This window comes from Lycorma delicatula, chromosome 12, assembly GCF_047948215.1.
Source record: "Lycorma delicatula isolate Av1 chromosome 12, ASM4794821v1, whole genome shotgun sequence".
NCBI lineage: Eukaryota > Metazoa > Arthropoda > Insecta > Hemiptera > Fulgoridae > Lycorma > Lycorma delicatula.
Window position 1 is genome coordinate 270986 of NC_134466.1, and position 235446 is coordinate 506431.

At 31.8% G+C, this 235446-nt stretch overlaps 2 protein-coding genes and 1 long non-coding RNA gene across 5 annotated transcripts; all 3 read right to left on the minus strand.

Annotated features, from left to right (window-relative positions):
• Positions 1-3811: 3811 nt before the first annotated feature.
• LOC142333282 (uncharacterized) lies at positions 3812-26669 on the minus strand. Its single transcript, XR_012758580.1, has 4 exons — positions 26440-26669; positions 15400-15598; positions 8465-8619; positions 3812-3950 (listed from the first exon to the last, which is right to left on the minus strand). It is a non-coding gene; the product is annotated as an uncharacterized LOC142333282 (long non-coding RNA).
• Positions 26670-34742: 8073 nt separating this feature from the next.
• fabp (fatty acid binding protein) lies at positions 34743-130314 on the minus strand. Of its 2 annotated transcripts, none has more exons than XM_075379450.1 (3): positions 130107-130314; positions 42631-42902; positions 34743-35335 (listed from the first exon to the last, which is right to left on the minus strand). In XM_075379450.1, exons 1-3 carry the CDS (start codon positions 130180-130182, stop codon positions 35285-35287), a joined length of 399 nt encoding a protein of 132 aa, XP_075235565.1. In that variant the 5' UTR covers positions 130183-130314; the 3' UTR covers positions 34743-35284. The 2 variants fall into 2 exon arrangements, with proteins under 2 accessions (XP_075235565.1, XP_075235564.1); XM_075379449.1 differs by lacking the exon at positions 130107-130314 and adding an exon at positions 97283-97618.
• Positions 130315-139349: 9035 nt separating this feature from the next.
• Positions 139350-233497, minus strand: LOC142332857 (uncharacterized). 2 transcript variants are annotated; one of them, XM_075379528.1, is made up of 14 exons: positions 233359-233497; positions 195310-195802; positions 192371-192789; positions 189248-189532; positions 184610-184900; positions 179529-179732; positions 175302-175400; positions 169072-169177; positions 163481-163786; positions 157713-157866; positions 152119-152243; positions 148120-148222; positions 146290-146561; positions 139350-139822 (listed from the first exon to the last, which is right to left on the minus strand). In XM_075379528.1, the coding sequence occupies exons 2-14, from the start codon at positions 195768-195770 to the stop codon at positions 139699-139701; spliced, it is 2949 nt and encodes a 982-aa protein (XP_075235643.1). In that variant the 5' UTR covers positions 195771-195802; positions 233359-233497; the 3' UTR covers positions 139350-139698. The 2 variants fall into 2 exon arrangements, with proteins under 2 accessions (XP_075235643.1, XP_075235644.1); XM_075379529.1 differs by having other exon boundaries at positions 233261-233467.
• Between the last annotated feature and the right edge of the window lie 1949 nt (positions 233498-235446).

Below are 235446 nucleotides of genomic sequence, written 5' to 3' on the forward strand. Positions count from 1 at the left end.
TGTTATAGGCCCTTATTTTTTTGAGGATGACAACGGTCTTGCGATTACAATGACGTCAACAACCTTTGTTGTGGAACAACAAAAGAGATTTCCACCGATTCTTAACACAGCCTGGTTTCAACAAGACGGAGCAACGTCACATACAACACGAATATCGACGGCAGCTGTACGCCGATTGTTTGGACAACGTGTCATTTCACGAAACGGTGACATTAGATGGCCTCCCAGATCGCCTGATCTCTCAGCTTGCGATTACTTTTTGCGGGGTCACCTTAAAACCAAAGTGTTCCACAGTAGACCTGCTACGACGGAAGAACTGAAGGCAAACATCCGAGAAGCGATTGCGGAAATTCCAGTTTAGATGTTACGTCAAACCACGAACAATTTACCGAAGAGACTTCGTGAGGTTACCTGCAAGATGTCATCTTTAAAAAATAAACTAAAATGTATGCATCCTAAAATGGCAACATTTGTACAATTACATGAAATAAAAATCATTTTCAAAAAAAATTTACATTAACGTTATTTAATTTTTTTAATTTTCCGTTTCTTTGAATCGCCCTGTATTTGTTGGGAAAAAAATAATTCATTACAAAATAATTAACAATTCAGAAGGAATAAATGAAAATATTTTGAGCGCCATTGTGCACGTTGAACAGGATGAAGAAAATCTAGATTTAAAAATGTTTAATTATTACTTATAGTATTGGTTTTTATAAAAGAAAATCATTTAATTTTAATCTATAACTATTATATCGAAAAAAATTACAATGTAATTGTAAACAGAACTATAAAGGTCTCGCAGATATCATTTCTTCCGCACAGAAAACAAAATTTTCTGTAATATAAAGAAAACTGTTTTTAACAAAACGATACTGATATCAAAAAATCCCTTTCGGTACGCTGTAAGGCGGAAGTAGATTTCACCGGTGCTAAGTAGGAAATAAAAATACACCGGGTTGGTCTAGTGGTGAACGAGTCATCCCAAATCAGCTGATTATCAAGTCGAGAGTGACACACTCCTTTCTTCTTCATTTACTTCAGCACTGGTGAACCCAAAATTTAAGTGTTCTTGAGAATATTTTCTTGATTTTATTATTGGAACCACGCTCATCTGTGCATTTGTTTTAACTTCACTATCGTCTAACGATCGCTTATGCCCACTTATCCATGATTCTGTATAAATTTACTGCCGTGAATATTTAATACCGTGAATTGCAAATTACAACACACACATTCAGGCTAGATTTGATAGTGATAGAAGGAACAACTCAACTGTGACTGGCTGGAATTGAATGAGGTGCACCATTTATACAAGTTTGCGCAGATATTCCAGAATGTTTGAGAAAAATCAGAACTTCTTGCAAAGCCCCAAAGAATATCCGATAAGGTGGACTTCTCTCTGTCATAAAGATAGAGAGAAATAGGGAGACATCAATTTTGGTTTTTATCAATGCTGCGGATTGGTGTTGGCAAAAATCAATAAATTCACTTATTCTTGCTAATTTTTAAGGTTTGTAATTAAGGTTGTAGTGTAACTTTAGTGTCAAAATATATTATTATTGTATGTGAGGGGGGATCAATTATGATTGAAATTTGGGTCCCAAATACTGAAAGGTTGAGAAATGCTGCATTAAGTAGATATTTTTTGAAATTTTACTGAGAATAAAAGAACGTGACAAATCTCAATGAAGATATATTCAGAATTCCAAAACAAATCATCAGAATTTAATTTATAATTAAATAATACTGAGTAGAGTTTAAATAAGATTTTTTAAGAATTAAATCTTATTGAAAGAACTTAATAGAGATTTGAATGTAAACATTTCTACTCATCCTATATACAGAGTGTCCCATATAAAACGCAACCCAACCTTATATTGGTAGGTATTGAAATAATAAAAAGGCATGTGTAAATGTAAATGTAATTTTTATTATTACCATCCATTACCTTACATTTAGAGTAAATGTTGGAAGTGGCCGCCATCTTCTTGAATACAAGCTTCAATTCTTTTTACAACGTTTCTTGCAACTATTTTCAAACTTTGTGGCCGGATATTTAATACAGCTTGTTCAATATCGACTTTCAATCGTTCAACTGTTCGTGGTTTGTCGCTGTAGGCTTTTTCTTTGAGGCAACCCCGTAGAAAAAAATCCACCGCAGTCAAATCTGGAGATCTTGGTGGCCACAAACCTCGACCGATAACACGATTACCAAAAAATTCCTCGACGAAATCAGAAGTTGAACCTGCGTAGTGCGATGTCGCACCGTCATGTTGTAGCCAGCACTGTCTTCCTCTTCCAAGAGTGCGATGAACCGAAATAAAATATCCTGATATCGTTCTGCATTAATGGTGTACTCGAAAAAAATAGGACCGATTATTTTCTTCCGCGATATCGCGCACCACACGGCCGACTTCTGCGGGTGTAATTGTTTTTCGTGATAAACGCGGGGATTTTCAGCGCTTCAAATTTTACTGTTTTCGCCGTTTACGTAGTCGTCCAAATGAAACCGTGCTTATCTGTGAAAAATAACGAACCCATAACGTTAATTCCCTCACGCAGAAATCGACGGAACCGTTGACAATATTGTAGCCGTTTTTCTTTGTCGGACTCAAGAAGTCGATGAACCGTTTGAACGCGATAAGGTCGTAATTGTAATCGTTTGGTCGCCCGATGAACAGTCGATTTAGAAAAATTAATTTCAGCAGACAAACGTCTGATCGATTTATTTGGCGAGGCGAGTAATCGGTCTTTGATTTCAGCGACCGTATCTGTATTCAACACTGACGCAGATCTTTTGTGTTCCTTGTTATTAACAGAACCGGTCTCTCTAAATTTTGCGACTAACCTTAATACTGATGTTTTGTTAGGAGCCGGTTTATCTGGGTACTTATGGCGAAACAAATCTTGCACTGCGACCGCTGATTTCGTACTGAAGTACGACTCGACAATGAAAAAAGGTTCATCTAGCAAAAACACCATCTTGTCTCTAACATTACACTGAACGTTATGATTGCATTGTTGTTACTATCGATAGTGTTCTACTGCGTCGCCGCGATGTTGGACGAGTCCATTTCAGTAACGAGTAGGGTAGTAAGCTTGACTTTTGAAATTTCATGGATGAGTAATTGATGGGTTGCGTTTTATATGGGACACCCTTTATTTATCATTCTAGTACATTTGATTACAATTCTATATTAACATTAGATAAAATGTTAAAGAAATTTTTAAGTATTAAAATTAAAAAAAAAAAAATAATTTTATTGACTGAACAAATATCTGTTCTAAAAATTTTAACTTATCAAAAATGTAAATGTGAAAAGAGAAAAAAATGTTTAAAACTCTTTACTGAAGATGGGCTTAGGCCTGAAGGCACTTTGATGGAAAGAGAAAAGTAAGGAGTGGTTGAATAAGCTTATATCTTGCAATTAGCTAAAATTTATCTGTTTAACTTTTTGCAAAGAATATATTATGTTCATAATTTTCTCAAATAAAGATTACCACGGCTATTTTAAAACGAAAAAAGATAATATTCATCAATAATAAAAAAGAACCACACTCATCAGTAAGGATGTATTTCCATACTTCCATTAATCTCTGTAATAACCAGTCAAATCTATCATAAAATCACCGCAAGAATTTTTCATAACCAAAATGAGAGTAAAAAAATAATATTTTCACACGATTCTTTTTATTTATAGTGGGCAAATTAAAATAAAAAAAAAAAAAACAAAACAACTAAATATAAAAAGTAATTTTATTTATTACATTAATGAATGAAATTATAATTTTTATACCTATACTATTACTGCCGACATCTTAGACAGAATAAGTATTTCCCACCCGGAAGGTTCTGGGTTTGAATCTTTGTCATGCTTCGCGTTCTTTTTAAATACTACAAAATTATTTTATCATTTAGAAACTACTGGATGTTAGCCCTGTTCTTTCTGGAACAAATAAATAGATAATCATTAAAATTAACTAATTTTATTTTAAGAAAAAACTGAGTAATAGTAATCCCTTAAATTATCTTCTATAATTTTATGTATACGAGGTGCGACAATAAAGTAATGAGACTGATGTGAAAAAAAATGTTGCTTACCGTTTTAGTCATCTTTAGTGTTGTATCCTCTGATTGCAGACACTTATTCCAGCGCTTCTGCCATTGACGGTAACATTTCTGGAACTCGTGTTCTGTAATATCCTCCAAGACCCACGTCACAGCTTTTTGAACATCTTGTGTTGTTTGAAAATGGTGTCCCTTGACCGCCATTTTGACTCTTGAAAATAGAAAAAAGTCGCACGGAGCGATATCTGGTGAATAAGGTGGCTGTGGTAGTACTGAAATTTGTTTTGAGGTTAAAAGTTGCTGTAAAAGAGCAGTATGGGATGGCGCATTATCGTGATGAAGAATCCAATTATCGGCGAAGTTGGCAAGGACACGAAGAACTCGTTTACGAAGTCTTTCTAAAATTTCTTTGTAGAAATATCGGTTAACTGTTTGTCCAGGAGGCACCCGCTCTTTATGAACAATTCCCTTGGAATCGAAGAAGCACACACGCGTGCATTTCACTTTTGATTCTGAAATGCAAGCTTTTTTTGGTTGGTCTGGGTGATCCCTTTGAGCACCATTGCAAACTTTGGCGTTTTGTCTCTGGATCGTATTGAAAAAAACCGACCTTCATCACCGGTGATAACACGGCTCAACAAATCTGGATCGATTTCCGTTTGCTCTAACAGATCGACTGCCACATTTTCCCGTGTTTCTCGCTGACGTTGTGCGAGATTTTTGGGGACCAATGCACAAATCTTTCTCGTACCAAGATCTTCAGTTAATATTGGACGAACCGTTTCTCGATCGATGTCGAGTTCTTCCGCGATCATTTTCACGGATAATCTTCGATCAGATCGTACGATTTCACGCACCCTGGTCAAGTTGACATCTGTCCGTGAGGTTGATGGTCGTCCACTGCGGTCTTCATCTTCAACATTCGTTCTGCTCTGCCTTCACTAAAAATTGTATGCCGCCGAAAAACTTGAGCTCGTGACATAACCTCCTCTCCGAAAGCCTTCTGAAGCTTAACGTAACTTGTCGTCGCGTTTTCACCCGATTTAACGCAAAAAGAAACGGCATACCGTCGCGCAATATTTTGCGGTTTCATTTCTGTGACGAAAGACACAAACACGTGTTCACTTATTACAGCACAACTCACGACCGAACAGTTGCATCAATGTGCCGCTTGGACTAGAAGTAGCTTATAGACCAAGGTCAAAGATGGTGTGCCTACGCAAGCTGCAGGGTTGCCACATCTTGCAAAGAAAAATCAGTCTCATCATTACTTTATTGTTGCACCTCAAATATATAATGTTAATAGTGTAACAACCCTTATAACTTTTCAGCAGTTAAACATAGAAAAATTAAATTTAACAAATATTTCTATCTCAAAATAATCTATTTTTCAGTATGAGAACATGACATCCAAGTACCTAAGAGGCTCTTACAGGGGACAACACAACATTTAAAATGAAAGGTTAGGATTGTAATGTAACATTTTAAATGACTTAAAATAAAGAATTTTTTACATAAAAACCTTTGGAATATGATAATCCTGATCAAAATGATAGTCATTTAATCTGTTTCATATTTACTTTTTAAAAGTGGCCTACAATAAATCTTAAATAATAGTGCAATAGTGAAACATTAAATACAAAATTGCAAAAAATTTTTTATTAAATTACAAACATTATATTAAGTGCTTATATCTTGAAACATTCTGTATCAGACTGTACTGTAGTCTCTTTTGAAACTTCCTATGAGAAACATTAAATGATCACCATTCATATTAAGTTGTCTTAGGTTGATATTTTTTGTCACAATTTTTGTTTTTCAATTTTTAAAATTACGTATCACTTCTGCTCTTTAATTTTAACATTTTTACTTTTCCATCTAGATAATATTTACCTCTAGAAGGGAAAGTATTGTAATCGATTTGGGCGTATGCGGTTTTCACTATATCTTGATGTTTTGACACCTAAGAAACCCAAAAAACCAGATAGAAATTTTCCAGCTGTTAATATTCATATGTACGTGTTTATTTTAAGTGTTGACCTATAAATCACCTTATATCTTCAGAACTACTGGACCAGATTACTTCTATGTACGGGGCATTTATGCCATTAAATTTTCAAAGGTCAAGGGATGAGACAGTAGAGCAAGGTCAACCTCAGTATCTCGAGATTTCACGTAAATTAAGGGTATATTTTTCTTAGATACATTTTTTAAGAATTAAAAAATAACAATATTTGCAAAAAACGTTTTTGCAAAATCACACCCCCACAAAAAATTGATTGTTTCAAGGTAGGAGTATTTACTAAATTAAATTTTTATTTTTCTTGTTTAACGGTTGAAAATTTATGTAAGAGTTTCTATACTTTATGAACAGTCTGTACAACACTATAAATAGACAAGTTCTTCAAATTACTAGTTTATATATATAATATATTATTCTTTCTTCATCGAATGTATATATTATATAAAATGGATTGTTTTTTCAAAAAGGGAAATATTAAGTTTTATATTTTACACCATCACCCACGATTTTTCTTTCTTATAACTACGACAAATGTAAAGTATCTGAGATACAAACGGCTATAAATAGAGTTGCTTTATCTAAGAGAAATGATGCCAGTAACACAACCAATCCTAGAGGTGAATAAAATGAAAGTATGTTATTTTATTTAGTGGAATTGGTATGTCGATATATAACGCTGTGTATAACCGAATGAATTAGATGGGCGATGGGAAACTACATTATTCCTCACTTTCCCTATTAAGCCTGGGATAGGATTTTTGATATTCCTAAAAATGGTTATGCTGCTTTTAGGAGTAACATTGTCATATATCAAGCCATGTAAAACTGTTACAGCTGTCATTTATAACACATACATATTATACCAAAGTAAAAATAGTAGAATTTTATGCAAGTAGTGTTTTTAATTTGTTATTTGTAATTTTATTTTTTTAGAGCAATATTCTCAGCTCTTCTATGGATCAGAGTGTTGGGTAAAATGAGCAAAAATTGTATAACACAGAGACGGGTTAGAGGAATAAACAGGTCAGACGAGATCAGAAATGAATATGCAAGATTAATTTAGAGAATACTGCCTGCGCTGGTATGGTCATGTTATGTACAGGTTCCCTGTACATAACAGACAACCTGATCCGAAGAAAAAGATATAGTGATAATGGAAATTAACTGTAATCTATAATATTGCGTAATCATATTTTGCATCTTATTCTTATTTTTCGATTTTTACCAAATCTTGAATATCAAGCTGAGCACTCATTTCATGGAGAAAAAGGTTGAATAAGGTAAGTAATACTAAAATTAAAAGTTAAGCGATGAATCTATTGGAAATTTTTAGTAAAATTGTACAAAACTGCATGTCTTTTCCAGATGTGTTTGATTGACTCGAAAGATTCCAGTGAAGGATATCGGAATATGGGATATAAAGAATGCTTGGATAACCTTCCACTTTCATAACTGTTAAAAATATAGGAAAAATTAACCAGACTGTTAAAAAAAACTGCTGAAGCCATGAACATTGAAAAAAAATTATGTAGAAAATTTTTTATGAGATTTCAACATGAAAAAATTTCTATCAAGATGGTACGTAGGGTTTTCATAATGGAGGAAAAAGAATGTCAGAAGGATATTTCCACTGATGTGCTGCATCAACTCGATATTAACCTCGACCTATTTAAAAAAAATAACTTGCATCTTCCAGTAGGATCTTGAGACAAAACGACATTCTGAGTGGAAAACAGTCATCAATAAGAAAGAATGAATTGAGACCAAATTGATAACCGTGCTCATTCTGTTTTTTTAATTCAAAAATGTAATTTTGGAAGAATGAATTTCAGAAGTCACAACAGTGAACTGAAATTACTCGTATTTTAAAGATGATTTGATGAAACTGAGAAAAAGGAAGAAAAAATTACCTAAACTGTGGAAAAATGTTTCATTCTTTATCAGGATAATACATCTCCTCACCCAGCACTATCTGTCAAATAGTTTTTTATTGACAATCACATTTCTACATTAGAAAACCCTTCATATTTATCAGATTTGGCATTGTGTTACTTTTTTCTTTTCGATAAAGTGAAATCTTAAAAGAATATATTTAGATTGATTAATGCAGTAAAAAAAAAAACGCAAATGTGTTGTTAAAACATCTGCTTGATTCCTTCAACCAATGGAAAACAAGACTGAATGTTGGGAAATTTGTTATTATATATGGAAAATCACATCCTTTAAATAATGCCTATTACTAGTCTTGTAAAGGCAAGTTCTGTTTATGGCATTTTGTACAACTATTTGTATTGCTGATTGTAATGCTCTAACTTTTTCATGAATATTTTCATTCAATTATCGGAAACCTGCGGTTTATTTATACATACCTTCTCTTTTAGATATCCCTGCAAGAAGTTGACAAATCAGGGGAGTGTGGCGATCAATTTTTTATAGATTTTGAAATTAACCACTCCTGAAAAATTCCTCTTAGATGTCAAATTGTGGCTTTAGCAGTTTGGCACGTAGCTCCATCTTGCTGAAACTACATTTCAGGTTTATTTTCAACAAAAGAGCATGTAACATTTTTTAGCATATCCCGACATCGTCGATTAGTGACAACCACCATAAGGCAATTACCATTTGCATCTTTATTTGTTTAATTCAAATAAATATGAGCATAAAACCAGTGGATACAAAATCATATAAAACATAATATAAGAAGGTAACAAAATGATCATTCACATGTTAAAATAGGTCTTGGTAAGTTCTTGATCTAGTATTACAAATGTCTAGATAGTATGCCCAGGAATACATGATCTATGAAAATCTATTGAAACACAAAAATATTAAAAATTATGCTTAAGCAATCTAATCGGTCATGAAAGTCAAAAAGAATATAAAATGAACAGTAACGTCTGCTTTGATGAAATTTTAAACTTAATCATTAAAAAAAATTATAAATTTCTGTTATTTCCTTATGTTTTTGTAATCCTAATGCAATTGGTAATATAAAATTGGATATTTACATATAATTTCTATGAAGTTTTTATAAGCAAAGATTATTTTACTTTCCTAGCATCATACCTCCTCCAGAGCTATGCTGGAAGAAGTTAATTATGGCAATCAATAAAAAAATGAGGTATGGGCATTTTCATTTCTTGATGTTTCATGACCCAAGGATCCCAAAAAATTTAAAGAAGGTGTGGGGGGGTAATGTTCATACGTACGTACATACATGAGTTAGCATGTTTGAAGCTTAATAACTTATGACTGGATAAAACAATTTTGATGAAACTTTTTTACAGTCTCATGTATAGAGAGAGCAGTTTGATTGTAAAATTTTGTGGTCATATCAACAGCGGTGGGAGGTTGTTTGGGAATCAATTTTCTCAAAATTTTACAAACATAACCCCACTTTATATTAAGCTCAACATATATGTGCATGCTTATCTTACAATTTTGAAAAAAATTTTCCCCAAAATTACCCCTTCTCCAAAAATTGAAAAAGCTATCTTTTTATTTATCGCATATTTTTTAACGATTTTTTTGTCTTCCTAGGCATAGTAGTAGTGTAAGCGACTCCAAAAAAATACTTCACGGGCAATATTGCAGGAGGAGGAACCAATCAAAGTTTAAAAATATAGATTTTTTGAATTATTCATTAAACTTTTTTGGGTTTATTTAAACTTTTAAAAGTATTTAGTGATAATATTACAATAAAATTTCATCATAATTCACTCCCACCCTCAAAATATAAATCTTAGTTAACTTTTATTGTTCTAATTTTTTTTTAGTTTCTTCTTTTAAGAGTAAATATCAAGTGATTTTCTTTAAAGGTTTTTTGTAAATTTTCTTTGGAAGGTCAACATTTTGGAGCTGGGGAGCAGGAAAAATAAAAGAATGCGGATTTTAAAAATTTTTTTAACTTTTTTTGATTTATTTAAACTTATAGTGATAAATTCTACAACAAAATTTCATCATAAATTATTCCCATTCCAAAAATGAAATCTTAGGTAACCTTTTTCATGTTTGATTATTTTTCCACTATATAAGAATAAATAACTAATGTCAAGAAAGCATTACTACTTTGTACCGAAAAAGGTATAAGTTTTTAAATAATTTTGTGAAAATTAAATAACATTCTTGTTTATTCTCTTCTGTCAAAATGGATTTTCATAAATTAAATGCTTCATCTATCGATTATTTAAAAAATCTCTGAGTTTTTTAGCCTTATGTATTTCAAATTAATTGTACGGTCAAAAATTACTATGCAGAACATAAGATTTTTCCATATATATTTGAAAAAGAACCTTACTCTCTAAGTTAGGGTTGTCCCACGAAGAAATGTTCAGGACATGTTCTACTGGTGAAAATAATGAAAAAAGGTCATATAAATAAAGTCAAGAAACACAAAGAATAATACGATTTTCTACCTATTTTTCATCTGTTGTGCTTCAATAAAAAGACTGATTTTTAAAAGTTTTTATTTACTTGTTATTGGCTGTATCTTATTCATTTTCTCTACAAGTTTTGTTAATAAATCTTCCGCATTTATTAGTCATTTAACAAATCTAAAAAAAAACTTATTTTTCGACACCAAATTTTGTATTTTACATCAAATACCTTAGAAATTACTGGAGACAGTTCTGGGCCTGTTTTAACCTATTTCCCAATTCAAATTCCATAGGATACCACCAACTTACTCCTTAATTTGGAGTCACAAAAATTACAGTAGGACTTCTTTTTATTAGAAGAGCTGTAATCCGGGCGAAATCTTTCGCTAGTCATAACTCAAAAACAAAGCGTTTCCAGAACAATGTTTATATGAACTTTTTTCATTATTTTCACCAGTAGAATATGTCCTGAAAGTTTCTCTGTTTCTTCATAGGACATTCTGTATATGAAGCTTAGTACTGCAAAATAGGAGTGCGTAGGCCAGGAAAGCACAATTCTCATGCATTAGGAAATGGATAGTTGAAAATAGAAAAAGTAATACAGGAAGCAGGATATCTACAATGTTTTTTAAAAATGTACATTCAGAATTGATTTTTAGATTTTTCATACTGAGTTTCAATTATTAGATTTGCAAGTTAGATAAAAAATTCAAGTGTTTATAGAAAAAATATTTGAATTAATAAAATAATATAAAAATTAAATAAAAAATTGCATGAGTTTAATTTAGATTTCAAAAGATAACATATATTGAAATTTCTAATATATTTATAAAATATCAAGAAGCTGTGTCTCAACATACTGCCCACCAATATATATATATATATATATATATATATATATATATATATATGATGGCAAAATGTTGTGAAATTCGAAACGACAAAAACTCCTGTACCAAGTTTAGTCATTTTTTTATATCAAACGGCTATCGGATTTGTCATTTGTGACTCCAAAAACCCCATACAGCCGTTTTGCAGATTTTGCAATTTTACCCTTTAATTTACCAATTCTCATCCTTAATTTACCCCCATACTGTCACTCAACCTTAGTAATAACTGTTCAAAATGTTCAAAAGAATCGGTTCAAAATTTCAAAAAAAAGGTTTGAAGTATGTTAAATTAAGGATGCAAAATTTGAGCATGAACATGAAAAGAAAAACATTTTGATTTAAAAAAGGGAAATAAAAATGTAAACTTAGTGATTTACAAAATGCTGATTGGGGTGTTGGTTTGGAAAAAAGTAAACATTCAAATCATGTACTTTTTGATAAATTTATGAATTGAATGGATGTAGAGTTTAGCATAAATGAAATTGACTTTAGGAGAAATGCTTTAGTTATAACCTAAAGTCAAATAAATAAAAAAAGGATTTAGAAATTTTACGTGTAGCGTGAACTTGTTTTGAAGTCTGAAATTAAGGTTAATAAGAATATTTTGTACCAAGAAATAAATTCTGAAAAGTACATTGTTTGGCTACAAAAATTAAAAATTTTGAGAATGGTATTTAATTACATTAGAAACTTACCTTTAATTAAGTCTGTAAAAAAACAAGGCATCAGAGAATGATGTAGTTGTGCAGATAAAGGAAAAATTATTATTGCTTTGTAATAAAATGGCAACTATATCTCAAAACACTTAAACTTTTAGATCCTAACAAATTTGATATCATTAAGGTGAATCCTACAGATAAATTTCAAAAAGAGTTTAAAAGACTTATCAATAAATGTTCTAGTTTTTGGAAGTTTTTTTTTTTTGAGGGCGAAAAACACTTTCGTGTTATCATCGCCCGGAATAAAAGCTTTCGTAAAGAATTAAAAATAAGCGTAATATGTAAAACAAAATAAAAATTCACAAAAATAAAACTTTACAAACTCCGAAAGGGGGTGTAAGGGCCCCCTCTAGGGTAACAGAAAGACTAAGAACTAAAATAAAATCTATAATAAAACTAAAAAACTATAACTACCATAAAAAAATATACATAATATAAAAACAAAAATATTAAATATGAAATAAAACTAATAAAACCTAATATCACTAACTACTTATAACTAATATCACAGTCAGAATTTTAAAATACGACAAAAATTATTTAAATGAAAAATAAAAACATATAACAGTATAAAATTTACATAAATATAGAATTTTACAATACCTGAGAGGGGTGTAAAGGGCCCCTTTTCGAATAATGGAATAAAAAAAAAACAAACCAAAAGCATAAAAATAAAACAGATATACTAAAAAACTTTACTAAAAACAAAAACTATACACCACAATATCAAATTTTAGTTAAGATCAGCACAATGCAAAAACAGAAACATCTGGTCTAAAACTTTGTTATCATTGCCCAAAAATTGACAGATATTTCTGAGCAATTTAAATTTACGACACAAAGCCGCATAACGTATGCAATCCACAAGAATGTATTGCACGGTCATGCAGAAATTGCATCGTGTGCATAGTGGTGCGTGTCCTGCTGACATAGGTACTCGTGTGTGACTCTCGTATGTTCTAATCGCAATCGACAGAGGGCCACTTGCTCATGACGAATGTTTCTGCATGAGGAGTCCCAAGGCAACACACATTCTTTAATGTGCTGGAGTTTGTTATCAACAGTGGCAGTCCAATCACCTTGCCACTGCTTGAAGAGACTGTTTTACATAAGTAATAAAGTCAGAAGTAGCAATACGAGTTGTGAAGAAAGAGTGATAGTTTTATGTTTACAATAATGAATCCAAAGATATAAAAACTATATTCTTATTCAATTACATAAAGAAAATCATCCTGTTAGACCAGTAATTTCATATTTTAATGCGCCTGCTATTAAATTGTCTAGTAGGATGATTGCTTTTGGTTGTTTTACGGGTAGCTTGAGACAGTTAGGAATATTCTTGAATTCTATTAACACGTTAACAAAAATATAAGTTTTACTTTGAAGGTTAACAAAATAATTCTATTGTCTTTTTAGATTCGAATATTACTAAAATCAATAACAATTTGGATTTTAGCATGCATCACAAATCCTCACACACTGAACCTTCTTTCTTTTTCCATTTAACCTCTAGAACCCTGTAAGATATTACTTCAGAGGATGATATGTATGAATGCAAATGAAATGTAGGCTTGTACAGTCTCAGGTCAACCATTCCTAAGACATGTAGTTAAATGAAACCCAACCATCAAAGAACACTGGTATCCACAATCAAGTATTCAAATCTATATTATAATCACACTGAACCTGTGACTCATAGTATGTCATTATATCCATTTGCACATAAATTAGCGACTTTTAATAGTAATATTCATAGACTGTTAAATGTTCCAATGTCAGATAATAATTTTGAGAAAGAACTTAATATTATAAGACAAATAATGATGAATAATGGTTACAAAACAAGTCTGATTGATCACATTCCTCAGAATAAATTATACAACATTGCAATCAGCAAAGATTTTTTCTTAAACAAGTAATTCATTACAACAAAATAAATTTTACACATTCACTTATACATTATAAGCACAAAGAAATAGAGATTTTGATATCGTTTTCAAATCTGATAATTTTCAAGATAAATTCATTAAGAATAACAAAAGTAAAATGGATAATCTTAAAAAAAAAAGTTTACAAACTTGAATGTGGTTTTTTTGATAAAGTTTATATTGGTCAGACTGGTAGATCTTTTGAAAAATCTATAAGGAACCACAAATCTTGTTTTTTCCATTATAAGAGCCTGTTATTTAATTGATAAAAGTCATGTTTTTAATGGTAATTTCCAAGTACTTCATGTTGAGAACAAAGGTTTGAAACTGAACCTTTTAGTGTCATTGGAAATAAATATATATTTGAAAATTCTATTTTACTTTTAAATGATCAATTAGACTTGAATAGTTCTCCATTGTCAAAGTTATGGATGTGAGATGGGTTTCTTATTTTTTTTTAAGTATCATCACTTTATCTGTACTGACCAGTAGTATTTACTGTTAAATTTATATATTACTGATAAATGTGTTCGCTCTCTATTGTTGCTCTTTATTTTTGTGTATTTTATATCTTTTGGTTTTTGTATTTACCTTTTTCATTGTGTGTACTTTTAGCTTTAGTATTCTGTTTGTAACAAAGTTACTGTATAGTGAAAAAAAACCACATCTAATACTGTTGTGGTTTTTTTGGGGGGAAAATTTTGTGAAAATCAAATCATATTTGTTTATTTTCTTTATTACAACTTTGTTGTCAGATCTTTTCTTTTTAAAATCAAATTATTACCTTAAGTATCTAAAATATCTTCATTTGGACAGCAAAATACACATACAACAATTTTAAATCATTGGAAATACAAATTCTCATTGTTAGTTTGCTATATTACACCATGTACTAGACCTTGGGAAATTTTAAACTGAATATTCTAAGCCAAACTGCGGTAGCCTTTACTCGAAATAAATTTATTTAGTTATTAAAACAAATGGGATAAACATCTGATACAAAATAAAGTTAAAAAACAAATGGTCAACATTACACTGTCACATACAATTATTTCATTCATATTTTAACAAATATCTAGATTTAAATTTAATTTGATATAAACTAAAATTATACAAATCAAACCAGTTAGTGTTATTATTACAATTTAATGACAATTGTAAAGCAATTGATCAAACATCTTTATTAATATCTACATAAAAGTATAGTTATTGTTTCTAAGTTTCTGACCAGGAACAAAAAAATAAAATTTTGAAAGCAAGTCTGGACCAATCAATATGATTATAATTACTATAATTATTATAATTCAAATTACTATAATTTGAGTTAAAATCCCACAAACAATTTTTATGATTTTGACTCAGTAAATTAAAATTCACACCATTATACTTACCACAATCATGTAATCGTGTCCGTGGACAGGTTTCAGAAAACATAATTCCTTATAATCCTTCTTTATAATCCTCTCTGTATATACACTTTTGATTAAATACAACAGTTTAAATTTCATTTTAAAAATCTACAGCAATTAGTGTAACTTTTTAAATCTCTTCATTATGTTAAAAGTTGTGAATATTTAAAAATTGCTGATACTGAAACAAAAAGTAAATAATACTATTACCAAAATAACTAATTTTCAAAATTTAAAACAAATTCACAAAGGAGAACAAACAAAAGATTATAAATTTATTAATCAGTTTAAAGATATATATATGTTTTCACAAAAAAAAAGAAAGTGGAAGAATAAAATAAAGAAGAGACAAAAATGAAAGAAAGGAAGGTAAAAAAAAATTCTTCTAATCTTATAATTTGTTAATGTATTCTGAGAAGGGACAAAAAAATAAGTATTATGCAGTTATACTTTATATATATACAGAATTATACACATGGAAAAAGCCAGGCGATACTGCAAGGTATCAGATAGATTATATCATGGTTAAGCAAAGATTTTGAAATCAACTTGTCGACTGTAAAACTTATCCTGGAGTAGATATTGATAGCGACCATAATTTAGTGACGATGAAATGTTGATTGGGGTTTAAAAATTTGAAGAAAAGGTGTCAGATGAATCGGTGGAATTTAGAGAAGCTTGATGAAGAGGAGAAGATTTTTGAGGAGCACATCGCAAGAGGTCTGAATAAATAAGATAATGTAGAAAATGTAGAAGAAGAATGGGAGAATGTTAAAAAGGAAATTCTTAAATCAGCAAAAGCAAACTTAGGCGGAATAAAGAGAACTGGTAGAAAACGTTGGATTTCAGACAACATATTGAAGCTGATGGATGAACGTAGAAAATAAAAGAATGTTAACAAAAAAACTATGAAAAATTTCAAGTTCCCTTTTGTTTTCCTTCTGTCCACAAAATTTTTCATTTATTAATAAAAAATGTATAAGATTAGATTAAATTATCATACTAAAATTCGGTAAACATATTTATATTAATGTTATCTAATAAGTAAAACATTACCATACAAACCTGTTCCCAAATTTCAAAATGACAGTCATTCAATTTTTCAATCCTTTATATCTCAATATATATATGTTTTACTGAACATATATATGTTTTACTGAAAAAATGTTAAGCATTTTACTTTTAGTTAATGTGTGGTATTTTTTTAATTTGCTGTATTTAGGTTTTTGTTTTATTGGTGTTTGCACTGTTTAGTTGTTGCTTGCTCGTTGGCATTACATATTGGGCTCGCTCTACTGTACGGTGGGTTTCGCGAATCGACTCAATTGATAAGGTCTTGTTTAAGACTTGTGTTAATAATAGGATCTGTACGGCATCTTACACCAATGGGAATGTTCTATGTTGCATTCACATCGGTGACATCTTGACTGAGGCAAGATGGAATATGTCTTGAGACCTTTGAAGATGACCTCCGGTAAAGCCCCTCAGGGTTAGGTATGACATTAGATCTGTCACATGGCATAATGTATTCGCCTTCGGGATCAGGATGTGAACAAAATAACTCCAAAATTTTGAAAATCAGTTGACTAATAAGCAACTTATGATTGAAAGTGCATGACAATTTTCTGTCAAATTTCATCTCCTCTTCAATCTGTAATCGGTTTCAAAGAAAGATTATTGAAGAACAGGTTCTTCTCTGTTAACATTCTATTCACAGATAAAGCTTGTTTCAATAGTAACAGTGTTGTAAAGCTTTACAAGCACCATAGTTGGAGTGAGGAGAAACCTCATACTTTCTACCAGGGCAGCCATCAACAATGATTTTCCCTAAATATATAGGTAGCCATTGTTAAAGACTACCTATTAGGTCCTTTAGTTCTAACAAATTGTATAAATGAATAAAATTACCTCAATCATCTGATAAAAAATCTTCTAGATTTGTTGGAAACCCTATTTCTGGAAATAAGAGTAACTATTTGGTATCACCATGATAGGCCTCCTGCAAATTTCAGTTGGTTGGTAAAAGATCACATGCATGAAATCTTTTGTGAAAAATGTGTTGGTCATGGCGGGTGAGTATCATGGCCTGTCACAGTTGGTTACTTAAACCCTCTTAATTTCTACCTTTGGGGGTCATTTACAAAATAATGTTTATTCTACTCCAGTCCTCAATACTTAGGACCTAAATCTTAAAATCTAAAATGGATTTAATCGAATAATGAATACTGTAGGAATTTTTGAGCAACTAAGACTGTTTTTCAGAAGAAAAGTACAGAGTTGTACAATTTCTAATGGGGTCACTTTGAACATTTCCTTTGACTGACTTTTAAAATAATCATAATAATTATTGCTACTTTAAAAATAAAAGTTAATTATCTTAAAATGATCTTGTTTTTCATTTTTTTGAAAATAAATAGTTGGATTATCTCAGATACCGTAATTATTTTTTTTACGTTTATCTTGAAGAAAATATTACATACTTTGAAACTAATTAAAGTAATAATGTTAACAACATTAATAATAGATTAAAATAATTAATAAAAATGAATTAAAAGCATAATAAATCTAGTACCTATAGTATGACTTTTTCTGTTCAGCTCTAGAACTACCAGATGCTGCTGGTCTCCATGGTGCGAGTAGTAGCATCTTGGCCTTTCATCCAGAGGACCCGGGTTCAAATCCCAGTCAGGCATGGCATTTTCACGTGCTAAAAAATTGCCATTTTCTCATCTTCTGAAGCAATTCCTAATGGTGGTCTTGGAGACTAAAAAAAAAGAACTACCACCTAAAACAGGGTCCTTTCCAGGTGGAATAGGCTCTCTCTCTCTCTCAATCTCTCTCTCTCCCTCTCTCTCTCTCTCTCTGTGTGTGTGTGTATATATATTTAAAGAAATAATTGTAATGGTTATTAATCATAAGTAAATATAACAGTATGCATTAAAACAGCACATGTTTATTTTTTATTTTTTGATCAAAGGGAATTGCAATTCACAAATAATCTTTCATTTTAAAGGCTGCTATTCACCGAAATAATCTAGGTGTTAAGCACCATAACTAAACATTATCAAACGAACCACAATCTGTCACATACCATAATATTTTTCGTACAATTTCTCAGTTGTTATCTAGTTTCATGAGTGTACATTTGTCATGCCTCCAAATTCAACTAAACTAACTGAATCATATTAATGACTATAAACTTCATTTCAATCTACACACAGTTTGGTCAATAAATGAATCGAATTGGAAAAAATTCACTCCAAAAATTTACTGCCAGAGTTAGGTGCAAGTATTTAAAAATATTTCTAATAATGGACAGTAAGGGTTTCAGCAAATTACTTATTATAGTGTAAGCATTTATTGACAAACAAAATTTAGAGTAATTTATATCTGTTCCCCAGTTGTAACTGATCCCTAATGTTTCTAGGCTCAAAAAGAAAGAATTACAAGGATTTAAAATTAGTTCAGCTATATCATCACAACTGACAACTCCGACACAACGGAAACATATAATACTATTCACAACTGTAAATTTTTTCTTAAAGATGTTTAGTCCGGCATTTTTATTAACATTTAATAAATCTTGATTATCTCTTATGTATCTATTGCTGTACTTACACAAATATATTTTCAAATTCATTTCAATGATTTCTGATCTCATTAATGATTCTAAAATTAACAATACCTAAACTAACAGATTAAAATAGAAACTTTAAAATTAAAAATTTTAAAAACAAATTTCATGAATGACATGATATTTCAAAACTGTGTGGTCAGCTGGTTGGTCCAACATTACCAACATCATGTACGTTGGAAGAATCCTAAAGTTGGATGATTTGTTGCTACTTACCACATTAACAAATTTATAACTAGTTTAACTGTACAACAGACCTGCACACAATACATTTTGGTTACGATGGTTAGATAATTAGACTGACCGTTTTGACCAAGTTGGAAAATATGTTGAGGCTTTAATAAAATTATCAGCTTTAAAGAAATGCAGTTTAATATATTACCCAGAAGTTTTATATTTTCTATGTTTTGATTTATTTTTTCAAATTTGTTGTGGTTTTTTATTATTTTTTTAAATTCTTAATTAAAATAAAAACTTTCTTAAATATCCAAACATATATTAAAAAAAAAAACGTTCCACACTTAAAGACTAGGGCAGCTTATCAAATACAACCCACCAGGTTGGTCTAGTGGTGAACTCGTCATTGCAAATCAGCTGATTTTGAAGCTGAGAGTTCTAAGGTTCAAATCCTAGTAAAGGCAGTTACTTTTATACAAATTTGAATACTGGATCGTGAATACCGGTGTTCTTTGGTGGTCAGGATTCAATTAACCACACATCTCAGGAACGGTCAACCTGAGACTGTACAAGACTAAACTTCATTTACAATCATAAATATCCTCATTCATCCTCTGAAGAAGTACCTTACAGTGGTTCTGGAGGCTAAACAGAAAAAAAAGAAGAGGTTACCTCTTAAAAAACAAAGGTTACAAACCTAACCTTAAGTGAGGTCTAAAATTTAAGAGGTAACAAACTAAAAATATTATCTATAATATGCATATAGGATGGACTTTATACATCCTCAGGCAATGGCTTTTTACTCCTCAGAACATGTGTAGGACAGTAAATGGATACTACTATGTCTGTTTATATATATATATATATATATATATATATATATATATAATACATAAATGTGCAGTCTTTGTTAAAAAGAATAGTCATTTTTTCTAAAAAAAACATGTATCAAATCAAATAACAGAACTATTCTCAAGTAAAACTAAACAACATATTACTTTGGTTTATGAGAAATGCCTTATTGTGCTTTAATAAATTACCAGACAATTTAAAATACAATTAAAAGATAGATTTCCTCTTACCAAAACAATACTAAATAATTTTGATGAATTTTTAAATAATAGTAATTAAAAAATAAAAATTGTGAATCTTTTGCAAACCATTCAATGCGGTACTAAATATGAACTCAAATAATTTTCATTAAAACTTTTTGAATTCAGACTTATTTTACATATTTAATATCATCATATACCTATTTTAATATTACTTCATGTGTTAATATTTTAAATAATTAATATGGACTTAAATTATATGTTTCTTTTATTATACAATTAATTGTGTATTGTCTGATCAATGTTTTACCATGGTTTCCCTTGAACCATCCAGGCAAATGATGGGGTAGTCCCTGTTTATTTTATCCACATATTCCTGAGACGATCTATACAATGTATTATTATGTACGGATCAGAATAAAAGATTTATTTTATGAAAAATGAATTTTTTAGGTTATGTTTTTACATTATTTTAATAAATTGCAAATAGTATCCTGATGGTTAAACCACAAATCTATAAATCGACCAGGCAGTATAATATATAATTTAATAACCATTTTATCTTCTTGTTATTTTACATAAAATAACTACAAATCTAGCAAAGAGAATTTCTATTCTCTTGGAAATTATAGAATGTATATTCCACTATATATAGAAGTTATATTTCACTTATCCCTGGGCAATGTAGGATATCAGTTGGATATCCGATTTACTCGAGATATTTTCCACCAAAAGATATCAAGCAACATTTCACGATATCTCAGTAATAAATATTGAACAGACGAAACAAATTTCAGATATCTCAAAGTTGTGACAAAACATGTAAAATCATAGAAAACATACAAAAATATAAACATGTTTATAATAAAAAAATCAAATAACACAATACAAAATCAACACATAAATCTTTTATTCTGATTAGTAAATAGCAATACATTACATAGATCATTTCATGAATGATTAGATGTACTACTCCACGAATATAAAAAAGAACTGCCTATCATTTGCCTAGATAGATCAAGAGAAACAGTAGTAAAAGACTTTGATCAGAAACAGCATCACAAAATATACAATTAATTATAAAATAAAAAATAGATGTAATTAAGTTTTTATTAATTCTTTAAAATATAAACATGGTCATCCTATGTCATTCTCCTCCCAGTCTATTGAGCATCATTACCTCATGATTTTTATTACATTTATTGCTGCATGTAAAAAAATGTATACCTCAAGTTCATGTTTGTTCCTGTCTGTTTAAGGTTAGGTTTAAATTAAGTTCAAGTTTAAGTCGTCCGTTATAGCAAGAAAATTTCAAGGCAGCTATTTATGTGAATTCTTATGATGGAAAAAAGTGAAAACAAATGATGGGAAATTGTTTCAAGCAGTTCTGGAATATACGAGTATATTGCTGCATTTTGGTCTACACAATAAATATATTTCAAATATTATTACCTCAGTTTCAGCTTTCATTAATTTGTATATTTTATCATTTCAATTTGCAATTTTTTTTTTATAATTAACAAAAAAAAATTTGGAGCATTTGTAGCACATTTGTTTATATATTTTTTATTATTTTTTTTTAATGTATAGTAACTATCTAAGAATTTTTAAAATATTTTTCCTGAAATGTTAGTAAAATTTGCTACCAGTAATATACACAAAATACATTGAAGGAAGGATAATGGAAGGCAACCATAAACACTACATGAAAATACTAAATATAAAAAGAAATCGATTAAAAAAAATTAGTGGAAATTATTTGGTACATATTTACGTACTAATTGAGTAGGATGCAGAAAATTCCACATTTTTTTTAAATTTATTGTCAAAGTAATATTTTTTATATAAAAGAAAATCTTTTAATTATATTTTTAATTTATTGGTAGAAATATTTTTACAATAGTTTGGTGATCTAAAGTTTAATAAGCCCCTTTCTCATAAACCAAAGTATTGTTTTGCTGTTACATAAAAACAGTTTTGTTGACTAGTTTGATAAAAGTGGATATTGTTATTTTTTAAAAAGAATAAATTATTATATTCTTTTCAATGAAAAATGCATATTCATAAATATAAATGCATGGATAAATTAACATTCTTAATCTTCTAAATGCTGGTTTACACGATTAGTATTTATGGACACCAAACAATGATTTAAATATCTATTTTTTTTTGTTGTAACTTGTAAATTTCTTTTGACTGTTTAAGGGAACTGAAATGATAAATGAATACAAGCTCAATTTAACCGAATAGATTATGAGAGGATTAAACAAATTGCTGAATTGTGTGATCAAATTATTTCAACTAATTTTTAATTTATCCTAATCCATACAACATTTATACATGTTTTCCACCTCAAGAAGGTGAAGAAGATTGAAAAGGGAAAGCGAGGACAATACACGGGATAATACATGGTTTACGGTCTGTAATTTATTTACAGCCGGTTTATGGAAAGGCAGGCTTAAGAAGAACAAAAGAATAAAAAAGTGGCCCGCCAACACGGACTGGAGTCCGGTTGACAGAGCCCAGCCAAGATGCAGCAGCAAAGACGGCCTGAGGGAAAGTCCCCCTAACTTCACCTCACCAAATACTCATCAACCTTTCCTAAAACCTACAAGGGAGTCGCATGTGCCAGCCAGCACATGTGACTCCCTTGGGAGAGGGAAGCGCATTACTTCCTCCAAAACTAGGGCCCCCGAAATGCGTATTCCTTTTAGTGGAAGGCGCTAGCACCGCAAGTGGAATCAAGTCAAGAGAATGAAGCTCATATCCACCTAGTTTCTCATGATAAGCCCTGGTCAATAATTTCTCACCGATCTAAAGCATAGGAAGACAAATAACAATTCCATCTATAAATAAAACAAAATATCTATAACTCCCACTAAATAAATAATTACCCTCCCGATAAATGAAAGACACAGCAGCAAGTGACATTTATCCAGGCACTGCGAGTAGTAGGGAGATACAAATTCTCCTGCTATCCTTACATTCTGTTCCATCCAACATGGACGTGGAGCAGATGTTATTTACTCCCACGCTCACATAGCAATATTTTTTATTCTCGTCAACTGTTCAACTTTAACCTTTATATTCACATGCGATACTTGCGAGACTAGCAAAAGTATCATGTGTTTATGGCAGGAGGACATTGTTGCAGTGGAGAGAATGAAGTGGTCTTTTGTCTTCTAAAGGTGATCACATCTTCTAATGTAATTACAATGAGAGCATTGACTGTGTGATGTGACAACTGCATCGGTCAAAATAAAACCCGAATGGTTCTGATGGTTTTAATCTACATCAAATGTAAAACATCTTTTTGATAATATAGATTTGAAATTTATAGTGTCTGGGCATTCATATAATATGTTGTGCAACACAAATTTCAGCACTACCAAAAAGAGAACAAAGTATCTAAGACATGATTCCCGAAGAAATAGTTCAAATGATTAGAGAAGCAAATTTTTTCTCCTTGTTTTGTTTGATAAATTTTTAAATATTACCAATAAATATTGGTAATTCTTGGATTAGTATTTTGAGGGATTATCTGCCTGTCATAAAAATAAGCACATCATTCATTGAATAGAATCATGGAGAGAGGCTACATTTTGAAAAAGGGCAAATAGTCAAGGTGTCTCTGAAATTCACTCTCTCCCACCACTTTGAAGATGAATCATTTGTGATCCTAAAAAAAGGCCTCTATATTGGTATTCATGGATTCAAAATACCATGAATTTTATTGTAATTTTGTATATAATACTTTTTCTTTATAAGTGTATGTAATTTTCTTTATACTCATTTTTGTAATTAATATATTTCATATTTTTTATAATTAATGATTTTTTAATGTAATTTTCTTTATGTGACAATAACATTTTTAAAATGTAACACAAGCTTTAAACATATTTTGTTTAATTATTGTGGATGCTCGGTGACAATTTTGCTAATCAAACTTTTTTTTTTTTTTTAGTAGCATCAAAACAGTCTTCAATCCCCTGTAAAATTGACTTTAGGACTTACTACCTTTCCCATGTCAATGCTTCAATTATTTGATTAAATATAAAAGTAGTAAAATTCCTGTAATGGACAAGTGATCATGATGGCAGTGTATTCATCATGTTACTATAAAATGAATAATTAATCTATGATGTTCATACAAAATACAAATCTATGTTATTATCGTAACATAGATTTGTATTTAGCAACAATACAAAAAATTCTGGTACAAAAACTGAAATATCTAAAAAAAAGTTCTTCATATTGAAACATGACTTTTATTTTTTATACAATAAGTATGTTTTATAGGATTATGAAATGAAATGTACAATTTTTGTTTTAAACTTATGTAGAATTGTTTATATGACCATTTACTTCAAATAAATAATTTTTTAAGCTTCTTTAAATTTTATTAACCTCAATGTTTAAATAAAAAAGTGCCTTTTTAAAAACTATGTTCTGCTAATTTTCTAATGTGAAATATTAGGTTGAAAAGAAGTATAGAGTTTCTGAATGGATTATTAGCCTACAAGTAGTGGTATGGTACTTAACAAATACCAGATTATATATTTCAAGTTTTAATTTTTTTCCCCCTAATAAAATAGAGTTTTTCTTTTTGTTTGTTAATAACTTTAATAGCTTTGATTCACTTTACCATTTTTATAAAATTAATGGTCCACATGCTAAATAAATTCAATTCAACAAATTTTGTTCATAATTTTTATAATTTCAGCAAATTAAAACTAGACTTTCTATCTAATTTTAACTACTACACCACAGTAGTAAACAAATGGTGAATTGTGTTTATTTAAACTCTATTTTATACTTTAAAATATTTAACTATACCTAATTATCAGCTTTGTACTCCAGCTGTTTCAGGTTATATAATTTTTTTAATAAGCCTTTAAGAGGCTAACACAAAAACAGTCACTTCTTTAGTTCTTTTGGGATGTTTCAATTTTATGTTTGACCCAGTATGCTATCATTTTCTGTGATTGTAGTTATTTACATTCTTCGGACCACTTTCTACCACCTTTTATATATTATAAAAATAATTAATTTTCTTCTTGTATTCAATAAATTAGAATAAAAAACTATAAATACTTACATAAATTTTGCACAACAGATAAACATAATCTCATGGCAAACTAATATTTTGTGCACTGTCGTGTTTATATATTCACTAATAAATGTAGTATTTTCTATTATCATTTCAAGCATCTAAAAATCTATTATGATTCCAGGCACCGTTAGATAAAAAATACATAGTTCATTATAAAAAACAAACCAATACAGAAATTAAGTATTTTAGGTTTTAATCTAATATGGCACAAATATTTCAATAAACACTAACAATTACGTAAAATGTTAATCTTCAATTAAACATTACAAAAAAAGTGGATTTTTTCTAATGAATACGATGCATAAAATCGCATGGCATTCAATCACACGCAGAAAATAAGAAATTATTAAACAAACATAATCAACTGATGAGCTGTTGGTTTTTAAAATGCTATGAACTGTCGAACGTATCGAAAGATTGCAGCACGTTTCTATATCTTTTTTATAACCTCCGGAACCACTGTAAGGTATTCACTTCAGAAGATGAGATGAATGATCTGTAGCATGTAAAAATGCCTTGCCTGCTCCAGGATTTGAACCCGGTACCTCCGGATGAAAGGCCTACATTTCTCTGTAGGTTATTACTAAATACACTTATAATGATTTATCATTTTAATTATCGTTATAATAATATTTATAAGATTACAATACCATTTGGACTCATCCCTAAGCAAAAGAAATGTTATAATTTATTAATTATTGAGATATCCTTGATTAAATTAAATAAGTAAAATTTGAAAAAACTTAAAAAATAGTTTTATAAATAAATTTAATTTAAAATGGACAAGATGTCCGTTTAATTTTTTAAAGAATCATCTTAAACTGATAAAAAAAATATATAAATTAAAGAAAACTTAGTTCATTATGTATGTAGAAGACTAGAGAATTTACTGCAACCCAGATTAACTAGGAATTTGTCAACTAGTCACAAGATTAATTAATTTAAAATTAATTTTTTCTTAACGTCTGAAATGAACAAATCAGATAGTTTTAAAAGTTATTTCATTAACAATAATAGAGGCTTAATTATTAAATTATGATACGTACCACTATCAGGATTTTAAAATTCTAAATTCAATTTTTTTGAAGGTTTTCTGTCATGAAATTATTATATTTAATAATAAAAAAACGTAAAAACAGTACACTTGTTTGTACATATAGTTATAGTCTTTTATAGCTAATAATATATTTTTTTTAAATTTGTATTTAAAATAAAAATTTGTAATAAGAAAAAATTATGACAAGTAACGGTCGCAGTACGATAACAGAAAGCAATATTTTTTGCCGTTTGCTTTAGTTGTGTTGTTTGTAATAGTCTACTTCTCAATGTAGCCACTAGGTTGCAGCTTGATAGACAACAGATTCTGTTAGTATCGTCATCTGTTGTGCTAATTTACAAGTTTCAGGAATTTATGGAAGGCTTCGGTTATATACAGTATATTTAATATATACATTGTCAGCGTGTCAAAAATCAATATTTTACAGAGGAAAGGAAAGCCTGTTTATATTCAGTCCAGCTGAATATATAACTCTATTTTCCTTCGTAAGATTTTATGATCATTACGTTTAAAATAAAATAATTTTTTTACATTTTCAAATCGTATACGAGCTGTAGAGTTTTTATATATATTATTCATTTCGAAGAATTTTAATTTTTATTTGGTAGATATTCAATTTGACAATATTATTAATCTTAACATAGTTAATTATGATTATGAAAATTTAGGTTTTAAAATATTTCAATTATAAACTTTTTAAAAACAGTGTATTGTTCTAATTTTGGGGTTCGCGAAATTAGCCTATAACTTTACACGTAAACAATAATGAAATCATTTTATGAGAAAAAAATCATTTATTATAAACATTCTATTTACATTTAGAAGTATACATGTAAAGAAAATAAATTAATGAGATGGTTGCGTTTGTTTTTCATTCAAAAGTTTCTTCGTACGTGAATTTATGTTAAAAACTGACAAAAGCAAATTATTTCAAGCGATAAAAAATGATTCCTATATTTAGTTTTTAGCGCAACCCATAGACGAAACACCCTTTTCACAGAGGTAAGACGTGGCGAAATGGATTAATATTTTCAATGCTTCTGTTAACTAAATTTCCTTATTCATTTCGCCAAACAAGCCAAAACGTATCTAAATCTTCAGATTTGAATTACAGTTGTAACGTTTTTTTTGGCGGACATTTCGATGAGCTGATCGTGAATTTCAACCAATAACAGCATATGTAACAACGTTTTTCACTAAATTCATTCAGTATCCATCTTTTCGAGAAATCATTTTTGTCTTCCGAGAAATACTCCAGCAACTGAAGTTATAGCTCATGCAAATGCATCTTCATCCTAAACAAACTGTGGTGAATAATGGTGTCTTCTTCACCCAAATCTTTCTCAATATATTAGGAAGCGAGTGGAAACATCAAAATGTTTGCTATGAAAACGAATAATCGAGATTTCAAGCTTCTTAATGAAAGCATGACTTTGTCTGTCATTAATAAAATGTTTACGTCCTTGTAAATTAAAATTTGTCGTTTAAATGAGAAGATAGATCACGTAAGTAACAGCAACACACATTCATTATTCTCTCAAAACAGTGAGAATGGTTTTTTGTCCTAGAAAAATATAATTAATTCATCCTGTAATTTCTATAACCGGGTTAACAATTTCCCCAGCGATAACCAAATAATTTGTATAGAAAAGAAAAATTTTTTTTCCTCCATTTCATCGCATAACTTAGCAAATAACCTATTCGTAATGATCGACTTTTAATGAAATTAACCATTTTTACAGCTTACAGAGAATTTGTTAAAGAATTATCGGGATATTTTTTTTGTGGCAAGAGCATGTCTGTGAAGGAAGCAGTGCGTCCACTCCGCCCTTGGTATACGATGATCTTTTAATTTTTTTCAGAAATCTACTGTTCTTTCCTGTTATCGGCCTTTGCATCATCCCTACATACTGCAATATATTTTGTACAATCTATATTATTTTAGCTTCATAAAAAACATCAAAAAGACATTGTCCTGTTACATGACCAGGTATTGATTTGCAAAACAACGTATTTTCATTTATTGATCTGTCCCTATCGCATTCACATCTCAACAAACATTTTTTTGTCTTCAGTTATTTGACTGGTTTGATGCAGCTCTCCAAAATTCCCAATCTAGTGCTAGTCGTTTCATTTCGATATACCCCCTACATCCTAAATCCCTAACAATTTTTTTTACATATTCCAAACGTTGCCTGCCTGCACAATTTTTTCCTTCTACCAGTCCCTCCAATATTAAAGCGACTATTCCAGGATGCCTTAGTATGTGACCTATAACTCTGTCTCTTCTTTTAACTATATTTTTCCAAACGCTTCTTTCGTCATCGATTTGCACCAACATCTCATTTGTCACATTATCCACCCATCTGATTTTTAACATTCTCCTATAGCACCGCATTTCAAAAGCTTCCAATTTTTTCTTCTCAGGTACTCCAGTCGTCCAAGTTTCACTTCCATATAAAGCTACGCTCCAAACGTATACTTTCAAAAATCTTTTCTTGACGTTTAAATTAATTTTTGATTTAAACAAATTCTATTTCTGACTGAAGGCTTGTTTCGCCTGTGCTATTCGACATTTTATATCGCTCTTGCTTCGCCCATCTTTAGTAATACTACTTCTCAAATAACAAAATTCTTTTACCTCCGTAATCTTTTCTCTTCTTATTTTTACATTCAGCGGTCCATCTTTGTTATTTCTACTACATTTCATTACTTTCGTTTTGTTCTTGTTTATTTTCACGCGGTAGTTCTTGCGTAGGAGTTCATTCATGCCGTTCATTGTTTCTTCTAAATCTTTTTTACTCTCAGCTAGAATTACTATGTCATCAGCAAATCGTATCATCTTTATATTTTCACCTTGTACTGTTACTCCGAATCTAAATTGTTCTTTAACATCATTAACTGCTAGTTCCATGTAAAGATTAAAAAGTAACGGAGATAGGGAACATCCTTGTCGGCCTCCCTTTATTATTATGGCTTCTTTCTTATGTTCTTCAATTGTTACTGTTGCTGTTTGGTTCCTGTACATGTTAGCAATTGTTCTTCTATCTCTGTAAATATTTTCATAAATATTACACACCAGTTTGTATAATCTATCAATCGCTTCCTCACCTGCACTGCGCAGTAATTCTACAGGTATTCCGTCTATTCCAGGAGCCTTTCTGCCATTTAAATCCTTTAATGCTCTCTTAAATTCAGATCTCAGTATTGTTTCTCCCATTTCATCCTCCTCAACTTCCTCTTCCTTCTCTATAATACCATATTCTAATTCATTTCCTCCGTATAACTCTTCAAAATATTCCACCCATCTATCGACTTTACCTTTCGTATTATATATTGGTGTACCATCTTTGTTTAACAACACATTATTAGATTTTAATTTATGTACCCCAAAATTTTCCTTAAGTTTCCTGTATGCTCCGTCTATTTTACCGATGTTCATTTCTCTTTCCACTTCTGAACACTTTTCTTTAATCCACTCTTCTTTTGCCAGTTTGCACTCTTCCTGTTTATAGCATTTCTTAATTGCTGATAGTTCCTTTTACTTTCTTCATCACTAGCATTCTTATATTTTCTACGTTCATCCATCAGCTACAATATATTGTCTGAAACCCAAGGTTTTCTACCGGTTCTCTTTATTCCGCCTAAGTTTGCTTCTGCTGATTTAAGAATTTCCTTTTTAACATTCTCCCATTCTTCTTCTACATTTACTACCTTATCTTTTTTAGTCAGACCTCTTGCGATGTCCTCCTCAAAAATATTCTTTACCTCCTCTTCCTCAAGCTTCTCTAAATTCCACCGATTCATCCGACACCTTTTCTTCAGGTTTTTAAACCCCAATCTACATTTCATTATCACCAAATTATGGTCGCTATCAATGTCTGCTCCAGGGTAAGTTTTGCAGTCAACGAGTTGATTTCTAAATCTTTGCTTAACCATGATATAATCTATCTGATACCTTGCAGTATCGCCTGGCTTTTTCCAAGTGTATATTCTTCTATTATGATTTTTAAATCGGGTGTTGGCAATTACTAAATTATACTTCGTGCAAAACTCTATAAGTCGGTCCCCTCTTTCATTCCTTTTGCCCAGCCCGTATTCACCCACTATATTTGCTTCCTTGCATTCCAATCTCCAACAATTATTAAATTTTCATCTCCTTTTACGTGTTTGATTGCTTCATCAATCTCTTCGTATACACACTCTACCTCATCATCATCATCATGGGTGCTTGTAGGCATATAGACGTTAACAATCGTTGTCGGTTTAGGTTTAGATTTCCATTAAAAGAAAAGAAAATTAAATTAGCTGCCATATTGGCAAAATAGCAGCGATTTCAAACTTACCAACAGCATTTTTTTTAAGTATTCAAGACAAGAAAATTTCACCATGTAAAGTTCTTCTCTTCATATCTTCTCTTTTTTATAAGATCCTACTGGTGGTGTACTTAAAATGAATACATAATGTAAGTCATAAACCGATTTTCTTGCACACTTTATGTGTTTATTTCATGTTGAAAAAAATTATTAAAAAAAATACAAAGAACAATATTAAGTTAATATTGGAAGGACAGGTAGAAGGGAAAAATTGTGTAGGCAGGCCACGTTTGGAATATGTAAAACGTATTGTTAGGGATGTAGGATGTAGAGGGTATACTGAAATGAAACGACTAGCACTAGATAGGGAATCTTGGAGAGCTGCATCAAACCAGTCAAATGACTGTAGACAAAAAAAAAAATATTAAGTTAAAATTTAAAAAAATTAACTGGCTGTACTTGAAGAAAGAGATTATACTCATTATCTGATAAATTATGAATAGTAGTAAAAAAATAATTATTAAGGTAAATATTTCAAATTAAGGAAACAGTTCAGAGTGCAATCTATATCTAGACCGTTATATAAAGAGAAAAACGGTTTTTGTTTGTTTGAGATAAACAAAAAACTACTCAATCAATCACAACAAAATTTTTACCTATGTTTCTTGGCATAACTGAAAAGGTTTTCAAATATATTTCATCTTGAAAAAGAAATATATGTAGTGGAAATTTGTTGGTCGAGGCACAAACTTTAATGAATTGTATTAATGAACTGTGAGTTTTTATCACTGTGTGTGAACTGAATGATTTGAATGAATAATATTAAAAAAAGTAATAGAACTAAATTTACATTAAATAAAATAAAATTAAATAGATTTAAAAAATCACTGTTTAATAATAATGGGCTTCCCTTGGGGGCTGCTTATAACGCTAGAGTGGTGAGGTATGCAAGCACGTTGTGGAATGCTAGACTAATCACCACTATCAATTGGTAAAATCAGCGTGCTCCTGAGGCTCTATTTTAATATTTTGGGAGGTGCAAGGGATGCTCTTATAATATCTCTGCAAACAAGTGTCTGATTTTCAACATTCAAACTGGGTATTTGTTACTACATTGAAGACTAACTTTTGGATGCATTAGGTACACTCTCAATCTGATAGATCAGTTATTTGGAAATCTGTATGTATACGAGGTGCTACCCAAAAGTTCAGGGAATTTTATCATAAAAATAAAATAGCTTACTATAACTTATAATTTCCACTGTCTCCTTCAAAGTAATCCCCTTGGACATTGATCCCAGTGTTTTTCCCATGATTCCATGCATCCCTGGAAGTCTGCAGGTGTAAGTGTTCGAAGCACGTTCTGCGTTTCTTTCTGAATCTTCTTAATTGTGTTAAAACGACAGCCTTTCAATTGAAACTTTATTTTCGGAAAGAGAAAAAAGTCGCACGGGGCAAGGTCAGGCAAATAGGGTGGGTGGGGAATCACTACCATCTTTTTGGAAGCCAAGAAATTTCACACATCGCTATGTGTGCGCGGGCGCGTTGTCATGGTGCAGAACCCAGCTGTTGTTACCCCATAGATCTGAATGTTTGCCCATAATGCTTTCACGTAACCGCTTCAAAACTTCACAATGGAACATCCCATTGATATTTTGACCAAGAGGAACAAATTCCTTATGGTAATCCCTTTGATGTCGAAAAAAAACAATCATCATGGGCTTCACATTGCTGTGAACTTGGGGACTTCCACTGTGACGACTGCTGCTTAGTTTCAGGATCATACCCCTACACCCGTGTCTCATCACCGGTTATGATGTTGGAGATGAAGTTCGGTCATCTCTTGCTGAATTTTTCAATTCACTACAGACAGCTACGCGATTTTGTTTCTGGTCGCTGTTCAACAGTCTCGGTATGAATTTTGCAGCGATGCGTCTCTTGTTCAAAGTGTCCGACAAGATGCATTGCACGGACCCGTATGACATTTGTACGATTGCACAAACATCATGGTTTGTTTGTCTACAATCTGCAACAATAGCCTTTCGCGATGTTTGTGTTGCGCTTGTTGATGGTCTTCCTGAACGCTCATCGTCATCGACTGTCGGTGGTTCATCTTTGAATCAATTGTATCACAAAAAAGTTTTACTTTTACTCATAGCATTGTCACCAAATGCTTCTACAAGCATGCGATGGGTTTCTGCACCAGTTTTTTTAAGCATGAAGCAAACTTTGATGCAGGTTCTTTGCTCTTTAAAATCTGCCATTTAGAACTTTGCCGAAGCACTAAAACACAACGTTACACAACCGCACGAAAGTCAACAATGTAGCCTCTCACCGTCACAGCTGTTGGAACACTGATTCACAAATAGTACTGTTAGCCACATCTAGCATCAGCAGGTTGTACCAGCAATGGTTCGCGCGTGAAACTCAAATTCGCCGAACTTTTGGGTAGCACCTCGTGTATATATATATATATATATATAAAGTTTGTTACCACATTGTGAGAACCAACTGACTGATTACTTTCAAATTTGCAGGATACATTCATGTAATCCCAGGGAAGGCTTTAAGCCATCAACCTAGGCTTTAGATCCTTTGAAAGTTAAGATATTAAATATATTCATTATTTCTTCGCTCCCATGGAGGGTGAAGTTGTGAATTAAAGATATTCATTAAGGAAAAATAGATTAATCTGATTACTTCATTATTATATTGTGCCTCCACTGCAAAGAAATAAATTATGAATTTTTCATCATCAACGATGTGTGTACTTTAGTTACCATAAATAACTATTTTCTATCTTATGTAATTTAGTTTTTTTTTCAGGTTTCTATAAAGCCTGAATACTATAATTATTATTTATCAGTATTATTCTCACAACAATGAGAGTAATGTACAGTGCGGGGGGTCCAGGGGGTGAAGTCCTCTGCAGCAAGTGCAAGGAGGATCGAGGTGAGTGAAGGGAGCTCTGCAGCCATAGGGTAGGCCCCTTGGTCTGAGGAGCCCCTGAGTTGGCTCTGGAATTTGCCTGGGCTGACCTGAGCCCCGAAGGTGCAGATTCTGGCTAGATGGGCCGGCTAGTTTAGTATGAGTGATTCAAGGATAAATTTACTATCTATTATTTTTTTAGTTAACTATTTAAATTACATATACTTTCGAGTACTTGGTTAAGCACACAAATGTACAGTATCACCTATGTAGAGCTGTATTTTTTTTAATTTACGACAATCAATTGACATTTTGCATGGACACTAAAACACGTTACAAATATCAATTATTTTATTGGATAAAAATAGAACGGCAATTTATTAAACTCCAGTCGTATGTAGTTTGGGAGATTTATTTTAAGTAAAACAATAGACGACTTACTTATGTAATAAGTTGAAGTTAATTATAAAAAAAAAAGTGTTATGAAGAAGAAAGTGTTAAGAACAAGGAAAGAATAAAAAGATTAAGAGAGGATGATGAATATAAAGACAGAGAAAAGCTGATCTTAATTTGTGTACACAAATCAGAAGAATAATTATCAAACCAAAGAGCAATTAAATGATTAGAAACAAAAATCAAATAGATGAAATGACGATCAACTCCAATTTAGGGAGCATATTGTTTGACAATATCAAAAAAATAATGAGCTAAAAGAAGAATTTTTTGCTATTTATTAAAGATTCAGGTACATATGCCTGTAATATTAAATAATCAGATATTTCACCAAATCTATTACACATATACATGTAATAAGGCATATTAAAGTATATATACACTTTTTAAAATATGGATGCTAATCAAAATAATTCTAGTTATAATTAAATGTTGGTAGCACTGTTTCACAAAGACATAAAAGGTTCTTGAAAAACTGTTCCGAGATTTTTCTTTGAAACAATCTTTAATTTTATACTTTTTTCCTATTTGTAGAAATGGGAATATAATTTGTAAATATATGAAATTTTGGATTAAAGAAAATTATAAAACAAAATTTATAATATTTTTATTTATTAAGCAAAATTATACAAAATGTCTCATTAAATCTTCTAATATTTATAATTATAAAAGAAAACTAATGATCTACCATAATTAAATTTGGAAGTATATTTGGAAGTACTAATCAATAATATTATTTTATAAATATAAAAAAAGGAACAATTAACTAATAATTTGAGTACATTTCTTTTTTTACTAAATAAAAAATTATATATTTAAATATTCATTAATATATACAATAATTATGTATTATGTACTTCATACATAAATAATGCAAAGTATATGGAAGAAAAAATTACTGTTCTCATCCATCAACAACTTCAGTAAATTATTTTTTGGTGGTAGGTATAATTTGCATCATTTGTGCGTAAACATCTTTGTAATATAATGAATGAATATTTAATTATAAAATTTATTAATATATAATATAAATATTATTATTAATGTATATATAGTATTCAAGTAATATTTTATTTTACATAAAAAAATTGTATGTAAAATATTAAAAAGATTTTTTTGTTTGTTTTATTTATTTATTTATTCAGCCTTATAGATCCTCTTGCAAACAATATCATCCACAGTCAGCGTCTAAAACAAAAAAAAAAAACAAAAATAAATATATAAATTAACATTTTATTACAAAATGTATTAATTAATAAAAAAACAAAAAAACTGACAATTGTAAATTCTGTATACCAAGGGTTTTTGGCCTTGAAAGATTTCTACTTAGTTGGAAAATTAAAATGAATATTTAAATGTAAAAAAAAAAGATCATTTATTTTTTGAGTACAATTTTAAAGTATAGGTGACCATATCTCCCTACCTCCTCGACCGAGTGTAACCAAAATTAAATGCAACCAATGAACTATATTCAAAAGTCATCGTACTAGATTTCATAAAAGTAGATTAATCCAGTCTGAAGATATTGAGCAAAACTATAACCGATGAAAAAGAAAATAAAAAATTTTTTCTTATCATCCCTCGCTCCTGAATAAAATTACCTCAATACATAACCAAAGTGGCATACTAATCTAATGGAATATCATCTAATTAATAAAAAATAATTCACATGACTTTCATGTACGCCTATTAAATTATATACACACATTTTACTTTATTTAAACTTATTTCATTTGATACGATCCTTCAATTCTTTAATAAAATGGAAAGTTACGCGATTGCTGAAATATTAGTTTTTATTAACATCAAATATTTATACGATTATTAATTCAATAATCTTACATGAAATATTAGGATAGCGTAAAAGACCCTTTATTATTTGTATTACTAGATCAGGATTATTCGTATCTTTGATGCTGATTAACAAAAGTTTTAGATTTCTGGTGCGTCGTATAAATAAAAGTTAATTAAACTTTTCTATTTAGTAAACTCCTATATACTGATTACAAATATTCATTTTGACCTTACGGTATAAAATATTCAGTTTTTATTACTGGATTATTTGGTGAATAATCAAAAATGAAAAAGAAACAATCATACAGGAAAAAGAAAGATAACATGAAGATATATATCTCAAAAAAACCACAAGAAGATGAATATGAAGAAGAAAGTGTTAAGAACAAGGAAAGAATAAAAAGATTAAGAGAGGATGATGAAGATAAAGACAAAAAATTTGAAAGCTAGAGAATGTGTACACAAATTAAGATCAGAAGAATAATTATCAAACCAAAGAGCAATTACATGATTAGAAACAAAAAACAAATAGATGAAATGACGATCAACTACAATTTAGGGAGCATATTGTCCAAGAAATGCTATAAACAGGAAGTGCAAACTGGCGAAAGAAGAGTGGATTAAAGAAAAGTGTTCAGAAGTGGAAAGAGAAATGAACATTGGTAAAATAGACTGAGCATACAGGAAAGTTAAGGAAAATTTTGGGGTGCATAAATTAAAATCTAATAACGTGTTGTTAAACAAAGATGGTACACCAATATATAATACGAAAGGTAAAATCGATAGATGGGTGGAATATATTGAAGAGTTATACGGAGGAAATGAATTAGAAAATCGTGTTATAGAGGAGGAAGAGGAAGTTGAGGAGGATGAAATGGGAGAAACAATACTGAGATCTGAATTTAAGAGAGCATTAAAGGATTTAAATGGCAGAAAGGCTCCTGGAATAGACGGAATACCTGTAGAATTACTGCGCAGTCTTCTATCACTACAGCATCACTTTTATTCCATAATTTTCCTTAAATATCTCTTCTTTCCATATCTCAGTCAATATAATCTCTTCATCTCATACATGATCTACCTACTTATCACTTTCATTCCATTCAAATCGATTCCACTTTGTCTTGCTCAATCTAGACACGTTCAACCCTCTCTTGTTAATACCTTTTATTGCCTCAACCGACCTCCCATTTAAAAACAAAAATTCTGATGTTTCCAAATGGAAATTTATGGTCAGTCCTACTTTTTTTATGTATTTTCTTGTCCAATCCAGTGTTTGAGTAAATCTTTATCTTCAGCCATAAGTTTACTTAGCCTGACATGACCTAAACTGAAATTATCAGACGTATCCTGAGTACAGACACAATAACACTCCATAAATATAGCGTTAGTTCTTTGTGTGAAATATTCTAGATGTTTTGAAACAATAACTGTTACATTCTCTATCAATAATTCAATGGCATTCTTATAATGTCTAAATTTTGCTTTTATTCACAGTAGCTTTTTTATATAGAAATCAAAGAGATGTCTTTGATTTTATAGTCTTCGTCACTGGATTTTTCACTATGGATACGGCAACAAAGAAATAGGATTTGTAAACATAGAGAAGGTAAAGTTCATATTGTACAGAAGCAGAATCAAGAGAGTGAGAAGGTGTTTGAAATGGTGGATAAGTTTAAATACCTTGATTCAATTTTGTCCAAGGAAAACAAGATCATGATGGATATATATATATATATATATATGAAAAGATTACAGGTGGAAATAAATGTTATTAAGCACTTCAAAACTTAGAGGTCAAGGAGAAAAAAGGAGAAAATTGGCCACTCACAAGCGGCAAGAGTCACACTGTTGGACCGTGTGGGAGTTCCTAGATGCAGATGCTTTGTTCAACCGGCATCCGTAGTTTGCTTAAGGGAAAGACCACATTGCCATGGGAAGCTAACCCTGAGTACGGCTGACCACCAGCCAATTATTATAGCTCCAAGCGCTATAAAATGGTGGACAGGCACTTGCTGGCATTCAGCAACCTAGGCATGGCAGCAAATTGCTGACTAGATGAAATAAATTTTATTATGGATGTCATATATATTTTTAATAGTTGACTGGATGCGCCTACCCATTTTAGCAAATATAAGACAAGTGAGCGGTTGGGACACGTAAGCCGATGGTGTATGGCACCACGATTAGTCCGCTCACGCTGTTTGATAAGCTCTAGGAGCTATTTAGGATACTGGTCGCTAAACTGTTTCGAGGATTGTAGCCGTTTGTGGCACAGACATTCGGTCTTATGCTTAGGACGACTGAATGGGGTAATGGTGGGAGAAATGGCAAGCAAACCGATTAAAAATACCAGTAATATTCGCATAACAAAATTGAATATTCAGGCACTGTGATACATAAGGCACCTCCAACCCTCCGGCACACTTCTGTTCTATTTCACCGTGTTTTATAATACTATTTTAGATTATAAAAAAATATAAAACAGATGTATCGGGTCGATCTAATGGTAAAATCGTCATTGATTATCAGCTGTTTAACAACTGATTTCAGACATTCTGAGGTTCATAAACTCAGGTCTCAGGTCGACTATTTCTGAGATGTGTGGTTAATTGAAACCTAACCACCAGTATCCATGATCTAGTATTCAAATTCTAACTGCCTTTACTACAATTTACTTTTGTATGGATTTGAATACTAGATCGTGGATACTGGTGTTCTCTGGTGGTTGGGTTTCAATTAACCATACATCTCAGAAATGGTCAACCTGAGACTACAAAAAAACGGTTCATAAACTAGTAAAGCTAAGTTACTTTTATATGGATTTGAATATTAGACAGTGGATACCAGTTTACATTGGTTTAATTAATCAAACATCTTAGGATTGGTTGATCTTAACAGCCTACACCACATTTACATTTCACACATATCAACCTCATCTCATTAGACTTTGGGGTTGCTTTTTATTCATAAATTGAACAGACTGATTGCAATGCACACAATACGAATAGAAAATAAAAACGTAAAACAAGAATTGTTTTGATAATTTGAATAAAACAGAGAATCAATATTAGTGTTATACAATTATCCTGAATAGGTTATAGACTAAAAATTTGTTTATACTAATATTGTAAATGGAATAAATGCAAAAACAAATAAAATGAATAAATTATTGACCACAATACATTAATAAAATTACATTTTAGACATCAAAAATTTCTAATTTTGTACTTTTTCTATGGAATAAAAATTGTATTATCTAGCCTCATGAAAAAAAAAATAAAAATAATTTTCATAATAGGTTTTACAAGTGAAAATAAAGAAAAACATTTACATAAATACAGATAGAGGAGCTTATAGAGTTCCAATCTTTGATTTGATTTCTGTTCAAAGGGTAAAATGAAGTGATTGTTATTTAAATTAACGAGTAAATGTAAAGGTTCATATGGTTTTTGACCTAAAACATTAAACATAACAGGTTCAACAAATATATCTCAAGTAATTTTTAAGAAAATTATTGTAAAATACAAAATATTAATGCTGTAACACACAATTATTTATTTGATATACAACATACTTAATTTCCAGTACACAAGTAAAATTTAATTGATATTAAAAACAAAATACACAGAAACTACACTGGCAAAACTTATATTACAATTTTAAACCGAAACAAGAATCATTTCAATATTCTTATCAAGAAAATAAAATAAAAAATTAAATAAAACAATAGTTCAACAGGATTATTTAAATTCTATTGTGATGTTAATGACTGGTGTGGTATTACTTGACCATTTATTTTTGAAGATCGCTTTACAGGAAATGTACATTTATATTTCAAAGAAAATAATTTGCAACCTCTTTTAGAAGATATTCTAATCACTACTAATAAGAAAACAGATTATTTTTCAACACGAGAGGGTTTCTTATTTTTATTACAATATTTATTTGCAATTATTTAAATTTAAGACTAACGAACGACTAGATCAGGCTGCATATCAATTAATTGGCCTCCTAGATCTAATGTCAATGGACTACATCTGTGAAGTCATATAAAACTGCTAATGTATGAACATAAAGTAAACTAGAAATGAAAAATTAACAGCAAGAATTATGAACGCAGTTACATAAAACAATCCTGATATACGAGCATTATTAAAAAGAACTAAGGAATTTTAAATTGAGTGACCATAGGAGGGCAGTTTAAGCAATTATTGTAATATAAGTTGGTAATAAATTTTTATTTATCTATTTTTAATAAAAGCCTGCCATTAAACTCATCGTTGCAGAATCAGCTGATTTTCGAAGTCGACAGTTCTAAGGTTCAAGTCCTTGTAAAGGCAGTTAGTTGCTTTTATGTGGATTTGAATACTAGACTGTGGACATCGTGTTTTTTGGTGTAGGGTTTCAATTGATCATACATCTCAGGAGTGGTCAACCTGAGTCTGTTCAAGACATGTTTACTGGTACATTTACGCTTAACATTTGCAGCTGCAGGCCTGGCAAGCCAATAGCAGTAATTGCACATCTGTATACACACACCCAGATCTGGCAGCAACTGGAAAAAACTAGTTGAACAATAATATTCTTTAATAAAATTGATTTTGTTTCTAGACATTTTCCAGTATTGAAAAGATTCTTGTTTCAGTTTAAAATTATAATACAGTATTTATTTGCTATGTTTAGGTCTGTTTGTCATTTTAATAAATGTCGAATTTCTTAAACTTTCAGTTGATGGTATACAGATCTGATTTTATCAGAAATAGATTCTCAAACAAACTTTATTTGTTTACTGGTAATTTAAGAGATATTTTATCGCCAACCTTAAAAAATTGAGTTTTTTCAATACCAAGTTTATATTTTACTATAATTTTCTAAAAAAAAAAGTTTTACTAGATAGTCCTGGGACTTAATTTATTCAATTTTTCAGTTCAAAACCATCAAATTTATTCTTTAATTTAATGGCTTTATTTTATCCTTTCAGCAGAAATCAGGATGACTTTCTTCATAAGATATAATTGGAAAATTAAGTGTTTCTGGGCCCATATTTACATTTTTTATTTTTGAAACGTTTGCTGAAATTCTTTCCAATCCTTTATGAAACGCAATGTTATGAAATTATTTTAATCTCAAATAGATACAACCACCATATAAAATACTGCACACTGAGCCATAAAGTCATTTTTCAAAGAAATAAACAAAAAATTGTTTGTCATTAGTTTATTTAATATTTTTATACGTAAAATTTACTTTAAATTACATTTATGTGTGCTCCTCCATTCTCTGAACGCAGTTTTATCAGTTTGTAAGTACATTTAGACATTCTCTTTCATGTTGAAAGATCAGTCATAAAAATGTCTCCGACAGCAGTTTTCACCTCATTTCCATTCCTCAATAACAAATGGAGAGATTTTACTTTATGAACTTAAAAGGGGCAGATAGTTAATCTAGACTTCTAGGCGATCACTAAATTTTGGAGGTCCTACCGATCCACTGCCTTTCAAAATGTTTATTTAAAAAGTTCGTTACTGATTTGGCATAATAAACTGGAGTTACATTTTGCTACAAAATGGTGGTTCACATCCATAGATCAAATCAGAGGAATACAATACTTAAGGTTAAGATATGAAGTTCCATTAACACTTCATCACAAAAAAAATATGGTTCTATTGTATGTTTCAGATATTGCTGCCAACATTACATTCCTCATTCAACTGTGACTTTTCAACTTTTCCTCTTCAACTGTGACTTCCTCACAAAAAAGTGGGGATTTTATTTATACCAAAAACACATGTTTCGAGATCATCTCGGTTACGAAAACTAGTTTCTGTGATGAAACATCGGAAAAACACTTTAAAGTTGTTTTGCAACAAGTTTCCTTTAAAGCTGTGTCCCATTAAGAAAGCTCATTAACACAAACCGAAGATTTTTTTTATATTTACTGAAATATGAACAGGGAATATTTACCTCTGATGACTTACTTTCTAGTTGCCTTAAAAATGCTTCAAGATTTCTCAACAATATTAGAGCTACTTAATGGATTGTTAGGACGTCCAGTTAGTTTCAAATCTGTGGAAAAGACTTTTTTCAATATTTCTACTGTTGAAGCTTTCTTATCAAAACACGGAACAAGTCTTTCTTTTATATTTTGAAAGTTTTAACTTGTGCTCCATACGCTCATGCATCCAACATGTCATGCAACATTAGAAGTAAGTTTTTCTTTACTGAATACATGCTTGAATTTGCACAAATTTTGCACATATTTTAACATCACAATACACAAATCAAAATTTTCATTGAACAAGTGAAAATAAAATCAACTTTTAACACACACAGTACTTTGTTGGGTAAATGAAATCAGCTAATTAAGCTTTAAAATCATGTGATAACGTACAGTGTTACCAACCTCCATGTTGTATATCATGGAATCGGACTCTGTGACCATTCTGTAGAGCAAAGTATTAATCTTTTATACGGATTTCAATACTAGATTGTGAATACCAGTGTTCTTTGGCGGTTGGCTTCAATTAGCCACACATCTCAGTAACGGCTGACCTGAGACTGTACAAGACTACACTTCATTTACATTCATACATATCATCCTCTGAACTTAACACCTCACGGTGGTTCCAGAGGCAAAACAGAAAAAGAAAGAAGGTATTAATTAAAAATTATTTAAATAAACATACCATGTTACAAAATTCAGGTGTAAACTCTCTTATTATTTTTGTTTCTTTTTCGCCCTTTTGAATGTGAATCAATGTATTACCGTCTTGGGTAATAACTGATTTTACATTACGACCATCCGGTGTTTCCTCATCAAATTCTTCACCCAGTTTAAATGTTATTGCTGTATTTTTGAATGTTGAATTTGATGTCAATGTAAACGTGCCATCTTTTTCAGTCAGTTCAACCACAGGACTTACAGCATTCCCCATTTTACGGGTTATAAAGTTAACACCTAAAAAAGAAAAAAAGGAAATCTGTATAATATTTTAATAAATTCTTACTATAGACGTAATCAACAGAAAATATTAAAAATATTTGAATCATCCAATGCAATTTTCAATAACAACACAATTTTTACGATTAAAAAAAATTACAAATTAGTATAATTACAATTAAATCTTTTTTATAATGCCGATCTCTGTGACAGAGTGGTAGCGTCTCAGACTTTCATATGGAAGTTCTGGGTTCTAATATCAATCATTAATGGCATATTTCTTAAGCGGTAAAATTGTCATTTCATATTCTCACAGCAGAAGGTTCAATCTTGTTTCCCAACTATGCTGGTAAAGTTATACAATTACTTGCACAGTTTTTATTACATAATATAATTAAACATAATTATTTTTATATGAAATAATTATTATTAATATGTTAATACAGTAATATAATTATTGTATAAAATATTAAACCTATATATAAGAATTGTGTAATATTTATGAAAAAGGGGAAGTTCCGTCAGACTTTAAAAAAAATGTTATAGTCATGATACCGAAGAAAGCAGGAGCAGAAAAATGTGAAAAATACAGAACAATTAGTTTAACTAGTCACCCATCAAAAATCTTAACTAGAATTCTATACTATTAATTAAAAATTCATCGTTAAGAGTAATATTGTTTCTGTAAAAGAGAATCTTTTAATTTTAGTACAGCCAATTTCTCATCAAAATAGGCTTCCTTTTTTCCTGTTTAGCCTCCGGTAACTACCGTTTAGATAATACTTCAGAGGATGATATGTATGAGTGTAAATGAAGTGTAGTCTTGTACATTCTCAGTTCGACCATTCCTGAGATGTGTGGTTAATTGAAACCCAACCACCACAGAACACCGGTATCCACGATCTAGTATTCAAATCCGTGTAAAAATATCTGGCTTTACCAGGACTTGAACGCTGTAACTCTCTCCAAATCAGCTGACTTCCAAATCAGCTGATTTGGGAAGACGCGTTAACCACTAGACCAACCCGGTGGGTTCATCAAAATAGGCTGTATTTGAAAATTCTTACCTACCGATTGATCTTTTGTCCATGCGTTAGGGGTGAAGAGGGAAGCTTAATTCCAGATTTTTAACACCCCCCTCCCATAGATTTTTGAAAAACTCGAAATAGTCAAGAAGATTTTGAATGCGTTTTTCTCTGAATCTATGCATTTTAGAGAAACATTTTTCAAACAAAAAATGTAGAGGACATTCTCCTCTACAATTAATGTATTTGAAGTTACGCAGTATAATTTGAAATTGAAATACTAGGTGGCGCTGAAGTTGTAAAAAAAACGTTGTAAACGAGTAGACCGGTTTCGAACACGTGTCCAATTCACAACATTTTCATCATTTTACAAGCTACAGCTCCAAAACGGTAAGTCGTACAAGAAAATTGTTTAAATAAAAGTCGTCTGTTTTTTTGAGATTAACAACTTTTCCAAATGCAATTCAGACGAAATACAATTTTTTTCCGGTGAAAAAAACGAAAAAACACGTTTTTTGTTTGAAAAAACATTTCTCTAAAATGCATAAATTCAGAGAAATAACGCATTTCAAAAACTTGCTGAGTTTTCAAAAATCTATGAGAGGGGGATGTTAAAAATCTGGAGTTAAGCTTCCGTCATTACCCGTAACATATGGAAAAAAATCAATCGGTAGGTAAGGATTTTCAAATAAAAATACAAATTGTGACTGTACTATTTATTTTAAGTAAATCGGCGATAAAAATGTTTAAATGGTTCGGAAATTTATTAAAGCGTAATTAATAAGATCCTTTCTCTTATGCTGACAAGAAAACATTGTTCTGCTGTGTGATTTGATAGAAATGAAGTGATATATATATATATTTAAACGATTATTCCTTTTAGGAAAAATTGTACGTTCATAAATATAAACACAAGGATAATGTATTATTAATAACGAACTATATGATATGACGTTAATGTTCAAGAAACAAAAGAAGAAAAAAAACAATAGTTTATAAACTGGATTTGGTCTTTTAACAACGGTTTATGGTTGTGGTGCGATTTTTTATTGTATTGTAATTTAGATAGAAATGTGGAAGTACCCGACACTGACATGGTCTGAATAAACGCTACCATGAAAACACGTGAGTATTAAAAGACTGTAAACCACACACACACACACACACACACACACACACACACACACACACACACACACACACACACACACAGAGTATTGACATCTGCGCCCACGACTACTTTAAACGAAAATAAAATTAAGTCATACTAAAATATCATTTATAATTTCTCTCATAATAATAATAACCTACTATGACTCATACATAACTCAAGTGCTATATATATATATATATATATATATATAAAATACTTTTTAATTTTGTAATACTATTTCTTTAATACGTATTAATGACAATATTTAATATTTTTAGTATCTTCATACACGTCTTTCTTAGAATTTATTTTTTTTTTATTTTCTGAAGTGACATATCTCATTCCTTACTTAAACAAGTTAATTATGAATAATTATCTTTTAACACATAACTAACAATTATAACAAATTAAAGCAACTATTATAAATTAACTTAACTATTCTAAAAATAATTACAGAACAAATTTCCTTATCTGTTCGTGTTCAATTTACGTTATTTACATAGATTTTAACAATTAAATTTTTCAACAAATTTTATTTATTAATAAATTTAACGAAGCTATTTTACATAGAAAAAAAAACGCTGTTGCAATAAGTGCGTCACAAGGGCGGAATTCCGGTTTTAATTAAAAAAGAAAGGATGTTCCACTGTTTTAATTATTTTTTAGAAAATACTATTGCTTTCATTGTTTTTATTTATTTCATTTTATGTTAGTATCATGTGTTCTTTTGTAATACTGGGAGGTACTGTTTTTTTTTTTTTTAGTCTTCAGTCATTTGACTGGTTTGATGCAGCTCTCCAAGATTCCCTATCTAGTGCTAGTCGTTTTATTTCGGTATACCCCCTATATCCTACATCTCTAACAATTTGTTTTACATATTCCAAACGGGGCCTGCCTACACAATTCCCACGGGAATTCAAAAAAATTGTAACAAAATTCCCACGGGAACAGCCAGGTTAATGGCGTGTAATTTCGATTACTGCCGAGTCTCGGAAAGTGTAGCCCAAAGAAGAACGAAAGAGGTCATCTGAAGAAGAAAAAGAAGACCCTCCATCACGGACTGGATTACGGAAAAAGAGCCCAGCAGAGAAACAACGTGAAGGGCAGCCACCGAAGAAGTGGATGAAGATCTTCTTCTTTATCCGTACCTTAAAAAATTTCAATACTTACAATTAAATAAATTACATGGGTAATTGCGACTCCCTCCAAACAATTAGGGCCCCGTTGTGGCGTATTCCTGCTATCCTATGAAGCGTTAGCACCGAAAGGACTTCAGCGGACGGTCTGAAGGGGAATTACTTCGGGAGCACAGGTTTTAAAAGCCTAGTCTTCCGCGGTCGGACCCAGAAATGGGTTTGAGAACGATGGTCCAAACGGATATGGAATGCTAATCATAAATCCGTCCATAAAATATAACAAAACTTGAAACTTAGACCCGACATTAAAATAGACCCTTGAAAAACGCCCGATTAACAGAATTATACAGCAGCAAGGGACACTGTCCAGGCTCTGCGATTCGAAGGGAGAATTTGTTAAACTCCCGCCAGTTTTGCGTTCCGCGTTCAAAATGCCTTTTCCTAACACTATTAAATGAAACAACTGTTTATGTATTACTGGTTTTTTTTAAACAGGTAATTAAGAATACTATAATTACAATTTTCATAAATTTTTCTTTTTTATAGTTTATAAATTTACGGTTGTATTTGCTGTAAGTTCGGTGTGAAACGATAACCCCTAAATCTGACCTATCATATGCCCAGAAAAGCAGTCCCAAAATTCGAAATATCCGGTCTATAGGCGCCCGGCTACTCTAAACGGCAATTTAATTATCACTTGCTCTGGGCTCCACCCGAATCGCAAAAACCTGTGACCACCTTTATTTCAGTTGTTCAATTTTTTAACTGTTCATTCATTTTCATGAAATTTTTATTTCTTACAAGAATTAAATAATTATAAATAAATTATTAGAACGATTAATATCGATGGTAAGCTTTTAGTTCTATTGATATTATTCAAATAATTTTACTCAGAATTAAATTTTATGCAAGTCTTATTATATATATTTTTATGTTTATTTCCTATTTAACAAAATTATTCTAAATGAAATATAAAATAGTATACTTTTAACCTCTCTCTTTTTCCTGTTTAGCCTCCAGTAACTACCGTTTAGATAATACTTCAGAGGATGATATGTATGAGTATAAATGAAGTGTAGTCTTGTACATTCTCAGTTCGACCATTCCTGAGATGTGTGGTTAATTGAAACCCAACCACCACCAAAGAACACCGGTATCCACGATCTAGTATTCAAATCCGTCTAAAAATAACTGGCTTTACTAGGACTTGAACGCTGGAACTCTCGGCTTCCAAATCGGCTGATTGGGAAGACGCGTTCACCACTAGACCAACCCGGTGGGTTATGTTTTTAACCTCAATCTTTCTGTCTTTTACTACCCCATATTTCTCTAAAACTATTACAAATACAATTCTAGGATCTATATATTTTTTTTTCTATTTTTTAAATCAGATTTCATATAAAACCACTAAATTTACAGTCTTAATTTGGTTCTCAAGAATTACAGTCTATAGCTTAATTTTATCGAAGACGCAGAAATTGAAGCGAAAATAAACAAAAAATAAAGCGTTTCCGAATTAATATGAACTTTTTTCACCTGAAACTTTATAACTTTACATTACTAATTTAAACAAAAAATTACCTATTAAGGGATTTAACAAATTTTTAAATATTTTGTAATGTTGATTATTTCTTTGATGATGTCAAGAAATGATCAAAGTTATTATTTTTACCGTTATTTTTTTATTAGATAAATAATTAACAAAACGCTGAATATTGTGTAAATCAACTCTGATCATCGTTAGTCAACTTTTACGTATTTATTATAACATTAAGAGAAATAATTAATAATTATTAATAATTAATAATAGAAGAGAAATAATTAAAAATTATTTAAGGGAAAAAGTGTATATGTGCGTGCGTATGTTAGAGAGAGCGAGAGAGAGAACAATGAACATCAATTTCTCATTAAATGAACAATTATTATGACCATTTATATATATATTTTTTTCTACTTGATTCATTGCAATTTGATGACGTAAATAACGAAATTACACATTCTTTTAAAAATAAAATAAAAAAAATAAAAAAACACAAAACAAAAATATAAAAAATATACTTTTTTGATTAAAAAAACAATGTTTAGCAATTATACTGAAAAAATTCAGTATATTCATTAAAATTAAAGTAGTTTTGATACTTTTATATTATATTCGGGATTCGTTATGAGAGTGTATGTTTGGAGTGTCGCTTTATATGGAAGTGAAACTTGGACGATCGGAGTATCTGAGAAGAAAAGATTAGAAGCTTTTGAAATGCGGTGCTATAAGAGAATGTTAAAAATCAGACGGGTGGATAAAGTGACAAATGAAGAGGTATTGCGGCAAATAGATGAAGAAAGAAGCATTTGGAAAAATATAGTTAAAAGAAGAGACAGACTTATAGGCCAAATACTAAGGCATCCTGGAATAGTCGCTTTAATATTGGAAGGACAGGTAGAAGGGAAAAATTGTGTAGGAAGGGCAAGTTTGGAATACGTAAAACAAATTGTTAGGGATGTGGGATGTAGGGGGTATACTGAAATGAAATGACTAGCACTAGATAGGGAATCTTGGAGAGCTGCATCAAACCAGTCAAATGACTGATGACAAAAAAAAAGTTATGAGAAGCGATTTTTTTTCTTTATTTTTATAAAATTTTAACATTCTTTTAATTTTTCCACAATTTTTTATTCATAATTCACTTAAGGTTAGTTTTTTCGTTAGGGATCACTTTTATTAATAATTTTTTCCTAAAGTTTCCCCGAAGTATGGTAACCTCTTAATATCAAGAATTATTTATTCAACTTTTGTAATTTTGACGCTTAAATCTGATTCTGATCGAGCCGGTAAAGTCGTGCAATACTTTGCTAGTTTTTTTAAAAATCTTCAATTATTATTTATTTAAAAATTCCACATTTATCTAATTTTGCGTTTATTTTAAAAATATACGGGTAAATCGGATGATATTCCATAATTACAATGGTTGTAACAACAACAGGCTGTCTACATAAAAATGAATTTTTATTGTCTATTTGCCAGCTTTTGTCACCTCGATATGTTTTTACATAAACGTTTCATTCGTATCACGTATAAAAAAAACAAAAACATATGTCACTTTCACAAAACGTTTTAAATAAAGTCATAACGGCCCTGATGTAGAACGTAATTTAAAATATAATAAGAAAAAAAGAATTGCTTTAAATTGAAAGATTTACTGTATGAATATGAATTATTTCAACATGCTACTTCACAATTCAAAGGATAAACAAAAGCATAAGTTTCTTCTCATTATAATTATTTCGCTTTTTTTTTAAATATATTAAAAAAAATATTTTAAATGGTTGATCGGCAATAACCTGTTCCTAATCCAAAATATCCATCCATTAATTTATATAAATTGTAAAACAAATATCGATAAAAATAAATGGCATAAATTAAAAAAAAATTTCAAACTATTGCATGATGTTCCTGGCTATTAATAATACAAATTAGAAGAGTTAGAACCAAAAACATAAATATATTTTTTAGACGTAGGTAATAAATTTTGAGAAAGATATTTCTAAAAATATTCATACAAAATTAAGGAAATAAATTTGCATAAGTAAAATTTTCTCTAAATCTAACACCACATTCAAAGACTTTTTTTTTTTTTGTCTTCAGTCATTTGACTGGTTTGATGCAGCTCTCCAAGATTCCCTATCTAGTGCTAGTCGTTTCATTTCAGTATACCCTCTACATCCTACATCCCCAACAATTTGTTTTACATACTCCAAACGTGGCCTGCCTACACAATTTTTCCCTTCTACCTGTCCTTCCAATATTAAAGCGACTATTCCAGGATGCCTTAATATATGGCCTATAAGTCTGTCTCTTCTTTTAACTATATTTTTCCAAATGCTTCTTTCTTCATCTATTTGCCGCAATACCTCTTCATTTGTCACTTTATCCATCCATCTGATTTTTAACATTCTCCTATAGCACCGCATTTCAAAAGCTTCTAACCTTTTCTTCTCAGATACTCCGATTGTCCAAGTTTCACTTCCATATAAAGCGACACTCCAAACATACACTTTCAAAAATCTTTTCCTGACATTTAAATTAATTTTTGATGTAAACAAATTAATTTCTTACTGAAGGCTCGTTTAGCTTGTGCTATTCGGCATTTTATATCGCTCCTGCTTCGTCCATCTTTAGTAATTTTACTTCCCAAATAACAAAATTCTTCTACCTCCATAATCTTTTCTCCTCCTATTTTCACATTCAGCGGTCCATCTTTGTTATTTCTACTACATTTCATTACTTTTGTTTAGTTCTTGTTTATTTTCATGCGATAGTTCTTGCGTAGGACTTCATCTATGCCGTTCATTGTTTCTTCTAAATCCTTTTTACTCTCGGCTAGAATTACTATATCATCAGCAAATCGTAGCATCTTTATCTTTTCACCTTGTACTGTTACTCCGAATCTAAATTGTTCTTTAACATCATTAACTGCTAATTCCATGTAAAGATTAAAAAGTAACGGAGATAGGGAACATCCTTGTCGGACTCCCTTTCTCATGTTCTTCAATTGTTATTGTTGCTGTTTGGTTCCTGTACATGTTAGCAATTGTTCTTCTATCTCTGTATTTGAACCCTAATTTTTTTAAAATGCTGAACATTTTATTCCAGTCTACGTTATCGAAAGCCTTTTCTAGGTCTATAAACGCCAAGTATGTTGGTTTGTTTTTCTTTAATCTTCCTTCTACTATTAATCTGAGGCCTAAAATTGCTTCCCTTGTCCCTATACTTTTCCTGAAACCAAATCGGTCTTCTCCTAACACTTCTTCCACTCTCCTCTCAATTCTTCTGTATAAAATTCTAGTTAAGATTTTTGATGCATGACTAGTTAAACTAATTGTTCTGTATTCTTCACATTTATCTGCCCCTGCTTTCTTTGGTATCATTACTATAACACTTTTTTTGAAGTCTGATGGAAATTCCCCATTTTCATAAATATTACACACCAGTTTGTATAATCTATCAATCGCTTCCTTACCTGCACTGCGCAGTAATTCTACAGGTATTCCGTCTATTCCAGGAGCCTTTCTGCCATTTAAATCTTTTAATGCTCTCTTAAATTCAGATCTCAGTATTGTTTCTCCCATTTCATCCTCCTCAACTTCCTGTTCTTCCTCTATAACACCATTTTCTAATTCATTTCCTCCGTATAACTCTTCAATATATTCCACCCATCTATCGACTTTACCTTTCGAATTATATATTGGTGTACCATCTTATTCAAAGACTATAAAAGGAAAAAGAGAATATTCAAAAAACTTTTTTTTTCATTTTAGAACCGCGGGCCTGTAATTAAAAAAAAATATAATGTGAGCACCACATGAAAGTTGGAACTTTTGACTTCGAAATCAACTGATTTTCGAAGTCGCATTCACCAGTGAAACCTTAAAATCCACGTACAACACGCAAGCTATTTTTTTGCTACGTCTTCAGATAAAAATGGTGCACTTGGTACAGTCAATTTGTATTTTTATTTGAAAATCCTTACATACCGATTGATGTTTTTTCCATATGTTAGGGGTGATGAGGGAATCTTAACTCCAGATTTTTAACATTCCCCTCCCATAGATTTTTGAAAAACTCAAAGTTTTTGAAATGGGTTTTTCTCTGAATCTATGCATTTTAGAGAAACGTTTTTCAAACAAAAAATGATGTAGAGGACATTCTCCTCTACAATTAATGTCTTTGAAGTTATGCCGTATAATTTGAAATTGAAATACTAGGTGGCGCTGAAGTTGTAAAAAAACGTGTTTTTTCACCGGAAAAATTGTTTTTCGTCTGTATTGCATTTGGAAAAGTTATTAATCTTTATTGAAACAATTTTCTTATACGATTTAACATTCCAGAGTTATAGCGGTAAAATGGCAACGCAGCGATCCTATTGTTACTGTAGCCGGGCAGATCGGCATTGTTCAGCAACTAGACCGGTTTCGAACGCGTACCCGATTCACAACATTTTCACACTTTCACAAGATACAGCTCCAAAACGGTAAGTCGTACAAGAAAATTGTTTAAATAAAAGTTGTCTGTTTTTTTTAGGTTAACAACTTTTTCAAATGCAATACAGACGAAAAACAATTTTTTCCGCTGAAAAAACCGAAAAAACGCGTTTTTTACAACTTCAGCGCCACCTAGTATCTCAATTTCAAATTATACGACATAACTTGAAAGACATTAATTGTAGAGGTGAATGTCCTCTACATTTTTTGTTTGAAAAACTTTTCTCTAAAATGTATAGATTCAGAGAAAAACGCATTCAAAATCTTTGGAGTATTTAGAGTTTTTCAAAAATCTATGGGAGGGGGATGTTAAAAATGTGGAGTTAAGCTTCCCTCTTCACTCCTAACGCATGGACAAAAGATCAATCGGTAGGTAAGGATTTTCAACTACAGCCTATTTTGATGACAAATTGCCTGTACCATGGTACATTGGTGTGCATATTCTTGTACGGTAATACAAAATAAACCCACCGGGTTGGTCTAGTGGTTAACGCGTCTTCCAAAATCAGCTGATTTGGAAGTCCAGAGTTACAGCGTTCAAGTCCTAGTAAAGCCAGTTATTTTTACACGGATTTGAATGCTAGATCGTGGATACCGGTGTTCTTTGGCGGTTGGGTTTCATTCAATTAACCACACATCTCAGGAACGGTCGAACTGAGAATGTACAAGACTACACTTCATTTACACTCATACATATCATCCTCATTCATCCTCTGAAGAATTATCTAAACGGTAGTTACCGGAGGCTAAACAGGAAAAAAGAAAAAGAAAGGTAATAAAAAATAAATAGTTAAGATATAAATAAAGGTATTTCTTATGTAAACGGAAACATGCCGTGATGTTCCTGACTAATATACAAAACAAATTTCAATGTTACAAGGAATAAATGATTCACCGATAATAAAGTGAAATTTGATTCAATGACGCAATTACAGTAATATAGTACAAATCTATTGTAATTAGTCAAATTATGCTGATTAAAGTCACGTACGCATATATTACTCATAAATACTATAGATACAGGACGAATTAAAGTCACATTCAAATTTACTATACAATGCACCACGCAACATGATCGATATTTTATCATATCACGTCAACAAAAATTGTAGAAAAAATTAAAAATCAGTAATATTTTTTCTTTATGAATTGAATAAAATAATATTTGCGTTTAACTCATCGGGTTCGGTCCAGTGGTAAACTCGTCGTAAATCAGCTGATTAAAAAGTTGACAGTTCTCATGTTCATCAAATTCTAATAAAATTATTTGCATTTATTCGGATTTGAATACCAGATAGTGAATACCTGTGTTCTTTGGAGTTTGGGTTTCAATTAACCATACATCTCACAAATGGTCGATCCGAGTTTGTTACAAGACTACACGTTTAATGGTAGAGTTATAGTACACTGATAAGTCACAAATGACTTTAATTGTTGATGCGACTAAAAAAAATTTGCGTTAAATTTTTTTTCCTGTTTAGCCTCCGGGAATTACCGTTCAGGTATTACTTCAGAGAATGGCTGATTATAAATGAAGTGTAGTCTTATACAGTCTCAGTTCGACCGTTCCTGAGACGTGTGGTTAATTGAAATCCGACCACCAAAGAACACCGGTATCCACGATCTAGTATTCAAATCCGTGTAAAAATATCTGGCTTTACTAGGATTTGAACGCTGGAACTCTCGACTTCCAAATCAGCTGATTTGGGAAGACGCGTTCACCACTAGACTAAACTGTATTCAAATAATGTCACATCAATTAACGCCATCTCTTGCATTTTAATAGAACTAACCAAGACCAGCACTATGTATATTGTACATTCTAAAAAGAATGCAATAAATTATACTTTATATATATATATATATACAGGCATAGTACACGCAAAGCGGTAGATAAAGCATATATTTTATACGCCATTCAAGATATTCAAAAGAATAAAACTTATGTTTTATATTTACAATTCCGAATAATTTACTTTTACTTAATTCACTAAATTTTATTATTAATTATATATTTATTAATATAATTATAAATTAAAAACATCCACTAAATTTATTAATAATATATATCAAACAGAAAAAGGCATAGAGCGAGAATATATATACGCATATATGAGTGTATAGTACTACACGTACTAGTACGTAGATAATACTTCAGAGGATGATATGTATGAGTGTAAATGAAGTGTAGTCTTGTACAGTCTAAGTTCGACCATTCCTGAGATGTGTGGTTAATTGAAATCCGACCACCAAAGAACACCGGTATCCACGATCTAGTATTCAAATGCGTATAAAAATAACTGGCTTTACTAGGACTTGAACGCTGGAACTCTCGACTTCCAAATCAGCTGATTTGGAAAGACGTGTTCACCACTAGACCAACCCGGTGGGTTAGGACCTTTCTTAACTGCAGTAATACGCCATCATTGGCAGCTTTTCAATGATATATCATAGTGGTACTTATTTTCATCGGTTCCAGAGTTATAGCTAAATAAAATTTTAATTAATGAAATATATGGTTCTTACAATGGAAGGCACATCATTTCGAATCAGACTTAATCTCCTTTTTGTTTTTAATTTAAATATACTGATTTATTAATAATTATTAATACGCGATTGTAAAAAATAATTCAACAATAACAATAAAAAAATATCAGAAATTTATTATAGAAATAAAATTTTATGTACTTTTAAACATGTGTATATACAATTTAATAGGCGTTATTATATAAGTGATAGAGTTAGTGAAACATGTGATTATTTTATATTAATTGAAAATTATAATTTACAAACATATTTTTTTTTTATTTTCTAATTTAATTTCTTTTAATTTAAATTAATTATTCTGGAATTTTTGTTTAATTTTATCTACATTAAAGTTAACTATAGTGTAACAAAAACAGACCCTCACAAGATCATATATATGAGTACACTGAGGCATACAGGCTCGATCTTTAATAAATTAAAAAAATTCTTATCTTTAGTTTATTACTTTTCTCATATTGTCGTACAATATTCTCCTTAAGTCGGAGTTCATCATCATTTCATTTATTTGTTTTTTTCTTGCCGATCATTTCATCTCTCTTCTGTTTGTTATAATTCTTCTGATCTTAATTTGTCTATACGTTCTCTAGTTTTCAGATTTTCTCTCTCTTTATACTCATCATCCTCTCTTAATATTTTTATTCTTTCCTTGGTCTTAAAGTTTTCTTCCTCTTTATAATTATCATCTTTCTTTGATTTTTAACATTTTTTTCATCTTCATATTCATCTTCTTGTCGTTTTTTTGAGATATATATCTTCATGTTATCTTTCTTTTTCCTGTATGATTGTTTCTTTTTCATTTTTGATTATTCACCAAATAATACAATAATAAAAACTGAATATTTTACAGCGAAAGATCGAAATAAACATTTGTAACTAGTATACACTAGGCAGAATAATTGTAATTATTAACTTTTATTTATACGACGCACCAGAAATCTAAAACTTTTGTTAATCAGCAACTCACGAAGATACGAATAATAAAGGGACTTTTACTATGTATCCTAATATTTCATGAATTAATAATTATATAAATATTTGATGTAAATAAAAACTAATATTTTAGCAATCGTGTAACTGTCCACTTTATTAAAGAATTGGAGGATCGTATCTAACTTTCAAATGAAATAAGTTTTAATGAAGTGTACCAAAAAATGTGTGTAAGTAATTTAATAGGCGTACAAGGAAGTCATGTGGTGTTCAAATTAGATTTAAAAAAAAATTAAAATACATATTATTTAAAATTACATATTACTAAAGATGGACAAAGTAGGAGCGATATAAAATGCCGAATAGCACAAGCTAAACGAGCCTTCAGTAAGAAATATAATTTGTTTACGTCAAAAATTAATTTAAAAATCAGGAAAAGATTTTTGAAAGTGTATGTTTGGAGTGTCGCTTTATATGGAAGTGAAACTTGGACGATCGGAGTATCTGAGAAGAAAAGATTAGAAGCTTTTGAAATGCGGTGCTACAGGAGAATGTTAAAAATCAGACGGGTGGATAAAGTGACAAATGAAGAGGTATTGTGGCAAATAGATGAAGAAAGAAGCATTTGGAAAAATATTGTTAAAAGAAGAGACAGAATTATAGGCCACATACTAAGGCATCCTGGAATAGTCGCTTTAATATTGGAACGACAGGTAGAAGGGAAAAATTGTGTAGGCAGGCCACGTTTGGAATATGTAAAACAAATTGTTAGGGATGTAGGATGTAGAGGGTATACTGAAATGAAACGACTAGCACTAGATAGGGAATCTTGGAGAGCTGCATCAAACCAGTCAAATGACTGAAGAAAAAAAAAATTATTCTTCAAATTCCTGACGTTTTCATTCAATCCATAACATTGTAATATAATAAACAGGTTAGATTTAAAGTGTTAAATTCAAGAAGAAGGAATGCGAAGGAGATTTATAATTTTTGTGTAAAGTTAATGACAATTTTTATAAAAAAAAGAAAGAAGAAAATTGGTGGACCTATGAAAAAATTATGATTCCGAACAACGCCGAATATATAAGCTACTTATTTGAATGAATTTTTTTTGTTGTAATTTAATCGAATGACACGTCTAGACATAGGATCAATTTAAGATAGACACAATCTACACAAAGTATCTATCTATTCATCGAGTTACAACATGATATTATATATCATGACTTAATGGGTATAGGAAGCAAAGGAAGCAGAGAGAAAGAAAGAGAAAAGGGAGGGGGGAAAGAACTATATTAAAAGTAAAGTTAAGCGTTCTTTTTCATAATCTGTACCTCTTTGTAATACAATCATCCTCAATCAAAGAATAAATTAATACGAAGATAATGGACCACCATATTCCTTCCATACACCCACGACATTTTAAGCCGTGGCTTCTTATTTATAAATCCAATTAACATTCAACATTTGACCTCTATTGATATGACTTACAAATTTTCTCCCCCCCCCCCGCCATTCGGAAAGTTACCCCGTTTTATCTTGAATGAACTTTAACCTTTATAATATTTGATTTCCTAAAAATTACATTCCCTATTATATTATATGGGAAAGGAATAAGATTTCCAGTCAAATTAATAAATTACCAAAATGGTACATTTATAATATAGAAGAACAAAACAGTAATTTATGGATATCATTTTTTTAAATTTATTATCTATAAAAGGAATTTTAAATCAAATAAAATTTGATTTATTCCTTTCCTGACTGGTTCTATACATATAAAAATAAAATGAAATCGGCCCGTACATTCAGTGAAACACAAACTGGTATGTCAAACAAAACACGTAAATGGAGAGTCATATAATTACAATAGACTGTTTTATTTACAATGATGAAATAAGGAAAAAAACTATTTCATTTATTTGAATGAACACAATACACAGAAATAAAGTCAAACCTCCCTAAATCAAATATTTACTCTGTCCCCTTAAAAACCTCTTTAAATCGAATTAAATTACCTCCTTTAATCGAACATTTCGAGCACTTAATATACGAGGTGCGACAATAAAGTAATGAGACTGATTTTTCTTTGCAAGATGTAGCAACCCTGCAGTTTGCGTAGGCACACCATCTTTGACCTTGGTCTATAAGCTACTTCTAGTCCAAGCGGCATATTGATGCAACTGCTCGGTCGTGAGTTGTGCTGTAATAAGTGAACACGTGTTTGTGTCTCTCGTCACAAAAATGAAACCGCAAAATATTGCGCGACGGTATGCCGTTTGTTTTTGCGTTAAATCGGGTGAAAACGCGACGACAACTTACGGTAAGCTTCAGAAGGCTTTCGGAGAGGAGGTTATGTCAATAGCTCAAGTTTTTCGGCGGCATAAAATTTTTAGTGAAGGCAGAGCAGAACGAATGTTGAAGATGAAGACCGCAGTGGACGACCATCAACCTCACGAACAGATGTCAACTTGACCAGGGTGCGTGAAATCGTACGATCTGATCGGAGATTATCCGTGAAAATGATCGCAGAAGAACTCGACATCGATCGAGAAACGGTTCGTCTAATATTAACTGATGATCTAGGTATGAGCAAGATTTGTGCAAAAATGGTCCCCAAAAATCTCACACAACAACAGCGAGAAACACGGAAAAATTTGGCAGCCGATCTGTTAGAGCAAACGGAAATCAATCCAGATTTGTTGAGCCGTGTTATCACCGGTGATGAAAGTTGGTTTTTTCAATACGATCCAGAGACAAAACGCCAAAGTTCGCAACGGTGCTGAAAGGGATCACCCAGACCAACCAAAAAAAGCTCGCATGTCAAAGTCAAAAGTGAAATGCACGCGCGTGTGCTTCTTCGATTCCAAGGGAATTGTTCATAAAGAGCGGGTGCCTCCTGGACAAACAGTTAACCGATATTTCTACAAAGAAATTTTAGAAAGACTTCGTAAACGAGTTCTTCGTGTCCGTGCCGACAATGCTGATAATTGGATTCTGCATCACGATAATGCGCCATCCCATACTGCTCTGTCAGTACAGCAATTTTTAACCTCAAAACAAATTTCAGTACTACCACAGCCGCCTTATTCACCAGATATCGCTCCGTGCGACTTTGTTCTATTTCCAAGAGTCAAAATGGCGGTCAAGGGACACCATTTTCAAACAACACAAGATGTCCAAAAAGCTGTGACGAGGGTCTTGGAGGATATTACAGAACACGAGTTCCAGAAATGTTACCGTCAATGGCAGAAGCGCTGGAATAAGTGTCTGCAATCAGAGGGGAACTACTTTGAAGGAGCAACACTAAACATGACTAAACCGGTAAGCAACATTTTTTCACATCAGTCTCATTACTTTATTGTCGCACATCGTATATATTATTTCTTTGATGAAAACGTTTTCAATAAAGAATTTATATACTGTACACGATTTCTAAAGAAGCATATATAGCAGTAAATAATGTATAATCAGTTTAATAATGTATAAAATCAAGATGAATTTGTAGATTCTTTCTCAATTTCAGAAAAAGAATGGAGTGTAATTTGTAAAACAACATTAGTATGGACGAAATTTCATTTGACTCGTTCGCATATTTTAATGATACTGCAGTTAGTGCCACTCCAACCGATGATGATATAATCGCGTCTGTGTCATATTCAACAGTTTATTGGAATTCCGATGAAGATAAAACGGAACAAGTAGAAATTAAAATTACAGCAAATGACGCGAAATCGGCAATAAATAACCTTAGAACATACTCCGAAAGTTCAATCGAAGTAGATGGTGTATTTAGTTTAGTGCATTAGTGAAAATGTCCATGATTTTCAAATCTGCTCGAACAAAACTAAAAAAAAAAATTCAGACTTTTTTCAAGAAATAATTAAAAGGTGTACTGCATTTAATTTTTTTTTTTTTTTTTAAATTTGTACATAATACTATACAGATTTTGTGTCCGACGTAATTTAGTACTATAGTACATTATTATACAGAGTGTCCTATATAAAACGCAACCCAACTTTATATTGGCAGGTATTGAAATAATAAAAAGGCATGTGTAAATGTAAATGTAATTTTTATTATTACCATCCATTACCTTACATTTAGAGTAAATGTTGGAAGTGGCCGCCATCTTCTTGAATACAAGCTTCAATTCTTTTTACAGCGTTTCTTGCAACTTTTTTCAAACTTTGTGGCTGGATATTTAATTCAGCTTGTTCAATATCGACTTTCAATCGTTCAAGTGTTCGTGGTTTGTCGCTGTAGGCTTTTTCTTTGAGGTAACCCCGTAGAAAAAATCCGCCGCAGTCAAATCTGGAGATCTTGGTGGCCACAAGCCTCGACCGATAACAAGATTACCAAAGAATTCCTCGACGAAATCAGAAGTTGAACCTGCGTAGTGCGATGTCACACCGTCATGTTGTAGCAATCAGTGTCTGTCTTCCTCTTGCAAGAGTGCGATGAACTGAAATAAAATATCCTGATATCGTTCTGCATTAATGGTGTACTCGAAAAGAATAGGACCGATTATTTTCTTCCGCGATATCGCGCACCACAAGCCCGACTTCTGCAGTTGTAATTGTTTTTCGTGATAAACGTGGGGATTTTTCAGCGCACCAAATTCTACTGTTTTGGCTGATTACGTAGCCATCCAAATGAAACCGTGCTTCATCTGTGAAAAAATAACGAATCCGTAACGTTAATTCCCTCGCGCAGATATCGACAGAACCGTTGACAATATTGTAGCCGTTTTTCTTTGTCGGGCTCAAGAAGTCGATGAACCGTTTGAACGCGATAAGGTCGTAATTGCAATCGTTTGGTCGCCCGATGAACAGTCGATTTAGACAAATTAATTTCAGCAGACAAACGTCTGATCGATTTATTTGGCGAGGCGAGTAATCGGTCTTTAATTTCGGCGACCGTATCTGTATTCAACACCGACGCAGATCTTTTGTGTTCCTTGTTTTTAACAGAACCGGTCTCTCTAAATTTTGCGACTGACCTTAATACTGATGTTTTTGTTAGGAGCCGGTTTATCTGGGTACTTATGGCGAAACAAATCTTGCACTGCAACCGCTGATTACGACTCGACAATGAAAACACGTTCATCTAGCGAAAACACCATCTTTCTCTAGCAATACACTGAACGTTATGATCGCATTGTTGTTACTATCGGTAGTGTTCTACTGCGTCGCCGCGATGTTCAGATGTTGGACGAGTCCATTTCAGTAACGAGTAGGGCAGTAAGCTTGACTTTTGAAATTTCATGGATGAGTAATTGATGGGTAGCGTTTTATGTTTTATATGGGACACCCTGTATATGTATAAAATGTGTAAAATAAATTCTATATATATATATATATATATATAGAATTTATTTCCGCAAAAGCAGTCTACTTTTACACATAAAGGCGTTCATTAGCCGGATGAATGAAATATTTGCGTCCGGAGAAATAGATAAACAGTCCGAGAGAGACCCATGAAACTACTCCCAAGAATCCTGGACCTAATCCTTTGTGATTTTTTTTCTTGTACGGATAAATTAAAGTTATGTTTACTCATAAAAATTACCCGATTTTAATTACTTAAAAGGAATAAAATCTTCAACGTTGTTTCATCATATTAACAGCTGTAACAGTTAACGATGAATCATTTGTACATCAGCTATAACCTCATTTTCCTTTAGCGTTAAAATAATAAAAAAAGTTGTTTTGCTGCGACTGTGCGTATCGTAGACCTACTTCTTATTATTTGTGGTGTGTTTTGTACTGTTGTACTTACGATTTCATTCGCTTAACCGAACGTGTTTCAAAACGAATACATCGTTTTACATTTTCTTCAGGAACGAGGTATTTTACATCATCCGAAAAGGTGTAATCGCGGTTATATGATTTTTAAGTACAGGGGAACGGGTTCAGTGGACTTGTTCAAAAAAAGACAATATAAATAACAATAAAGAAGCGATACGTTTTTAACAGGTTCTAAAATATCTTTCATTAAAATTGCGTTATTTATCTACTGCTAGGTTATCGACTGAACAATTATGCGCGGAAGAGTTAAAAGATATATCACAATACTACAGGGTCGATCAAGCGAATTACTCACGCGAAGTTGATACCCAAAGAGTTGCAAATAATCAGAATTTAATTTTTGAGGCCAAGGGTTAACAGTTGAAATAGATGAAAGTTTATTCTCCAAATCGGGCGTGTTCTACGAAAACAATGGGTGTTTGGAGGGTATTACTGAGAGATTAAGGAGTGTTTTATGGTTACAATAGAAAACAGGAGGGCCGAAAGTATAATTCTAGTAAAAACGGGAAAAGCTATGACCAGGATAAACGTAATTTAAGGGACATTCAATATTTACAAGAAAATTTTAATCGTAAAGCTGTAAACTAAACGTGTAATTTCGTAGACTCACAAACAGAGGCACATACCGAGACGACTGAAAGTACATTGAGAATTGGTAAGCAATAAGGCAAAATGTGGGACAAGCAGTGGCAGCTATTTGCCGGAGTTTATGTGGCGATAGCGGTTCGAGATCTTTTCAAGCAAAAAACATTAGATATAGCCGTCTATTGACCTTTATGTTATTTTATATATATGAATGCTTGTTTGTTTGTCCCGTGGGCGTTCCTATGTCATTAATCCGATTGCGATAAAGCTTCGGTGTGTTGTGCACACGCTCGGGAAGGTTTCTGAATTAGTTTAGACCCGCTAGATGGCGCGGCGGGGGTAGATATAAAAAAAAAAAAAAAATGTAGAACTCGCAGACCCGGCAATCCTTCGCTATATATATATATATATATAGAGAGAGAGAGAGAGAGAAAGAGAGAGAGTTTAAATGAACACAATTGAAAATTTGATAAAAAAATTAAAAAACTGAACTTCACAAATTTTACCTTTCACTTATTCTCCTTCCCCTTTTCCCTTTCCAACTTCTCCCTCATCCCTCTCCCAGTTTCCTTTTTACCCTTTCCCGTTTTCCCCTTTTCTCTTTCCACCCTTTCCCATTTTGCCCGCGCGTAAATAGGTCCATTGGTCTTTAGCGGACACACATACGAACATGCCTTATATATATAATAAAAAAGTTTGTTTGTATATTTGTTTCGTAAATATTTCGACATCGGCGGGTATAGTTTTAGCAAAAATATTTCTTTTCACGCAATTAATATTCATATACTGAATACGAACCAAATCGGTCCATAAATATAATTTTTCTAAATATCTCAACCCTAGCGCCATCTAGCGGGTTTATTTTTTTCCAGAGATAATTCTTTCCCTGTAAGTAACATGTATTCTGAATATGAGGAAATTCGGACCGTAAATAAAATTTTTCGAAATATCTCGACGCCAGCGCCACCTAGCGGGTCTAAACTAATTCAGAAACCTTCCCTGTCATGAGTCCAACCGTTCCCCAAAGTTTCATCGCAATCGGATGAACGGTTTAGGAAGGCATAAGAGACATACAGACAAACATTCATTTTTATATATATATATATATAGATATGCGTTACAAGAAAGATATACCTCTGTAAAAAATGGTTTCGCTAGATGGCGTTGGGGTTGAGATATTTACGAAACAAACAAATATACAGAGTTTTCTTCTTCTTCTACATACACATAAATAAAAAAGGATATGTTTGTATGAGTGTTCGCTATAGAATAAAAACTACTGAACCGATTTACGCGCAGGGGAAAGGGAAAAAAATGAAAATTAAATTCTGTGATGTTTCGTAATGTTCAGTTTTTTAATGTTTTATCAAACTTTCAATTGTGCTCATTTAATCTATATATATATATATATATACTCAAATCTAGCAATAGCGAAGCATTACCGTGTCTACTAGTTATATATATATATATATAGAGAGAGATATGCGTTACAAGAAAGATATACCTCTGTAAAAAATGGTCCCGCTAGATGGCGTTGGGGTTGAGATATTTACGAAACAAACAAATATACAGAGTTTTTTCTTCTTCTACATACACATAAATAAAAAAGGATATGTTTGTATGAGTGTTCGCTATAGAATAAAAACTACTGAACCGATTTACGCGCAGGGGAAAGGGAAAAAATGAAAATTAAATTCTGTGATGTTTCGTAATGTTCAGTTTTTTAATGTTTTATCAAACTTTCAATTGTGCTCATTTAATCTATATATATATATATATATATACTCAAATCTAGCAATAGCGAAGCATTACCGTGTCTACTAGTTATATATATATATATATATATATATATATATATATATATATATATATATATATATATAGATATGCGTTACAAGAAAGATATACCTCTGTAAAAAATGGACCCGCTAGATGGCGTTGGGGTTGAGATATTTACGAAACAAACAAATATACAGAGTTTTTTTCTTCTTCTACATACACATAAATAAAAAAGGATATGTTTGTATGAGTGTTCGCTATAGAATAAAAACTACTGAACCGATTTACGCGCAGGGGAAAGGGAAAAAATGAAAATTAAATTCTATGATGTTTCGTAATGTTCAGTTTTTTAATGTTTTATCAAAAATTCAATTGTGCTCATTTAATCTATAAATATACTCAAATCTAGCAATAGCGAAGCATTACCGTGTCTACTAGTTATAAATAAATTACAATTACTTACAAATGACATTCATTGTCGATTAATCCCTCACCAAAATGGTAATACATATCGGTGAAGATCCAAAGAGTGAATTAGGAAGTGAAAACAACCATATCAAAAAATATGTTAACATAGTATACGGGGAAAATTTCACTAACAAAATACAATCGTTATTAAGTATTTTATTTTCTTTAATTCAGGCCTGAAACCCTCCACCATTATTTTATGATATCCTGTATAAAAAAAAATTGAATATTATATGCATAATTTTATATGCAGGTTGTGGGTCGAAGTCCAACCCCCCGTCCAAAAAAAAAGGTTAGGCATAACATTATTTATAAGGAACAATATATATATATTTTTTAGTTATTAATAACCGTTATTATTGGATATTACCCTTTTATTTCCATATAAATAAATAATTAATATTGCGTTGCCGACCTAAGTGTCTGAATAGGTAGCGTTTCGGGTTCGATTCCCGGTGAAGCACTTCTTTTTATACGCTATAATTTCCATTGGGATAATGACTATAGATGTTGTTGCCCGCGCTTTTATAATATGTATGTATATAAGTGTGTGTATATATATATATATATATTTTCATATAGTGATATATTACGCTAACCATTTTCATCGAGCTCAAAATCACAATCGATTAATAATCGACCAGATGGTATTGAAAAAATTACGAAACCTTATGGAAGAACGTTTCCTTTTTTTGCTGGTATAATTGAGGAAAAACGGGGTTACAAAACGCAGCAGAGAATATTCATCGTCTCCCCCAATACATTAAATCTGCCTTTCTTTCTTTTTCCTGTTTAGCCTCCGGTAACTACCGTTTAGATAATTCTTCAGAGGATGAATGAGGATGATATGTATGAGTGTAAATGAAGTGTAGTCTTGTACATTCTCAGTTCGACCATTCCTGAGATGTGTGGTTAATTGAAACCCAACCACCAAAGAACACCGGTATCCACGAAATCTGCCTGTTATGCCCGGGTCCCACGTACCACAACGCCTTCACAAAAAAAGTACGGTATGGGTGTACTAAATAAGTCCTCTATCAAGCGGCTATATGACAAGTTCCAAAAGATAGAGAATATGGAAGATGCAGACAAAACCGGTTATAGTGCAACACCAGAAAAATTGATCGACGTGAAAGCTGCATATTCTGTTAGTCCCAAGAAGTCATTTTTTTCTTGTTTAGCATACGTAACCACCGTTTAGATAATTCTTCAGAGGATGATATGTATGAATGTAAATGAAGAGAAGTCTTGTACGGTCTCAGGTCGACCGTACTTGAGATACGTGGTTAATTGAAACACAACCGCCAAAGAACACCAGTATTTACGATCTAGTATTCAAATCCGTATAAAAGTAATCGTCTTTACTAGGACTTGAACGCTGGAACTCTCGACTTCCAAATCAGCTGATTTGGGAAGACGCGTTCAATAGACCAACCCGTTGGTTGAATCCCAAAGAAGTCTGTGCGACGCGTATCTAGCCAGTTCAGTCTCTTAGTCCGTAGTGTCCGCACGGCATCGCACAAGCGTTTAAAAATGCATCCGTACCGAATTCGTGTCGTTCACGAGTTTTTACCTGCAGATAATGGAAAACGTAAAGTTTTCAGTCAGCGGTTCATGTCATCTGTAACATCAGACAGGGAAGAACTCGAAAAAATGGTTTCGGTTTGACAAAGCACGATGGATACGTAAATGCACATAATTCACGCATTTGGTGTATAGAAAATCCACATCAGCTGCACGGAGAAAAAGTTTGATGTGCAATGTCATGTAGACGAGTCTTATGACATTCTTTTACAGTACAGTGAACTATATATACTAATTTTGCAACAATTTGTAAAAATTACACCCTGCTAGAATACACGCGGTTTCAGCAGGACAGTGTTACAGCTCATATAGCCGATAAGAGTATGACTTTTTTGGATCAGGGTTTTTGTCAGAATAAATGATTTCGAAAGAGATGTGGCCCCTCGGAATCCTGATTTTTTCTTGTGGGGATATCTTAAGGATGCCGCTTGCAAAACTTATTTTCACACCGTCCCCGAATAGTAGAGGGAAATTGAACGATGTGTTGCTGCAATTCCTCAACAAACGTAACATGTGTTTAAGACTATGTAACGTCGTTTTCGAATTATGTGAATCGTATAAAGGAGGCCACTTTCATTGTAACTTACTCATTTTCCCGTAAGGTACTTTCTGAACATTCTGTATTTGTTTCAAAGTTAAGTGATTTGAGCCTCATTATTAAAGTATTTGAAATAATCATATTAATTTAATAGCATTAAAATTGTTTAATTTTATTCATTTTTTTTAATCGAATTTTTTTTTTTTGTCTTCAGTCAATTGACTGGTTTGATGCAGCTCTCCAAGATTCCCTATCTAGTGCTAGTCGTTTCATTTCAGTATACCCTCTACATCCTACATCCCCAACAATTTGTTTTACATACTCCAAACGTGGCCTGCCTACACAATTTTTCCCTTCTACCTGTCCTTCCAATATTAAAGCGACTATTCCAGGATGCCTTAGTATGTGGCCTATAAGTCTGTCTCTTCTTTTAACTATATTTTTCCAAATGCTTCTTTCTTCATCTATTTGCCGCAATACCTCTTCATTTGTCACTTTATCATTCTCCTATATTTTTAACATTCTCTTATAGCACCGCATTTCAAAAGCTTCTAATCTTTTCTTCTCAGACACCCCGATCGTCCATGTTTCACTTCCATATAAAGCGACGCTCCAAACATATACTTTCAAAAATCTTTTCCTGACGTTTAAATTAATTTTTGATGTAAACAAATTATATTTCTTACTGAAGGCTCGTTTAGCTTGTGCTATTCGGCATTTTATATCGCTCCTGCTTCGTCCATCTTTATTAATTTTACTTCCCAAATAACAAAATTCTTCTACCTCCATAATCTTTTCTCCGCCTATTTTCACATTCAGCGGTCCATCTTTGTTATTTCTACTACATTTCATTACTTTTGTTTTGTTCTTGTTTATTTTCACGCGATAGTTCTTGCGTAGGACTTCATCTATGCCGTTCATTGTTTCTTCTAAATCCTTTTTACTCTCGGCTAGAATTACTATATCATCGGCAAATCGTAGCATCTTTATCTTTTCACCTTGTACTGTTACTCCGAATCTAAATTGTTCTTTAACATCATTAACTGCTAGTTCCATGTAAAGATTAAAAAGTAACGGAGATAGGGAACATCCTTGTCGGACTCCCTTTCTTATTAGGGCTTCTTTCTTATGTTCTTCAATTGTTATTGTTGCTGTTTGGTTCCTGTACATGTTAGCAATTGTTCTTCTATCTCTGTATTTGTACCCTAATTTTTTTAAAATGGTGAACATTTTATTCCAATCTACGTTATCGAAAGCCTTTTCTAGGTCTATAAACGCCAAGTATGTCGGTTTGTTTTTCTTTAATCTTCCTTCTACTATTAATCTGAGGCCTAAAATTGCTTCCCTTGTCCCTATACTTTTCCTGAAACCAAATCGGTCTTCTCCTAACACTTCTTCCACTCTCTTCTCAATTCTTCTGTATAAAATTCTAGTTAAGATTTTTGATGCGTGACTAGTTAAACTAATTGTTCTGTATTCTTCACATTTATCTGCCCCTGATTTCTTTGGTATCATTACTATAACACTTTTTTTGAAGTCTGACGGAAATTCCCCTTTTTCATAAATATTACACGCCAGTTTGTATAATCTATCAATCGCCTCCTCCCCTGCACTGCGCAGTAATTCTACAGGTATTCCGTCTATTCCAGGAGCCTTTCTGCCATTTAAATCTTTTAATGCTCTCTTAAATTCAGATCTCAGTATTGTTTCTCTCATTTCATCCTCATTAACTTCCTCTTCTTCCTTTATAACACCATTTTCTAATTCATTTCCTCCGTATAACTCTTCAATATATTCCACCCATCTATCGACTTTACCTTTCGTATTATATATTGGTGTACCATCTTTGTTTAACACATTATTAGATTTTAATTTATGTACCCCAAAATTTTCCTTAACTTTCCTGCATGCTCCGTCTATTTTACCAATGTTCATTTCTCTTTAATCGAATAAAAAATTATATCTGTTTATTTTCAAAGAGAATTATAAACAACAATTTACATTATTATTAGTACGATCGATTATCTAAACTATACCTTTAACAATGAAGAAAACAACTGCATTATACAAATTGACATAATAATCAACAAAATTTACATAAATATAATTTGTATTGAAATGTGTGACAAGTATAAAATAAATATACGACAGGAGGATACGTAAACCAATACTTATTACTATAGTCAACACCTCTAGAGATGAAACTTCTGTTTTGAATTAGCAAAACCATTTACAAAAAAAAATTAAAAAAAAAAAAAAAAAAGAATAATTTTGTAATAATGATTACGGATTTAAAAAAGCCAATATATAAATCGATAAACAGAAAAATCTTTAAACAGATATCCTAAAAAAAAAATTCGGAATCGATCCAAAAACGAAATAATTCAACTAAAACTGGTAGACCGATACAGATTAAAAAATAAATTAAAGTTCAGGACGAAATATTCCAAACTGGAAACGAATTATCGATGATTCAACACGGTTTAAAAAACAAAAATTAAGACTTTATAGTTTAATTAAAAATAATTAGAAATCCATCCCGTAATTCCAGGGGCGAAAACAAAATCTAATATGTTTATTTTTCGCCAATAAATTGATAATTCTAACCAGAAACATCGAATATAAAGAAATTTACTTTCATTCGGAGGTCCCGGGTTCGAATACCGGTCAGACATGGCATTTTTCATATGGTATGAATTTCCATTTTCATACCCTACAGACAAATTTCAAGTTTATTACGCGATATCATCAAGAAAAAAAAAATAGAATACAAATCTCTATAGAAAAAATTAATATCCATAACAAATATAATAGTGTAATAAGTGATAACTGTAATATTTATGAAAAAGGGGAATTTCCGTCAGACTTCAAAAAAAGTGTTATAGTTATGATACCAAAGAAAACAGGGGGAGATAAATATGAAGAATATAGAACAATTAGTTTAACTAGTCATGCATCAAAAATCGTAACTAGAATTCTATACAGAAGAATTGAGAGGAGAGTGGAAGAAGTGTTAAGAGAAGACCGATTTGGTTTCAGGAAAAGTATAGGGACAAGGGAAGCAATTTTAGGCCTCAGATTAATAGTAGAAGGAAGATTAAAGAAAAACAAACCGACATACTTGGCGTTTATAGACCTAGAAAAGGCTTTCGATAACGTAGATTGGAATAAAATGTTCAGCATTTTAAAAAAATTAGGGTACAAATACAGAGATAGAAGAACAATTGCTAACATGCACAGGAACCAAACAGCAACAGTAACAATTGAAGAACATAAGAAAGAAGCCATAATAAGAAAGGGAGTCCGACAAGGATGTTCCCTATCTCCGTTACTTTTTAATCTTTACATGGAACTAGCAGTTAATGATGTTAAAGAACAATTTAGATTCGGAGTAACAGTACAAGGTGAAAAGATAAAGATGATACGATTTGCTGATGATACAGTAATTCTAGCCGAGAGTAAAAAGGATGTAGAAGAAACAATGAACGGCATAGATGAAGTCCTACGCAAGAAGTATCGCGTGAAAATAAACAAGAACAAAACAAAAGTAATGAAATGTAGTAGAAATAACAAAGATGGACCGCTGAATATGAAAATTGGAGGAGAAAAGATTATGGAGGTAGAAGAATTTTGTTATTTGGGAGGTAGAATTACTAAAGATGGACGAAGCAGGCGCGATATAAAATGCCGAATAGCACAAGCTAAACGAGCCTTCAGTAAGAAATATAATTTGTTTACGTCAAAAATTAATTTAAATGTCAGGAAAAGATTTTTGAAAGTGTATGTTTGGAGTGTCGCTTTATATGGAAGTGAAACTGGGACGATCGGAGTATCTGAGAAGAAAAGATTAGAAGCTTTTGAAATGCGGTGCTATAGGAGAATGTTAAAAATCAGATGGGTGGATAAAGTGACAAATGAAGAGGTGTTGCGGCAAATAGATGAAGAAAGAATAATTTGGAAAAATATAATTAAAAGAAGGGACAGACTTATAGGCTACATATTATCCTGGAATAGTCACTTTAATATGGAAGGACGGGTAGAAGGGAAAAATTGTGTAGGCAGGCCACGTTTGGAATATGTAAAACAAATTGTTAGGGATATAGGATGTAGAGGGTATACTGAAATGAAACGACTAGCACTGTATAGGGAATCTTGGAGAGCTGCATCAAACCAGTCAAATGACTGAAGACAAAAAAAAAAAAATGTTTATCAAGGGCGAACCGAAAAAGTTACGCAACCTTTTGCCCCGGTTTTATATTTTTTTATTCATTAGTGTATTTTGGTAAAAAAAAAAAAAAAAATTGATTGGGAGTTTCCGGGAAGTAGTTAAGAAATAGTACGTTGGAGGGTAACCGTGGGATAATTTAACTATTTAAAATAAATAAATAATATTTTATACGTATACATCTGCAATATTTAAATAAAAAAATCTGAAAATAAAACCACTTGTTTTAATGTACACTGACTGTACAGAATATAATTTGATAGAAACATTATGAGTGGTGAGTGGGGCTCGGTCGGTCATCGTCTACATATTTTTACATTACGTCATCACTATCGTTCGAGACAAGTCAACATTCAATCCCTATGAGAAAGAGGGAATAGAGAGACAGGAAGAACTGTATTATTATATTTAATGGATAGACAGGAAATGTATAACAAACACTTTTTTAAAAGATAACAAAGGTTTTATCGGACGATTATTATTATTATTAGGGCTATATACAAGTTAACAAATAAAATATTTTATCTATTACATTAATCATAGAGGGCGATGAAATATATATATTTCATATATATATAGTAAAGATTAATAACGAAATAAAAATGATGTAATGAATCTGACATATCCACGATAAAAAATAAATAAATATATAATTGCGTTATGAACAGTCCATTAAAAAAGAAAAGTTGAATGACTTATGAGTTCAATAAGTTATAAAAAGTATCTGAAAAACCCAGCAACAATAGTACCAGACAATTTGTATTTTTATTTGAAAATCCTTACCTACCGATTGATCTTTTGTCCGTGCGTTAGGGGTGATGAGGGAAGCTTAACTCCAGATTTTTAACATCCCCCTCCCATAGATTTATGTTTTTTATTCAAGTAATAAAAAACATAAAAATAATAAAAAAAAGAAAAAAAAAGAAACGTAGTACGGTCCCCGTAGTTTTTTACTAGTAAAAAACCAGGTTGTTTAGTGATTAACCTTGTCATCGCAAATCAGTAGATTTCCAAGTCGAGCGTTCTAAAGTTAAAATCCTGGTAAAAGCAGTGACTTTTATTCGGATTTGAATACTAGATCGTAGATACCATTGTTCGCTTGGGTTTCAATTAACCACACATGTCTCAGGAATGGTCGATCCGAGACTGTACAAGACTACAATTCATTTAAATTTATCCTCTTTAGTAATACCTTACGGTGGTTCCAGAGGCTAAACAGAAACAGAAGAGGAATGTTGTGTAGGTCAAAAGACAACGTTCAGAAAAAATTAAATCTTAATTTGGGAGCTGGTGAGGAAATATTATAACGCTATTATATAATTATAATGATTTTAAACAAATTTTACTAGTAAACATATTAAATACTCAATGAACAGAGTGATTTTTTAGTCCTGTTACCCAATTTTTAATATCTGGTAATTTTTTCTAAGAAAGGGAAATTTTGTTTTGTGACACGAAGTTGGTAGCGCTACTCAACCGGTATAGATACGCCAGTGTGAGTTGATTCTCCTTGAGCTGTGTAAACTTTTGTGCCGTTTCCGGTCGTGTTACGAACAGAACGTCTTTTGCCATAGAAAGAGTTTTCATTCTTGAACAATATTTTGCTACGAAATCATACGCGAGTGTAAAATAATCGTTTCAAATTAAATTTGTCGGTGTTCCTCCTCTAGAAAATTGTCAATTTCTAGGCTAGCAAACCGATTTCGAGAGACAGGTAGTATTTGCTACAGAAAACGTAGCGGTCGACCGACTCGCTGGACAGATGACGTTTTACAGAATATGAAAACAAGACCGCTCGATTCTCCACGGAAAAGTTTACGAAAACTTTCCACGCAAGTCAGTTTGTCATATTCCAGTGTTCAGAAAGCCGCTAAAAAATTGAAATTTTATCCGTATCCCGTACGATTAGTCCAAGAGCTCCAGATTTAAACAAGAGATTGCAATTTCGCCGTCGGTTTAGGTCTCTCGTAAAAGAATTTTTAAACACGGTGTTCTTTAGCGATGAAGCTTGGATCCATCTCGACGGTTATGTGAACAGTCAAATCTGTCGAATTTGGGCGGCTGAAAATCCTAACGCTTTACAAGACAAATCTTTGCATACTGAAAAAATTGGTGCGTGGTGTGCGATATGTCGTCATCGTATAGTCGGACCCGTATTCTTCGAACAGACAGTAAACGGTGAAGTATACAGGAATATTGTGCGCCAATTTGTGTACCTCCTCGAACCTTAAGAACGGTATTGCTGGTTTCGGCAAAACGGCGCTACATGCCACACATCTCGAGAAACCGTGGATTTTCTGGAAGAGTTCTTTGACGATCGATTAATAAGCAAGGGGGCTTATGGCCTCCAAGGTCCCCAGACGTCACATCTCGTGACTGCTTTTTGTGGGGCTATATTAAGTCTGGAATAAAATGTTCAGCATTTAAAAAAAATTAGTGTTCAAATACAGAGATAGAGGAACAATTGCTAACATGTACAGGAACCAAACGGCAACAATAACAATTGAAGAACATAAGAAAGAAGCCGTAATAAGAAAGGGAGTCCGACAAGGATGTTCCCTATCTCCGTTACTTTTTAATCTTTACATGGAACTAGCAGTTAATGATGTTAAAGAACAATTTAGATTCGGAATAACAGTACAAGGTGAAAAGATAAAGATGCTACGATTTGCCGATGATATAGTAATCCTAGCCGAGAGTAAAAAGGATTCAGAAGAAACAACGAACGGCATAGATGAAGTCCTACGCAAAAACTATCGCATGAAAATAAACAAGAACAAAACAAAAGTAATGAAATGTAGTAGAAATAACAAAGATGGACCGCTGAATGCGAAAATAGGAGGAGAAAAGATTATGGAGGTAGAAGAATTTTGTTATTTGGGAAGTAAAATTACTAAAGATGGACGAAGCAGGAGCGATATAAAATGCCGAATAGCACAAGCTAAACGAGCCTTCAGTAAGAAATATAATTTGTTTACATCAAAAATTAATTTAAATGTCAGGAAAAGATTTTTGAAAGTGTATGTTTGGACTGTCGCTTTATATGGAAGTGAAACTTGGACAATCGGAGTATCTGAGAAGAAAAGATTAGAAGCTTTTGAAATGCGGTGCTATAGGAGAATGTTAAAAATCAGATGGGTGATAAAGTGACAAATGAAGAGGTATTGCGGTAAATAGATGAAGAAAGAAGCATTTGGAAAAATATAGTTAAAAGAAGAGAGAGAGTTATAGGCTACATATTAAGGCATCCTGGAATAGTCGCTTTAATATTGGAAGGACAGGTAGAAGGGAAAAATTGTGTAGGCAGGCCACGTTTGGAGTATGTAAAACAAATTGTTGGGGATGTAGGATGTAGAGGGTATACTGAAATGAAACGACTAGCACTAGATAGGGAATCTTGGAGAGCTGCATCAAACCAGTCAAATGACTGAAGACAAAAAAAAAATATTAAGTCCGAGGCCTTAAAAAACAATCCTCACACTATCGATGAACTTAAAGTCAATAATACAGACTTAATGACGGATATTTCCAATGCGACTCTTAAAAAGGTTTCTGCTAATATGCTGAAAAGAGTCCGTGCGTGTATAACCGCAAGGGATGGGCATTTTGAGCATATTCTTTAACAATTACGTATGTAATAGCTTTTTATTAAATCCTCTTTTGTAAAAATAAATTTTTTATTCCACCTAAATTTCCCTTTCTTAAATTACATTTAAAATTGGGTAACAGGACTAAAAAATCACTGTGTAGTTATATTAAATACAAGTAAATTTTATTATTATAATAAATTCAATACGAAGAAAGATTTTCTTTACATTTATATTACGTTATTTATATTACTGTTATGACGTATTTATTATAATCTCTGTTGTAATATAATACGTTCTGTCTCGGAAAACATAAATGAAACAGGATTCTCTGATTAGGATAATCTTTCAACTTGACATTATATAACGCGTGGGAAGAGTGATGTAACATACAATAGCATTAGTTTACATACGTGAGCGCGCACAAAGACAGAAAAAAAATAATAGTAACGCTTGAAACCAATTCGAATAATAATATAACGATATCAGTCACATTAATCATGAAATTCCGTAACTCATAATAAATAGTTAAGTTATTTTTTAACGTACAAATTGTCTAATAACAATACAATGAATTAAGAAAAACAATCAACATTCACTTTCTATAAATAAATTTAACAAACAGGATGCACAGTAATAAAAATTAATAGTTAAAATAAAAAATAAGATGGTATTTACCGTAGAAGACTATTTTTTATTTTTTTTTTATCCTCTCAATTGAAGAGTTATACGGAGGAAATGAATTAGAAAATGGTGTTATAGAGGAAGAAGAGGAAGTTGAGGAGGATGAAATGGGAGAAACAATACTGAGATCTGAATTTAAGAGAGCATTAAAAGATTTAAATTGCAGAAAGGCTCCTGGAATAGACGGAATACCTGTAGAATTACTGCGCAGTGCAGGGGAGGAGGCGATTGATAGATTATACAAACTGGTGTGTAATATTTATGAAAATGGGGAATTCCCATCAGACTTCAAAAAAAGTGTTATAGTTATGATACCAAAGAAAGCAGGGGCAGATAAATGTGAAGAATACAGAATAATTAGTTTAACTAGTCACGCATCAAAAATCTTAACTAGAATTCTATACAGAAGAATTGAGAGGAGAGTGGAGGAAGTGTTAGGAGAAGACCGATTTGGTTTCAGGAAAAGTATAGGGACAAGGGAAGCAATTTTAGGCCTCAGATTAATAGTAGAAGGAAGATTAAAGAAAAACAAACCGACATACTTGGCGTTTATAGACCTAGAAAAGGCTTTCGATAACGTAGACTGGAATAAAATGTTCAGCATTTTAAAAAAATTAGGGTTCAAATACAGAGATAGAAGAACAATTGCTAACATGTACAGGAACCAAACGGCAACAATAACAATTGAAGAACGTAAGAAAGAAGCCCTAATAAGAAAGGGAGTCCGACAAGGATGTTCCCTATCTCCTTTACTTTTTAATCTTTACATGGAACTAGCAGTTAATGATGTTAAAGAACAATTTACATTCGGAGTAACAGTACAAGGTGAAAAGATAAAGATGCTACGATTTGCTGATGATATAGTAATTCTAGCCGAGAGTAAAAAGGATTTAGAAGAAACAATGAACGGCATAGATGAAGTCCTACGCAAGAACTATCGCATGAAAATAAACAAGAACAAAACAAAAGTAATGAAATGTAGTAGAAATAATAAACATGGACCACTGAATGTGAAAATAGGAGGAGAAAAGATTATGGAGGTAGAAGAATTTAGTTATTTGGGAAGTAAAATTACTAAAGATGGACGAAGCAGGAGCGATATAAAATGCCGAATAGCACAAGCTAAACGAGCCTTCAGTAAGAAATATAATTTGTTTACATCAAAAATTAATTTAAATGTCAGGAAAAGATTTTTGAAAGTGTATGTTTGGAGCGTCGCTTTATATGGAAGTGAAACTTGGACAATCGGAGTATCTGAGAAGAAAAGATTAGAAGCTTTTGAAATGCGGTGCTACAGGAGAATGTTACAAATCAGATGGGTGGATAAAGTGACAAATGAAGAGGTATTGCGGCAAATAGATGAAGAAAGAAGCATTTGGAAAAATATAGTTAAAAGAAGAGACAGACTTATAGGCCACATATTAAGGCATCCTGGAATAGTCAGGTAGAGAGTCAGATAGAAGGGAAAAATTGTGTAGGCAGGCCACGTTTGGAATATGTAAAACAAATTGTTGGGGATGTAGGATGTAGAGGGTATACTGAAATGAAACGACTAGCACTAGATAGGGAATCTTGGAGAGCTGCATCAAACCAGTCAAATGACTGAAGACAAAAAAAAAAAAGTTTATTCTGAAAACTTTATAAATTTTTTATTAATCTTAAACTACATACCTTATACTACTTCTCTATAATTAAGACATTTATCGTAGCGATACACCAGTTTCAATATCCCCTGGTCGTGTTCTGCCGCCAGTCCATTTAGCCACTGATTAACAGCATTTTCAAGTAAATCGTCACCCGCCAAGTACACTACTTAACGCTCAAAACTTCTTTCGATTTCCTAAACAAATAGTAATCAGGAGCTAAGTCCGGACTACATTGTGGGTGATGGTAAATTTCTCATCCACATGTTCTCAGTAAATCACGTATCGGACCTGCAATATGTGGACGTGTGTTGTGCAGCAGGACGTTACCGATTTTGAATGGCGCGCCGTAAATTACGTAGAGTTTCGCAGTAGGTTTCTGCATTTATAGTCGTTCCACGCGGCATGAAATCGATCAGCAGTAGACTAAACCTTACCCACCGGGTTGGACGTTGGTCTAGTGGTGAACGAGTCTTCCCAAATCAGCTGATTTGGAAGTCGAGAGTTCCAGCGTTCAAGTCCTAGTAAAGCCAGTTATTTTTACACGGATTTGAATACTAGATCGTGGATACCGGTGTTCTTTGGTGGTTGGGTTTCAATTAACCACACATCTCAGGAATGGTCGAACTGAGAATGTACAAGACTACACTTCATTTACATTCATACATATCATCCTCTGAAGAATTATCTAAACGGTAGTAACCGGAGGCTAAACAGGAAAAAGAAAAAAGTAGGCTAAACCGATCCCAAAAGATTGTGGTCATCAGTTTGCGTCCAAATGGCTGTGGCTTGACGTTTGTAGGTCTAGTTAATGATCGAGAATGACGTCATTCACTTGACTGCCTGATTCGCTGATATACAGATCGACCAATTTATCTGTAGAGTTGGCCAAATGAAGAACTACAATTTTCCATCGGTGACTTTCAGTTTTATTAAAAAAAAATACGATGGTGGCTCTCCCATTGGTCAATCTGTAGCTCGGAGAACATCATCCAAGGTCTGTAACGTTTCACGTTAAACCAACGGCCGTGCGCCCCCGAAACAGCCCCACCCGATTTGTTTCTTATTTTAGCCTCTGTTGAAGGAGGTGTTAAATTTAGAGATAACTAAAATTTAAGCAAATTTGTTTTTAAAATTTATTCCTCGCTTCTAAAATATATGGATTTTTTTAAAAGATGAAAGTAATATGTAATAAATTACTAGTATGTTATTTAAAAACAAATTTTTTCCACTATCTAAAAATAATTATTTATATTAAAAATTATGTTGCAAAATAAATAAAGAAAAAAGAAAAAACTAATAAAGTGAAAAATTATTGCCGTAAGGCTAAAAAAAAATACTAATAATAAATTTTGTTACTAACGGAATAATTAAAATGTTAAGCACCACACAAATCAACCGTATAGTTCAGCGACATCGATCGATGCCTCCTTATTTTTTAATAGGAAATACAGAGCATCAATAATATAGCAACTGATAACCCCCACAATGTAATAAGAAAAAGATTTTTAAAAAATATAGATAATTTAATGTAACATAACGCTTGTCTTTTGATAACCTGATGATGTAATTTAGGCTATAAAGATTTACATTAATCAAGTATAACTAATTTTAATAAAATTTCATAATTATTCCTCTCTAGATTACATATCTCCCTTTATTCTTCATCTGAAATATATACATACATATATATATATTTTATATTACTTATTCCCAAGCGAATTCTTACAATGAACTATTAATAATATATATGAAATATTTTTAAACTGATCGTGAACTTTAAAATATTTAGAAATGATTAAAGGTTAAATAAAAAGAATTCATTTAATACATTTTTAACTAATGATGATACAGTAAGATCAATGTACCATTTAAACGTTGCAATAAATATTTCACTTTTGAACTTTCTAAAATAAAATAAAAAAAGATTAATAATATCAAAACTTTATTCTACAAAATTAATTAATTTTATATTAAAAAAAATTGGAAAATACTTATATATAAAATAATCATTTTAATTTTAATTATTCTATCAAGAATAATTTACAACAGAATCAAACACCGACTGGAACAAGAACTAGGGGAATACCAAGGGGGATTTAAACCATGGCGAGGCTGCCCAGAACAAATTATAAATTTAAAATCAATTATAGAGTATCAAAAACTAAGGAATAAACACCTGCTATTAATTACTTTTATTGATTTCAAGAAAGCATATGATCCCTGCTAAAAATCCTGAGAAATTTAGGGCTTCACCCAAAACTAGTCAAAAATCATCGGACTAATACTAACGGATACCAAATCCAAGATTAAATTCAGGGAAGAACAGACATCAAAACAGGACTGAGACAAGGAGATGGACTGTCACCGCTTTTATTCAACTGTGACCTTGAATTTATAATACGGGATTGGAAAAAATTAAACAAAGACAACGTTAAAATAGGAAAAGATATCTCAGTAAATCGCCTAGGCTTTGGGGACGATTTAGCCCTACTAGCCCAAAATATAAAAGAGGCCAGATATCAACTGTCAACACTGGAAGGAGATTGCAGGAAAAATTGGTCTAAAAATTTCATACGAAAAAACCAAAATTATGGTGAGAGACTCACTACGCATAAGCGAAGTAAAAATAAACAATAATGACATAGAACTAGTAGAAAACTTTAAATATTTGGGGGAAAATATCGCGCACAACCTCCAAGAAAATCCAAATTGGAATGAAAGAATAAATAAACTCATCAAAGTCGCAATAAAAACACAAAACATCTATAACAAAAAATGCACGTCCATAAAAACAAAAATAAGACATTATAACTCAGTTATCCGACCAGAAATACTTTACGGATGCGAATTTATACCGTACCAGACAAGGTTTACCGACAAACTGGAAAAGATTGAAAGACAGATTCTACGACGATGCGGCGGGAAAAACATTAAAAAAAGACGGGATTTGGAGAATTATTCGAAACGAAGAGATTTACAAAACGGTCAGTCAACCCGATAACTAATAAATTTAGAAAGAAGAGAATTTCCTTTCTAGGACATAATTTCAGAATAGAAGAGAACAGAGTTATCAGACGGATAATCGAACTTTTCTGGAACAAGAAAAGCAGACCGAACCGGTTATGTGAAGTACAGAAAGACGTGGAGGAATTAGACATAACCCGTGAAAACCTAAAAACGAAAACCGGAAACTATGAGAAATTAAAAAATAAAGAAACAATATTCCTATCAAAACCCAAGAAAACAATAAGCCGGGTGTACTTTGAACAAGAAAGGACAAGAAGATCTGAAACCCTTAGAAATTACTGGCAAAAAAGAAAAGCTGAAAAACAACATATCAACAATAAAAGAAAGAACTTGCCAAAAAAAAAAAAATGAACTAAAGTGATCCATTTTGGTCTTAAAAGTAATAAAAAAAATAATAAATAAATAATTATATTTAAAGCCAATATTATCCTTTAGTCCAGGTATCTGTTTTAAAATCGACATATTTGGATTTTTTTATATGATGACTGCTTATTGCTTTAATGTCTCCGAAATATGATCAGAAATGATCATTTCGTGAAGCGCCAGTTGAAAAAGTTACGCTTAAGTGTTTATTAAACAAAATGTAAAAAAATTGCAAAATATACTTTTTTTTCTCCTACTTCCCTAAATAACTTGATAACTGGTGATTTAAGAGAAAAGATCGAGAAAGAAAAAAGTTTTGTTATTAAATTTTACACGCCACATTATAGGTTAAAAATCGAAAAATACGTTATTGATTCAAAAATAGGAATAACTGTCAAAATAAATGAAATAAAAAAAAACAATATTTTTCGGAATTTTTTTCGAGTACTTCTATTATACATACGACCTTCAGATTTCGCCTTAAAGAACATTTTGATTTGATAAAGCAACACGCCAATTTTAAACAAAATCGATCTGACATTTTTTGCGCAATAATTTTGCAATCAAGATTTTAAACAAAATATTCTTTCGGCACACCGGAAGGCGGAAATAGATTTCACCGGTTCTAAATAGGGGATAAAAAAGATTTCTACCTTAAAGTTTAGAAAAAATTCAAATTTACTCGATGCAACAACGGTCGCATATGAAAAAAAGTTTCACATGTTTAGCATACGAAAAGCCCCATCATCTTACAATTCCAACAACATTTTGGTCATCCCATGCCGTAAGGGTTGGTTATATCGAAAATTGTTTCAGACAAAATATTTTGGTAATGTTTAGAGGACTAAGGAACACTTTAAACCGATTCGATACTGTGCCTATTAAGGGAGGTACGACCTTTTTTTTTATCTACGAAACCCCCATTTTTTCCACCCCCTTGGCCAATAGTTGACGATATCAAAAAAAACTTTACTTAGGTAAGTTTTAGGCTCTTATTCAAGAATAGTAGGAACTTTAAACGAATTCGATATTTTACTTAACAAGAAATTTATAACGATATTTTGCTTTTTCGAAAAAGCCCCTCCGTTTCCACTCCTATGGTCCGATTTTGTCCATTAAAGAACTCGACCGAGATTTTAGGTCGTTATATTTTATGTATCAATTTGAAAGTGATTGGCGCAAAATTATCGTTTTCACAAGAAAGTTAAATATGTATTTATAAACTTTTCAACTGATGATGGTTTTGAGGACTGGGGGATGAGAAACGCGAAGATATTTCGAAATTTTCCGGAAGTCGAATCATGATACTCATTACAATAGGTAGTTTTCTTATGAAATCTACCTAAAATGCGATCTCAAAAAGAAATAAAAATTTATCAATAACATTTTTAGATAAAGGATGTGTTCCCGAAATCAAATTATTGACGAAATCAGAAGATTATTTAAGTTGTTGAAAAATTACTTTGTCCCCCCCCCCCAAAAAAAAAACAAAACAGAAAATTGATATGTCATAATTATTAAATCTATTATTGTGAGAAAATTATTATTTAATTTGATACTAATTTACAATACAAGAACTAATAATTAATATTTAATCGAATTGAATGTAAAGAGGAGGACATGAAAACAGACACATAATTATTCTGCCATAACTCGGCTATTTAGTAAACGATTTTAAAAACTAAAATGTCATTTTCTTCAAAATAAAAGGCTTAATATTTTAGCAAATAACATAAATTTTGGTAAAACTAATTTTTTTTTGTCTTCAGTCATTTGACTGGTTTGATGCAGCTCTCCAAGATTCCCTATCTAGTGCTAGTCGTTTCATTTCAGTATACCCTCTACATCCTACATCCCCAACAATTTGTTTTACATACTCCAAACGTGGCCTGGCTACACAATTTTTCCCTTCTACCTGTCCTTCCAATATTAAAGCGACTATTCCAGGATGCCTTAGTATGTAGCCTATAAGTCTGTCTCTTCTTTTAACTATATTGGTAAAACTAATATTTATGGAGATATAATGAATTGAAAAATAAACATGACCGCCATTTTATAATTTGCGAAGGTATTTAAGTCCTGATTTTTTGCTAATTCTAAAACTTTATTACAAAAACGCTTACCAAATATTAAGGTGATTCCTCTATCCAAACCCGAGACATAAATTTTTATATAAAAATAACAAAATGGCGGACAAGGGGAGAACTAAGGAGAAATTGTCATTTTTCGTAAGGATATATTTGTTTTAGTAGAATCCGAAAAAGTATAGCCAGCCCATCATTTTAGAAGCACTCTGTGTGTATGTGTGTGTGTATAAACCGGATTTTTAATGTACGATCATTCTATATAATTACAAATGAACAAGTAGGCTAAACAAAATGAATGTCAAAGAAGCTGTTGAATTATTACGAGGTAAAAGAAATAGAAACCTTGAGAATACAGACGACCTTTTTTTTCAAATATATCCAAGTCAATGTCGACAACATATTTATATGCTAAATATTACAAACATTAATACTATCTTAACTTATATAACCGGAAACGGATAAAGATTATATTTATTATTATAAAATAATACAAAAAAGGAAATTTTAAAAGCATTTTTTTTTTATTACGCAACAAAGAATATAATTTATTTACGTTATATCTTTTTTTATCTCTATGTATCTTCAGAAAAGCCTAAAGTTTTTCTTTTTAAAGATATGCAGTATTCTTAAAATAATTATATGGGAAAATGCTCCATCTCGTTTAATACTTCCTCAATCCGTTTTTTTTTTCCCAATAAAAATGTTGTATATCTTAAGAATGGATTTAGATATTTAAACGAAATTATGTATACGTGTACCGACAATAACTGCTACAAAATAAATATAAAATTCTGAAAATTTTACTTATCGTTAAAATATTTTAATCGTTCATAACTCCATAAATATTAGTTTTATCAAATAATATACTAATAGATAATATGTTAAGCTTTTTATTACGGACAAAACGACATTTCATTTGTTCAAATCGATTGATAAACGATAGAGATATGGCTGAAATAGATCGGCAAAAATTATGAATTCTGACAATTTTATGCCTGTTCTATTAGTATTCTAATAATGATTATTTTTTATTTCAATTACTCGTGTAAGGAAGTAAAAACAGTTATATCCAAAATTTTCATCTTAAAAAAAGCCCCCATCACTTAGTTTAGTCTATAAATTATAATTTATTGGTAAACTTATTATAATATAATAATTTCCAGGTTTTGAAAATTATATCCATTCATTTCTATGCGCTTGCCAACACGTTTGATCATGTTCCTGACTACTTTTCTTAACTGTATCCTGTCAATTTTCTGAATGGCGTCGGTAATGCCTTCCAAACCAGCTGATTTGGAAGACGAAAGTTACAGCGTTTAATTCCTAGTAAAATCAGTTATTTTTATACGGATTTGAATACTAGATCGTGGATACCGGTGTTCTTTATTAGTTGGGTTTCAATTAACCACACATCTCAGGAACGGTCGACCTGGATTTCAACCTCAGAATTCTCGACTTCGAAATTAACTGATTTGCGAAGACGGGTTCACCGTTGCACTAACCCGGTGGGTTACATAGCGGGTATTTCGTAAGCAACTTAATAATAAAGTTTTAAAATTAACAAAAAATCAGGACTTTAAGTACCTTCGAAAATTAGAAACTGGCGGCCATGTTTATTTTTGAATCCGTTATATATCTCCGTAAATATTACTTTTATCAAAATTTATGTTATTTACTAAAATATTAAGCCTTTTATTTTGAACAAAATGGCATTTTATTTTTTTAAATCGGTTAACAAATAGCCGAGTTAAAGGAAAAAATGGTGTTGTAATTTTGTATCGTAATGTTTAGGGCTATGACTGTGGGAAAATAATTAATAATTTAATAGTAATACTTAATTTGATACTAATACTAAAAATAAGTACTTAATAAGTACTAGATATTTAGTAAAGCAGTTTTTAGTATTAATACTTAATTTACTGTAATACTAAATACTTAACTTGATACAAATTAAAATAATAGAATTAAAAATAAATAAAAACAATTAATATTTAATCGAATTGAACGTAAAGTGGAAGATATGAAAACAGACACAATGGCGTATAAAACAAACGCAATTATCATTAGGAATTTGCAAAAAGGTATTTAAGTCCGGATGTTTTGCTAATTTTAAAATGTTATTACTAAGACGTTTACCAAATATTAATATGATTCCTCTATCCCCACCTGAGATATCAATTTTTATATAAAAATAACAAAATGGAGGACAGGGGGAGAACGAAGGAGAAATTGCCATTTTTCCTAAAGATATTTTTTGTTTAGTTTTACAAGTAAAATCCAAAAACGTATAGCCAGCCCACTATTTTAGGAACACTGTGTGTATATGCGTGTGTGTGTGTGTGTGTGTGTGTATGTATATATATATATATTTTTTTTTGTCTTCAGTCATTTGACTGGTTTCATGCAGTTCTCCAAGATTCCCTATCTAGTGCTAGTAGTTTCAGTTCGGTATACCCCCTACATCCTAGAACACTAACAATTTGTTTTACATATTCCAAACGTTGCCTGCATGCGCAATTTTTTCCTTCTACCTGTCCTTCCAATATTAAAGCGACTATTCCAGGATGCCTTAATATGTGGCCTACAAGTCTGTCTGTTATTTTAACTATATTTTTCCAAACGCTTCTTTCTTCATCTATTTGTCACTTTATCCACCCGTCTGATTTTTAACATTCTCCTATAGCACCGCATTTCAAAAGCTTCTAATCTTTTCTTCTCAGATACTCCGATCGTCCAAGTTTCACTTCCATATAAAGCGATGCTCCAAACATACACTTTCAAAAATCTTTTCCTGACGTTTAAATTAATTTTTGATGTGAACAAATTATATTTCTGATTGAAGGCTCGTTTCGCCTGTGCTATTCGGCGTTTTATATCGCTCCTGCTTCGTCCATCTTTAGTAATTCTACTTCCCAGATAACAAAATTCTTCTACCTCCATAATCTTTTCTTCACCTATTTTCACATTCAGTGGTCCATCTTTGTTATTCCTACTAGATTTCATTACTTTCGTTTTGTTCTTGTTTATTTTCACGCGGTAGTTTTTGCGTAGGACTTCATCCGTGCCGTTCATTGTTTCTTCTAAATCCTTTATATATATATATATATATAATCCTTTTTAGGCTGCAGGAATCATAGTCAGGAATTACTTCAGATGATATGTATGAGTGTAAATGAAGTGTAGTCTTGTACATTCTCAGTTCGACCATTCCTGAGATGTGTGGTTAATTGAAATCCAACCACCAAGGAATACCGGTATTCACGATCTATTATTCAAATCCGTATAAAAGTAAAACTGACTTTACTAGGACTTGATCGCTGGAACTTACTACTTCCAAATCAGCTGATTTGGGAAGACGCGTTACCACCACTAGACTAAACTGGCGGGTTATATATATATAAAACATACGTTACATAATAGTACTCAATAAAAACATTTTGCTAAGTTACCTAGGTAAAAAAAAAAAAAAAAAAAAAAAAAACAATATACGACGCTTCATTAAATTATTAATTTAAAACTTGAAACATGACAAATAAAAATATATCGCTGTAATTTAATTAATTTTTCATTTTACTTAAAGTTCATTATTTAGTATTAATAAATATTATTTCGTAATTTAATTAGAACAATAAGATTTAAAAGGAAATATAATTATTAATAATTAAGACGCACAAATAAGCTATAGTTGTGATAATGAAATTTTAATGTAATAAACAGAATATTAACTAGTTAAGATAACAAAGAATTTTCAACATGTTTATAAAACTTGTATTATATTGCGAAAATGAATATTAATTTAACTTTATGAAAATCGCACAAGTTTGCAATAAAAAATAAATAATTATACTTACTTTCCTGGGGAATATAGCTGGGACAACTATATTAAAGGGGAATGAAATTATGATAATAATTTAAAAAATGAGCTAACCGGTTTTTTCAAATCTTTAAATTTTAGGATCGAACCAGTTCATTTAGACTAAAAATCATATTTGTGCGTTATTTCGCACTGTTTTTTTTATTCATATGTAAGGATTGTTACAACCGATTATCTTCCAATTTAGCTAAAATAGTTCCGGGACGTATTCGCCAAACTTCAAGTACTGATTCAGGACACCAAAATGAGCAAAAACGTTCATATAAGTCCTATTTTGTTTTTCCTTCTGGATATAAAAAAAAAAAAAAATTATTTCTCAGAACGTAAACCTATATTAATTAAATTTGGAAAATCTAATACTAGTGTTTTTTTTCTACAAAATATTACAAAATTTTAAAAAAACTTGCTTTATACTTTTTGTCATAATTCAAAATCATATTATTGTCATATATTGCAAGAGTTAAATTTGAATTTCAAAAGATATTAACATATATATAATATATCAAACAAATTTTCCATCTAACATTTACTGTACAAAGTAACGAAATAACGAAGTTTTATTTTTAAAACAAACCGACATACTTGGCGTTTATAGACCTAGAAAAGGCTTTCGATAACGTAGACTGGAATAAAATGTTCAGCATTTTAAAAAAAATTAGGGTTCAAATACAGAGATAGAGGAACAATTGCTAACATGTACAGGAACCAAACAGCAACAATAACAATTGAAGAACATAAGAAAGAAGCCCTAATAAGAAAGGGAGTCCGACAAGGATGTTCCCTATCTCCGTTACTTTTTAATCTTTACATGGAACTAGCAGTTAATGATGTTAAAGAACAATTTAGATTCGGAGTAACAGTACAAGGTGAAAAGATAAAGATGCTACGATTTGCAGATGATATAGTAATTCTAGCCGAGAGTAAAAAGGATTTAGAAGAAACAATGAACGGCATAGATGAAGTCCTACGCAAAAACTATCGCGTGAAAATAAACAAGAACAAAACAAAAGTAATGAACTGTAGTAGAAATAACAAAGATGGACCGCTGAATGTGAAAATAGGAGGAGAAAAGATTACGGAGGTAGAAGAATTTTGTTATTTGGGAAGTAAAATTACTAAAGATGGACGAAGCAGGAGCGATATAAAATGCCGAATAGCACAAGCTAAACGAGCCTTCAGTAAGAAATATAATTTGTTTACATCAAAAATGAATTTAAATGTCAGGTAAAGATTTTTGAAAGTGTATGTTTGGAGCGTCGCTTTATATGGAAGTGAAACTTGGACGATCGGAGTATCTGAGAAGAAAAGATTAGAAGCTTTTGAAATGCGGTGCTATAGGAGAATGTTAAAAATCAGATGGGTGGATAAAGTGACAAATGAAGAGGTATTGCGGCAAATAGGTGAAGAAAGAAGCATTTGGAAAAATATAGTTAAAAGAAGAGACAGACTTATAGGCCACATACTAAGGCATCCTGGAATAGTCGCTTTAATATTGGAAGGACAGGTAGAAGGAAAAAATTGTGTAGGCAGGCCGCGTTTGGAATATGTAAAACAAATTGTTAGGGATGTAGGATGTAGAGGGTATACTGAAATGAAACGAGTAGCACTAGATAGGGAATCTTGGGGAGCTGCATCAAACCAGTGAAATGACTGAAGACAAAAAAAAAAAAAAAAAAATAGTGCAGGTGTCGTGAGTGGTAGCGTCTCGGCCTTTTATCCGGAGGTCCCGGGTTCGAATCCCGGTCAGGCATATCATTTTCACACACGGTACAAATCATTCATATCTCATCCTCTGAAGCAATACCTAACGATGTCCCCGGAAGTTTAAAAAAAAAAAATTATCTTGTATTACGGTGCTCCAGCGTACTACCGGGTTAACTATTTGCAATAACTTGATTGTTTGTCAACGGATTTTTACAAATGAGGTGTCATTTTGTTCAAAATAAAATGCTTAATAAATTTTATGAAAGTAAAAATTTGATCATACAAATTATTACAAAGATATTGAAGATCAAAAAATTATGATGGACGCCATGTTTGAATTTTTGAAGGTGACGACGTTTTCAAAATTTTATATTTTTTAAAACAAGACATTAATCTCATATATAAAAAAAATTAATAAAAGTAGCTTTATCCGTTCCTGAGAAATAATTTTTTTATTGAAAATCACAAAACGGCGTCTATAAGGAAAACAAATCAAAATAAAAGTTATTTCGATATGAAATTTTTTGCTCATTTTAGTGTTCTGAATCAGTGTACTTGAAGTTCAGTGAATACGTCCTGGAACACCCCGTAAAAGGGGCGTTGACCGTATTAATATTTTTTGTACAATTTTCTTGTACGACTTAGCATTCCTGAGGGGTACAATGGCAACGCAGCGGTCCTATTATTACTGTAGCCGGGGAGATCGGCATTGTTCAGCGACTAGACCGGTTTCGAACGCGTTCCAAATTCACAACATTTTCACACTTTCACAAGATACAGCTCCAAAACGGTAAATCGTACAAGAAAATTGTTTAAATAAAAGTTGTCTGTTTTTTTTTTGAGATTAACAACTTTTCCAAACGCAATACAAACGAAAAACAATTTTTTCCTCCGGTGAAAAAAAACCTGAAAAACGTGTTTTTTTACAACTTCAGCGCCACCTAGTATTTCAATTTCAAATTATACGACATAACTTGAAAGACATTAATTGTAGAGGAGAATGTCCTCTATATTTTTTGTTTGAAAAACTTTTCTCTAAAATGTATAGATTCAGAGAAAAACGCATTTCAAAAACTTTTTGAATTTTTCAAAACTCTATTGGAGGGGGATGTTAAAAATCTACAAATCTGGAGTTAAGCTTCCCTCATCACCCCTAACATATGGAAAAACATCGATCGGTAGGTAAGGATTTTCAAATAAAAATACAAATTGACTGTACTATACTTTCCCTCCTACACCGGTCAAGTCATGAATATAAAAAAAATATTTAAACATCAAAATTACCAAATTTCAAATAAAGAAAGTTTATGAACTTCCATACTTTGTGGGGAAAATTTAGGAAAATCTATGAAGCGATCCCTAAGAAAATAAAATAAAAATAAAGAGAATTGTTTAAAAATAATAAAAGTATAAATTCTATGAAAGTAATGAAAATGATTTCTCTAATTTTTGGATCCGTAATATAATACATGTGCCGGAGTTAATTTAATTTTAATAACCCTTTAAGTGATGAAGAAAAATACAAAAAATAAAACAAAAAAACTTAAATTACAGCCAAAAAAGAAGACTATATATTCTTTAGCGGTAGGGAATAATTTAAAAAAAAAAAATTTTTAAACTTTTATAATTTATAAGGTTACGCAATTTTTAAAAAAAATCTAATGATCGAATTCTATTAATGCTAAAATACGAAAAAGAAAAAAATATTATCTGCACTTCCGGTCCAAAACCCGCCGGGTTAATCCATTTGTTATACTCGTCAACGCAAAATCAGTTGATCATCAAAGTCAAGAGTTCTAGGATTCGAGTCCTTGTAAAGGCAGTTGCTTTTATATGGATTTAAATACTAGACTATGGATACCGGTGGTTCTTTGGGGGTTAACAGTAGGGACTCGCGTTTAGGCACTGTGGAACTGCAGCACCCCTATTTCCACTTGATAGTATCGATAATATTTCCCGAATCCTTTTTTAATTATTTCTTTCTTTATACTTGTACAATATATAATTCTTAAGCTCAATGTCAATAGCCATTCCCCCGTTTATGAAAGATACAAAAATCTTTGTATGAAACTGTGCGATTCACAGTTCCAGCGGCGTATTGTGCGTATCCACACATAGGAAGCTGCGAGGGAGAGAGAACACTGTCGCTCCCGCAGTGCCGACCCTGGCGTGGTGGTGGGAGGTAAATTTCTTTTACTCCGCGTGTGTACGTTCCTAATTCGTTCCCTTTTCTAGTTTAGTTGGTGGAAGGGAAAGCGGTTAAGTTGTTTTTTCAGTAGCGATCAAAAGATGGTAGAAAGCAAGGGCTCCTATTTGATCGCCAAATCTGTCCGAAAACACGCTGGAAGGGCTAAAGAAAAGGTAATTAGTAAAAAATTAATTATGAATTTATATCTGTGTTAAATTATATCAGTTAATGATGTTAAAGAACAATTTAGATTCGGAATAACAGTACAAGGTGAAAAGATAAAAAGATGCTACGATTTGCTGATGATATAGTAATTCTAGCCGAGAGTAAAAAGGATTTAAAAGAAACAATGAACGGCATAGATGAAGTCCTACGCAAGAACTATCGCATGAAAATAAAGAACAAAACAAAAGTAATGAAATGTAGTAGAAATAACAAAGATGGACCGCTGAATGTGAAAATAGGAGTAGAAAAGATTATGGAGGTAGAAGAATTTTGTTATTTGGGAAGTAGAATTACTAAAGATGGACGAAGCAGGAGCGATATAAAATGCCGAATAGCACAAGCTAAACGAGCCTTCAGTAAGAAATATAATTTTTTACATCAAAAATTAATTTAAACGTCAGGAAAAGATTTTTAAAAGTGTATGTTTGGAGCGTCGCTTTATATGGAAGTGAAACTTGGAAGATCGGAGTATCTGAGAAGAAAAGATTAGAAGCTTTTGAAATGGGGTGCTATAGGAGAATGTTAAAAATCAAATGGGTGGATAAAGTGACAAATGAAGAGGTATTGCGGTAAATAGAAGAAGAAAGAAGCATTTGGAAAATATAGTTAAAAGACAGACTTATATGCCACATACTATGGCATCCTGGAATAGTCGCTTTCAATATTGGAAGGACAGGTAGAAGGGAAAAATTGTGTAGGCAGGCCACGTTTGGAATATGTAAAACAAATTGTTAGGGATGTAGGATGTAGGAAGTATACCGAAATGAAACGACTAGCAATAGATAGGGAATTTTGGAGGGCTGCATCAAACCAGTTAAATGACTGGTTTTTGAAAGACAAAAAAAAATATATATATATACTAGGCCCCCGGGGCCCAGGTCGGCCAATGCGAATCCTGGAGCCGACCCAGGTGCTCTCCGGAATCTACCCCACGGCCGAATAACTCGCCATATCTGTCTACTCAGAGGGCTCCACCTCATGGTCCACCGCAGTGTTCGTTACTCTAATAGTTGCGTTAATAATACTGATAAATAACAATTAAAATATTCAAACTGTATAAAAACCTGAAAAAGAAACTAAATTACAAAAAGACAGAGTAACTCAAGTATACAGACCTTTGACGACAAAAAAATTCATTATTTATTATAAAAATATAATCTAAATCTATACTACTATATAAGACAAAAAAGGGGTTTGTTTGTACGGAATAAACAAAAAAAAAATAAATTACTCGATTAGTTGTAACCAAATTTTTACCCATGTTTCTCGGGGTAACTATGAAGTTTTTTAGATACATTTTATCTCAAAATATATATATATATATATCAAAATGTATATATATATATTTAAGTAGTAGAGGAAATTTTCCGGTTGAAGCACAAAACTTTAATGAATTGAATTAATGAACTGTGTGAGTCTCTATCCCTGTGTGAGCTGAACTGAATAATTGGAATCAATCGAACGAATAATATTACAAAAATAATAGAATTAAATTTACGTTAAATAAAATAATATTTTATTATTATAGTTTATTATAGTTATTTGGGAAGTAAAATTACTAAAGATGGACGAAGCAGGAGCGAAATAAAATGCCGAATAGCACAAGCGAAACGAGCCTTCAGTAAGAAATATAATTTGTTTACATCAAAAATTAATTTAAATGTCAGGAAAAGATTTTTAAAAGTGTATGTTTGGAGCGTCGCTTTATATGGAAGTGAAACTTGGACGATCGGAGTACCTGAGAAGAAAAGATTAGAAGATTTTGAAATGCTATAGGAGAATGTTAAAAATCAGACGGGTGGATAAAGCGACAAATGAAGAGGTATTGCGGCAAATAGATGAAGAAAGAAGCATTTGGAAAATATAGTTAAAAGACAGACTTATATGCCACATACTAAGGCATCCTGGAATAGTCGCTTTCAATATTGGAAGGACAGGTAGAAGGAAAAAATTGTTTAGGCAGGCCACGTTTGGAATATGTAAAACAAATCGTTAGGGATGTAGGATGTAGACGGTATACTGAAATGAAACGACTAGCACTAGATAGGGAATCTTGGAGAGCTGCATCAAACCAGTCAAATGACTGAAGACAAAAAAATAATAATATTAAAAAAAAAAAAATTATAAAATAATATTAAATAAATTTAAAGCCGTCCTTCGTGGCGTTAGCGTTAGCGTTTCGTCCTTTCATCCGAAGGTCCCGGATTTGAATCCTGGTCAAACATGGCATTTTCATACACGCTAGAAATCATTCATCTCATTCTCTGAAGCAATACCTAACGGTGGACTCGGAAGTAAAAAAATAAAAAAAATAGTTTAACATTAATGGAATTCCCGTGGGTACTGCGTGTGAGGCTAGAGTGGTGAGATATGTTCCTAGGAGGCTAGATCGATCGTCACCATCAATCGGTAACAAACGGGGTACCCCTGGGGCGCTGTTATGGGAGGTGCAATGGGGTGCTCTTTGCAAACAATCGTCCGATTTTCAAAAATCTAAAAGGATATTTGTTAATAGGTTGAAGGCTAACTTTTTTAACGGATCTAGTACACTTTCGATCTAACAGATCCCCGTTTTTCGGAAATGTTATCTGAAGATATAAAATTATTTATTAAATCGTGTAAATAATAAATAACCCGTTATGGTGCTGAACTTTTCATTCGGGATTCTAAATTCTCACGTTCTTTTCTTACAGCGACCTGTTCCAAAGATATTTTTCGGTAGATACATTTTCAATAAAGGTCTTATTGAAATTGAAGACGACTTATCCTTAGCGATCCTTCATCAACGCCAAGGAAAAACTACTGAAGATAAATTTGTTTATATGTTCTTCTTACGGTGTAACTGTACACTAAGAAAGGATTTTTTTGTAATTCCGAGTTTAAAGGGATAGAATGAAGTAATAATGACATTTTTTTATTAATTTCTCGGTAAAAAATGAAGATATCAGTTAGATTTTTTCTGCGTGTGTAATCTTCATGTCAACATTTAAAAAATATTTTCTATATTTTTGAAATTCCAAGTTTCAAGGATTAAAATTGATTTATGAATTTTTTTTTTTAAATTTAGCAGTTACATTTTTAATTCCTCGTTAAAAAATGAAGAAATCAACCTGAATTTTTTTTTTTAGTATAATCTTCATGTGAGTAAACCAATTTATAAATTTTTGAAATTCGACACCGAAACGGAATGAAATAAAAAAAAAAAAGAAAGTTGAAGAATGTTTCTTAAATTTGCCCTATCTCGACTTTACTAAACGAGATATTTAGTAGATTTGGGTTCGTTTATGCAGATAAATATTTTTCGGGTTTATGAATTTCGATTTTTTTTAAGGAACGTCAAGGTATACGGCGCTGTGGTTCAACCACCACCTAGAATGAAGTAATAATGGTATTTTTTTATTAATTTCTCGGTAAAAAAATGAAGATATCAGCTAGATTTTTTTCTGCGTGTAATCTTCATGTCAACATTTAAAAAATATTTTCTATATTTTTGAAATTCCAAGTTTCAAGGATTAAAATTGATTTATGAATTTTTTTTTTTTGAAATCTAGCAGTTACATTTTTAATTCCTCGTTAAAAAATGAAGAAATTATCCTGAATTTTTTTTTTTAGTATAATCTTCAAGTGAGTAAACCAATTTGTAAATTTTTGAAATTCGACACCGAAACGGAATGAAATAAAAAAAAAAGAAGAAAGTTGAAGAATGTTTCTTAAATTTGCCCTATCTCGACTTTACTAAACGAGATATTTAGTAGATTTGGGTTCGTTTATGCAGATAAATATTTTTCGGGTTTATGAATTTCGATTTTTTTTAAGGAACGTCAAGGTATACGGCGCTGTGGTTCAACCACCACCTAGAATGAAGTAATAATGGTATTTTTTTATTAATTTCTCGGTAAAAAAATGAAGATATCAGCTAGATTTTTTTCTGCGTGTAATCTTCATGTCAACATTTAAAAAATATTTTCTATATTTTTGAAATTCCAAGTTTCAAGGATTAAAATTGATTTATGAATTTTTTTTTTTTGAAATCTAGCAGTTACATTTTTAATTCCTCGTTAAAAAATGAAGAAATTATCCTGAATTTTTTTTTTTAGTATAATCTTCAAGTGAGTAAACCAATTTGTAAATTTTTGAAATTCGACACCGAAACGGAATGAAATAAAAAAAAAAGAAGAAAGTTGAAGAATGTTTCTTAAATTTGCCCTATCTCGACTTTACTAAACGAGATATTTAGTAGATTTGGGTTCGTTTATGCAGATAAATATTTTTCGGGTTTATGAATTTCGATTTTTTTTAAGGAACGTCAAGGTATACGGCGCTGTGGTTCAACCACCACCTAGAATGAAGTAATAATGGTATTTTTTTATTAATTTCTCGGTAAAAAAATGAAGATATCAGCTAGATTTTTTTCTGCGTGTAATCTTCATGTCAACATTTAAAAAATATTTTCTATATTTTTGAAATTCCAAGTTTCAAGGATTAAAATTGATTTATGAATTTTTTTTTTTTGAAATCTAGCAGTTACATTTTTAATTCCTCGTTAAAAAATGAAGAAATTATCCTGAATTTTTTTTTTTAGTATAATCTTCAAGTGAGTAAACCAATTTGTAAATTTTTGAAATTCGACACCGAAACGGAATGAAATAAAAAAAAAAGAAGAAAGTTGAAGAATGTTTCTTAAATTTGCCCTATCTCGACTTTACTAAACGAGATATTTAGTAGATTTGGGTTCGTTTATGCAGATAAATATTTTTCGGGTTTATGAATTTCGATTTTTTTTAAGGAACGTCAAGGTATACGGCGCTGTGGTTCAACCACCACCTAGAATGAAGTAATAATGGTATTTTTTTATTAATTTCTCGGTAAAAAAATGAAGATATCAGCTAGATTTTTTTCTGCGTGTAATCTTCATGTCAACATTTAAAAAATATTTTCTATATTTTTGAAATTCCAAGTTTCAAGGATTAAAATTGATTTATGAATTTTTTTTTTTGAAATCTAGCAGTTACATTTTTAATTCCTCGTTAAAAAATGAAGAAATTATCCTGAATTTTTTTTTTTTAGTATAATCTTCAAGTGAGTAAACCAATTTGTAAATTTTTGAAATTCGACACCGAAACGGAATGAAATAAAAAAAAAAGAAGAAAGTTGAAGAATGTTTCTTAAATTTGCCCTATCTCGACTTTACTAAACGAGATATTTAGTAGATTTGGGTTCGTTTATGCAGATAAATATTTTTCAGGTTTATGAATTTCGATTTTTTTTAAGGAACGTCAAGGTATACGGCGCTGTGGTTCAACCACCACCTAGAATGAAGTAATAATGGTATTTTTTTATTAATTTCTCGGTAAAAAAATGAAGATATCAGCTAGATTTTTTTCTGCGTGTAATCTTCATGTCAACATTTAAAAAATATTTTCTATATTTTTGAAATTCCAAGTTTCAAGGATTAAAATTGATTTATGAATTTTTTTTTTTTGAAATCTAGCAGTTACATTTTTAATTCCTCGTTAAAAAATGAAGAAATTATCCTGAATTTTTTTTTTTAGTATAATCTTCAAGTGAGTAAACCAATTTGTAAATTTTTGAAATTCGACACCGAAACGGAATGAAATAAAAAAAAAGAAGAAAGTTGAAGAATGTTTCTTAAATTTGCCCTATCTCGACTTTACTAAACGAGATATTTAGTAGATTTGGGTTCGTTTATGCAGATAAATATTTTTCGGGTTTATGAATTTCGATTTTTTTTAAGGAACGTCAAGGTATACGGCGCTGTGGTTCAACCACCACCTAGAATGAAGTAATAATGGTATTTTTTTATTAATTTCTCGGTAAAAAAATGAAGATATCAGCTAGATTTTTTTCTGCGTGTAATCTTCATGTCAACATTTAAAAAATATTTTCTATATTTTTGAAATTCCAAGTTTCAAGGATTAAAATTGATTTATGAATTTTTTTTTTTGAAATCTAGCAGTTACATTTTTAATTCCTCGTTAAAAAATGAAGAAATTATCCTGAATTTTTTTTTTTTAGTATAATCTTCAAGTGAGTAAACCAATTTGTAAATTTTTGAAATTCGACACCGAAACGGAATGAAATAAAAAAAAAAGAAGAAAGTTGAAGAATGTTTCTTAAATTTGCCCTATCTCGACTTTACTAAACGAGATATTTAGTAGATTTGGGTTCGTTTATGCAGATAAATATTTTTCAGGTTTATGAATTTCGATTTTTTTTAAGGAACGTCAAGGTATACGGCGCTGTGGTTCAACCACCACCTGTCTGATTACTTGACTAATAAAACATAAAATAAAAAGATTGATTTCTTCGGGAAACATAAGTAACTATACGGCGCGGGCGAAGCTGCGACGAAGAATGAAATAAAAGGATTATTCCTTTTTTTTCCTTAACGAATATTTTTTCTTTATAATTTGACCTCCAAGGAGGCTATAGGGCCGCGATCTATGGAAAAAAAAATCCTGTGATAATACGAATGTATCCTGAATATTTTAAAGTTAAAGTTCGTTAATCTAGCGTGATTCAAGAACAGACAGGCAGACTTTCTATATATATATATATATAAAACAAAAAATTGATCCATTCTAGAAGGATTTATGTCGAGCCGATCCAGAAATATTAATCACGATACCTACATGAACATACATGCAACTTCGTGAAATTTCTATGATTTTTCTTTTCCTTTTTTTTATTAAGGGGAGTGTGGAAACATCAAAATTTACGTCAAATTTGTTTAATTTTGATCGGTTTCTACACTTTCACTCTATATCTATCTTAAAAAACCAATAATAAAATTATAGACGATCAAGAAATTAAAAAAATATCAAATTTTTTCCCTATAAATTATTGAAAAAAAACACACCCCAAAAAATTAATTAAATCTAAATTTTTAATTAACTTTGTATTTATTAATTATTTTTGTTAATATTCAATTGAGACTTAATTACGTGGAACTATCCAGTAATATAATAAATTAAGTTAGATATAATTATTTTAAAATGAATTTTGTAAAGTATACCCGCACTCACGCACGCGCACAACACACACACCACAGACATCAATATAATAAATTCTTTTTTTTAAATATATATATATTTAAAAAAAGATTAAATAATTAATTAAAACACCTGAACAATAATCTTTAAAAATAAATTTAAACGATTAAAAAAATAATAAACTTACCAAGTTTCTTCATATATTCGTCAAACAGTTCGCTGTTTGATAATTTATATTTTTTTCCATAATATTCAGCAAGCATTTTTATTTAATTATTTTTTAAAGATAACAAAAAATAAACACACAAAATGAAACAGAAATACAAAGAATAATTATATATTTTAAAATATAAATTTTGTTTTTTTTTTTTTCTTAAAAAGGCTCGGCGATGTTAATAGTAAACTAGTTGCAAATGGACTGATGAATAGAAGTAATTAAATTCAATACAATTCACTATACAGAGTTAGAGAGGTGGATGAAGAAGGCCGACAACAAACATTCTGATATCCTATGAACTGTGTATGCACAAACAGGCCACATGATTAAATAGTAAAGATAAACAAATGAACTTTATTCTTTGTGATAATATATATATATATAAAGATTACTTACAAAAAAAAAAAAAATTAAAAAATAATATTATTTGCCTCTCTTTGTAATTTGTTTTCTCTTTCACTCCGCCCTTTATACATACAAACATCTCTATTTCTTTAGTTATAAAAAATATTTATTTTTTATTTTTCCCGCGTACGATATCACTAATTCAACAGCTAAACCTATAAAGAAAATTACAGAGACAGTGAAAATTTCATTTTTTTTTTACAAACCACGTTACATGATACCTCTAACCGGAAAGAAAAACCATGAAAAATTCCGAAAATTTGTATCTATGTTAGCTTGTATTTTAATAAATATCTCCAGTAAATATACAGATTCAGGAGGAAAAGGACATAATTTGGGAACTTATTCTTTTTTTTTTTTTTTTTTTTTTTTTTTGTCTTCAGTCATTTCACTGGTTTGATGCAGCTCTCCAAGATTCCCTATCTAGTGCTAGTCGTTTCATTTCAGTATACCCTCTACATCCTACATCCCTAACAATTTGTTCTACATACTCCAAACGTGGCCTGCCTACACAATTTTTCCCTTCTACCTGTCCTTCCAATATTAAAGTGACTATTCCGGGATGCCTTAGTATGTGGCCTATAAGTCTGTCTCTTCTTTTAACTATATTCTTCCAAATGCTTCTTTCTTCATCTATTTGCCGCAACACCTCTTCATTTGTCACTTTATCCATCCGTCTGATTTTTAACATTCTCCTATAGCACCACATTTCAAAAGCTTCTAATCTTTTCTTCTCAGATACTCCGATTGTCCAAGTTTCACTTCCATATAAAGCGACGCTCCAAACATACACTTTCAAAAATCTTTTCCTGACATTTAAATTAATTTTTGATGTAAACAAACTATATTTCTTACTAAAGGCTCGTTTAGCTTGTGCTATTCGGCATTTTATATCGCTCCTGCTTCGTCCATCTTTAGTAATTCTACTTCCAAAATAACAAAATTCTTCTACCTCCATAATCTTTTCTCCTCCTATTTTCACATTCAGTGGTCCATTTTTGTTATTTCTACTACATTTCATTACTTTTGTTTTGTTCTTGTTTATTTTCATGCGATAGTTCTTGCGTAGGACTTCATCTATGCCGTTCATTGTTTCTTCTAAATCCTTTTTACTCTCGGCTAGAATTACTATATCATCAGCAAATCGTAGCATCTTTATCTTTTCACCTTGTACTGTTACTCCGAATCTAAATTGTTCTTTAACATCATTAACTGCTAGTTCCATGTAAAGATTAAAAAGTAACGGAGATAGGGAACATCCTTGTCGGACTTATTCTAGAAATTAAAATAAAGAAAAAAAAATAATACAATCATATGTCCGAAAACGCTTTGTTATAAATAAAATTGGCTAAGAATTTCTTCCAGATTTCAATTCTCCACGTAAAATGATATCATCCTGAAATTTTGAAGGCGTTATATAAAGAGTAAATTTGAATTTTTTCATGTTTTTTGACCTAAAAACGAATAAAACAAATCTCAGAATTGTATGTTTCGTTTTTTTACTTCCTTGTACGAAGTATTGTGATCGCGAAAAATTTTGATTTTCAGATTTCAACGTAAATATCCATATTGATCAGTCCTGTATCCATTTTCACTAATTTCGGCGTGACGTGCATATATATGTATTTTGTATAATTAAAAAAAAAAACGATGTTGAAGTTTTAGATTTAGGACTGTTATAACAACCCACCGGGTTGGTCTAGTGGTTAACGCGTCTTCCCAAATCAGCTGATTTGGAAGTCGAGAGTTACAGCGTTCAAGTCCTAGTAAAGTCAGTTATTTTCACACGGATTTGAATACTAGATCGTGGATACCGGTGTTCTTTGGTGGTTGGGTTTCAATTAACCACACATCTCAGGAATGGTCGAACTGAGAATGTACAAGACTAACACTTCATTTACAGTCATACATATCATCCTCCGAAGAATTATCTAAACGGTAGTTACCGGAGGCTAAACAGGAAAAAGAAGAAGGTCTAGTGGTGAACGCGTCTTCCCAAATCAGCTGATTTGGAAGTCGAGAGTTACAGCGTTCAAGTCCTAGTAAAGTCAGTTATTTTCACACGGATTTGAATACCAGATCGTGGATACCCGTGTTCTTTGGTGGTTGGGTTTCAATTAACCACACATCTCAGGAACGGTCGAACTGAGAATGTACAAGACTACATTTCATTTAAACTCATCCTCATTCATCCTCCGAAGAATTATCTAAACGGTAGTTACCGGAGGCTAAACAGGAAGAAGAAGAAGGTCTAGTGGTGAACGCGTCTTCCCAAATCAGCTGATTTGGAAGTCGAGAGTTCCAGCGTTCAAGTCCTAGTAAAGTCAGTTATTTTCACACGGATTTGAATACTAGATCGTGTATACCGGTGTTCTTTGGCGGTTGGGTTTCAATTAACCACAGATCTCAGGAACGGTCGAACTTAGAATGTACAAGACTACATTTCATTTAAACTCATACATATCGTCCTCTGAAGAATTATCTAAACGGTAGTTACCGGAGGCTAAACAGGAAAGAAAGAAGAATATGCAAATCCGTATAAAAGTAATTTCCTTTACCAGGATTTAGACCTTAGAACTCTCGACTTCGTAATCAGCCGATTTGCGATGTCGAGTTTACCACTAGACCACTAGACTAGAAATTGGTATCTAGATTACCGGATTTTACTCCCTTAGATTACCGTTTATGGGGCTGGATGAAATGCAAGGTAGAAAAGCAAACCGTAGACACGCGTGATAAACTGATCGCTCGCATCAAGTAACGCCAATAAATCATTAATTAGACTGGCGAAGAAAAATATAAGGAAACGTGTTGAAAAGTGCATCGATATCAACAGCGGTATTTTCGAACATTTATTGTAAATTAATACACAATTAACCATCGAATATTTTTTTAAAAAGTAAATTAAATGTTTTTTTAAAAACCACAGTATATTTGTTTAAAGTAAATTAATGTATTTTAATTTTTAAACAAAGCATACTATTTTTTTAAAGAAAATTAAATGTATTATAATTTTTAGAAGGTTTAAATCTGTAATACAAAAAAAAAACAAAAAACAGCTGTAAATAACAAATAATTTATTACTTGGTATAAATTAACGAACCCTTTGATTTTGGTGAAATTTGGAATATACTTTATTTTGACCTAAGTTATTCGTTACAATTGAAATTGTTGAAGAAAACGCCTTTCATCGGAGTTGTCCACAGTAAGTTACACAGTATTCTCACCGAAATTCTTGTAATTCAGCGCTGCACAAATTTAATAAACACTATTTTCGGACTAAATAATTGTATACAATAATGGACTCAGCCTATATAACTAAACGAGCTGAAAGTTTGTCCCCGTCTTTGACAACCAAACTGTCGGATGGCTTACGCGGGACGGGTGAGCGGCCTTTGTTGCACTATCTAACCGGATGACACCGTCCGATTATTACACATAAATTAGACGAAACGTTCGTATATAAAATACAAGCACAATAGACTAGTACAATACTATAAATAGTACACTAAACGCAGCAGTTGGCGAGGGCAGATTTTCAGCTCACATAATGTAACTATCGGCCAATTTAAGATTAATTTGATGAGGTTAGCGAGCGAAGCGGGCGTTAGGTTTACGAAGTTCAGTTCACGGAATCGTGAACTGATCGTGGATACCGGTGTTCTTTGGCGGTCGGGTTTCAATTAACCACACATCTCAGGAACGGTCGAACTGAGAATATACAAGACTACACTTCATTTACACTCATACATATCATCCTCATTCATCCTCTGAAGAATTATCTAAACGGTAGTTACCGGAGGCTAAACAGGAAAAAGAAAGAAGAAAAGTTCACGGAATCGTGAACTGAACTTCGTAAACTGAAGGTTTTCAACGGACTTACACCTGAAAACCTATTAAATTGGACGGTCTATAGTGACGATAACTGGGATTGGTTCCGTAGGTTTGCCGGGGAAATCTTACGCACCAAGGAAGAAGAGGACAGAAGAAGGGGTTTGTGAAATTAGGGTAAGGAGGACAGTCCCTCCGTGGAGGGCACGCCGTGGTGTGCAGGTTCCTGAGAAGGGGGGAACTCCTGGGGAGTGTGGGACAAATAAAAGACCTAGTCCCGGTTGGCGGTGCCGCTCCTGCGGGTGCCTCGGCGCTTAGTGGGGTCGGTGCCGCTGATTAGAGGCAAAGGCATAATGACCGAGACCCGGTTCCCTGCTGAGGGGATGGGAGGTGGCGTAGCCATACCCCGTCTCAGAGGCAGGCGAATAAAATAAAATTAAAGATCCGACCGGGGGAGCTAACCTGCCGTGCCGGGTGTACATCGGTGGGCGGGCGACGTTCCCTTAGAGTAAAAGGACACTCTCCCCGACTGAGTATACTTAAATGGATATCCGGTCGGGGAGAGTAGGGGGGAAAAAAAAAAAAGTTCACGGAATCGTCAACCACCGGGTTGGTCTAGTGGTTAAACTATTCATGGCGAATCGGGTGATTTCGAAGTGGAGAGTTCTGAGGTTCAAATCCTAGTAAAGGCAGTTATTTTTATACGGATTTGAATACTAGATCGTAGATACCGGTGTTCTTTGATTTCAATTAACCATACATCTCGGGAACGGTCGAACTGAGATTGTACAAAAGTCTACACATACTCCCCGACTGAGTATACTTAAATGGATATCCGGTCGGGGAGAGTAGGGGGGGAAAAAAAAAAAGTTCACGGAATCGTCAACCACCGGGTTGGTCTAGTGGTTAAACTAGTCATGGCGAATCGGGTGATTTCGAAGTGGAGAGTTCTGAGGTTCAAATCCTAGTAAAGGCAGTTATTTTTATACGGATTTGAATACTAGATCGTAGATACCGGTGTTCTTTGATTTCAATTAACCATACATCTCGGGAACGGTCGAACTGAGATTGTACAAAAGTCTACACATACTCCCCGACTGAGTATACTTAAATGGATATCCGGTCGGGGAGAGTAGGGAAAAAAAAAAGTTCACGGAATCGTCAACCACCGGGTTGGTCTAGTGGTTAAACTATTCATGGCGAATCGGGTGATTTCGAAGTGGAGAGTTCTGAGGTTCAAATCCTAGTAAAGGCAGTTATTTTTATACGGATTTGAATACTAGATCGTAGATACCGGTGTTCTTTGATTTCAATTAACCATACATCTCGGGAACGGTCGAACTGAGATTGTACAAAAGTCTACACATACTCCCCGACTGAGTATACTTAAATGGATATCCGGTCGGGGAGAGTAGGGGGGGGAAAAAAAAAAGTTCACGGAATCGTCAACCACCGGGTTGGTCTAGTGGTTAAACTAGTCATGGCGAATCGGGTGATTTCGAAGTGGAGAGTTCTGAGGTTCAAATCCTAGTAAAGGCAGTTATTTTTATACGGATTTGAATACTAGATCGTAGATACCGGTGTTCTTTGATTTCAATTAACCATACATCTCGGGAACGGTCGAACTGAGATTGTATAAAAGTCTACACATACATATCATCCTCTGAAGTAATACCTGAAATGTAATTCCCGAAGGCTAAATAGGAAAAAGAAAAAAGTAAGTTCACGGAATCGTTAACCCACTGGGTTGGTCTAGTAGTTAAACTCGTCATCGCGAATCAGCTGATTTCGAAATCGAAAGTTCTAAGATTCAAATCCTAGTAAAAGCAGTTACTTTTATACGGATTTGAATACTAGCTCGAGGACATCGGTGTTCTTTGGTGGTTGGGATTCAATTAACCACACATCTCAGGAATAGTCGAACTTTCTTTTCCTGTTTAGCCTCCGGTAACAACCGTTCAGATAATACTTCAGAGGATGAATGAGTGCAAATGAAGTGTAAAGAAATAGTCGAACTGAGATTGTATAAGACTACACTTCATTTACACTTATACATATCATCCTCTGAAGAATTATCTAAACGATATTCCCCGGAGGCTAAACAAGAAACAAAATCAACGACCCACCGGGGTTGGTCTAGTGGTTAAAATCGTCATCGCGAATCAGCTGATTTCAAAATCGAGAGTTTTAAGGTTCAAATCCTAGTAAAAGCAGTTACTTTTATACGGCTTTCAATACTAAATCGTGGATATCGGTGTTCTTTGGTGGTTGGGGTTCAATTAACTACACATCTTAGTAATGGATTATAGTAGTATTAGCATCTTTTTAAACACATCATTTTAATCGACTGTTAAAACTACGGTAGGCACCAAAATATACAGTGCTGGAGCTGTTATTCCGTGTTATTTTTATTTATGTAGTATAAATGTTCGATATATGCGCCACCGTGCTTTCATAACGGTCACCCAGATCTTCAAACATATTCTGAAACAAAAGTTGGCGATGAACGGATGCGCGAAATCAAGTGCTGTATATTTTCGCGCGTACCAGTTAGTAGCAAGAAGCATTAGTTATTAATTTTTTATTCGCTTTATTAACTGTAATGTAAAAGTACAGAAGAGTCATAAAACTGTCAAAACTCGAGATAATAAGTTGATTTATGGTAATTGCTGCCGTAAACAGCCTGTAGCAAATTCGCTGAGAAAATAATTAAAATGAAACTGTTTTTTTAAACATCAAAAACTAGCAGTAGCAAATCTAATTGAAAAATGAGTCATGAATATTAACAAATTAATAAATCAACCTGTTTTTTCCCCCGACAGTTTATACAATCAGTTGTTTTTTTATTTTCAATGAACACATTTTGCAATAACAAAGAAACACCAACCTTTAATGTTCGGTAGCAAAATGAGGCACTTCCTTATTTTGTTTTTCAAGTTAGAAACTACCAAATTTTACCTAAATGAATAGAACCCTGAGGAACAACAGAATCACATTTAATTTCTTGGTTTTTTTTGGGGGGCGAGGGGGAGGAATCGTCAAAAATATGATATCTGTAGATATTCGAATAGATCATATCGAATTAGAAACATTTTTTAAATTCCTTTACAAATTAGTCGTGAAAAAAGTAATAAATTGCTACTATATTTTGGTTAGGGCTGTATTTAGACCGATGTTTTTAATGTAAGGTACCCTAGATCGTCAACTAACATAGAAGGTTCACGCACGGAAAAAGAGGAAGCGATTAAATAACAGCTTAAAGGAAATGTACTGGTTGCCGGGCAGGAAGTCCGGCAATCAGCTTATCATTATCTGATAAGTCATAATTGTACCAGCAATTCTGAAACCGATTTGGATTTACGGTGTGAAAAATAGCGAGACCTATAGACTATTTGGAATTACGGTGTATCCTGGAGGAAATAAAAAGTTTTAGCTTTAGATATGAACTTCGCCTCAACAACCACTTCGCTGTGAACATCTAATATAATGAGGGTACACTAAAGGCTTTAAGTTTCTTTTAAAAAAATTTAAAAAAAGTATCGATCGGTTAATTAACTCCGTTTATAGGCCTAGAAAAGGCATTCGATAACGTAGACTGGAATAAAATGTTCAGCATTTTAAAATAGGGTTCAAATACAGAGATAGAAGAACAATTGCTAACATGTACAGGAACCAAACAGCAACAGTAATAATTGAAGACCATAAGAAAGAAGCCGTAATAAGAAAGGGAGTCCGACAAGGATGTTCCCTATCTCCGTTACTTTTTAATCTTTACATGGAACTAGCGGTTAATGATGTTAAAGAACAATTTAGATTCGGAGTAACAGTACAAGGTGAAAAGATAAAGATGCTACGATTTGCCGATGATATAGTAATTCTAGCCAAGAGTAAAAAGGATTTAGAAGAAACAATGAACGGCATAGATGAAGTCCTACGCAAGAACTATCGCGTGAAAATAAACAAGAACAAAACATAAGTAATGAAATGTAGTAGAAATAACAAAAGATGGACCGCTGAATGTGAAAATAGGAGGAGAAAAGATTATGGAGGTAGAAGAATTTTGTTATTTGGGAAGTAGAATTACTAAAGATGGACGAAGCAGGAGCGATATAAAATGCCGAATAGCAGAAGCGAAACGAGCCTTCAGTCAGAAATATAAATTGTTTAATCAAAAATTAATTTAAATCTCAGAAAAGATTTTTGAAAGTGTATGTTTGGAGCGTCGCTTTATATGGAAGTGAAACTTGGAAGATCGGAGTATCTGAGAAGAAAAGATTAGAAGCTTTTGAAATGCGGTGCTACAGGAGAATGTTAAAAATCACATGAATGGATAAAGTGACAAATGAAGAGGTGTTGCGACAAATTAATGACGAAAGAAGCATTTGGAAAAATATAGTTAAAAGAAGAGACAGACTTGTGGGCCACATACTAAGGCATCCTGGAATAGTCGCTTTTATATTGGAAGGACAGGTAGAAGGGAAAAATTGTGTAGGCAGGCCACGTTTGGAATACGTTAAACAAATTGTTAGGGATGTAGGATGTAGAGGGTATACTGAAATGAAACGACTCGCACTAGATAGGGAATCTTGGAGAGCTGCATCAAACCAGTCAAATGACTGAAGACAAAAAAAAAAAAATTAAGTTCGGACAATAAACGATCAAAGTTGACCCCATTGTGTAACTTCTGGAATAAGTTATCGATAAACTAATAGACCGATATTTAAGAATAAATCGCGGTTGCCAGTATGATATTTGAACATTATAGCTTACAAGAAATCGATTTAAAAAATAAAAAAAACAATATTTTTTCTTAAAATTGCTAGTAGGTTTGAAAAATTCCCTAGGCTCTTCTAATTAACCGATTGAAATTTTTCAAAAATATTTCAAAGTTTGAGTACCCCTTTAGTTGTGATTAAATTTTCAAATATCTATACACTTTATTTCAGTCTCTACAAAATTTGGATAAATCGCATCTTTTAAAATGTGGATTGCAAAATAATTGTGTAAAAACTGTCAAATCGATTTTTTTTTTTTAATTTGGCGTGTTGTTTTATCATATCAAAAAGTTATTTCAGGAAAAATCTGAAGGTCCTATGTATAAAATAAGTACTCGAAAAAATTCCCCCAAAAATGTATTTTTTTTGACATTTGATATTTTTGCATCAATAATAACGTATTTTTGATTTGCAACTGATTATATTGTGGGTAAAGTTTAATACAAAGCTTTTTTCATTATCGATCTTTTCTCTAAAATGAACAATTATCGAGTTACCTAGGAAAATGGAAGAAAAAGAATAGATATTTTTGCATTTTGTTTAATAAAAATACACCTTTTTCAACTGGCGCATAACAAAATAATTATATCTAATGATATTCCGGAAGCATTAATAGAAAAAATCCAGACAAGCCCATTTTAAAACAGATACCGGCTGGACTAATATGAAAACGTTTAGCTAGGTATTAAACAAAATCCACCAGGTTGGTCTAGTGGTGAACGCGTCTTCTCTAATCAGCGATTTGGAAGTCGAGAATTCCAACGTTCAAATCCTGGTAAAGTCAGTTATTTTCACACGGATTTGAATACTACATCGTGGATACCGGTGTTCTTTGGTGTTTGGGTTTCAATTAACCACACATCTCAGGAATGGTCGAACTCTCTTTTTTCCTGTTTAGCCTCCGGTAACTACCGTTTAGATAATACTTCAGAGGATGAATGAGGATGATATGTATGAGTGTAAATGAAGTGTAGTCTTGTACATTCTCAGTTCGACTACTCCTGAAATGTGTGGTTAATTGAAACCCAACCACCAAAGAACACCGGTATCCATGATCTACTATTCAAATCCGTGTAAAAGGAATGGTCGAACTGAGAATGTACAAGACTACACTTCATATATCATCCTCCGAAGTATTATCTGAAAGGTAATTACCGGAGGCTAAACAGGAAAAAATAAGGTATTAAACAAAGAAAAATTTTTAATATTACACAAAAAAAAGAATTACATATTTTAGAAAAATAAATACAAAAAATTGAAATTAACTGTTGAAATTTTTTCGTCCACAAGATTTACGTAATAAATATATATACGTAGGTAGATCCATAAATTTATGGAGCTGTGTAAGGGGGGTAGTAAATTACCTGAAAACTTTACCCATCTTTTCAGAAAAATTTTAATATTCGGGATTATCCATAAGGTTCGTTTTTTTTTTAGCTCCTTGACCGATTAGAAACAAAACTAAATGGCATAAATGTATTATATATATATATATATTTTTTTTTTGTCTTCAGTCATTTGACTGATTTGATGCAGCTCTCCAAGATTCCCTATCTAGTGCTAGTCGTTTCATTTCAGTATACCCTCTACATCCTACATCCCCAACAATTTGTTTTACATACTCCAAATGTGGCCTGCCTACACAATTTTTTCCTTCTACCTGTCCTTCCAATATTAAAGTGACTATTCCAGGATGCCTTAGTATGTGGCCTATAAGTCTGTCTCTTCTTTTAACAATATTTTTCCAAATGCTTCTTTCTTCATCTATTTGCCGCAATACCTCTTCATTTGTCACTTTATCCACCCATCTGATTTTTAACATTCTCCTATAGCACCGCATTTCAAAAGCTTCTAATCTTTTCTTCTCAGATACTCCGATCGTCCAAGTTTCACTTCCATATAAAGCGACGCTCCAAACATACACTTTCAAAAATCTTTTCCTGACCTTTAAATTAATTTTTGATGTAAACAAATTATATTTCTTACTGAAGGCTCGTTTAGCTTGTGCTATTCGGCATTTTATATCGCTCCTGCTTCGTCCATCTTTAGTAATTTTACTTCCCAAATAACAAAATTCTTCTACCTCCATAATCTTTTCTCCTCCTATTTTCACATTCAGCGGTCCATCTTTGTTATTTCTACTACATTTCATTACTTTTGTTTTGTTCTTGTTTATTTTCACGCGATAGTTCTTGCGTAGGACTTCATCTATGCCGTTCATTGTTTCTTCTAAATCCTTTTTACTCTCGGCTAGAATTACTATATCATCAGCAAATCGTAGCATCTTTATCTTTTCACCTTGTACTGTTACTCCGAATCTAAATTGTTCTTTAACATCATTAACTGCTAGTTCCATGTAAAGATTAAAAAGTAACGGAGATAGGGAACATCCTTGTCGGACTCCCTTTCTTATTAGGGCTTCTTTCTTATGTTCTTCAATTGTTATTGTTGCTGTTTGGTTCCTGTACATGTTAGCAATTGTTCTTCTATCTCTAATTTTTTATCTTACCCTAATTTTTTTAAAATGCTGAACATTTTATTCCAGTCTACGTTATCAAAAGCCTTTTCTAGGTCTATAAACGCCAAGTATGTCGGTTTGTTTTTCTTTAATCTTCCTTCTACTATTAATCTGAGGCCTAAAATTGCTTCCCTTGTCCCTATACTTTTCCTGAAACCAAATTGGTCTTCTCCTAACACTTCTTCCACTCTCCTCTCAATTCTTCTGTATAAAATTCTAGTTAAGATTTTTGATGCATGACTAATTAAACTAATTGTTCTGTATTCTTCACATTTATTTGCCCCTGCTTTCTTTGGTATCATAACTATAACACTTTTTTTGAAGTCTGATGGAAATTCCCCATTTTCATAAATATTACACACCAGTTTGTATAATCTATCAATCGCTTCCTCACCTGCACTGCGCAGTAATTCTACAGGTATTCCGTCTATTCGAGGAGCCTTTCTGCCATTTAAATCTTTTAATGCTCTCTTAAATTCAGATCTCAGTATATATATATATATATATATATATATGTGATTATTAACCAAGATATTCTGACTGTTTTATAATCTTTCCAGAAAAACTGATGAAAATTTGAATACACGATCTTCTTACAGCGTAAGTGCATATTAAGAAAATATTTTTTCAAGTTCCGAGTTTAAAAGATCAAAATGGATTTTTGAATTTTTATAAAACGGACATTTTTTTAATTTCTCAGTAACAAATGAAAATATAAGTTGATTTTTGGTGTGTGAAATCTTCATGTGAATAACTGAAAACCAATTTTCAGATTTTTGAAAATTGAATATTGAAACGGGAATGAAGAAAGGTAAAAAAATTTTAAACCACGGTTACAAAAATTTTCCCCATTTACGACTATACTAAATCAGATATTCAGTAGATCTGAGGTAAGAAATATTTTTCAAATAAATATCCAATAACCGTTTTGAGGTATTCGATTTTGTAAGGGGTGCAAAGGTATACGGCGCGACGGCTCAACAATACAACTACTGCTACTGTCACTGTATTGCGAAGCAACCGATTCCACCGGCCTCCGATTGCTAACTAAAAAACATAAAATGAAATAAAATTAACCGCGATGGGAAATGCATCGCGGGAGAAGTCGCGACGGGGATGCATGTATATACATATTTGTTTTTTTCCAACCAGTATTCCAGCTATTCCAGAGGCCTGGGTGTGTTTGAATAGGAATGTACCGGTAAACATGTAGTCTGGAACAGGCTCAGGTCGACCACTCCTGATATGTGTGGTTAATTAAAACCAAATTACCAAAAAAACCAACCGGGTTGGTCTAGTGGTGAACGCGTCTTCGCAAATCGGCTGATTACGAAGTCGTGAGTTCCAACGTTCAAACCCTAATAAAGTTTCTGCGATATCTGGTGAATAATTTGGCTGTGGTAGTACTGAAATTTGTTTTGAGGTTAAAATTTGCTGTACTACGAGAGCAATATGGGATGGCGCATTATCGTGATGCAAAATCCAATTATCAGAGATGTCGGCACGGACACGAAGAACTCGTTTACGAAGTCTTTCTAAAATTTCTTTGTAAAAGTATCGGTTAACTGTTTTTCCAGGAGGCACCCGCTCTTTATGAACAATTCCCTTTGAATCGAAGAAGCACACAAGCGTGCATTTCACTTTTGACTTTGACATGCGAGCTTTTTTTGGTCTGGGTGATCCCTTTGAGCACCATCGCGAACTTTGGCGTTTTGTCTCCGGATCGTATTGAAAAAACCGACCTTCATCACCAGCGATAACACGGCTCAACAAATCTGGATGATTTCCGTTTGCTCTAACAGATCGGCTGCCACATTTTTCCGTGTTTCCCGCTGTTTTGTGAGATTTTTGGGGACCATTTTTGCACAAATCTTTCTCGTATCAAGATCTTCAGTTAATATTAGACGAACCGTTTCCGATCGATGTTGAGTTCTTCTGCGATCATTTTTACGGATAATCTTCGATCAGATCGTACGATTTCACGCACCCCTGGTCAAGTTGACATCTGTCCGTGAGGTTGATGGTCGTCCACTGCGGTCTTCATTTTCAACATTCGTTCTGTCTTCAGTAAAATTTTATGCCGCCGAAAAACTTGAGCTCTTGACATAACCTTCTCTCCAAAAGCCTTCTGAAGCTTACCGTAAGTTGTCGTCGCGTTTTTACCCGATTTAACGCAAAAAGAAACGGCATACCGTCGCGCAATATTTTGCGGTTTCATTTCTGTGACACAAACACGTGTTCACTTATTACAGCACAACTCTAAAAGACGGTGTGCCTACGCAAGCTGCAGGGTTGCCACATCTTACAAAGAAAAATCAGTCTCATTACTTTATTGTCGCACCTCATATATATAATGTTAATTTTCATTCCTCGTTTGCTTTCTTTAATATACTTACCGTTTTCCAATTCTTTGGACTATGAAGCATTATTTCGATTACGTTTTGTGGTGATAGTCTTCCGATTGTGTCTGTTATTTCTCTTCTTCCGATCCGATCGCAGTAAAATACTGTATATTCTGCTGTATCGCACTGCCCTCTGTAAATACAGTTCTAGGATCTCTTCGGCTTTCTTTCATATAGAAACCGGTTAAAAAAACCACGGCCAGTCAGGAATTGCGGTTGCTCGTAACACAATTCACCGTGCCTTCTGATCACCAAGATTGCCTCCCGTGAAATATTACGGTAATCTTGTTACCGTTAATAAAAAATATATACGTATTTAAATAACATTAACGATCAATATTTATAATTATCATTGTTATTTTTTTTATTATTTTGAAAAGTTATATAAGAAAAAAAATACAGGCGCCATTTTAAATTAATTACTTTATAAAAGTATTACGTGTGTGTTTGTACGTATATATGTCAACGCGTACGTAGTGGGAAGACAAAGCAAAAATGTTTCATTGTTTAGCAAACATATATTATATGATAAATAAAAAAATTATTCAGGTGTTCCATTTAATCAATAATAATAGTACTGTATATTATTATTATATACAGATTTACTTTTCATTATGTTAAGCCTAAATAATAATAAAAAAAACTACACGCACGCGCGCACTCACATTCACGACCGCACACATGAACTTTAATCATAGTAACAAAAGGGCTTATTGTGCCAGGTTATTTATAAAAATAGCTACTGACCTTGGTAATGAAATTATAACTTCCCGACATTTATCTAGATGATCTCGGATTTGAATTCGTGTCAGGCTCAGCAGTTTTAATATATATAATTTATTGTGTTATTTATAAATTTATAAACATTAATAAGATTAATTCTCTCTTTATTTTTATTTTCTCAGGTTAGTTTGTAAGGGAAAATATGCTAATCGGGTAGTTTTTTTTGTTTTTTTTTATTATTTAAGGATCTTGACGTGTTACGTATATCCAAAAGGATGTACGCTATATTTTAGGCTGTCTTTTGCAGACTGGAAGGACAGATTAGGATAAAATTTGGCCTAATGATTTCTATGTAACGCTAGACTAACCCGCTAAACTGATGTTTGAAAAATTCCCTAGGCTCTCCTAATTGGAATGGAATGCAAAGTTGGCGGGAGTTTATAGATTCTCCCTACGGATCGCAGAACCTGGACAGTGTCCCTTGCTGCTGGATGATTCTATCGGGCGTGTTTTTTAAGGTTTATTTCATATGACGGGTCTAATTTTCCGATTTTTGTCTTATTTAATATTTTGTATTTTTAAGGACGGATTTAATTGCATTCCAATCCGTTGTTAAACCGGGCCGACCGCGGAAGGCTAGGCTTTTAAAATTTGTCCTCCCGACGTAATTCCCCTTCAGACGGTCCACTGAAGTCCTTTCGGTGCTAACGCTTCAGAGGCTATCAGGAATACGCCACAACGGGGCACTAACTATCAGGAGGGAGCAATGCGACCCCTACTCCGGAGGGGGTCGAAGTTGCTGATTTGATTTAATTTAGTTGTAAGTTATGTAGGAAAAGGTTAAGTAGAAGCTCTTCATCCACTTCTGTGATGGCTGCCCTTCAAAACGCTTCTCTGCTGGTCTTCTAATTAACCGATTTAAATTTTTCAGTATGTATTTGAAAGTACGAGTCCTCCTTTATGCGATTAAATTTTCAAATATCTAAGGAGTTTATTTCAGGTTCTATAGAATTACGAAAAATCGCATTTTTAATTTTTAAATGTGGATTGCAGAATTATTGTGAAAAAACTGTCAAGACCGATTTTGTTGAAATTTGGCGTGTTGATTTATCATATCAAAAAGTCCTTTGAGGCAAAATCTTAAGGTCCTATGTATAAAATAAATACCCGTAAAATATTCCCAAAAAGAATTTCCATCAGACTTCAAAAAAAGTGTTATAGTTATGATACCAAAGAAAGCAGGAGCAGATAAATGTGAAGAATACAGAACAATTAGTTTAACTAGTCATGCATCAAAAATCTTAACTAGAATTTTATACAGAAGAATTGAGAGGAGAGTGGAAGAAGTGTTAGGAGAAGACCAATTTGGTTTCAGGAAAAGTATAGGGACAAGGGAAGCAATTTTAGGCCTCAGATTAATAGTAGAAGGAAGATTAAAGAAAAACAAACCGACATACTTGGCGTTTATAGACCTAGAAAAGGCTTTCGATAACGTAGACTGGAATAAAATGTTCAGCATTTTAAAAAAATTAGGGTTCAAATACAGAGATAGAAGAACAATTGCTAACATGTACAGGAACCAAACAGCAACAATAACAATTAAAGAACATAAGAAAGAAGCCCTAATAAGAAAGGGAGTCCGACAAGGATGTTCCCTATCTCCGTTACTTTTTAATCTTTACATGGAACTAGCAGTTAATGATGTTAAAGAACAATTTAGATTCGGAGTAACAGTACAACGTGAAAAGATAAAGATGCTACGATTTGCTGATGATATAGTAATTCTAGCCGAGAGTAAAAAGGATTTAGAAGAAACAATGAACGGCATAGATGAAGTCCTACGCAAAAACTATCGCGTGAAAATAAACAAGAACAAAACAAAAGTAATGAAATGTAGTAGAAATAACAAAGATGGACCGCTGAATGTGAAAATAGGAGGAGAAAAGATTATGGAGGTAGAAGAATTTTGTTATTTGGGAAGTAAAATTACTAAAGATGGACGAAGCAGGAGCGATATAAAATGCCGAATAGCACAAGCTAAACGAGCCTTCAGTAAGAAATATAATTTATTTACATCAAAAATTAATTTAAATATCAGGAAAAGATTTTTGAAAGTGTATGTTTGGAGTGTCGCTTTATATGGAAGTGAAACTTGGACGATCGGAGTATCTGAGAAGAAAAGATTAGAAGCTTTTGAAATGCGGTGCTATAGGAGAATGTTAAAAATCAGATGGGCGGATGAAGTGACAAATGAAGAGGTATTGCGGCAAATAGATGAAGAAAGTAGCATTTGGAAAAATATAGTTAAAAGAAGAGACAGACTTATAGGCCACATACTAAGGCATCCTGGAATAGTCGCTTTCAATATTGGAAGGACAGGTAGAAGGGAAAAATTGTGTAGGCAGACCACGTTTGGAGTATGTAAAACAAATTGTTGGGGATGTAGGATGTAGAGGGTATACTGAAATGAAACGACTAGCACTAGATAGGGAATCTTGGAGAGCTGCATCAAACCAGTCAAATGACTGAAGACAAAAAAAAAAAAAATTCCCAAAAAAATCTTGTTTTTTTTTTCTTTGACATTTATTGCTAGTTCTGCAACGTAGTAACGTATTTTTCGATTTGCAACCGATGGCTGATATTCTTTTAAAATATTTCCTGAGTAGCATCCGGGAATCACCGTTTAGGTATTACTTCAGAGGATGATATGTATGAGTGTAAGTGAAGTATAATCTTGTACGGTATGAGGTCGATCGTTTCTGAGATGTTTAGTTAATTGAAACCCAACCGCCAAAAAAAACCGGTATCCAAGGGATCTAGTATTCAAATCCGTATCGATGGTTGATATTGGGTGTAAAATTTAATACAGAATTTTATTCTCACTCGATCATGTTCACTAAAATGAACAGTTATCGAAGTATATAGAGAAATAGGAAAAAATGGATATTTTTGCGATTTTTTTACATCGTTAATAAAAATATAAGCCCACCTATCATTTCTGATAATATTTAGGAGGCAGTAAAGGAAAAATTAGTGATTATATAAGTCCAACCCAAAACAGATTCCGCCTGGAGTATATATTTTGTTTTTTTAATAAAATTCGAAATTCTTACGTTTGTATTTAGTTTCTATTAGACTTTTTTTCTCAAAGTTAGATTCTCTAAAGGTTTTGTCAAAATTTTTACGTATTTATTAATCGTTTAACAAAGTTATTTTACGCCAAATATAAACTAATATATTTTTTTATTCAAATCTTTTGTCTTTTACCAACGATGTTTCGAAGACTACCAAAAACATAGGTTCTGGGATCTTAACTTTTTTTTTAATTTTTCAGTCGGACTTATAAAACCGTTAAATTTATCTCCAATTTAAGTCCCAAGAATTACTACTGTCTTCTTTTTTTCTGTTTTAGCTTCCGGAACCACCGTAAGGTATTACTTCAAAGGATATGTACGAACGTAAATGAAGCGTAGTCTTGTACAGTCTCAGGTCGACCATTCCTGAGACGTGTGGGTGATTAAAACCCAACCGCCAAAGAACAACCCATCGGGTTGATCTAGTCGTAAACGCGTCTTCCCAAATCAGCTGATTTGGAATTCGAGAGTTCCAGCGTTCAAGTCCTAGTAAAGACAGTTACATTTTTACGGATTTGAATACTAGATCGTGGATACCGGTGTTCTTTAGCGGTCGGGTTTCAATTAACCACACATCTCAGGAATGGTCGAACTAAGACTGTAAAAGACTACACTTCATTTACACTCATTCATTCTCTGAAGTAATACCTGAACGGTTATTCCCGGAGGCTAAACAAGAAAAAGGGAGAAGCATGAAACCGATACATTTAATCGCGTCAGAAAATCAGTAACGTCATGTTGCTAAGAAGTAAGGTGAACTGACTTCAAGAAAAAATTCGCGAAATAGAACGGCATGGCAATGCTTTATGGCAGGCTTGATAGGCGTTATACGCAAAATCACTTTCCAGACGTCGTTGGTTTGCGGGGGCTCCTTGGGTTTACCCTAACAAGTATGTGACGAAATTTCTTTCTGGTCATTGCGTCTTCTGAGACAGACTCCAGCGATTTTTCCTGGTGGATTCAGGTGTGTGTCCAGATTGTGGACAACTAGATGACGCATACCACGTAATTTACGAATGCGAAAAATACGAACATTTGCACACGGAGAGTATTTCTCGGCTCCATATTATTGGGTCGACATTAGATCTCCATGTGATAATTGAATAAACGGTTAATGGTTGGAAATTTCATCGGGTAACTGGCAAGAGAACGGAATTTTGAGGGAATTTAGGGTTCAGCCTGGTATTTCCTGTCTTGGTTTTGTTGTTTTTGTGTTATAACGTTTGATATTTTACTAGTGTTTTTTTAGTTTAATTTTTATTTCTTGTCTTGTGTTATGTGATGATTGCATGTTGAACACAGCTTTTAAACTATGGGGTACGTAGTTGCGTTTTTAGTTTCAACTGCTTTATTTCATTCAGTCTTGTTAAAGATTCGACGTAGATGTGTTTTATTTTAAAAAGTTCATTTGTTAGTAATACACCGATGGGAATATCACATGTGGTATTCGCATCGGTGGCATCCTGACTGAGGCAAGAAAAAGGATGAGAGATGTCTCTTGCCGGGGTTCTGAAGATGACCTCCTGTAAAGCCAATAAGAGCTAGGTAAGGAGAAGGTGGCGTAGCGATCGAAACTGCCACATGGAGGGTGTCTTCCCCCTACGGGGTCAGAATACAAATATATTTCTGAAAGTAAACTCCTTTCTGGATCTGCGGGTTAACTGGAAAACCTGCAAAAACTCGATACTGAATTGCTTCCTACGATTCATCTCACTGCGCAGATCAGCTGAGAGGGTCTAGTTATAGTACTCCGGGCGGCTAGGATAACGCCTGGTCGCTTGATTGGCCGGAGGTAGGCGTACCGGCATCGAGCCTCAGTTAGTCGATTGTATGCAGTAATACCGTGATCGATGGCGTGCTGTCCAGAGTACCGAGAAGTGTGGTAGTCCACAACGCCGAGAGGTGTGGATACTGCCCGACCGGGAGCGAACAAATTCAAATAAATGTCACGCGGGGCTCTGCGATGGACCGGGTGGGAGAAAGAGATCTGTCCTCGAATCCCTTGTGGACCAGACCAGAGGCCAAAACATAAATTAATTTAGTCAAGTTTGATTAGTTGTTGCAACTAAATTAAGGGAATTGGATCAAAATTTACCGTTGTTGCGAACAAAATATTTTTAAGCGGTATGCATTTTGTGCCAAATATATCTCGTAACTGAAGTTAAAGTTGAAACATTTACAGTTGTTGCTTGTAAGGGTATGTAGTGGACTAGGCGCGGAGTTCACGCTTCCGCCGACTCGATTAGCTAGTTCAGAGGGCAAAGAAGTAGGACAGATATCCGAAAAAGGCTGCAGCGAAGGCTAAAGCTGAGCTAAAAATCACTGATGTAAGTGTCTACCGAGGCACTTACATCACGACATCCACACTGAGGCTGGTTGATAATGGCCGATGCGGGAATGGTTGCTGCGATCCTGCAGAAGAAGTCAGAGTACAGTGTGTGAGGTGAAGGCTGACTTTTGTGTAGTCTTGTGGGGAGGGGATCTAATAAAATAATGAAGCCCGGGACGAAGCGTTCTAGGGCTAGAGAGATGTCCCCTCCCATAGGGGACATCTCTCTAGCCCTGGGTAGGGTCCTACCCTAGGGTAGGGTCATCTCTCTAGCCCTAGGGTATTCTGGTCCACCACGTGCAAGAGAAGGGGGCGGAGCTATCCGATGATGGTATGGGAGACCTTCAAGGTGTGAGAGGACGGTCGCGTGGGGGTAAACAGCAGATGTGCGAAACGCAAACCTGGTCCTTCGTAGGTTACGGACGGGAAGGGCAGTACTTCAGCTGAAACCCACCGGGTTGGTCTAGTGGTTAACGCGTCTTCCCAAATCAGCTGATTTGGAAGTCGAGAGTTACAGCGTTCAAGTCCTAGTAAAGCCAGATATTTTTACATGGATTTGAATACTAGATCGTCCGGTATCCACGATCTAGTATTCAATTCCCGACTATGAACAGAAACTATCCTGATAATCTTTTGGGATACTAAGACCCAGTTTTTTTGTGTGTTTTTTTTTTGTCGAAATTAGTGAACAATAAACAACGTGTATTTTGTTTGGGGGGATGATGGCGTATCAGCTACGAGAACTCTTCTTAGTCGTCTCGATCAATCCACCGGGTTGGTCTAGTGGTGAACGCGTCTTCCCAAATCAGCTGATTTGGAAGTCGAGAGTTCCAGCGTTCAAGTCCTAGTAAAGCCAGATATTTTTACACGGATTTGAATACTAGATCGTGGATACCGGTGTTCTTTGGTGGTTGGGTTTCAATTAACCACACATCTCAGAAACGGTCGAACTGAGAATGTACAAGACTACACTTCATTTACACTCATACATATCATCCTCATTTATCCTCTGAAGTATTATCTAAACGGTAGTTACCGGAGGCTAAACAGAAAAAAGTACTTCAGCTGAGGCTGGCTATCTAGAGAAATTTCTAGATTTTTGTCGTTGTATTTTTTGGACCATGCAGCCTTGAAACGTTGAAATTTGCAAAAACCACGACATCCAAAAGTTTTGGTCGATCGGTATACTTTTTCTTTTACAGCTATGGTGTTGTAGCAACGATGGGAACTATTAGTAGGAAAGTAAAAGCTGCAAATGATATTACATTTCCTTAGTATATTTAATGTCACACTAATATTACAACGCATTTTAGTACACTCATGATAATTAAATAGTATTTATTACAGGTACATTAAAAAATGCGTTTTTATTTGCATTCCAACAAGTATGACAAAGTAGGTGCAATATGATATATTATCATTGTGTTTTTCTATATTATTTTTTATGTTCATAGTACAGATAACACTGCCGTTTATTTTAAACTGATTTTTCTTTATAAATGTATGTACACGTAGTACGATATTTATGAGTAGTACGAGTTAATTTTTTTTTAATTTTAACTTTCGTTATATCAATTTCCATTATTAAAAAAAAAAAAAAATCATTTTTGTACAAGACATTGGATACTTAATAATCCCATTCCGAGATGCCGCCCTCGGACGGCGTGCCTACGCCTCTCCAGCTAGTAAATGAAGAATATTTTGTTAAAAAGTATTTGAACTGGCCGCTAGTACCGCCACACTAGCGCGAATGAAATACGATTACGTGCGTGCATTTTAGTTTTGAATTAAATAAATAAAAAGATAAATATTTTAAATTGAGTTCTGTAGAAAAAAACCGCGTGACGGGAAAAACCTAAAACTATGTGGTCAACTTTTTCTAAATTAAAAAAAAATATCGTTAATTATTTTAAAACGTTACAAAAGATTAAGAAAGATATTTATATATAAAAACCGGAAAAGAATTCTCTTATCGATTATTTAGTATATTAATTGTAAGCAATTAATTATGATAACTTAATCTGACACACCCGTTTATCATAATAATTATAACAAAAGATGTTTTAATATGCCATCAAGTATACAAACGCGCGCGAACACGTATTATAATAATAAGAAAAAAGATAACGATTCTTATCAACGTATATTAATTAAATAAAAGAGATAAATATATCGTAAATTATATTTTTAAAAATGAACAAATAAAGTAACATAAATTTACCTTTTAAGAGATTACAATTTTTATTTATATTTTTTTTTATTATTTTATATCAACAAACAACTACAGGGTGTCCAATATAAAACGCAACCCAACCTTATATTGGTAGGTATTGAAATAATAAAAAGGCATGTGAAAATGTAATGTTATTATTACCAATCATTACCTTACATTTAGAGTAAATGTTGGAAGTGGCCGCCATCTTCTTGAATACAAGTTTCAATTCTTTTTACAGCGTTTCTTGCAACTTTTTCAAACTTTGTGGCCGGATATTTAATACAGTTTGTTCAATATCGACTTTCAGTTGTTCAAGTGTTCGTGATTTGTCGCTGTAGGCTTTTTCTTTGAGGCAACCCAGTAGAAAAAAAATCCGCCGCAGTCAAATCTGGAGATCTTGGTGGCCACAAACCTCGACCGATAACACGATTACCAAAGAATTCCTCGTCGAAATCAGAAGTTGAACCTGCGTAGCGCGATGTCGCACCGTCATGTTGTAGCCGGCAGTGTCTGTCTTCCTCTTCTAACAGTGCGATGAACCGAAATAAAATATCCTGATATCGTTCTGCATTAATGGTGTACTCGAAAAAAAATAGGACCGATTATTTTCTTCCGCGATATCGCGCATCACTCGCCCGACTTCTGCGGGTGTAATTGTTTTTCATGATAAACGCGGGGATTTTCAGCGCACCAAATTCTACTGTTTTGGCTGTTTACGTAGCCATCCGAATGAAACCGTGCTTCATCTGTGAAAAATAATGAATCCGTAACGTTAATTCCCTCGCGCAGAAATCGACATCCTGGAATAGTCGCTTTAATATTGGAGGGACAGGTAGAAGGGAAAAATCGTGTAGGCAGCCCACATTTGGAATACGTAAAACAAATCGTTAGGGATGTAGGATGTACAGGGTATACTGAAATGAAACGACTAGCACTAGATAGGGAATCTTGGAGAGCTGCATCAAACCAGTCAATGACTAAAGACAAAAAAAAAATATATATATATACATACACATAAATGTATATATACATTTTTAAATTGATGGTGGTTTTTGGGTCTGGAGGATGTGAAACGCGAAGATATATCGAAATTTTCTGGAAGTCGAATCATGGTAACCATTACAAAATGTAGCTTTCTTATGAGATCTACTTAAAAACCTAATTAATATAAATATCGTTAGGACACGTAACCAATTTTGATTAAAAAAAGGAAAATTGGCAAAGTATCGCCTGATTTTCCCGGCTAATAAAAAAATTAAGTTAGAGCTAAAAAAAAAAAACAATATTTTTTAGGGGTGGGGGACAGATTTTAAGAAACGTTTTTCTAAAAATATTCATATATAAATTAAAAGTTGCTTAAGTAAATCTTTCTCTAAATCTTCAATAAAGTCTAAAATAAAAAAAAGCTGACAACACAGTTGTAGGACTTTCCCATCATGCAGTTTTTTCTAATGCACGACTAACACATACAACTTAATTAAAAATATTTATCGTTTAATTTAAATATAATATTTTTTCGTTTAATTCAATGATTCTAACTAAAGCGCGTGCGCATGTATTCAATGCGCACGGGTGTGGCGTTACTAGCGGCCACAGTCGGCACTAATTAAACTTATGTAATTTCACAACTTGCATAGAACAAATTTCCCTTGTACGGTCGGCAGACTGGTGTAGCCGCGAGGCTTAACGGATCAGGTACCGGATGAACCGGATAATAGAGTTCGAAACCCACTTTAAATATTACTCATTTATTTAATTCTACCGCTAACTTGTGACGTCACGACATAACAGACGACTACAACAGCTGTACGTCAGTGTTACCAATCTTTGAAATATTAACTAAATTAAATTTTTTTAAATTAATTTGGTCGGCAACCCTGTGGGATTTAAAATTTCCCGGTCCAAAAGGACGAGGGGAAAAAATAATATTCTACAGTGGAAAAAGGGAAATTCCAAGATGGCGGACTGCACAGTAGCTCTCCTTGTGGTGACAGGAGGTATCATTGACGCAGTATGACTATTTAGCAGTGCATTTTTGGGGGGTGGGGGGTGCGATTTTGCAAAAATGTTTTTGAAAGTACTGTCATTTTTTTAATCGTTAACAAATTTGCCTAAAAAATATGATCTTAATTAGGCGAAATTTCGAGATACTGAAGGTAACCTTGCTCTACAGTCTCCCCCCCTTGACCTTTTAAATTGAACATTTAATGCCCCGTACATAGAAGTCATCTAAGTTTGGTAAAAATCGGTCCAGTTTTCCGGAAATATAAAATGATTTAGAAGCCAACACTGAACATACGTACATACACAAACATTAACATCTGGAAAATTTTCATCCGGGTTTTTGCTGTTTCTTAGGTGTCAAACCTCAAGAGCCGGTGAAAACCGCATATGCCCAAATTGGAACGATTACAATACCTTCTAGAGCTATGGCTCTGCTATAACCCTATCTAGACGGGAAAGTAAAAAGGATATTTTCAAAAAAAACCTCTTTGCAATTTAGGTCTGACGTCTATGGTTTTAAAAAAATTATAGACATCTCGTGATATACGATGGTGAAGTAAAACGGTTCAAAAAAACTTCTGAAAAATATTTTAACCGAAGGGAGAAAGAGCAAAAACACACAAAAAAATTCATTTCATTTCAATGAAGTTGTATTTTTGTCGTTACGAAAATGGAGCGTGGGAATTTAGAGCGACGTTGTGCCATCTAGTTTTGTGTTAAACTCGGGGAATCCGCGAGTGTGACCTTTGAAAAGTTGAAACAGACCTACGGGGAACATTGCTTATCAAGAGCGCAAGTTTTCCGCCGACACAAATAATTTTTGGAAGGCCGAGAACACGTTGAAGATCAATCTCGCTCAGGGAAACCTTCGACTTCAAAATCTGACGAAAATTTTGAGCGTGTGAGGGTTCTTGTGAGATCAGACCGTCGTTTAACAATAAGGATGATGAGTGAACAATTTAATTTAAACGCTTTCACCGTACATCAAATTTTGACAGACGATTTGGACATGCGTAAGGTTTATCTGACGTTGTTGCCGAAAAACCTCACAACGAAACAGAAGACAATCGAAGAAACGAGTGCGTTGATCTTTTTGAGAGGATTGACAATGACCAAGAATTCTTCAACCGTATGATCACAGGTGATGAATCCTGGATATTTGAGTACGATCCTAAAACAAAGCGAAGAGCGGCGCACTCCGTCATCTCCTCGACCGAAAAAATGTCGAATGAGCAAATCAAAGATCAAAACCTCGCTGATTTGCTTTTTTGACAGTAGAGGTATCGTGTATAAAGAATTTGTTCCTCCAGGACAAACTGTTGACCAAGCGTTTTACAAAGGCGTCCTTGAAAGGCTCAGAAAAAGTGATTCGCGTGAGACCAGAGATTGCAGACAAGTGGATGCTTCATCATGACAATGCCCCGTGTCACACGGCCATTTCAATCAGGGAAATTTTGACCTTAAAATGCATTCCTACGGTTCCTCAAACCCCCTATTCACCTGATTTGAGTCCTTGTGACTATTACCTTTTTCCGAAATTGAAAAATGTCTTAAAAGGACGTCATTTTGGAACTCTGGAGAACATTCAAAAGACTGTGACCGACCGGTTAAAAGCCCTACTACCGGAAGTGGGAACAACGACTCTGCCGGTGTATAGCTGCCCAAGGGAACTACTTTGAAGGGGATTAAAAAAAATAAAAACTTTGGTAAGTAAAAAGTCAGTCTCATTAGTTTTCTCACACAGCTCGTAGGTAAAAAAAAAATTATACATTTAATACCTGAAGTAATTGAAATGGTTATTAAAGAGAGGAGAATATATTAAATATTAAATAAATACTATAATAAACACTTCTTTTTTTTGTCTTCAGTCATTTGACTGGTTTGATGCAGCTCTCCAAGATTTCCTATCTAGTGCTAGTCGTTTCATTTCAGTATACCCTCTACATCCTACATCCTTAACAATTTGTTTTACATATTCCAAACGCGGCCTGCCTACACAATTTTTTCCTTCTACCTGTCGCTCCAATGTTAAAGCGACTATTCCAGGATGCCTTAGTATGTGGCCTATAAGTCTGTCTCTTCTTTTAACTATATTTTTCCAAACGCTTCTTTCTTCATCTATTTGCCGCAATACCTCTTCATTTGTCACTTTATCCACCCGTCTGATTTTTAACATTCTCCTATAGCACCACATTTCAAAAGCTTCTAATCTTTTCTTAAAAAGTGTTTCTTAATAGACACTGTACATTCTATATATGTAAAAATAAATTTGATTGTTTTTGAAAAAATATTCTTGTTCACATTAATTTGTGTAAGAATGTAAAAAACGATCAAAAATAAAATGCTTAAGAAATTCTGAATAATTTAGTAATTCTAGCTGATTGCGCACACACATTGTTAAAAGCCCTGGGAGGAAGGAATGAAAGAGTATGAACTAAGTTGTAATACTTGTCATCGATTATTTATTCTTATATAGTGGAAAAATAACGATACTCGCCCAAAAAAAAACGTAGGTTTTTTTTTGGGCGGGGATCTATGATGAACTTCACTCCCAAAAAAATAAATATTACGTAAAATTTTATTGGTTGTACTTTTTTTTCAGTGGAGTGTTTCGTTTCTTCCATTCACCATAGTCAACATAGACAAATCAAAAATTATCTTGGGAGGTGATCTTCGGGGTAGGGGAGAGAATATTTAAAAAAAAAATTTTTTAATTTTTAAAATCATTTTCATGTATCTATATTTTCCACTATATAAGAATAAATAATCGATGACGAGAAAGTATAACTTTGTTGTCAGCTTTTTTAATTACCTCATAAAAAAAAATTCTTTTTTAGTTTTCCAAAACGGATACGAATCTAATTTAAATAATATAAAAAAAACCTGGAAAAGATTTAAATTTACAGAATTGTAACTATAATAACTTATTTGTTAGAGCTATAGATATATGTTTAACATCACGCAAAAAAAGGATTATTAAATTTTTAACGGTTATACACTGTAATGAAGAAAAAAAAGTCTTTTAATAACTTTTAAATAAAACAAGGTCAGTACTGGACAATTGGTTATTGACCTTTAACCTCTAGAAATATCACGCAATAATCTAATTTCACCGAAGAAATTTTTTTATACTTTTTTTCTTGTTTTATAATTATATGAACTCCAGAAAAATCGATGTAATTTATAGTTATACAGAGTATTCCGAAAGATGTAGCCAAATTTATCTAAAAAAAAAAGTTTTCATGTTCACCTCATGTTAATGATGTTAAAGAACAATTTAGATTCGGACCTACAGTACAAGGTGAAAACATAAAGATGCTACGATTTGCTGATGATATAGTAATTCTAGCCAACTGTAAAAAGGATTTAGAAGAAACAATGAACGGCACAGGTGAAGTCCTACGCAAGAACTACCGCATCAAAATAAACAAGAACAAAACGAAAGTAATGAAATGTAGTAGAAATAACAAAGATGGACCGCTGAATGTGAAAATAGGAGGAGAAAAGATTATGGAGGTAGAAGAATTTTGTTATTTGGGAAGTAGAATTACTACAGATGGACGAAGCAGGAGCGATATAAAATGCCGAATAGCACAAGCGAAACGAGCCTTCAGTAAGAAATATAATTTGTTTACATCAAAAATTAATTTCAACGTCAGGAAAAGATTTTTGAAAGTGTATGTTTGGAGCGTCGCTTTATATGGAAGTGAAACTTGGACGATCGGAGTATCTGAGAAGATTAGAAGCTTTTGAAATGCGGTGTATAGGAGAATGTTAAAAATCAGATGGGTGGATAAAGTGACAAACGAAGAGGTATTGCGGCAAATAGATGAAGAAAGAAGCGTTTGGAAAAATATAGTTAAAAGAAGAGACAGACTTATAGGCCACATACTAAGGCATCCTGGAATAGTCGCTTTAATATTGGAAGGACAGGTAGAAGGGAAAAATTGTGTAGGCAGGCCACGTTTGGAATATGTAAAACAAATTGTTAGGGATGTAGGATGTAGAGGGTATACTGAAATGAAACGACTAGCACTGGATAGGGAATTTTGGAGAGCTGCATCAAACCAGTCAAATGACTGAAGACAAAAAAAAAAAGTTCACCTCTTATCTCGCTCAATTTTCCTTCTGACTATCATTTTGTGTTTTGTCAATAAAAATGAGTACATTAAGAACGGATTGAGATATTTTAATGAAATATGGTATTATACGAGTATAATAATCTATCCAAAAATATCTTCTAGTTTTTCTTAACTTTAAGGTGGAAATATTTTTTATCCCTTACTTAGCAACTAGTACAGTCAATTTGTATTTTTATTTGAAAATCCTTACCTACCGAGTGATGTTTTTTCCATATGTTAGTGGTGATGAGGGAAGTTTAACTCCAGATTTTTAACATCCCCCTACATTTTTGAAAACTCAAAAAGTTTTTGAAATGCGTTTTTCTCTGAATCTATACATTTTAGAGAAAAGTTTTTCAAACAAAAAATATAGAGGACATTCTCCTCTACAATTAATGTCTTTGAAGTTGTGCCGTATAATTTGAAATTATAATACTAGGTGGCGCTGAAGTTGTAAAAAAACGCGTTTTTTCAGGTTTTTCAACGGAAAAAATTGTTTTTCGTCTGTATTGCATTTGGAAAAGTTGTTAATCTCAAAAAAACAGACAACTTTTATTTAAACAATTTTCTTGTACGACTTACCGTTTTGGAGCTGTAGCTTTTGAAAGTGTGAAAAATGTTGTGAATTTGGCACGTGTTCGAAACCGGTCTTCTCGTTTACAACGTTTTTTACAACTTCAGCGCTACCTAATATTTAAATTTCAAATTATACGGCATAATTTCAAATACATTAATTGTAGAGGAGAATGTCCTCTATATTTTTTGTTTGAAAAATTTTTCTGTAAAATGCATAGATTCAGAGAAAAACGCATTTAAAAACGTTTTAACCTTTTTAAAAATCTATGGGAGGGGGGATGTTAAAAATCTGGAATTAAGCTTCCCTCATCACCCCTAATACATGGACAAAAGATCAATCGGTAAATAAGGATTTTCAAATACAGCCTATTTTGATGACAAAATTGCCTTACTAAACGGTGAAATCAACCTCCGCCTTCCGGCGTGCCGAAAGGGACTTTTTTTTTAAATTGTAGTCATCGGACTTAAAATGCAGAAAACATTTCAAGCTATTAAATATTTTTTCACAATTCAGTCTGTTTTGTTTTTTTAATAATGTTATATTTCAATACTTTATATTCAATTTCTTTTTAAAATATTTATATATTCATTTCATAATCAAATTTCCTACATTTTTAATTGAAAAAAATGTACAAATTAATTAACTACTTAAAAAAACTTTTCTTACGTTAAACCCAAAAACGAATTATTTTTTACTCCCAATTTTTGTGTTTTACATCAGATATCTTTAAAATTAATGGAGGTACAGTTCTGAGGACCAGTTTTAAAAAAAAAATCTTTTCAGATCAAAAACCATAAGAAACAACAAATTTGCCCCTAAATTTACCTTCCCAGAATTTCAGAAAGTCTTCATTTCACGGAGGAGCCGAAATCCGAGTGAAATCTACCTGGAACTCGCTTACGAAGTGTTTTCGGGGCTATGTTTATATGAACGTTTTTTCCTATTTTTAGCTGTAAAATCAGCTCCCGACAGATTGACGTATAGTTTTAAATCAACTATGAATATATATGTATATATATACATTCCCAAATCCGTAGTGGGAAGACACTCGGCTTGTGACGTTACCGGTCGCCACCAACCCCCCCCCCCCTTCTAAGCCCTGAGGGGCTTCACTGGAGGTCGTCTTTAGACACTCTAACCGATTACATTTCACAGTCATCAGACAAGCCCCGGTCGGGATGCCACCGATGAAAATACCTCGGACGACATTTGCATCGGTAAAATACAAATCAAATTTCGCCTTCACGTAAACCTCAAACGGACATCTTCATATCCAACCTAACGTGATTCCCTCAAACTAACTGACCGAAACCGCAAACCCCGCGCCTAGTCCACATTTTACAGCGCCGTTCGTGACTGTGAATGCCTCAAAAAAATGAACGAGTTTAAAGTTAAATCAGTGCTACACTTTTACCGATCAAAATTATGTTTTACGCAACGTAGAAATTCAGACCTACACCCAAATAAGCCGACCAATTTAGGTCACCTAACAAGGGGAACGTAACCTCATTCAGGTCCGTGCAGGAGCCGGGGACAAACCCCGCACTACCACCGGGGTTACCATACCCCGGCGGCGCGGCCACCCAATAGCTGGAGCCCCAAAACGAACACCAATATAATCGTGGCACGATGGCAATTCGCCTACCTCCAACCAATACACAATGCCTAAGCCGGAACTCTAGTTCTACCCCTTTACTTTTTTTCTGTTTAGCGTCTGGAACTACCGTAAGGTATTACTTCAGATGATGATATGTATGAATGTAAATGAAGTGTAGTCTCTTGTACACTTGTAATGACTGAAGACAAAAAAAAAATTTGTGAACATAATCTAAAGAATGGACTAGTATCTAATATTTACAGCTTTTCACTCGTGAGAGAATATAGATTCTCTCACGCTATTGGGCGGCGCGGCCACCCAATAGCTGGAGCCCCAAAACGAACACCAATATAATCGTGGCACGATGGCAATTCGCCTACCTCCAACCAATACACAATGCCTAAGCCGGAACTCTAGTTCTACCCCTTTACTTTTTTTCTGTTTAGCGTCTGGAACTACCGTAAGGTATTACTTCAGATGATGATATGTATGAATGTAAATGAAGTGTAGTCTCTTGTACACTTGTAATGACTGAAGACAAAAAAAAAATTTGTGAACATAATCTAAAGAATGGACTAGTATCTAATATTTACAGCTTTTCACTCGTGAGAGAATATAGATTGTTCCCACAGGAGATTCTGGAGCAAAACACACACACACTTACCCGTGCGAGAAATATTGATTCTACAAGCCCTGGTGCCTTTATTTTTGTTATCGATAAAGCACTTTAAGTAGAAACTGGAATGGCTTGAAAGTTAAGGATAAGCTTAAAGGAATGTACGCCATCTTTAAAACTACTTTTATCGATAAATGAAAAAGACAACCCACACCTATTTTTGTAGAAAATTTAATCTAAAATACGGCAATGGTTTCTGAATTCGATTTGGCCGTAGTAAAGTTAAATATCGGCAAGGAACATAGTCCGGTTGTTACAGCAAGCAATTAAAACGGCCACCATCTAAAACTGTGAAAAAATTTCGGCAATAATCCAGGTGTAAAAATGATGTATGTATATAAATATATATTAGACTGAAATATAAATAGGCGTAATAAATATTTAATAATGAAGACAAATTTCGTGTTTTATGAAGAGGCTTTAAAACAAAACAGTACGCTTGATTGAAATCCATTTAATCATTCTGGGCAAAATGTTTCATCTGTCACATAAATTGAATGCTTACTATTTTAAAGAATTGTTTATGACTACAAGCTAGATTAGCTATAACGTTTTCTTTTTATTAAGAACAAAATATAAATATTTTTTTTAATGTTTATCTTTTTATAACATTTGAAATTATATATTAAACTTCATAAAAACATGAATTCCTGTTTTTAAGCAATTGTACTTTTTTAAATTTAAAAATAAAATTGTTTGGGAAAAAATCGGGCTCCAATTATTATTAAAATTAACGTATATTTGGTGAAATTCATCTAACGGACGATTTGTTAGTAGAATTTTCTATAGAAGGGAAAAATGTAAATAAACGCATAACCCTCCTACACGTGCTGCTATCTGTTAACAAGTTTTGAAACCAACTATCCGATTAAAGATTTTAATTTTATTACGTAAATAAAACAATAAATAAATCCACAACATATAAACAAATTAAATGAAGAACGTATCGATTCTAACAATTTTAAATCTTATAAATCTCATATTTGAAACATTTTTTCTTGTTAAATCAACGTAAATTTTACAAAAAATTAATCATAATTTAATATTTGTATTGGTTCTATTTATAACGCTACAAGGGTATCAAAAATAGCATCTGTTAATTAGTAAAGATTTATTATTTATCAAAACAAATTGGCATGTAATAATTTTTGTATACAAAAATAATACAGTTACGTACAAAAAAACGTTAATTTCATTGCATAATTTAAACATCAATAAGTAACGAGAAAAACACGATAAAATAAACATCCTATGTTGATGTTAAAAAAATACCGGCAAAATTCGTTACCAAAAAAGTAATAAAAATAAATGTAAGTTTTGTTTTTATATTCTGTTATTTTTTTATATTAAATAAATAAATATTAATACGAAATAAGTACGAATAATATAAATTAAATAAACGATAAAAGACAGATTGGTATTAAAATAACAAGAAAATTTAATTTAATTTTGAATGATCAATAAAGAAAAACAGAAATATGACTTACCCAAAGCTTTCATGAATTCTTCAAAATTTTCACTAGAATGAAGTTTGTACTTCTTGTTAAGAACTAATTCACCCATTTTTAGAAAAAAAGATTTCAAAAAGCTAATTCAAGAAGTGAACTTAAACAGGAATACGTCCAGCAATACAAGCGAACGAAAGCCGGGTGTGCGCTGTAGTAAAGAAGATTTTTTATGTACAGTAGGGGGTCGTATGAGCTAACGATCATAGCGTTCCCGGCGCACAGCTAAACAGAGGGAGTAGTTTAAAAGGAGTGGGGATAATCCTGGTACCGCACATTCACACACTATACTTATTACATTTGGTGAATAAAAAAAAATATATGCATAAGCGATACTTTTTCATAGACAAAACAAAAATAGTAAATGGAAATAAATATCATTCGGATATTATTTTATTACTTATTCATATTCAGAATTAATAACAAAGAAATATAAATGATTCTAACCAGATCCGTTAACAAAAGGATGATGTGTAACACTTAAATAATTGTCATCCCTGCTATTTCCACACCACTTAAACCAATTAATTCATTGTATGTGAATTAAAAATAACTACGTTCAAGCAACTGTCAATTTTTATTAATAACATTATTGAATTTTTTAACCTCTAAATGTTTTAAAATTTTCATTAAAAAAAAAAAAAAAATTGTTGTAATCAAATATTAATTTAAATATAATTAAATGCTGCCCGAATCAAGATTTCATCATGATCTATCCAGACAAATATTATGACAGTACTTTTTTCATGTAGCAGAATCTACCTATTCTTTATGTGATCTTTACAATGAATTTTGTACTTATCAGAATAGTATTTTTTTAAAAATTCATTTACTAATAGAAAATAGAATTTTTATACTGGTAAGTGTCACACTATACCGTCACAACATAACAAAAAGCTGGCAAAATATTGCATGACTTTTCTTTAATTTTCTTTAAACTTAACACCCTTCAATAAAAACTAAAATAAGAAAAACAATTTTTAAAAAGTTTTTCTACATTTTAGGTCTGGGGTCTATAATTTAAAAAAAAAAATTGTAGACGTTTCTTGATAGCTCTATATATGAAGAATAAACTTTCAAAAAAATATTTAAATCAAAAGGAGATGGAACAAAAAACATATTTCAATTTTAAGAGGTGGGGTTAACTTTTGAAAATTAAAAAAAAAATTATTTACGTATTATACATTAAAAATTCACTTTAATAAATTTTTATTTAAAATGCTTCTGAAGGTAATCAAAATCAGTTTTTCCACAATATCCTCCACCAACTTAACAAATTAAAAAAAAATTAATTCTATTAATGCCTTCTTATACAGAAAAATATTTGAACCAAATCAGTTTGGTCAATCCTGAGATATACAGACAAAAGCAGTGTGACATGTTTTTTTTTCTAGATAAAACTAATTGGACTCCAAAATGTAAAAATTTGCAAAATACCTGATGATCATATTTTCCCCAATAATGTAGCTATTCTAGTTGTATCTCTGGAAAAGTATAATAAATATGTTTTAAAAACAACTGAATTAAAAGTATTTTAAAGATCAATTCAACCAGTACACAAATTATCATTTTTTTTTTTTTTTAATAAATTACTAATAAATGCACTCATTAATAAAAATTATAAATTTTCAAATAATGGTGTTTAAAAATTAATATAGAACTTAAAGATACTTGATAAATTATTATTAATATTATTAGAAATAACAAACTAATTTATAAATGATTCAATTATAAATGAGTGTTACAATATAAAAAATTCTAATCCTGAACAGGATTTGAACCAAAAACTTTCTGGATGAAAGGTCAGAATACTACCACTCCACTGGGGGTGGCAAGACATATTTTAATTGTAAAATTTGATGAAAGAGCTCTAAAATAAAACAATTTTTGGTCAAATTAATGATAGTCATTATTTGATAGAAGGTGTCATCTCTCTTTTAATCTAGCGGTTTCAGATTCAAATCCTGGCCAGGCATGACATCTTTTTACGCATACCAAATTAATAATCATCTGTAATAGTAACTTGGTATCATCCTACTGTTGGTAATAGGTGTTCAAGGCTTTGTCCTACTTAAAGTACTTCTTACAAAAAAAATAAAGTGCAAATTAAAATATGTAATCGTGCAAGTAAAAATAATTATTCAATTCTTTGAGACAATTTAACAATACGGGACGCATGGTGTCCATATTTCTCCTTTACATTGACTGATTATAACCATAACCAAAATTAAATGGCATCAATGACCTGTATTCAGAAGTCATTGCAAAAAATTTAATAAAAATCAGTTAATCCAGTCTGAAGATATCAAAGAATTCATTAACTGACAAAAAAAAAAATATTAGGCTTAAAATCCCCCCCCCCCCCCCGAATAAATAACCAAAGTAACATATACTAGGCCCAGCCAATGTACAAACCCACCGGGTTAGTCAACTGGTGAACGCATCTTCCAAAATCAGCTGATTTGGAAGCCGAGAGTTCCAGTGAAGTCCTAGTAAAGGCAGTTACTTTTATACAGATTTGAAAAATAGATCATGGATACTGGTGTTCTTTAGTGGTTGGGTTTCAATTAACTACATATCTCAGGAATGGTTGAACTGAGACTGTACAAGACTACACTTCATTTACACTCACACATATCATGAATGGTAATTCCTAGAGGCTAAACAGGAAAGAGAAAGAAAGCCAATGTACGAACTTGCAACATCACGAGCAGACTGCGTATTACTACTCGGCCTGAAAACATCAACTCCGCGTATCAAATCAAAGTATTACTTATTATCATATTGTACACGGTAATAATGATCATATTTACATTTATTAATTATAAATAATAGATAATTAATTCTTTTATAACCTTTATTTGTACTAAATTATTAACTTTCAATAATAAACAAAATCTTACTTGAATTTTCTTCTTGCATCTAATTCAAACTTCTAGCAAGTTCTCCATCCTTGCTAAACGAATCACTATCACTGTCACTTTCACTTCAGAGTCTACATGTATAATAACGTTCTGTCATTTCATCTATCAGAGTTCCAGTTTTTCATAATAGGGTTTCCAGTTAGTCATCTACATTAATGGAATCAATTTTCTCTGTAGTTAATTTTTCAACATTTGTGAAAGAAAATGGTGTGTTATAAATAACTTGCCACGTCTTTTTACAGCTGACCATATCATCTTGATCAGAGGATTCAAGTCAGGATGGTACGGTGGGAGTCTATGAACATGATGCTCATGTTTCTTTCAAAAGTTCATTCAAGTGATATTTTTGTACTTTAGTTTTATGTAACTTTACTAATTCACATAACTGTGATTTCAGCATTTTTGAACTATGTGAAATATGGTTTTTCTCCAGCCAATTGGTCATATCTTTTCTTCTGGAGTTAGAATTTGGCGTTTTAGCAATATCTGTATTGTGATAAGGGGCGTTATCAACAACTACTACTGATATTGGTGGAAAATTTGGAATTGATTTTTCACGCATCGAAATCGTCTGTATTCATGTTCTCATGGTAGTCGTCACTTTTCAAACTGGGTTTCCAAGTTAGTAATGTGTTCAGTTTAAGACTGATTTCTCCTCCAGCAAGAATTACTATTAAATGGTCACCTTTATCAATCGGCACGTGAAGTCCCTCAATACCATCGGACCATGTGAACTTAAACCGTATGTTTCATTCTAATAAACAATTGTAGCATTGCTTTGTATGTATTTAGCCACTGACTGCAAATATTCAATTCTCTTCCACCTGACATCTGATTTCTCAATTAAAAGTTTTCTGATATTTCCAGTTTTACGCCGTTTGAAACCAAACTCTTTCAAAATAACAGCTAAAGTTGATTCACTGCCTTTAAAATCAATAGATGACTGAAGTTCTTACCTTATCTTTTTTAAAGTAGGTAACTAATTCTTCTTTGAATGAAATTCATTAACTGTTCTTTTAACTACACCTAAATCAAAACTGTCCAGTCCACTGACAGGTTTCGAACATCGTTTATGCTTTTTCAGTGTGCTGAAAGAACACGATTGGGATGTTGATTAAAGAATCAAGACTTTTTTCTCTTCTGACTTTTTGAACCTATTTTCTTGATATCCCAAAAGAAGCAGCAGTTCTTTCTTTGCATTTTTAAATGCCAATTATATGTTTGTCATCAGTTAATTTACTTTCTTTTTTCATAAAATCATAAAAATTATTGATAATTTCATATGCTTGACTCCTAAGTTTATTTTTCTTAACTATGGATTTAAATTCTGCCACAACAAACCACACTAATTACACACAAACAAAAAATTTTTGAAAAACGAGTATCTATAAAATAATCTGACCGCAAAAAATGCTATACAAATACCTTCAGTTAACATGATATAAACTGGACAATAGTTTATTTCTTTATATACACATTGTGTAAAACCAGGTGGGTGGATAAAGTGACAAATGAAGAGGTGTTGCAGCATATCAATGAAGAAAGAAGCATTCGGAAAAATATAGTTAAAAGAAGAGACAGACTTATAGGCCACATATTAAGGCATCCTGGAATAGTCGCTTTCATATTAGAGGGTCAGAAAGAAGGAAAAAATTGTGTAGGCAGGCGACGTTTGGAATATGTAAAAAAAATTGTTAGGGATGTAGGATGTAGGGGGTATACCAAAATGAAACGGCTAGCACTAGATAGGGAATCTTGGAGAGCTGCATCAAACTAGTCAAATGACTGAAGACAAAAAAAAAAATACCCATTGTGTAATACAAATGACGGATCTAAATATAATTATGATAAAAGACATCATTTCTAACTGCATGTATGTACTTTATATGCCTTTACATAATACTAATCAGAGCATTCATTAGTCATCGGTTAAGGAATTGTTACTGTTTACAAGATTGAGCCATTAAGCATTTCTATACATGTAATCAACTCAAATGGAAAGAACGGAACACAGAACAACATAAATGTATTGTTCAGGGACACCTTTATTGTTTGAAAGTCAAAAAATAAAATTAAAATAATAATTAAGGCAAAAATAATGTTTTGGAAAACAATAATATAATAAGATGTTAACATGTGACGTCACTAGCTTGTAGATTTGCTGGGGCAACTAAACTAATATAACTGAATCATTTAATTAGTATAAGAATATATGAACTTTGGATCCAAAAATGACAAAAAATATTATTTTACACCATCTCTTTTAAGACCAAACCATGAGAAAGTATCTTGATATTTAAGGGACATTAAATTATGTGAAAAAATTTACTTACCTTAGAAAATACTTTTACTTATCTTGACAAATTTTGAGATATGATCTGTAACTTCCTGCTCCCTTGATCAATTGCGACTAATATTAAATGGTTCATTAACATGTGTACAGAATGAACGAACAGACTAATAAACAAACATTCATTAAACTCTGGGAACAAAACCTACAACAAATGAAGAAAGAATTAAAGAACCTAAGGATTCAAGAACAGGAAATGAAAGATAGAAACACAAAAATTTGAGTTTGAAACAGTGAGGAAGGAAAAGAATCACACCCAAGTGAAATAGTTAGAAAAAATACCAAACACGCAGAAAGAATATTGGGAGAAAGAAATCAGAAGAAATGATAATTATGAGGAACATAATAGGGCCTAACTGTAAAAAAAAAAAAAGTTTATGAAAGACTGTTGCTGCAATCTACATGAAAAATAAATGAACTACTGAATTAAATTACATATTTTTCATATATAATTATCAGTTTGTTTATAAATTTACTAAAGATAATCTGTTTACTTTTTAAATAATATTTATTTTTTAGCTGGATGATTAATTCACGACATATTCTCAAAGTTTATGCTGAGTATGGAATGAAAACTTTGTAGCATTTAAAAATTTCCATGGCTGACTATGATTCCAAGTGAGGATTCTATCACTCCACTTTGATATATGCAGTATTTTTTTTTAAGTACATGACACACCCATGAAGAAAGCAGTGACAGACACAGTTGGCTTCCTTTCAGCAAAAGTTTTAATTTTATCAAAATTTTAATTTAATGAAGACATTTCTGTAAGTGTATGAAAAATAATAATCAGTTACATTAAAGTGAAAAGAAGATACTTTTAAATTTTATTTTTAATTACAAGGGATGTTCAGTAATTAACAAGACAAATTGAGAAAATTATGATAGTAGATTAGTAATTATATAGTATATAGTATATAGTAATTATATAGTAGAGAAAAAAATGGTTCATTAAATGAAAATGAATTTTTTGAGGGTCAATTTGGTAACCTCAGGAACACATTTAATCAGGTGTTCTTAATAATTAATCAAAACATAACCTCTCTTTTACTGATTTCAGAATGTCAGCTCTGCTTAAACGTGTCCGCTGGAAACGCAATGTTCAGTGATAAGATTTTTACTATCAGCTTTGAAATCGGAAATTTACTCAAGAATGTTGAAACAGTGTGGTAAAAAGTGTTTACACTGCAGTAATATGTATTAGTGGGTGGAACAGTTTAATTCGGGCAGAACAAGTGTGACTGACTTCCATCGCTCTGGAAGACAAGCTGAAGTTTCGACTACCGCAAAATTACATAAATAATCTTATTTGCGAAAATAGGTGAGTCAAAATTTTCCAAACTGCTAGTTTGTGTAATATTAGTGCTGGAACCGCACATTCAATCATTTATTGGCATTCTGAATTATTGCAAAATGTGTTCGAGATAGGTTCCAAACTCATACAGACACCTGGAGAAATGGTTGAAAAGTTGGGTTGGGAGGTATTGCCACATCCTCCTTACAGCCTAGACCTCACCCCATCTGATTTACATTTCTTTAGCCTGCTCAAATACTTTTTATGAGGTAAGAAGTTTGACGACAACAAAGGGATCAAAAAGTCTACATGAACGGTTCAAATAGCAAGCTAAAGACTTCTATAACGCAAGAATCAGAAAGCTCACAGAATAGTGGGACAAGTGTCTAAATGTTGCTGGAGACTATGTTGAAAAATAGTGTAAGTTTCATTGTCATTGAATAATTTGTTTTATCACTACATCAATTTGTCTCATTAATTCAATAATTAACCCGTTGTAGTTTTACAAGGGAAATAAATCAGTTTTTTCTCTAAATTATCAATATAACTAGATTTGATGGTGATGATTTTTATTAGCACTTTTATAAGTTATGTTGGTTGGATATATTATCTAACTGATTTTTCTTTATGAAATAATTTATTTGTAATTGTCTATTTTACTCCTCCTTGATCAAAAACTTTGCGTCTAATTAATTTTCTTTTGAATTAAAAGAAAATTAAGAAATTTTTTGTCCCTTGTAGTTTTACATAGTAATGTTTGATGTGTAATTTTAATTAACTGAGCTGTGCTTCTTCATTGTTTTTTCTTGATAGGAAATGTGTTGTATTATAGCTGTGTGGTATTACAATCTGATCTTGTACTGGTCCCTCATCCTACAGCCCCTAGGCGTTAAACTTAGTGGGCGTTATTATAAAACTGGCCCACGGTTAGACTTTCCATAAAAATGTAATTTAAACAATGATATTATGTGTTTCTAATAATCTACAAATTTCTTGTATTATAAAAACAAATTTGTATTTTCTTACTCAATTCAAATAATGAAATTTATTGAATTGTTTGTGTAAAAATAAAAATATAATTCTATTTTATTTTGCAAAACTACCCTTAAAACAATATAGTAACATTAAAAAAAAAAAAAAAAAATAAATAAACAATTTTAAATTATTCTTTAAAGCAAACCACTTCACATAAAAATCAATTTCACTATGTTTAAAAATATCCAGGGCCATTCCTGAGTGATATGGTGGAGCATCTATAATTTTCATTTTAAAAGTTCTGAATGTGAAGCTTATTCATTCAAGCTTCCCATTTTTCATATTCAATGACATTTATATCATATCTAAAAAAATAAATAAACAAAGTACAGAGTAATTTTTTAGTCCTGTTACCCAATTGTTAATGTCTGGTAATTTTTTTCTAAGAAAGGAAAATTTTGTTTTGTGACACGAAGTTGGAAATGCTACTCAGCCGGTATAGATACGGCAGTGCGAGTTGATTTTCCTTGAGCTATGTAAACTTTTGTGCCGTTTCCGGTCGTGTTACGAACAGAATGTCTTTTACCATAGAACAACGAGTTTTGATTCTTGAACAATATTTTGGTACGAAATCGTATGCGAGTGTAAAAGAATCATTTAAAATTAAATTTGTTGGTGTTCCTCCGCCAGAAAAAATTTCAATTTCTAGGCTAGCAAACCGATTTTTTAAGACAGGTAGTGTTTGCGACAGAAAACGTAGTGGTCGAACCGACTCGCTTGACAGATGACGCTCAATTCTCCACGGAAAAGTTTATGAAAACTTTCCATGCAAGTCGGTTTGTCATATTCGAGTATTCGAAAGCCGCTAAAAAATTGAAATTGTATCTGTATCGTGTACGATTAGTCCAAGAGCTTCAGCCTCCAGATTTAAACAAGCGATTGCAATATTGCCGTTGGTTTAGGTCTGTCATAAATGATAATGGAATCGAATTTTTATACACACTAGCGATGAAGCTTGGATTACACTCGCGTATGATTTCGTAGTAAAATATTGTTCAACAATGAAAACTCGTTGTTCTATGGTAAAATATATTCTGTTCGTAACACGACCGGAAACGGCACAAAAAATTACACAGCTCAAGGAGAATCAACTCACACTGCTGTATCTATACCGGTTGAGTAGCGCTACCAACTTCATGTCACAAAATAAAATTTCCCTTTCCTATAAAAAAATTACCAGCCTTAACAATTCGGTAACAGGACTAAAAAAGCATCCTGTACAACAGTAAACGGGCATTTTCCTTCATTAGTTATTTGGATATTTTTATAAATATGGAACTTGATATTTTTCATCAAAATGTGGCCGGTAAATAATAAGTATTAATGATGAAAATTATGATAGGAAAATTTTATCAAATCTTTTATTTCAAAAGAAAATTAATTAGACGCAAAGTTTTTGAATCAAGGAGGAGTAAAATAGAAAATTACAAATAAATAATTTGATAAAGAAAAATCAGTTAGATAATATATCCAACCCGCAAAACTTATAAGTGCTAATAAAAATCATCACCATCAAATCTAGTTATACTGATAATTTAGAGAAGGAAACTGATTTTTTTTCTATATGGAGGGGGAATTTGATTTTATATCGATATCAATATACCAAACAATAAAAGTCATATTAATAAATAAAAGAAAAAAGTTTATTAATATAAAATGTATTAGGTCAAGTCAAGTATATTAAGAACAGTTCAACTTTAAATCAAAACTGAAAATACAAGATCATTCTAATAAAGAAAATACTTACTTATAATTAGAAATAATAATTAAAATAATACATGGGACTTAATACTTAACGCAAAAATTATTTCACAATAAAAAAAAAAGATTCTAATTATATTAATTAATGTTATTATCATTTTTTATTATAATAATTAATATTATTATTAATATAATACACAAAGCGATGACTAAATCAATTCAATTAATTCAATTATTTCCGTAGCATATATCTTTGTTAGCGATACTTGTCACTTCTTTCGTTTAGTTTTTCTACGATGTCTTGACATATTATTTTCAGCAGAATTCTGATTCATATTACTTGCATTAGAGTGTGAATATAAATTATTTAAAAATTCTTCTAGATCAGGTTCGCTGTAAAAAAAAAAAATTATTTTAAATAATTGTACTGAGGTGAAGATGTAGTATATTGTAATCTACAGTACACATATCAGCTATATTTAGGGATTAAATAGATGCGTATTTATATTTTGTTATTTTCGTTTAATGCTAATATCATTAAAATTATAAATTTTTTTGATATGCTTATTGTGTAATAAATACATCCTACTGTAAATTTTTTCCTTATATTATATTTGCAGTCAATTCTTTTTCTCTTGGAAGCAAATGTGTTTTCTTCTTGTCTGTATGTTTTCTAATGGATAATGTCTGTTCAAAAAATAACCGAACCGTTTCTGAAAAAAAAATTATTGAATATTTACAGTAATATACAGGCAATATAAGCAACTAACTGGCTCAAACTGCAGTTATTTCAGTGTAAACTTTAATACTGCTGTTGCATCACTATTGATTGTACATGTTATTACTCTCATTTATTGCTAGTTGTAAGCTATTCACGCTTCAGTGCAGTGTTTAGTTTAATTGTTTGCATTGGCGCGTTTCAAAAATAGGTTATTCAAATGAAGAAATGGTTATTCACGCTTCAGTGCAGTGTTTAGTTTAATTGTTTGCATTTGTGTGTTTCTAAAATAGGTTATTCGAATGAAGAAATGGTTCCTATAACGGAAGCTTTTGTGACTTCTGAATCTTTTCAAAAAATGCGTCAAATATTTGTGTGCCAGTATCCCAGCAAAGAGTAGCATAGATGATTCAGATAAAAAATCTGATGTGGACACTACTGACTTCCTTGTATGCCTATTAAATTACATATACACATTTTTTTAAAATTAAAAGTACATATAATTTTATTTCGTTAATAACTCTATTTTTATCATAAAATTTTTTTTACAATCACAGGTTTATCTATCTTATATATATATATATGAATGTTTGTTTATTTGTCCCTTATGCATTCCTATACCATTCATCCAACTGTGATAAAACTTTGATGAGTTGTGCGCTCGCACACAAAGGTTTCTGAATTAGTTTGGACCTGCTAGGTGGCGCTGGGGGTCGAGATATTTTGAAAAATTATATTTATGATCTGATTCGTCTCATATTCAGATTATGCATTACTTACATGGAAAGAAATACCTCTGCAAAAAAAAATGCATCCGCTACATGGTGCTGGGGTTGAGATATTTGGAAAAATTTTATTTATGGTCAGATTTGGCTCCTATTCAGTTTATCTATTAGTTACATGAAAAGAAATGTTTTTACAAAAAATGGATCTGCAAGGTGGGGCTGGGGGTCAAGATATTTCAGAAGACTGTATTTATTTGATTTGGCTCATATTCAGAATATATATTAATTACATGAAAAGAAATATTTTTGTGAGAAAGGGAATGGGTGAAGATTGGAAAAAGGAAAGGTTAAATTTTGTGATGTTCCGTAATGTTCAGTTTTATGTTTTATCAAACTTTCATTTGTGTTCATTTAGTATATATATATATATATATATATACACAAGGGTAAGTCAATTATTATCCGCAATTTAGTTATATTTTTGTTTATGTTGGTAGTACTGTCGTGTTGCATAGATAACGCATGCGTGGTTTAAGTGTTGTTATGTATGTGCAGGTTTGATGCTGCTAGGTTAGTTCCATTATCACTGCCCTGCCGTTAACCGTGGCTGGTCTGCTTTCTGTTTGCACCAAAGAAGAGCGATGTTCAGCGATCCGTTTTTTGTGGTCGGAAAGTGTATCTGGGGCTGAAATTGATCAAAGACTTTTGGTACAGTATGGCAACAGAGTGTCTACGAATGGATTGAAAAATTTTAAAAATGGTCACCCAAGCACGACACACGACGAAGGAGCCAGACGACCGTCTACCGCCACAAATGAGGAAAACATTGAGCGTGCATGTGACATGGTTTACTTACACGGAAGAGTACTATTGATGATGTGGCACATCATCTGCAAATTACTAACGATCTGTCTACGAAATCATCCACAACAGACTTGGGTTTCAGAAAGTCTGTGCAAGATGGGTCCCAAAACAACTTGCACAGTTGCATAAACAAACGCGCTTGGACATCTGCCAAAAACATTTGGATTGTTATGGTAATGAACAGGACATCTTCTTAGACAGAATCATCACTGGTGATGAAACATGAATACATCATTATGAGCCGGAGAGTAAATGGCAGAGTATGGAATGGAAACATGCAAATTTGCCCTGCAAAAAAAAGTTCAAGACCCAACCGTCCGCAAAACTGATGCTTACGATTTTTTGGGACTCACAAGGCCCAGAAATGAAACATTATAAGGAAAGGGGCACGACAATTAACAGTGCGTGTTACAGTGAGATGCTTACTACCAAGCTGAAGCCTGCAATTCGAAGAAAACGCTGAGAACTGCTGTCGAAAGGTGTTGTGTTGTTACACGACAATGCCTGTCCACATACTGCTGCCCACACTGCTGAAACGCTTCAGAAACTGAACTTTGAAGTACTGGCTCATCCTCTGTATAGTCCTGATCTTGCCCCTTCTGACTAACTTGTTTGGTAGTCAAATGCCACTCAAAAAGGCATTACGGGGCTGTTGATTTACCTCGGACGAAACTGTGAAAGAAGCGGTTCATTCCTGGCTCACAGCTCAACCAAAAACCTTCTTTTATGAGAGCATTGGGAAGCTTGTGCAACGATGGATCAAGTGCATTGAAGTGCAAGGGGACTATGTTGAAAAATGATGTATATGTAAGTTTCCTATTTGTATTGCAATAAAATGTATAACTATATTGCGGATAATAATTGACTTACCCTTATATATATATATATATATATATATATATATATATATATATATACACACTCAATAGCAAAGCATTACCAGGTTAGCTAGTTATTAATAAATCAATAAATTTAAATTGAAAAAAAGTTAAAAAGAGAAAAGGAGACGAAGTGTGATTTAAACTGATGTGCCTTCCCCTTATATGATCCAAATATTTCATTAATTAAAATTTCATTTGGCTATAACTCTGGAACCAATGAAAATAAGTACCACCCGTTTAAAAGCTCTCAATGAGAGCTTATTACTGCAGTTAAGAAAAAGTACAAATCCTAATTTTTTGGATGTTTGGTCAAGTTGATTGCAATCAAAAGTGGAGATGCACAACTAGATGTTATAACAGTCCTAAATCCAAAATTTCAACATCCTACGACTAATCATTTTTGAGTTATGCGAGATACGTATATACGTATGTACTTGTAGATGTCATGACGAAACTAGTCAAAATGGCTATTTCCATTGAAATCTGAAAACCAACATTTTTCGTGAGCACAATACTTCCTTTAATTTGTATAAGGAAGTAAAAAATGGCATACGATGAGAGTCAGTTTATAAACTCAAAACAAAATCAGCAACCCTCCAATAGGATTCAAGAGGCCACAGCCAATATACAAAGAACTTCTGCTGGTCCAAAAAAATATTTGAAACCATATCGTGTAACAACTCAAGAGAATAGAACCTAACATCCTTATTATTGGGAAGGGCTCCTCAAAAAACATTGTCGATAGGTAGATAGATCTGATGCTTTATTTCACATTAGTTGAGATATGTTAATTTGCACGACACTAGTTATTGGATGACTAAAAATCATCACCAGATGTTTGAGCAACCATTTCATGATAAAAACATCAGTGCATGGTATGCTTTCTGATAATCGCATAGCTGCGAGAATATGTTTCGACTGAACCGTCAAAACAGAAGTGTACCATACAATTTTAGAAGAATTTTACACAACAGATCGTAAAAAAAAATAAGGCTTCTCTTAAAAAGATGGAGCAATTGTTACACAATAAACGATCTGCGATTTGAAAACTTTGTGTTCAAATTGCAAATTAGTGACTGTTACAGAAGAATGCAAACGATGACAGTCTTTGTGTCCCCATTTTGTTGGGTTATTTGAAGGACTGAATTCCTTCAAATAATATAAAATCATTTCCCCATGCTATTGGTAAACTGAAGATAAACATTCAACAAGATTACAACTTCAGTGCCAATAGCATTTTGGATCATTTGATTTTCAATTTGATCACTAGAGCATAGAAGTGCATTGCTGCGCTGAATGCTCACTTTGAACATATTTTTTTAAAGGTAAACTGTAACTTTTTTGTAAAGGTAAACCGTTTCATTTCTGATACGTAACAATTTTTCAAATGTTAAAAGTCTGTTAAAGACCATCAAATGTTAAAAAGTCTGTGTTAAATGTAAAAGTCTGGTTTGGTATTAACTGCTGATCAGTACAATCGTTCACCCTGTTCATTATATACAATTTTCACAACATTTACACTGTTAGAAGACACACTGGGATGCTCTTTTAAATAACTTTAGGGGGTTCTGCAAATTTTCTTTTATGTACTCTATTCTCAAAACTTTGTCTTTTTAATGTCAACTTTAATTCTGAAAATAAAAGAAAGCTATTAGGGGCTAGATTGGATGAGTACAGAAGGTGAAGGATGACACTGAATGAATTTTTTATACAAGACTTGCAAATTAACAGCAATGCATGGACTGCACATTGTTTCTGGTGAATGAAAACGATGTGTCATGCCAAAGTTTAGATCTCGTCTTCCTCACATTCTGGCAGAGATGTTTGAAGATTTCTAAGTAATAGAGACAGTTGATTATAAATCCTGGGTAGATACTCATAGCGAATAATAACTTTAATGCCAAAAATGACGGTCCACATCGTCTTTTGGTTCGACTGAGTTCTGCATTTCTTTTCTTGGTCCAAACAATACCTATTTCAAATGAATATTATAAAAATCTAATCATTGTAGACACATATGGGTGATGGGAGGATTCTTCAGTAGTTCCTTTGCTACACAATGATGTCAGTCACAAGTCTCAATATCTCTTATCCAGAGAAAAAAAGTTTGGATATTTTTAAATGAAGTTCGCACATGTTTTAATAAATAAAATAAACGATTTATAACATGTAAATTAAAAGTACACTTAAAACATTCACAGCAGTTTTTTTTATTTTAATTTTAAATAAATTAAGATGCTGTGCAGTTACTTATTAAATTGGCAGGATGACTGAAAATAACTAGATTTAAAATGTAGTTAAACAAAAAATCTCAGTTGGACAAGAATATGTGTCCAAGATGTACTCGATACAGAAAAACCGTAAAATGCACTGTAAGAACTTTGCTTATAAGTAATTTGTTTATAAGACCGTTGTTTGGCCTACTATATGTATAAATCTTGTCAATATATATATAATAGGAAAATTCACATAGAATAAGAAATGATTCATTCTACGTACATTTTTTATTTTAATTTTAAAAAAATACTGTCAATGTATACAAAAAATATGTCATTTTAAAAATACAGGATAAAAAAAATTGGTTACATCGGGAGAAATTTTGTCATTAATGCATATTTTCACCATCCCCCCCCCCTCAATTACAGTGATAACTTTGAGAACTAATGCAACCGATGCTGTTTCTTAAAATGCACTATAAGACATTAGTGGCATATGAGTGAATGGTCATCATCCACTTACTTATCATAATCAATGTTTCTTTACTTTAGTGTTAAATGGATAATAGCGGTATTAATATAGATTGTTTCAGGAAATGTGTCGTACTTACAGTAATATTTCTTTCATCAAAATTATGAAAAAAGCTTTAAATAAACATACATTTGGAAATACTTTGTTTTTGAGTAATGGCTAGTTAAATAAAGATTTCTTATCTAAACATCAAATAATGTTACACTAAAACTCTATGGACTCATATTAGTGGTCTTGGATGCCGCTTACATTAAAAACAGGTCTCAAAACTATCTATAGTAAATGCCTAGAAAATTGTTTAAAAATCCCCCAAAAAATGGAGTTTTTCTTTTAACTCATCATTTTTAAAAATTTTGTGCAGGATATTCAGAATTTTTTGTCTTTGGTTTACAATAAAAATATTTTAAAATTTTCTGAATTTTATTAATTTAAATTACTTAAGTTTTCTCATAATTAAATTCTCTAAAAATTTTTGTTTGGTTACTGGTAATTTAACAAATTAAATTTACGGCAAACCTAAAAATGTTTTTTGTTGTAAAAATCTAACCGAACACGATTTTTACTACAGAGATCAATTTTCTCAGAAATTGGAGGAGATATAATTCTTTGGTCCATTTTTTCAATATTTCAAGTGCACATAAAAACACTAATTTTGCTCAATACTTTTTCTATAGTTTTAATATGACCTTTAAAGTAGAAAAAATCTTTTGTTAATCATAACTCAAAAACAAACCGTAACCAGACCTATTTAACCTCTTTTCTCAATATTTCGATGAGAGGAATACGCCTATAGAATACGACAGAAACTTCCTGAAGTACTCAATAGATGTGGTCATCGACCAACAAAAGAACATACGTTACATTTAATTTAAAAAAAATCTTGAATGACTTAAAACAATTAGCAAATTAAAATTAATTATTGACCTCTGTCTTTGCTGATTTTGCTGCGACTGCTGTTGATGCTGTGGTTCATGCTGCTGATATTGCTGTTGCTGCTGCTGTTGTTGCTGCTGCTGCTGCTGTTGTTGCTTTCCTAATACTATCCTATATTGAACAGCATGACTGTTAGCTTTTAAATGTTGTAAATTTTCAGCTTGACAGGAAGCCCATTCAGTTATATTATAAATCTGACCTTCCATACATGCATAGTAATGCCATACAAATCCCATTATCCAACTCTCTGCCCATATGTCACCCTAAAAAATAAAAGAGAGAGACAGAGAGAGTTTGATGAATAATTCAAGAAAAGTTATATTAAAATAATTAACCCTCGAACTGGCAATTAGAATAACCTTAGGTTATATATTATAGTAAAATGTTCATTAAATATTTTTAACCCTTTAATAACAACTGACACTCTTGGAAGGACCTTCAGCTTCAGGAAATGGTAGTGATAATAGAGAAATGCATTATGGATGTATTACATAATCAAAAATTTATATTAAAGAATATAAATTTAAAATTAGATATAAAAAAATTAGATAATTCCCAATACCTACCATATATGTACCTGCTACGATGAGTAATAGTGCAAGTTTGAGTAACCAACTCCTAATGGAGTACTGGGTTAATGAACAGATTTTTTTCTTTAGGACTGATGGAAATTTAATATACCAGTTAGATGGGCAGATTGTAATGCTCTCAAAAAACTTCCACTGAGCGTTTCTTCCAGACATAGAGCAAGAGTACATACTACTGCATGCCCGAGAAGTCCCTGTATCCTTCCTTACAATTAACCGTGTCGCTACTGTTTTGAAATCGCACAGTTATTGATTCTAAGAAATAATGTCTTAACTGCTGTTGGTAATCCTGCCCTCAAACTTTACACAGCGCACTCGCTTGCACTCTTGTTCAGTTCCAAAGCCATGAATTTGATTTGAAGGATGCGTTAACAGTGTCGAGGAGCAGTTGGTTGCATGAATGACGATATACAGAACAAACAGTGCCACAAATAATGAATGCATTACTTTAACAAGGACCTCCTTGTAAAGTGATAATGTATATTTGGAGAAACACGCATTTACTTATGGCAGTGTTAAAGGCAAGCTGTTTAGTGAACAAAAGAAGATGCATATGCAACATGTGTCGCCATTGCTGATTTGATTAAGGAATTTCAAATTAAACCTATTCTACTGTGGTCAACGATGCATGATCACATTAAAAACGATTTCAATAAGTAACACTTTTTGTTGAGTTTTATGAATGAATTATTGGTTGGAGATTACGAAACATTTGTTATGTTTTATTACCACAATTTCCAAATGTAATATCTCACGTAGGAGTTATATTTTGATGAATGTGCAATTTATTGCAATTTTGAACCAGGAATGTGATTTTCTGGGCTAGAGTCCTCATTTTGTGCATGAATCCGAAAAAAATAAACAATTCACCACACGTCATGATATGGATTAGGATGACATCACAACACTTGTTTGGACCATATTTCTTTTTTTGAAAAATATATGAAGGACCGTATTTTTTTTTGAAGAGTACATGAAGAGTATTTTGAAATGTTGGAAAGATGCTTAATTTCTTGACGTCAAGAAAAGGGTATCATGAAATATGTCTGGATACAGCAATATAGGAAACCAGCTTATTTTGAACTTTGATGCAGGATTTTCTACATGAAAAATTTCTAGGCTGCTGAATCACCAATGGTTTCATTACGAACTGATACGGGGATAAACTAATTTAAATTCATCTAAAAACAACTAATATACAGCATTTAAAATAACAAATTTAGTTAAAACATACCTCCCTAGCAGAATGACGAATTTTACACTGAGCACAGAATCTAGCAGCATAACATGGCCTCTGTACTGGTACCCTACGATGTCTTTTACCACAATTAGTGCATCTGTAATAGAAATACATATATATATTCATTTTAAGTTAAAAACTTATAAAAAAGTTTAAAATAATACAATCGATTACAAAATAACCTTACGGATTTCTGTGCTCTTGATATTTTCAGATGTTAAATTAAACCGTACAAAAATCATGAAAATAAGTTCTTTGGCTATTGGCAATTTAAAAAAGTAAATTTACAAGTTTAACCTAAAAATTGTGCTTTTAACTTCAATTTTTTTGAAATTTCTGGAGATAGAGTTCTGGACCTGTATTTATAGAATACTGCAAACAAAAAAATCACTAACTTGACTCAATAATTTATGCTTGCAGAGGTTTAGTTCAGAATTATTTGATATTTAGAGCAGAGATCTGGGAGAATTACCAAACCTATAAAACATGTTTCAAAAGGAAGGGTTGACAGGTCATTAAAAAAAAATCAAAGATCAGTTCAACACTTGTTTTCAAGTTATTCTTGAACTATTGAGATCAAACCCACTTTTTTACTTTACTTTAGCTCTAGAGCTATGACATAAGAAGAAAGTATGGTTTCATGACCCAAAAAAAATAGTAATAATTGGGGTATAGTGTTTATACCTACATAAGTTGGACTGTTTGAAGCGTAATAACTTTTGACTTTTGAGATAAAATGATTCTGATGAAATTTTGTACGGAGACTCGTGTATATATGGGGTTATATGTGGTAAAATTTTGTGGTCAATATTTTTACAGGGTGGAGTAGCCAGTTTTTAGGGTCAATTTTCTCTTAATCCACCGGGTTGGTCTAATGATGAATGCATCTTTGCAAATCAGCTGATTTTGAAGTCCAGAGTTTCAACGTTAAAATCCTAATAAAGACTTGATTAAGGATTTGATTACTAGATCATGGATACCGGTGTTTTTTGGTGGTTGGGTTTCAATTAAACACACTTTTCGGAAATGGTTGACCTGAGACTGTACAAGACTATACTTCACTTACACTCACACATATCATCCTCTGAAATAATATCTGACAGTGATTCCCAGAGGCTAAACAGGAAAAAAAATTCAATTTTCTTAAAATTTTACAAACAATCCCACTTCATATTAAGCTCAGTACATGCAAGCATATCTTCATTTTTTTAAATTTTGCCCTAAAATTCTCCCATTTCCAAAAATAAAAAAGTAACAATTTTATTTTATTTATTGCATATTTTTTAAACAATTTTTTTTTTACCTAAAAACAATATTTTGTGGGAAATACTATTGGTGGGGGCGGCAATCAAAGTTCAAAACATAATTTTTATAATTTTTGTTTTATTTAAACTATTAATATTATTAAAAGTTTGAATGATAAATTTTTAATAATAAGATTACAATAAAATTTCATCATAATTAACCCCCATCACCAATAATGAAATCTTAATAACTTTTTATTGGTTGTACACATTTTTCAGTGGAATTTTTTTTTAGTTTCTTACATTTGACAAAGTAAACAGAAAAATCAAAAACATTTCTTTTAAGTTGATTTTGGAGGTGGAGTACAGAATAAAATATAGATTTTTAAATTCTTTTACACTTTTTTAAATTTATTTATTCATGCAATTATTATAATTTTACAATAAAATTTCATCAAATATTACCCCACAACCCCAAAAAAAATCTTAAGTAATTTTTTCACATATCAATATTTTTCCACTATATAAAAATAAATAAACAATTCGAGGAAAATACAGGGTGATTCAAAGAAAAGGGAAATTTTGAAAGTTGTGTTGGTAGCCGTGGGCGATTGGTACCACTCGATAAGTGGCGCCAGCCTCTCTAACCTAACCTGCCATTTAGTTGTCATGGATCCTAGAAGTGGTGCGGAGTGTGTATTTGCTATCAAAGCGTTTTATAAAAACAATGACAGTGTGGAGGGAGCGCGTAGAGAATTTCGCTGTCACTTTAAACAGGGATGGCACGACCGTGTTCCTTCAGCGCAAGCAATTAAAACATGGATATCTAATTTGAGGAAACCGGTTCGGCAATGAAAAAGAAACCTCCAGGCCATGAGCGAACCGTCCGTACACCACAGAATGTTCAAGCTTTACAAGATGCTGTCACACGAAGTCCACATCGGTCAATCTGTCGTCTCTCAGCATTTTTACAGTCGCATAGTTCAAGTGTTCGAAGAATGTTAGCGAAGGACTTGCAATTCCATCCGTACAAGTTGCAGATCGTCCAGGAACTGAAACCGAACAATGCAGTTGTGCGAGCACAATTTTGTAATGTAATGCTTCAGAAGATAAACGATAACGAAAAGTTTGCTCACGAACTTTGGACGTCAAACGAAGCGCATTTCCACCTGTGGAATTGTTAACGAGCAAAATTTCAGATACTGGGCACAAGAAAATCCTACGCAGCTACACCAGCATCCGTTGCACAGCCAGAAAGTGACCGTGTGGTGTGCTATGTCATCTTACGGTGTTATAGGCCCTTATTTTTTTGAGGATGACAACGGTCTTGCGATTTCAGTGATGTCGGTTCGTTACGTAGCCGTGCTTGAAACCTTTGTTGTGGAACAACAAAAGAGATTTCCACCGATTCTTAACACAGCCTGGTTTCAACAAGATGGAGCAACGTCACATACTGCACGAATATCGATGACAGCTGTACGCCGATTGTTTGGACAACGGGTCATTTCACGAAACGGTGACATTAGATGGCCTCCCAGATCACCTGATTTCTCAGCTTGCGATTACTTTTTGCGGGGTCACCTTAAAAGCAAAGTGTTCCACAGTAGGCCTGCTACGACGGAAGAACTGAAGGCAAAGATTCGAGAAGCAATTGCGGAAATTCCAGTAGAGATGTTACATCAAACCGTAAACAATTTAACAAAGAGACTTTGTGAGTGTTTTTACATATAAGAGGAGGTCACCTGCAAGATGCCATCTTTAAAAAATAAACTAAAATGTATGTATCCTAAAATGGCAACATTTGTACAATTACCTGAAATAAAATTCATTTTCTAAAAATAATTTTTCATTAACGTTATTTAATTTTTTTAATTTCTCGTTTCTTTGAATCACCTGTATTAAAACTTTGTTGTCAGCTTTTTTTTTGGGTAAAGGAATGTATGTTAATCACTATAAGCCATGTCTGGTTTATAAGGGCAACAATCAAAAACTCCCATCTATATTGATGAATTTTCTCAACAGTGTGTGGATGTGTGTTATTACAACAAAAAAATACTCAAGAAAGTATCCCCACATTACTGGATCTGAATACATGCCTCAAGTGTTTCACAGTACACCTCTACTATGATTGTTGTTCCCAGTTTCATGAAGTATCCAGCAGAACACTGTTTTTTAGTTCACAAAAAAAAAACAACTGCTGTGATCTTCTGAGTTAATTGAATTTGCTTGAATTTTTTTGCACCTTGAACTATTATGTTTCCAAATAGCATAACATGTCTTGCATGTTAAGAAATTTACACAAAAAGATGATGTTATTGCTAAAACATCTACCTATTTTGAAGACTTTATAAATCGTAGTTAATTTTAAAGGAAATAATATTGATAAAGAGATGAGATTTTTTCGAAAATATTTGTTTTCTTCATTTTTGCACGCTTAACAAATCTTGCATTGAGTATTGTTTGCAAAGTATCTAACATAATACTTAATGTTCAATTTTTTATTAAAAAAAATTGAAAACACTAACATTCATAATATAAACTAATTTAGATTTTCAAAATTAGTGTTTTTATTTTTCCACAACTCCTTCCTCCACTTTTTATTGGGTCTAGTGATCAGGACCGATTGAAATCGGTTATCTTGCATTAACCGATAAATAAAATAATTTACAAAAATAAAAGCTATTCATTTGTTTCGATTTTAACTTAAAATGAAATAATTATACAACTGATGGATGAATTGAATAATTACCTGATAGTATTGGCAGTATATTCCATTTTTTGATGTAACTGTGTTAAAAGATCGTTCAATTCAGTCCAAGCATGTTCCATCTGGTGAGTTTCAGCCACACAGTGATCATACCTACTTCTTCTTTCCTAATATAAGAGAAAATTTTATAATCAGTCGGTATATTTAAGATGGTATGAATGAATTCACAAGCAGTAAACATATTTTGAACGATTTCAAACATCTATCGGGCCAATTTTCATGAAATAAAGATAGTTTTGCTTAGTAAAATTTTATTAACTTTACCGTGAAATTATCTTTAATTATTCTCAAATTTGACAAAAGTTTGAGCCTGATTCATGTAAGACATATTAAAAATATTGAAATTTAAAAAAGTAAATCCATACCCTTTTAAAATGAACAGTGAATCACTTTTTTTTTGTCTTCAGTCATTTGACTGGTTTGATGCAGCTCTCCAAGATTCCCTATCTAGTGCTAGTCGTTTCATTTCAGTATACCCTCTACATCCTACATCCCTAACAATTTGTTTTACATATTCCAAACGTGGCCTGCCTACACAATTATCCCTACTTCCTGTCCTTCCAATATTAAAGCGACTATTCCAGAATGCCTTAGTATGTGGCCTATACTAAGGCCTCTTCTTTTAACTATATTTTTCCAAACGCTTCTTTCTTCATCTATTTGCTGCAATACCTCTTCATTTGTCACTTTATCCACCCATCTGATTTTTAACATTCTCCTATAGCACCGCATTTCAAAAGCTTCTAATCTTTTCTTCTCAGATACTCCGATCGTTCAAGTTTCACTTCCATATAAAGCGACGCTCCAAACATACACTTTCAAAAATCTTTTCCTGACATTTAAATTAATTTTTGACGTAAACAAATTATATTTCTTACTGAAGGCTCGTTTAGCTTGTGCTATTCGTCATTTTATATCGCTCCTGCTTCGTCCATCTTTAGTAATTCTACTTCCCAAATAACAAAATTCTTCTACCTCCATAATCTTTTCTCCTCCTATTTTCACATTCAGCGGTCCATCTTTATTATTTCTACTAGATTTCATTTCTTTTGTTTTGTACTTGTTTATTTTCACGCGATAGTTCTTGCGTAGGACTTCATCTATGCCGTTCATTGTTTCTTCTAAATCCTTTTTAGTTTCGGCTAGAACTACTATATCATCAGCAAATCGTAGCATCTTTATCTTTTCACCTTGTACTGTTACTCCGAATCTAAATTGTTCTTAACATCATCAACTGCTAGTTACATGTAAAGATTAAAAAGTAACTGAGATAGGGAACATCCTTGTCGGACTCCCTTTCTTATTACGGCTTCTTTCTTATGTTCTTCAATTGTTACTGTTGCTGTTTGGTTCCTGTACATGTTAGCAATTGTTCTTCTATCTCTGTATTTGAACCCTAATTTTTTTAAAATGCCGAACATTTTATTCCAGTCTACATTATCGAATGCCTTTTCTAGGTCTGTAAACGCCAAGTATGTCGGTTTGTTTTTCTTTAATCTTCCTTCTACTATTAATCTAAGGCCTAAAATTGCTTCCCTTGTCCCTATACTTTTCCTGAAACCAAATCGGTCTTCTCCTAACACTTCCTCCACTCTCCTCTCAATTCTTCTGTATAGAATTCTAGTTAAGATTTTTGATGCATGACTAGTTAAACTAATTGTTCTATATTCTTCACATTTATCTGCCCCTGCTTTCTTTGGTATCATTACTATAACAGTGAATCACTATAAACCTGTAATATGGGACCATAAAAAAAAAATTCCTTTAATTCATTCAGAAACAAATTTCTCAACCGGTTCTACTTACTTACTTACATAGAAGTACACATTGACATTTATTGATGTCGTTTGTATTAATACGTAAAGTTTGCACAGGTGTATCTTTAATGTATGAGATACAAGAGGAGAGAAGAACTCTAGATGACTTTGATTTTAGTAGAGGATAGTTATAATGGTACTTATAATAGTTATATGGTTATATGGTATAATAGTTATATGGTACTTTGGTATTTTGTTATTGCGCACAGAAATTCAAAAAATATTCTAAGTAAAGAACCTTCTTAACAATAAAAACAGTACAATTTTTCAACGATAAACAATATGATTTCATTATTTAAATATAATAAATTAGAACATATTTTAGAAAAATCTTCACTCCAGCTAACTGTCATTATAATAAATGTCTTGTTAAACTTAATTTGAACAAAAAAATCATTACAGACATCCATTTCAATGCTTAAGTGTATTTTGAAACCTATAAATTAGCATACTGTAATTATAATAAAATTATAACCGATTTTTCAAGATGAAATGTATCAAAAATCCTTGTCAGTTATGCCAACAAACATAGATAAAAATTTGGTTGTGATTGATCAAATAGTTTTTTGTTTATTCCGAACAAACAAAAATCCTCTTCCTCATTATATAATAGTATAGATATACTGAAACTTCCAATATGTAACGATCTAATTATTTTTAATTTCAATTTTTTTTACGTAAATATACAACCAAGAAAAGTTTTAACTATATTAGTTCCATGTACAAGAGTATTAATGAAGTATAGGAATACTCAAAAAAACTTTTTGACATTTCATTAGAGAAAAATGAAATTTAGCAGATGTTCTTATCTTAAAAAAATCTATTTACCGATATGAAACCACTAACTGGGACATACACCTCTTTCAAAACTAGCAGTGAAAAATATTAAATTGCAAATATTTTGGTTAGGATTGTCATAGCTTAAAGTTTTTACAACAAAATGTTTGTTTTTCAATATGCTTCAATGTATCACAGTCGTAACCCCGTTTAAGATTTCTGATTTGCTCCTCCCCATGAGGGCTAGCAGTTGTGGGTGGTCTCATACCAAAAAATTTATTAAATGTTTTATTACCGACTATTTATTTAATAGAAACTTTAGACCGGTTTTGAAACTAGTTGTCAGAGGGATATTTAAACGGGTTTTTTTCCTTTTTTTTATATGTTATCGCCACATAAGGTTGAAGTTTGTATGTGGGATATGGAAATGGAATTTTGCAGCGTATGAAAAATGCCTACCTTTATTTTACATACTTTTACGTCTATCTTAATTTCTTTTATCTTATTTTCCTTTTTTGTTCAGTTAAGTCTTTTCTTTTTTTTAATCATCCAGCATAGTCACTCATCATAGATCCATCCCATCTACCTTGATATAATGTTGTTCCATTTGCAATGTATCTTGGTGGAACCTTTCCCCTTCTTAGACGTTGATGCTTTTTTTCCTTTTAACCACCGGGTTAGTTTAATGTAGCACATGATGCATGCTACATGTGGAGCCCAGGATTTATGTTGGTCTTCCAAGAGGCAGTCAAAATAATGTTTCTAAGCAGTTTTCAGCGGATTTGATACTGGCTTTCATTGACTTTTCGTAGTGAATTCTCCACAAATGTAACAAAAAATATTTGGAGAATTTTTATAACCCCGATTTTTATTCATTGTAAAATTCAAAATGTTTTATCGAATAAAAGTAAACTGAAATAATACAGATATACTTACTTCATTATAAAAATAATTAGGTTTTAGTTTATAAATACTTAATTACTTAAAATACTTCATAAAAGTTTTTCACCATGGAGTGCAATAAAATACGAGCATGAAACACACAACTTAACAAATCTTAATGTTCAATAAAATAATACCAAAAGTTGTTCTGTCATAAAAATCTTTCACTAAATTTATGTCAGGCATCTCTTATAAAACAATCTTTATAATATGCGTATGATAAAAATACTACCGCAACTACAGAACACAGCAAATCATACTGAAAACTGAACTCGCTGAAGAAAATTTCATCGCGTTGAATTACTTATTACTTGACTCATTGATATGTCTACACATGTCTGACTTTTACATCAAATAACATCATTCAACTGCTACGTATCAAATACAGGTCTACAGCATGCATCACAATATAAATCAGACGTGAATAAGTAAACATACAGATGTACTCACTTATTTGTGTTGTTTGTTTCACAAATGATAAAACGAATAAATTTAAGGGGATGTAACTTAAGAACGTTATGTGATGGGTTGTTTTGAAATATGTATTTAGATAGAGCATAAAAATACTACATAGAACACCTACACCCTTTTCAGTTCCAAATTTTACATTGACCAGTGTTATTTTATTATTTTGTTACTTTTTGTATTTACCTTAATATTAAAAACTCTCACGTGTTTATAATATCTTTAATAATCAGTGTAGACTTTATTCACAGGTATTTTTATTTTATAATACTGCTCTGATCAAGGTTTTACCATGATTTCCTTTGATTCATCAGTTAAATGATGGAACAGTTGTGTATCTACCCATTCATGACGTGAACCATTTAACGTGTAACTACTAATCAAAATAAAAAGATTTATTTAAAAAAGTTTATATACTAAACTTTTGTTTAATATATACGTGTGGTAAAACAACATAGCTTTAAAATGTATAAACAATTAATAACTAAATAAAATCACAAGGATTCTGTATCTAGTATACATTACTATCTAGTGTACCTAAAATATCGAATAGTCATACTGTTGGGTGTTAAAAATTCATACAAATATAATTTATTTACTATAGAATCGCTTAATTTCTACAAAATAATTCAATTATAGATACTAAACTCAATTCCAATTTTACTATAAAACTTGGTTTATACAAGGATTAATTACTTTTAATGTTCAAAACATAAACTAGCTTACACTTTTATAAATTAATGTCACTTTGTCCCCTGTTCACAATGAATTCACCAAACAGCCTCTCACACTCAACTATACCATCCCAAAATGGAACACTCTTTGCTCGTTTGTTACTGTACACTCACTCCGAATGCTCCTGCACACTGTCCTCACGTTTATCATATACTATATTGAATTGAACTTCGCTTGTCCTCAGCAGTGTTCATCCTCTGGGCCTAGGACTTGACGTGTAGTAACAGCAGCAGAGCTACCCATTTGTTCATTCAAGCATACTTCAAACCTTGTGTGCTTTTATATAAAATTTTTTTATTGTTTCTTTTGGACTTTTTGTTCTTCATTTTCTCTCAATTTCTTCTTCAGGAAGGTTCTTTATCCATTAAATATAATTACAATCATCCTCTGGAACGTTAAAGTAGTTTCTGAACATTTTTCTATGAAGAGCTTGGTGCTGGCTGATGTTCCTTCTCCTCCCTGTATCGATTATTATAATGATAAACCAGCACAGATTTTAAATATTAATGATGAGTCTTTTGCATGCATTCCTACGGGATTAAGTAGTATTATACACACTAAAATCAGCAGAGAAATTTATATGGTTTTTTTTTTTTAACAGCCTACACTTTGGTAAATAATACTTAATTTGATTAATAAAATATTACCATTATCAATTAAGTTTATTACTATGCAAAATAAGGTTAATACTTCACTACAACTATAACATGTTACTTAGTCGTAAATAAGTTAACCGTTTTCTTAAATTCCAACAAAGAAGCAGACTCTTGGTACAACACATAGCTTTAAAAAACTGAAATTATTTAATTTTACTTGAAATAATTAATTACCGGAACTTACCGGTTCTCCTATTAATTCAAAAGCATGTACAAGAATTTTAAAAGCTTCTTCAGCACCCGGCTGAGAATTCTTATCAGGATGTACAAGAACTGCCTGTCTTTTATAATATTTCTTAATGTCATCATCTGAACAGTGTCGTGTTACACCAAGTATACTGAAAATATAACATAAAATATAAAATTTATTCAAACAAAAACCTTAAAAATTCTATTTAAACTGGCCAACAAAAAATATGGAATATAAGCAACAAAACAAAATGGTTATGGACTAACAAATTCAATAACTTTACAGACTGTAACCTTGGTGTTAATAAATATGGTATTGAAATTGCAAGAGTTTTACGTAATGTTAATTTGTATTCACATTTGCAATACAAATTCATTTAGAATGACTACAGATTGCAATTCAGAATAGATATTCTACTTTCATTTATAAGCGATATGTATGTATAGACTCTAAAAAAAAAAACTTCTGGCTTCGTGGGAAAGTTAGGTTACTTTGGCTACTGAGGATGTCAACAGAGTACTACTTAGCAGGAAAACTACATGAATCATTAAGTATGCGAGTAAAGAATTATGTAAAAAAGAAATTACTCTACTTTGTAGTAGAATTTTGAGATGCAGGAGTCAAGGTGACCCTATTTTGCTATCGTCTTGATCGATTGAAACCAAAGTTAAATTTCAAAAATGAATTGTACTCAGAAATCATCGTGTACTATTTAATAACAGGTAGATCCAGTCAAACAAAACAATAACTGATGAGAAATAAACAAAATGATTAGGTTCAATCATCCCCCCTGTGAATGAAATTGTCTGAATGTATAACTGAAGTGTCATACAAATGTAATGGAATCATTTTAATTATAAACAGAATGTAAGTTTGAGTCCAGAAATGGTAAAAAAGAAATCCTTTTTCTAGAGGTTTAATAAGACAAAACATGACCAGAAAGTATCTTAGCAACCTAAACGGTATTAAATTATATGAAAACATTTACCTATTCTTTGAATAAAATGTTGAGATACGGGAAACATATATTTTGTGTCTCCTGCCCCGCCTAGATCGTTTGTAACTGAAATTAGATGTCATTAATGACCCATTATACAGATAAATAAATCATCGTGACAAATTTCATCCAAATTGATCTATCCTGTGTGCAGATATCAAGCAAAAAAGGCCAACATACCAAAATTGTTTAATGCTAAAGATTCTGTTTTTTTTTTTGGTTATAAAAGGTGATGAAACATGAAGATCTCCAAAAAAAAACCTGACACAAAATTTGACCTGATTAGCATACTTTCCATTATATAGCTATACAATAATATTATGTAGCAAAGAAAGTAAAAAAAAAATGATTTGCTACGTTTTATTACTCAATAACAACATGGCTTTACCAAACGTTCATGTTAAGCTAATCATCCAGACTTCAAAGTTACAAGAAAAAGAAGGATTTGAATGTAAATATAACTAAAATTTACAGCTAAAATTCCAAAAAAGGTTATTTTTAATTTATTTCAAATTGCACATATATCTCATTTTGATTGTAGACTTGGGGATAAAAACTTATTGCCTTATATTTAGTTACATACTGTGTTCAATAACTTTAATTGAATGGTATAACGAGGAAATAACCCTAACTATTAGCTTTACCGATGGAATGGTATAAACAAAAAACCACTGTGTGACAAATATTTTTGTCTGGCAAATGTATACAGTGAAACTTCCCTTAATGGACATTTCCCAATAATGGACTCCTCTTAATACTGGACACTTTTAGATTCTCTGGCAATTTTATAGTGGTATTAATGGATAAAATACTTCTCAATAATGTATCTGGACGATGAATTTACCTATAAGAACTGTTCAATCAGTTCTGAAAAAGAAACAGTAGAAATAAAAATTGTAATTTTCCTTGCTTTATTTCATACTCAGTGCGCCTAATTTGTTTATACATTGTGAACTGCAACACTTCCTCCCTAGGTGATGTTACGATTAAATATGACAATCAATAATTCCAGTGTGATTCGTCATCAGTTGCTGTGGAAGTGTTTACTGTATACTGAACACGTGTAATATTTTTGTTACAGCATCGTAGCGTATTTTTTCTTTTAGTACATTTTCTATACATATGTTTATAGGACGTTATAAAAATATGTATATATTATAAAAATTGTTATCACAACTTAAAATATCTCAAAACTGTAAATGCTTAACATTAAAAGAAAAATTAGCAGTTATAAATTATCTACGAAAAAGAAAAACTCAAGTGTGTTTGATTTGGCAAAATGTTTTGACGTCCAAAAAACTCAGATAAGCAATATCTTAAAAATCAAACTTGATATCCTAAAGTCGTAGACTGAGAATTACAATCAGTTAAACAAATGTGCATTTCCTAAAACGTCAGGCACATCGGTTAACAATTTGATTTATGAGTGGTTTTGTAGGGTTCGTACTAATAACATTCTGATCTCTGGAACTTTGATAAGTTAGAAAGTACTAGAAATTGCTAAAGAACTAAGTTATAAAAGTTTAAACCATCAGGGGGTTGGTTTGATAAATTCCAAATTAGACATAACGCTTTAAATAAAAATGTTTATGGTGATGCTGGTGCTGTAAATGAAAATTTGGTGTCTGAGTAGGAGGAAATTCTCTACTAGTAATTTATTTATTTAATAGCGGACACCTCTAAATAATGGACAGAGCTGTCCTGGAGGCTGTAACTGAAATTGAGAAGTTTTAGTGTATTTGGATATTCATTCAAAATAAAAACTGAAAGAAATGCTAAAGCTGCTACTCATGGAGAAGAGTTACAAGTAAAAGAATATAAATTTACAGGTATAAACATCCAAAACATTACAACTAAAAGAAAAAGAAACAAATGAAGGCGAATATAATACGCAACATTAAAAGCATTAAAGATTATATTCAACAAGTTGAAAATAATGATTTCATTTGAGATTTCAAATTACTGAAACAGCAAGCTAAAGACAACAAAAGTGGGGAATCACTTAGCAGAAAAAACAAAACTTACTAAAAAAATTTAGAACCAGAACCTGAATTACTCTTTCATTCTAATTTACTATGAAAAATTCATTGTTTGTGTGTATATATATATATATAGGGATAAGTGGGAAGTCCCTTTACAGTGTAATAAATTCAGTTTAATCTGGTTCTACTGTTGCACATTCTCACCGCTGATATCGCTCACTGTAGCTGGAAAAGGTGGAGAGGATGAGCTGTGATGGGGATCTTCCGGTGTGTTCATTTGTGGTAAGATGACCGTAGTTACAACTAAGGTCATCTTGAGTGTGGAACGATTGTAGATAAGAGTATATTTACTGTTGAAGAGCATTTGTTAGCTAGCATGTGGGTCTACGAACGTCCACACACTGGTAAAACATCGGAGAACATTATGAATGACTTTGTGCATTTTGGAAAATCATCACCGTCAAATTTGGCAAACATTACCGACACGAGAGAAGAAAGCTTTTGCAACAGGAAATGCTCTTGATGTGCCACACGGTGGGAGGTTGAGCACTTGAGCTGAGACGTGTGCTGCTGTACAGATATGATTCAACGATCACCAATGAAATTAATGTGCAATCGTTCTGCAGAGTTAGGCATTCCAAGATCGACAGTGTAACACCATATGCAGAAGGATTTGAAAGTTACATATTTTCATCAGCCACAGTTAATGAGTTGAGTGACAATTACCTTGATCGACATGTTTATATATTTCAGTTATTGCTTAAATGCTTTCCGAGAGCAAACAATGAAAAGAACATCATGTTCTCAAACGAGTATGCAATTTATCAAAGCTCTCGTAACTGAAATTTTTTTTCTGGATGAAAGACAATCCTCATTTTTTTTTGAGGAAACAGAACACCATCTGCCTCATTTTGTGATTTGGGCTGGGATGACACTGAACATTTCCATGGTTCTTATTTTTTCAATGGTGCAGTTAATCAACACGGTTATCTGTGAATGACCCATCAGTCATTCTTTCAGCAATTGTTTCCATAATTAACAGAAAAAGGGATTGCTGACATCATTACTTTTTTTGGCAAAATGGTGCTCCAGTGCATTTTGCTTTGAATATCTACAGACGCCTCAATGAAATTTTTCCAAACCGCTGGATCGAACGTGGGTCAGAAGAGTTACTGGCTCAACTGCCTTGGCCAGCAAGAATCCCTGACCTCACCACACCTGACAATGCACTCTGGGGTTCTATAAAAGAAAAAAATCTGAAAACTCAGATACGTCAACAATGAGCAATCTCCAAGATGCTGTTTGTTCAGCATTTGAAATGATCACTCCTGATATGCTGTTGCAGATGATCAACTGGACATGGAGATCGATACAGCTGTGCTTTGACATGGTGGAACCCACACAGACACTTTAGATTCATAGAAGGTAAGTTTCAACTATCCTAATAATTTCATAACTAGTGTACAGGAACTCAGGATATCCAAATGAGCACCAACTCTATATATAGAACCAGAACCTGAAGAAATAAACTCTTTCGATCTAATTTACTATGAAAAATTCATTATTTGCAAACATACATATATTATATAATACACCAGGTATGCAAAAAAATAAAATGACGCTTGTTTCAACAAATAATAATGGCTTGTAAACTTTTCGGAATATAGTACAGAAAACATTTAATTTTGGGGAGTCTCTTTTGCACTGTAAAAGTTCATGGGGGAATTTCTGATACCCAAATATGGACATTATGTGTGTTAATTTTTCCATTAAGATGAAATGTTGATTCAACACTAAACATAATACGATTAAAAAAGCTGCCATATTCATGCTGCAAAATTTCAAACGTGAAGCACAATGCAGTTAGTAGACTTCAAACCCTGTAACAGATGTAAACAGTATGGATGCATATACAAGCACTTTCTTAAACATTCCACACTGTCATATCAGAATCAGCATTGCTAGTTTGTGGCTAGCCTTCCTAACAGATTTTTTAGGACTATGCAGAAAAAACTCCCTGGTATGTTAACATTTTCTTCAGAAACCCTTGGTCGCCTCGTACTCTTCTTTTTACGCAGATATTTTTCCATTTCAATGCCATAGACAAGTATTATTGTCACTTAGAGGATCATACTTAAACTTGTTACAGAACTTAAGTTGAACTGTAACTACAGATTCACATTTATTAAACTGTAAAACATAAAAGGCTTTCTATTCAAGAGCAATCAAACGGACAGATAGGGAATCAATCTATAACAGTGCGTACACCTCATCCAAGAGATGTTATAACAAATTAAAAACCCTGAAATTATCTTTTGTACAACCAGTATTATGTTAATTTCTTATTTTGTACCAAATGCATAATTTATATATATATATATATATATTTTTTGTAGAAATTCCTCTGGGCAATATATATTTCTGGAAGAAAAATAATTAGGGGCAACTAAAGTATTGGCTTGTATACATCATAAAAGATCATACATCAATATGATGGATAACATGGCAGCCATGATTATTATTAATTTATTTACTCCAGTAAATAAAAATTCTTGCCTAACTGTCTTTCCATTTTTCTAGATATGAAACAATTATGAGAACACTTCCATCCTCATTTTTTTTTTTTCAATTTGAAATGGATGAATGCAATTTGATATAGTTTTTGAATAAGAAATAATTTTGATGTAAAATACAAGGGTGTACGCAACAGAAATTTTACTAAATATTGATAGTTATTGACAGAAGAAAATGTTTGTTTAGATATAAAAATAAGAGAAATTTACCTATAAGGATCTTTTCCTTTACAGGATAACAATCTCCTAATAGCTTCATCACCAGTTGTTGGTATAGCCATATTGTTAGTTAAACCACCCGTTGTATGAAGTCTTTCAGGACGTGTTGGCTTTTTATTCCGATCCCAAAATTTCCACCAACTCCGTTTACTTGAACCGGTACCATGATGATCACTATTTCCTTTAAATCGATTATTTGTGTTCGAACTATAATTATTTTTATTACCAAATATACTGTATATATATAATTTACTACAATGCATCATTGATAAAGTATACTCAAATGAAACTGCAGCCCTGAAAAAAAAATCAATTTAAGTTTAAGCTAAACATAAAAAATTATTGTTATTAAGGTAACCAAACACAATAAGAATTAAAGTTGAAAACATATTTAAAAAACCCACTTATAAGGAATGTTCAAATTTAAATTATAATCGGAATTTGGTACAGAGTAAAAGAAACAAAGACCAAAATTGGTATAACTGTCTGATGGGTGGAAACAAGCACTAACCTATTCCAGTCACTCATACCCAGCTATCAGTTTACAAGTATGAGTGAAAAAGAAATGTCTGTAAGCGTGGGACAGTGTATTATTATAAAATTTCTTACTAAAAAATTATAAAACCATCAGAAATCGGTGAAAAATTAAAAAGACAGTTTGGTGAGGAAACATTGATAAACAGAAGTATCTATAAATGGAATAAATCTTTGAAAGACGATCAAGAATGTTTAGAGAATGAACACACTCTTCACTTGAAAACGAAAACAGAAGAAGCAGCTGACACGATTAACACACTCATTCAAAATGAAGTCATTGAAGCTGTTTGAGAGTGGGCCTGTCAGGAGCTACAGGCATTTTTTCTAGAGGAATATGAAAGCCACTTGAAAAATTTTGCCTGTGGATTGAAAAGGATAGGATTTATTGAAAAATAACTATTGTAATTTACTTGTTTTATGTTACTTTTTAAATAAAAATTAAATATGAATGCTCCTGTTAATATATTCACTGAAAAGCTGTAAGTACAGGTTGGATCAAGGAGATAGGAAATTTAAAGAAGAAAAATGAAAACGTAAAAAAATTATTTAGAACAAATTTAAGAATAAAATATGTCGTTTTCAAACTATCTTTTAAGTACTACACCTTAATTATTATATCCTTTAAATGTCCACATCTTGTGAGCCACAGTCTTCAAGCCATTCATAACTTTCTGCATGATTTCGACTATGTTGGCAAATTTTTCTATTACTTTTAAGTTCATCAAAATAAAAAACTGTTGAAATCTTACTTTTCAAAAACCCTAACAAAAAGTAATTACATGCAGTTAAATCTATATCATGTAATGTCTCCACTGTGAGATGACAATTTTCCTAAACAAGCATTTCACTGTAGCAATAGAGGTACAGGCAATATGTGCTACTGCATTATCTTGTTGAAACTAAGTTGACCCACCAAATCATCTTGATTAGTTAGAAAGGTTTCAATCATACTGATGTATTAAGCTACAATAATAATTTTTGCACGATAATAAAGAAATATGGTCTGATAATTCCCTAGCATAAAACAGCATAAAAATCCACAACATTTTCTGCATGAGAGCTTGCTTATGAAGTCACTTTGGAATTTCTAATGCGTAGTATTGGAAATTCTGTTTAATTACAAAACCATTTTAATGGAAATTTGGTTCATTCAGCACGCAAAAATAACTAAGGAAATTTTAGTTATTTTCAATCTTACTTACATATAACTTGCAAAATGTTTCAGACACAAACTACAGTCTTACAAAGAAAATTTCCTATTTCTTTGGTCCATTTGTGAATCGTGGGAACCTGATTATTTAAAAAATGAATTAAAAAATCCAAAATATAATTTATCTACCATTTTTAAATTAAAGCAAATATAAAACCATTTACTGGTGTAACTTAATTTATTAAACAATATATCACACACAACTGATATTCACAATTTTCTGTACACTGTCGTATTCTGTCCTGTAGATTTCGCATTGCTCCTTGCACCATGTTGTCTGAGATGGCTTTGATTTTATTTGTATGGCTGGTTTAAGTTCATTAATGTTATTAGGTCTACACTCTCTTACATCAGGACTAAATTCTGCTGTATTAAGTCTATTACCTTAACAGGTCTGATGAAAATTCTAGACCTTAGATATTTTCAGAGAAAATAGTTGCATAATGACAGTCTGGAAAACGTGCCGACTACGTAATATTTCCTCCCTTTCAAAACAGCGCCATGGATAGTCTGAGAGTATGGGCTGTTCGTCCATCTGGCTAGAACCACACCGCATTCAACTTGAACCCACAACAATTGACGGTCACCATTTCTCCTTCTTCTTAAAGAAATAAGGGCCTACAATTCCAAAACTTGCCAGAGCATATCAGAGAGTTGGTTACACATGAACTGTAAAGAAGATGCATATGAGGTTGCTTAGGATTTGTTTCACATCAGTGATTCAAAATTTTTAATCACAGTGCCTGATAAATAAAATGCACTTTCACTCTTTAGGAGAACCTTTTATAAGTAAATAAGTTAATAAAATTTGTGCAAAATATCATCCGATTAGCTTTTTCACATTCACTTAGATTTTGAACCACCATCATTTTATATGGATGAAAGTGAAATCCTTGTGTAAAATTCTTTTGACACTGCTGTAAGATAAATGAAGGGATGCGTGAGTTTTCTGGTTGAACATGGAGGGGTGTTATCGTTGCTGCCTAACTGTTTCAAGTTCTCATGAAGTGCACAGGTTCTAGTGGTTTGTTTTTCATTGCAGAGGCAGTAATTCAGAAATTATCCATAACTTTATCTTATTACAGCTAGGAATGGTATCATGACGTGGAATCGCAATCAAATCACTATTTTAAAAATATATTTCCATTATGAACTCACAGTATTCAACAGCTCCATTTTTTTTTTTTTTGTCTTCAGTCATTTGACTGGTTTGATGCAGGTCTCCAAGATTCCCTATCTAGTGCTAGTCGTTTCATTTCAGTATACCCTCTACATCCTACATCCCTAACAATTTGTTTTACATATTCCAAACGTGGCCTGCCTACACAATTTTTCCCTTCTACCTGTCCTTCCAAAATTAAAGCGACTATTCCAGGATGCCTTAGTATGTGGCCTATAAGTCTGTCTCTTCTTTTAACTATATTTTTCCAAATGCTTCTTTCTTCATCTATTTGCCGCAATACCTCCTCATTTGTCACTTTATCCACCCATCTGATTTTTAACATTCTCCTATAGCACCACATTTCAAAAGCTTCTAACCTTTTCTTCTCAGATACTCCGATCGTCCAAGTTTCACTTCCATATAAAGCGACACTCCAAACATACACTTTCAAAAATCTTTTCCTGACATTTAAATTAATTTTTGATGTAAACAACTTATATTTCTTACTGAAGGCTCGTTTAGCTTGTGCTATTCGGCATTTTATATCGCTCCTGCTTCGTCCATCTTTAGTAATTCTACTTCCCAAATAACAAAATTCTTCTACCTCCATAATCTTTTCTCCTCCTATTTTCACATTCAGTGGTCCATTTTTATTATTTCTACTACATTTCATTACTTTTGTTTTGTTCTTGTTTATTTTCATGCGATAGTTCTTGCGTAGGACTTCATCTATGCCGTTCATTGTTTCTTCTAAATCCTTTTTACTCTCGGCTAGAATTACTATATCATCAGCAAATCGTAGCATCTTTATCTTTTCACCTTGTACTGTTACTCCGAATCTAAATTGTTCTTTAACATCATTAACTGCTAGTTCCATGTAAAGATTAAAAAGTAACGGAGATAGAGAACATCCTTGTCGGACTCCCTTTCTTATTATGGCTTCTTTCTTATTAACAGCTCCAATGTTATTAAAATAACATCTGGTATGCTGGAATGCAAGTCACAGCCATTTCGATTCCTGCTTACAGGTCAAGTTTGTCAACTTATTTTGTTTTAAAAATTGTTAAGTTCCACAGTTTTCGGACACATTCTGTATATGAATCACATGACCTGAATAATTTTTTTTTTTAATATTAAGCATATACATTAATTTTCTTTGTTAAATAATTTGTGCCTGCGCCTGATACATTGTGAATAAAATTTTATTTTGCAGTAACCATGACTAACAAATACGTACGTTCTTATTCCAGAGGTTAATTTTTTTTTAAAACTATAAATGTATGATACTATCTGTATTATTGTAATTATGAATAAAAATATTTCTGTTATGAGAATTTTTTCATCACCTTTATGTTTGACCAACTCATGTGGGCTCTTTTGATCGGTGCGATGCTTTCTCCATTCTTTCTCATAATTACATGTTGGTTTCAACACATAGCCGTAGATGTTTCCATATGCACCTCATCTCCAGTTATAATGTTTCTCAAAAAGTATTCATTGTCGTCAGCACGGTCAAGGGTCTTAACTGATGTTAATATAATTCTCTATCTGGCGATTGGTTAGTAAATATTTTTTGAAATGCAATGTACGTTAAATTTTTCCATTAAAATTGTATACTATGTTCCTATGCTTATGCCCAGTTCCTCAGCAATATTTCGGATATTTAAACTGTGATCTGCAAGAACTGGATTAATGTTATCATCATTTGTTGATACAAAAGATCCTCCAGATTTTGGATCTTTATTCTGCCACCTATAAAACCATTGAACTGTTTGCAGCACTACAATCTGCCATTAAAATTTTTATAAAATGCTTGCTAAAACATTTAAAATGTTTGAGCTTTATTAAGTCAGATAAATATTGTAAACTCCAATTGTTCTAGTTTGAAAACTAACAATGTAAAAAAAGTGGTATTTCCAAAAGTTGATACTAGCCACTGTTAGAAAACACCTCATATATGTTCTTGTATTACTTCTTTCTAAATCTTCTACTCTCATAATGGTCATCTGTTTCTCAAAGATAGTGTAGATAAATATTCTTTCCTTATAATTATGGGAGATTTTCCTTAAAATTTAAAAAATTTCATACCCCAATATATTCTATACACTGAAATTATACCATTAAATTAATATTATTTTATTTTAAAAAGTAACATATATTTTTATCACCTCAGAAGTGTTTTTGGATGTATTTTTAACAAGGTTGAAATGGATGAAATAATAGGCGAATTAGACCTTTGCCTGGAATCAAATCTGACAGTAGCTGATCTAGAAGCCAGCATGCTAATTATTGCACCTATAATTAGCCAGTTGCAAAGACTTCTAATGGTTTTTTTACATATAAAAATTATGTTCACTGATCTGTATTCTAAAAAAAAAAAAATAAATGTTGAAAATTTTGCCGATCTGATCTTCTTGGTGGAGTGCAGTATCTTGGCTTTTCATCTGGAGGTCCCAAGTTTGAATCCCAGTCCAGATGTGGCATTTTTCATAGCTACAAAATTCCATTTTCGTATTACCATGCTCAAGTTCTTTGTAACCTTCTGTGGTAAATTAATTCATCAGTAACAAAATGGTATTATATGTACAGAAAGACTGAACAAATTTTTTACTTTGTGTAATATAGATGCAAATAAAATTTTAGTAAAAGCTAAAAATTTAAAGACATACGTACATATGAATTAATAAACGTGAAGATAACGCCAGAACATCCCACAATAAATTAAAAAACCAAGTTGCAAATAATAAAGCGTAGTGCTGCCATTTATTCCAAAGCATACCTGAAACATAACACAGAAGGATACTTTTGATAATATTTACTAATTCATAAGAGAGTCATAACTTTCTTTTATGATGCAAGATGCTTCCTAGGAGCTGTGCCCAGAAATAAATCAATTTCAATGTGTTTAATGTAAGTCCTGTGCAAGTTAAGAGGTGTTCATAGTACATTTTTGGGTCATTCTTAGTTTCCAGCGTTTCACTATTACTATACACCTAGTTTCAGTCTGATAAATTTCTTCGCAGTCGTTTTAGCCAGTCAAATATTGTGAGTAGTGAAAAGTAGACAAAAAAGAATTTTGTGTGGTGAATAAACATTACTTTTTAATATTATAGTGAGTTGGCTCTATCAATTAGAACAGTTTACAAGCGGTTTGGGTATTTTTGGAATGACTGTATGAACATAAATGATGCTGAACATTTCAGTTAGCCTGCTGAGGTTACAAATGTAGAGAATATTGAAAAAATTCACGATATGGTGGCAGATAATAGGAAATTGAAAACATGCATGGGATTGCTAAGATTATGGACACGGGTGCATCATCATATTTTACATATATTAAAACACAATAAGAAGGACATCGGGTTCACTCACAGTCGATCAGAAGAGTAAATGAGAAAAATTTTTAAAACCATTTGGGGCTGTTTTCAACATAATCAAGAAAACTTTATGCCATTTAATAACAGTTATGAAACTTGGACGTAATACGACTAACATGAAATTAAGTAAACAGCCTAACAGTGGTTTGCGAATGGGGAACTAGCTCAGAAGAAGGGAAAATTGTTGTTCCACAGGTAGGAAAGGCAACGGCTGGTGTATTTTGGGATGATAATTTTCATCAACTTTCTGAAAAGGGTAAAACAATAACCAGGTACTATTATGCATCTTGACTGAACTATCTGAATGAGAAAATGACCAAATTTAATGAAAAAGAAGGTTTTTTTCACTAAACAATACTTCAGGCCACTCTACTGCGATTAATACAGCAAAATTTATTTAAATTGCACTGCAAAATTCTTCTACATTATCTCATTAAGACTTAAGCACCTTTGGATTTATTATTTACAGTAGGCTCTCCATAATCTGACCCATATAGGGCAGCCCTGATGTCGGATTAACAAAATTTATCAGATTACTGGAATTACCTAATTTCAACGGAATAATCAACAGAAAATGTTATGTACTTTCATATCCATTTATTCATTTGAATAACTTATTTAATCTGATTAAGAAACTAACAATAATACAACTAACTACTTACATAATAGAAAATTACTGGTCAATAGTCTTGTTTTTTTGCTTGATTGGACAGTTTAAAATTATTTTCTCACAAATTTTTTAATGTAAAAATATCGGCAGCTGCCCACTCACTTGATACACATGTTAAAAACACACTCAAAGCATTTTAGTGACCTATGGTACTAATCAATGGCAAAAGTGTCACGTTTTCACTGTCATCACCATCTTTGTCCTGATCCAGCAATCTTCAATTACTTTCTGGTCGATTATCAATTGATCATTATCATCTTCAATTCCGGTTAGCCATTCAGTTACATCACCTTGTGTCAGTCCTGACTGCACAGTTGGGCTAGCGACTTCTTAATGACGTTTATTTCAGTATCAGGACTGAAAGCACTACTTTTGGATGTCATCGTAATTTGTTCATTTTCCAATGGGTTTTTTTTGCATTTTTCGTATAAATGTAACAGAGGATGAAATTTTTCCAACAGCACACTACTGTTTTGGCAAGAATCTTTTCCCATGCTTGTGTTAGATCAAATGTGATGTCTTTAAGATTTACTTTTTTTAAACATTTTAAAATAGGCGTATTTTCAAATTTACTCACTACACTGTACAACAGATTCTTTTTATAATCTGTTTTAACCATCTGCTAAATGACAGCTGTAACATTTGGTGAAACAAATAAAACATGGATAAACCCATCCTTTCTTTCTAAGTCCTCCTCATCTGGGTGTCTGAACAGAAGTAAAACATTGTTGTACAATGTTTCAATAATTTTTCTGGTAACTGTCTTTGTTCAAGTAATATTTTACTAATCATACGAATTACTCATTAAACCATTCAAAAAATACTTCCCTTGTAATCAAGACTTGGCTTTGATTTTTGTATTTTACAAGAAGTTTTGTTTTTAAAAGCCCTAGGATTTTTGGACTTGCCTATAAAAAGAGATTCAAATTTACGAGTATCACTCGTATTTGACAAGGCATAAATGTAATTTTATTTTTTGATATTTTGCGACCTTAAGCAATCTTTTCAGAACCGTGGATGGTTTATTTTTGGTAGCAGACTCTAAAATAACCCACTCTCATTGGCATTATAAAACTGGTCAAGACCGAACTCTTGGACTCTTTTTTATAAATTTTTCTTTATGTGGCTCGACAGCAGTAAAATCATAAGAAAGTTTCCTACCTGCAGTGATTAGTAAATAGATTCCATAGTGCTTCTTGAATCTGACAAATCACTCGTCACTTGCAGGGAAATCTTCTTCCTTCATAGAAACGCTTAGCTTTTTCTTTGATTTTGCCGGAAGGAAGAGTATGTTTGGAACGTTCTGGGATAAACCAAGCATAAAGTGCAACTTTCATTAATGGGAACATGCTAGATTTTAATGTTTTCTGATCGATCACTTTTACCACTGACTATTCTTTTACAAATTTTTCTATTTTTACCCGATTTTTACAAGTCATAAATCGTTGTACATCCAATTCTGTACAGTGGAACTGTCACCAATTTTTTCGCATGGATACCGGTGTTCTTTGACGATTGGATTTCAATTAACCACACATCTCAGGAATGGTTGAACTGAAATGTACAAGACTACATTTCATTTACACTCATACATATCATGCTCATTCATCCTCTGAAGTAGTACCTGAATGGTAATTCCCAGACTAACAGGAAAAAGAAAGAAAGACACGTTAAAATGAATAAGACAACTAAACATGGCACATGTTCATGCAATACTTAGATGTATAGTAATATACTGTAAGAAGTTTAATGCCGTTTGTAGATCCCAGTACTGTACAAATCACCAGCCGGTAGCACCATGCACTCAACTGCTACTGACGTCTGTGACAATCACAAGCACTGTACTTTAAACAATAGAATATTCCATGTAACCATGGCCTACACACTTAAAACATCGTATTCACCACTTAGCCGTAGCATCTTTTGGTTTTATCAGTTGTGACAGCGCACATAAAAGTAGGAAGAAAAAAAACGAAGAAGTGACATTACATGAATTGCCTCAGCAGTAAGACAAAAAGTGTCGGATTACTGTAGGTGTCGAACTATAGCATGTCAGATTTTCAAGGGCCGATTGTACTTCCAGATATGAAATGCCTTATGCTGCAAAAAGATTAAGTTATTGCCAAAAAATCTGCCAATTTTTAAGTCTTGGATTAATCACATAATGAGGATGGGATCAAAAAATCTTGATGGTCCCTTGCTCATTATCAAATTACATGATTTATCCAAGACCAAAAAATTGGCAGATTTTTCATTGCATTAGTCCAACAACGAACTAAACATTGAAATTCAATTCAAATTTACATATGTAGATGTGGATTCAAAATTACAATCTTTATATCAGCCAAAGTACAATAACATGTAAGAAATAAAAAAAAAGGGGCGGTGGAGGAAAAAATTCTAAAAATTCAAAATTATTTTTTATTTTAGAAAGTATTTTTACTCATAGGTATACCTATGCACTAAACCAATCTAACTGCATTCATACAGTTTTATTAAAATCTGGAACTGATATTAAGTGACAAATCTGAGTATGACTTAGAGAATAGCAATTGATACAAATGTATATTCAGCAACAAAAACATTATTTCACAGAATATTTAGAATTTTTGTTAAAACCAAATTTAAATATTTCAATAACAAAATGGTCATACAATAAATAAATTTTCATGTAAAATATTTGACAAGAAAAACAAAGATGAAACATATTTCTTAATAATAAATATTCCTATTTTTAACACTCATTCCCAGTTTGTGAGGATCAAAAATTGGCTAGCAAACGAACAACAACATCGACGAAGCTAAGTCACAGATATTAGAACTTCAAAACACTGCAAATAAAATTGGCTTCAAAATATCTTTCAAAAAGACAGAAATTATGCCACAAAAACCAACATGATCAACATTTTTTTTAACCTGATTTAAATACCATGGAGAAATAGTTAAAAGAACTCAAACGAAAAAACCTGAATCCAAATAAGAAGAAACAAACTAGTTAAAACTCAAAAATTAACCTGGTACACTTACAATAAAAAATGCCTATCAATAAATGCAAAAATAAGACACTACAACACAGTTATAAAACCAGAAGCCACTTATGCGGCAGAAACACTTTTCCACCAGAACGAACAAAGATAGATAGACTCCAGAAAATCAAAAGAAAAATCAGAACATCGATAAAAAGTACTAGAAGGACGGGCAGTGGTGGGCTGTGCCAGACAAAGTCATGTACAAGGAGTTAGAACCCATCACTGATACAGTGCGTAAGAGGAGACTAGGATTATTTTGACGTATCGTGAGGATGCAAGATTTAAGACTTCTGAAACAGCTAGTACAGTACACTCTGAACTTGAAAAACAACAAAACACGATGCAGATGGATCAAGAGAAATAACAGAGGATCTGTAGGGAATCGGCCCTACACCAGTAGACAATGCACATAAGATAATATAAAACAAGAACAAAAACATTTGCTTCATGCTCACAAGAAAAACTCACAACATGAACATTTTCAACACTAGAAAAGGGTCAAAGATCGGAACAAAAGAAAAAGTACTGGGAGGACCGCATGGCCCAACAGTCCCATCGAAGAGACTTGGATAATGGATTGATTTAAGTGATCTTATGCGACCATAAAAGATAATATAATAAAAGCATAAAAATAAATATTAATGAATATAGGGAGGGATCATTTTAAACTTGAACCTACTCCACATGATTTGCTACAAATCTATTTCCATATATTTAGTACTTAAATATACAAGAAACATTAAAAAATGATATCACAGAAATATTAGTTTAGCAACTTAAAACTGATCTGAGTTTAATTTGAACTGCTGTTATTGGGGTTTCACCTTTAACTCTGCTATTAATACCATCACTGTTGGTTGAATATGCTACAGCTCTTGTCTTTATAGCATGTTTTTAATCTTTTTGTTTCTTACAAAAATTGTCTTTGCCTACATCTCAAAAAACAGGAGTAGTTATCAATAAACATATTCAACCATCATTTATTACAGCGATGAAAATATTGGAAGACACCATCTTGTTATTTAAAAATTAAAGCTGGATTCAAAGTACCGGATACAAATTAAAATATTTGAATAAAACAATATTTTTGGAATTGAATAAATACACATTTATTTTTACCATTAACTTGCACTTAATTTTATAATCTAAAACTGTTTCCAGAGTTATCTAACACTAAATAGAAGTGAAAGTCTCTCAATTTCATGAGGCATCACTTTTGAACACCGTATCTGTGTTAATTAAAATGAAAGAATTCTTTTGAACGTTATTCTGGTTCAAATATAACCTAAATTTAATTTCAAAGATATACTTTACTCTTTTCTACTTTACTCCAGATTCTTTATTATCTTCTCGCTTGAAAATAACTTTTTAAAAACATAATAATTTAATTTTTTAATATTTTGAACAAATTACAAGCGACAACTAATATTTTTTAATAGGTATCCTTAATGCAAATGTTGCAATCTGTTCGACTTGTGAAGGATAGTACGTATGACGTATAAATAAGTTGTAGAATTGTACAAACTCAGGCAGACGATTTCTGAGACGTGTGGTTAATTGAATCCCGACCACCAAAGTGCACCGGTATCCACTGTCGAATATTCAAATCCATATAAAAGTACTTTTACTATGATTTGAACCACAGAACCTTCAAAAATCAGCATGTGACATGTGACATTTTTACCTCTAGACCAAACAGGTTGGAAATGTACACTAATAGATTCCACAACTTTCAACCAACAATAGTTCAGATTAAAATATTCACAAAATAAACAACACATAACAGTAACTACAAATTTTTTAAATTCAAATAAAAAGATTACTTACCAATATAATTTTGACAGTTTCTACGTTTACCAGATCTCTGTGAACGTTTGGAACTGGACATAGAACCGAGTCCTATTTTGCTATCATCTTTATTTCCACCTGTTAATAATCATTTGTATGTAATAAAATCTGGTAATACAACCATTCATTTTTAAATAGTTCAAAACAATTTACAATAAAAAATTTAATTAAAATATCATTCATACGGTTAGATCACAATGATCATGTTACGGTAAAAAAAAAGGTCAAAGATGATTGCAAAACTTTCCTGTCTACATTGATCAAGTTACAAAATTCATTTTTGAAAAAACTTTCTGGCTACGTCAAAAATATCTCATCTAGTTTAACGGTTTTTCAATTCAATCATTTTAGCTCTATTTGTATGTCAATGATAAAATATATTTTATCATAAACATACATTATTTTTTCGATTTAAAAAAACAGTAATCAAAATTATGATTAAAAAAAAATATATATGTAAAAATATTTATTTCTAATTTTATGATATACAGTTAAATAAATTAAAAAACGTATTATTTCTATACTTGTGGAGGAAGGACTTTAGTTGTTTTTGAAAAATAAAAAAAATAATTTTTCGTTTGGGGACCCCCAAGGCATTCAAGGCGAAGCATTTGGGTTAAATTAATTTTTAAGAAAATAATCTCCAAGTAGTAATAAATAATTTTAAAAAACCTTTTAAAATTGTTTAAAAAATACAAAGACAGTCTTAATTCTAAATAAACACTTGTAATTTTCTACGAAAGGGTAAACCATTTTTGGATAATTTTTTTTCAAGAAATATTAAAGAGTATGGTTTTAAAACAATTAAAATTTTTGTATTTTATATGTGACGTATAATTTGTGAGATAATTTAAATTAAAATTTTCTTTTAAATGAAATTTTTTTTTTGTTACCATACATAATTGAAGAGGGATCACTTCAAACCACTTTAAAAATTGTTATAATGGTTTGAAAGCCTATTGATGTAGAAAATATAGTTGCAAAAATCTTCTGTTAACTCCTTTCTGAAGCAAGTTGTAGCTAAAAAAAAGAAAAATATATAATCATTTTTGGGGGAAGGGGTGAGTATTATATAAAAACTGTTCATAATTTGTGATCTTGGTAAAAAAAAAAAAACGTGGGGGGAAAAAAAAGTCAAAATTTGAAATTTTATTTCAGCCAAAATACCCCCACCCTGTTTTCCAATTTTTAACATAAATTTAATACATTATTTCCCCCAGAAGACAGTACCTATCTACCAAGTTTGAAGAAAACTGGTCAACAGGGTCCACAGTTAAAAGACCAAATACAGACCAACATACATACATACATTCATTCACACAGCGCGCGCATATCTGTGACAAAAAGAGAATTTTTGGATTTGGAATAAAAAGGTTTTTTTTTTGCAGATTATTTACAATTTATTTAAATCTATTTTTTAAAATGTCTTCTTAAGACACAAAATTAAAAAAAAAATACCAAATTTCAGATTTTTTTTTTTTTACCGATTATGTACTTTCCTGTTATATACCTATAGCTGTAAGTCGCTACAGCAAGGAAAGTAAAAAAGAAAATAATAATAACGTGGAAGGACATACTGTTTTCTTTTTTTGTTATAAAATGGCATAAGTTATTGTTATCATGAAAAAATTACAGAAAATAAAAATCTACATCAGATTGGAAAGAAATAGATTAATTTTTTTTAAACGGTTGTAATTTTAGTATGGTTTTGTAAGAGAAATAGAAAATAATTAACTTCCAACAACTTACCCTTAGTAATTTCAGTTGCAATGGAACAGTGGGACATGTGGTATGATGTTTAACAAATGGCAATATTTTGTTATGATAAAATTTAATTTCATCGCCATTTCAATACAAGTCTCCTGGTCCCCCCACTAGAAAGATAATATTACAATAAATAAATATTTTATTCTGATCGGTACATAATAATACAATATACTGATCACATCAGGAATGGGTAAATAAAATAAGGGAACTGCCCCACTGTATAAAAAACTGCTACAAAACAATTTGCAAGGTATTAATATTATTTAAGGATATATTTACATAAACGATGAATGAATTGCATTAAAGAATTTTTAAATTATTTAGAATTCAATGAAAGAGTAATACTATAAAGAAAGAGTAATAAAATACAATGGCCAACATAAGCTTAATCTGAGGTATATTTTTTATATATAATAAAGATTGATGTTCTGTTATTGTTCAGTTAACCCTGCTTTATCATGCTGCCCAGTATGAGTTTGATCAAACAATTTTTAAAATGTCCATGACATAGAAAAAAAGAAAAAAATTTAATTAGGTGTTTTGCAAAAAAATTGATATCATTGGAATTGTCAGTGCAACAGGAATTCAACTATAAAAATTTAAATTGATATAAAATTATTTTATTTTGATTTCACATAATATTTTCACATTAATACATAATCAACAAGAAAGTCTAATGCAATGGAATCACTTACTTAGTATGTGGCTTAGAATCCAGAAACAAAACATAAAATAAAAATATAAAAGGACTTCTTGGCCTCCACCTCTTTATCAGGATTTGATAAAATCAATCATAAGAAAATTATTTTACCTAAATCGCAGGAGCATTAAATCATATGAATAAATTTCCTAACGTTTAAAAAAAATCTTAAAAACATTTGAAACCCATAATGTCTTTATCACCCTGTGATCTTGACCTACTGCAACCAAAATTCAGTGGCATCAATATCCCGGGACATATTGTGCCAAATTTCATCAGAATGGTCCATCCAGTCCGAATATTAAGCAAAAACAAACTATCATGCTTACATACATCCTAAATAATTTTTCATTTCTAAAATTGTTTTTTGGTTAGTAAGGTGTGTCATGAAATTTCAAGATTTCCAAAAAAAAACCTTGACATGCAAAATTTTCACTCGATTTGCATACTTTTCCTTTAATAGTTTACTATATAGCCCGCTAAATAAAAATGAAAAGCCGACAACTCAGTTGTAGGACTTTCCCGTCACATGGCTTATTTGCACGGCTTACACACACAATTTAAAATATCTATCATTTTATTTAAATTTAATATTTTTTGTTTATTTAATTCAATGATTCTAACTAAAGCCCGTGCACATTCCACATTTCATTTGCAAGGTGTGGCAGTACTAGCAACCACTACACCTTTTTACACTTCAAATATTATTCATTTATTTAATTCTACTGCCCACCTCTGATGTTATAACATAGAAGATGACTATAGCAACTGTATGTCAGTGCTACACTAGTACTCCTTGTGGTGAAAGGGAGTACTAATAATGTAGTATACCCACTTGGCCACTAGTTTATTTAAAGCATTTTTTTTGGGGGGATGTGATTTTGCAAACATTTTTTTTTGTTGAAATATTACATTTTTTAATTGTTAACATATGTGACTAAGAAAAATAAGACCTTAATTAGGCAAAATCTCAAGGGTGACCTTGCTCTACAGCCTCACCCCTTGACCTTTCAAGTTGAAAATTTAATGGCATCAATTCCCCATGTACAGAAGTAATCTGACAAAGTTTAATCAAAATCGGTCCAGTAATTCTATATATAGGTGTGAAACACAAAACAAACCCATGTACATGCGAATATTTCCATCTGCTTTTTTTGGGTTCCTTAGGTGTAAAAATGTAAAGATCCAGTGAAAACTGCATTTGCCCAAGTTGGATCGATTACAATACTTTTCCTTTTAAAGCTATAGCGCTAGACAGGAAAGTAAAAATATGTTTTCTAAAAAGTTATAAAAATTAAATACAAATAGTTAAACTGGAAATGTGATCCTGTTTTCATTCTTCTCTATACTGTTACACTGTAGTGAACCAAAAATAAACTAATCATTGTAATTTGTCTTTTATAATACTATCAAACCCATAAAGTTATATAAACACTTCAGAATCCAAAAAAAAAACATTTCATATTTTCTCAGCAGCAATGTAAGTTTTACAATTGTTAATAGTACAGGTTTAGCATACTTTATTAGTTTACTAAGACATAATACTTTATATTAGATGCACAGTGATCTAAGTGTTAATAAAAGAAATTAAATATTTATATCAAATTGCAACTGGCCTTAAAAGAAAAACTGGGATACTTTGCACCAAAATAGTGTTCATCATAGATATTTTATTTTAAAACCAATAACAATAATGATTCAAGCACTCAGAATTAAAAAAAAAAATGTAAACCAATTACCTTTTTTCATTTGTTTTGAAATATTTTTTTCAGTGTTTGAACGACTCCTTAATAAATTATTATTTATTTGTAAAGTTCTTTTTCCAGAACTATTATTATTAGTATTATTGTTGTTATTATTATTATTATTATTAATATTGTTATTAATAAACGAAGTTCCACCAACTTTTTCATTATTCAGTGTTTCTACTTTTTCATCATTAACTGTAAATGAAAAAAATAAAATAAATTTATACTTAGCATAGTCTAATTTATACAATTAAACCAAATAATATAGAATAAACAAAGTAAAACCAAACCGAGCTGACTTAATTGTAGTTATTTTAGCATCATCATTGACACTATTATTACTAGCGCCACTTGCGGTTATGTGTGTTACTACACTCATCTGTTATTGTCAATTGTAAACTGTACAAGTTTGTTTTAGTGTAGTATAGTTTTGTTTTTTGAAGTTGGTTTTTCTAGAATGTTTTATTCAATTGAAGAAAGGATCGCTATAGTACAAGCTTACATGCATCTGGATCCTTTTAAGAAATGTGCCAAATGTTCACGGAAAAAAATCCGAATGCAAGTAACCTAGCAATGAGCAGCATACATTGATTGGTTAAAATAGTGGCATACAACGTGGTAGGTTTACAAATGCAAAACAAAACAGGCGAACGTTTGTTGCTACTCCAGAGGTCACAGCCAATAATCAAAGAATTTCTTCTGGTTTAAACAAATCTATATGGGTGTTTCAAAAAGGACGCAACTCTAAGATTAAGAAGGTAGAAGTCACGTACAGGTAAATTTTATTTCTTCCTACATGTCAGATGACAACACTGTACTCAATGTTAGCAGCTTGTAGCACTTGAAATATGCTTCTTATGCACTAGTGCTGTACCATTTGATGAATTTTGAAATCTGAAGTATACCGTCAAAAAGTAGAGTATTCAAGCTTTAATTTTTAATTATTCGTCTCTCTATGCCTCTTGGTTGTAAAGTTACAGTAGTTTGAATACAATCATTTTTTATCATAAAATATAGGTGTCCCTTTAATTTTTTGTACTAGTGTAGTAGGTATTTAATTTTAGTTTAAAATATCAGGGAAACATAATTTTTGCCTTTTTTTTTTTAATCGGCCATTGCCTTCCTAGACCGCCTGAATGCCCCCAATTTTCTTTTTGGTATTCTACTACTCCCTTGAAGGACTCCAGTGTCCACATGGGGGTGTTGTTATCATCCACTTTGAGGACGAGTGCATTAGACCAACCCGGTGGGTTAGTCTGAGACCAAGACCGAACAAGACTACACTTTATTTACATTCATCCTCTGAAGTAATAACTTTGGTGGTTCAGGAAGTTAAACAGAAAGAGAAAGTTTGGTTTGTAAATGAATAGGCAGAACAGCAACCTGGATGGTTAGGGCTTGCCTAGGTGCTTACTTTGCCAAGATAGGCGTTTTGGTATTAAGCCCTGGTTAGATGAGATATTAGCTATTAGGATGAGAATGGATGTGTGGAAAACCCTATGATGGAGCTGTTGTGTGGAGGGTGTATGCATTGACCTTGCTCCTGAAAGTGAACCAGGGCAGAGAGAGATAGGGTATTTTACATTAGAGGCTTCTATGATAGAATCATATAAACCTCTATGATAAGTGCTGTTTACCTTTCTTAACTTCAATCTTTTATTAAATGTTGACGTGTTTCAGAATAATGCCATTGTCATAACTTATTGTACTGATACTTTTAAATTTCTGTTAAACTTTGTATAACGTTTACTCTAAGCCCCTCCTTTTATTTGACGTCATGCCTATCTGACCTTCTTGTTTATTTGTTATTAACGGTTATACTTATCTATTAATTTTATTTATCTATTTCCTGTTTTCAGTAATTTGAGGTTTTTAAAAACGACATCTGCTTGATTGTTGATCTATTCATTTATGGTCATTTAATAATTCTTTATATATTAGTACATTTTAGAGCGAGGTTAGACTGTATGTTCATAGGTGATGAATGAAGACAACGCTTTGTTGCTTGTTGAATAATGGTTTAATGAATTGTCGTCTTGACAGCTAATGAAATGAATTGTAACATAATGTATAACTTGACATATGAAATTAAATAAAACATTAAAGCTAACGTTCATCTGAACAAAGAATGGAGTCCATCTGGACTAAGAGTATGATGTGACCGCCTTGGATCAGATTCGAGCACCAAATGGTAGAATGAGAGGAACTCTCTGGCGAGCGCTAGCACCCACTAGATCGCAGCACCAGACGGCTCGACGTGGAATGGAACATATATATATATATGAGGTGCAACAATAAAGTAATGAGACTAATGTGAAAAAAAAATGTTTCTTACCGTTTTAGTCATGTTTAGTGTTGTCTCCTTCAAAGTAGTTCCTCTCTGATTGCACACACTTATTCCAGCGCTTCTGCCATTGATGGTAACATTTCTGGAACTTATCTTCTGTAATATCCTCCAAGACCCTCGTCACAACTTTTTGGACATCTTATGTTGTTTGAAAATGGTGTCCCTTGACCGCCATTTTGACTCTTGGAAATAGAAAAAAGTCGCACGGAGCGATATCTGGTGAATAAGGTGGCTGTGGTAGTACTGAAATTTGTTTTGAGTTTAAAAATTGCTGTACAGACGGAGCAGTATGGGATGGCGCATTATCGTGATGCAGAATCCAATTATCAGCAATGTTGGCATGGACATGAAGAACTCGTTTATGAAGTCTTTCTAAAATTTCTTTGCAGAAATATTGGTTAACTGTTTGTTCAGGAAGCACCCGCCCTTTATGAACAATTCCCTTGGAATCGAAGAAGCACACAAGCATGCATTTCACTTTTGACTTTGACGTGCGAGCTTTTTTTGGTCTGGGTGATTCCTTTGAGCACCATTGCAAACTTTCGCGTTTTGTCTCTGGATAGTATTGAAAAAACCAACCTTCATCACCAGTGATAACACAGCTCAACAAATCTGGATTGATTTCCGTTTGCTCTACATTTATCGGCTGCCACATTTTTCCGTGTTTCTCGCTGTTGTTGTGTGAGATTTTTGGGGACCATTATTGCACAAATCTTTCTCGTACCAAGATCTTCAGTTAATATTAGACGAACGATTTCTCGATCGATGTTGAGTTCTTCTGCAATCATTTTCATGGATAATCTTCGATCAGATTGTACGATTTCACGCATCCTGGTCAAGTTGACATCTGTCCGTGAGGTTGATGGTCGTCCACTGCGGTCTTCATCTATAACATTCACTAAAAAATTTATGCCACTGAAAAACTTGAGCTCTTGACATAACCTCCTCACCAAAAGCCTTCTGAAGCTTACCATAAGTTGTCGTGTTTTCACCCGATTTAACGCAAAAAGAAATGGCATACCGTTGCGCAATACTTTGCAGTTTCATTTCTGTGATGAGAGACACAAACACGTGTTCACTTATTACAGCACAACTCACGACTGAGCAGTTGCATCAATGTGCCGCTTGGACTAGAAGTAGCTTATAGACCAAGGTCAAATATGTGTGCCTACGCAAGCTGCAGGGTTGCCACAACTTGCAAAGAAAAATCAGTCTCATTACTTTATTGTCGCATCTCGTATATATATATATATATATATATATAAAAAGAAAAAAAATAAAGGAAAAGAAATTTACTCAATTAAACAATTATTTAATAAAAATGGCTATAAATATAAATAATACACTAAAAAAGATTTTTAATAGTAATATAGAAAAAGATATTTATAACAGTAATGGTATATACAATGTACATTCAATGCAACATACATTCAACAAACTGGAAGAAAAATAAAATTAAGATATAGCGAACACATTAGATCTTTAAAAATAAAAAAACAAGATTCTAATTACACAACAAATTTAATAAAGGACATACCCCAATGAAATTAATTCACAATTGCATTAAAGGAAAAAGAATGAACATTTTAGAAAATTTAGAAATCTTCAAATTAAGAAGTCACAATAAAACGATCGTAAATGAAAAGATCAACAATCAAGCAGATGTTCTTTTCAGAACCTCAATTTACTGAAAACAGGAAATAGATAGATAAAATTGCTAAGTATCATTGTATAATAAATAAACAAGAAAAAGGTCAGATAGGCATGACGTCAAGTAAAGGGAGGAGTGTTGACTAAACATTATATAAAGATTAACAGAAATTTAAAAAAGTACTAGTACAATAAGTTGTGACAATGGAGTTATTCTGAAATGTGTCAACATATAATAAAAGAATGAAGCTAAGAAAGGTAAATGGTACTCAACATAGAAATCATAGTATTCTTAAAATATAACAATAATTCAGAAAATATAACAATAATTATTAGCTTATTAAATTTGTGAATCTGTTTCTTGATTTTTAAGTAAATCAAAGGGACCGATAGACAATTTTAATCGACAAAAAACAGAATTTAAACTCTATTTTCATACATGGCCTTTCAAAAAGGTCTTATGCATTTGTAAGAAATTTTCATAAAGTCTTTTATTAAAAGATTCCACCGATCTCCTTGGTGGAATGATAACATCTCAGCCTTTCATTCAGAGGTTCTGGTTTGAATCCTGATAAGGCATGGCATTTTTAATATCCTACATAATTCGATTTCCATATCCCATGCACAACCTTGAAGCTTATGTGGCGATATCAAGCAACAAAAAAATGACCTATACATAATTGCGACCATTCATGAATCTTTGTGAATGCAAATTTACTATAATTCAGTACAATATCTCAATGGAGATCACTAGAATCTCTTTTAAATCCTAATCTTCAGCTAATTAATAATATGAGGAAGATATGAGACAACTAATTTTTTTAAAAACCTTAATTAAATGAAATCATTTACTCAAAGACTTAGTGATCCTCCAGCAACAGGTTAAATGTTCTCTAAAACAATAATATATGTTCTAGAAAGAAACATAAAAAACATGATACCAACTAGATAAAAGTATAAATATACGTAGATGCATACACAGGTTCAACTGAGAGAATCTTTGTTTGATGCATTAAATAAAAATAATGTGTTCTGACACAAATAATAAAATGGGTGCTTAAATAAGCATGCATACCTTTCTGTTTAGTAGATTTCTTCTTTTGCTTTTTATCGCTACGTTTATTATTAACAATATCGTTATCATAATTTAGACCTGATGCATTATCATCGACTAATAACTGGTGATCGTAACATGTTTGTTCACTGCTAGATTGAGGTGGAGTAAGTTCTTCGATCGACATCCACTTATGAATATTAGAAATTAATCTACTGCCAGTCGAACTGTTATCATCACTGCCTCCTGAATGTTGTCTTCTTAATGAAGAAGCATTGTTCTTTGTATTACTTGCGCTGTCTTTATTTCCACCTAAAAAAAAAGAAAAAAATTAATTAACAGAGACAAAATAAATTATGCCTTTTGATTTCATACTTTACAATGTCTTGTTATAATAACCGAATTCTAATGATATCCTTAATTTATCGATAAAAAGATGGAACGAGCATGTTCAGCAAATAGTGAAAAGTTTATTGCCGACTACTCGATTGGAGACTGGAACTGGCCCCAGAAAAGATAAAGGTGTTGGTCACGGCTGGAAGACAGAAACTGAGATACATTGCTTTCAAAGTATACGATGTGCTTCCCAGTACTTTGGTGAAGTACTGCGACATGGTGCTCGGTTAAGAGCATTAAACACATAGCGGTAACTGACTGACCCTTGATTGGGTTCAGAGAAGGATGTCTACGAGTCTGCTTGAGTTACAGAACTGTCTCCTCTGAGGCGGTGTTCATTATTGGCAGTATGGTGCCGACAAACTTGCTGGCACAGTACAAGGGTGACTGTTACCGTTGGGGAGGGGGTGATAGGGCATTGTCGTATAGTGTTCTCCTAGACAGGTAGCAGTCCAGATGGGATGCATCTGACAAGGGAAGATGGACATACAATCTAATTAAATATGTCATGCTGCTGGTTAGTAGGGGATTTAGAGAGGAAGACTATTTCCTTACTCGGTTTCTGTTAAGTCATGATTGTTTCAGGTGCACTAGGATTAATCTGTACACTAGGAGCTCAGAAAAAATGACTTGTGCCGAAATTGTGTCGCTTTTGACATCGAGCAAGTGATTTTTATATATTATAGAGGGAGAAATCCAAGGGTGTGGTGCGTAATGATAATGGGCCTGCTAGACACAGATAAAATAATCGGTGTCATGCTTGCCGAGAGGTGGAATGCAATCTCTGAGATGAGAAGCATCATGATTGGGAATGGGATCTAGGGAATAGGATGGGAGCCAGCCTGTGCAGGTGGGGGTGTTTTCATCTGCATCAGTTAGATTAGATTAACCCACCGGGTTGGTCTAGTGGTTAATGCGTCTTCCCAAATCAGCTGATTTGGAAGTCGAGAGTTACAGCGTTTAAGTCCTATATTTTTACACGGATTTGAATACTAGATCGTGGATACCGGTGTTCTTTGGTGGTCGGATTTCAATTAACCACACATCTCAGGAATGGTCGAACTGAGAATGTACAAGATTACACTTCATTTACACTCATACATATCATCCTCATTCATCCTCTGAAGAATTATCTAAACGGTAGTTACCGGAGGCTAAACGGGAAAAAGAAAGAAAGAAAGTTAGATTAGATTAGAGCAGATTAGATTAGATTAACCCACCAGGTTGGTCTAGTGGTGAATTTGTCATCGCAAATCATCTGATTTCTAAGTCGAGAATTCTAAGGTTCAAATTCTAGTAAAGGCAGTTACTTTTATATAGATCTGAATACTACTAGATCATGGATACCAGTGTTCCTTGGCGGTTGGGTTTCAATTAACCACACATCTCAGGAAAGGTTGACCTGAGACTGTACAAGACTACACTTCATTTATATTCATACATACTATCTTCACTCATCAACTGAAGTAATACCTTTTGGTGGTTCTGCAGGCTAAGCCGAAAGAGAGAGAGAGAGATTAGGTTAGATTACACCAGGCTGAGTTAGGCCCAGATGTGAATGTACATGTTCCGTCGATACCCATGGGAATCGGCTGAGTTCCTTGCTGCCCCTTTCTGATAGGTGACCTGTGATTCAGAGACTGTGTTGTGCTTATGGTGGGTCCATTCTTCACTTGTCATAGAAGGGAAAAGGTTTTAGTCAGTGAGAGCTCGACACTATCATCTGTGCAGGCAGATGTCTGTTTAGAGATTTTCCCTGCTCCAACATAAAAAAAAATTTTTCTGGCAAACAGAGAAGATGAGAAGGGATATGTGGAAGAGATATCAATACCTCAACAGGAAGATGGCAAAGAAGAATAAGATGATGAGATCAAGAGTGAGACCACCATTAGAATAAGAAGTAATGGAAACAGTAAATTCTCTGTCAAATAATAAAGCCCCAGGAATGGATGGGATGGAATTAAAGCTATTAAATGTATACTGCAGAGGTGCATATAAAATGGATCCGAGAGCTTTTTGGAAGAGGTGTAGCTCGAGAGAGAATGTTAGTGTTGGATGTTAAATGATCACTCCATTCATAGGAAGGTAGATAACATGGATGTGAGAAGAACCGCAAAGATATTATGCTGCTGAGCATAATATGTAAAATAGCTTGGAGGCTGGAGATGGTGGAAAATATTTTCAGAGAATAAAGGAGGATTCCGAAAATACCATCTTAGAAGTCTTATTAAAATGATATCATGAGAAATAACATGTAGAATTACAATGTAAGGTGAACTATGAGAGAAGTTTTGTACTGCAACAGTTTTGAGGGAAAATGTATTTTCAATCCCCTTATTTAACTTAGAGCTTGAAAAGGAAGTTAGTAACCGAATATACAACCACGAGGGATAATTTTTAATAGAAGTATCCATGTATTAACTTACAGATGATGTAGCTTCGTTATCTAGAAATTAAAGAGACTTAGAGGATTTTAATGTTTGATATGGCAGCAAAAGTAACATGACTTCTAGTCAACTTGGAGAATACTTCCTTCTGTCTTACTACTTCGTTCTGGAAGTAGTAAGAGGAATAAATAAGAGGAAAAAATCAAGATGGAGATACAAGAAAAGGTTGCAGTGGAAGATGCTGCTATTATGCTATCTAAAGCATTTCTGAAGAAAAAAAATTACGAAGATGCTCTGGGTCGTACGCAATGTTACAAATCGTTTTCAGATTTAAATGTGGTCATCAGTCAACTGAAGATGACCCTTGACCAGGAAGGCCTTTGACTTCAACTGATAAGACCTCCATTGAGAAAATCAACAAACTGGTGCACGCAAATCACTGACTGACTGTCAGGGAACTTGCAGAAGAGGTTAACATCTCGACTGGATCATGCCATGACATTTTGACTGAAAAATTGAATATGCATTGAGTTGCAGCAAAGTTTGTTCCTCGTTTGATGACCGAACAATAGAAAGAACATCCGGTGTATGTTTGTTAGCAACTTCTTGAACAAACCGATAACGATAAAACATTCACATAAAGGATTGTAACGGGAGATGAAAGCTGGGTTTATGGCTTGACACTGAGACAAAAGTTCAATCATCACAATGAACTGGAAAAGGATCTCCATGGCCCAAGAAAGCATGTCACTCTCAATCTGTCAAAGTGATGTTCCCTGTTTTTTCAATTTTAATGGAACTGTGCATACTATGAAGGCGTTTTAGAACGGTTACGTGAAAAAATCTGCAAAAAGAGACCAGAGTTGTGGGAGACAACTCATGGTTCCTTCACCACGACAATGCACTCTCGGCTTTGTCAATTCATCAGTTTTGTACCAAAAATCAGATCGACTGTTCTCCCTAAACCTTTCTACTCACCAAAACTGACTCCTTGCAATTTTTTCTTATTCCCAAAATTAAGTCAAAGATGAAAGGATGCCATTTTGAAACTACCGATGGCATTAAAGCAAATTCATCACGGACCTTAAAGGTCATTTCAAATGAAGCTATCCAGGGCTGCTTCACAAAGTAGGAACACTGCTGGGAAGTGTGTGAATTGGGGAGGGGAGTATTTTGAAGGGAACAAGGACAAATAATCTGTAAAATTAATAGTAAAGATTAAGAAAATAAAGTTCGGTTATTTTCTGAACAGAACTCGTATACAGTATTTCAGGAAGTTTCTATTTTACTTTATAGCCTACTCAAATAATAATAAAAATATACAATAAAAAAGAAAAAAATATTCAATAAAAAATATAAAGAACTAAAAAGAGTATAAAAAATATTAAAAAAAACTACACTAAGATGTGCAGGTTTCCTTCTGTTTTACATTACTGATTTTTTTATCAGTGGTTCCAAAAATTTTATTCAGAAAACATGCTTTTTAGATTTTACATAAATTTATTTTGCTTGTATTAATAAAAAAAAATCTGCCAAGTATCTAATTAGGAGAAAATTTATGTAATAAGTCAATAAAAACTAAATAAAATTTTTAATGATTATTTTTATCGAAAGCCAAACAGAAACACGTACACTAAGCTAAATGAACATCAAATCTATTCCAAATATGAAAATAATTCCCTAAATTTTATTGATAGTCTATTTACTTGATCAACAAAAAGGCTCATCAGCCTTGAAACCAAGAACACGATACACTAATTAAGTATACAAACTGTTATGTGTAATTTTTTCTGTGTACATCGCATTGGATTTATACACAAAATATTAAATAAACAAGCAAAATAAAATTAAAAAAAAAAGAAATCTGACATCATACCTGATTTATTAGTTTTATTGTTGTGCTTTCGTGATTCAGATTTAGGTGTAGAATTACCACTTTGTGTCGTACTATTGGATGACGGAGTCGATGTCGCTTTTGAAGAACTGTTATTGTTACTTATTGGTGGTGGTGATTTTGTTAAAACATCTGAATATGTCAGACGCATAGGACGAACTTCAGCTACAGCTCTCGGCTTTCTATTCGAGTTATTCGATGAAACAACTCCTGATGTAGTAACATTTGAACCAGCGTTATTTAAACGTATTCCTACATTATCAATACCTAAAAAAAAAAAATGCAATATAAGAAAGGTATAAATACTACAAATAAAATTTTTTTCACATAATATAGGTAGTTAAATTTAGGTAAGAATACTAACACTGTCAAATAGAAGTTCAATAAAACAAAAAATTATGACTAAATTTTTAAGCAAGTGCTATTAGAAATCATAACACTACTGATTGCTTAGTTACTTAAGTAAGTAGCATGAGTTAGATTAATAAGGTCTGTTCAAAAAACATGATTACTCGTTTCTCTGGTGCTTATACACATTTTGAGATATATGGTTGGTATCGCTACATATAGGAACTAACAAACATACCCCTACCGCCTGAATGACCATGACGATTAATTTTTATATAGCATTTATTTGAAGTAGGTGTTGTTTGGTACCTTCTGTGATTTTTCCAATGAGTAACTTACATGTTCATAGAGTTGTACGGAAATATTCGGTTAAGTTTGGCAAAATTTTTATTGAAACACAAAATGATTCAAAAGGTTTATGAAAAGCTGTCGCTTGCACATTCTGGTTAAAATGCCTAAAGCGATCGAGAAACTACTGAAGATGATGCTCGTCCAGGAAAGCTATCGACGTCAACAAATATGTCCCATGTTGTTACAACGAATGATTTGTGAGATGAAATTGATATTCAATAGTACACAAGATGGCAGAAAAGACTTAGATTTCAGTGGATTTATGTCACTAAATCATAACTGAAAAATTAGGAACGCATCATGTCCAGTTAAAGTTCATTCTTGGAACTCCTCCTGACACAAGAGCAGAAAGAGTGGTGATCTGTCAAGAACATTTGAATCATTAAATATTGATGAAACCTTCTTGTCAATAATAAATGACAATGAAACATGAATACATGGAAATGATGTGGAAATACATCTCGGGTATTACAAGTCATAAAATTGTCACAAAGACAGGCAAATAACACGAAAAAGTCATTCAAACACAAAGCGTGTTGTTGACAGTATTTATTGTCATCAAAAGATGTGTTTTACTACTTGGAGGACAGAGAGTCAACTACCAATTCTATCAAGAAGTCATCAAACAAACATCTCCGCCAAAATTCGAGGAAGAAAATTGAATCTGGCAAAATAACTCGTAGCTCCTTTACAATGACTATATCCCAACCCATGTGTTGCTGCTAATTTGAGTTTGGTTTAAAAAAAATTTGCCGAGTCTCATCCTCGTCTGATTTAGCCCCCATTAAGTTTTTTTTTTTCAAAAATTGAAATTTCTATTAAAGGAGACAACAGATTCATAAAAAAAAAATTGTAGAATACCCTGAAAGCTATTTTGAAAAGTTTTACAGCTCTTTTCAAAGTATAAGTGGTGTTGGGAGAAGTTTTGCGATGGGGAAAAAAATAGGATGTTATTTGTATAATCATCCTATAAATACTCAATAAAATGAAAAAAATTATTCAAATTTGAAAAAAAATTGTATTTTTTCAGAACATGAAAACATTTTTTACTTCGCATATTAAAATTGATTAAGCATATCATCTTTTAATGAGAATCTTCAACTTTAATATAGCTTGATTAGTATTTTTACATCAAAGTTATAAATTAAAAAAAAAAAAAATCACACATCTAAGGAGAAAATCTCTGTTTTTATTCTATTAAAATGGTTAATATATAAATTGATGAATACAAAAGGCAGAATTTGAAAGTTAACTAAATATATTTTATGAAAAAAAAATGGGCACAAATTCATTTACCACATTTTAGAAGATAATTATTACTAACAAGAATAAAAAAATATATATGTAGTATAATTTTGATCCCCATATAATTTTCATAATACAGTGGAATGCTGATTATTGAGATTGAACTATGCACGGGTGAATCTGAATAAACAAAAATTTTGATATTTGGAAAATGAAAAAGAGTTGATAATACATACTGAAAATATTTTAATGTTCAATGGATATCATACTTAATAAAACGACAAAAATATTTAAAAAAATAAATGTATTTTAGTAAAATTAAAACGAACTTAGAACATAACGTACGATGTAATATAAAAAAAAATACAGATATAATTTGTGAAAAAATCCAGAGAAGAAATTTGCTAATAAAACAATCAGAATTTACAAAAATTACCTGAAAGAAATTAAAATTTACTGCCCTACCTTTTAAAAAACTTACAAAAATGTATTGAAGAGAAACTGAGTTAAATTACTGTACAGTATATTTTTTAAAAATTACAAAAAAATAGAAAAAAAAAATGCAGTATATTTAATGGAATAAATGTTAACAGTACTAGAATTAATTATACATTCAGGACTCCTGAGAATTTAGAGATTTCACAGTATAGGCTTAAAATATCCCAGCGAGTAAATCTGTGTGAATTTCAACACGATAACATAAAAATTATACAGCTTACCAAGCGTCAAGCTATGAAACTTAGACAAGGCAAAGAATATAATAATGACATCATCTGTTTTGACCTTTTGTATAGACACAGCAGAATAAAAATAAATAACATCACATGTTAGTTCACGCTTGACTGGACCAATTAATGTGTTACCATTAATCATTTGAGAAAGTAATTTTATAATTAGTTTAATAAAGGCCTACATTTACAAATGTTTTGTACTGTATTAATTAAAAAACCCTGTAGAACTAAGATCTATAAAGATAAATTTCCTATTGAAGCAAAAATTTACTTGAATAGTATTTTAAATAACTTTCTTTTTTTTTAACTGTCTAGTGTGGATGTAAGCAGTTCAGATAGTTTCACGACTGGATAATCGGTATACCACTGTAATTAATTTTTTATTTTAATGTAAAAAAAGGATAATTAATCGCTTGAATAAAATAATTACCATTATCAACATTATGAGATGATCTTCCACTGGTACCACCAAAAGGACTGTACGTTCCACTTTGATTCGGCAACCAATTACCGACTAAATTTTCAATAAGTTGACGATTCGGTTGAATCGATGGATTTGATGTAGAAGTATCTTTATTAAAAAGTCCATAATCCCTTATTTGGTTAGAATTATTAACAGATGGCGGATGCTGATATATATAACTAATGTTATTGTTATCGGCAGTTGTAGGTATGGTTGTTTGATGTTGCGGTGGTATGTTAGTAGTACTAGCTGAAGCGGCAGCATATTGCGGGTGTATTTGCGGTGGATGTGGATTATCTGTTGTATTAAATACAACATTAACAAAATTTCCCCCTCCAACATCAACCATGCCGATCATTTCACCTCCAGCAGTACCATCTTGTATTCTTTAAACAAAAATATTTTTTTAAATCATAAAACCACATTACACTAGTAACACAAAATATACTAATGTCATAAAATTATTATTTGCAAATTCTAAGCAGAAAAGTAAAATCATACATGTAGCACTGGATTTGGAACGGATAAGGGCATGCAGGATCCGATTGGGGTAATTGTATTCTATATACAGGATAGAAAAAATTCAATTTCATCAAATAACAAATAATATGAAAATAATTAAATGATTTTTTTTATTAAAAAAAATAATTAAAATCTCAGTTACTTATAATCAAGAATAATAATTTAATTTATAAAATTGTATATAATAAACAATTAAAAAAAAAATTTATAAGTAAAACTTTATAATATAACATAAATTTGGGCCGCATGCAGCACCTAAAAGATTTTTGATCATGTAATGCTTCAAAAATATAATTAATTAATTATAAATATAATAATTATTCTTTGAATGATTATCACCGACAGATACCTAATTATTTGTGTTTTTATTTATTTGTTTTATGGTTTAGCGTTGAGTGTCATGCAGCATCATTTTATTTACAACTTCGGCTGTAACATAAAAACTTATTAACTATACAAACTTGTAAGTAAACTTCAAATACATAAGTTATTTTCTAGCAATGAGAAATGATAATATATACTATTACTACTACTCTGATACAAAAAAAGATTGGCAGAGATGAATAATATTCCTGGCAAAGCTGGAAAAGTTATGTAACTCTGACTACTGAAGTCTTCGTTCTCAACAGACTACAATTTAACAGGAAAATTAAACGGAACATTTAAGTATTCAAATACACAAGTAAAGAATTACATAAAAACATTATACGACTTTTAGAGTACAATTTTGAGGTAGGAGACCATTTGCCCCACCCTTACTGACAGACAGTAACCAAAATTTAATGGCACAAATGATCCATATTCAGAAGTTACCTTATAAAATTTCATAAAAATCAGTTATTCTAGAATGAAGATACAAACAACACAGTAAATAAAATAAAAAACTGAAAAATTAGGTTTATTATCCTCCTGAATGAAATAGGTCCAATACTTAGCTAAGTTTTAATACTAATGTAATGGAATCATGAAATTAAAACATGAATGTTAATTTGAGTATCGAAACCACAAAAAAGAAAAAAGTATATCCCCCCAACGGGTATTTGAATAAGCCTAAACACTATCAGAAAGTATTTTAGTTATGTTTAGTGAAAAAATGTACATATTCTTTGAGTAAAATGCTAAAATATGGGACGACAAGGTCCACACCTTCCTAACCGTTTGATTGTGACCAAAATTAAATGGAATCAAGCCCAATAAATATAAAGCATTATGACAAATCGGTCCACCCAGTCTGGATGGATCAAGCAAAAACCAGGCCAACATACATACATTTTTCTACAATTTTTCCATGGTAAATTTGTTTCTGATTACAGGGGGTCATAAAACATCAGTCTATCACAACTGTTTTGTTAAATGTTTGTTGTGTGGGTATGTAAAGTAAGTTTATAACTAAAGTAACAAGTTTAACAAATCTAGAATATTATCTATTCTTTTGGGAAACTAGTCTATGAGAATTCCAAGAAAACTGTAGCCATGATTTTCCTGTACGTGAAACTGTTATCGACTTTTTTGGTGTACTTTTACCTATCACTTTCTGGTCTCTGATGCATAATGAATAATCCACGTTTCATTCACTGTTAAAAAATATCAAAGAAAGTAATGTTTAAATAAGTAACACCCTTCTGATGTGTTCAGTCAAATGCAGTTTTGGATTACTGTTGACAAATGCGACACCAATCGAGCGGAAAGCTTTTTCATAAAAAAATATATACTAAAATATTGTGTAAAATTTGGTGGATATGATCAATTAAGAAGTCTGTGATGTCACCAAGCTCACATATTTTCAGTTGGCAATCAATTACTACTTAATAGATTTCTGTGATGATTTTGTTCATCGTAATGGTTTTTGGGTTCATCATATTGAATTTGAACCTGTAGCATCCCACTTTAAATTCAGCAGCTCACTTTTTACTATCAAAAATGAAGGGAAAGAAACCTTTAAATTGGAATCTATCTTTTTTTCATGCTTGTCAAGGGTAAACCTTTAAAAACAAAGTTGTTTAAAGCAGTTCAAACTTCAATTTTCATCAATTTTTCAAAACTTGTTTGCTTTACTCGATCACAACAAACAAGCCACTAAATGCATGAATCTGTAACTTTACGGCAAGCTACTTAAAGGATCATACTTGACAAATATCACAATTAATTTGGTCACACTTGCGCTATGTGAATGTCAGGCTGAGAACTTTCTGAATGACCCTAGTATGATACGGTAATGTGAAGAAGAGAATTTTTGAGCGAGGTTAAAGCGATAACCAAGGATAGAACTTAAAAAATGGCTACAGGAATTCTGATGTCTTATGACATAAAATGAAAGGCAAAAAAGAACAATCAAATTACAAACAGAAAATCATTTTAATATAGAATTTATCAAGCATACGTACCTTGCCGCTGGATTAGTATAAAAGAGACCACTGCATTGTTGTGACTGGTAATCAACATTGCGATCGTGTAATTCGTATGCAGCTGGTGGTGGTGATTGTTGTAAAAATATTGGATGATTACTGACTACTTGCGATAACTGAACTTGAGTAACAGTACCAGGTTGAGTTCCATTATTGATGACCGTATTAGATGCAGTAACACTACTAAGATGATTATTGTTACTATTACTATTATTATTATTGTTATATTCAGACCAAATATGTTGTGAATTATTATGTGGAGATCCTAAAACGATATACTGCCCGTCATAACTTTGTAAATCAGCCGTCATATGGTCTATTATGTCATCGATTGAATAATTTTTACTATTATTATTGACTCTAACTGAAGCAGGAGAAAGTACTGCTTGTGCATTGTTAGTATTACTATTATTAACATTTGAAACATTCTTGTCGGACATTATTGTCACATTCCTCCAAATACAAAATATATCTGAAACAAAATAAAAAAAGAACTAATTACGATTTAAGTTTTAAAAAAATGCTCATACAATTAAAAAAAACAATCATTATTAGCAAGTACAAATCATTTTCGATGGTTTATACAAAAAACAATTTTTCAAATACACAAATTATTACTTATATAGTTTTACAGGAAATTTCTTAAAACTTATAACTGTTTTATATGCAACAGATATCAATATTTTAGTCAAATTTGTCCCAAATGCGTGAAACCATATCCTGTTTAAAACTAGCAACAGTGTTGACGAAACATTTTTAACTTACAATATTTTGTCATTTATACTTATTGTCTGGATGTAAATGAACATAGAAGACCTTGAAAAGCAAGAGAGAAAAACCATAAGATAAATCTTAAGACCGATCAAAAATAAAAATTAAGACAAGTTTTCAGATCAAACAAAGAACTCTATGCCATAAAATAACTGATGAAATCAGAAAAAATGATGAGTTATCTTTAACACACCTAGAGAATAAATTAAAAATTTTTTTTTAAAAATACATATTTTTTCAAAACAGAAAAATAACAAAAATATAAATAAATTGGGATCAGTAAATAATTTGAAGGTTTTAAATAAGATAAAACTAAGAGAAAAAACTGGAATTAAACAGTCAGAAGAGAAAATGAAAATTTTAAAAACAATTAAAGAAAATATTTATATCAATATGGTTCTGAGTTGGCCTGAAAAATAAAACACCAGTTTCAATTTGAAACTGAATGAAAAATAAAAAAAAGATAATTACTTATTACATTTTAGTTTTTGATACATATTTTTAAGTCGGTTTTATTTTGTTAGAAATCTCAATTTATTCATTTTTAAAAATTTAAATAAGGATATACATAGAAACGCAGTACCAAAATAAACAATATAAAGCCGCACTTGTATGAAACACAAAGTCAAAAAGCTTGTTTTGATAAAAATAAAAAAACTGAAGGTAAATACAAGTTTGGATCTCTCTCAAGGAGAAATAAAAAAGAAACCAGCAGTGATCATCCAACAGGAATTTTTGGCAACCGTCAGTACTTACGAAGAACATATTAGAATTTATACTGACGGTTCTAAAACCGAACATGGTGTTGGATGCTCGATTTATGTAAATGGAGAAGCACACTTTTGGAAACTGCCAGATGTGGCCAGTGTCTACACGGCAGAACTCACTGCAATTCAGCAAGCTCTTCGCTACACTGAACACTATTGCGAAGAGAGAGTGTTAATATGTTCAGATTCTTTAAGTGCACTTGTCGCAATTCGGAACAAGAACATTAAGGATGTCCTAATTGCAAACATCCTGTCAATTTTATACGTTCTAAAACAACGAGGACAGCGATGCGTATTTGTATGGACTCCGGGGCATGCTGGTATTACAGGTAATGAAATCGCAGACGAAGCTGCCAGAAAGGCAACAGTCTGCGATGATTTGGATGCATTTCCTGTAAGAGTGGCAGATGTTAAAAACCGTCTAACAAACATAGTAAAAAACAAGTGGAATGCTGAATGGAGGAGTTTAAATACAAAATTAAACTCAGTAAAAACTTCTCCTTATAAATGGAAAAGCGACTTTAAGTTGACTCGCCGTGAACAAGTAGCGGTGACCACACTTAGAATCGGTCACACGCGATTAACAAATTTATATTTGTTAACCGGCGAAGTGAGACCAATGTACGGTGTTTGTAATAAAACACTGACAATCAAGCATCTAATAGAAGAGTGTACCATATATGAGGACCTCAGAAAGAGGTTCCGTCTTAGAAATAATATTAGTGCTGATCTGGATAATGGAAATGAAGAAAATATAGTTGCATTTTTACACCCCAGTGGACTTCTTAAAAGTCTATAAAATGAAAGTTTAAAGCTGTGATAAAAGAATCTCTAAGCGGTAGTTTTATATATATATAAAGAAAGAAATGGTATTGATAAGTTGAAATTTTAATTTCATGGTCTTTTGAGAACCTTATCTCAAATTTTAATATTGGGGCCCTTTACACCCCGTAAGTGTTTGTGATTGTCCTTGTCTTTTATGTCTTAATGTTTATTGTGAAGTTTGTGTTTTTAAATAAAATGTAAGGGTCCTTTACACCCTTACATATGATGATCCTGATGGAGATAATAATTTCTTTTAAAGAATGTGACGAGGGCTAATGACCTTAGCAGTCGATGCCCATAAAAATTCAGAAAAAAAAAAATGAATGCACAGGAACACAATATAAAGAGATTACTGAGAATGAACTAAGGCTCTCTGAAATTTAAGAATATGAATGGAAATAAATAACTTAAAGTGACTTTTACTAAGTTTTACTTAAGGTTAATTGAAATTTAAGATATTATTTTTTACCTTAAGTTTTACATCAGGTTAATTATTATGTGAAAATATTTTGTATAACAGAACGACAAGAGCTATATAACATTAAATTATATAAAAAAATGGAAAAGGAAAACGTATGGGTTGATGAATTGAGAATTTATTTTTCTAATAACTGTTATTAAAAAGAAATATACGATCCTATAATTAATAAAAGGATTATGTAATAGAACAATTGCTTATTCAAGAATTTTTACATTTAAATAAACTTATAAATCGTAAAAATAAACAATTTTAACCTTCCTTGATGATAATGATGATGATATTATGACAAACCAACATATAACCTGAATATAAAATAGGTAAACCTTTTCTAAAAAAATCTATTTGTTGTTTACCTGACCAATATAAACAGTATACTATATAACACGATCATAGGAAAACTGATAACGGTTAAATGTTTTATCCCACAGGATATGATAATTAATCAATACTGAATAATTATCATATGCTTTTTAATACCAGAGATAAAAAATATAAAGTTAAGAAAGGGCATATTCAACTACTATTTCACTTATTTTATCTTCTTCTTAAAATCATATCAATAAATATCTAATTATTACAATTTTTTTTTTTTTTTGTCTTCAGTCATTTGACTGGTTTGATGCAGCTCTCCAAGATTCCCTATCTAGTGCTAGTCGTTTCATTTCAGTATACCCTCTACATCCTACATCCCTAACAATTTGTTTTACATATTCCAAACGTGGCCTGCCTACACAATTTTTCCCTTCTACCTGTCCTTCCAATATTAAAGCGACTATTCCAGGACGCCTTAGTATGTGGCCTATAAGTCTGTCTCTTCTTTTAACTATATTTTTCCAAACGCTTCCTTCTTCATCTATTTGCCGCAATACCTCTTTATTTGTCACTTTATCCACCCGTCTCGTTTTTAACATTCTCCTATAGCACCGCATTTCAAAAGCTTCTAATCTTTTCTTCTCAGATACTCCGATCGTCCAAGTTTTACTTCCATATAAAGCGACACTCCAAACATACACTTTCAAAAATCTTTTCCTGACATTTAAATCAATTTTTGATGTAAACAAATTATATTTCTTACTGAAGGCTCGTTTAACTTGTGCTATTCGGCATTTTATATCGCTCCTGCTTCGTCCATCTTTAGCAATTCTACTTCCCAAATAACAAAATTCTTCTACCTCCATAATCTTTTCTCCTCCTATTTTCACATTCAGTGGTCCATCTTTGTTATTTCTACTACATTTCATTACTTTTGTTTTGTTCTTGTTTATTTTCATGCGATAGTTCTTGCGTAGGACTTCATCTATGCCGTTCATTGTTTCTTCTAAATCCTTTTAGAATTAATGATTACAATTATTGTAATCATTTCTTTCTACTACCAGAAACTAATTTGCTTTGGTAAAAAACTGAAGTAAATATTCATCTGAGCCTAAAGGGACAATTTGAAAGTATACAGAAGGGCACTAGAAAATTTCTGCAATATGACATAAGGAATCATCACAGGCAGTTATATGTTAGAATATGATTACACAGCTCATAACCTGCATTTTAGAGCTGCAGTCAGTGTCTCAGTGTCATTTGCTTTTTAATTATTAGTGAAACCAGATAGTGATGTTGTCGTGGTCGAAAACTGAATACTGGGCAATTTTGGACCTGGGTTAACGTTGATCATTATTTAGAAGAAATAACTTCTGCGTTTGAAAATGAATGTCCTATCATACAACAATATTTAGGCGGTACCAAGAACTCGAAAGAGGAAATTTTGGCCTTGAGGAAGCCCCAAGGTCAGGATGATTATCTTAATCTGCGGTCAAGGAAAAAATTGCTTCATTACAAAAAAATGGTTGATATAAATAGTTGTGCGACCTACCAACAAAAAAGAGATGTCCTTGGTCATTAATGCCATTAGCAGTTTGTGCTACACTATGAGATGAACTCCAAGTTAAACAGCTTTGTATCCTTTGGGTGCCATAAAACTTGACTGATGATCTGTTGGCAAGTCATATTTCACGGTGCCGTAAATGATTAACAAGTCTGAAAATGGGAAATCTACCTATGTGAAGTGTTTGAAGATGTCCAACATGTGAGTGTTTGAAGATGGGGAGACCCTCACGGTCGTTCAAAAATTCAGATCACTACTGAAGAAAGAGGAGGCTGTATTTTTTAGTGCGAGTTATTCTGGAAACTGAGCAACCAGTTACAGAGAAGTGTTATACCAAGGAATGCCTGCCTGAAGTTGTCAAAACTCTTAAGAAGTTCCATTCAAACTCAAAGATGGACAAACGGTTTCTCCATTGCAATAACATTCCAACGCACTGCTCGAAAGTTTGCTTCAACTAATTAGCCGACACTGGAATAAAACAATTAGAGCACTCTCCCTACCGCAGACTGAAAGGTAGGCATTTTATGACCTCCTAAAAGCTTATGATAATGAATACGTCCAAATCTCTGACAAAATGAGACAGGGTTTCTTTGAAGACTGGTTTTCAAGGATGGAAAAGTGTATAATGTGTGGGAGAAATTATTTTGAAAAATTATAAAAAATAATCGTATTGCAAAATGTTCTAGTGCTCTTTGATATTCCAGTTATAAATCACAGTTCAAGAAACAGCAAAAAAAATTAAGACCATGTTTCATTAAAATTAATATTTTTTTCAAAGAATGAATTTTATTTTGGAATAAAAATAATTAATTATAAATTAACAAATCCTAAGTAAGATGGGGCGCTGCAATCTTTAAAACTTAATAATTTGTGTTATTATAAAAATTCTAACAGGACGACTGAATTCATTTTATCAGCGAAAAAAAATCAAGTCAAATCAATTTATATTTGTATAAATGCTGAGATTATTAAATATTTATGCCGATGTATAATTACATTCTACCTACATGTAATAAACCTTGGTAAGTCACAATAAGGTTTTAGAGTATAAAACTGAAAGTACACTTATTTAGCAACTGTAAATACTAATCGTGCAGATGAATATCTGATGATGAAACATATGCTCAAATACTACAAGTATCTTCATACATTTGCTTAACTATTATTTCAAATGTTAAAATTTTTAAATATTAATGTTATTTATTTATTACATCAGGCCATATATATATATATATATATATATATATAGATAAAAAGTAACATATATAATATTTATCCTGCATAAATACACTTGAGCATCTGTACACAGCCTGAAGAATAAAAAAATATAATGTTACAAACAATAATAAAGAATTATAATAATTAATCTATATACAAAGTGAATTCATCAAAATATAATTTTCTAGTTCATTACATAGTTGTATGTAATAATTATCTACTAGCAATTAAGAAAACACAACTATTCTACAAATAATTTATTTATTCTAATCCAATCCTAACAATTTTTTTATTATTTCTCAATATCAAAGTTTTATAAATATTCAGAAGTTTATTAAAATATATAACAGATGTGTTCACATGGTTTTTTATTTTAGCTTTTTCAGTAGAGATTCTAGATAACTGTAATGATATACAACTTTTTTTCTTTTTATCTTCAGTCATTTGATTGGTTTGATGCAGCTCTGCAAGATTCCCTATCTAGTGCTAGACGTTTCATTTCGGTATACCCCCTACATCCTACATCCCTAAAAATTTGTTTTACATATTCCAAACGTGGCCTGCCTACACAATTTTTTCCTTTTACCTGTCCCTCCAATAGTAAAGAGACTATTCCAGGATGCCTTAATATGTGGCCTATAAGTCTGTCTCTTCTTTTAGCTATATTTTTCCAAATGCTTCTTTCTTCATCTATTTGCCGCAACACCTCTTCATTTGTCGCTTTATCCACCCTGCCAAATAGCACAGGCGAAATGAGCCTTCAATCAGAAATATAATTTATTTACAACAAAAATTAATTTGAACTTCAGGAAAAGATTTGTGAAAGTGCACGTTTGGAGTGTCGCTTTATATGGAAGTGAAACTTGGACGATCGGAGTATCTGAGAAGAAAAGATTAGAAGCTTTTGAAATATGGTGCTATAGGAGAATGTTAAAAATCAAATGGGTGGATAAAGTGACAAATGAAGAGGTGTTGCGGCAAATCATTTCTTTCACTTTTTCCACGTTTTCATTGGTTGTTGATGTGCTGGGGTGTCCGGGGCGCTCATCATCTTCATGACCTTCTTGGAAACGCTTATACCACTTGTAAACCCTTGCTTTACTCATAGCAGACTCACTAAAAACACTATTTTTAAAACATTGCTACACTTTATTCCATTCTCATGGCAAAATTTAATACAAATTCTCAGATCTATTATTATACAAATAAAAAATTGCCAATCATAGCAAAACACGTGTTATCCTTTTTGACAGCTGACAACAGACTAAACATCCAATATGGCTAAAAATGTACAGAAACTTTTCAAACATGTTTACCAATACAAAAACGAAAAAATCCTGAGAATTGGAGTGATACAACCACCGAAATTTCCTGATAATGAAATGTATAATATTATCATCCTCGTTTTCATAAAAAACCCCAGTAAAATTATGACTTTTCAAAATAAAATTCCTGCTCTAAAATATTTTAATCTACGGTACGATTATAGTTTAATAGCTTGTTAGACAGCTGTTACATACAAATATAAAAATATAATAAAAGAATTAATCTATGTCAGTAATTTATATGAAATTATCTTTATTAAATTAAATTGGGCAAAGAGCGAAAATGTGGTTAGATTATAGTGTTCAGACCACACGATGTTTCACAGTTATCTAACATGGAACTGATCCTCCCATCATAGATACAGTGATTATAGAGAGGAAGATTTTGCTGTTACCTTTACTTACAAGGTTAGGCAACAGCTTACAGTAAAGTTTATCGGTGTCCTTTTCCAGGAGGGGATCCATTCACTAAATACAGAAAGGCAGCTTCCAACTCGGTCCTACCTTTGAATAAACTTCATTTAAAGAATTTTGAACAGTCCAAGCGGCAAGTGTTCCAATTTCATAATCAAGACACCTCGGGTTCAAATCCCCATGTTTATTTTTTTTAACTTTTATGTTTTTCTTATTAAAGTGTATATTTGTTATAATGTAAAAGATTCTATTTTCACACTTTTATTAGTCATGTTTTTTGTAACATCTAGTTGTAATTAAATTTAGATTAATATCTATTATATTCATTGTCAATGATCTTGATGCAAACAAATATATTTTTAAGTTTTATAAAACAATATCATTTTGTTACCTTTTTATTAATTTTACATTCCCCATTCCTATCTTATTTCCATATGCTCATAAAGAGTTTTAAGTTAATAATTGTCATGTTAAAATAAAATATAACGAGTAAACGTGAAATTCAGGTTAATTATTTCTAGATTCTTACAAATGTTACATTACAAAAAAATTATTAGGTAGGATAAATGTAACATTAAAAAAAAATTGTATTAACACTCGAACAGGAGACCATCGACAATTTTTTTGTTTTGGGGGAAAACACGCCCAAATACGACATATTTGTTATATTAAACAAAGATATATCGCATTAAACATATCAATTAAAGTAATAAAATTACCATCTGCTTTGTAATAAATAGCATGAATAGTTGGAACATATAATAGTAATTCAAATACTTGTATATAAACAAATGGTGCTAAGAAATCGTAAAACATACGACAATGTTTCATTATTCCCTAAAATAGTTCACGTGTTAGCACCTATGTTAAACGTGTAACGCAATGTTGCATAACAGATACAATCTACAAGGATGTGGTGCACTGTTAGTCAGTAGTCGCAGCGAGTACAAACTGGTGCATCTGTTCGAGTCATCAGATAACCATGAATGAGCCTAGTGCCCTATACGCAAACAGCAGATGATAATAACCTCCTCTTGTAGGTTACTTTTGTATAAGGAGCTCCATGGTGACAGTGCTCTTAATTGGGTGAAGTTTATTGTTCGTACTTGACAACGAGACTGGAATGCTCGCGCTTGATTGCTATCACTGCCTTGACTGCCGATATAGAAATAAGCTACTTGAACCCCATCTTTAAATGAAGTTTACTTGAAAATGAGGCCGAGTTGCAAACTGCCAATCTAAATTTAAAGGAGGACCTCTCCTACCACCCTGCAAAAGAGCATCAATAAACTCTTGTAAGCTGACCACCTGCCCTTGATAACTACAATAACTCAGCATATCTTCAAATAATTACCTAGAAAGTATTCAAGCATCCACTAAACAACCTTGGTTTGGCTTATAATAATTTTCATATTATTTTTCAAACTAAAAGAATTATTATAAAGAAATCATTTCAGAAGTGACTACAAAATAAAAAAAAACTAATCTATATATATATATATATTCCTATAATTATGGGTTGGAAAAATGTAACATAACACAATAAGTGTTTAAATTATAATATTTACAGAGATGTTATAATACCGATAAATTTTTGTCAAATATCGTTTTTTAAACTAAATGATCTATTAAAGTCAAATTTTCTTACTTTTGAGATGACTTACAGAACAGTCACTATTTTAAGTACTTCTATCTGATGTCTGTCTTGTCTTGTTTCGCAGTGTCCTATAAATCAATCCGCATGTTAAATTAAATCTTGCAATTTTATTGTTAATATACAGATCGTCTTCATAGGAAACATCACATCCCAAAATTACCTTATTATTATTTTTGTTCTTATAAGGTTTTACCTTTAAAAGCCGTGAATTTAGGAAACCAGATATGGTCAACTAATATTCATTCATTTTTGTTGGAAGCGTAAACATTGTTGTCTATAAATTACCTTCAATTCTTGTAGTAATCAAATTCAAGGATTGGTTTGCAGCAGTCTTTCTCCTCCAGATGTGCAAATTTCTTTGTTTCCACGTATGTTTTACACCCAACATCATTATGCTTTGTTCAATATACTCTAGTCTTGGTCTGCTTCTTGCACTATTTCCTTCAACTGTGCCCTCTATTATGGTGAGCAAAAAACTGTTATGCCGTAGAAAGTATCTTCACTATCTTGAAATAAAATCATATTGTTTGCATAATGTATTTGCTTAGGTCTTTATTCAGTCGAAATTCCTAAAATATAATTTTCTTTCAATTTACGAAAAATGTAAACTAAATAAGTATTAAATAACATAGCTGACTAATCCTGTCCCACAATATTATTTATTTTAATGCGATTAAGAAATTTACCTTTCACACTATTTTTTTAAAGTGATGTTCTTACATAATCCCCTACTGAAATTTAATCAAATGAAGTGGAAAAACGTTTAATCTTAAAATCTCCCATAACCTAGGGAGTGGATTATGCTGTGTAAATTCCAGCAGTGTAGTACCAACTTATAATTAAAGAGCTCTGATATTGCTATAAACATGTTACGATTTTATGTTTTGTGTTTATTATATATGAACATTTTAAACATAAAATCAGCTAAATGTTTTAAAGAAATTGTGTTTTTGATTTCCAAAATGGAGTATCATATTTGAACACACCTTCAATTAAATAGCTGCAATTATATTTTCAGTCTGAATTTTGTTTCGATTATGTTAACTATTTCACCTGGTTCTCCAGTTTCAAATTGTTTGGCTGAACAAAATCATACACCTTCCAAAGGTAAGAAGACCAGTCAATCCAAATTCGGTTAGATATTTTGAGCACATTTCAAATGAAATTTTGCTTTGGTGGATGTAAAAGCACCTAAAAGGCAACTATTTTGTGCTGTAGATTACGGTTTTCGTACCTTTCTTTCTTTTCTCTGTTTAGTCTCCAGTAATTACATTTAGATAATACTTCAGAGGATGAACTGTATGAGTGTAAATGAAGTGTAGTCTTGTACAGTCTCAGTTCAACCATTCCTGAGATGTGTGGTTAGTAAAAACCCAACCACCAAAGAACACCAGTATCCACAATCTAGTATTCAAATCTGTATCATGTAATATATACCCTGTAATTATGAAACTTTACCACTTTCTTTTGGTTATTGTTTTATGGTTTTAATTAACCACACCTCTTAGGAATGGTCGACCTGAGACTGTAGAAGACTACACTTAACAGGGTACAAGAGTATCCTATGGGGTTCCAGAGGCTAAACAGAGAGGGAGAGAACTATTAAATAATTTATTACAATGGAATAACTATGTTATTGAGGGACATACCACTGTAGCACACTATACATTTATGTTTAGTCGATATTATTTTACTTTCTTTCAAAAATTTATCCTGTTTTTCTTCACCTTGTTACCGAGAATAAAACTAGTGAAAGTATAATTTGTCTAATTTGTATAAGTCACGACAAGTAAAACTACAATAGGACATGAAACCATGAATCTCAGTGTAAATAGCTGCACTATATATCATGGCACTGTACTACATATTTTATTTTTTGATCAATGAAATTACTCAGAAGCTTTGAAGCATGTATGTGAAATATTGTAGCATATGAAAAAAGCCATGGGTGACTGGGATTTGAACCCGGGACCTCTAGGTGAAAGGCTGATATGCAACCACTCTGCCACGGAGATTGACATAAAGGCAATTTTCACCTTTCATCTTTATTAGTAAGATACAAGTAAATCTTCAAACTGCAGCAATCCCTAATAGTAAACAATTATCGTTTTACTTTATCACACATCAGTGTAAATGTGTCACTTGGGATATAATATACCGCTAATGAGTAACATCTTTCCCGACAATAATTGACCTTACATATTAGATATCAATAACATAATGACTCACTGTGAAAGTTGTTTTTTTTCAGATTGGTTACATTTACTATATTATGCTGCGATTGTTATATTTTGATTACTTTGTTTATTATACATAAAATGAAATATTGTCTGATACGCTGTTAAACAAATATAATTAATGAATCTGTATAATGATTTGAGGTCAGAATTATAATTATACACCTCAGATAAAGATCTACAGTATAAAATTTCAGATATTTAAAGTATTAAAGATAAATAATCTACTTGCAAGGATACACAATATTATAATTTATCAAACATTCAAAATGATTCAATAAAACATATATATTTTTTTCAATAAAGCACATAATCAGTGATTTACCTGTCAGAGCGCTTTTGTTCTCAGTTACTGTTTAAATATCAATACATAAATCTTAATGTTTATGATATGAAATCTTTGCTAAAACAATACACACTTACCCTAAACAAAAAATACACCAAACTACACAACAGAATTGTTTCTTGCAACTCAAAGCAATACTTTGGCTTAAAAAAATAAGTCTTATTATGCTATAATAAATAATTAAACCATTCAACTTCACCAATTTATTTAATAAAACAGCATTAAAAGATTTTCTTTCACAAAAGCAATACTACTGTTGACAAATTGTTTTTGATTCAAAAATCAGGAGAAACAAAAAATCTGCAAGTCTATCATGTTAAATGCATACAAAAATATATATACAAATAATTTTAATTAACGCCTTCTGAATCGTACATATTGTATATATTTTTATATTTAATATCTTTATATATTTTCCTTAACATTACTTCATGTGTTTATATTTTAAATAATTTACACGGATTTTAATCACATCTATTTTTTCTTTTATTATTAGTTGTGTGCATTGTGTGATACTGTTCTAATCAAGATTTTCCTTGATCCATTTATACAAACACTAGAGCAGTTCCTTTTTATTATCCGTTAAGTAACATATATATATGATGTGTGTGTGTGTGTATATATATACACTAGATCCCCGTCGCAACTTCACCTGAGCTATATGATTACTTGTATTTCCCGCAGCAGTCAATATTTTTATTTTATGTTTTTTAGTCAAGTAACTGGAGGAAGGTGCAGCCAGTCAGACATACAGTAATGGTGGCAGTGCCTGTGTCAATCGATCCATAGTGCCAGATACCTTCGCACCCCTTAAAAAAAATTGGAATTTAAAAGAACCCCTAATAATTTTTAAATATTTATCTGAAGAGTATCTGCCAACACAAATCTACTGAATATTTCGTTGAGTATAGTCAGGATTGGGAAAATTTTGAACCATTGATCAGAATTTTTTTTACCTTTCTTCAACCCCTTTAAAGGTCAAATTTCAAAAATCTAGTAATTGGTTTATTTACATGAGGATTACACTCATCAAAAATCAGGTTGATTTCTTCATTTGTAACAAAGGAATAAAAAAAAATAGCAGGATATTAAAACTCCATTTTAACCCTTGGAACTTGGAATTTCAAAAAAAATTCTAGAGATTTTGGTTTTCAGGTATTCACAGGCAGATTACATACAAACAAAAAAAAAATCAAGCTTATAACTTCATTTGTTACAGAGAAATTAAAAAAATATATAGTAAATTTCAATGTTAACTTGATTTTACCCCTTTAATCTTGGAATTTCAAAAAAAATCCTTTCGTATCGTTGCAGTAGCAACGTAAGAAGAACATGTATAAAAAGTTTTATCAATTTATCTTCAGTAGTTTTTGTTTGGCGTTGATTATAAATCACTCACGATATGTTGTCTTCAATTTTAATAAGATCTTTATTGAAATCTCTACTGAAAAATATCTTGGGAGCTGTAAGAAAGGATCATCAGAATTTAGCGGCTTGTCAACTAGTGACCTGAATAAGAAGTGCTGTAATGGATTATTTATTATTAACACATTTTTAAAAATAATTTTTCATTTTTAGATAACATTTCCGAATAACCGTGATCTGTTAGATCGAGTGTGTACCTGATGGATGCAAAAGTTAGTCTTTAACCTAGTTAACAAATACTCCGTTTGAATTTTGAAAATCGGATGATTGTTTGCAGAGATATTATAAAAGTATCCCACTGCATCTCCCAAATGATGTCCTAGGAGCACCTCATTTGTTACCAGTTGATGGTAACGATTGATCTACCCTCCCATGAGGTGCTCGCATCACCTCACCACTCTAGTCTCACATGCAGTCCCCATGGAAAGCCCATTATTGTTTAAAAAAAAAACAATTTTAATTTATTTAATATAATGTAAATCTAATTATTATTTTTGTAATATTATTCATTTGACTGATTCAAACCATTCAGTTCAAACCCAGCGATAGATTCACAATTCACAGTTCATTAAAGTTTGTGCTTCAACTGGTAAATCTCCACTACATATATATATATTTTTTTTTTTTAGACGAAGTATATTAAAAACCTTCATAGTTATGCCAAGAAACATGGATAAAAATTCAGTAGCAACTGATAGAGTAGTTTTTTTTTTGTGTTTATGGCAAACAAACAAAAACCCTCTTCCTCTTTATGTAATAATACATATATATGTTATAATCTATAAAATATCAGATTTGCGTACTCAATGTGATCTATATATAATACATTATTATGTAGTGATCAGAATAAACGATTTATTTATACAAATTTTTTTTATTGAAGTAGCAATTTATGCAGTTCCAAATAGTGTACCTTTTACCAAGCTTTGAAACAGTTTTTTTTAAATAAATGAATAATGCATTATTATTTAACAGTTTTACCAACTATATATCAAACCAACCCCTATCACTTCCAAACAGAGTTTGGCAGTTTTAAAAATTTTTTTTTATAAAAATTTATCGTAAAATTTTAAAGTAATTTTATTTACATGTTTTTTAATAATCATGTTAAAATTATATGGAAACAAAACTACTTCAACATAATAAAAGGTTTTCATACAAATGTTTTAAAGTATGGGATGATCCTGAACTTCCAACAATTTTTAGTGAAACACACTACACGAAGGTTATCAAAGATGAAATAACATGTATGTATAAATATTATTGTGGCAATTTTTTATATCAATCTATCTAAATAATGAACACATAAATTTTATTTAAAATAAATTAAATTCCTTGAATAAGAAGTTAAAATTGGTTCAAAAACTGTACAAAAATAGTATTAATTTGTTAGATGTATCTATAACTAAAAAATACAGAATGTTCGTAAAGTTGTGCAACCCAAAATTTTCTGCTTTATAGGAATATCTGCTAATATAGTTAAATATGTAAAAGATATTTTAATTAGGCTAATTTTTTGTGACAGAATAGTGTATGGTAGCACTGCAAGATCACGCCTCTGGGCAAAAGTGGCGTGGCACCAAGCAGCAATGTCATTTATGTAAGAACAATATATTTACATTGTTGTGAGTAACTGCAAATCAAAATCATATGTAAAGTGTAATTTTAAATGCTTTTCCAGATGCTACTGTGTCAAACAAATCCACTATATGTCGTTTAGTTAATCGTTTTGGGATACAGGTAGTATACATGACTGTCCAAGGTGTGCTAACCGGCCGTCCAAGTGTTTTAACTGATGACAGTCTGCATACGATAAATGAAAGAATTCTTCATTCTCCAAAAAAGTCTCTTCGAAAACTATCTAACCAGACTGGGCTATCTTACAAAGTGTTCATAAGGCTACTAATGTTCTAAAATTACATCCTTACCGGATTAACGTAAATCATCGGCTCCAAGAACCAGATAAGAAGAAACAAATTCAGTATTGTTGGTGGTTTAAAAGTTTCATTCGAAATGACACATCTGTTCTACTAGACAAGGTTTTTTCAGCGATCAAATTTGGTTTCATCTTAGCGGGTATGTTAACAGTCAAAATTACAGTATATGGTCTTCAGAGAGCCCACATGTGTTTCACGAACAGCATTACAAACACAAAAAGTTGGGGTGTAGTGTGGTGTATCTTGTCTGAGAATTGTTGGGCTTATCTTTTTTTCAGAAAACATCACAGCCGAACGGTATCAAGAAATAATCATGCAGTTTATAGCTTTGCTACATGCTGATAAACGTGTTTGCTGGCTACTACAAGACAGTGCAACTGCACACACGGCTAACAGTAGTATGCAATTTCTTTGATGACTGGATAATTACTCGTGGTCTATGGCCTCCATGTTAACCGTACCTAAGACCTCCCGATTTCTATTTGTGGGGCTTTTTGAAAGATAATGCATACTTAAACAACCCGCAAACACTTGATGAACCTAAACAAAATATTGAGGACTGCATATAAAATATCACTGCTGCCACACGGAAAAGGTCGCATACAATGTAAGAAAACTAGTTGATGCATGCACTGAAAATCATGGTGGACATTTCCAGCACTTATTATAGACTTGTAAGTAATACTTTTGTAAATGTTAATATTATTTTGTAAATTAATAAAACGGCTTTCTAAAAAACAATTTGTTGTCATTTGGGTTGCGCAACTTTACGATCACCTGTTATAATAAATTAAAAAGAAATCTAACCCCAAAAAAATCAGTCAATATTATAAAATAGTTTATGCAAAAAATAATGGTGAGATATCAAAGTCATAATTTTGGAACAAAGCATGACAGAGACATGAAGTAAACATCAAAATGTAGTGAAACTTCCTAGGTTTTGATATATAAACAAGTTTTACTATGAACAAATATGCACAATGTTACAAGATCAATAGCCACATGAAGCTCATTAATCACTATGATTATGTTGAGAAGATGATTAATTGTTTTGTGGTTTGCTAAGTTTGAATCAGTTAGGCGTGAATACCATTGTATGTTCATTGAAGAACCACCACACAAAAGTAACATTTACCGAAGAAACAAACAACTCAGAGAAATGTTCTAGTAGGGCAGCCTACTAAAATAGTCACATGCAATAAAATCATCAGTGCTTGATGAGACCAATGAAGCTTTATGAATAAAATATCCGCATACCCTAAAAAAATCAAGTATGAAAATTTCTGTAAAGTTAAGCATTCCAAAAACAACTGCAACGATAATAAAATTCAGGTTTTGACATACAGTTCATCCGTAAGACAAAATTAAACGATTTGAATTCATTGGACATCTTGAATACGTTAGATCATGAGAGGTAATTTTTTAATAAGCTTAATTTTCAATGATAAAACAACATTTCATGTTTCAGGACATCAGCATAATGTTTGAATACAGAGTATTGAACCTCCACATGTCACATATAAAATATTAAAGTAATAACCCAAAAGTTAATGCATCATGCGCACTTGGATGAGACAAGAATTATTGGTTACTTTTTCTTTGTTTTGCTGAAAAATCTACAATGGGGCACATTTCCTGAATATGTTAGAAAGATATACTAGGCCCTGAATACTGGAGAATTCCATTTTCAAATTAGATAAAGCTGTATTTGACTGTATTTGAACAGTTACATAAATAAAATATTTCCTGAGCAATAGGTTGCAAGGTTGTAATTTAACCCGACCCAAAAAAACACAGGTGGGTTTTTTAAACAACACAATTAAAAAACCATCCTTTTACAGTTCACCTTCTGACATAACAGTGATACAGGAGGTTCATCATAATTTTATAATATAACAGTATATTTTCTTCGAAAATCTTTAATACTTATCAAATCTTAGTAACCTAGTAACCATAAAAATTAAGCCCTTTCTAAACAATTTACTGAAAACAATTGTATTGAAACTTTTGCTGGGAATGTAAATAATGAAAAGAAAATGTGTTTTTATGATTTTCGCAAACGTTATTTAGAAAATAACTTTAGGCAATCAAAAAACAACTCCAACGATAATAAAATTCAGGTTTTGACATACAGTTCATCTGTAGGATAAAATTACACGATTTGAATTCATTGGACACCTTCCTCAGATGTTACATTCAGAAACATCAACAGGTTCAGGTTCTGTTACATAACATCTGAGGATATCGTCCTTTAAATTTTTTTTTTTTGTCTTCAGTCATTTGACTGGTTTGATGCAGCTCTCCAAGATTCCCTATCTAGTGCTAGTCGTTTCATTTCAGTATACCCTCTACATCCTACATCCCTAACAATTTGTTTTACATATTCCAAATGTGGCCTGCCTACACAATTTTTCCCTTCTACCTGTCCTTCTATTATTAAAGCGACTATTCCAGGATGCCTTAGTATGTGGCCTATAAGTCTGTCTCTTCTTTTAACTACATTTTTCCAAACGCTTCTTTCTTCATCTATTTGCCGCAATACCTCTTCATTTGTCACTTTATCCACCCATCTGATTTTTAACATTCTCCTATAGCACCACATTTCTTTAAAATAAAATTTCAAAATAATATATTTATAATAAAGTATAGTTCTTGTCATACCTCAGATATAATGTACAGAAACCATAGATATTTCTGTACGTAACATTGAGGAAACTGATTTGGTACACCAAAACAGCTGTAATTTTTAAAATAAATTTTGTGAAAATCAAAAAGTATATCTTGTTTTCATTTTCTCTCTGTTACGATGGATTTCCATTGAGTAAAGACTTTATCCAATGATTATAAATAATAAAAATTTAGTCTTTTTCATATGGAGAAATTTGAATTGGCTTTTTCTTCTCCTGAACCGTTTCCAAAATTTTACCATAACAGGCCCACAAGTGGAGAACATCCTTTTAATGGATGCAGCACTTCCAGGATGATAAAGGAGGCTTTTTAAGAAAGCGTCTATATACGACTCTTTTGTAAAAAGACTCCTTTATCGTCCTTTATCATACGCTAAATCATTGTAACATACACCATTTTTTAAATCAAATTCCCCTCAATTTTGTTCCTTTATATTAAAAGCCTTAATAAGTGAAAATAACCTCCAATATTTAATATTAATATTTAATAAAAACCACTTTTTTAGAGTACAATTGCATAAGGGGTGAAATATCAAAGTTGATTTTTATTATTTCTACATTTGCTACCAGACTCACCATAGTTAGAATAAGAACATCGATAAGCGTTTCCTTCTTTTTTTATGAATTTTTGAAAATTAAAATTTTTAAAGTTTTTGAAAATTTGAGTCTTAATGTCTGTGATGGGGTTTGGGATAAAAATCTAATTTTTCTGCGTATTATTTATCTATATAACAACAAACTCAATAAAAATTTCAACTTTGTTATTTCTTCGTTCTGAATTTTCAAACTTTGCACAAATAAAGCATTTATCTTAAACTCATCCGGTAAACTCACATTAATAGATCTAACAATATAGTACTACAAGTTTTCAGGAGATATTATTTGCCCAAAAAAAACAAAGCATGCAGAGGGGTTTTCCCTACTCTGCTTGGAGTAGAAGAGTGGATAACTTGGCCTCTACGGTTTCCAGGGATTTTTATTTGTAGTGTTTTGTAAAGAAACAAAAGTGTTCTATTTTCAAATAAAAAATTTGGATAAAAAAATGGATCATTGAAACAGTTTCACACTAAATATTCTCTATTGTATATGCCAAGAGGTTGAATATTGTCTTAATGTCTTCAGGGCAACAAAAGAAGCACATACCAAAATCTTCTGAACAAGTAAGATTTTTGGAGAATTTCTCTTATTTTGATATACATACTTCACATATCATTCACGTTTTGTTTAAAAACTAACTGTTCGAAACCCAATTAATATTTATGGCTACGCTGAATAAAAATTAAGTAAAGGAAATATAAAATGAATATTTTTAATATACGATACAAAGGGCAAATTAATATACTACTATAAAGAATAAAAAAGAATTAGATAACAATAGATTAAAAAATAAGAAGAAAAACAGACTTATGACTGTAGCTGTTGATGCCCGATCTTTCATTAAAAAAAAAAATAATAAATAAATAAGAAAAACATTGCAATAGAGAATGGTTTTGATTAAAAATTAAACAAGATATTCAGAAACAGTTATTACAGAAAAAAAAAATAAAACTATTTATTAAATGCATTTGATAATAATAATTAAAAAAAAAAAATAACAAACATGAGCATAAATAAAATTATAAATGTATTTGATAAAAGAAAAACTCATACGTACATATAAAACAAATAAATACGTGATACATTAATAATAATAATACTGATAAATGCTGACTTCTCAGATATAAAAGACATGTAATAATTGCAATAATAAACACAGCGATAAAATGAACAGTACATTTAATATTTGATTTAATGAACACTATACAAAGCATTTCAAAGAAATGTTTAAAATAATTCCGTCAAGCAGAGCCACTAAATAAAAAAAAATTAAAAATGGTATTACACGCACATTTCAGAAATAAATTATTCCACTTATTCAATGCAAGCAGAAAAATAATATATATATATCCAGATATATAAAAATTTGAATCGCTGATCACTATTATTTGTTTAAGAAGGGTATACACACTGTTTGATATTTTTAGTAAAACTCTTAATGTCTTCAGGGCAACAAAAGAGCACATACCAAAATCTTCTGAGCAAGTAAGATTTTTGGAGAGTTTCTCTTTTTTTGATATATATAATTCTTGTATCGTTCATGATTTCTTTCAAAACTAACTGTTTGAAACCGATACCGCTTTTCATTGTTTCTTTTTTTCCAAAGAAACAATCAGTTAATTTCAAACTGTGATGGAAGGTACATATGAATTTTATTTAATTAAGGATTAAGGATATATTAGTAAAAATATAAAAGCGCTTTTGAAGTCGAGCCGTTTTAAGAACTAATTAAATTATCTACCTCTTATCGATTAATTATTCATTACATATAAATATAAAAATAAATAGTATATATAAAAATCAAGCAGCGTCTGTAGGTTTGTTACTCTTTTATGCAAAAACTATTCGACTGATAGTGCTGAAATTCTGTATGGAAATAGTTTTTATACCTGGAAAGAACACAGGACTATTGCCATTAGAAAATGTTTCACAGTTTCAAAGGTTCGCAGTAACAACTGCATTATGTTCCTTGCTGATATTTAACTTTACTATGGCCAAACCGTCGGTCAAATTGAATTCAGAGATTGCTTGCAGTATCTGAAATTAAATTTTCTACAAAAAGTCTTTTTGATATCGTTTTCAATTGTTGAGAAAAGTAGCTTTAAAGGTGCGACAGTGTACAACATACATTCCTTTAGACTTGCTCTTTGCTTTCAAGCATCTCTAGCTTCCATTTGAAGTTGCTTTTTTGATGGTAAAAAATAAGTCACAAGGGCAGATGCTTCAACAACTGACTGATCTCTACTTTTTGGATGGGCAATCATATATGACTTACTCCAGGAAATCCTTTTAGAATAATCTTTATACATACACTCCAGAGAGAAAAGCTGTAAATAAATGTTATATACAAATCTATTCTTTAGACTATGTTGTTCACAAAAAAGTTAAAATCTTAAAAAAAATAAAATAAAAATTGAGAAACAAAGCACCACAAAGACCCTTGTGTTTGTCGGGTAATGTCAAGAACCATGAAAAAATACACTTTTTTACCCGCATGAAAGATGGATAACCGGCTATAACTTCTATTTTTAAGATGGGGCTGGCTATTCTTGAACTTCAGATAGCTTAACGTTTCGAGTCTTGCGCTGAACAACGGTTGCTCTGAAGAAATTACAGTACAATGACAGTTTTTATAAAACGAATAGTCTTTAACATGTTGAGTGCCACGTCTCCAATTGGCGCTACTAGGCAGTTATATCAGGGCCTGTCGGCACCACCTGGTGGCCTATACATAAATCATATGGAATGCATTCTACTTATGTTGGCCTTTCAGTTCGATTTCACCTTTATGTAGCGTGTTAATTGAATACTTAGGTGTTATAAAATTATTTGAGGTCCCAAGGTTCTCTGTTATTTTTGTAACAGCTGAAATCCTGGATCCACCTCACTCAAAATGACAACAATTTAATGTTAAAAAGAAATTATCCGCAAAAGAACTAAAACATATTTTGGAAAATGAGAGTATTTACACTAGATATGAATATTTAGATGACAGCGATGTCGAATCGGGATGACAGCGATGAAGAAGAAAATTGTACCGACACTCAACTGTGCAAACTATACACAGAGAAACTGAAACCGATGATGATGGTATTCAAATAACTGAAAATAACATCGATACAAATATACATCTACCAAAAATCACTCGATATACAACAAATACGAAAGTGGAAAGGAATGTGAATGAATGCGAGTAATATTGTGAATTATGTTAAATTAAAAAAAAAATTGATATTGAAAATCCCAGTTCCAACTGATGGTAAGCCAATTAATTATTTTCAACTACTAGCTGATAAGTTTTTTAACTTGCCTGTGAAAGAAATTAATAATTATGCAGAACTCTCAGAACAAAAAATTAATCACCCTATTCCTCATTTATCATGGAAACCTGTAACAAAAGATGAATTTTGTATGTTTCTGGGATTTGTTTTACACATGGGGAAAATTAAACTGAATAGAATAAAAGATTATTTTGGTGTACCCATCATTTAATGTAATGGCTTTCCGTAATTATATGGGGCTGGAAAAAATGTATGGTAATTATGAGGCTCTATATTTTTGTAATAATGAGCAAGCAGCAAGTAATGCTATGGGTATGCATAAGATAAACCTTTATTTTTTAAATGAAAAAATGGCTAATTTGTACTATCCTAAAAAGGAATTATGTATAGACGAGTCTATAGTTTTGTGGCATAGGCACCTAAATTTTTGACAGTATATTAAGAATAAAAAACATAAATACAGGATTAAAAATATATTAGATAAACCAATAATAATTTTCATAGAAAAGTAATTAATTATATAGTACATAAAATAAAATCAATTATTATGACAACCATTAAATCCGGTTGGCGCCAAATGGCACGTGTGGTCCTACAGAACATGTATTTATTTAGGAGGCAAACAGCGCCAAGAGGTGTTGTACACATATATGGATTTATAAGTGATAGCGTAAAAATTTTAGTAAATCCCCCATTTTATCCAAACTATTATTATTACTAAAAGAAATTAAAAGTCGGGTTCCAGAAAAATTTTATTTAAAAAAAATAATAATTAATCAGTATTAGTTTGTAAGCATGAGAATAATGAACATAGCATGGGGGTCCAGAGGATGGAGCCGAACAAAGCAAGCTCTGATCGGCTAGTAAAAAATATATTTAATAATTATACATGTACCCCGTGCTTTAAAGTTATTTGCTGGCAATAAATAAATCAAATTTAATGCAGATATAACTACTATAAATACATGTATTTGCCTCACACAGTAATATCCTGCTATAAGATACTCTCTCGATGAATTTTCTGAATATCTGTTCAATATATACATAAGTATGTACTCAAATTTTTCATAAATGCTTTCTGAATGGTGAATTATTTTTTATGTCTACTATCTTCATGTATTTAATCTTAACAGTATTTAATGTATTTTTATTTAAATGATAAATATGGCTTTTAATCACATCAATTCTTTTATTTTATAATTAATTATGTAGTATATTGTGATGCTTCTCTCATCAAAGTTTTACCCATAATTTCCCTTGATCTATCCAGGCAAATGTTGGAGAAATTCATTTTTTATATTGTATTGCCAATCAACCTGTTCCTGAGATTATTTATATAATGTGTTATTATGTACTCATCAAAAAAAAATTTATTTGTTAAATAAGAAATAAAATTATTACACGATTGAAATTTAAAATATTTAGAAAATGAAGTGGTTTTCTAAACAAATTTTCTGCAATTAAGGATTTTCTTTTACGGAAACAATATAATTTAATCAAAAGTTTTTTAAATAATACTGATTTAAGTATAGAATAAAACCCTAAATTTTACGCATCCAGTTCAGCGTATATATAAATGTATGTTCAAATAATTCTCATTAGTACCTTCGAAATTGTGTTTTTTTTTTTAATATTTAGTATATTCATGTCGTGTTTATATTTTTAATAATAAATAAGAACTTAAATCACATAAATTTTCTATTTTATAATTGTCTATTTTGTTGTGCTGCTCTGATTAAAATTTTACCGTGGTTTTCCTAGATGCATCCAGGCAAATACTAGCCCAATACCTTTTGTTACCTGTGTGTAGAATATCTATTACATTCTTGATGTGATCTACGTAATGTATTATTACACATCGAACAGAATGAAAGATTTACTTATTTAACCAATGATTCCAAAATATCTAACATTTAAAAAAAAATAAATCTAACTACCCAATGTGAAATTTGTGTGAATGAACATTAAAGAAATCAAGCGCTGAAATTCATAATTGTCATTACCTTCCAGGATTGTAATCTTTCTCTTTCAATTAGCGTTAATTTCTCAATTTACATGATGTGTTTCCAGTCTGATAGGATATTCAAATTTTAATTATTATTTTTTAATATTTACTTTCCCGTCTATATAGCAGCTATAGCTATACAGAAGGGAAAGTGTGGTGATCGGTCAAAATTGGGCAATCCAGTTTCCACCGAATCTTGATGAATTGACCCCTAAGGACCCCATAAAATTGAAAAAATGGCATTGAAATTTTCACGACAAAATGCGTGTACTTGTGTGTACGTATGTTGGCATATAAATTACCTTATACCACTAGAACTATTTCACAATTTTCAACAAATTTAACTATAATATTTCTATAGTAAGGGCATTGATGCTATTAAATTTTCAATTCAAAAGGTCAAAGGGTGGAGAATACATGGAGGAAAACGAAATCATCTCCAGATTTTGCATGAATAAGATTATAAATATTTTTTTTATTATTTTGTGAATATTAATAAAATAAACAAATTTTGTAAAAAAAACTTTTTGCCAAATTTAACCCTCACCCCTAAAAATGGTTTTCGATGTTAGCTTACAAATCACCTTATGTCTCCAGAACTACTTGACCGATTTTGACCAAACTTGGTCAGATTACTTCTACATATGGGTAATTGATACTACTAATTTTCAATTCAAAAGGTCTGGGGAGGGGAATTCCCAAAGAAATTGTATCCAGATTTTGCATAATTAAGGTTATACATATTTTTTGTAATAATTTTGTGAATATTAATAAACAACTGTTGAAAAAAAATTTTGCTATATTTCACGCACCCCTAAAAATGATTTTAATTTAGAAGAGTTATTGAAGGGGTGATTTTCATTGCACTCTCTTAAAAAATATTTTTGTGAGCAATTATAAAAAAAACATCTTTTGTGTAAAAATTTTTTTCTAATTTGCACCCTCACTCCAAAAAATAGTAATAATTTTGAAATGTTGTACAATGGGTCTATTTTGTTGCAGATTCTTCTATTAGCATCTCATTGGATCCACAAATTTGTTCCCCATCAAAGTGGGGTCTCTACCACCTCACATCCCACTTAGTGGCTGGACTACTGCTGTAGTCGACTGCTATGTGTTGTGAAGTCACAGGAAGGGGGGAAATTAAATATATGAATAATATTTAAAAAGTAAAAATTTATTTAAAGTGGATACTAGTACTGCCACACCCGCACAAATGAAATACCGTATGCGCACACACTTTAGTTAGAATCATTGAATTAAATAAACAAAAAATGTTATATTTAAATAAAATGATAAATAATTTAAATTAAGTTGAGTGTGTGCATGTGTGTGTAAGCCTTGCATCAGAAAAAAACTGCATGATGGGAAAAATTTGATATAAGCATCCTTAATTCTAATAAAAAATTTTTAGAGAATCTTTCCTTTAGCAATTTTACTTTCAGCCACCTGATTCTATTCTCAGCTAAGGTCTCTGTTCTTAACTTAAAAACATAAAACTATAAGTACTGTTTTCAATTCATAATATACCAGTGACCTTTACATCACTGAAATTTTTGCATGGGAACTGCAATGATAATACAGGTTTTACGTGGTTTGAGTGTAGCATTCATTAGAAATCAAATAAAATGACAAAATTATTATAAGATACAGAACATTCGGAAAATCATTGTGCAATATGCTTTAGAATTATGTGGTGTATTCTGTTCTTTCTGCATCAGATTGGTCGCCCTGTGGGTTTGTTGAGCGTTGCTTAGTAATAAACCATCAGTTGTTGAGTTGTGATTGAACATGCTTAGTTTCATTTTGTGTTGTTTCATTCATCTGAATCAACAGTTGCAAGAAACGTGATGGTTCTTTTGGTATAGGAACACATTTTTCTCGTATGCATCTTCCATAAAATTACAAGTATAATGATTTAATGAAGCACATATTTTTTGAAAAGTTTCCAAATACTCCTGTAACTCAGTACAATGCAGTTTGAACTCTTTATCAAAAAATTTCAGCCTCTGTTGATGGGACTGATCAAAGTGGAAGACTACTTGAACTAAATGAACAGAGGCTGCTAGGTATATCAGATGCTACAGCTGAAAGTCTATCAAAGTCAATGCATAAGTTAGCACAGCAGCAAGACATCAGACTTGCTACCGCATATAAAGCTGTGGGAAGAGACATGAAACTTTTCCCCTACAAAGTAACGTGTGTTCAAGAACTGAAACCTACAGATTATGCCAAAAGACTAAATTACTGTCAATGGTTTAAACGTTTTATTAACCAAAAAGTCTGTAGGTATCATCAACATTAAGGTTTTTTACTGATGTATAGTGTCATTTGGAAGGATATATTTAATTTATAAATACACAACTGTGGTCGACAACTAACCCTCGTGAATTACTCGAATGAGCTTTACACAAAATGAAAATTGGAGTCTAGGTCGGTGCAAGTAGAACATACTTTGTGAGTTCAATCTTTTTTGAAAATACAGTCAATAGTGACTGTTTTAACAAACATTATTTGTCACTTAACTAAAGTCTAAATCAATCACGATTAGTCCCAACAAGATGGTGCCAGAGCGCACACGGCTATCAGGTCAATGACTTTTTTATGAAATGTCTTTGGTGAACATATTATTTTGAGTGATTTGTTAACCAAATCACTTGATGCGTGATTTGGTTACAATGATAATACAGGCTGCATGATCGCCTGATCTGACTATCCCAGATTACTTTCTATTGGGGGCAACAAAACAAGCAGTATATTGCAACAGACTACACATAACTGACAAACTGAAAACTGCAATAATGGCAAATGTACGTGAGATTCCAGTACATCTGATTAAAGGTCACATCTGGTCAAAGGTGATATAAGGTGGTCAGTGGTCACCATTATAATGTATAATAAATATACATTATAAATGTAAGCTGCAAAAAATAAACTTTTCCTCCAGGTGTTAGTCACTCAAGAAGTATGGCCTAAGAAAAAACATAAAACTGGTAAAAGAAGTTTTACTTAAGATAAACTATCATTCAAACACAGAACTGTAAAACACATAGTATTTCTTACTTGGGAAATGCAAAAACACTGAGAAAGAAATATCACAACACGAGAAGACCTAGAATGTTGATACAAGACTATTGAACAGGGCAGACTAAAATTTTAATAATTTACATGAAATGTGAATTGGTTGAATAATAAAGGAGATTTTAAAAATATATAAAATAATAATTTTCAATTGAATAAAGAATCTGAGGAAAACTGACGAGAGAAAGATGGTTAGGTTAAGTAAAAAAAGTTCTTCAAAGAACAGTGGAAACATCAAATTAAGTGAAAGTCTACAGGGTTCCAAAAAGTCCCACACCATAGGAGAAATGCTAATATTTTTGTGGTTGCAAGTAATGATGCTGTCCCAAGAGTAATGCGTGGAAATCATCCTGCTGTACAGCAATGAAGATTATTCACATCATGATATTAGTAACGAGTTTAATCGATATCATCTAGAATGCCAACCAATATCACACAGCACTGTGGGAAAATTACATTACAAGTTTAATGGATGGATAGTGTTGGCAATTTGCCCTGATCAGGAAGGGTGTAGCCTGTTGATTCAGTACAAGAAGCTGTGACTGCCAAGGTTAACAGCAGTCCAAAAAAATCGTACCAACCCGGCAACATATAATTCAACATTCCTCAATCCACCACCCACGATATCCTTATGAAAGGAAACGTTTTACTCGTTCAAGCTTCAATTCTGGCAATAATTATTGGAAGATAATCCGATTTAGAATGGAAATGTGTGGGTGGTTTTTGAGCAGAATTGAGGAGAACGTGTATTTCCTATTTCTGTAATGTTTTTTGATAAGGCTAATTGTTACATGAAAGGTGAGTTAACAAACAAAATGTGCACTATTGGTCGCAAGAGAACACCCATCAGTAAAATCACTCCACACAGTGGAAGTCTGGTCTTGTAACAGTGTGGCTTTTGGAATGACTGTATCATAGGTCTGTACTTTCCTGAAGGAATTGTGGACAGCCAAAAGTAACTGCAAATGTTTAGAAATTGGCTGATGCCCACATTGGTCATCATTTGAGAGGATCTTGAACAGTTCATGCAAGCTCATCACACTATGAAAGAAACTAGAGTTGCACAACAATGGCTGGATCAAACCTATCCTGAACACTGGATCGGTTACAGAGGGCTTGTTGAATGGCTCCACAGTAACCCGATGTGAATCCAATGAACTTTTCATTCTGGGGTAAATCACAAATGTAAAATGTGAAGATTCACAATGAGACCCATCTACACACCAGGAATGAGCAAAAATGCCACGGCAAGGGCAATCATTATGGCTGCAGGACGGTAAACAATCTGAAATTCCACCTACCACCTACAGACCAGTCTGGAACTTCAGGGAATGCACATTAAGCAAATTCTGTGATTTCACCTATGGTGCAGTACTTTTCAGACATAATGTATAATCTACACTCAAACCCAATAAAAACTGGATAAAGCGAAAAATTATGATTTCTATATAATTAACAAAGGGATATTTTATAAATTAATGAAAGTTTTGTAAAGTATAATTAATATCTGCAAAAAACATGTATCAATAATTAAATAGTATTGATCTGAAAGTTAATTTGAACAAAATATGACTGTCACACTGGACTATCCATTGGACATAGGATATTGAGAATTGTCCTTAGAGTCTTGGTTTTCTTATTGTTTTTTAATGATCTGGCTAAAAATTTTGTACCATTAACTGTTACTCTCTTCACATAAGAAACAAATGCATCTATACACAAAGATAATTATTTAAAAGGTCTTGAAAATTCTACATTAGCAGTTCAAAAAAATATTAATTGGATGGATTGTAACCTAATCGTAGGTAGGTACCTACGAGTATAAACAAAATCTCAAATTCGAGACGGATTATGCTTCTCGGGTAAATATAACATCGTTAATAGAGTGTATTGAATTCTCATCAGTGATAACTAGATTATTTCTATTGACTATAATGCCAAAAATATAGGTTGTGATATATTCTCCTTATATCAAATTGATTTCGTTTGAAAAAAATCAGACTATACTATTTTATTTTGAAGCGCCTTAATAAAACGCCAAACTTGAAATCACTGTTAAATATTTCTTATGCTTATTTTCTCATTTACGTATATCATCTTTTGGGGAAAGATGAAAAAAGTCACAAATTTTCAAGATACAAAATGAGCTGTCAAGTAACTGTTTGACGGCCAAGTATAAATCATATAGATTGATATTTAGAAAATTAAAAACATTACCTTATCCTTCTGTTTATATTTATGAATGTGATTTCTGCTAATAAAAATAATCAGTTGTTCTAAAAAAATGGCAGTATCCAATTCTATCAAACCATATAACCCAACTGTTTTTTTTTATAACTCAACACAATACTTCACGTTATAAAAAAAAGGCCTTATTATGCTATAATTAATCATTGAATCGTTTGAAAATTCTTCTACCAATTTATTCAAAATAAAATTAAAAGATTTTTCTTTTACAGAAACAATATTATTATTTTACACACAAATTTTTAATTACACTAAAAAAAAGAATTTCAGCATCCTGTTCGTTATGTTCTCAAAATAACTCCCATTAATGCCTTTTAAATTATGAATAATTTTATTCATTTAGTAGTACCTTCACATACTTATCTAAATATTACTTAATGTGTTTATATTTTAAATAATTAATGTAGACTTTCATCACTTTTATTTTATAATTATTAATTTATTTTTTTGTGATTACTCTGATCAAAGTTTTACAATGGTTTCCCTTGATCCATCCAGGTAAAAAAATGGACAGTTCCTATTTTTTATTTGTGAGGTACCTTATTTATTAATTCCTGACATGATTTATGTAATTCATTTATATGTACTGACAGAATTAAGGATTCTAGAAGTTGAAGTTAGCAAATTTTTTAGTACTTTGCAAAAAAAGAAAAAAACACACATCGACTAACACCTATTAGCATACGCTGAGTATCTTATGTGCAAATTCTATAACAAAAATTAAGTTCCGCTAATTTGATCGTAAATCACCCATATTTATTTAGAATTTAACCACCACCCATCTAGTATACTAATTTAGTTATATTCATACAGTTTCTTACATCATTACCTGAGCACACTATTTTAAGTGAACACTTTTTTTAATTTTTTTGATATGGTTTCTTTGGTCCAGCTTTTCTGACAAAGTTAATTATGATTCTTACCCAGCTAACAACAGGTCTGTGCTCAATTATAGTCGCCCTATTCTTTTTGAGAACGATTAGAAATTACATATAGCGTGAAAAAATGACAAACTTGACTAGGATTTGATAAAAGAACCTTCTGGATCAAAGGCAGAGATGCTACCACTTTGCCGTAAAGGTCAGCTAATTAATAAAAATAATAAAAGTATGTTTATTTTCTGTTTCTTTTCCCTCTAAATTTATAAATAAAAATACTGTCAACAAAATAAAATACTACATACTTCACTGATACGATATATAAATCATTGAAGTCAAACATTTTCTCACCAGAATAAATTATAATAATCGAATAATATACTCGTGGAGATTTTAATATGGTTTTTATACCTTATTTCATTTTAAGCATTTTACGGAAGTTAAATAACGTTCAAACAAATATTATTTGTTAATATTCCCTTTACCTCTCTTAATATAATAATGTAATCCATGAATATTGTTTTGGAACGTCTAAATTAAAAAATTTACATTGTAAATATAATTTTTTTGATTGTGGTGGAAGATGTTCAAAAGTCTTACGGTCAAATTATTATGCACTTGAAATAAAAACTACCTTCATTTCTTTAGTAAGAACTCTGCCCACAACAATGACAAATTCATGCTTTCACTTTCTCCAACACCTTTTATAAATCCTCCACCACCACAATTGCCTAAGTACCTTGAAAGTTTAAAAAAAAAAACAATAGTTTTGTAAACCAGAATTTACATAAACTTTATCTAAATAAAACCTAAATAATCAGTAAAGGAACACTAATCTTTAATATAAATCATTTATATACCATTACTTACTAACCCTCTTGGTTTTTTTAGCAAATAACAAGATGTTTAAAATAAGTGTAAATGTAACCAACAACATAAATTGTTTGTTTCAGTAGATGCAATATACTAGCTATGCTTGATAAGTACATGCAAAGATGGCAAATGTAGTATATTAATTTTCCACATCTCTACTATGAGTGTACATCAAATTTCAATCAGATAAATTCATAATTTTGTTGTTGGTAGCTGTTTAAGAGTTTGCTTTTTTATAGATCAAGTGTTACCGTAATTCAAATAGTATTACAAAAATCGCTACTAATACTTAACATGTTGCACTCAAATAACAATAACACGAAAACTAAACGAGATATCAACAATCTAAGAATATGCGGTTACAGCAGATGTTATGCGGAACACAATGCTGCCAACCGCACGTGACTAAATATCTCCATTAGTGTGCAATTAAAAAAGTTTGGTTATTTTCTTAACAGACCTTGTACTTTATGGTTACCAAGGTCCTCACCCCTCCTCAGGAGACTACTTCTTAAGAGGAAAATGACATAAACCATTAAAATCTTGAGCGAGAGATCCATGGTGACTAAATCTATCTCCCCGCTCCAAACCAATTATAACCAAAATTTAACATCAATTACCCCTACTTAGATATCATCATAAAAATCAGTTAATCCAGTCTAAAGATATAAAACAAACCGATAATTGATGAAAAAAAATCCTAAATCTAAATAAAATTTGTCAAATATACATTAAAAATGACACCCTAATGTAATAGAATAATCTAATTAATACAAGAATGCAATTTTGAATCCAGAAATGACAAAAAAGAAGCTATTAGCTCCTACCTATTTACGAGAATTTCAGTAAGACCAAGTGATCTGTATCTCCCTGTCCCTTTGACCAACTGTTGCTGAAATTAAATGGCACAAATGTCCCATAAAACAGAAATCATTATGCCAAATTTTCAAATTGGTCCACCCATTCCAGATATTAAAAAAAACACACAGGCCGACATAGATACATACTTCTTAACTCGTATAATTCCAAAATGCTAAAATTAGATTTTTAGATAAAAGGGAATGATCAAACATGAAGATATGCAAATTCCTGACATGCAAAATTTCACCCTTCATACTTTTCCCTTACATACAGGATGTTCAACTTAAAAGAAGTCCAATCACTTAGTTTGGTCTGTGAATAATAGTTTATTGGTAAACATTTACATAAAAATTTACAGGTGTTGAAAATGATGTCCATTCACTTCTACGCACTTGTCAACACATTTGAACATGTTCCTGGCTACTCTTGTTAGCTGTACCCTATCTATTTCCTGGATGGAATTGGTAATGTTTGTCTTCAATTCCTGCATGGTGTGTAGATTAACCGTAAACTATTTCTTTTAGGTAACCCCAGAGAAAGAAGTCTGGACTAGTCAGATCAGGGAATCTTTGTTACAATCCTTTAAAAATTATCCTTCCACCGAAAAATACTGTAGCATCTCCATAGCAGAGTGAGATAATTGATGGGTGTCCTGTTGCAACCAGCAGTCATGCCCATGCTCTTGCAGTACGACTGAACTGTGCATAGATGGTAGCATCCACTGTTAAAAAAAAAAATGGTCCTATTACTTGTTACCACACATTTTATGCCTATTTTTTGTAGGCGTAGGGGAGATTCAAAGAAAATGTGCGGGTTTTCAGTACTCCAAGTCCAGTAGTTCTGATTATTAACATACCCACAAAAGTGAAACCATGCTTCAGCTGTGAAAAACACTTGATCTAAAACTCCAATGTTGCTGCTAATAAAGTTCTTGAACTACTAACACAGCAAACCTTTTAGCATAATCAACATTCATTAGCTTATGGAAAACCTGCGTTCGATATGGATAACATTTCAGCATTATCCTCCTCATTTCAGTGTGGGCTGAACCTAATGAAATGTTCTTTTCCTGTCTGCAAAAATTTATGAGGAGAACTTGCAACTGCTGTTTTAATGTCCTGAACGACCTGATCGCTGTACAATCATTAAAACTGACCTGTCACGCACGTTTGTGGTCTAACACAAACCTGTTTCCCAAATTTTTTTAACCTTTTCCCATCACAATGATCTGCGGTTGATTAGCGCTCCACGAAAATATGTTGATATCTGATTGCCTCCCTACATAGTCTTATGCTACCCTGTTGTGAAAAAAATTTCAAAGAATTACAGTATGTTAAAGAGATTTAACAGATTCTGACAAAAAAACCGTTACGATTGGATATTTTTTATGCCTGTAACAACAATAAAATTGAAACAGTACAAAAATTACGATAATTTAATTGCAGAATTTGTTTTGCGCATTTCTACCGCGTTTTTTTTATTAGCGAATTTTTTTTTTTGCTTTGTGTTTATGAAACATAGTTTGCTGATTTAAAAAATAATACTTTCAAGCAAATCGGTTGAAACTGGGCAAAATATGATGAAAAACCCGTGTCATAAATCACAGATTAGTAACATATGTTAGTATAAGTGAAAGTAGATTCGGAAAACTACGTTTTATAAAAATTCCCACCACTCAAAAGGCTATTCAGATTGACAAAAAACCATTTTTACTGTATACTCTTATTCATTACGAATCAATATGTTACATGTTTACCAATATCATTTGTCAGAAAAGATATTTATAGACCTCAAATAAAAGTGACGTATTTATGACCACAAATTCCTTTTTTTTTTGCCGTATATCATAATTTATTATGTGTTTCAATACATCGATATGTTGCTAGTAAGATAAGCTATTTTTATAAATAATAAATAAATCAGTAATCCTCATAGCAATTATAATACACAAGTCACAGACACACACACAAACACATTTCTGATAAAAAAATGGTCATATTCTTTCTAGTCTAAATAAAACATTTTACATCGTATAAACATCATTCATATTGTGTAATAAAACCGATTCCTTTGTGAACATAAAACAAAATAACAAAGTTAGATGCCATATAAAATGATTCTGTAATAGCGTTTTAAAACTGACGCCATACATAGCCAGTTCCAAGGCTACATGATCTGAAAAGATTAACTAACTTCTGAATAACACGTTTCAATGGTGCTTCCTTTTTAAATTTCTCCCTTTCACCGACATACCTTCAATCATGAATACATGTTCTTTAACAGTTAACCGCATTTTAATAAACAACATACGATTACACAACCTTGTTCAAAAGCCTATGCTCATCATAGACTGGTAAAACTCAAATGTGCAGGCAATAAACAATCCTCCCCACTCCACCATCAGTTGTATCGACATCTTTCACATAATTTTATCTCGCACACGCAATTTAACAAAAATATGCAAACTACTGAGTGATGAGGCCTCTTTCAAGTTGAACACCCAGTAGTACACTACATAGCTGAGAAAATAAAAATGAAAGCATGTATTTATAACCAATGATTCAATGCAAAATGAATTCTGCAACAAAATAAAACCCCTTACCACCTAAGTTTCTAGCTTTAGTGCAATTTTTTACTGACTGTACATTCCAAATCAGTTGTTCCATTACTAAAAAAGTAATACTTGTTGCAGTGTAAAATTTAAACATATAATTTTTCTATAAATAAATCTTTTAACTTAATTATTGGACAAAAGGGACTCGACTACCCTAATTTCTAGACCTGAGATCATGGGTCACTAAAGTTTTAATTCTGAAAATTATAAATGTAATAAATATAAAAAATATTTTTAAAATAATAAAACTGTTCTAAGTCTAAAAAAAGGGGGTTCAGGATTAAGATACGCATTTCCGTAAGTTTTTTTTTTGACAAGTTAAGATCTACACAACGGTAATTAAGTTCCTTTCCATGAACATATAGATTGGTTAACACAATATATGAGTATAGTCAGGTGATAGTGAAGATTAATCAGTTGATTTTATCTATGCAACAAAGTGCCGGGTTTGTTAGTAATTGATGTTATTTCACATGTGCTATTTAAAATTTGATTTGTGCATTAAGTTAAAATGGCAGACACAATTTAAAAAAAAGATGGCAAATTTTGAGTGCATAAGTATTAGTGTACAAAAACAACCGAAAATTACAGACCCATAACAGACAAATTCTTTAATATTTTGGATAGTAAGATTAATCAGTAGTAACCCTCCAAAAGCGATTTAAAAAAAAGTTTTTTCTTCTTCACTAAATCAGTCCTTGATTTGAAATGATTTAGATCTTCTTCCAGTCAACTGAATACTTATGATATTGTTGAAATTTTTTTTTTTATGATCTCCTCTTAAAGTCAACCAGGAAAAGTCTTCAGAGCTAAATATTCCCTATTCAACATTTCAGGAAATAATAAAAACCGATCTTGGATTTAAACCCTTCAAGCCTCCTCATGTTAGTAAGCTTTATAACTGGAACATGAACAATTAACAAGTGGGACATACTGCAAAGCTCTTCTAAGGCGTTTTTCCAATGTTTGAGTACATAAGTCTTCTTCTCTGATGAGTGTATTTACCAAGTAATAAATCTTGCTTGGAACATGCATGTTTAAAAAAAACCAATTTTTATCACGAAATCACAAATTAGCAACCACATGTAATCATGCGGGCATGATATCTATAACACATATGACAGGATCATACTTTTTTGAAATGTTAATAGCACTTCATATCTTAATATGAATGAAAACTATTTTATTCCTTGGGTTTAAAATTAAATGCTGTTTTACAGCAAGATTAAGCTCCAGTACATTAAGCACAATCAGTAAGGGACTTTTTAAACAAACATTCTGTAAGGTGATGGATCAGTAAGAGCTTTAAAATCTAGTAGCCGCTTAGAAACCCAAACTTAATAAGAGACAACTTGCTTTATGTTAAAATCAAACAAAATAAATGTTCCATTTGTGACTAAAGAAACTTAATGAACTAAAAACTGCTGTCATAGACTGTTTTTTCAACTCTGATCCTTCAAAATGGAAGAGAATATCTAAATGCAATAGGCATCTGGTAAAACTGTGGGTAGACAGTGTAGGAGTGTATAAAGATGCAATTTTGTCAATTTTATTTATAAAAATATTAATTACACTAATGACAAACAAAATGAGTTTTTGATTATTTAAATAATAAATAATTACAATAATTACTGAATTTATTTAATAAATACTCAAAAAATTACGGTGTTAATTAGTCAAGGTTAGCGAGCAAAGCAAGCGTAGGTTAAGTTTGGTTAAATTATATTTATAATCCGATTGACTACCTTGTTTTTAAATAAAGCTGTAGCTGAGGTGGTGTTAATACATAAGTACCTAGGTTAGTATAGAGTGCTTGGTGTATTTTCAAAACAGGAGAATGTTTCAATACATATCACCTACTGCTTGAAATTCATTCAACAAATCACTACATATATCAACATGACTATGTCTAGAATTCATGTTGTTCAGTGCTTTGTTACTCAATGGCAAAGACAATGTAATAGACAGGATTCCAAAGAGATACAATCATTCATCACTAAAAAAGCACAGCTGACTAAATTATTATATTTGGAGTCATATGTATATACAGTTGACTCTGTAAAACCAGACAAAATTCTTAACAAAAAATAACAGGGTTTGTTTTTATTTGTCATACCACCTCACCATCAAGTCAATATATTTATAATATCAAATATTTACTTATTTCCAAGGCGGATAAGGGCATAAGTCATATGAAAAGAATAAGGGGAGCTCAAAATTTAACAAAAAAAAATATAGGTGAACAGTTTTAACATTAAGTGGAGCAAGTGATAAAGGAGAATCCTCGTACTGACAATATGGGGATTAGGAAAAACCTTCAGTCTGGATCATCTGGATGAACTTTGATTGACATTACATACAACACCATCAACTGGTCTCGTCTGTTCCAAAGAGATGATTCTCTGGAATCAACAAGAAGGCTATCATCAGATTCAAAAGGAGGGCGCCTGCAACAAGATGAAGAAATGTTATGCACAGTAACCAGCATCTTTAATGCAGTAGACTGGGCAGAAGAGGCTATATCGCCATAGTCTAATCGGGATCAGAACAAAGCATGTTCACTCAAAATGTCAGTACATAATATAACCCCTGTAAAATACAGTGTCACAGAGTGATCCATTCACTGAGTGACTGGATCGAGTTCAATTCATTTATCTTAATGTACGCCTATAACAAAAATTACCATTTCAAATTTCATAATTTTAGGTTAACTGCTTCTGAGGTAAAAGACAACTAAATGCATACAAACACATACACAGTAAGTGTTTTAACAAGGATTTAATTTAATACTTTTGGTCTCAAAAATTTCTGAACACCAAGAAATATAAAAGTCTGGTAAATCAATTTTTACTAATTGCAATATGACCATCTGTTATACATTATGTGAAAAAGTTACTCATTCAATCTCCAATAATGCTCATCCACAACGAAATTAAGTTACAAAATGTATTATCCAGTCTAGATTATATTATGCATCACTAAACCAATTAATGTTAACAAACCAAATTTTATAAATTATGAATAAATATCATTAACAGCATACATTTTAATATTTTTAAAAAATCAATCGCAACATAAATACTGATTGCAGTGGAGAATTTTACCCGACAGAAAAATTTACATTTTTGTACAAGCTAATAAATAAATAATCATATTAATCTGATCGCTGATACGATACATAAAACATTTGCTTTAAGGAAACTTATTACTATCTTGGTTATAAATCTTGGAAAATAACAGTAGCATACTGCTATTACAATTTGGATAAAAAATATATAAAGACAAATAGTTTAATCAAATAATTGTATTAAAACGGTTTTCCGGTAAAATTAACGTCATTAAACGCACAACAGTAAACTATATAGATTTGGGAACATTGGCAAAAGGTACAATAAGCTTTAAATTTGTCAAATCAAAAACGCTACGCTCGTGTGCATTACCAGAGTGAAGTTACGATCAAGATATAAAATAAAACATATAATCAACTAAATGAAAACAATTTACTTAATTTACATGAGGTTACTGACCAACATTTACATTATTGATTACTTAGACGACCACTATTTTAACTTAATAACATTATAACAAATTTAACAACACATTAAAATAAAACCAATTATCTCACCAGAAAATTAAACTAAAAACATTTATTTCAAGAAACAACATCAATATGTCACAACTACTATCGGTAAACACTGTAGCTCACACCGAAGCCATTTCCTTCTCACGTCTCACCAAGTCTCCCTGGCATTCATATGCTAGACTCGGCAACTTAATCTTTTGCTTCATATCTCTCTCCGCGCACTACAAACTACTCGTACTAAATTATATTCTTTTGGAAAGAAAATTGTTGAAGCAGTATATATCAATGTTACAAATATTTATGAAGTAACGTAAGTTTCTACGCCACCTTGGTCATAAAACATGTTAAACAGAATAGATTTAAGACATTTACTTAAAAATTGTTAATAAGCGGTTATCTTTAAAAACTTTCAGTTTTAATTGAATTAAAATCTAATTCAATTAAATAAAACAATTTACGTGCACTCTATTAGTTCTCATAATTCATATCGGTATTATTAGAATTTTAACAAATATATTCTACTGTTTTTAAAAAAAGAGTCTTTTCTTTGTTTACCCACTGTTATAATAACGATAAGGAATATAAGAATAGTAATTGTATCCCTGTACGTTGAATCCGGTTTATAATTCCTTATAAATAAATTTGAGCGGAAATATTTACATTATTGTATAATAATAAAAATCAGCCAGTATTGAAAAAAATTTCTATAATTATTGTGTCCAATTCAATTGTTTACGTTCAGATTGGTTTGGAGCTGTAGTAAACACCTGTATCTAGAATTTGATAGTTCACTGGAAATGCAATAAAGGGAACGTATTATATTCAACTTGGTTTATTTACACGTTTTACTACACAATCGATATATAAGGATTATCGATAGATACATAATCGCAATATAAAAATTAATATATAGTAATTTTGTTCAGCTCTTCATCCTTATAAAATCAGTGTAAAAAAACAATGTAAGTTAAATTTTTTACTAAATAAAAAATATTACAGGTTCTAAGTACGGGTCTTGGAAATATCTTTTAAGTTCTTTGTTAAAGATGTTGTAGATAGCGTTGTTGTCAATGCCGCCGTCTTGAAAAGGTTATAAAAACAAATGTAAATACAAAAAATAGCCAAGTTAAAGTTGAGCGTACAATTTTGGAGTTGATGTTAAACTAAATTTTTTTGTGAAATTTTGTTCCCTTATTTATCAAAATGTATTTGTTCAATTGCGCTGTTCATAACTATAGGAAGCATCCAGTTATAGTTTCGTTTTCTTTTTTAAATAAATTAATTTTGTAGAATGTGAAAAAGGCAAATTGGATTGACACTGCAAGTGACAAACTGGGATTGAAATTCAACGCCTTCCAGATGAAAGAATACTGTTTCTCTACAACAGAAGCGGACAGAAATTAAATTTACAGAGAAATAAATTAGTCAAGAGCTAATATGGTTAACAAGTAAAATTAATCACAATATAAATCCCATGATTTTTATTAATAATTTTTTCAGTCATTTGACTGGTTTGATGCAGCTCTCCAAGATTCCCTATCTAGTGCTAGTCGTTTGATTTCGGTATACCCCTACATCCTACATCCCTAACAATTTGTTTTACATATTCCAAACGTGGCCTGCCTACACAAGTTTTTCCTTATACATGTCCCTCCAATATTAAAGCGACTATTCCAGGATGCCGTAATATGTGGCCTATAAGTATGTCTCTTCTTTTAGCTATATTTTTCGAAATGTTTCTTTCTTCATCTATTTGCTGCAACAACTCTTCATTTGTCACTTTATCCACCCATCTGATTTTTAACATTCTCCTATAGCACCGCATTTCAAAAGCTTCTAATCTTTTCTTCTCAGTTACTCCGATCATCCAAGTTTCACTTCCATATAAAGCGACGCTCCAAACATATACTTCCAAAAATGTTTTCCTGATGTTTAAATTAATTTTTGATGTAAAACAAATTATTTTTCTGACTGAAGGCTCGTTTCGCCTGTGCTATTTGGCATTTTATATCGTTCCTCCTTCCTCCATCTTTAGTAATTCTACTTCCCAAATAACAAAATTCTTTTACCTCCATAATTTTTCTCCTCCTATTTTCACATTCAGTGGTCCATCTTTATTTCTACTACATT

Excerpts from the sequence above, each read along its gene's own strand:
- fabp (XM_075379450.1), bottom strand. The coding sequence starts at position 130,182 with ATGGGTGAATTAGTTCTTAACAAGAAGTACAAACTTCATTCTAGTGAA. Across the intron at positions 42,903-130,106 it reads AGAATTCATGAAAGCTTTGG|GTGTTAACTTTATAACCCGT; the intron begins GTAAGTCATATT and ends TTTCTTTTTTAG. Across the intron at positions 35,336-42,630 it reads CACCTGAATTTTGTAACATG|ACGCTGACTGTGGATGATAT; the intron begins GTATGTTTATTT and ends TTTTTGTTTTAG.
- LOC142332857 (XM_075379528.1), bottom strand. The coding sequence starts at position 195,770 with ATGTCCGACAAGAATGTTTCAAATGTTAATAATAGTAATACTAACAAT. Across the intron at positions 152,244-157,712 it reads TTGAATTAATAGGAGAACCG|GAAAGAAGAAGTAGGTATGA; the intron begins GTAAGTTCCGGT and ends CTCTTATATTAG. Across the intron at positions 139,823-146,289 it reads CAAAATCAGCAAAGACAGAG|CGAACCTGATCTAGAAGAAT; the intron begins GTCAATAATTAA and ends TTTTTTTTACAG.